The 249,460-nt window shown below is 39.5% G+C and overlaps 2 non-coding genes and 1 pseudogene across 2 annotated transcripts; all 3 read left to right on the top strand.

Moving 5' to 3' along the window:
• The first annotated feature begins 48,846 nt into the window (after nt 1-48,846).
• LOC142177847 (small nucleolar RNA R71) lies at nt 48,847-48,950 on the top strand. Its single transcript, XR_012706393.1, has one exon. It is a non-coding gene; the product is annotated as a small nucleolar RNA R71 (small nucleolar RNA).
• Nucleotides 48,951-57,569: 8,619 nt separating this feature from the next.
• Nucleotides 57,570-57,676, top strand: LOC142177793 (small nucleolar RNA R71). The gene has a single exon (XR_012706347.1). It is a non-coding gene; the product is annotated as a small nucleolar RNA R71 (small nucleolar RNA).
• A 55,964-nt stretch (nt 57,677-113,640) lies between these two features.
• LOC107829295 (uncharacterized) lies at nt 113,641-231,074 on the top strand (annotated as a pseudogene).
• Nucleotides 231,075-249,460: the final 18,386 nt, after the last annotated feature.

Genomic DNA, 249,460 nt, shown 5'->3' with positions numbered 1-249,460 from the left:
AAGGTCATGTGTTATACACATGTGATTTGAAAAAACCTTAAATGCATATCTAATGAGGGACAAATATAACATTTTCTAACACCCGGACGTGTAACCTGATTCTAAGATTTACTTGGGCATTAATTGATATCTTAACAAAGTAAAATTATTTTTTAGCTATATAAGTTCGTGCATGATGTTTTTAAGGTAAATTCATGATTTGATGTGTTTGCTGAAGATGTATTAAGAGAGCATTTATCTTTTGCTTCAGGGACAAAACCTGGCCGTATAATCAACTCTTGATACTTCTCTTATGTCATATATTTAGTGGTAAAAACAAATCAGAATATAGACTTATTTCATTGATCTATTCATGATCGAAATAAGGGAAAATTTATGTACGCTACACTACGATTTTGAATCAGAAAAAAATTATAAAAAATAATAAATTTATTTACTTTATCAATAATCGAACTGGATCTTATATATGTACCGTGAGGGGCGGTGGATGACAAGTTAATCCACCAAAAGCATCATGATGAGAGGTTGGAGAAGACTTAACTGTTGCAAGTCAAGGAGAGGTTAGATAAAAAATAACCATTGATCAGCAGAAGAAAATGATACAATAATATCATAATCGTCTAGAAAAAAATCAAAAATATTATTTTCTTTATGATCCTATTCTAAATAAATTTGAAGTACTAAATAATTTAAACTAAAATAATTGGAATAAATTCAATTAAAATAATCAAATAAAAAAAATTAAAGATTCTAATGACAATTCAAATTAATAATTTATCAATGACTTATTTCTATAAACAAATTAAAAGAGAGTTTATATAACTAACCACCGGCTACTGATGGAAATAGAGTAACTATCAGAGATATTCGTGCTATTTCGTCTGATTTTTCCCGAAATTTATTTCAGTAGAGCGTATGATGTCGATGACCCGAGATAGAGTAATCAATGGGCGAGGATGACCTCATTTAGCCTTATCAATTCCAAGAAAATTTCAAATACATGCCTAGATCATTTGTACAAACAGTTTGTTTGGGTGCTAAGGTTCAAAGTCGGTAGAAAAACAAAAAGCATACGCTTAGGGAGAAAACATGAATTGTTTAATAAGGCTCACATAAAACTAAGCTACCATAGGTAGGAAGCCCTAAAAACTTTTACCTAGGACGCACTATAATTTGGGGAGAAGTTCGCAAATATTCAATTTTGAGGTAGTAATCGGAGTTATACCCGTATTACATAAAAAATTATAAAATTTATCCACTTCGGAACATACTTCAAAATTTGTAATTGATCAGTTCAGAATTCGCATCTAAAGTTACAAATTTAGGATTTCAAAATCGGATCTAAAGTTTTTTTATTTTTCTAATGCAATTTCAGAAAATCAAATTTTAAGTAATTCTTTCTCCCTAATACAACTTCAGAATTAGATCTAAAGTTCTTCTATCTTTCCAATGCAACTTAAGAAAATCGGATCTTAAGTAGTTATATCTCTTCAATGCAACTTAAGACATTAGATCTTAAGTTCTTCTATCTTTCCAATGTAATTTCAAAAAATCGTATCTTAAGTAGTTCTATCTGTTCAATGCAACTTCAGAAATTAGATCTTAAGTTCTGAAAAAATTTCAACAATTCAACACATGATTCAAAGTCCAAATCTACTCCAAATTAGCTCAAATTTAAAATATAACTTTCAAATATCATAAAGTACAAACCCCAATCATCAAATTGTCAATATAACAATAAATCTAACAAACACATTTAACAACTAAGAAGAAGAAAAAGAAATCCTAAGCACAACCTATAATGGTATTTTATAATTAAGAAGAAAAAGAAGAAACTAAATGGCTTCTGGATACATGAAACTTGAATACAAAGAAGAAGAAAGTAGCAGCGAAGAAGAAGTGAGAAATATATCTGAAGTTACTCAAAAATTGGGTATTGGTTATTTTTTTTTTTAAAAGTGTACATGTTAAATGGGGATGAACAAATAGGATGTCCCATTAAAGTTTTACCAAAAATTCTCATAATGAGCCCGTTATAATACGAATTCACATTAGTCGGATTAGTAAATTTCGAATACTAGATAACTAAATATTTTTTTTTTAAAATTAAGCAAACAATAATTTATTCTTATGATCTTATTTCATCTTGCTGTTATTCCTACCTGTTGCAATTACCTTTTCTTTTTCAGTCGTTCTCTAGCCGATGATCTATCAAAAACAGTCTATCTGCCCTTCCAAGAGTAGGGGTAAGGTTGCATACATCTTACCCTCCCCAGACCCCACTCGTGGGAAATTACTGTATTTGTTGTTGTTGTTGTTGTTGTTGTTGTTGTTATTGTTGTTGTTGATTACTTTTTATATACTTTGTAGGTGTTTGGACATAAAAATTTAATTTTTGAAAAAAGTAGTATTTGGAGTTAACTTGAAAAATAGTATTTGAAATTTGAAATTATGTTTGGACATGTATTTTACTTGAAAAAATGTTACAGTTTTGTGAGTGGGGAAAAAAGTTTTTCTGACAATTTTGAAATTGATTTTTGAAAAACTCACTTTCGATAAATTTTCAAAAACTTACAAAAGTTCATGGACAAATATATTTTTGACAAAAATTTCTTTTATGGACATACGGGCCTTATATTCTTCCTTCTGTATTCTCATTTTTACCAAAAACTTGGCATGTAAGAAATCATTTGTTTCATCCTTGATGTGACATGACAATGATATACACAGCTTCAGAGGAATTTACATGCCACTTAAATTTTCTTCACATCAAACGAACGTGGAAAGCAATCTATTAGGTCACGCTTGAGTTATTATTTGAAACTTTTCTCTTTTTTCCTTTTGAAGAAGGGTGGAAGGGTAGGGTGGGTAAGGGTTACACTGAAGCAAACGTTGAAGTAATGAAAAAATAATTTTACCTATATATATTTATAATATTATTTTTTTACACTATTAATTAATGTGTTTTAAGTAATAGGTAACATGCATTACCCTTAAGGCTAATAGTACATTTTTATGAACGTTATATGTTCTGGTGACAAATGACATGATAGTAGAAATCAATGTATAGTACAACGTAACCTCATTTAATAAAGAACAAGGTTGACTACCTTGCTTCTCTTAATTCCTACTCATATAGTGGGCAGAAGACAACGAGAGAAGAAGAAAAATGGCATTTGAAAAGCATCACTTTATACATATTATGGTAACAAATAAATAAAAAAGAAACATAACAGAATGATCTACTGATGGAAAGAGATACATTTTCTTAAAGCATGATTATTTGCATGATTGACCATGTGCCTTATGGCCATTGATAGCGCCTGGAGCAAAGGGTAAGTGATTTTAGTTTGAGTTTAATTAATATATGTTGAGAATTTGACATTCTAAAAAAAAGGTTTATATAAAGTTAATATGGGAAGGATGACACAATTGTGTTAGCAATATGAATTTTGGTGATCCCTTGCTTGCAACTGAATCCACAAGCTATTTATGCTACTCCCTCCGTTCCATATAAGTGATTTTTTGGCTTTTTTATTTTGGTCCAAAATAAGTGTCCTTTTACATAATCAAGAAGGAATTAATTTTATTTTTTCAAAATCTGCCCTTATTTACATATCCTATTGTGTCAAGGTAACAACTAATTAAGGATAGTTTAGTGAATACATCATTTTTTTCTTTAGGAGTTCGTATTTTCTTAGGGGGTGTGCCAAAGGTTAAAATATCCCTTATTATGGACCGGAGAGAGTATTAGATTTATGTTAATAATATTTGTGTATTTAATGAATTACTTAACATATAAATAAGGTCCATACTAAAGCTGCTAGGTTCTGTCGAACATGTGCCATATACTGTGCCCGCCCCTGATGGCCAAGGAAGCCACCGAATTACCCCTTATGACTGCAATGATAATTAGAACCCGTTTGGACATAAGAATATTTTCACTTTTTTTTCGAAATCAGTGTTTGTCCATAAAATTTTTAATTTTTATTTGAAAATGAATTTTGTAATTTTTCAAAAATTTGAAAAACTCCAAAAGGTTTTCTTTTTAAATTTTCACTCAGATCACTCACAAAACTTCAAAAACAACCCAAATTATATTCATGCCCAAACAGAACTCTAATTTTCAAATACTATTTTTGCTTGAAAAAAAATTTGCCTTTTTTTTTGGAATTTTACAATTCTTATGTCCAAACGCCCACTTAATCTCTTGGTTATCGATGTTCCACTTTTGCATAAAGCTTTGTATAAAATATAGTATATGTTATTGCGAGAAATTTTGTGTCATTTACAATGGTAACATAGCCCACTATTTATAGCTAGGCCTAGGAAAAAAGGTCCTAGGATCGTGCCCTCCTTTAATGCCAATTATGAGGGTCATTGATGAAGATGTAACGTTGAGCATAAATGCCAAATTCTCTGTAACGGACCGTCACTATTAATGTTGTAGAATATTCCTTAGTAAATGCTACTGGGCGCAGGGCATTTAATATATTTTTATGGACGTTATCCGTTCCAGTGACAAGCGAAGTGGCTGCGTTCGGTCCTCAGCCATTCCATCTTGGATTTCACGTGTCCTCCTTTTAGTCAGCCACGTGTCATATCATATTTTACCATATACAGATAGTCCCCCTGCTTTCCGTTGACATAAATTTGTGTTACCGGGAAGTTGGTAGAGATACCTTTTTGGCGGGAATTACTATAATTCCCTCTGAAAGTCTCTTACAGTTGATTAGACGCACATCTATCCGCATTTAATGCCCCGAACACGCGTCGTCTCATGATTCAGCATAACTTTTTTCGATTATCGAGGTAATCATGGCCATGAATTTATCCGCCAAAATTTTACTTATACGCAACTTTCTTTTCCTTAGCGTTTTACAAAATGCTTGAGCTTCTGATTTGCATCCTTGTTCTCCATCCTTTTTCTAATTTTCTCCAAACATAAACTCTTTACCTTCTTCTTTTCTAATGGATTCTTCCTCCAAACGTGGTGGTCCAACAAAGAATAAGAACAAAACCGAGGATTCCGTTCCTCCAATAGTGGATTCCTTCATCCCAAGAAGTCATAGCACTTCGAAGGATTTTGAAAAGAAATTTTCTAATGCTAACCCTCGTACCTGGGCTGTTAGTAGGTACCCTTCTTCCATTCGTCTTTCTAGTATTCCTGTTGTGAAGGAGGGTTGCCGCTGTAATGAGTTGAAAATTATCGCTCCTGATTTATCAGAGTGAGTGACCCTTCCCAAGGAAGGTTGTATATACTTTTTCACGTATCCCTTTACTTTGGGCGCGTTTTCTTTGAGCGGAGAGCTTGATTTCGTGATTGTGGAGTTTTGCCTTCGCTACCAGGTAAGTTTGGCACAGGTAAGTCCTTCAGTGTAGAGGACGATCGCCTGCCTCCGACGCTTGTTCCAAGAAACTGGAGAGGAGCTAACCTTAGCTCATGTGATGAATCTCTATTCCCCCAAAATCTTCTGCTAGGGAATGATAAACCTTTGCAAGCGTGACTACCATGCTGATCCTACTGATGCAGCGAGGCTGCTTCTAGAAGCACTTACTCGAACAGGTATCTCCGGTCCTGTTTCGGGTGCAAATATCTCTTTACGGAGTCCCCAGTCGTAGGATAAAAAAACAAAGAGAAGACGCTCCACCGTGGCCGGGAAAAAGAGTAAAAGGGCAAAGACGGATGCCCCCGAATCGTCTCCGGTAGCGATGCTGACTGGTCCTCCTTTTGGACCGGTCGTAGACACCGTGATGATTGATGATGATGAAGAAGCTGTTGATGAGAGAGCTTCTTTAAACAGAAGGCGACGATCCTCATTATCTCAACAGGATGCTCAGCCTGTTGAGATAGTTGCACCAACTGAAGACGACGTCTCTGCACTTTGGGGTGAATCTGATTTAGTACAATATGCCAACTCCCGCTTCCAGGCCCCAATTGCTGTAGCTGGTGCTGCGAGGCTGGGTACCGGGTCCTTGTCGTCTTTGGTTGGTGAGCATCAAATAACCAACACTGCATTAGATGCAACTGCTTCTCACTCTTCAACCCCATCAGCTTCATCTCCACCTTCACCAATACCAGCAACTGCTACATCATTTCCATCTTCGTCTACTCTTCCACCAGCGGTTGCTACACCATCTCCATCGGCCGCACCTGACCATGAAGAAGGTATTCCTCTTCCACAATCCCTAATTCATGGGATTTTGGGGCAAAATTATGCTGCTCCTTCTGAAGATCCACAAAGGAGGAGGAACATCATTCTTTCGGTCTCTACCGAGTGCAACCTGCTTTCATGGCCGGTGGAGCTTGCTAATTACCTGAAGCCTTTGGCTTCAGAAAAATACTGGGAAAAGATTCAAACACTCTCGGGAGAGTGTTTGTTGAACAATGCTATGCATAATGCCGCATCGGTACATTCCTTCCTTCCTCTATTATTTCTTCTACTTTGAACGAATGTATTCTAAATTTTACCTCTTCTTATTTTATAGGCCAACTTTTTTGCTTTTGAGGGCCTTCAAAGGTTGATTCGTGAGAAGGAAGAACTTACTTCTGAATGGGATCAGCTTTTGGCAAAACGGGACCAGACTGTTCTCCGCCTCTCGGAACTGGATACCAGAGCTGCTGAGGCCGTTATTTTGGAGGCTCGTTTGTATCAAAGCGAGTAAGAAGTGGTAACCCTTAGCCAAGAAATTAGGCTGCTGAGGGTTAGATTTCATGAGGCCAAGGCCAAATGGGCAGAAGTCCAGAACATCGTTCTTGCTGCAACCGACCGCGAGGCTGCCTCCGCTGAAAGAGTGATTAACTTGGAATCAGCCTTGAACTCCAAAAGTGAAGAGCTTGCTGCCATGGAGGCGAAACATGCCCAGATGGAAGAGAAGTATAGGAAAACTATTGAGCATAATAGGCTCTTTAGTTCAACTATCCATGAGCTCGATGTCAGCCTCCAATCTGCTAGATCCGCCCGGGAAAACCTTTTCGCCGAGGTTACCCAACTCAAAAAAAACTTAAATGCCAAGCGGCTTCCGTCATTGTTGAAAAAACTTATTCCATGTATAACATGAGGAAAAAAACCTTTGAAGAGGCCAAAGCTAGTATCATTAATGTTGATGCTGAAATTGCTAAGGCCCGAGAGTTTGAGTTGGCTACAAAACATTGACTCCCGCAGTCTGATGCTCCAGGTTCTTTTGATTCTGGTTCCAAGTTTTCCGAAACTGAAGAAGGATCGGAAGGCGATGAGGCCGAAGGCAAAACTCGGGAAAGCATTGAGCCATCGGCGGAACTAACTACTCTTTCTGGCAATGCGGATACTTTTCTTCCTCCTGGTCCTGGAGGCGCTGCAATTTAGCTTTTCCTTTCTTTTCTCATTTTGTACTTGTAACATTTTGGCTCGTTTTTGTAAATAAAGACACATTTATTTGTTCAAGTGTTGTTTGAGTCTTACTTTCATTTGAATATCCATGCACGCCTTTAACTTTTGCATTTGCTCGAGCATTCTACCCATGTTATTCAATTCGCACTTTACTATGTATAGTCTCAGATGCCTTTTCTTTGAAGCATTTTGGTTCTGAGTATTATCCCTTTTACTTGAGGGTTTTTATAAATATTTGCACAAGTTTCCCTTTTTCACGAGGGTTTTTATGAATATTTGCGCAAGTTTTCCCTTTTACATGAGGATTTCTATGAATAACTGCGCATTTTTTGTGTCTTTTTCATATGCGGCTTCGGGTGTATTTTTTCCCGATGGCATTTTGAATTTCGGACATTGATTCTTCCGGAACCAACCCTTTAATGTGAGGGTTTTTATAAGAGAGGGCCCTCTTATGTTTACGACACTCTTGAAGAGGACGTCTCCTGTTCATTATGACACTAACATTTGAAGTACTTATTTAACTTTCAAATGATAAAATCAGCTCATCGTTTAGACAAGAAACAAGATAAAAGCAAAAGGATTATATTTTATTCTTTCAATTTTCAGAAATTGCATAAGCATTTTTCTATGTAGAAAAGAAATTGCCATTACTTGTGGCTATCTTGTACAACTTATTTCTACGGTGCTGGCTACGCAGTCCCCGGCCTAAATGATGCATTTTGTTTCCGGATTTTTGTTCCTGGTTGACGTGGCAGTCATTGTTTCCGTATCCTCATATCATTCACCCCAGTGTTCTAATGCGAAGGATGCGAATTGGAATACGGGAAGTCTTGTATCTTTGAAGGTCCCACCAATGAATTGCTAGGTAATCCTTCACTCGGCAACATATATTGTTTCCCCTTAGAAATCCATGCTATCGAGCGAAAGAATACCTAACGGTCCTCTAGTGGTTTGTGCTTGTGAATGATCGGGTAACCTCTGTTTGGTAGCAAACTTAACTTCTCGGTGGGAATTTTCTATCGAACTAAAGATTACCTAATCATCCCCGAGTGGAAGCTTGTTCGTTTGCCTTGCTATCAAAGGTCTTATTGCTGTTGTCTTTGTAGTATGCTTTTTGTTGTTGCCTCGTTAAAAACCTTGCCAGAAAAATCCAATTGGGACAAAAACTGAACGAAGGGAAAAAGTGTGCAGCACATACATTCTGTTTGAGTGTTGTTCATCAGCAATAATATCTTTTGAGGTGTGCCACGTTCCAGGTGTTGGGAAACTTGTCCCCATTTTGATTCTCCAACTCGTATGAACCTTTCCCAGTGACAGCTGAAATCCGGTATGGACCTTCCCACGTTGGACCTAACTTTTCCGCATTGAGCTACTAGGTATTTTATGTTACTTTCCTTAGAACCAAGTCTCCTACTTTGAAAACATAGAAATTGGCTCTTCGATTGTAATATCGCTCCATCCTCTGCTTATGAGCTACCATTCTTACATGCGGCAAGTCCCTGCATCCCTCAAGCAGTTCCAAGTTGATTAGCATTTCTTTGTTATTTGATTCTTCATTTGTCTGAGAATATCTCAAGGTGGGTTCGCCCACTTCAACCGGGATTAATGCTTCAACACCGCATACGAGGAAAAAAGGAGTTTCTCCTGTACTTGATTTGGCCATTGTTCGGTAGGCCCATAGAACTACGAAAAACTCTTCGGGCCATTTGCCATTTGCTGCTTCCAACCTTTTCTTGAGGTTTTGAATGATCACTTTGTTTTTCAAGTCTGCTTGACCGTTTGCGCTTGGGTGATAAGGCGAAGATGTGATTCTCTTAATTTTCAAATCTTCGAGGAACTTTGTAACTTTTGCACCGATAAACTGTGGCACATTGTCGCATGCTATCTCTTTTGGTATTCCGAACCTATAAATTATATTTTCCCACAAGAAATCGACCACTTCGCATTCTCCGATCTTTTGATAAGAACCTGCTTCCACCCATTTAGAAAAATATCAGTCAAAATTAAAAGAAACCTTACCTTTCCGAGAGCCGGTGGAAACGACCCGACGATGACCATCCCCCAATTCATGAACGACCATGGGGACAGAACCGAATGTAAGGTTATGCCGGTTGATGTACTAGTGATGCGTAGCGTTGGCACTTATCACATTTTTGTACGAAATCTTTGGCGTCTTGTTCCACGCGAGGCCAGTAATATCCTTGATAACGACTAATCGAGAATCCAAACTAGAGTAAGAATTTAAAAAGTAAATGCGAAAGCAATAACAATAAGGAATTGAACAACAAGAACTAAAGAGCAGAAAATAAAGGATATGGAAAAATTTAAGGAAATAATTCCAAGAACTTCCAAGAACGCAAGTTCTATAGCCTTGACAAGATCAAAGCAATAACGTCTTGATTTATTAAAGAAATCAAACGCCTTTACTTAAAAGCAAATCAAAATAATAGATTCGGATCTTGACCGCTTTACGAGTAACTTGAGATAACAATTAATAACTAGTATTAATCGCCTTCTAAGAATACCACAAAGGAATCAAAGATATCATAATAGAGAAGTAATCTTACTACCTTGAACTATGAACTAGTAAAGGTTGAAAGATAAATCTCAAAGCACAAGTCACAAAGGTTCAAAAGAACTCTCAAAGTATGATATACTTAATCAATAATAAAGTCTCTCAATGAATAAGAAGAACTCCTTATTTATAGGAGTACTAAGGCATAAAAAGTCATTACAATTAGGTAGGGTGGTTGCTAAGGAGTAACAAAAGTCATGAAATTAGGCAGGGGCTGCTAAGGAGTAACAAAGTTATCAAAATTAGGTAGGGTGGTTGCTAACAAATAAGAAAAGCCACAAAATTAGGTAGAGGGCGGCCAAATCCCTTTGGGACAGATTTGGGCCTTAAAACTACTAGTTTGGGCCATTGGTTTGGACTCCAATTGGGCTCCATTTCAAACACCCCCATTTGGACCTCTTTTAAGCTCATTTTGGGCTCTTCTGGATGCCCTTTTGCTAGATTTCAAGGGCCGAGTTTGAGACCCAATCTTCCTCCTCTTGGACTTCAATTTGGGCCACCAAATAATTGTAAAACTTGTATAATTTATCTCCTTTGGTCTTGAGCTCGTCCTCCGCGATTAAAAGCTTCTTTATTTGTACTTGAAGTCTAATGGCATTGTTTTGCTACTCTTTAGCTTGGCATATTGTTAAAGGCCATCTTTGAGATTCCAAAGCTTCTTCCTTGTCCTTGAATAGAGTTGAACTTCCTAGGATGCTATCATTCCCCTCTTCTTGAAGAAAATTCGTCCTCGAATTTCGACCTTGCAAGAAAAAGAAAACACGCAATAGTAAATGGCATCCACTAATCTGAAAAAAGTAGTATGAATAAAACAAGATAGTGACCATGTGTCCATTTAACCCAATTAATCCTAATAGGTGTAAATATTCCCTTATAAAGCATATGTACATTATCATCCCAACAAAATTTATGCCTACCTAGATCAATACAATAAAAACCTCTCTTAGATGTGCCGTGCAATGGAACTTGTAATTCGATCTTGTCAGTAAGGTAGTCCATAGGTATACATGACAAAGAAATTATAAAAGATTGACCACACATCCATTTAATATAAGTATCTCTACCACATGTATCAAAGAAGATACTTTCATGATATAGCCCAACTATCTACAATTACAAATCTCATGGATTCCTCTACATGAAAGAGTATTTGATTACAAGTGTTACAACAATCACGCATATCATCTTTACTAGTAACAAATACTTTACAAGCTTACAATGAACATGACTTGAAGAATGACTCCCCATCATACAACAAAAATTACATTCTAGCAATTTATCACATGAAAACTCATTAGCCACGTGAATAAGAGAAGAAGAAATATTTAACTCATTCACAAGCCTCTTCTCATAAATTTCATGCCTCTTTCCACCAAGTTGGAATACATAATCATCTATGTCATACACAATTTCAAAAGGAAGCAAATTACTCTTGCACTTTAACTTAGATATTACAGTTAATGACTTGATGTGCATCAAAATATCATCATCCACAAAAATTATAAAGTCACCAACATAAGAAATAAGAGTATAATTCATTACCTCCAAAAATACCTTAGGTGTTCTAGAAAGTCCAAGAATGCAAATAAACCAATTATACATACCATACTTGGACTTAATTACCAATGGAACATCATCACCTTGTATTCTTTTATTCAATGGATCCAACTTAGCAATGCTTTTAGGTAACTCCATGTCATAAACTTGTAAATAAGGATCAAAATAGTCAAAAGGTTCAATAACAAAGAATTTAACCAAGCTTTTATCTTCCACCATCCAACAAGAATTTATTTTGCCAAATTCATGTTGGAATCCAATTGGATCCTTTGACACCATCTCTTATGCCTTACCTTCACTTTCAAATGGTCTTTCAACATGTGGCCGCACAAAATCACAAGAACTAATACAAGAAAAAGTTAATGGGTTAGGAAGTAAAGAAAACCTTTTCTTACTTACACTTTCTTTGGCTTTTATCACAAGACTAACTTTCTCCTCACTCTTAGCCTCTTTTCTCCCACTAAAGTTTTTTTTCTTTTTCTTCACTCAAACCCTCTTGTTTTTCTCTCTCTACCCCACATACTTTTGTTATCTCATTGCCTTCTCTCTTTTCTTTTTTCTCAAGATCACTCTTTACCTCACTTGACATCCCACTCTTTTCACTCAAGACAACCTCTCCTTTTTCCTCTCTTGGAATGTCAACATGCACTCCCTTACTCCTCTCATTCTTTTCTCTCTCATATTTTTTTATATTCTCTTTAACAATCTTTTCATCTTGACAAATTTGTGAGGGAGTCAAAGGCCCAAGAATGAGTTTCTTCCTATTAACCTCAAAAGAGTATTTATTTTTTTCTATACTATATGAAGCCCTTCTGTAGACATACCATGGCCTTCCCAACAAGATATGAAAACTATTCATGGGAATGACATCACACCAAATCACATCCTCATACCTTCCAATTGAGAATTGCAATAATACTCTTTTATCTACCTTTACTCCTTTCGACATGTAGGGTTCAATATGTTCAATACAAGGCAAGTTCAATTTCTCAACCATATAAGTGCTAATTAAGTTATAGCCAAATGCTTTGTCAATTCTAAGGGCATAAATTGAAGACATCACTTTATCTCTTGTTTGAAAAATAACTTTACCATTGTCTTCCTTTCATTCGTTATACTGTAAGTTCGGCTTTTCAAGTTGTTGAGTCATATCTCTCCTCCTTCCACTGTAACTACTTGTTGGCATAGATTAAAGGAAATATGTATCTCTCAAATTTGGCTTTTTTCCTATAATGCTCTCACACACACTTTGCCTTTTGTTTTTCCTTTCGAAATAACCTTTGAACAAAATACTTTGTAGATTTATAGTTAAACCCAACTCGTATGAAGTTCTTAGTAGTAAAATTCAGATTTTTGGGGAACTAGTGAAAGAAGAACCAAATCCTAGAACTATTAGGCTCGGTTGAAACAAGATACGAACAAAAAGGAAATGATTATATATTTAGATTAGAAAGAGTAAGAAAAATTGAATTTTTGACTTATCTTTCAAATCTGGGATCCCCTCTTCTTGTTTCCTTTGATAGTTTTTGGAAACAAATTAGATACAAAAGAAGTTTCCTAGAGAGCAAGAAATTCTTTTTTTAACTGATTTTCGTTTACTTTTTCTGTTTTTTTCTCTTTTTGCTCTTAGTATTCAAGAAATCCCCAGAATTATCAAGAATGAAACCTTGATAGAACCGCTCTGATACCACTTGATAACGACTAGTCGGGAATCCAAACTAAAGTAAGAATTTGAAAAGTAAATGCGAAAGCAATAACAATAAGGAATTGAACAACTAGAACTAAATGGCAGAAAATAAAGGATATGGAAAAATTCAAGGAAAGAATTCCAAGAACTTCCAAGAACGCAAGTTCTATAGCCTTGACAAGATCAAAACAACAACGTCTTGATTTATTGAAGAAATCAAACGCCTTTACTTAAAAGCAAATCAAAACAATAGATTCGGATCTTGACCGCTTTACGAGTAACTTGTCACAACAATTAATAACTAGTATTAATCGCCTTCTAAGAATACCACAACAGAATCAAAGATATCATAATAGAGAAGTAATCTTACTACCTTGAACTATGAACTAGTAAAGGTTGAAAGATAAATCTCAAAGCACAAGTAGCAAAGGTTCAAAAGAACTCTCAAAGTATGATATACTTAATCAATAATGAAGTCTCTCAATGAATGAGAAGAACTCCTTATTTATAGGAGTACTAAGGCATAAAAAGTCATTACAATTAGGTAGGGTGGTTGCTAAGGAGTAACAAAAGTCATGAAATTAGGTAGGGGCTGCTAAGGGGTAACAAAGTCATCAAAATTAGGTAGGCTGGTTGCTAAGAAATAAGAAAAGTCACAAAATTAGGTAGGGGGTGGCCAAATCCCTTTGGGGTAGATTTGGGCCTTGAAACTAATAGTTTGGGCCATTGGTTTGGACTCCAATTGGGCTCCATTTCAAACCCCCCCATTTGGACCTCTTTTAAGCTCATTTTGGGCTCTTCTGGGTTCCCTTTTTCTAGATTTCAAGGGCCGAGTTCGGGACCCAATCTTCCTCCTCTTGGACTTCAATTTGGGCCACCAAATAATTATAAAACTTATATAATTTATCTCCTTTGGTCTTGAGTTTGTCCTCTTGTATTAAAAGCTTCTTTATTTGCACTTGAAGTCTAATGACCTTGTTTTGCAACTCTTTAGCTTGACATATTGTTAAAGGCCATATTTGAGATTCCAAAGCTTCATCCTTGTCCTTGAATAGAGTTGAGCTTCCTAGGATGCTATCAATCCTGCCCGTATCAATTTCAGCACCAAAGACTCTGCGCCTGAGTAATTGTCGCATATCCCTTCGTGGATTTCTCTCATGACATAGTCAGCTTCTGACGCTCCTAAATAATAGACCAGCGGGCCTTGGAAAGATTTCCTATACAATTGGCCTTTCCTGAGGCTATAACGTGCACCTTTGGTGCGTAACGCCCATGATAATTTGGGATCTCCGGGCAACTTCCTATGCTCGAGGTAGTTGATTATTTCGTTCCTCCAGTCCTAGACCAGACTAGCCGAATTCACCTCGTAGTAAACATCCATATCAAGGACTGAGCTCATTAGTTGTACTACCATTCCAGACTCCGATCCCTTTATTTCCGTCGATGAACTTAAGTTTGCTAATGCATCTGCTTCTGCATTATCCTCTCTCGAGATATGAGTTATTGACCACTCACGAAATCGTGCCAAAAGAGCTTAGATCTTTACCACGTATTGTTGCATACGTTCTTCTTTGGTACCAAAGATCCCGTAAATCTGATTTACCACCAGCCGTGAGTCGCATTTAATTTCTATAACCTCGGAATCAAGTCCCGAGTCAAATTCGAGCCCTGAAATCAAAGCTTCATACTCTGCTTCATTGTTAGTTAAAGGGATCGTGTTGATGGCTTGCCTTAAGGTTTCCCCCGAAGGCGCGATTAAAATTATTCCGAGCCAGGACCCTTTAATGTTCGAGGCTCCATTTGTAAATAAGGTCCAAATTCTTGATGTCGATTCCAACACCAGTACTGCCTCATTGGGGTCTAGAGGTAGCAGTCCCGGACAAAAATCAGCCACGAAATCAGCCAAGACTTGTGACTTAATTGCAGTCATCAGTTTATATTATTTGTCGAATTCACTCATTTTGACGGCCCGTTTGGCCAATCTGCCTGAGAGCTCGGGTTTATGAAGGATGTTCCGTAAAGGAAAAGTACTCACCATATCTATTTGGTGGCATTGAAAATAGGGCCTCTGCTTCCGAGCAGCGACTACGAGAGCTAAGGCCAGTTTTTCCAAATGTGGGTTGCGAGTTTCTTCTCCCGTTAAAATTTTGCTAACGTAGTAAATAGGAGACTATGTACCTTCATCCTCCCGGACTAAAATCGTACTTACCGCAACTTCAGAAACCACGAGATATACTAGCAATATTTTGCCTTCGTTTCGAGAGCAATAAAGGGCTTGATAAGTACTTATTCAGGTCCCTCAAAGCCTGCTTGCACTCCGACGTCCATTCAAAATTATTCTTCCTTTCTAGCAATGTAAAGAAGCGATGATACTTTTTTGACGACCGGGAAATGAACCTGCTCAAAGCTGCTAACCTTCCTGTGAGTCTTTGAACTTCTTTCACGTTTGATAATTGATCCGGGATATCGTCTATGGCCTTGATTTTGTCGGAGTTTACTTCAATTCCCCTTTGTGAGACCAGAAACCCCAGGAACTTATCGGAGCTGACCCCGAACGCGCACTTCTCGGGGTTAAGTTTCATGTTATGCTTCCTAAGAATATCAAATGTTTCCTACAAATGCTTAAGGTTGTCACTTGTATTCAAAGACTTAACAAGCATATTGTCTATATAAACTTCCGTGGTTTTTCCAATTTATTTTTCAAACGTCTTATTTATGAGTCGATGATAAGTGGCTCCGGCGTTCTTCAACCTGAAGGGCATTACATTGTAACAATATGTACCGAAATTCGTTATAAACGAAGTCTTTTCCTGATCTTTCGGGTTCATATTAACTTGGTTATACCCATAATAAGCATCAAGGAAATTCATTAACTCATGCCAGACCGTGGAATCAATCATTTGATCGATATGCTGCAGCGGAAACGAATCTTTCGGGCACTCCTTATTAATATCTTTATAGTCTACACACATACAAAATTTATTGTTCTTCTTAGGAACTACTACTACATTGGTTAGCTAGTCTGGATATCTTACCTCTCTAACCGAACCAATTTTAAGCAAGCATGTTACCTCTTCTTTGACAAATTTATTCATGGCCTCGGCAATAGGGCGCTTCTTCTGTCGTACCGGTGGTATATTGGGATCCAAACTCAGCTTGTGCACAGCTATATCTGTCACGATACCTGTCATATCCTCATGCGACCATGCAAAATGATCAGCGTTAATTTTAAGGAATTCAATAAGACCAGGCCTGAGCTGGGGCTGCAGTCCTGTTCCCAAGTGAAAGTTTCTTTCTAAAAATTGTATGAACAATGCCACTTGCTCTAACACCTCTGCTGTGGATTTTGTTGCGTCCGTTTCTTCAGGAACTTAATAATTTCTCGGCGCATGATATTGTTTTGACGATTCTGCCCCTGGAATAACCTCTTCTAACTCGGTATTATGCACCGATTACTGTAATTACTATGCCGTACGCTCCTTCCCTTTGCTGTTGGAAACTGAGATTGCATTCATCTCCCTTGCTGCCAGTTGGTCACCTATTATATGCTTGATTCCTTCGGGTGTTGAAAACTTCAGTAATTGGTGATACGTCGAAGGTACGACTTTCATCTCGTGTAGTCACGACCTTCCTAAGATGATTTTGTATCCCATATCACCATCCACTACTTCGAAGAGAGTTGTTTTCATTACTCCTTCAGCGTTCGTGAGCAGCAGGATCTCTCCTCGGGTTGTCACACTTTCATGGTTGATTCCAGCGAGGAGTTTTGTTGCCGGAATAATGCTTCCGGTGAGTTTAGCTTGTTCCAATACCCTCCATTATATGCTATAAGCCAAACTTCCTAGATCCACTAGAACATACTTAATTTTAAAATCTAACACATTTAAAGAGATTACCAGTGCGTCATTGTGTGGTAACAATAATCCGTCTGCGTCTTCCTCCGTGAAAGTGATATCATCCTCCCGGAGTCTTTTGCTATGAGTTATCGATACTTTAGTCTTCTTTGCCGCCGAAAAGGTAACCCCATTAATTTCGTTCCCCCAAAAGATCATGTTGATCATCTGGCGTGGGGCTTCTTCTCCTTCTCGCGTAGATTCCGCGTTGTTGCGATCGTAATTGTTCTTAGCTCGATCACTCAAGAACTCTCGGAGATGACCATTCTTTAATAGCGTTGCCACCTCCTCCCGAAGATGTCGGTAATCCCCTGTCCGATGACCTTTCGTTCTGTGGTATTCGCACCATAAATTGGGATCCCTCTGGCTGGAATTGGACCTTATAGGTCTCGTGAATCGTGCTTCTTTAATGTTCCTCATAGCTGACACGAGTTCCACTACACTGACATTGAAGTTATATTCTGACAACCTGGGGTAAGAAAGGTCTCGAGGCCCCGATGTTTGTTTATCTTGAAGAAATCTATTGTTTCAGTCCCTCCTCAGCGGTGAACTTGTTTGCTGCTCGAAAATTTCTTCCACGGCCTTCAATACGCTCGTATAGCAAAAACGGACCACCGAAGTCCGCCTATCCGAGTCGTAGTCATCCTTTGATTTTTCTCTATTCTTCTCCCATCCTTTGGCTGATGATGTAGAACCGACCTGGTCATCTTCTATCCTTATCTTTGACTCGTATCGGTTGTGAACATCTACCTAAGTTGTTGCTTGAAACTCAAGCAGACATTCCTTCAGCTTTTGGAAAGCGTCTGAACTTCTTGGATTCAATCCTTTGGTGAATGCTTCAGCTGCCCATTCATCCGGGATGGTCGGGAGCAACATTCTTTCTTTCTGGAATCGGGTGACAAACTCTCATAACAATTCCGATTCTCCTTGTGCGATTCTGAATATGTCAACCTTCCGAGCTTACACCTTTCTGGCCCTGGCATGAGCTTTAATGAAAGAATCCGCGAGCATCTCAAAGGAATCTATGGAATGCTCGGGCAGTAATGAATACCACGTTAGGGCTCCCCTTGTGAGAGTTTCACCGAATTTATTTAAGAACACATATTCAATTTCGTAAGGAGCTAGATCATTTCCTTTCACCGCCGTTGTGTAGGTGGTAATATGTTCCTATGGGTCTGAAGTTCCATCATACTTTGGAACCTTAGGCATTTTGAAATGCTTCGGGATCAGTATTGGTGTCGCACGTGGCTTGTACGGTAATTGAACATACTTCTTCGAGTTCGAGCCTTTCAATACTGGTGGTGCGCCCGGGATTAGATCCATGCAGGCATTTACTTCCCTCACGAACCGTAAAATCTCATATTTGAATGAATCGTTCTCGTTATTAAGACCTGATCTGCTCCCCCTAGCCCCATCGGAGCCAACTTCACCCCTGGGAGTGTTGTTATTGACTCTCTGTGTTGTTTGGTCTGCGGGAACAATGGGAGGAATCAGATCATGCATGTTTGCATTATTCAAAGCACCTGATAGCGCCTGCTTAAGTTCCATCATAACCTGATCCTGCCGCGTGAGATGACCTAGAATGATTGCCTGTTGCTCTTGCAGGATCCTCACAGCATCCTCTACTTGCTCCTCTTCAGCATCATCGGGAGTTCTCTCCCGAACCCGTTGAGGGTACCGTCTGTCATGCATCTATGTGGCGTCATTCCCCTCATTGCGGGTGTCACTGATTGAGTCCTCGAAATGAGGCTGATCCTCTCGAATTTCAGGGTTGTGTGCATCGTTAATAGTATTATCTGCTATTTTTTGCGATTTGTGTTTTCTAAGACAAAGTAGTCAAAACACGTTAGTAAAAAAAAAAAGCAAGGATCAATTTAATTGTACGGCTGTCTAGGCCCCACGGTGGGCGCCAAACTGTTTACCCATAAAATGGTACAGTTGAATTTATACGTGGTTTCTAGACAAGTAAACTAATTTGATCCTGAAATAATATAATAATTGAAGAAATACACAATACTTAGCCTTAGAATGTTGATGAGATAGCAAATATGATGATTCTGTGAACACGGTTTTCGAATACAGCAATGATGAGATCAAAAAGCGAAAGAGTGAAATTGTATAAAGTTTTGTATAAAATATAGTATCTATTCTTTCTAGAAATTTAATGTCCTTTATAATGGTAACTGAGCTCAATATTTATAGCTAGGCCTAGGAAAAGAGGTCCTAGGATCGTGCCCTCCTTTAATGCCAATTATGAGGGTCATTGATGAAGATGTAACATTGAGCATAAATGCCAAATTCTCTATAACGGACCGTCGCTTTTAATGATTGTATAATATTTCTTAGTAAATGCTACCTGGCGCAGGGCATTTAATATACTTTTATGGACGTTATCCGTTCCGGTGACAAGCGAATTGGCTGCCTTCGGTCCTTAGCCATTTCGTCTTGAATTCCACGTGTCCTCCTTTTAATCAGCCACGTGTTATATCATATTTTATCCTATACAATATTCAGTCAAAAGAATTTAGGTAATACTTTCAAAGTGAAGCTCGACAAGAGAATCAAACTATTCATGAAGAATCACATCAATTTTTCAATCATAACGAAGTAGATCCGTTGTAACATGTAAAAATGATATGATAATATAAAAAACTCTTCCATGTAGATGTATATAATTTAAGTTCATATTTAAATTGGGTCCAGCATGCGTCAAATTGGGCCAATTTTTCGCGCCTAATTGACACTGTGCGGCAGCAACCTGACACTCAAGTTACTCAGCCTTTTCCAACACTTGGCCAACTTTTCAACAAGTTCGGCCTTAAGCAAAATTCGGTAGCAACATAAAGAGAACACAATCAAGTACGGGAAAATCCCAACCTTTGTATTAATATGAAAATATACAAAGGACCCCTCACTTTGCTATGAACACAAGTCGTTCATAGCCCACTTCGACAAGCCAAGATCACAAGTCGATCTTGTCACACAAAGACCTGCCCAAATGCCTAGCCTTAGCCCACTTTTGAAACACTCAGAAACCCTCACGTTTCTTTCTTGTTTCCCACTTTACTATGAACACAATTCGTTCACAGTCCACTTCGTCTAAGCAAAGATCACAAGTCGATCTTGCACACTAAGACCTGCCCAATGCCCAGCCTTAGCCCCCGTTTGAAACACTTAGAAACCCTCACGTTTCTCTCTTGTTTCCCACTTGGAAGTCTCACAACAGAACTTCCTTTCGAAGACACTCTTCTTCTTTTGAAGACCCTCTTCTACTTCTTCTCTCTTGAATTCCACACGAAATTCCCACCTATTTATAAGTATAGGTGCTGCCACTGGCAGATCTGAAGGGACAATATTACAAAGGGGCAGTCAATTCTAGTGCTTGTTCCACTTCAAGCACTAAATCAGCACTTTGACCACTTAATGGGGCATTATCCACGAAATGGCCTTCATCAGCATGCATTGTGGAGCACTTGGCCCTGTTTTCTGGAGCACTCAGCTCTTTGGTGGAGTACTGGCCCCACCTTCCACTGAAACCTGCCTTGTACACAGCTTTGCTAAATCTGTCCTAACATTGTAGTTGATATCCCCAACTATTTAGGCTATTTTTCCCACACGAAATGACATTACATACAAGCATTAAACGGACATAGATACAAGTCATTACAAAAATACAACGGCCCACTGCTTTGGCATATGCACTGCATGTGCCCCTTTTGTTGGTCAGCTATTGCACGCCCAAGGCTGGCATTGCGCCCAGCCTTGGCTGATTTTGACATCGCTCCGCGCCAATGTTTTAGTCCGCAACCTGCTGCCCATGATTTGACCGCATACGCCCGGCACTCTTTGCCGCCCGCACATTGCCTTTGCCGCATTTCTGCCTTGTATTTGTCAACACTTGTTTCACCCATGCCATTGCTTGTATTTTGTCTCACATAGCTTTGCCTTAGCTATTGAAACCCTTTGCCATCATTCCATGCCCCCGCAATTTAGCTAAATGTCATGGGCTGCTTTCCATCATCGACCCATGACCCCTTGGACGTGCCCCGTGGTGTCCCGGCAAGCCTCCTAACACCTAGCGCCACGGTCGGCCCCGTGGTCTCGGCAGCGCCAAGTGACAAGCGAGCATGCGCCACTGTCGCCCCACCGATAATCAATGCCAGCGCCCAGCGGCTGGCCAATGCCATCAGTGCCGCGCGCACCGACAATGCCGCGCACACAAATCATCATGTTGCCATCAGCGCCGCACACCCAAACAGTGCCCTGCGCGCAGACCCAATGCCAAGCACCAGCGCCCAGCCGCTGGCAGATCCAAATAGTGCCGCGCGTGCCCCCAACAATGCGCGCGCAGACCCTGCTGCTCAAGACAAAGTTGCTGCCATCAGACTTGCTTCCATAGAAGACTAAGTCCTTTTCATTGTAATTATAGAGTAGTTTTACTTCATTCATTTTCAGTGTGCTTCTACATCTTTCTTAGGTTAACTCATGTAACTTTGGTTTATTTTTTTTAAGCATTATTAAGGGGGACCAAAGCATTCAAACATTCAAACATTCAAACAATTCTCTGTACTGGTGTCTCTCCCCCGACACCGCATTTCATCTTGTAATAGCTTTCATCATCATCAATACAATCATCAGCTTTCATCATCAATTGCTCATTTTCCGCTGCTCAATTGCTCACGACATTGGTTTTCCCGTACGACACTGACAATCTAGTCTAGCGTACGGCGAGGGCCTCAGTTGGCGCATAGCAACCGTACTGACATCGGTTGCTTAGCCTTACGTCGCCTTTCCAAGGAACTTCAGGAAGGCACCGCGTAACAGTTGGTATCAGAGCCTAGGCTCGACATCGGACGAGGGAACTCATTGCCATCATCATCACCATTTCTGACCATGGTGAATCACGGGGATCGCATCACGACCCTAGAAGAGACGGTTGACGCATTACGGCCCATCGTGCATACGTTGCCTGATCTAAAAACCAGCCTAGTGCAAAGGTTGGACGACCTGGACCGCAGAATGCGGCAGGCCGAAAATGACATAGCAAACATCAGTCAAGACTCTGAGGAAGACCGGCAAATGGCTGCCGTCGAGGCAACCAAAATTCATGGCCAATTCGAGGACCTCCAACAGGAGCGTGCCGAGGATTTAGCCCATTGGGAACTAGAGGCAGACAGACTGACCGTCATGCAGCAAACCATAGACAACTTGACAGGCCAGCTCAATGTTGTCAATGCTGCCCTTCAAAGCCTGCTCAAAGAAGGCGAAAACCACATCAGAGGTGCCATGAACATTGGCCCCATTCCACAAAAGTTGAAAATTCCGGAGCCCAAGCCATACAACGGAGCCCGGGATGCTAAAGAAGTGGAAAACTTCATCTTCGACATCGAACAATACTTCGATGCCGTTGGACATTTGGAAGAATCCAAAAAGGTAGCAACTTCTGCCATGTATCTTCAGGGTGATGCAAAACTCTGGTGGCGAGTCAAATATGAAGCCATCAGGGTCGGTGAAGATACTCTCCAGACATGGGCAGAACTGAAGGCCGCCCTACGCCTACAGTTCTTCCCCGAAAATGTAGAATACAATGCACGGAGAAAGTTGCGTGAACTCCGCCACACCAGGTTGGTGCGGGACTACGTGCGTGAATTCTCCGCACTCATGCTAAACATACGGGATATGGGGGACAAAGACAAACTATTCGCATTCATAGAAGCTTTGAAACCTCATGCTCGTATGGAGTTGCAAAGACAATGGGTAGATACCCTGCCCAAGGCCATTCAAGATGCAGAGTGCCTTGGGGATTATCAGTTGGAAACTCAGAAGGATAGGCCCCAGCCGCCTGTCCGAGGGGGATACAACGGGAGCCAACCTAGCAACGGTGGCCCCAACAGAAACGGAGGAGATCGAGGTGCATCCAAATCCAAGACTCCTTCCTCAAGCAGTAACACTACTGCATCAGTCAACAACAATCAGGGGAGAAAGCCCCCATCAGAATGCCATCATTGCGGCGGGGAACATTGGAACAATCAATGCCCCAATACACAAATCAACGCTCAACAAACTGTTGACGATGACGAGTCAGATACCGATGACTCAGACGGCGCCGATCAAGTAGGTGCCTTCAACGCATTTGTCGGCTCCATTCATGATACCTTGGCGGGAACCAGTGCTGGCAACCCCAAGAAGAAGGCATTCCCAATCGACAAGAAAGGGAAAGGAAAGGCGAACGAGAGGCCTCCCACATCACAAAAGAGGACCTTAATGTTCGTTGACATGAAAGTAAACGGCAGACCTATTCGGGCATTGATAGACACGGGTGCTAGCCACAACTACCTGGCCTCAACTCAGGTGCAACGCCTCGGTCTAGCAGTGCAAAAATGCAAGGGTCGTGTCAAGGCTATCAACTCTCCATCTTAGCAAGTGAGTGGAATAGCCAAAGAAGCGCCAATCCAGCTTGGCCCATACAAGGGAATATTCGACCTACGCATAGCTATCATCAATGACTTCGAACTGATAGTGGGATTGGAATTCCTCAGACAGACCAACACCATCCCGGTACCATATGCCAACATGCTCCTAATGATGGGAGACAACGGGGCCAAACCCCACACCATACCGTGCATATCCAAGAAGATGGCCGCTGGAAACATCACGGCCATGCAGTTTAAGGAGGGAACCAACAGACCTGAACCCACAGTTCCGGTTGCCCTCAACATCATCAAACAGGCATCACATCATCGGGGTCCAACAGCTCATGGCGCCCCTCATTGTGTGAAGACTTGTCAAGCATTCCCAAAGGACAAGCCGGATCACCCAGCACAAGCGGGACTCTTGGAGCCGCTACCTGTCCCACAGAGACCTTGGGAAAGCATTTCCGTGAATTTCATCACAGGATTACCCAAGGTCGGAAATCATGCAACCATCATGGTGGTAGTAGACCAATTTTCCAAGTATGCTACCTTCATCGCAGCCCCACAGAACATATCAGCAGAAGATACAGCTCGGCTCTTCTTCTCTCATGTTGTCAAACATTAGGGTATGCCTAGCAACATCATTAGTGACTGCGACTGTTACACCCTATATTTTCGTATGTAAAAATGCGTCGTAAGCAAACTAATGTAGGACAAAAAAATGAGATAATATTTAAAAGTATATAAAGTAAGTTAATCATGTTACCTCTGAGGTTACAAATATTGAAGATCATGAACAACAAGTACAAAGAGGGTTGGACAGTTCAGAAGCTAAAGCAATTAAATAAAACAATGTTTCATCGAAAGTCGACAAGTTGGGAATGTTATAACATGTACCTTTGGGGTGAGACTAGGGTGATTAACATGATAAAGAGATTATGTTATGATTTATATTAGTCGTATTACATCCGTGTGTTATGTTTTTAAGTCAAGCGAGTTGTGGAACAAAAGTCGATGAAAGTCATCACAAGTTACATTCATAAGTTTTACTGAAACTTTGGGTCAAATGTAACTGCAATTTTCTCCCAATATACTTAGAGTTATGGTGTGTTCCACACATCAAATTAAAGATCTATGAGTCTATTTTCCAACGCATTAAACCATTTGTCAATACGACATACGGAGTAGAGAGATATGTGCATTTTTGCGATACTGCGCAAGCTGCTAGGTGACAAGTAGGTGTGTCACCTACTTGCTTAAATGAAAGCCCAAAAATGGGCCATTTCGGGTCGTCCAAAGAGGCCTTTTAAGGGCCTATTTTCTTCATATATTAGACTCAAAATAGAGCATAATAACCAGACATAAGCTCTGCAAAGAATCCTCCCAAAAATTTCCCACAAACCCTAATTGATTTTCTCTCCCTTTCAAGTTCCAATTGGAGGTAAAACTTAGAGTTTGAAGAACCAAGATAGGAGCTGAGTTATCCAACAAATAAGGTGAGTTTACTGCTCTCTTTCATCCATTTTTTCTGCTGTAAATTCATGGTAAGTCGTTCTATACTTGTAAGAACTCACGGGATGGTGATCGGAAGCCGTGAGTTCGAGTTATTCACTTGTAGCGGACTGTTTTGTGGACTGTTTTGTGTTGCTGTTGGGCTGCGTGTTTTATTACTATTTTGTGGAGTTTTGGAGGAGGAAGGGGGTTTATAAACACCATATAAATGTAGGGTGGTTGGCTGGTCGTTCGTCATAACATTTTCGGGTCGTTTGACACTACTACGGTGGTCGTTTTGTGTACGAAGAGATTGGGGTGTGTTGGGCTGTTTTGTAGTATTTGATGGTGTATATAGGGCTGGAAAATGATGTATATATGTTGTTATTGTTCTGTCCTTGTATTGTTGGTGTTATCTTGAAGTTGGAGGAAGGGCATATTATAGGGGAGATGCTGCCCGTTTTAATACAAAATAGGTTTGTCGTTCGTTGTGCGATAGTTGTACCTTTCGTAACTTAACGATAGTATTATTATCATTCTTGTAGATTAAGGTGCGAAGAGGTGAGTTCAACTTGGTGATTGAAAAGATTGTGATAAGGTATGTTAAGGCTAAGCCTTCCTTCATTTTGGCATGATCTCGTAGCTACATGTGTTAGTAATGAGACAAAAGAGAAGTTCATATTCATGAATTTATTCACACTATTCTAGTCTCATAAGTTACAATATTATTCCTTATCGAGACTCTATATTCAATTTTAGTATTGTCTTCTTCCAGTCAAGAGAGCAGCAAGCCTATATATACAGTATTACAGTATTTTCATTACCATCGAGCTATAATCGATGGGCAGGCCCCTATTGGGCAACTTCTGATCAGATGGAAAGTTATATACCGAGCCTACTGTGGCCGAGCGCCTATGAGCGAGCCCAGCATGGTCGAGATACATAGCCTAGTATGGCCGAGCACCTATAAGCGAGCCTACTATGGCAGAGCAGTTATATATACCGAGCCTTATAAGGCCGTACAATTATTTTACTTACTATATTGAAGGAGTTGAGTCAGTATCAGCAGGTAAGTATATCTCCAGATCATCTTTGACTCCCAGTTAATTTCAGTTATCATATTATCAGTTCAGTTTCAGATTTCAGTTATTTTATTGCCTTACATACTCGGTACATTATTTCGTACTGACGTCCCTTTTTGGGGGCGCTGCATTTCATGCGTGCAGGTTCAGACAGACAGACGGGTAGACCTCCTCAGTAGGTGTTTTCCGAGTTCCGCCTGATCGGTAAGCTCCACGTCTTTCGGAGTTGCCAGGACTAGAGTTTTGTGTACATCTTATGTATATCTGTATATATGTTATGGGTAGGTCGGGGCCCTGTTCCGATCACAGTACATCTATCAGTAGAGGCTTGTAGGCATATCCTGTTGGTTAGTGCAGTATGTTGGGTTTGTATAAATTGGTGGTTTGTCAGCTGTAGTAGCTATGACGGCCTTGTCGGCCTAGCTTTATATTGATATTTAGTTAGTGCTAGTTTCCATTCAGTTTTATATTTTGCTTCGCAAATTGTCTTGCATGGTGGCCCCATGGCCAAAGTATGACATTATGTGTTCAGAGTCCCTTAGTCGCAATTTGGTACGCCAGGTTAGGTGAGGCACGGGGTGCTTGTCTCGCTCCTAGGTTCGGGGCGTGACAAACTTAGTATCAGAGCAGTTCTGTCCTAGGGAGTCTACAAGCCGTGTCTAGTAGGGTCTTGTTTATAGATGTGTTGTGCACCACATTATATAAGCAAGGAACTACAGGGCATTTAGGAGTTGGTTACACTTCTTTGAAATCTAAATCGTGCTATAGAACTGAGTTATAGGAAATTTGAATTAAACTTATGTGTTGGTGTTTGCATGCACAGATGACTGTGACTAGGAAGACTACGGCTAGCCAAAGGAGAGATACAGTAGTAGGTGAGGGGACCAACAGGGTACCTCCAGTAGATGGGGCCCAGTCTGAGGCTCAAGGGGAGACCCCTACTCAGCCATTACCGGCTCCTCCACCAACTACGGAGATTCCTAGGGAAACCGCACATCCAGTTCCCCCTCCACTTCCATCAAATCAGGACTTAAGGAGTGCGGTGCATTTGTTGACACAGTTGGTAGCTACCCAGCAACATGCTAGGGCATCAGCTAGTGCAGGAACTTCTGAGGGGTCTGGGAGTTCAAGGGTCCGAGAGTTTATTGCTTTGAGTCCCCCAGAGTTCACGGGGACAGATCAGAGGGAGGACCCGCAGGATTTCATAGATCAGCTTCACAGGATCTTTCGTGTTATGCATGCCACGAAGAAAGAGGCAGTTGAGCTAGCAGCTTTTCGACTCCGAGATATAGCCATCCTTTGGTATGAGGGATGGGAGAGGTCCAGGGGACGTGATACACCTCCAGCTATTTGGGAGAATTTTTCAGATGCTTTCCTTGACCAGTACTTACCGCGGGAGATCCGACAGGCTCGAGTCGATCAGTTTCTAGCCCTCAAGCAGGGTAATATGAGTGTTCGAGAGTATAGTCTCCGTTTTGACTCATTGGCCAGATATGCACCATCCATAGTTTCTACTATGCGGGACAGGATTCACAGGTTTATAGCAGGGTTAGCCCCAGAGTTAACCGAGGCATGTGCCACCGCTGCATTGCAGGATAGTATGGATATCTCCCGGATTCAGGCATTCGCCCAGAATATAGAAAGGGGTAGGCGTCGGCAGCAGGGTACAGAGAGGGCTGAGCAAGGGCAACGTAAGAGGATGAGATTTCCCAGGTCTCAGGAGCAATCTCAGGGTAGTTATAGGACCCAGTACTTCGGACGGCCACCTAGGCCTCCGCCACCTCAGTTACAGGGTTACGGGTATGACCGCTATACTCAGTCAGGACCAGGTGAGAGCTCACGGGCGTCGGGTTTGCAGCGACAACGAGGTTCTGCGCAGACATGGTCATTTCCTCCGCGGTGTGACATCTATGGTAGAGGACACTTGGGTCAATGCCGAGCAGGTTCTGATGCTTGTTATACATGTGGGCGTCCGGGGCATATGATGCGAGATTGCCCAAATAGAGATTCTGGGGGAATGGCACAACCAGCGAGTTCAGCAACAGGATCGTCTATGTCCGTGCATCCTTCAAGGCGTGAGTCTCAGTCTTCGGCTGGTAGAGGTCGAGGCAGAGGTAGAGGTTCCAGTTCAAGTGGTAATCAGAACCGTATCTATGCTTTAGCGGGTCGACAGGACCAGGAGTCTTCACCAGACGTTGTGACAGGTATATTAACCATTTTCTCTCACGATGCTTATGCTTTGATAGACCCAGGATCTACTTTATCGTATATTACCCCATTTGTCGCGAGGAAGTTTGGTATAGTGCCTGAAATACTAAGTGATCCTTTTGCGGTATCTACACCGGTCGGTGAATCGATTATTGCTAGACGGGTTTACCGAGGTTGTACGGTGACAATTTGTAGTCGTCAGACCTCAGCTGACCTAGTTGAGCTAGAGATGATGGACTTTGATGCTATCATGGGCATGGACTGGTTGGCAGCTTGCTATGCCACAGTTGATTGCCGAGCAAAGGTAGCCAAATTTCATTTTCCGGGTGAGCCAGTCCTTGAATGGGTAGGTAATACACCAACACCCAGAGGTAGGTTTATTTCCTATCTGAAGGCGAGGAAAATGATCGCAAAAGGGTGCATTTATCATATTGTGCGAGTTAGAGATGCAGATGCTGAGATACCTACACTTCAGTCTATTCCCATAGTCAAAGAGTATGCAGATGTGTTTCCAGATGAGCTTCCGGGTATTCCTCCAGAGCGAGAGATTGATTTTAGCATCGATTTGCTTCCAGGAACTCAACCAATATCCGTCCCTCCGTATAGAATGGCACCTGCCGAATTGAAGGAGTTGAAGGAGCAGTTAAAAGATTTGCTGGAGAAAGGTTACATTAGGCCCAGTACCTCACCTTGGGGTGCACCGGTACTATTTGTGCGGAAGAAAGACGGCTCGCTGAGGATGTGTATCGATTATAGGCAGTTGAACAAGGTAACTATTAAGAATAAGTATCCACTTCCAAGGATCGATGACTTGTTTGATCAGTTGCAGGGAGCTAGATGCTTTTCCAAGATTGATTTGAGGTCGGGGTACCACCAGGCCAGAGTTCGGGAAAAAGATATTCCGAAGACAGCCTTCAGGACCCGATATGGCCACTTCGAGTTCCTTGTCATGTCCTTCGGGTTGACTAATGCACCCGCTGTATTTATGGACTTGATGAATAGCCTATTCCGGCCATTTTTAGATCTGTTCGTGATAGTATTTATTGATGATATTCTGGTTTATTCCTGTTCAGAGGATGAGCATGCGGACCACCTGCGAGCGGTACTCCAAACCCTCCGTGATCGTAAGTTGTATGCTAAGTTTTCTAAATGTGAGTTCTGGTTGAAGTCTGTAGCATTCTTGGGGCATATTGTATCAGATGAAGGGATAAAGGTGGACACTCAGAAGATTGAGGCCGTGAAATCTTGGCCTAGACCTACCACTCCGACAGAGGTTCGTAGCTTTCTAGGCTTAGCAGGATACTATCGGAGGTTCGTAGAGGGTTTTTCTTCCCTTTCGGCACCATTGACGAAGTTGACACAGAAATAAACTAAGTTTCAATGGACAGAGGCTTGTGAGCGGAGTTTCCAAGAGCTTAAGAACAAGTTGACCTCAGCTCTAGTTCTAACACTTCCAGAGGGTCTAGAGGGTTATGCCGTGTATTGTGATGCATCAGGTGTCGGGTTAGGATGTGTCCTGATGCAACATGGGAAGGTAATTGCATATGCTTCAAGGCAGTTGAGGAAGCACGAGAGGAATTATCCGACCCACGACCTCGAGTTAGCTGCGGTTGTCCATGCACTTAAGATATGGCGGCATTATTTATATGGTGTTCATGTTGATATATTTACTGATCATAAAAGCCTACAATATATTTTCAAGCAGAAAGAGTTGAATTTGCGACAGAGGCGATGGCTTGAGTTATTGAAAGATTACGATGTTAACATTCTCTACCATCCAGGGAAAGCTAATGTTGTAGCAGATGCCTTAAGTCGCCGATCTATGGGTAGCTTAGCACATGTAGAGCCCGAGAAAAGATAATTAGCTAGAGATATTCATCAATTGGCTTCGTTGGGGGTTCGGTTAGTAGATTCTGAGGATGGTGGAGTTGTAATCCAAAACACTGCAAAATCATCCCTCATAGCTGAAGTCAAGGAAAGGCAGTACGAGGACCCAGAGTTGGTCGAGTTGAGAGAGCGAGTTCCGCAGCAGAAGAAGCCATTGTTAGAGCTCAAGGGAGATGGGGTTCTCAGATACAAGGGTCGTTTGTGTGTTCCAGATGTAGCAGGGCTACGAGACAGGATTATGTCAGAGGCAAATTGCTGCTATTTATAAAGATTGGCCATGTGTGGCATGCATAGTATGTTTCTAGCTACGTGCAGGTTGGTTTTAACCTAGTGTACGAAGGATACTCTGGAAAAAGTTTCCAAAGTCTCCAAGAGTAAACATTCGAGGACGAATGTTCCCAAGGGGGAGTGATGTTACACCCTATATTTTCGTATGTAAAAATGCGTCGTAAGCAAACTAATGTAGGACAAAAAAATGAGATAATATTTAAAAGTATATAAAGTAAGTTAATCATGTTACCTCTGAGGTTACAAATATTGAAGATCATGAACAACAAGTACAAAGAGGGTTGGACAGTTCAGAAGCTAAAGCAATTAAATAAAACAATGTTTCATCGAAAGTCGACAAGTTGGGAATGTTATAACATGTACCTTTGGGGTGAGACTAGGGTGATTAACATGATAAAGAGATTATGTTATGATTTATATTAGTCGTATTACATCCGTGTGTTATGTTTTTAAGTCAAGCGAGTTGTGGAACAAAAGTCGATGAAAGTCATCACAAGTTACATTCATAAGTTTTACTGAAACTTTGGGTCAAATGTAACTGCAATTTTCTCCCAATATACTTAGAGTTATGGTGTGTTCCACACATCAAATTAAAGATCTATGAGTCTATTTTCCAACGCATTAAACCATTTGTCAATACGACATCGGAGTAGAGAGATATGTGCATTTTTGCGATACTGCGCAAGCTGCTAGGTGACAAGTAGGTGTGTCACCTACTTGCTTAAATGAAAGCCCAAAAATGGGCCATTTCGGGTCGTCCAAAGAGGCCTTTTAAGGGCCTATTTTCTTCATATATTAGACTCAAAATAGAGCATAATAACCAGACATAAGCTCTGCAAAGAATCCTCCCAAAAATTTCCCACAAACCCTAATTGATTTTCTCTCCCTTTCAAGTTCCAATTGGAGGTAAAACTTAGAGTTTGAAGAACCAAGATAGGAGCTGAGTTATCCAACAAATAAGGTGAGTTTACTGCTCTCTTTCATCCATTTTTTCTGCTGTAAATTCATGGTAAGTCGTTCTATACTTGTAAGAACTCACGGGATGGTGATCGGAAGCCGTGAGTTCGAGTTATTCACTTGTAGCGGACTGTTTTGTGGACTGTTTTGTGTTGCTGTTGGGCTGCGTGTTTTATTACTATTTTGTGGAGTTTTGGAGGAGGAAGGGGGTTTATAAACACCATATAAATGTAGGGTGGTTGGCTGGTCGTTCGTCATAACATTTTCGGGTCGTTTGACACTACTACGGTGGTCGTTTTGTGTACGAAGAGATTGGGGTGTGTTGGGCTGTTTTGTAGTATTTGATGGTGTATATAGGGCTGGAAAATGATGTATATATGTTGTTATTGTTCTGTCCTTGTATTGTTGGTGTTATCTTGAAGTTGGAGGAAGGGCATATTATAGGGGAGATGCTGCCCGTTTTAATACAAAATAGGTTTGTCGTTCGTTGTGCGATAGTTGTACCTTTCGTAACTTAACGATAGTATTATTATCATTCTTGTAGATTAAGGTGCGAAGAGGTGAGTTCAACTTGGTGATTGAAAAGATTGTGATAAGGTATGTTAAGGCTAAGCCTTCCTTCATTTTGGCATGATCTCGTAGCTACATGTGTTAGTAATGAGACAAAAGAGAAGTTCATATTCATGAATTTATTCACACTATTCTAGTCTCATAAGTTACAATATTATTCCTTATCGAGACTCTATATTCAATTTTAGTATTGTCTTCTTCCAGTCAAGAGAGCAGCAAGCCTATATATACAGTATTACAGTATTTTCATTACCATCGAGCTATAATCGATGGGCAGGCCCCTATTGGGCAACTTCTGATCAGATGGAAAGTTATATACCGAGCCTACTGTGGCCGAGCGCCTATGAGCGAGCCCAGCATGGTCGAGATACATAGCCTAGTATGGCCGAGCACCTATAAGCGAGCCTACTATGGCAGAGCAGTTATATATACCGAGCCTTATAAGGCCGTACAATTATTTTACTTACTATATTGAAGGAGTTGAGTCAGTATCAGCAGGTAAGTATATCTCCAGATCATCTTTGACTCCCAGTTAATTTCAGTTATCATATTATCAGTTCAGTTTCAGATTTCAGTTATTTTATTGCCTTACATACTCGGTACATTATTTTGTACTGACGTCCCTCTTTTGGGGGCGCTGCATTTCATGCGTGCAGGTTCAGACAGACAGACGGGTAGACCTCCTCAGTAGGTGTTTTCCGAGTTCCGCCTGATCGGTAAGCTCCACGTCTTTCGGAGTTGCCAGGACTAGAGTTTTGTGTACATCTTATGTATATCTGTATATATGTTATGGGTAGGTCGGGGCCCTGTTCCGATCACAGTACATCTATCAGTAGAGGCTTGTAGGCATATCCTGTTGGTTAGTGCAATATGTTGGGTTTGTATAAATTGGTGGTTTGTCAGCTGTAGTAGCTATGACGGCCTTGTCGGCCTAGCTTTATATTGATATTTAGTTAGTGCTAGTTTCCATTCAGTTTTATATTTTGCTTCGCAAATTGTCTTGCATGGTGGCCCCATGGCCAAAGTATGACATTATGTGTTCAGAGTCCCTTAGTCGCAATTTGGTACGCCAGGTTAGGTGAGGCACGGGGTGCTTGTCTCGCTCCTAGGTTCGGGGCGTGACAGCGACCCACGCTTCACTAGCATGTTTTGGACCCAACTCTTCAGTTGCCTCGAATCCAAATTGAGTTACAACTCAAGCCATCATCATCAGCAAACACATGATCAAACAGACCGGTTCAATGACATGCTGGAGGAATATCTCCGCCAATTTGCAACCGGGTCACAAACACATTGGGTGAAGCTTCTGGATGCTGCTCAGCTGTGTTTCAATTCACAAAAGTGCGCCCATACAAACAAAAGCGCTTTTGAAATTGTTACCGGACAGCAACCGCTACTCCCACAAAATGTGAATGCACCAGCCATGCCATCATCTCATCGAGCTGCCAGTTTCTCTACAGAATGGGAACAAACTTTGAAGATAGTGCGGAGCTATCTTGTCAGTGCCCAAGACAGGGCAACGAGGCATGCCGAACAAAACCGTCGCTTTGCCCAACATCAAGCAGGGGACAAAGTGATGGTAAGAATCCCGAGACGGAACTTGTTTGCAAAGAGGACCCAAGATCCTCGCCTATTGAAAAACTACATCGGGCCTTTTTCCATTGAAAGGCGCATCGGGAAATCCACATACAAGCTGAACACACCAGCCTGGTGGAAAATCCATCCAGTCTTCTATGTCAGCCGCCTCAGGCCAGTTCAGAAAATCATGGAAGATCATTCAGAAAGACATCTCACAACACCGAGGGGAACAGACCTCCCAGCCATCAAGAGCCTGACCAATCATCATCATCCTGCAGGTAAGGCTCCGAGGACGTCGCCAACTCAGGCGGGGGAGAATGTCATGGGCTGCTTTCCATCATCGACCCATGACCCCTTGGACGCGCCCCGTGGCGTCCCGGCAAGTCTCCCAATGCCTAGCGCCACGGTCGGCCCCGTGGTCTTGGCAGTGCCAAGTGACAAGCGAGCATGCGCCTCTGTCGCCCCACCGATAATCAATGCCAGCGCCCAGCGGCTGGCCAATGCCATCAGTGCCGCGCGCACCGACAATGCCGCGCACACAAATTATCATGTTGCCATCAGCGCCGCACACCCAGACAGTGCCCTGCACGCAGACCCAATGCCAAGCACCAGCGCCCAGCCGCTGGCAGATCCAAATAGTGCCGCGCGCGCCCCCAGCAATGCGCGCGCAGACCCTGCTACTCAAGACAAAGTTGCTGCCATCGGACTTGCTTCCATAGAAGACTATGTCCTTTTCATTGTAATTATAGAGTAATTTTACTTCATTCATTTTCAGTGTGCTTCTACGTCTTTCTTAGGTCAACTCATGTAACTTTGGTTTATTTTTTTTAAGCATTATTAAGGGGGACCAAAGCATTCAAATATTCAAGCATTCAAACAATTCTCTGTACTGGTGTCTCTCCTCCCCGACACTGCATTTCATCTTGTAATAGCTTTCATCATCATCAATACAATCATCAGCTTTCATCATCAATTGCTCATTTTCCGCTGCTCAATTGCTCACGACATTGGTTTTCCCGTACGGCACTGACAATCTAGTCTAGCGTACGGCGAGGGCCTCAGTTGGCGCATAGCAACCGCACTGACATCGGTTGCTTAGCCTTACGTCGCCCTTCCAAGGAACTTCAGGAAGGCGCCTCGTAACAGTAATCGATTCCTACTAAATCACATTTATCAATACGAAAAATTGTAATGCGACCCACAAGAGACGATAAAAGAAACCATTTTAGAATGGGCGGTTAAATTCTTAGAAAAGATGGTCATGACTAACTATAACAAATTAAAATATATCGATAATACAAAAGTCAATACAATATCCCGATATATAAGGTGAATCCTTTGAATATTAATGTGGTCAAGCTGTAATGCATTGCATTTTATCACTTTTGATGTGGCTCGTTATTGACAAATCATTTGTGTTGTTTGTGCATCATCTTGGAAAAACGGGGGTGGGGGTGGCTCTCTATGTACTTTTTGGTGCGACAATAATTAAAAATGCCTTTTTTTTCTTTAATTTAGCCCGCGCCAAAAACTATTTATATTTGGTAGTCGAAAAAATATATAAAATTTATATAATTTTTATATATAACATACAAAATATATATATATATATATATATATATATATATATATATATATATACATACATACATAATGTACAAAAAATATATTTTTTTTTCGGCTATTGTTTTGAGAGCGGCTATACAATATTATTTTCTAATTAAAAACCCCAAATTAGTAGTACTATCATTTTTTGGAGAGAACAAATACCCACATATTCAGTTTTATATTAATCTAATAAATTACTTTACACTATTACTTTCTTTGTTTCAATTTATATAAATTTTTTTTTTTATATTCTGTTCCAAAATGAATGGTATCTTTTTATATTTTAAAAAAATTATTTTAATTTTTTTTATTTTGTCCTCACATGATGATTTATAGACACAAAAATAATTTCTATGAAATGTTTTAGCATACGTTTTAAAACTTTTTGTTTTTTTTCTTGTTTACCCTTAAAAACGAGTAACAACTAAATTTATATACGGTTTAAACGATACGTGATGTAATTCAATACGAATGATCTGAGAACATCAAACAATTAAATTAAAGAAAGAATGAACGATCAAACCAATCACAATGGAAAAGTCAGGCCCGGTCTTAAGTTAAGTACTGAAATTCGACCTCGATTGGACCCCCGATATGGCTCAGTCGCGACTAAAGAGAAGAGTAATTGAAGAACACTATGAATAAAAGCTAGAAGATAAAAATAAACTTTTATTGCTTTGATATGCGTGATAACAGAGTGTTAGAATGAATAAATTCTCCCCTTTATATAGTAGGAGAATTCCAATCCATTTACTCTTTCCCGTGGTCTCAAAATCGTACTTGGCCCAGATCCGTTGTTTAACTGTGCCCGATCTCAAATACATCGTTCATCCTTCCCTAGCTTTGATACGAAGGGCCCTTTGGCTTCGCTCGAAGTCACGTTGTACCTGCTTCTCTCTCGTCTCTTTATTAGAAAATCGGGGGTAACATTATTTCCGATTTTATCCGTACACAATTCTTAAACTGTGTGTTCAATTAAATACCATCACATAAATTGAAAAGGAAGGTGTAAGTTTTTTTTTCTTTTTGGATCCATGAATTTCTAGCAACCGAAAGGAAAACCTAAAGTGCGGTCGACTTTATTTTCAAAACAGAAAAATACCATATTTTAGTCATATTTGCACATGCACCCCCTAACTTTAGATTCTTGATGGATAATGTATAGGGTAAAATATATTCATATTTAATGCTCGCATGATAAATCGATACGTGGAGCCGAAAATAGAAGACAATCAAGGCCGAAGGCAATGATCTCGCTTGTTACCGAAGGAAATGGTATTCACAATGGTAAAGTAAATGCCTGCCACCAGCTATCATTTAATGGAAAATATTTTATAGCATTAAGTACATGGTCCATTATGGAGAATATATCATTCACTGCCTACCATTACACATTGTTCAATAGCCCTCATAATTGTCATTTACGAGGGGCTTGATCCTAGGACTTTGTTCCCTAGCTGCAACTATAAATAGTGAGCTCTACAATCATTGTAAGGGACGAATTTTCTGATAAAGCTGATACTACACTCTGTTGAAAAGCTTAATAATATTTTAACTTCTTCCTTATTAATATTGTTCTTACTGCATCCGGAAGCTCTATTCCCGGAACCAAGATTTTATCTATTTCATCTTGATTTTCAAGGCTAAGTCTTATATTCTTGTCTAATTTATTTATTATTTTAAGATCAAATGGATTCACTTGTCTATAAACCATGTATAAATTCAACTATACCGTTTACGGGTAAACAATTTGGCCCCCACCGTGGGGCTTAGATAGTTGTGTAATTGAGTTAATCCTTGCATCTATTTCTAACCTGGTTGATTCTTTGTTCTTAGCAAAAATCACGAAAAATGGCAGATAATGATGTCAACAACGCACATAACGTCGAGGCCCAGAAAAACCAGCCTCAGCACGAAAATTCCATCAGTGATACCTGCAACGAGGGGGGTGAGGCCACGTCGGTTCATGAAGGACAATATCTACGATATGATCTAGAGGCAACTCCTGATAATGTTGAAGACGAGCACGTCGTTGAAACAGTAAGGATCCTAAGGGAGCAACAAAAGGCCATTATGGGCCATCTTTCACGACAGGATCAGGTCACGACGGAATTGAGGCAGGCGTTGTCGGGTGCTTCAAACAACGTGAATGGATGAGGTCCAGTATCTCCCGATGCTCCCGCAAATCAAACAACGCTGAGGTTCGAAAACAACACCCTGAGGGGCTAAGTCGACTTTGACAGGGCCGGGGGTAACAATAGCGGATTCGGTAACAACAATGAGAATGATCCCTTTAAAATCAAACTCATGCGGTTTGTGAGGGAAATAAACACCCGAATGGATCAGATTCCGGGTGCACCACCAATATTGGAAGGACCGGATTCAAAGAAATATACCTAATTGCCGTTCAAACCAAGCGCGACACCAGAATTGATCCTGAAGAGGTTCAAAGATCCATACGTGCCGAAATATGATGGGACTTGGGATCCTCAAGAGCATATCAACACCTATACAACAGCGGTGAAGGCAAACAATTTAGCTCCGCACGAGATTTGAGTTAGTCTTATTGAAGAAATTCGGGGAGACCCTCACGAAAAGGGCCCTGACATGGTAATCGCTTTTACTCGAGCACTCTAAAGATTCCTTCGAGATGCTCATGAACTTTTTCATCAAGGCCTATGCCGGGCCAGGAAGGTATAGGCCAGAAAGCCCGACCTTTTCAGAATTGCACAAAGAGAGTCTGAATTGTTGCGGGAGTTCATGAACCGATTCCAGAAAGAAAGGATGTTTCTCTTGGCCGTACCAGATGAATGGGCAACAAAAGCATTTACTAAAGGGCTGAATCCGAGAAGTTCTGATGCTTCCCGGAAATTGAAAGAAATTTTGCTCGAGTTCCAGGCAACAACATGGGCGAATATTCACAACCGGTATGAGTCAAAAATAATAATTGAAGATGATCAGCTCAATTTTTCGGCATCAACCAAAGGCCGGGACCGGGAAAAGAATAAGAAGAAATTAAAGGATGATTTCGACACAGATCGACGGATGTCTGAGATCAATTTTTGCCCTATGAAAGGGGCAAAGGAAACGGCAGAGGATTTCGGTCGGCGGATAGATTCGCTACCTATAGGAGAACTGATCGCGGCTAGAATAATAGGTCATTGTAGGACAAGGAGATATCAGGTTCTCGAGATTCCTTCTACCCCAAGCTTTCTGAATATAACTTCAACGTCAGCGTAATGGAGCTGGTGTCGGTTATGAGGAACATTAAAGAAGCACGGTTCCCGAAACCAAGCCTTCCATCGAACAGAAATGGACTCCAGAATGTCAGCAGGCTTAGAAGGATTTGTAAAGGTATTTGTCAAGCCCTCCATTACTGTCAAAACCGGAGGAAGGCAAACAACTGCTAATCTATTTAGCGGTCTCGAAGGTAGCGGTAAGTGCTGTTGTAGTTCTTGAAGATTAAGGTACGCAATCTCCTATTTATTATATTAGTAAAATTTTAACAGAAGCAGAAACTCGCTAACCACATCCGAAAAAATTGGCCTTAGCCCTAGTAGTAGCCTCTCGAAAACTAAGGCCTTATTTCTAATGTCATCCGATAGCCGTCATGACGACTTTTCCCCTGCGAAATATTCTTCATAAACCTGAACTCTCAGGTAGGCTGGCTAAGTGGGCAGTTAAAATGAGTGAATTTGACATAGAATATAAACCTAGGACTACGATTAAGTCATAAGTTTTGGCCGACTTTGTGGCCGATTTCAGTTCGGGACAGTTACCTTTGGCTACCAAAGAAGCAGTAATGCTACCAGAATCGACATCAGGAGTTTGGACCTTGTTCACAAGCGGAGCTTCCAATGTGAAAGGGTTCAGGCTCGGTATACTGTTAACCACACCCTCAAGAGAAACCCTAAGGCATGCCATAAGAATCGTTCCTTTGACTAACAATGAAGAAAAATATGAAGCTTTGATTGCAGGACTTGATCTAGCCCGGGGACTAGACTCTGAGGTCATACAAATCAAATGCGACTCCTAGTTGGTAGTAAATCAGGTCTACGGGATCTTTGAAGCCAAAGAGGAATGCATGTAACAATATGTAGTGAAAATCCATGCTCTACTAGCTCGGTTCAGGAAATGGTCAATTACGCACATCCCGAGGGAAGAAAATACGGAAGCAGATGCACTAGTGAATCTTGGATCGTCCACGAAAATGAAGAGATGGAACTCCGGCACGGTCGTACAGCTTATGCATTCAGTATTGGATGCGAATAGCTAATACGAGGTAAACGTGACCAATTTGGTCTGGGAATGGAGAAATGAGATCATTGACTATCTCGAGCACGGAAAATTGCCTGAAGATCCTAAGGCATCTCGGGCACTGCGCATTAAAGCAGCTCGATACAGCTTCAAGGGAGGACAATTGTATAAAAGATCTTTCCAAAGCCCGTTGGCCTGTTGTTTTGGAGCTTCCGAAGCTAACTATGTTATGCGATAAGTCCACGAAGGGATATTCAGAAATCACTTGGGCGCGAATTCCTTATTGTTAAAATTAATTACGGCAGGATACTACTGGCCCCAGATGGAACAAGACGCTAAGACTTATGTTCAAAAATGTGATAAATGTCAATGTTACGCACCATTAGTACATCAACCGCCAGAGTCATTACACTCAGTTTTGTCACCATGGTCATTCATGAAGTGGGGTATGGATATAGTAGGTCCACCGCCCTCAGTCCCCGGTAAGGTAAAATTTATTTTGATTTTAACTGACTATTTTTCTAAGTAGGTTGAAGCATGTCCTTATCAGAAGATCGGCGAATGCGATGTGGTAGGCCTTTTTTTATTAGAATATAATTTGCAGATTTGGGATACCAATAGAGATAGCCTGCGACAACATGCCACAATTTATAGGCACAAAGGTCACGAAGTTCCTTGAAGAATTAAAAATCAAAAGGATCACATCGTCACCCTTTCATCCGAGCACAAATGGTCAAGCAGAATCAACAAACAAGGTGATTATACAAAATCTCAAAAAGAGATTAGAAGCAGCCAAAGGCAAATGGCCCGAAGAGCTGCCAGGAGTACTATGGGCGTATCGAACAATGGCCAAATCAAGCACGGAGGAAACTCCTTTCTCTCTTGTGTACGGAGCAGAAACCTTGATCCCGATGGAAGTAGGGGAACCTACTTTGAGATATTTTCGGGAGGATGAAAAAACAACAATGAAGCAATATTAGATAAATTGGAGCTGCTCGATGAGCGTACGGACTTGGCGCATATAAAGATCATAGCCCAAAAGAAGAGAATGAAAAGATATTACAATCGAAGAACAAACCTCCATTATTTCAAAGTAGGAGACTTGATTTTAAGGAAAGTAACTCAGAACACCCGAGAGCTCAATGCAGAGAAGCTAGGTCCAACATGGGAAGTCCCCTACTGGGTTTCAGCTATCACCGGGAAAGGGTCATATGAGTTGGAAAATTAAGACGGAGTAAAGTTACCGAGCAATTGGAATGCGGCACACCTCAAGAGATACTTTGCTGATGAGTCTCGCCTATACTGAAAGTATGTGCTACACTCATTTTCCCTTCGTCCAGTGTTTGTCCCAAATGGGGTTTTCTGGCAAGGTTTTTAACGAGGTAGCAATGGAAAGCTTACTATGAAAGGAGCTTCGTCAGCAAAAATAAGACCTTTAAATGACAAGGCATACAATTAACGAGCTACTACGGAGCGGTTAGATAGTCTTTTGCTCGGTAGCAAAGTTTCTATCGGGAAATAAAGTTCGCTGTCAGACAAAGATTACCCGACCATTCACAAGTTCAAGCCATTGGGGGATTGTTAGATAATCTTTGGCTCGATAGCAAAAATTCATAAGGGGAAGTGAAGTTTACTATCGAACTAAATATTATCTAACCATTCACTAGTGAAATCTTCGAAGGAACAAAACTTTCAGTGTTCAAATTTGCATTCTTCGCATTCGAACACTGGGGGGGGGGGGGGGGGATGATATGAGAATACGGCAACAATGACTGCCATATCGACCAGGAACCCGGAACCCGGAACCCGGAACCCGGAAATAAAATTGTATCATCGGGATTGGGGACTACACGGCCAGCTCCGTAGAAACAAGTGGTACAAGTTAGCCACAAGTAATGGCATTTTCTTTCTAGCACAACGAATGCTTATGTACCTTTGAAAATAGAAGGAATAAAATAAAATTCTTTTATATTTATCTTGTTTCTTGTCTGAATGATGAATTAATTTTATCATTTGAAAGTTAAACAAGTACTTCAAATGCTAGTGCCGTAATGAACATGAGACGTCCTCTTCAAGAGCACTGTAAACATAAGAGGGCCCTATGTTATGAAACCCTCATGTTAAAGGGTTGATTTCAGAAGAATTTATGCCCGGAATCTAACTACTATCGGGGAAAAAGCATGCCCGAAGCCTCGCATATTTCGACGCAGAAAACTTGCGAGAATACTTAGATAAAAAATGCAAAGAGAAAAACTTGCATAATACTTGAATGAAAAAGCATTTCTATTTATAGCAAACGTGCCAAGAAGCACGAGTACAAAAATATAGAAAAGAAAGTGGAAGGATAAACTACTGCATCCCTGGAATTCGGAGGAAGAGAAGTATCTGCGCCCCTAGGAGAAGTGGGCGGATCTACCGCCGACTCAATATCTTGGCCTTCACCATCTTGGCCTTCATAATCATCACCTTCCGGTTCTTCTTCAATTCTCGAAAACTCGAAACTGGAACCAGAAGAGTCGGTAGCATCGGGCTAGACCCGGAGACCCCTTCGGGCAGTCGACTCCATCTCGCGGGCCTTAGCGATTTCGGCATCAAAGTCAATGACGCCCGCTTTGGCCTCTTCCAAGGTTTTTCTCCTCATACTATACATAGAATATGTTTTTTCAATAATGAGGGAATCCACTCGGTGCTAAAGTTCTTCTTTAAGATGGTCAACCTCGGTCAAAAGATGATCCCGCTCAGATCTAGCGACCTAGAGAATGACATGAAAGACACAAACAATAGAGTTAAAAACTCTATTGTGCTCAATGACGTTATTATGCCTCTCTTCCAACCAGGCATAATTCTCCGCAGTAGTTTTGAAGTTCAAGGCCGCCTCTAAGTTATTCAATCTTTAAGTAGAGACAGCCTCACGATCGGATGCAACAAGAATGACATTGTCGACCTCAACCCACTTTGCCCTAACTTCTTCAAATTGTACCCTTAGCTGGGCGGTCTCTTAGCTAAGGGTCACTACCTCTTGATCGCTTTTCTGCAACCGAGCCTCGAACTCGGCATCCTCAGCAGCTCGTGCTTCTAGTTCCAGGAAACGGGCATCAATCTGATCCCACTCGGCCAACAACTGATCCCGTGCAGAGGTAAGCTTTTCTTTATCAAGGATCAATCACTGAAGACCCTCAGAAGAAAGGAAGCTAGCATGCAAAATAGAAGTACAAATTAAAAACCCTGCCACAACAAAGATAAAAGAAACAACAGAAGGAACAAAGATCATAATGCTGCCGCGTTATGCATGACATTATTCATCAAACACTCTTCCGAGAGAGATTGTATTTTATTCCTATCCCTTTATGAAGCCAGAGGCTTCAGATAATTAGCAAGTTCCACTGGATGGGACATCGATGTCATCCGGTAGAAACGGAGAGGGTAACACTCCTCCTCCTTTGAGGATCATCAGAGGGGGCAGAATAGTTATGCCCCCATTTTCCATGAATTGGGGACTGGGAAGAGGGACATCCTCCTGTTATATGACAACGGCTGGTAGAGATGATGTAGCAGTTGTTGGTGGCAAAGGCTAAGGAGGTGGTGAAGCTTTTGGCGTTGTAGGTTGCGAAGAAGCTGTGGCAAAAGCAGTGCTGGTTGTTGATTGCTCACCAACTGAAGGCGAAAAAGACCCGGTACCCAGCCTTACGGTATCGGGAATGACGACTGGGACTCGCAAGCGAGATTTATCATCTTCCACTATATCAAACTCCCCCTAGAGCGCCGGGACGTCATCCTCGGTTTGAGTAACTAACTCAACAGATTGAGCATTTCGTTGAGCTGATAAAGGTCATTGTATTTTATGTAAAGAAGGCCCCTCATCACTGGCTTGTCCATCATCAACAATCACCACGGTATCTACGGCCGGCTTGGGCGCAATGCTAGTCACCACAGGGCCCACGGTTGGTTCAGATGCAGAACCCTTTGCCTTTTTATTTTTACCCCTTATTACAGAGGAACGACGCCTCTGTGGTTGCTTTTTTTTTCGGTCGGGGACTCCGAGAAAAGCACTTGCACTAGAAGCAGGCTCGGAGACACATGTTCGGGTGAAAGCCTCCTGCAGCAGCCTTGTCGCATCAACATGAACAGCCAAAACGTCCTCCTTGGGGACGGTAACAGCGCCCTGCCGTAGAACTGAATTCAACAGGTAAGAAAGTTAAACAACTTTCCTACACAAGAAATAAAAACAATATAAGTTCAACCTACCATGATTTTTGGCCTTCCACCCATATTTAAGGGCCAATCTTTCCACGTGCGGGTCTCGGGCGTAGTGACATCCGAAATCTTCTGGACCCACTGGTCCAAGCCTTGAACCCTAGGTGGTATCCACCGAGTTGCTGAAATAAGTGAAAGAAGAGGGGTCAGTAACATCATGGGGTGATCTTTAACTAGAAGAAAAGACAAATGGTGAACTTACGAGTATGATTCCATAATTCCGGAAAGGATGGAGTCATGGCCGGAATGATGTCCCTGGTGGAAACGGCAACGAACCGTTCCATCCACCCATGATCGTTGTCATCATCCATGCTAGTTAGCAAAGCATAGTGGCCACGTTTGCTAAAATTTATCATTCCCCCGCGGAAAAACATTGGGAAATAAAGGTTCATTAATCGAGCCAGGGATAACTCTTCTCCTGTCTCCTGCCATAAACACCGAAGACCAGTGACTGTCCTCCATACGAAAGGACTTACCTATGCCAGGCATACCTGGTAACTGATACAGAGCTCCACGATAAAGGAGTCAAGCTCCCAACTCAAGGAGAATGGTCCCAAAGTGAAGGGATACGTGTAAAAATACATAGCAAAGATAATGTTTAAATCATCGCAATAACAATCTTTCTTCATAGCAGGAATGCTGGAAGGACAGATGGAAGAAGGATACACGCCAACAACCCATGTGTGAGGGTTAGCGGAAGGATGCTTCTCTTCGAAGTCCTTAGTTGTGATGAGTTCCTTTGGAATAATGGTGCTCACCGTGGGAGGAGCAGCATCATTAGCACTACTTTTATTCCTTGAGGAACTGGGATTTCTGGAAGAAGAGGCCATTATTATCAGAAGGGAGAGAAAGGCTTTTTCTAAAGAAGAAGATTAGAGAAAGTTAAAGACAAGTATGAGTTGAGTAAAAAGAGTTTGAGAGTTTGGAAAATTATGAAGTGTAAATGCAGAGGTTTGATGCGTATAAGTAAAGGAATAGGCGGCTAAAATCGTGGCCATAATTACCTCGATCACCGGCAAAAGTGTTGCTGAATTGTGAGATAACGCACGTTCGGGGCATTAAATGTGGGGAGACATACGTCTAATCAAGCGTCAGAAACTTTTCGGAGGGAGTAAGAGACTTTCCTGCTAAGAAAGGTATCTTTACCAACTTCCCGGTGACATAAGTGACGAGTGCAAAACACACACTTAAATTATGCTCACTAATCAAATATAGTATAGTATAATATCGTATCCACATGGATTGGATTTAAATAGTATTATCATAGTTTCTATCTTGATCGCTATCCAAGAGAATAAACAATTGAGGTTTATATAATTTCTAACTAAAATTAACTAAGAATCTAAAGCTATTGACTAATGACAATCGAAACAAAGATAAGCAAGAAAGTTATTAGTGGGAGGAAATATGGGTTGATATGATAGGTGTAAGATAATTGTTTGAGATCTAAATCTAGATAATTCACTTCTAATATTTAAGTGAGTCTCTTGAATTCACTCAATTATTAGTTCAAACGTTCAGCAAAAACTCCTCTCTCGATAAAGTCTTAACCTCATAAGATGAACCAATTTAAGCACGTGAAGATATGCAAGAATGCGTATTGGATTGGTCTTTAAGAAAACCTCTTTTGATTATTCTCCTAACTAGGTTTAATCAATGATTCAACTAGCCTCTTTCGATTACTAAGAAGAATTAATGAACTCAACCAACAAGATAATGCAAAGATATCACAAGTTATGCTTGTCTCGATTACATGAACAAGTGAATATAGATGCAACAGTTAAATCATCCGCAAACGCTTCAATACATAAAACCAGAGTTATAATCCACAAACAATCATCAATACACCAAATCCATCAAACCCTAAAAAGAACTACTCCATAGATATGGAGCAATTCATCACAAATAAAATTAAAGTATAGGAAAACATAAATTCAATCCAAACTCGGATCTTGAGTGAGGAAGGAATGATAAAATCCTTGTGCTCGTGACTCATCACACCAAGCATAGTTAGAACAGACTAAGTACAATACCGTGACATCCTAGCCTCAAGATTTGACTCAAAAGAACCATGCAATATTTATAACCCACTCACTTACTCTAACACAGAGGTCAAGCATTACCTTTTATTCATGAATCAAGTGCCCTCATACAACAATAGAGAGTAGTTCCACACAATAAAATTTATGAACAATCAGAAACTCAAGATAGAAAGAATTCACTCACTCTCAGAAACAACATTCATATGACATAAAAAGACGTACCATAGGCTTGTCCGTAGTGTACTACTCTACTAATCGATCCCATTCAGTCAAGGATCCAGTGGGAATTTAAATGGTTGTAATGTGGGCTTCGGTATGGGTAGGATACATTTGGATTTAAGAGTGAATAAACCTCCCTAAGCACTTTAATGCATACATTTCATTGTTCAAAATCCCACACTTATGTCAAACCATAACCCCAACTTCACATCGATATACATTAACTCCTTACTTCTTTAAGCTTAGTTACATCAAGTTACCACTATCAAGGAACATTTTTTAGAATCATACACTTATTTTTTATTTCTTTTTCAATTCAAGTGGCTCTTTTTTTTTCGAAACAGTGCACCCTTCTCCTTAGTTCAATAGTTCCAAAGAAACATGATTACAGGCTCAAAGGGGTTAACTACGATACATAACAATTACGTGGGCAAAAGCATATATCTGGCTCAATAAAGAAATGCCTATATTACTTCCTAGAATGAACAAAACTACTATTTTGTATTGTAAACACAAGGGATAAGTTCTAGACATCAAATGAAACGCACAGAATAACACAAAGCCTCACACCCACATGTCACATAACTCACTCAAGATTGGACTATCAAGACACTCTAGTCAAAGTAGTTAAGCAAAGTTAAGATCATACAATTTAAGGTACTTATACAAGAGTCCAAAACTGAGTCTAAGCGTCACAACTAAAGCACTTACTGTTCTCAAGGTATAATAAAGTTAAGAGATATTGCCTTCAATTCAATTAATAGCACAATGTTTCCTACTACTCTACAAAACAAATACTAACTACACCCGGTTCAAACAAAACCTTTGGAAAAGAACAGCGTCACAAAGAAAAACCAAGGGGGAATTATTACACTACCTATCAAAAGAAAATCTTTTTGTCTTTTACCTTTCGACTTTAATCCCTCAAGAAACTTGTCGATAATATCCATCGTCGGGAAAAATCATAAATTTTAAATTTTTTTATAGTTTTTTTATCAATTTGTTTCTATCTCTAACTACTACAACAACAAAAACTAAAACTAATATACATACATACAATATATCCCCCACCCCACGCTTTAAGTTGTGGCATGTCCCCATGACACACAATTAAAAAGCATAAGATAAAGGAAAATTCCCTGAACATTTAGTCGGGGTCTGAGTCGAAGTCGGGCTCCATTCCTCGTGCTCGAACTAACACATCCATGCAGACGGATTCTTCTCAGTCTTCTTGGGATACACGCCATACTTATCTTTCTCCCTCATCGCAGCCTTCTCTTTTGAGCCTTTTACTTTCTACTCAACACTCACAGCTGGGTTTTCCTTTTGTGCCCCCTTTGCTACATTCATCTCAAAAGTCACAGTCTCCTCACCTACTCTATGCATAAGTTTCCTCTCGTGTATATCCAATATAGCACTAACCGTTGCTAAGAATGGTCTTTCTAGGATGAGGGGGACCTCCTTGTTCCCCTCCATATTCACCACTATAAAATCTACAGGAAATACGAACTTATCCACCCGAACTAACACATCTTCCACTATCCCCTCGGGTATTAGAGTTGTTTGGTCTGCTAGCTGCAAGGATATTAGTGCAGACCTTATCTCTCTATTCTCCTTCCCTAGTTTCCTGTAAATAGATAGAGGCATTAAGTTAATTGAAGTGCCAGAATCACATAAAGATTTATCAAACATTATAGTTTCTAATGAGCAAGGTATAGTTAAATTCTCTAGATCTTCACATTTTTGTGGGAGTTTATTTTGCAATATCACGCTGCAATGCTTTGTGTGCTTCACCACCGAGGTATCCTCTATTTTCCTCTTCTTTGTAAGGATCTCCTTCAAGAATTTGGCATAAGCAGACATTTGTGAGAGCACTTCTGTGAATAGAAAATTTACATGAACCTGTTTCAGCACATCCAGAAATCTCCCAAACCGCTTGTCCAGCTTTTCTCTATATAGCTTTTGAGGGAAAGGTAAAGCAGGCATATGCTCACTCTCATCATGTTCCTCCCTTCTCGAAGTTTCTCCCTTCTTGTTTTTCTCAGCTTTTTTCTTGCCCTTTTTTATCAACATCTCTTCAATTGCTCCCCACTTTCGTTTTCAAGTTTCACATCATTTTGGATCGGAGTGAGATCTTTCAAAACTTGAACACTTCTCAGAGTTACAACATTCCCGATTTCTTTGGGATTTCTCTCAGTATCTGCAGGGAAAGTGCCTGGAGCCCTCTCACATAATATTTTTGCAATCTGTCCCATTTGTCTCTCCATGTTTCAAAAATATGTGCCCATATCTTTGATAGCTGCTCCATGAGCGTCCAGCCTCTCATCTGTCTTGATAATGAATGCCTTCATTTGATCCTCTAGACCAGGCTGAACGGACTGTTGAGGCTGAAATTGCTGTCTCTGCTGATTTTTGTATGATGGACCTCCTTATCCCTCGGGTCTAGAGTTGTTTTGTTGCCGAGCATTCGTAATACCTCCAGGTGAACTCCATGAAATATTGGGGAGCCTCTCACCCATTGCATTAAAGTTGTAGCTCCCCACAACATTCACTTCCTCAATTGGGGCTTGACACTCATGAGTAGGGTGTCCTCTTCCACAAATATCACAAGCTACGCGAGTCTCACTTTGTATCGAGGATAATGTTAGTTTCCTTATCTCTTTAGCCATATCATCAACATATACTTACACAGATGTATTAGCATCAATCCGGTGAACACCAGTTGATCTTCTTCTTTCAGCACTCTCTGAGGGCCATTTATTAGCATCTTCAGATAACTCATCAAGAATTGTAACTATCTTCTCTGGAGTCTTCTTCATCAAAGGGCATCCAACTGCATTGCTCAATATTCTACGTGAGGCCGGTGTCAATCCATCCCAAAAGTCTTGGAGTTGCATCCATAGTTCATTTCCGCTATGTTGACACCTTCAAACAATCTCCTTAAACCTCTCCCATGCTTCAAAAATAGTTTAAGTATCTTTCTAGTAGAAGTTATGGATTTTTCTTCTAAACTTGCCCATTTTAGCTGAATAGAAATATTTATCAAGAAATTTCTTGGTCATCTCCTCCTATGTTCTGATTGATCTAGTGGGAAAACTTCGAAGCCACTACTTTGCATTATCTTTGAGTGTGAAGGGAATGCCCTTAAGTACAGTGCATCTTGTGACACACCATTTTATTGAAAGGTGTTCATAATCTTCTAGAAGTCCATTAGATGTCTATTTGGATCTTTGTTTGGCTTCCCTCTTAAGACTCAACAATTCTGAAGGGTTGGAAGCAACCCTTGCTTCAACTCAAAATTATTAGCTGCAATTGGAGGTGGTCTTACACTTGATAATCCTTGATTGTAGATTGGTTTAGCATAATCGCTCAGTGATCTCCTAGGTATGGGAGCTATATTTCCAAACTGGTTTGTAGCCAAAGGTTGATTTTGAGCAATTCTCCGACCCCTCTCTTCTTCGTAGATAATCTGTGCATCTCCAATAGCTGCTTCCTCAGACTCTCGTGCATCTTGTTCTCTTCGTTGGGCTACTTCTCTCGCAGCCAAATCTACATTATCCTCACCGTTTCTAGCCATAAGTTCTTTAGTTAAGGATTTTCCAACCTTTTCTGATGTCTCGGTGAGATTTCTTTCCTTTCTCTGTTGTCGCAGTTGTTTTTCAATCTCTGGCTCGTATGGTAGCAATTTTTTCACAGTGGCTCGAGTCATGCACCAATCTAAACATGTAACTTGCGCACAGTCAACAACACTAAACGTAAAAAGATAAAAATAAAATAAAATAAAAAGAAAAATCCCTTAATTAGCACTACAAACTATTTCAAACAGGTCAGTCCAAAATCACATCGCTTCATATGCCGCAAGGTTAACAACAAACATGTCAGTCCAAAATCCAACAACAAAGCTAAATCCTATCGAGCTTATACATGGAACTCCAACTCTAAAGTTTTTTATGGAGGAACAAGAAGAATTTGCAAGGACGGAAGGATTACACCAGGCCATTGTCATCAAAGTTAATCAAGTTGCACCGTATTTTGAAGATATGGAAAAATCTACTGCCCAAGCACTTTGGCGTAAAGGGCAACTGTTTGATAGGTTTACTGGCTCATCGGCAACTTTTGGTTCGTTTTGATCAATATGATGATTTTGTTATAGCTTTATCGAGATCTGTAAACTATCTACCATTCAATGGGGAAGAACATCAACTTAGAATTTTTCCATGGACACTTGATTTCAATCCTAAAGAGGAGACGTCAATGGCTGCAGTGTGGATTTCGCTGCCCAATTTATCACCAGGCCTCTGCGCAAGAAGAGCTATAATGTCCATAGCAGCAGCTGCTGGAAAACCAATTGCAATCGATAAGGCGACACAAGTAAAGACACGGCCAAGTACATTTAGGGTAAGAGTTATCCTAGATTTACTAGCCAAAGACACGACCAAGTACATCTAGGGTAAGAGTTATCCTGGATTTACTAGCCAAACATCCAAAGGAAATAAAATTGCAATTCTTGAATAACTGCACTGGAAAAATAGTTGAAATAGTTTAGCAGATTGTATATGATAACATGCCTCCGTACTGCACATGTTGCAAACATCAAGGGCATGATGAAAGCATGTGTTGCTTAATTTTGATAAGGAATCGTGATAGTAGACTGAATGAGACAGCTGAGGAATTTGAGGATCAAGTCGCTGTGCAGAAGTTTCAAGGGGATTTGTGACAAATTATTAATGAAAGACGACGGATATATGGTGCAACTGCAGGACAGAAATTGCAGGAAATAGTGGTTGATACAACTTCTAATATTGTTTCAACTGCTGTTCCAGGTTTAGATGCTGGGCATATTTTTGAGCAACCTAAAATTGCTGCAATTCCTGCTACAAGAGCTTTGGTAACGATTTACAAGGCAGTGGGAAAAGCAATTGATGAAGCAACAGCAGATGTGAAGGCTAATGCAGTGGCTGTTGTGGGGCAAGGACATGTAAGTATTTTGGCATTAGAGGATGTAACTAAAACATGGTATAAGTTAGTAAATTTAGAAGGTAAACAGTATCAACTTTCAGCAGGAATTGCGCAGGATGTTACTGTTGTTTTGACACATTCTGCTGCATTTTGTGGTGCACCAAACGCAGTAAATTCTGTGGCTGAATTTCAGGAACAGGTGCAGGTAACCAAAGAGGCAACAATAACTTTTGAAATAGGGGCACATAATAATGCACCAGGTAACTTTGATGATGGTGTGCAAACAGCTTCATTGCAAGCTAACGACTGTAGCTGAGCATGCACATGGTGGAAAATTAACTAAGGGTGATGGAGATATAAAGAACACATTTGAGGATGATTGAAAAGAAGTAGTGAGATCTGATGGGAGGCAAGGAATAACGCCAGTACTTAAAAATAAAAAGCAGCAGATTAGTGCAATTTCTGCTGCTACTGGACCAAATATGTTCGCTGCACTTATGGATGAGGAGGAAATTTTCATAAACTCAATGACCATAAATGAAGCTAAGGCACAGGAGCAAATAATAACATGTAAAACCAGCGCCAATGAGGCTCAAAACAGTTCGAATACATAGAGGAGGAAAATGCAGCAACAGTCCAAGCTAGCTACTGAAGAGGATTTGCAGCAGCTGGATGATGAAGAAAGGTCAGTAGCTGAAAAAACCTGATGTACAGTTGCTGAAAAGCATCAAAATATTACAAATGGCATACATGCTCAACTTGAGACCATAACTGTTGATGACTAAACTGGTCAGGGAACTAAAGTACCAGATGTTCTTGTTAACGAGCAGAATCATTCTATGATGGAACATGGGAAGGATGTGCAACAATTGAATGCTGATGCGATGTCAATCAGTGGAAAAACAGCACTCCAGTCAGTGCAAAACAGCAGCATAAGAAGAAGTATACAACTGGACAGCAGCAACTAAGCCATAGTGCAGAAGATCGAATCATCAATAATGTTCAATTCCAGGTGACCTCAAAGATGGCTGGAAATGGGCAGAAAAAATCGGGTAAGAACAAATATGCTCAATTGGAAGATTCCATAATAAAACCTAATGTCATGGTTGTGAAGAGGCATGAACCATTAGATATAGTTGCACAGAAATGTGCTATTCAACAACTAGAGAACAACTTACGTGTTGAAATTTGGGAAGAAGGCGAGGAAGAAGATTTGCTTGATTATTGCCGAGGTGAGGCAGCTAGATGTGAAGATTTATCTCCTACGCATAATGGAAGAAAGAACAAGACACACACAAGGGAGAATAGTTGGGATGGTAAAGTGAATGAAGGAGTAACACTTAGGATACTCCCAATGAGAGATGCAAAGCGAAAAGGGACAGCCCCAGCCACATCTACAAAGTCCAATCGATCAAAGAAGAATTGAGGAATTTTGAAGATGTATTGAAGATAGCTGAAGAGGATTTTAAGGAGCGACAATTTGAAGAACTCATAAGTATCATGAATGAGGGGCAAGAATTCAATTTCTACCTTGTTTTATTTTATCATTTTCTAAGCTTTATCATATGTAATATCATCATAGAGTGTGTTATAAACTCTATGATGATCATAGAGTACTTACTTCTTTCGAGTTCTTATTTTTTACATGCTTGCTAAAAGATGAGGTTGTTTATGCCTCAATAGGAATTGTAAGGTAAAGTCTAACTCAGTATGTGTTTGGAGATCACTACTGTAGCTTTTGCCCCCATTATCTTGTACTCTTCCTTTGTGATTTTTTTCTTTTATTATTAATAAAGTAGCTACTGGGCAGACCGCCCAGTAGTACAATTGGCTAAAAAAAATTATTTCAAACACTATTGATTGCCAATCCCCGGTAATGGCGCCAAAATTTGACAAGCGTAAAACACACACTTAAATTATGCTCGCTAATCAAATATAGTATAGTATAATATCGTATTCACATGGATTGGATTTAAATAGTATTCTCGTAGTTTCTATCTTGATCGCTATCCAAGAGAATCAACAATTGAAGTTTATATAATTTCTAACTAAAATTAACTAAGAATCTAAAGCTATTGCCTAATGACAATCGAAACAAAGATAAGCAAGGAAGTTATCAGTGGGAGGAAATAGGGGTTGATAGTATAGGTGTAAGATACTTGTTTGGGATCTAACTCTAGATAATTCACTTTTAATATTTAAGTGAGTCTCTCGAATTCACTCAATTATTAGTTCAAACGTTCAGCAAAAACTCCTCTCTAGATTAAGTCTTAACCTCTCAAGATGAACTAATTTAAGCACGTAAAGATAAGCAAGAATGCGTAGTGGATTGGTCTTTAGGAAAACCTCTTTCAATTATTCTCCTAACTAGGTTTAATCAATGATTCAACTAGCCTCTTTCAATTACTAAGAAGAATTAATGAACTCAACCAACAAGATAATGCAAAGATATCACAAGTTATGCCTCTCTCGATTATATGAATAAATGAATATAGATGCAACAGTTAAATTATCCACAAACGCTTCAATACATAAAACTAGAGTTATAATCCACAAACAATCATCAACACACCAAATCCATCAAACCTTAAAGAGAACTACTTTATAGATATGGAGCAATTCATCACAAATAAAATTAAAGTATAGGAAAACAAAAATTCCATCCAAACTCGGGCCTTGAGTGAGGATGGAATGATGAAATCATTCTGCTCGTGTTCTTCAAACTCCTCCTTAGCCTCCTTCTGTCGAATATGTGTCAAAAGTCCAAAAAATAATATTTTTCCATTTATTTATACCAAGTAGGGTCAGGCCCAGATGAAATCAACTCCTCCTAGCCGAAATAGGATTTTCACTCTGTAAAAATTGCACAGGCGTGACGCATAGGGAGACGCACCATGCGAGGCATTAGTGGGGAAATCCAGAGAGCTAGTTCTGACAGGCAGAAGAGATTTGTAAAGCCGCGCTGCCCTAGTGAGGATTTCTCATAGTATGGATTCTTCGTGCATTTTGACGTCTAGACTTGGTCCTCGACTCCCGAACACGATCTCCGCTAATTCCCTTGGGGTTTTACTCAGATTTCAAAGCTCCAAATCACTCGAATTCATTCTATAACATCTACATCACTCGGAATCACTCTTACAAGGCATAAAACATACAATAAGTACAAAACACTATCAATTAAAGCTCAAAACAAGTAAAGTGCAGTCAATCAGAGTACAATAAGCGACTAAAATACAAGATTATAGCCTACCATAAACATTCCACACTTAAACCATTGCTCGTCCTCGAGAAATCAAATTACACTTTATATAAACACGACCTTTTTCAACAACTCTCATAACTCATCACGCCAAGAATATTTAGAACAGATTATGTACAATACCGTGACATCCTAGCATCAAGATTTGACTCAAAAGCACCATACATTATTTATAACCTGCTCACTTACTCTAACACAGAGGTCAAGCATTAGATTTCCTTCATGAATCAAGTGCCCTCACACAACAATAGAGAGTAGTTCCACACACAATAAAATTTAAGAACAATCAGGAACTCAAGATAGAAAGAATTCACTCACTCTCAGAAACAACATTCATGTGCCACAAAAAGACGTACCATAGGCTTGCCCGTAGTGTACTACTCTACTAATGGAGCCCATTCAGTTAAGGATCCAGTAGGACTTTAATTGGTTGTAATATAGACTACGGGATGGGTGGGATGTATTTGGATTTAAGAGTGACTACACCTCCCTAAGAACTTTAATACATATATTTCACTATTCAAAACCCCACACTTATGTCAAACCATAACTCCACTTTCATATCAATATACATTAACTCCCTACTTCTTTAAACACAATTATATCAAGTTACCACTATCAAGTAACATTTTTCACAATCATACACATATGTTTTCTTTCTTTTTCAATTCAAGTGGCTCTTTCTTTTTCGAAACAGTGCACCTTTATTCTTAGTTCAATAGTTCCACTCAAAAGCCAAACCAACTACCCCACACTTCACTTTTACAAAGTTTATAAAAAATTCAAGTGCTCACGAGAGGTACAAGGTTCACATAGATGGTCAATTCAAACAAATGGTTAGGGATTGTAATATGGTTGCCAAAGAAACAGGATTACAGGCTCAAAAGGGTCAACTACAATACGTAACAATTACGTGAGAAAAAGCATATATCTGTCTCAACAAAGAAATGCTTATATCACTTCCTAGACTGAACAAGACTAGTATTTCGATTTGCAAACACACGGGACAAGTTCTAGACATCAAATGCAATGCACAGAATAACACAAAGCCTCACACCCATATGGCACATAACTCACTTAAGATTGGACAATCTAGACACTCTAGTCAAAGTAGTTAAGCAAAGTTAAGATCATACAATATAAGATACTTATACAAGAGTCAAAAACTGAGTCTAAGCGTCATAACTAAAGCACTTACTGTTCTCAAGGTATAATAAAGTTAAGAGATATTACCTTCAATTTAATTCATAGCACAATGTTTCCTACTACTCTACAAAACAAAAACTAACTACACCCGGTTCAAACAAACCCCCTGGAAAAGAACAACGACACAAAGAAAAAATAAGGGAAAATTATTACACTACCTAACAAAAGAAAATCTTTTTGCCTTTTTCCTTTTGACTTTAACCTATCGATAATATCCATCATCGGGAAAAATAAAAAATTTTAAAATGTTTTATGGATTTTTATCAATTCCTTTCTATCTCTAACTACTACTACAACAAAAACAAAAACTAATATACATACATACATACATACATACATACATACATACATACAATATATCCCCCACCCCACGCTTTAAGTTGTGACATGTCCCCATGATACACAATTAAAAAGATGGAGGTAAAGGAAACTTCCCTAAATATCCAGTCGGGGTCTGAGTCGAAGTCGGGCTCCATTCCTTGCTCCCAAACTAACACATCCATGCAGACAACTTCTTCTCGGCCTTCTTGGGGTATACCCCACACTTATCTTTCTCGCTCACCGCAGCCTTCTCTTTTGAGCCCTTTACTTTCCACTCAATACTCGCAGCTGGTTTTTCCTTTTGTGCCCCATTTGCTACATTCATCTCAAAAGTCAAGTCTCCTCACCAACTCTAAGTATGAGTTTTATCTCGTGTATATCTAATATAGCTCTACCCGTCGCTAAGAATGGTCTTCCTAGGATGAGGGGGACCTCCTTGTTCTCCTCCATATTCACCACTGTAAAATCAACAGGAAATATGAACTTATCCACCCGAACTAACACATCTTACACTATCCCCTCGCGTATTAGAGTTGTTTGGTCTGCTAGCTGCAAGGATATTCGTGCAGACCTTATCTCTCCAATCTCCTTCCCTATTTTCCTGTAAATAAATAGAGGCATTAAGTTAATTGAAGTGCCAGAATCACATAAAGATTTATGAAACATTATAGTTTCTAATGAGCAAGGTATAGTAAAACTCTATGGATCTTCACACTTTTGTGGGAGTTTGTTTTGCAATATCGCGTTGCAATGCTCTGTGAGCTTCATCACCGAGGTCTCATCTATTTTCCTCTTTTTTGTAAGGATATCCTTCAAGAATTTGGCATAAGCAGACATTTGTGAGAGCACTTCTGAGAATGGAAAATTTACATGAACCTGTTTCAGCACATCCAGAAATCTCCCAAACTGCTTGTTCAGCTTTTCTCTATATAGCTTTTGACGGAAAGGTAAAGCAAGCATATGCTCACTCTCATCATGTTCCTCCCTTCTCGAAGTTTCTCCCTTCTTCTTTTTCTCAGCTTTCTTTTGGCCCTTCTTCTTTTTATCAACATCACTCTTCAACTGCTCCCCACTTTCTTTTTCAAATTTCACATCATTTTGAATCGGGGTGCGATCTTTCAAAACTTGCCCACTTATCAGAGTTAGAATATTCAATATTTCTTCGAGATTTCTCTCAATATATTCGGGGAGAGTGCTTGGAGCCCTCTCAGATAATATTGTTGCAATCTGTTCCACTTGTTTCTCCAGGTTTCGAAAAGATGTGCCCAACTATTTGATAGCTTCTCCATGAGCATCCAGCCTCTCATTTGTCTTGATAATGAAGGCCTTCATTAGATCCTCTAGACTAGGCTGAATGGGCTGTTGAGGATGGAATTCTTACCTCTATTGATTTTGGTAAGCTGGAGCTCCTTGTCTTTGGGGTCTAGAGTTCTTTAGTTTCCAAGAATTCGCAGTACCTCCAGGTGAACTCCATGAAAGGCCGGGGTGCCTCTGACCCATTGCATTAAAGTTGTAGTTCCCCACAACATTCACTTCCTCAATTGAGGCTTGACACTAATGAGTAGGGTGTCCTCTTCCACATATATCACAAGTTGCGCGAGTCTCGCTTTGTATCAAAGCTAAGGTCATCTTCCTTATCTCTTTGGCCATAGCATCAACCTGTTCTTGCACAGATGTGTTAGCATCAACCTTCTAAACACCAGTTGATCTTCTGCTTTCAGCACTCTCATAGGGTCATTGATTAGCATCTTCAAATAACTCACCAAGAATTGTAACTATCTCCTCTGGAGTTTTCTTCATCAAAAGGCCTCCAACTGCATTGCTCAATATTCTACGTGAGGCCGATGTCAATCCATCCCAAAAGTCTAGGAGTTGCATCCAGAGTTCAATTCCGCTATGTTGGCACTTTCGAACAATCTTCTTAAACCTTTCCCATGCATCAAAAATAGTTTCAGTATCTTTCTGGCAAAAGTTATGGATTTCTCTTCTAAACTTGCCCGTTTTAGCTGAGGAGAAACATTTATCAAGAAATTTCCTAGTCATCTCCTCCCATGTTCTGATTGATCCAGTGGGCAAGCTTCGAAGCCACTGCTTTGCATCATCTTTGAGTGTGAAGGGGAATGTTCTTAAGTACATTACCTCTTGTGACATACCATTGTATTGAAAGGTGTTCATAATCTCCTCAAAGTCCATTAGATATGTATTTGGATATTCATTTGGCTTCTGACAAGCTAAAACACAACATAAAATTATGTTCGCTAGTCGAATATAGTATAGAAAATATTATATCCACGAGGATTAGATTTAAACACTATTTTCATAGCTTCTAGTTTTAATTGCTATTCACGATGATCAACAATTTAGATTTGTGTGAATTAAAACTAACATTAACTAAAAGTCTAACTATTAGCTAATGACAATTGCAACAAGAGTAAGTAAGAAGATATCAAGGGGAGAAAATAGGGGTTAATTGGATAGGTGTAAGATACTTGTTTGGGAATTAACTCTAGTTGATTCAATTCTAAGGTTCAAGTAAGTCTCTAGAATTCACTCAGTTATTAGTTCGACGTTTAGTAGAAACTCCTCTCTCGATTAAGTCGCAACCTCACAATATAAACTAAGTTAAGCTCAGTGAAGATATGCAAGAATTCGTAGTGGATTAGTCTTTAGGATAACCTCTTTTGATTATCCTCCTAACTGGGTCTAAACAATAATTTAACTAGCCTCTTTCGATTACTAAGAAGAATCAATGAATTCAACCAATAAGATAATGCAAAACATCACAAATTATGCCTCTTTCGATTACATAAATAAGTGAATATATATGCAACAATAAAAACATCTAAAACGCCTCAATACATAAAACTAGAGTAAATATCCACAAATAATGCTCAAATCACCAATCGATCAATCCCTAAGGAAGAATTACTCCATGGATATGGAGAAATTCATCACAATTAAGTTTAAGTCAAAGAAAAAAATAAAACATCCAAACCCTTGTCTTGAGTGAGGATGAATGGTGAAATCCTTGTGCTCTTGGTTCTCCCTCTTCTTCTTAGCTTCCTTAGGTCTAACTTGTGTCAAAAGTCCTCAAAATACCATTTTCTTTGTGTATATATACCAAGTAGGGTCGGGTCCAAATAAATACACCTTCTTCTATGCAAAATAGGACACTTATAGGACGTGCGCGGCCGCGCACCTCGAAGTGTGCTCGCGTACTTGGCCGCGCATTTTTCACCCTGTTCTGACTCTATTGCACGCCCAATGCGCAACCAGTGCGCAACCACGCACGTGGGTGGCGTTCTGTTGGGAATTTGGGAAAATGTAAAACATGAAAGTTGTATCCCTTTTAAATAGATTTCCAACGGTATATTGTGGATCCCAAATGGAGTTTCGAGCAAAATGTTATGGTCATTTTACTGGACACTGTACAATATGCCTGCTCGAATCTTCGTTTCATTCCACTATCATCTGTTGATCCCCGAACACGATCCCGACTTAATCATTGGAATTTTACTCAAATTTCAAAGCTCTCGAATAGCTTGAATTCATTCCATAATATCTACATAGATCGGAATCACTCATACAAGGCATAAAACACACAATTAGTACAAAACACTAGCGATTAAAGCTCCAACTCAATTAAAGTGCAGTAAATTAGAGTGTAATAATCGACTAAAACATGAGATTATAGCCTACCATCAACACCCCACACTTAAACCATTGCTTGTCCTCGAGCAATCAAGCTACACTTCATAATGACACGACCTTTTTAAACAACTCTCATAACTCATCATACCAAGAATATTTAAAATAGATTAAGCACAATAATGTAACATATCCACCTCAAGAATTGACTCACAAGCACCACGCATTATTCACAACTTACTCACTTACTCTAACATAGAGGTCAACTACATTACCTTTCCTTCATGAATCAAGTTCCCTCACACAACAAAAGAGAGTAGTTCCACACACCATAAAAATTTAGAACAATCAGGAACTCAAGTTAGAAAAAATTCACTCACTCTCAAAAACAACATTCATATGCCACAAAAGATGAACCATAAGCTTTTCCGTAGTGTACTACTCTACTAATTGAGCTCATTCAGTCAAGGATCAAGTAGGAGTTTAATTGGTTGTTATGTAGGCTGCGGGACGGGTATGATATATTTGGATATATGAGTGACTACACCTCCCTAAGCACTTTAATACATACAATTTAATATTCAAAACCCCACACTTATGACAAACCATACTCCACCTTAACATCAATATGCATTAACTCCCTTCTTCTTTAAGCATAATTACATCAAGAGTTACCACTTATCAAAGATAAATTATCACAATCATACATCTACATAAATTTTTATTTTTCTTTTAAAATTCAAGTGGCTCTTAGCTTTTCAATTTAGTGCACCTTCTCCTTATTTCATTAGTTCCACTCAAAAGCCAACTCAATCACCCCACACTTCAACTTTTACAAAGTTAATATAATTTTAAGTGTTCAAGAGAGGTAAATGGTTCAAATAAATGGTCAATTCAAACAAATGGGTAAGGCTTGTAATGTGGTTGACAAAAAACAGGATTACAGGCTCAACAGAGTTAACTACGATACATAACAAGTTGTTGGGTAAACTATATAGCTGGCTCAACAAAGAAACACCTATATCACTTCCAACACTGAACAAAACTACTATTTCTCGTTGCAAATACACGGGGCAAGTTCTAGACATCAAATGTAATGCACAAAATACACCAAACCACACATACACATGGCACATAACTCCCTCAAGATTGGATTATCAAGACATCCTAGTCAAAGTAGTTAAGCAAAGTTAAGATCATACCATTTAAGGCACGCATACAAGAGTTAAAAACTGAGCCTTAGCGTCACAACCAAAGCACTCACTATTCTCAAGGCATGATCAAGTCAAGAGATATTTCTTCCATTTCAAATCATAGAACAAGGTTTAATCTTACTACACTCGGTTCAAACAAAACCATTGGAAAAGAACCGCGCCACAAAGAAAAATTAAGGGGTAATTAATACACTAACTACAAAAGAAAATATTTTTGTCTTTATCTTTCGACTTAATTCCCTTAAGAAACCCGTCGAATGATATCCATCATCAGAAAAAATCAAATAATTTAAAATTTTTATGTTTTTTAAAATTTTTTCTATCTCTAACTACTAAAATTAACAAAAACTAAAATACATATACATACAACATACAAATATCCCCCTACCCCACACTTTAAGTTGTGGCATGTCCCCATGACATATAACTAAATAGCATAAGGTAAAGGAAACTTCCATTCCACATACCTGAGCTAGTGCACACTTCCATGCAGAAAGCTTCTTCTCAGCCTTCTTGGGGTACACCCCACACTTATCTTTCTCAATCACTGGAGCCTTCTCTTTTGAACTCTTCAGCTTCCACTCAACACTTGCAGCTGGCTTCTCCTGTTTCACTCCAGTTACTAAATTCATCTCAAAATTCATCATCTTCTCGCCTACTCTAAGCATGAGTTTTCTATCATGTATATCCAGTATAGCTCTACCCGTTGCTAAAAATGGTCTTCCTAGGATGAGGGGGACCTCCTTGTTCTCCTACATATTCACCACTATGAAATCTACAGAAACTACGAACTTATCCACCCACACCAAAATATCTTCTAATATCCCCTTGGGTGTTGTAGTCGTTTGGTCTACCAACTGCAAAGATATTGCTGCCGACCTTATCTCTCCAATCTCCTTCTTAAGTTTCCTGTAAATAGACAATGGTATTAGATTAATTGAGGCACCAGAGTCACATAAAGATTTATCAAAGTTAAGAGTGCCTAAAGAGTAAGGTATCTCACACTTTTGTGGGAGTTTGTTTTGCAATATTGCACTTCAATGCTCTGTAAGTTTAACCACTAAGGTCTCTTCTATCTTCCTCCTCTTTGTAAGGATTTCCTTCAAGAACTTTGCGTAAGCTGGCATTTGTGAGAGAACTTCCGTGAATGGCAAATTAACATTAACATGTCTCAACATATATAGAAATCTCTCAAACTGCTAATCCAGCTTTTCTCTATAGAGCTTTTGGGGAAAAGGTAAAGCATGTATGTGTTTGCTCTCTTCATTGGATTCCTCCCTTCTTGAAGTTTCCTCCTTTTTCTTTTTCTCAGCTCCCTTCTTGCCTTTCTTCTTCTCAGTCTTTTTATCATCATCTTCAATTTTCTGCTCCTTCCCACTTTATTTTTCAGGCCCAACTTCTTTGTGAATTAGAGTGGGATCTTTAAACACTTGCATGCTTCTCGAGGTCACAACATTTACTGTTTCTTTGGGATTCTTTCACTATCAGCTGGCAGAGTACCTGGGATTCTCTCGGATAATATAGTTGCAATTTCTCCCACTTGTCTATCCAAACATTGCAAACTTGTCCCAAGTTCTTTAATAGTAGCACCATGAGCATCTAATCTCTCATCTGTCTTGACAATGAATGACTTCATCAGATCTTCTAACCCAGACTGAATTGGATGTTGAGGCTGAAACTGCGACCTCTGCTGATTCACAAAACCAGGAGCTCCTTGAAATCTGGAGATATTTTGTTGCCATGCATTTGTTGTACCCCCAGGTGAACTCCATGAAAAGCTGGGGTGCTTCTGACCCATTGCATTGAAGTTGTAATTACCAACAACATTAACTTTCTCGATCAAGGCTTGACACTCATGAGTAGGGTGTCCTCTTCAACATATGTCACATGCTGCAGGAGGCTCACTGTGTATTGAAGCTGAAGTTAGCTTCCTTATTTCCTTTACCATGGCATCAAGTTGTACCTGCACATATGTGTTATCGTCAACTTGGTGAACACCAGTCGTTTTTCTTCTTTCAGCAACTTCAGAGGGCCAATTATTTGCATCCTCAAACAATTCATCTAGAATAGTGACTATCTCCTCTAGAGTTGCATCCAGAGTTCTATTCCACTATGCTGATACTTACGCACTATTTCTTTGAACTTTTCCCAAGCTTCAAACACCGTTTCAATCTCATTCTGACAGAAGTTGTGGATTTCCCTTCTAAACTTGCCTGTCTTAGCTGATGAGAAATATTTGTCAAGAAATTTTCTGGTCATCTCATCCCATGTTCTAATTGATCCATTAGACAAGCTTCGAAGCCAGTTCTTTGCATCGTATTTGAGAGTAAAGGGGAATGCCCTTAAGTAGACTGCATCTTGTGACACACCATTATATTGAAAGGTGTTCATAATCTCCTCGAAGTCTATCAGATGATTGTTTGGATCTTCGTTCATCTTTCCTCTAAAGACACATCTGTTTTGGAGGGTTTGAAGTAACCCCTGATTTAACTCAAAATTATTAGCTGCAACAGGAGGTGGTCTCACACTCGATAAGCCTTGGTTGTAGACCGGTCTAGCATAATCACCAAGTGGTCGTCCGACACAGGGAGTCATATTTCCGAATTGGTCTGCACCCACAGGTCGATTCTCTGCAATTCTTCGAGCCCTTTCCTCCTCATAGACAAGTTGTGCATTTCAAAGAGCTGTCTCCTCCGCATCTCATGCAGCTTTTTCTCTTTGCTGGGTTGCTTCTCTTGTAGCTAAATCAACATTATCCTCATCTCCCGCCATAACTTCATTGTTTGAGGATTGCCCAACCTTCTCTATATTCATGGGGAGATTTATTTCTTTCCTCAGCTGTCGCAATTGCTTTTCAATTTTTGGCTCATATGGTAGCAATTCCTTCCCAGAAGATCGGGTGATGCACCAATCTAACAAAGCCTGCACACAGTCAAGGAACACCAAACGTAAAAAGAGAAAAACAAAATTTAAAAGAAATTCTTGAATTAGCACTACAAACTATTTCCAACACTATTGATTACCAATCCCCGGCAACGGCACCAAAATTTGACGAGCTAAAAATACAATACAAAATTATGCTCGCTAGTCGAATATAGTATAGAAAATATTATATCCACAGGGATTGAATTTAAATAGTATTTTCGTAGCTTCTAGTTTTAATTGCTATTCAAGATGATCAACAATTTAGATTTGTGTGAATTAAAACTAACATTAACTAAAAGTCTAACTATTGGCTAATGACAATTGCAACAAGATTAAGTAAGAAGATATATAGGGGAGAAAATAGGAGTTGATTGGATAGGTGTAAGATACTTGTTTGGGAATTAATTCTAGTTGATTCACTTCTAAGGTTCTAGTGAGTCTCTCAAATTCACTCAGTTATTAGTTCAACGTTTAGTAGAAACTTCTCTCTCGATTAAGTCTCGATATCACAATATAAACTAAGTTAAGCTCAATGAAGATATGCAAAAATTCGTAATGGATTAGTCTTTAGGAGAACCTGTTTTGATTATCCTCCTAACTGGGTCTAAATAATAATTCAACTAGACTCTTTTGATTACTAAGAAGAATCAACGAATTCCACCAATAAGATAATTCAAAACATCACAAATTATGCCTCTTTCGATTATATAAACAAGTGAATATATATATGCAACAATAAAAATGCCCAAAACGCTTTAATACATAAAACTGGAGTTAATATCCACAAACAATTCTCAAAAAACCAAATCCATCAATCCCTAAGTAAGAATTACTCCATGGGTATGGAAAAATTCATCAAAATTAAGTTTAAGTCAAATAAAAACATAAAACACCCAAACCCTTGTCTTGAGTGAGGATGAATGGTGAAATCCTTGTGCTCTTGGTTCTCCCTCTTCGCCTTAGCTTCCTTAGGTCTAAATTATGTCAAAGTTCTCAAAATACCATTTTTCCATGTATATATACCAAGTAGGGTCGGGCCCAAACAAATTCACCTTCTCCTAAGCGAAATAGGACACCTTTTCTGGACAGGACGTGCGTGGCCGTGCACCTCGAAGTGTGCTCGCGCACCTGGCCGCGCATTTTTCACCTTGTTCTGCCTCTAGTGCGCGCCCAATGCGCTACCAGTGCGCGGTTGCGCATATGGGTGGCGTTCTATTGGGAATTTGGGAAAATGTAAAACATAAAAGTTGTATCCCTTTTAAATAGATTTCCAACGGCATATTGTGGAGCCCAAACGGAGTTTCGAGCGAACTGTTATATGTATTTTACTGGATACTACGCAATATACCTACTTGATTCTTCTTTTGTTCCACTATCATCCGTTGATCCCCGAATATGATCCCGACTTAATCCTTGGACTTTTACTCAGACTTCAAAGCTTTCGAATAGCTTGAATTCATTCCATAACATCTACATAGATCGAAATCACTCCTACAAGGCATAAAATACACAATTAGTACAAAACACTAGCGATTAAAGTTCCAACTCAATTAAAGTGCAGTAAATTAGAGTGTAATAATCGACTAAAATATGAGATTATAGCCTACCATTAGCTTTTCTCTGAAGACACAACAATTCTGAAGGGTTTGAAGCAACCTTTCCTTTAACTCGAAATTGTTAGCTACAATTGGAGGTGGTCTCATAGTTGATAATCCTTGATTGTAGACCGGTCTAGCATAATCGCCCAGTGATCTCCCAGGCATAGGAGCTATATTTTCGAACTGGTTTGCATCCAAAGGTTGATTTTGAGCAATTCTCCGACCCCTCTCTTCTTCGTAGATAATCTGTGCATCTCTAATAGTTGCTTCCTCAGCATCCCGTGTTGCTTGTTCTCTTCGTTGGGCTGTATCTCTCGCAGCCAAATCTACATTATCCTTACCGTTTCCAGCCATAAGTTCTTTGGTTGAGGATTGCCCAACCTTTTCTGATATCTCGGTGAGATTTCTTTTCTTCCTCCATTGTCACAGTTGTTTTTCAATCTCTGGCTTGTATGGTAGTACTTCTTTCGTAGAGGCTCGAGTCATGTACCAATCTAAACCTGTAACCTACGCACAGTCAACAATACCAACCATAAAAAGAGAAAAATAAAATAAAATAAAAAGAAAAATTCTTGAATTAGCACTACAAACTATTTCAAACACTATTGATTGCCAATCCCTGACAACGACGGCAAAATTTGATGAGCGCAAAACACACACTTAAATTATGCTCGCTAATCAATTATAATATAGTATAATATCGTGTCAATATGGATTGGATTTAAACAGTATTCTTATAGTTTTTAGCTTGATCGCTATCCAAGAGAATCAACAATTGAGGTTTATATGATTTCTAACTAAAATTAACAAAGAATCTACTGACTAATGACAATCGAAACAAAGATAAGCAAGGAAGTTATCAGTGAGAAGAAATAGGGGTTGATAGGATAGGTATAAGATAATTATTTGGGATCTAACTCTAGATAATTTACTTCTAATGTATAAGTGAGTCTCTCGCATTCACTCAATTATTAGTTCAAACATTCAGCAAAAACTCCTCTCTTGATTAAGTCTTAAGCTCACAAGATGAACCAATTTAAGCACGTGAAGATATGCAAGAATGCGTTGTGGATTGGTCTTTAGGAAAACCTCTTTCGATTATTCTCCTAACTAGGTTTAATCAATGATTCAACTAGCCTCTTTCGATTACTAGGAAGAATTAATGAACTCAACTAACAAGATAATGCAAATATATCACAAGTTATGCCTCTCTCAATTACATGAACAAGTGAATATAGATGTAACAGTTAAATCATCCACAAACACTTCAATACATAAAACTAGAATTATAATCCATAAACAATCATCAATACACCAAATCCATCAAACCCTAAAGAGAACTACTCCATAGATATGGAGCAATTCATCACAAATAAAATTAAAGTATTGGAAAATATAAATTCAATCCAAACTCAGGTCTTGAGTGAGGAAGGAATGATGAAATCCTTGTGCTCGTGTTCTTCCAACTCCTCCTTAGCCTTCTTCCGTCGAATATGTGTCAAAAGTCCAGAAAATAACGTTTTTTTCATATATTTATACCAAGTAGGGTCGGGCCCAGACGAAATCACTTTCTCCTAGCCGAAATAAGATTTATACTCTATAAAACTTGAACAGGCACACCGCATGGGGCAACGCGCCATGCGAATTATTAATGGGGAAATCATTTTGATGCGGCAGTGAGGATTTTTCAGAGTACGGATGTTTTGTGCATTTTGACGTCTAGACTTGGTCATCGGCTGCCGAACACGATCCATGCTTAATCCCTTGGGCTTTTACTCAGACTTCAAAGCTCCAAATCATTCTAATTCATTCCATAACATCTACATCACTCGGAATCACTCCTACAAGGCATAAAACACACAATAAGTGCAAAACACTATCTATTAAAGCTCAAAACAAGTAAAGTACACTAAATTAGAATGCAATAAGGGACTAAAATACGAGATTATAGCCTACCATCAACAAGGTTATGCTACCAAAAAGCAGGGAGACTATCTGTATAGAGTAAAATATGTTCATATTTAATGTTCGTATGATATAACAATACGTGGAGCCGAAGACAGAAGACAATCAGGGCCGAAGGCAACGATCTCGTTTGTTATCGAAGGAAATGGTATTCACAAAGGCGAAGTCAATGCCTGCCACCCGGTAGCATTTAATGGGAAATATTCTATAACATTAAGTACATTATCCGTTATAGAGAATATGACATTCACTGTCCACCGTTACACATTTTTCAATAGCATTCATAATTGTTATTTAAGAGAGGCTTGATCCTAGGACTTTATTCCCTAGCTACAATTATAAATAGTAAGCTCTACAACCATAGAAAGGGGATGAATTTTCTGATAAAGCTGATACTACACTCTGTTGAAAAGCTTAATAATATTTTACCTTCTTGATTATTAATATTATTCTTACTGCATCCGGAAGCTCTATTCCCGGAACCAAGATTTCATCTGTTTTATCTTGATCTCAAGGCTAAGTCTTACATTCTTGTCTAATATATTTATCATTTTAAGATCAAATTAATTTATTTGTCTCTAAACCACTTATAAATTCAACTGTACCGTTTTATGAGTATACATATAAAATGTTAGAAAGTATCAATTCCAAGATGCCATGTGTAACTAAAATTCTCTAAAGTTACGTCCTTTTCAATCTCCGACGATAGATTAGACATCAAAGTTGCCTAATTCTTTTGGAGTTCTTTTTTGGACCAATTGTACAGTAGAAACTTACTCGCCACCCACCTTTCACACCACCTGACCCACTTGATAATTGCCTAATTACTGACCAATTTTTTAAACAATGTGGTATGTTTGGGCATTTTTCCAAAGAAGATTTTAAGGATTTCTTTTTATGTGGCTAGGGATTTATGAAATTTTCTACCTCTTTAGAATTTGGATATTTGTACTTTCCCTTTGAATAGTCTAATAAACAAAAGAAACAGTGAGTTTCAAAATAGATATGAAAAGAAATTCAACAAAAATATTAGATCGATAGGGTGGGGGAGGGATCGATAAGGATTGGAGGATTCAATTGAATGCAATATTTCTTTTACAGATATATACAAAAAGTTACTAAATTTTTTAATAATTATTAAATTCAGAGCCTATGGGTTTATATCACGCCCCAAACCTTAGGAGGAGCGGGACACGACATCCGGTGCTGTGACCGAGTGAACCAATGTTCGATTGAGTCTCAGACTTGGACAAGGCAAGCTTTATGATAAGGAACTTTTCAAAATAAAAGATTTGAAATCATCCATGGCATAATAGCCCATAAATCTTTTAAAACTTTATACATACTTTCGTGAGTACAATGATTATATTCTAAACAAAAATACATTACACACAGTATACACGGAACTCATATGACAATGATCACTTAAATTTATAATAAATTGGACTTAAAAGTACCTACTGGAATAATAGCGCGTTCCCCATAACAACAGGAGAAGAGAGGTACATATACCTGCATCCACAAATAGATGTTGCACCCTAACACAGGAACGTGCGCACATCATAAAAAGTATTCGTGTGCATCATTGCTACTCTCAAATACACATGCAAGTATACGTGATTGTACGAGTAATAAAGTGATAAATCGAGTGTCGAACCTACAAAGACTTGTGTTAACTACCCACTAGTTTCACCAAAATTATTATTCGGTCCAGTCAATCAGAGTTCAAAAGTGTGATTATACTAAGCAATAATTGTAATAAGTGACTAATAAATCAAGCAGCAAAATAGTAGTTGTGTATTCAGTAGAGATAAATATTCTAGGGTTGTGATCGATTCACCAATCCTATTGTGTTCTAATTAACTCTCCCTTTCATACAATTCGCTCATGGTTTCTAATTACTCGAATAATTGCTCTCGTAGTATTCTCCCGAATTACTACTCGCATAGATTAACGCCTATATTCCTATGAAATCAATCTATTAAGACCGCATTAAGATTATGATATTCAATTAAGTATAGTGACTAGGTATATTCCTATCCTAGCTATAAATCCGCCCCCCACTTAGAGTTAAGATCATGCCATCTTCAATTCTTCTCTAATCTAGACGTAGCTTTCCCAAGCATAGCATAGATAGTAAATAGAACCTAACTGTTGGCCAGACAATTAAGCAATTAATTACATAATTGAAAAAATAACTATATATTAGCAAATTATAATCGAGGTTAAGTCAACGTCAAACAACAATATTCATAGCTAAATCACAACCCCAAAACTATGGGTTTTAGCTACTCATGATAAGATCAAAACAAATTCGCCCGCGTTAAATAATTGAGAATACTAAGAAAAGGTGAAGAAAGACTGAGGATCCTTGCTCCCGAGTGTTCTGCATGTGTAATTCCCTCTCAAAGTGGCGTCACCCCTCACAAAATAGGTTTAGATTTGCTTTTATACGAGTTGGGAATGTCTTGGACCGAAATAACTTTATCCCGGTCGAGTTAGAAAAATTTTTCATCACCAGCGCCTAGGGTAGCGTGGGATATTAGTCCGGACGGTAGGACTTTTGCAATTCTGACTTTTGCGCCACAGGTAGCGCCCCGAGCTAGCCTGGGCGCTACTCTGTGGCCTTTTTCCCATTTCGTTCCTTTTTGCCTCCAATCTCTTATTTTCATCTCACATTGCCTCCGGATGAATCCTACATATAAAAATACCACGAATTAGCACAATTTATTACAATTCACATCTGAAATCTACGAAATATGAGTAAACTGCGAGGCACTATGCTTATAAATATACATACTTTAAACTAAATATCAACATCCCACACTTAAGTTCTTTCTCGCCCTCGAGGAATGTGACTATGAACTACGCCCCAACAACGTACATCTCAACTAGAGAGGAGAAATTTAATTCTTCAATCATACACTCTACCCTTGACTATGGTCGATACCGGCAACAAACATGAACATACGAAATTCATATTTTCCCGTTTTAAACATGCCCAAGTATAAACATTTCAATTCAATCAATTCAAACAACCTATCCCTAACCACCCTACCTCAAGAGCTGACTCGTTTTTCCTAAGCACCATCAACTTGCGCACTCACCCAATAAGATAAATTCACAACATCACCAATCCGTCATGAGATCATATTCCCTCACCAACAAATAAAAGAGTGAATGAATAGTCCACACATTCAAATATGACTTTGAACATAATTTAAGGACATCACACAATTTGAACAAAAGTCGCTCACTCTCACAAAGAATTCATGTGCATCCCGTGATCGTACCATAAACTTACCCATAGTGTACATCTCTACTAATTTAAGCTAGCCAAGTCTAGAATCAATTAGGACTTTATGAGTTTTAATGCAGGCTAAGGGATGGGTAGGAGACATTTAGGGATAGTGACTAATCCTCCTAAGCACTTTAATATACTACACTCAAAATTCGAGCACATATTCTTCTCAACCAATTCACTCATCACAAACCATATACAACATAGGCCTTTTCTTCAATTATGCACTTCTACCTCCCCACTAACACGTATTAGTAAGATTAGGAGGTGTGTATTTGTTCTATACATTATTTGTAGTATTCGTTTCTTCTTTTCTTGCAATTTTTCTTCTCCTTTTTATTTCCTACACACACTCCACACATTAAGGTTCATCAGCTAGTGGCCTCTTTTTACAACTTTAGTTCACCTTAAGGGCCCTTCTATGGTTCCACTCGAAAGCTACTTCCCAATCTCTCATCTTAATTCTTTTAGAGATTAAGTGCCTCCGGAGATAAAGGTTCAACAAGCTCAAATTAAAAACAAAATAGGGATACGACTTGTAATGTGGGTGCCAAAAAAAAGGTCTATAAGCTCAAATGGGCTAGCAACGGAAAATAATTATTTGTAAGTGACAAGCACATCTATGATCAAGCAATAAAATGCTTACATCATCTCCTAGACTAGCAAAACTTAATGATTTCGCTTCGATTAACACACAGGTCAAGTTTTAGACTACACAGGATAGCAAAGAATATCACAATTCCTCATACACACATTGCACATGACTCAATTAAGACGGTTCTGTTCAACTCTCAAGTCAAGCAAGAACATATAATTGAGAAATTTTAAGTAATATTGCACTAGGTGACATAGAAGTCGAACAACTGAGAACATGCGTCATAAAGTAGGCTATTTATATTACTTAGGCATCACAATTCAAATCAAATCTACAGGAAGACCGAGCGCATGCCATATCCTAATGTGTGAGCACCAAACATGTCAATAGGTACCTTAGAACAACTCAGTTTTCTTCCTATCCTACTCCTACAAATAAACAAAGTACCCGGCTTAAGCTACACCCTTGGAAAAGAACCGGCGCCCAAGGAAAAACCAAGGAATAATACCTAACTAACCAAAAAAATATTTTTGATATTTTTAATCGGACTTTAATCCCTCAAGAATACTGTCCAAAAGATCCATCGTCGGGAAAAGTCCGATCTTTTTCTATTTTTTTTTGTATTTTCATTTTTTAAGAAACTAGACTATGTATACTACAGGTTCCTAAAAGAAAACCTAATAAAATAAAAATAAAAATAGTTTTATATAATTACATCACAAAAAATAGTTCCCCCACCCCACACTTAGCTTATGCATAATCCCCGATGTATGTAAGAATTTAAAGCAAAGTATGGTGGAAAGAAGAACTCCCTGCTAGTCGGACCCATGCGGATAATACTAGGATCCTTCATCCTCAGAATGCCCACCATCCACAACTCCGGGCTCATCATCATCATCCGATCCCAGGGGCACCAAAGCCATTGGCCCCGTGACGTCAGCATCAATATCATCCTCATCATCTGAGCTTTTGTGAGTGTTTTCATCCTCTGACGGGTGAATGGGACTGCCAGGTGTAATTCTCAATATTTATTTTGAAGAACTGGACAAATCATTGCGCAGGTGCATACGCTCCTCATTCGTCACGCCCAACCTACTCATTATCACATTCAGGGAGCTATATAGATACCTGTTGAAGTTTTCGTCCCTCTTATTCCGCGCCTCCTGGCTCATCTTGGACGTATACTCCAACAAGAAGGTAATGTCCATCAACCCCTTTGGCGCCTCCATAACCTCATCATAGTCAGGGTATTTAGGCACCTCCCGAGAGAGTATGTATTGCGTCAACAGGTTGCCAAAGAAGAATCTTTTTATTTTCCACCCCAACCGTGTGTGGGCCATATCTCCTAGCATGATCTCGCCCATATTTATGGGTCTCCCAGTCATCAGAAAAAATATAAAACACACTCGGGCTCGAGTGCATTCACTGTTGTGCTTAACCGACATCAGTCTAGCCTACACGAAGTTTTGCCACACCTTGGCAGTCTTGTTGAAGTCGAAGTGGATCATCTCAAGATGGGAATAACCCTTAGTCTTTTTTCACTTTGCATTAGAATCAAATCCACACAGAGTGTGACGTATAGCATAGTAGCTTGGTCATTTGACAAACTTTTGCAGCCTTCGCGGGTTAGGGCAATCAACTCCCAAAAATTTGCATAAGGAATTCCTATCCAGCGACACTTCCTTGCCTCGGACCCATGACTTGAACAGGTCCCCATTTCAATTTGCATAGAGTTTCCTCACCATGTTCAAATTTGCATGTCCAGAGCACTCTGGGAACTTATCCATCTTCATATCTCTCAATTGGGCCAGCAAATCCGAGAAGTTCTTCTACAGAGTTTTCATGTTGATTCCCATTTCCGAGACGTGCCACCTATATGGATCAAAGCTGCGATACCACTGGATGGCATCCTCCCGAACCAGATCTAAGTGGGGACTGGGTCCAGATGATTCTCTCCTTGATCCATTGGCAGCCTGCTTCCCTTTAGCTTGCCGAGTTGACCCTTCACCTTGCTTGCGCTTCTTAGAAGGGGGAGCAGTGGTCGAGAACTTCCCCACTCCTTTGCCCTTGTTCGCACCTTCACGAGCCATAGAAACCTACAACACAATAATCAGGAATGTGAGAATGAATCAAGAATTCCACCTAAGGTTATCGTGAAAGTCAAAGATGACCTCACACTTAAAACCGAAGGCTTTATGTAATATACTCACAATATTGGTTTAAAGCGCACAAATGTTGCACTACAAGGCAATGGGTACTCAAGACTTCCCCATGCCACACAATGATAATTCACTAACTATGCCACACAAATCAAATAGTCAAACATGGTGAAGTGACTTAGCTTTAGTGCAAGCAAGTAACACATGGTACTCAATCTCTACAACTAATACATTACACTAGCTAATTCTAACAAAGTGATACAACGTATATAATACAAGATACATGGTGTGGGTGGCATGTGAACATTAAAGACAAGATTCGGGTTATGTAGAACCACCCCCAAACATACCACACTTATCACGACATCATATATAACTATACTCGGCTACTCAGACTTCACCGGTGCACAATTTACTCTTTCAAGCATTTTATCAAACATATGGTGGGCATTAAGTGTGTGCAACTCAATTCATCAATGGTGGAATATGGTGGCCCTCCTAAATTTTAACGAATTAGAGAGAATTATAGTTTACTACTCCGTAGACAACTTCACAATCAATTTTTAGCAATCAATTTCTTGCACAATCGGGCCACCCACCATAGAAAAGAGTTCTAAGAAACAACTTATGGGGGAGTTGGGTTTGGGTCGTTTGTGTGTGTGTGGGGGGGGGGATGGGAAATATAATATACAAAATAAAAGAAAAGGGGGAAGGGGAACGTACCTGGGGGGTTTGAGATGAATGCAAGGGAGAAAACAAGAAAGTCAAGAGAAAGAGATAAAGAGATGCGTTTGGGAGAGAGAGAGAGAGAGAGAGTTTAGGAGTTAGATTTATTTTTGTATTAGAGGGATAATGGGTATGGGTATTAGGAGATGAGTTAAGGGGTGAGAGAAAAAAGGTATGTGGGTCGGGTTTAGGGGTAGTGGTTTTAAATAATTAAACGAAAAAGAAAAGAAAAAAAGTGTTAGGCCTGGCATTGAGGGAAAAACCTTCTGTTTTCTGTGCCCCAGGTTGCGCTGGGCGCTACTTCACCGAATGTTTTTGAATGAAATCCCCGATTCCCCCCGAGCACTTAATACAACCATTATACACATCCCACACTATTCTACGTATGATTTCTATTACTACAAAGAAAATAAGAACTCTAGTCTTCTCTAACCAAAAACAAATTGAAAAGCTAAGCTATGAAAGAAATAAACATTGGGTGGCCTCCCAACAAGTGCCTGATTTAACATCGCGGCACGATGCAGGGCCTCGCTTACTCATCATAGAGTATTACTTTGGACTTTTGACGATCCATGACACCATCCCCCCTCCCCCCAAATAGTGATTGACTCTTTGCCCATTCACTAAAAAATTTCTTTCACCATTTAAAGCGCGCATCTCAATTAAACCATAAGGAGTGACTCTCACTACCTCAAATAGACCTGACCACTTCAATTTTAACTTCTCAGGAAATAGCTTAAGCCTAGAATTGAACAATAGAACCTTTTGGCCCAGTTCAAAGTGATACGCTTGTCATGCCATCTTTTTGTTTTCTCCTTGTAAAGGGTTATCATTTTCATAAGAGTGCAGCCTGAACTCATCTAACTCATTCAACTACAAGAGCCATTTCTCGCCCGCGGCTTCAAAGTTCATATAAATTTTTTTAATCGCCCAATACGCCTTATGTAAGTTCAACCGGCAACTGACATGCCTTCCCATAAATAAGCTTATACGGGGTCGCCCAAATTGTTGTTTTGTATGTAGTTCTATATACCCACAAGGCATCATCTAACTTTGTAGCCCAATCTTTCCTGTTCACACTCAGTGTCTTCTCTAATATCTGCTTTATTTCTCTGTTGGACACTTCAGCTTGTCCACTTGTTTGTGGATGATATGTTGTGGTAACTTTATGGCGGACCCCATATTTGGCTAGAAGGTTATTTAACAACTGATTGCAAAAATGTGTCCCGTCATCACTAATCAAGGCACGTGGAGTTCCAAATCTCGAGAATATATTTTTCTTCACAAAAGTAGCTACCACCTTGGCATCATTGGTTGGCAATGCGATCGCCTCTACCCATTTTTACACGTAGTCAACCGCTAACAAGATATATTTATTTCTTATAGAAAATGAGAACGGTCCCATGAAGTCTATCCCCACACATAAAAAATCTCAACCTCCAGGATGTTATTCAAAGGCATCTCATGCCTCTTCGTGATTGTTCCTGTTCGCTGACACTGGTCATACTTCTTAATAAATACATGGGCATCCTTGAACAATGTTGGCCAATAGAACCGAGACTGTAACACTTTTGCAGCTGTCCTATCGCCTCCATGATGGCCCCCATAAAGCGAGGCATGTCAGTCATACAATGCTAATTCCACCTTCTTTTCAGGAATGAATATGCTCATCAACTGATCAGCACACTACCTGTAAAAGAATGGTTCATCCTAGTAGTAGAAGTTCACATCATGAAGAAACCTCTTCCTACACTCAGATTGAATTTCAGGAGGAAACACCCCACTCACAATATAATTCACATAGTCCGTGTACCATAGGGCAGGGTCATGGGTGATGGAAAAAAGTTGCTCATCAAAATATATCTCCTTAATTTGTCTACCTTCCTCCACGTGCTCATGATTTTTCAGCCTTGATAGATGGTCGTCTACTTGGTTTTACGTGCCCTTTCGATCTCGTATTTCTACATCAAATTCATATAGCAACAAAACCCAGCTCTGCATCAAGTATGCCGGAAATTTCCACCAACAAAACCCAGCTCTACACGGGTATGGACTATAACTTTTGTTCCCACCAAGTATGCCGGAAATTTCTCAAAATCCCTCACAACTGCCAACAACTCCTTTTTCAGTGGTGTTATAATTCAGCTCTGCATCATCAAGAGTCTTATTCACACAGTATATGGAGTAAAACATCTAATTCTTCCTTTGGCCTAGCACTGCCGTAATAACATGGTCACTTGCATCGCACATAAGTTGAAATGGTAAGGACGAATCTAGTGCCACAATAATGGGGCGTCCACCAACTTCTCCTTGAGCTCCTCGAATGCCTTCAAGCAGGCTTCATCAAAATTGAAAGTCACATCCTTTTCAAGAAACTTGCACAATGTAGTAGTAATTTTTGAAAAATCTTTAATAAAGCATCTATAGAAACCTCACGTGTCCCAAGAAATACCGGACACCCTTCACAGAGATGGGTGGAGGTAATTTTGCAACCGCCTCCACCTTCGCCTTATCAACTTCAATGCCACTCTTTGACACTCTATGACCCAACACGATGCCCTCTTGCACCATAAAATGGCACTTTTTCCAATTTAACACCAAATTCATTTCTTCACAACGTGGTAACACCTTGCCCAAAATTTTCAAACAGTCATCATAAGAAGACCCAAAGACTGAAAAATCATCCATGAGGACTTCTACAAATGTTTCTACCATATCAGTGAAAATGGCCATCATGCACCTCTGAAAAGTGGCCGATGCATTACAATGACTAAATGGCATTCACTTGAAAGTAAAAGTACCATAAGGGCACATGAAAGTGGTCTTTTCCTGATCCTCTAGGCATATGACAATCCGATTTTACCCCGAATAACCATCAAGGAAGCAATAATATTGATGCCCAGCCAACCTGTCCAATATCTGGTCAATGAATGAAAGTGTGAAGTGGTCCTTGCAGGTTGTTTTGTTGAGCCTTCTGTAATCAATGTAGACTCTCCACCCCCTTACGGCGCGAGTAGGAATTAGCTCATTTTTCTTATTCTCTACAATAGTCATCCCCCCCTTTTAGGCACACATTGCACTGGGCTCACCAGTTGCTATCAGAAATAGGAAAGATGATACATGCATCAAGCCACCTAATTACTTCCTTTCATGACATCTTTCATAATAAGATTTAACCTCATTTGTTTCTCAACACTGGGCGGTGTTCATCTCTCAGAAAGATTTTGTGCATGCAAAATGATGGACTGATTCCCTTAATATCAACAATTGCCACCCAATATCTTTTTTATGCTCATGAAACACTCTGAGCAGCTTTTCTTCTTGCACTTTGTCAAGCTGGATGAGATAATTACTGTCAACATTTCAGAATTCCCCAAGTAAGCTGGATGAGATAATTACTGTCAACATTTCAGAATTCCCCAAGTAAGCATAGCGCATGTGCACTGGAAGAGGCTTGAGCTATAGTATTGGAGCTTCTTCAACATATGGTTTAGGAGGGGTCAGAGTAACAGGTCTGTCCAACTCCTCAAATCTCCTAAGCCCATGGACATACTTGCAAGACATGTTAAGGACTTACTAAATTTTTTCCATCATCTCATCTTCACTTTCTTCTTAATCCCCTATCAAAACTCATTCAAGAGGATCTATGGGGCTCATATAAGGCACTAATGAAGTCATATCACTTTCCACCACAGAAATCATGGATAACACTTCATAGTGGGCTGGCAATCTGAATGCTTTATACACATTGAATACCTCCACTCGATCACCCATTCTCATTGTCATCTTTCCTTCACATATATCAATAATAGCTCAGCCCGTGGCAAAGAATGGATGCCCCAAAATAAATAGGACTTCTTGATCAGGCTCATGGTACAAGATAATAAAATCTGCGGGAAATATGAAAGAGCCCACTTGAACTAACACATTTTCAATCACCCCTTTAGGATGAGCAAGGGAGTGATCAGCCAATTGTAAAATCATTGTGGTTGGGCGCAGCTCCCCCAACCCCAATTGTGTGAAAACAGATTGCGGCATCAAATTGATGCTCGCTCCAAGATCACACAAAGCTCGCTCGACTGCGTGCTTACCAATTGAGATTTGGATAGTGAAACGACATGGATCCTTAAATTTCTGAGGTCGCTTTCTTTGAATTCTAGAGCTACATTCTTCAATAAGTGCCACAGTCTCGAACTCAGCTAACCTCTTCTTATTTTCCACTATGTATTTGATGTATTTCGCATATTTGGGCACTTCTTGTAAGATGTATACCAACATATATTAATTTGCACTTGCTTCAAAATATTAAGAAACTTTTTATAAGCAGCATTATCCTTCACTTTCTGCAATCTCTGGGGGAGTAGAGGTGGTGGCCTCGCAACTAATGGTTGGGATTGCTTTGCCACCGCCTCTTAAACTGGCTTCTCTAGCTTCTATGGTGGCCTGTTTTTCATCAAAGGTCACTTGCTTTCTCTTTTTCGATGAGATTGCTTCTAACTATTTCCCTTTTCTCAATGACACAACATTAATAGATGCCTTAGGATTAGTCTCAGTGTCTCTTGGAAGAGCTCCAACTGGTCAAGTATTTTGGGCACTGGCAAGTTTCCCCAATTGTCGCTCCAAATTTCTCATCGCTGCTGCTTGGGTCTGCTGATCAGCCATCAATTTCTTTAGCATCTCCTCAATATGACTCGTCGAGTTTGTAGGCTATTCAGCCTGTGGTGGTCTATATTGTTGTTGAGGAACTTGTGGCCTGTACTGAGTTTGAGTGCCTTGGTTTCCACCCCAAGAGAATTTTGGGTGGTTCCTCCAGTTAGGATTGTAAGTGTTTCCATACTGATTTGTCTTGCCCCTATTTGCATTACCCACAAAACAAACATACTCTAGATTAACTGGGCATAAGTCACTCGTGTGACCCTCTCCACATACTTCACAAAATATTTGAACCTGTTGCATTGGCTGATCTTGTTACTTGTTTATAACCAAGTTCATCATATTGACTTGGTTGGCCAATGTGGCAACATGCGCTGATAATGCAAAAACAACGTCTAACTCGAGGACCCCCGCAAATATTTGCACTATGTATCTGCCCATATCTCCTTACCAATTAGGATTAATTTTGGAGAATTTGTTCAATAATGCATATATATTATCTAAGTTTTCCCTAAACATTTGACCTCCCACTGCAGCGTCAACCACAATTTTGGTCTCTGGTTGTTGCCCTTCTATGAAGGTATGTGCTAACACTTCATTTGTTTGCTTGTGATGAGGACAATCTTTGAACAGCCCCTTGAACCTCTCCCGAGCTGAATATAAAGACTTTCTCGATTTCTATTTGAAGGCGACTATCTCACTTCTGGTGTTTGCAATTTTTTCTGAAGGAAAGTAGCGTGCCAAAAATTTCCTCGCCAGATCATTCCATGATGTGATAGAATTAGTTGGTTCCGCCTTCAACCACCTCTTTTCTTTGCCCAACAGGGAAATCGGGAACAATGTGAGCTCATATAGTCTGGAGTGACTCCGTTAGTGATATAAGTATCATTAATCTCCAAGAAGTTCAAAGTGTGTTGTTGTGGATCCTCGTGTTGAGCACTCTTAAAATGCCCGTTTGCATGTAGTAACTAGATCATGCTCTGTTTTAGCTCAAAGTACCAAGTGATTCTGGGCTTCACAATGCTGGAGGTGACATTAACAATGCTGGGTATCGCCAGCTCCTGAACAACCATATGTTGCTTCTCTGCCATGTTCACAAGTAGTTGAACAAGTTCCTGAAGATTATCTGTGTCCCTTGCTTCCCTCAACCTCCTGTGAAATGTTCTCTCAGGTTCGAGGTCAAAGCCTTGAAGTCTATCCTGGCTTCTGACCCTTTGCATATAATCCGAGTTCCTAAGAGCAGAGAAACTAATAAGAAACATTAGATTTGATGAAATAAACAACTAAAGTAAAAGCTAGAAAGTAGTCAATATTCAAGTCCCCGGCAACTGCGCCAAAAACTTGTTGCTTATAAATGCACACGCAAGTATATGTGGTCGTACAAGTAATAAAGTGATAAATCGTGTGTCGAACCCACGTAGACTTGTGTTAACTACCCACTAGTTTCAACAAGATTATTATTCAGTCGAGTCAATCAGAGTTCAAAAGTGTGATTATACTAAGCAATAATTCTAACAAGTGGCTAACAAATCAAGCAGCAAAATAGTTGTTCTGTATTCAGTAGAGATGAATATTCTAGGGTTGTGATCGATTCACCAATCCTATTGTGTTCTATTTAACTCTCCCTTTCATACAATTCACTCATGGTTGCTAATTAATTGAATTATTGCTCTTGTAGTATTCTCTCGAATTACTACTCGCCTATTTAAAATAGATTAAAGCCTATATTTCCATGATGTCAATCTATTAAAAACGCATTAAGATTACAATATTCAATTAAGCATGGTGACTAGGTATATTCCTATCCTAATTACAAATCCGCCCCTCACTCAGAGTTGAGTTCATTCTCTATTTAACTCTTCTCTAATCTAGACGTAGCTTTCCATGCATAGCATATATAGTAAATAGAACCTAACTGTTGCCCAAACAATTAAGTAATTTATCACAAAATTGAAGAAACAACCATATATAAGAAAATTATAATCGAGGTTAAGTCAATGTCAAACAACAATATCCATGGCTAAATCTCAATCCCAGAACTATGGATTTTAACCACTCATGATAAGATCAAAACAAATTCACCAGTGTTGAATAATTGAGAGTACTAAGAAAAGGTGAAGAAAGACTGAGGATCCTTGCTTCCCAGTGTTCCGCATGTGTAATTACCTCTCAAAGTGGTGTCACCCCTCACAAAATAGGTTTAGGCTTGCTTTTATACGAGTTGGGATGCCTTAGGCCGAAATAACCTTGTCCCGATCGAGTTAGGAAAATTTTCCGTCACCAGCACCAGGTAGCGTGGGGGCGCTAGCCCTGGCGCTGGGACTTTTGCAATTCTGACTTCTGCGCCACAGGTAGCGCTCCATGTTAGCCTGGGCGCTACTATGTGGCCTTTTTCCTATTTCGTTCCTTTTTTCCTCCAATCTCGCACCTTCGTCCCACATTGCCTCTCGATGATTCCTGCACATAAAAGTACCACGTATTAGTACAAATCTTTACAATTCACATCCGAAATCTATGAAACATGAGTAAAATGTGATGCATTATGCATATAAATATACATACTTTAAGCTAAATATCAATCATCAACTCCGTCACACAAAAAAAGGACAAGAACAGATGAAGGAAACATGAAAAAGTACTATAAAATTAAAACTATAATCATTTTATTTCATAAAAGCATTTGAAATTTTGAGCTTTAAACAAACTTATATTTTGTAGTGAGAGTTTATTAGTTACCGATAAGAAGGTTTACCATGTATATATTCATGGAGTCGAGCACATTTCCCGCATCGACGAGGATGTCTCCTAACTATCGTGTTGTTTGACACTAGTTTGCTAGTTATAAATCCCAACCAAGGGTGACTATCTTATCGTCCAAGTCAATGGTACAATTACAGTTCTACACCAACACGTGTAACTTCGGGTATTGGAGCACCTTCCGTCAATACATAACAAGACTCCCAAAATAATTTTATATCATTTGACACGTTTGACCCTTTCATAAAAACGGGCACTTTTGGACCTTTCATAATAATTGGCACCTTTAACCCTTAAATAAAATCTTTAAACTAGGCTCAAGTAACAAATAATCTCTTTTCCTTTCATATTTATTTGCATTTATCACTGAAAGCCATAAAGCATTTTTCAACGTTAAAGTGAAATCTGTAGGGCGACACACACCAAAATTGACATATTTCCCATTGTGGCATTAAATCAAACATTTCACATGCATTGTTTCTCTTTCACCTCAAAATTTTGTAATTTGCTATAAAGTGACTACAATAACAACCAATTCAAGTGCATATCACACCAAAGAGGTTTACATAAACTTGCTTCATTCCCGATTGAAACAATTACCTTGAACCCTAGAAAAAGAAGAAGAAAAGTAGTGTACATACCTGAGCTTTCAACAAGGGATGCACAAACAGTTGACCCGGAGCAGAGGGAATATAAGGCCCCGTAAAATTTCACCTAGAACCCGGGGTTTTATGATGTCAAGGTGGACTTATGTGTTGAACAGTGCGTTAGGGAGTTGAAGAAATTTTTTAGCAGAGTAGGGCATTTCCGCGGTCCATTATGCAACCGCAGAATCACTCTGCGGGCCGCAGATCGGCCGCAGAGTGCAACAGAAAAATGGCCAATTTTGGAGGATCGTTTTGCGGTCCAATATGTGACCGCATAATGCTTTCGCGGGCCGCACAATCCATCGCAGATTCAGCATGAAGATTTCCGGAGGGGAGTTCTGCGGCGCATTATGCGACCGCAGAACTGGTCTGCGGATTGCAGACCTGCCGCAGACCTGACCCGAACAACCTAGTTCTTGCGGCCTATTTTGCGGACCACATATCCATTCTGCGGTCCACTCTGCGACTGCAGAGCTGTGTTCGGAGGGTCCATTTTCTTGTTTTTATAACCCGACCCTATTTCGATATATAGACGTTAAGGGCTATTTGTAAACTAAAAACCTGATATTTTGAGAGTGAGGAAGTGCTCTAGAGTGAGAGGGGATTCCTAAAATAATTGTTCATCAATTCTTGCTCAAGGCTTAGAGAATTAACAAGGAAAATGCACTAGGTCATCATCCTAGAGGTAAGATTCTACTCCCTAGCCCTCAATTTCTGGATTTAACTGAAAATAGGTAATGAGAAAAGCAATTCTTGGGTATGGGAGTTGTTCATTAGGCATGCATATACTATTAAGATTTGTGTGGGAAGATTGTTGAGCTCAATTGGTTAGACTTTGGGTAGTGGGATGAAGAAATCCACCATAGGAGGACCTTAAAATCATAATGCCCACCTATTGTTTGGTAAAATGCTCAAATAAGCTGGAACTATGAACTCCTTCCTAATTTGTGTTCAATTTTATTATATTTCCAAACATATCGAAGTGGCTAAGATTTCTGAATCATTGTAGTAATTTAAGGAAGCTCAAGGCGAGGTATGTTGGCTAAACTTCTCTCTTAGAATTGAATCCCACGATATTCTTGTAAGCCCCGAGTTGATCATTATAAATTTGATTATTGCGAGTGCTTTTATATTATTGTGTTATCCCATGGGAATGTGATCTAAGTATCACTACAAGAAATCGGCCTTTTTGTGGCAGCTAATGTCGCCACAAATGGTAAGAAAGTCGCCACTACATGTGTTTAGCAGCGACTATGGGCTCGCTCCAAACACTACCATTACTGAACGTTTATTATGACGACTCTCTAGAGTCGCCACAAATGCTACACATTTTGTAGCGACTGAGGTCGCCCCAAAAACATGTTTCACAAAATTAAGTTTAGGTGGATCGTTACTAAATAATGACATATAGTGGAGACTGTAGTCGCTAGAAATGACATTCAGTGACGTTTTTCTTGTTGCCACGGTAAGATTTTCTTTTTGTGGCAGCTAGAGTCGCCACTAAAGCCTCTTTCTTTTTACAAAAATGATAATAATGCAATACCCAATAGTATTCCTGCTAATTTGCCGATAGCATTATCATTATAATGAACACCACAGATACGCTTAAATAAAATTGTATAGAAACTTTTCATTACCAAATAGTCTGCAACAAAGTACATTACGCTCCATAATACATTGTCATTGCACATACACATGGAAAAAAGAACATTAAATGTGTTCGAACTCCTACTTATTGAATAACCTTATCCTTCGATATTTTAAGAAAAAAAATTAAAGGAATACGTCTTCAAACTATTCCAATATCTTCAAGTTACTCTAATGTTTTCAGGCTACTCTTTGAGCAACTTCATTTCCCCATTGTTGTTGTACTATCTCCTTGCTATTAAAAAAAATAAAGAATAACAGTAATATATGCATGCATACAAAAAAGAGTTGATCCTAAGCCAAGTACTAAAGGAAAGCATATAAAAAGGAAAGGTCTACTAAAACCACAGAGAACTATGGCAAGTGAATGTCTTTCAAAAAATTCACGCTCGTCCAAACTGGGATTTTAAGGGAAAGTTGGGTCTTCCGGTACGCTGTTTCGAAGGTGTAAAAGACTTTTTCAAGTTTGACTGAATTTCCACTGTAAACCTAGTGGAATGAGTAATATAAAGTTTTGAACGTAAAATTATCTGTGCAGCCAAAAGATCCAGAAACATATTTAGTTATATCTAGTAGAAGGAACATTGATTGCATTTCCCTTCTAGTTCTTATCTCAAGCTATAAACTCACACTATGCTATCTTTTCAGTAATGGAACCTTTATATGGTGATCAACAACAGAGTAAGCGAGAAATTTAAGCTAAATTTTACCGTGATTATGAAACTTACTGAAACATCTCTGGTGTTTAGAACGAAAATAACTTTATTAATAGATTTTGATACTAAAGAAATAAATAGCATATACCAGTAACTTCCCAAGATGCTTTCCTATGAATCTGGTTTGTTAAGTACTTTTTTGTAATAAGGATTTTGCATAGAAAAGTGAAATCTACTAGAGTAGTATTTTCTCTTTGGTTTAAGACCAGAAATCATGCCGAATAGCATTAGTTGTGATATGATCTTTCCTTTTATTTAAATATGTTAGGAAGAAAGGTCATAGGCAAACATAAGCTCAGAGTAGATAATAAGGCATATGCAACTCATATTGCATTGATATAGTCAATTCATTAGAAGGTATTTTATGAAATTCAACCATTTCAAAGCTTAGAAGTTAGTTCTAGAATAGGCACTCCTCCTGGCCTAACAACTTTTCTTTAACCGACTTCAAGATACAAGAAGGAAATGGTTGAATTTCCTATATCACATGTCATAAGGAAATGTTAATTAATAAAAACCAGAAGGAAAGGAAGAAAATCACATGTCAACCTATCTCAAAACTCATCTAAGTCGTTAAAAACATGAAAAGTCTTAACTATTTCGTAAGGAAAGGAAAATTTCAATTTCTATTTAATGAAAGACATAATACACTTGGACAAAGAGAAAAATTATATTTTGGTATATTACCAATAAAATGTCATCTTGTAATGATCTGACCGGTCGTTTTGCTTTCTAGAACTCCATTCCCCTAAATAAGACTTCCGTATATGCTTTTACTGTTTTATGACTTACGGGAATGGTTAATTTATGATTTGGAAGGGTTCGGGTTAAAATCGGAACACTTGATTCCTTAAGGTTGGCTTAAAAGATCAAGTTTGACTTCGGTCAACATTTTTAGTAAACGACCTCAAAATCGGGATTTGAAGATTCCAGTAGGTTCGTATGATGATTTTGGACTTGGGCGTATATTCAGATCGGGTTTTGGATGACCCGAGAGCGTTTCAGCGCCTAATAGTGAAAGTTGGTTCTTGAAGGTTTTAAAAGTTCTTTAAATTTGATTTGGAGAGGGATTTGATGATATCGAGGTCCAAAGTCTCCTAGCTGCAAAAGAATGGCTCCCACGGAATTTTGAGACTGGGAATAGTTCCGTAATATCATTTAAGACTTGCACATAAAATTTTGTGTTATTCCGAATAGTTTAAGTACGTTTCGGCGCATTGGAAGTAAATTGTAGAACTTGAAGTTCTTAAGTTTGATTCAATTAGTTTTGGGGTGCGATTCTTAGTTTTAATGTTGTTTCGGGTATTTCGAGAGTTCGAGCGAGTCCGTTTCATAATTCTAAACTTGTTGGTATGTTCGGGCGGGGCCCCGAGTGTCAATCGGACGAGGCTCGGACCAAGATGAGAATTTGGAGCAGCAGCTGATGCACCAGATCTGTCAAAACCGCACCTGCGCTTGGTCAGCCGCAGCTGCGAGCTCGCAGGTGCAGGCCAAGCCTCGCAGAAGCGGCCAAGGGGGGCAGCCCAGGTTCCGCAGATGCGGCCCATCCTCCGTAAAAGCGGGTACCCGTCCGCAGAAGCGATCCCAGTCGGCCCAGTGAATTCCGCAGAAGCGAACCTTTGTCCACATAAGCGAGGGCGCAGGTGCGGTCCTATAACCACATGTGCGAAAACCGCTGGAGGCAGTGAGCCTCATTTATTACGGGTTAGGACTATTTTTATCACATTTACTTCCACTCTTGGGAGATTTGAGAGTTTCTAAGGAGGGGATTTCGACCTAACTTGGTGAGGTAAGTAATTTTTTCTAAATATGAGTTTAGTACATATATTATGGGTAGATTTTCACATGAAAATTGGTTTAAAAAATGGGTTGAGATAAAAAAAAACCTAGGGTTTAATAAAAATGAGATTTTACCATGAAAATGATTATGAAACTTAGTGAAAATCATATATTATGTTCCTAAGGTTATGGGTAACAACTTTCTTCAAATATTTTCAGAATCCGGGCGTTTGGACTTGGGGGTAAATTTTAGGAATCTTGCAAATTTTGGTTGAGTAATCACTTTAATAATGGAGATATGAACTTTTGAGCAATAGATTGATCGATTTATATAATGTTTGGCTAGTTCCGAGTCGTTTGGCATCAAATTTGGAGGTTTGAGTGCATTCTTGAATTGGGAAGTAAGCTTTGAGACGAGGTAAGTCTCTTTTCTAACCTTGTAAGAGGGAACTTACCCCATAGGTGAACTTAATTAATATGTGTTGTTATTTGTGGGGGCTACGTACGTCGAAGTAACGAGAGTCCGTACTTGTCTACTATTCCTATTTATGTTCGGGTAGTTTTAGGTTCACGCCATCCTTGTGGACACAGTTATTTGATTATATTTGTTAACTGTATCAAATTGAACTGAGTTGAGGATTTTTAAGGATTTAAAAGCTTCAAATCGAATTGTCTTTATTTTAAAAAGAGTCAAGGAAGGGTTATGATTTGTTGATAAATTTATATTTGACCGCGTAGCATGTATGATTCGCGAACGGGGTAATAGATGCATCTATGGTTCGCGCCGTTCGACCCTCAGCAGTGTACAATTTACATTTATATTGGATCGGGCCGAACGTCCTTGGTGGTATTCGGGTGTGATAATATAACTAGAAGTTCCTTTCATAATCAGTATATATTCATTGTTTGTGTGATCATATGTTTTAAAGGAAGGGAGTGATTTAAGCTCTTAAATATTTCTGAAGACTTGTTCAATTATTTCTTATTCCAAGTCTTATTGTTCTACATCATGCTTAATTAGAATTTTATATTATCATGTTATTGGCCCTAGTAAGTGTCGGAGTCGATCCTTCGTCACTACTTCTTCGAGGTTAGACTAGATACTTATTGGGTACATATTATTTATGTACTCACGCTACACTTCTGTACTTAATTGTACAGGATTTGAGGCAGGTGCATCTGGTTACCAGTCTGGTGCGCAGATTTGATCCCCATCTCGAGACTTCACGATGAGCTGCCTTCCGAGTCGTTCTGCAGCAGCTGGATTCTCTCTTATGTTGTAATTTTTTTTCTGTCTATTTCATTCCAGGCAGTAGGCTAGTGTCCTTTTGTATATTCCACTAGATTGCCCACATACTTGTGATACCAGGTCTTGGCACACACACTAGTAGACTTATGATTTTGGATTCGTTTACATGATTGCGATTTGTACTCGTTTGCTTCCGTTTAAATTATGTCACATTCGTAAATTTCTAAATCTCTTTAACAAATGAGGAAATGTTATCCACTTAGTATTTTATTTAAACGGAAAACCATTAGTTTGATCAGTGTTGGCTTGCCTAACTATGCGATTCTTAGTTTTAATGTTGTTTTGGGTGTTCCGAGAGTTCGAGCGAGTTCGTTTTATGATTCCAAACTTGTTGGTATGTTCGGAAGGGGCCCCGAGTGTCAATCGGACGAGGCTCGGACCAAGATGAGAATTTGGAGCAGCAGCTGATGCACCAGATCTGTCAAAACCGCACCTGCGCTTGGTCAGCCGCAGGTGCGAGCTCGCAGGTACGGGCCAAGCCTCGCAGAAGAAGCCAAAGTAGGGCAGCTCAGGTTAAATGCGACCCATCCTTCGCAGAAGCGGGACCGCAGAAGTGGGTGTCTGCTGAAGCGGTCCTAGTCGGCCCAGTGAAATCCGCAGAAGCGGACCCTTGTCTGCAGAAGCGAGGGCGTAGGTGCGGCCCTATGACCGCAGGTGCGAAAATCGCTGGAGGCAGTGAGCCTCATTTATTACGGGTTAGGACCATTTTTATCACATATTTTTCCACTCTTTGGCGATTTAAGAGCTTCTAAGGAGGGAATTTCTACCTAGCTTGGTGAGGTAAGTAATTTCTTCTAAATATGAGTTTAGTACATATATTATGGGTAAATTTCCACAGTAAAATTGGTAGAAATCATGGGTTGAGATAAAAAACCTAGGGTTTAATAAAAATGAGATTTTACCACGAAAATGATTATGAAACTTAGTGAAAATTATATATTATGTTCCTAAGGTTATGGGTAACAACTTTCTTCAAAGCTTTCCGGAATTCGGGCATGTAGGCTCGGGGTGAATTTTAGAAATCTTGCAATTTTGGTTGGGTAATCACTTTAATAGTGGATATATGAACTTTAGAGCAATAGATTTATCGATTTATATAATCTTTGGCTAGTTCCGAGTCATTTGGCATCAAATTTGGAGGTTTGAGCTTATTCTTAGTAAATCTCTTTTCTATCCTTATAAGAGGGAACTTACCCCATAGGTAAACTTAATTAATATATGTTGTTATTTGTGGGGGCTACGTACGCACGAAGTGATGAGAGTCCGTACGTAGCTACTATTCTTGTTTATGTCCGGATAGTTTTAGGTTTACGCCATGCTTGTGGACACAGTTATTTGATTATATTTGTTAAGTGTATCAAATGGAACTGAGTTGAGAATTTTTAAGGATTTAACAGTTTCAAGTCGAATTGTCTTTATTTTGAAAAGAGTCAAGGAAGGGTTATGATTTGTTGATAAATTTATATTTGACTGCGTCGCATGTATGATTTGCGAGCGGGTAATAGATGCATCTATAGTTCATGCTGTTCGACCCTCGACAGTGCACAGTTTATATTTATATTGGATCGGACCGAACATCCTCGGTGGTATTCGTATGTGATAATAGAACTGGAAGTTCCTTTCATAATCGATATAAATTCATTGTTTGTGTGATCATATGCTTTAAAGGAAGGGAGTGATTCAAGCTCTTAAATATTTCTGAAGACTTGTTCAGTTATTTCTTGTTCCGAGTCTTATTGTTGTACATCATGCTTAATTAGAATTTCATATTATCATGTTATTGGCCCTAGTAAGTGTCGGAGTCGACCCCTCGTCAATACTTCTTCGAAGTTTGACTAGATACTTATTGGGTACATATTATTTATGTATTCACGCTACACTTCTGTACTTAATTGTACAGGATCTGAGGTAGGTGCATCTGGTTACCAGTCTAGTGCGCAGATTTGATCCCCATCTCGAGACTTCACGGTGAGCTGCCTTCCGAGTCGTTCTGCAGCAGCTGGAGTCTCCCTTATGTTGTATTTTTTTTCTTTTTCTGTCTATTTCATTCCAGGCAGTAGGCTAGTGTCCTTTTGTATATTCTACTAGATTGCCCACATACTTGTGAGATCAGGTCTTGGCACACACACTAGTAGACTTATGATTTTGTATTCGTTTACATGATTACGATTTGTACTCGTTTGCTTCCGTTTAAATTATGTCACCTTCGCAAATTTCAAAATATCTTTAACAAATGAGAAAATGTTATCTACTTAGTATCTTATTTAAATGGAAAACCATTAGTTTGATCAGTGTTGACTTGCTTAACAATGGTGTAGGGCGCCATCACGGCCTAAGATGGAATTGGGTCGAAACACATCTTTTACTTGAGTCAAAGTCAAAAATTATAATTTTGATAATGACCTAGAACTGTTATCACCTGGTATCTGCGGCTCTATTTCTTAACTGTGCAAAATAAATTCACAGTTGTACATTTTAAAAATAGCTTTAACTGCATATCACTCTCTCTCAAATCATAAACTTATGCCAAGATATTTAAATCAAGGAGTAACTTTATGTTAAAAATTTATACTTTGTCAAGCATATGAAAAGGAAAACACTCATGGAAGAGGCAAGAAATATTAAAGTGCATCTCCACCCAAATACAATAGACTAAGAGCTAACATAAAATTTAATAAAGCCACCAACTAGAAGAACAAAAGCAAGGTTGAACATACGATTTGCCAGACAAGGTTTCGAATTTTGTAGACTATTAAAAAGAATAAAACAAAAATAAAGAAATTATCTTATCTTTAGTTGATTCTGCATATTGACTATTGTTTCATGGAATGTAGATACAAGATTTTAATATTTGGTAATAATTTCTTTCCTATCTGAAATAAATCACATCTATAATTAAATATTGCTCGATTTACCAGATTTCAAGTTCAAATTTTAATAAAAATAAACAGAAATCAACACCAATTGTAATAAAGGGAGCCTCAAACAAACCAAGGCATTTTCTAATTTATTCTACAATATAATTTAATGGTGGAAGATTGCTTACAGTAAATGCTGATGATATCAACATCTGCTTCTTAAAATCAGGTACTATCTGCTCAAACTCGGCAATCATCACCGATGGTCCGTATAACTGAATATTAGGAAAACATTTTCATGCGTGTAGAATTTATAATATTGTACGACATGAGTAATTGGAAACACCATATGCACATCCAAAGGAGGATCTGTTATAGGGCACAATGAACTAACAACAATTCCAATTAAGCATAATCCTTCTCTAGTAAGCCATTTCAATTTAAGCATAAACCAATTTATTTTCCGATACAAAATATCATAATTTACTTTAGCAATAAAAATAGAGATCTCCAGTTTACTTAACAGATAGTGAGCTCTAATACCACCAACCTACTCCCAAAAATTAAGAGGCAAAATCATCAGCTACAAGCAACAAATTGAGAGGAAAACTCCATTCCTTCGGAAAGTATCATAGAAAGGCCACTTGTCCACATGCTTTGTCAAGAAAATATTGATAAAATCTTCTCATTCTTTGCCAAGAAAATATCGTCTCATACCCAGTGTGAAAAATCCCAAATGTACTCCATAATTGTCAATTACTCCTTCCAATTTTCATCTAAACCCGCTCTCGCCATTTGTTTAGGTTGAGAAATAGCAAAAACTTTTAGAAAAGGGGCTTTTTTTCCTATAGAGCTGAAAGACTTCAAGATACAAGAAGGTTAAGAAGAAATAGAATAGAAGAACTTATTTATATTTGCACGAACTAAGATTCACAATTAAAACAGAGCCAAAGGTAAGAAATCTAAAAGGGAAGAGAGAGATAGAGAGATAGAGAGATAGTAACCGACGGAAATATTTAATGGTAAAGGAATTGTCGATGAGTTCGTCGGGTCACAGCAAAGGGATAGAGGATTCAAAATTTCACAACCGATGGAACGTTGTTGAGAAGTGTATTGTAGAAAATGATTTTGGGGGTGTTTTTTCTCGTTTGTCTGGGGTTTATTTTTGTAACCTTTCATTTTAAGGGCGGCTTCCAAGTCGCTACAACAACCTCATATTAGCGGCGACAATTCATCAGTCGCCACAAACGAATCTTTTAGCCAAATTTTATTTTTCAAGTGAGGAAAACTTTTGATTTTATTTGCACCTATTTGTGGCGGCTCTTTTTTTATCGCCACTAATATGTTACTTAATGTGGCAACTATCCAGGTCGCAACTAAAACCCTTAGTATTGAGGCAACTCTTTTCGTCACATCAAAAGGTTGCCACTGAAAACTATATTTCTTGTAGTGTATGGGTTGTGTGTTAACATGCTATAACTTCAAGACGTGATTCTAATGAAAACTATCATGTCGAATTGTCTAAGAAATCTCATTGTACCTAAGACCCTTATTTGCTCACATGTGTACTTAAAGTCTTGAATAGAAATGCCTTATTATTGATAATCCTTGATGGTGTTTGAAAGAAAAAAAAGTGAGCATGAGATATGAAACACGGCCAATGTGCCGAGAATGATATTACAATAGAGGCCACTAGTGCCAATGAAATGAAGAGAAGCATAAAAGACAGTGAAATGAGCTGTAAATTCTTTAAATAATAAATGCCTTTGGAGTATCGTTTAGTCACCAAGGAAGGGTAGATTGAAATGACCTAACCCTGAAACTACACGTGCCGATGTAGGAGTGAGTGAGGTATAAAATCCCCGTGTGAGGTGGTGAGCGTTTTCCCAGAATATGGGACTAGATTGATGTGTTGAGCTAATTCCCCTTAAATGGGATGAGATGATTGCTAGCGGAATGTGAGGTGACGTCGACCCACACGGCATTGTGGTGAGACGGCTTAGCCGATCGGGCTGAGATCGGATGCCATACCACGCACATGGTAGTATTTTGAGTGGACGTTTCAGGGTAAGACGCCTTAGCCGATCGGGTTGAGATCGGACTCCGTGCTAAAAGCATGGTGGTGTATCGGTACTAAAGATCTCCCAACTTAAAATATTGAACTTGCTTGAAATTTATTCTTTTTCCTAACTTGGTACTTTAATATTGATGAGGCCCTCATTGATTTCATGTTTCTTTATCATTGTACTATTATTCGTTCTATTGAGGGGGTATTTAGTTTTCATATTAGTACTATTTCATATGTACTAACATCCATTTTTCTAGGGGTGCTGCATCTTTAATGGATGCAGGTGATTCCACAGCGGGCAACATTGAGCAGTGATAACAGTACACCCTCTTCTCAGTTGACTTGGTAAGCCCCACTTCATTTTGGGGTCCTGTATCTTTTGTCCTTTATACCTAGTATTTTGAGGTATAGTCGTGGCCTTGTCATCGGTACTGTCATAACACTCTTTGGTTTCTGTTAGAGGTTCCGTAGACATGGTGTGGGTTATATATTGATGTTGGAAAAGTCAAACTAAAAATGTTGTATTTGTATCACATGTTCCACTTCAAAATATAAATGTGTAATGTATTTTGAGACTTATAAATGAAGTAACCAATGGTAATGAAATGGTGTTGTTCGCGTGACCTTCTTATTGTCTAATTAATGAAATGTATCTTCTCTTTATTCTTGGGTGAGTCAGATAGACGGCATTGTGCAGTCTTTCTCGACCAGGATATCTTGGTTGAGCACCGGTCGCGCTCCCCAAGGTCGAGGCGTGACAGGTAAGGAGGGGAAGAGTGAGCGAGAAAGAGAGGGGGAGAATAAAAGATGATTTGGGCTGGAGGGTTAGAGGGGTTAGGATAGAGTTAGGGTATTGTTTTTCTTTTCCGCTGGGGGGTTGAGAATAAGAAGGGAAAAGACGAGAAAAGAATAAGAAGGGAATAAAATCCAGGTCAAGGCATGCACTGATGTGCTTATGTTGCAATCAAGGCTCTTCGTGTGAGCCACACACGTCTAGTGCACTCATGCACCGCTTTTTGCGAGCTCAAATGCATGGTTATCCTTAAAGGTGCGCTGCAATGCACATTTACGTGCGTAGAATTCTCAGCTGAGATCATAACTTGTCCATCCACTCACACATATATCCCTGCAACTTCAAAAATGCACACCACACACTAATCACTACTCTTCTAAAATAAAAAAAATGAAATCAAACTAACTTACGCTACAAATAAAGAAATAAAAACACAAACTTGTAAAAGGGTTAGAGGTAGTTCTGAGTTATAGTCGTCTGGTTGACTCAACCAGGCACACTCAATTGTTTATGATGCTCGAGGATTTCTTAGCAAATCCTCCAACAAAATATGGTTTAACCTGTGCCCATTTACCTTGAAACTCTCTATTCTTTCCATATTTTGGATCTCAATCGCTCCATATGGTGATACATGTTTAACCACATATGGCCCCGTCCATCTTTACTTGAAGTTTCTGGGAAACAATCTGAGTCTACTATTGTATAGTAAGACCTTTTTCCCTATCATGAAATTCTTTTGGCTTAATCAGACGATCATGCCATTTCTTCATCGTTTCCTTGAAGATTCGTGCATTCTCATATGCACCCAATTTGAATTCCTCTAACTCATTCATCTGTGACATTTTGTGTTCTCCTACAAGACTATGATCAAGATTAAGAAACTTAATTTCTCAATAAGCCTTATGCTCTATCTCCACAGGTAAGTGACGCAATGTTTCGTACACTAGCTTGAAGGGTGAAGTCCCTATGGTCATTTTGATCGTTGTTCTATACGCCCATAGTGCTTCATCTAACTTAATTGACCAATCATTTTGGGAAGAACTAACCATTTTTTCCAGAATTCGTTTAAGTTCACGGTTACCTACTTTCACTTGCCCAGTAGTCTGAGCATGGTACAGGGCTCCTATTTTATGAGTCACCCCATACTTTGACAGGAGTGCTGCAAACTGTTTATTGATAAAATGTGACCCATTGTCACTGATGATGGCTCGGGGAATCCCAAAGCGGGTGAAGATGTTCTTTCGCAAGAATTCACATACCACACGAGCATCATTAGTCCTAGTAGGGATTGCTTCAACCCATTTAGAGACGTAGTCAACAACCACTAGGATATACTCATATGAATGGGAAGATGGGAAGGGACCCATAAAGTCGATGCTCCAAATGTCAAAACTTTACATACCGGAATAGAGTTTAGAGGCATCTCGTCTCTCTTGCTAATGCTACCTATCCGTTGGCGCTTGTCACATGTAGCGACATAAGCTCTTGCGTCCTTGTATAAGGATGACCAGTAGAACACGGCTTTCATGACTTTTGCAGCTATCTTATTTCCTCCATAATGTCCTCCAGTTGCTCCGTCATGACAATATGATAGTATTCATTCCTTTTTCCCTTCTGGTACACATCTCCAAATCATGCCATCTGCACATAATTTAAACCAAAAAGGGTCATTCCAAAAATAGCTTTTTACCTCACTTTGTGGCTTCCTCTTCTGGTCAGAGGACAAATCATGAGATAGCCACCCACTAGCCAAGAAGTTGGTTATATCAGCATACCATGGAGGTCTTTCGGAGACCGCTCTTCTCTTATCTCCACAGTTTCTACAGGTGGTTTCTCTAATCGAGACAAATGGTCAACCCCATAGTTTTATGTGCCTTTCTTGTCATTGATCTCAAGATCAAACTCTTGCAGCAACAATACCCACCGCATCATACACGGTTTTGACTCCTTCTTACTTAGCAAATACTTTAATGTTGAGTGATCAGTATGCACTATCACTTTGCTTCCCATTAGATATGATCTGAAAAGGCAAATACCACTACAAAGAACTCTTTTTTTGTCGTAGCATAGTTTAGTTGGGCATCATTCAATGTCCGAATTGTATAGTAGATGGGTCTAAACATTTTATCTCTTCTTTGCCCCAACACTATCCCCACTGCCACATCACTAGCATCGCACATGATTTCAAAGGATTTGCTCCAATCAGGGTCACCATTATGGGAGCACTCACTGGCTTTTTCTTGATCAACCCAAATGCTCTGAGGCACTCTACACTAAACACAAACTTCACATCCCTAGCAAGTAAAGTCGTTAAGGGATTGGTGATGCTGAAAAAATTCATGATGGCCTTCTATAAAATCAAGCATGCCTTAGAAAACCTCTAATGCTCTTCACTGTAGTTGGTGTTGGGCATTTAGCAGTCATAACTACTTTAGCTCTATCAACTTTAATGATTTCAGCTGTCACATTGTGGCCTAAAACTATCCCTTACTTGACCATGAAGTGACAATTTTCCCAGTTGAGTATAAGGTAAGTGTCTTCACAATGTTTCGACACGAACTCTAGATTCCTCAAACAGTCATTGAAGTCTTCCCCAAAAAGAGCGAAGTCATTCATGAACATCTCCAAACATTTTCCATTCAAATCTGAAAAACTAGAAATCATGCACCTTTGAAATGTAGGTGGCGCACTACAAAGCACAAAAGGCATTTTTCGGTATGCGAAAATTCCTGATGGGCAGGTGAACGTGGTTTTCTCGATGTCTTCAAGAGCAATGGGTATTTGATTGTACTCCGAATAAACATCTAAGAAACTATAGTATCCATGCCCTACCACCTTCTCTAGCATCTGATCATTTAAAGGGAGAGGAAATTATTAGCTAGGTACCCACATATAGTAAATTTTTGAGTCTTGGTGTGACAAAGGGAATTGGGGAAAAGAAAGGAACGAAATACTTGATCCCCTATAAGAATGATTACATCTATTCCCACATCTTAGGCTGTTGAAGATGGGAAATGGAGTCGGTGGAGAATATGTAAAGGTGGGTTAACCTTATTTCCATAAAGTAAAAAAGCTAGGGCTTTGGGGCTGCACTATAGGTTTTCTACGTTCCTCCAATAAGATCTTGTGTATGTAGATTGCAGGGCTAATTCCCTGAATACAAGCTATGCTCCAGCCAATCACTTTTTTATTCTTCCGCAAAAATTCCACTAGCATGTGTGTAATGTTCACTTGTCAAATCAGCAGAAACAATCACAAGAATATTATTAGCCTCAAGGAAAGCATATTTTAAATGGGTTGGGAGTACTTTCAACTCCAGCATGGGCTTAGTCATTTCTTTCTTGAATTCCTCTTCATCTACCACTTGATTTTCAGTATCTAGGGCCTCAGCCTCTCTATTGATCTCATGGTCTTCATCCTCTAATGTACTCGATTGAGTAATGCATATTTCTAATGAATCACCTACCAACTTGTCCAACTTGTGTTTCTGCTAACTCCCCAATCACATCCAGCTTGAAACCTGAGTAGGCCATTACTAGAAATTATGCCTATGGCAACCCTTCCAAAACCGTGGCAATAGATACACTAACCGTCCCTGTAGAGATAATGGGACGGATTCAGAACCGTTACAGGATTTAGCATTACAATAGGTCAATTGGAATAGTTTCTAAACCATCTCCATATAGGGATATTGTAACGGTTATGGATCTGCTACCATTGTTCCATCTATGGGAACGATTTTTGGTTCTATTGGGACGGTTATAAACTATTGTGGTACAATTATACCAGCGATTTTTTTAAGTCTATTGCGGCGGTTTTCATGATATATTGCAATAGTTTTGTGATATATTGGAACAATTATCGTTATCCTATTGCAACAACTATTGCAACATATTGCAATAGTTATTAAGGGTTGTTGTTATTATTTCTAGGTCTATTGGAACGGAGTTAAGGGCTGTTGTTATTATTTCTAGGTCTATTGGAACAGTTATATTCTCTATTCCAACAATTCACAATTATCATTTTTGATATTTATGGAAGCAAAATGAGGAATATTTTCCTATGCAATGAAATGGTTTAAACCATAACTTACATAAAACACGAAATAAAATTAAAATATCCAACTAGCATTATCCATATACAAAAATAAAATATGAATACATTGTTTGATCAACAATTCAAAAGTCAAAATAGATGAGTTTGCATACAAAAAGTTCTAAACTAAAATATCCTTGAACATGATAATAGAAAGTCTAACAACGATCAACAACACTCAAGTAAGGTCTTTGTCACTGCTTCCATCCGCAATCGCTGCACCTACAAAAGAGAATCAGAAATAATTAACCTGCTCAAAACATCACTAACTCTCTAAATTCTTAGAATTTTCGGTAGAATTTTCTTTGTAAATACGACTATCCCAAAATTCTTAACCTGCTCAAAACATCATTATGCTATAAAATAGCTTTAAGCTCAGCCATAAAGTTCTTAATGATCATGTAGCTTTATTTAAATCCATCTTAGTCCAATGCTAAACAAAATAAAAAAAGAAGCAAATAATGAAATAACAATCATTGTTTCATGTAAGAGATACTTAACCTTGTCGCCTTTCAATGTACATCTGATTTGCCGAGTTGACTAAGGTCTAATTTTGGTTGGCCGCGAAAGAATGAACAACTTTTGGTTCAATTTACTAGTGGTGATTTAAACACTTACTATGCACACTTATATTTCTACTAGTTTTTGGACACGTGCGTTACACGTGTATCCCATACTAATCAATTTTAAAATAATATTAGAATATGTATGCTATGAATTACACAAAATTTGAGGGAAAGAATTAAGTTTAAATAGATGAATCATTATTTTACGATGTTCGTATATCCTGAGTTACTTAGTGCCTACACCACATAAGATTATTAAAACATGTTCTGCATAATAAAAGATAAACTAAAGTATATAAAGAAATATTTTGAATTACCATTTTATACTTGTGCTATGCATGATGTTAGCGAATTCTGTAGTATGTAATGATTGGGATTAGCAACTTTGGAGATGTCATGCAAATGAGTATTTTCGGAAACATAAAAACACTACGTACCCCTAATTGATCCCATGGTGTGTGAGGCAATATAGTGCAATGTCAATTATCTACTTCTATCAAGTAATTTTATTAACATATATGTGAGTATAAATATTATTTAAAGGAAGATTTGTAGTATATTCTAAAAGCAATTATATTAGTTATAAAATAAAAATAGAGGTGTAGGAAAAAGTAAGTTTCGTGCACATCTCATAAATATTTTCTTTGTACATATCTTTCACATAATAGTAGTCTGGACCTTTCTCTTCACATGGTTGCAGTAAAAAGCAGTAGTACACTACATATAACCTGTAGATGCACACAAATAGTATTCTCTGTTTCGCTATTCTAATACTCTTAAATAATTTACATATGGCATCGAAATCTGATACATCCTCAATTTGTTCAAAATCATGCACCAATAGTACCATTTACCTACATAATCTTCCAAAATTGCAGCAACGTACTACATCAAAGTCATTACCTTGAACTTGAGATGAAGACTTACAATTGCAGATATAATCTTACAGAAGCAACATTGATTTAGTCAGCAAGGTTAAGCTGCAAAATAAATTAACACACTAAATTATCCCAAAGAATATGAAAAGAAAAAGAAGAGAAAATCTCAGAATGTAAGGATTAGGAAAACGAAAAACGCATATAAAATTGCATGATAAAGAATGAGGACATGACTATGAGAGAGGGTTTGAGTTTCCGGTCTGGAATCATAAACAGTGCCCTGCTATTCCTCATCACATTTTAAGAATTTTGAGATTCATTACATATTGCTTTCCAAGAATTTATTGCTTTTGGCTGTTACAAAATGGTACATATTTCAACCTTAACTTTTCATATATCCAATTGGAATACGAACAAAATAACTCCATGAATTCACTCTACCTAGAAATACCACTACATTAAATTGATATATTCAAGAGACATTATGGTGGCGGAGTAAATCTGGTAGAGTAGTATTTATTTAAATGTATATTTACTTTTTTGCACAAAAATATTATAGAAGTAATGAGTAATTAAAGGGTAAAAAGATTATTCAAACTTTTGATGGGCGATTTTGTAATTCAACATCTTATTGATTACAATAGGAAGTTAAAAGTCTGAAACTACTGGTTTATGCTACTCTAGTAAGCTTCCAACCCAGAAAAGATTGTGTGTAGAATAGCTTGATCAGAGCTCCTCCTCAGAAATGCGTAATGGCAATTGGCAAATAGCATAGCTTGCTGCAAGTAATATAAGATACAAGTTACAGTAAATGAACAACCTCAGCTGCACAAGTAAACTATATGTTGCTTTCTTTCTCCCACTAGTCAATGAACTTTTGCTTCCTGGCTAGGCAACATCCGAGATTATAAAATACAAGTTATAGTGGCAAAGAATCGAAAAGTATATAAAAGAACTCCCCTCCCATATTTCTTTTTAATTGGGAGAACTTTTTGGGATTGGGAGGAGTATGTTGGAAAATATAGATGTACATTCTGGATGAAGTGCTTTATGTAGTCTAGAAAATTGCATTGACAGAGAGACCTCACTTACGACTGAAACATTTAGCATACCCACGACTTACATCTTCTTTATACCACTTGTCAGTTGAACTAAAATGAGGTCATAAAACAGAAGCTACTCCAGCGGATCTCTTTAAAAATAATTAGACTAACATTTCCAAGACACTATGCTTAAAAATCAAACAAGAAGGAAAAATAAATGTTAGCTGAAACAAATAGGTATTGAAGCAGGAAGATCCCATTATCAAACTAGCTATGCAATCAGGCATTAACCATCTACTTTTGAAGACACTACCAAGATGGATCACTTCACTTTAACCCATTATCATCAAAGTCATCAACAACTCATTGAGTTGAGGATTAGCACACTCCTACCAATGTAGCCTTGTTTCGACAATAATATCCAATGTATACTTGTGTAATCTCGGTTGATGAGCGTGCTACTTCAACAGCAAGAGTTTATTGATGTCAAATGCATCATCCAAATGCCCCATTCGACATCTGAATTTTACCATCACAATTACACCATTTAACATACATAAATAAGCACCCGCACAAAATGAGGAGGCATATGCATGTGTGAGAAAAGAACTGCCAGCGATACATTTCTGAAACATAAAACTATGCAGGTAGTTTATTGATGTGAAATGCATCATCCAAATATGGGCTAACGTAAAAGACAAACATGTGCTCTCTCTGTCTTGCAAAACCTTAACCAATGTCATGTTAACAGACGTCGCAACTCAGTGCAAAAGTATGATGAAAGTGCCGAACTACTGTTTTAGTGATTTCTCATTTTGTGAGGTGTCCATAGGAATTTGAAATTCCCGCATAGCAAAGGAAAATTAGCAATATAAATGCAAGTCAGACACCTCATTCTAAAAATATGAGGTATTCGATGTTGTTACTACTGCAAGTATACAGTTTTTTTTTTATTTTTTTTTTATTTTTATATAATGTGAATATTTTCCTTGGATGCTAGAAAGAAATTAATTGTGGTCAATTAAAGGCCAAAACCAATCTCAGCAAACATGTTATGATATCATTGAACAATTTAGAACTCAAGAGAAAGGAATCATGTAGTTTTATGATAATACAGTAGCATTCAATTCTCAAGTTTAAAAAACAACAGCTAATAAATCAAGCGTGATGACTAAGTCAATACCAATATAAATAAAGAGTTTACCACAAGATTTGTAGTCAACTAACAGTTGAATAAAAGGAGTAGGGCAAAGACCTTCACAAAGAGGTTGCCCCGTGCTGTATTGCCCTGACAACTGGCCTATTGTAGGAAACTCAAGTGGTTTCTAACTTGATAAAATTTTTTTCTTTAATAGAGTACAAATTTTATTGAAATCCGAAGCCACTAGCACTAAGATGGTGCTCAACAGTACAACTTCAAAGATTACAGCATAGTCATTCCCGCAGAGAGCTAATAAATTCTATCAAGTGGTTTCTAAACTTTGCATCACCGAGACCAATGAAGAAGGGAAAGTATACTCATGCTATCAGCCAAGGCAGAATTTTCAACTATTATACAAATTCATTACCTGGCGATATCCATGTTTGTTTTACTAGAATAAGGGGGATCTCAGTTAATCTTATATCTGATGTAACAGGGTTTTCTGTTTGTGACATAACCTATGTTAATCTATCAGCTAGAAAGGGGATTATGTGCAAATTCCTGCATGGAAGAGAAAATGAGACTATAAATAGAAGTATTTGAATGTTGTTAATACTGCAAGTATTTCAAATTTTTTATAATAAACTTGAAGGCAAAAACACCGCAGATTTTGTTTTTGGATACCTCTCACCAATAGTGCTTTTACCTCTTGTCAGAGCTTATTGGTGTTTTGCAGATTTCAGGAGCAATTGTTTCGATTACCCTCATCGAATTCTGAGATAATCTATGAAAAGTGCTGTAAACAAAGATTGATTTCATTCCTTGGGGTACAATTGCATAGTAAAATTTTATATTAGCACCGACTGAAAAATGAAAATCTCAGAGAAGCTATTTCTATTCTATAGATACCTTCAAAAATATAAAAAGGTGACAGCCATCTAATGGAATTAATTTGACTCAAAGTTACTATTGCAGTCTTCAGTAGAAGAAAAAAGGTGAGAGAAGACTTAAAACAAAGATTGTAAACCCTGAAGTGCTAAACTCTGACTGATCTTGAACAAGATACAACAACAAAAGTGTCAGACATATTTCCTATATAACTTTTGGTTTATCAGTTTCTTCCTACCAAGAATGGATACTCAATCAGATGATGAACTTTCCTTATAGATCTCCATGATGGAATCTTCTCAACAGCACGTAACGGCGACAAGCGTAGCTTGCTGCAAGTACTATCTTTTAAGCTGATTAATTTAACTTGGTGACGTGGTAGCTAGTGTTAGGGATATATATTAGATATACCCAGATGATTTGAACATATTTTTGTGAATGTTATTTGATATAAAAATATATGTCATTTGATATTCGTTTATCATAATTATTATTAATTGCTTGATTAATTTAATAAGGTTCTTGATTAAATTTTGAGATTTGTCATCATGATGGAGATCATGATAATGAGAGTAAAGTCTCTTACAACTTAATCTAAATTTTGTTTTTGATCGTAGGATTATTAATTTGGACATTAGTAATCCGGTTAGTTCAATATTTATGTGATCGTCTTTATGTGATAAAGATTAGTTGATCTCATTAACTAAATTACATAATTAAATGATGCATATAGAGATATGATCATTGAACCAATTCATTGGATAATTCCTAATGGTTAGAATTATCATAAACTGTCAATAGGATATTTTCTTGAAGAATGTGATGCAAGAGTTTCCTTTGACCTGATATCATCATAGTAATTGATAAGTTATTTATTGTGCTTTGATACTAGACACTTATGACCCTAGGACGATAGTTGAAAGGATATAAGGTACGATTAAATACTTTTAGAATTAGTGATTGATCAAGATGGAATCTGTCAACTCTTGGTAATGAGTTTAAGCTCCATGTTGTCATAAATTATAACCGACCAAATTAAGACCTTGGCCACGGCGATTGAATGAAAGAAGAAAATAGTTTCTTAGGTCATTTAATGGTCGATTATATTGGACATAAACACATAATTGGTTGCCTATTAGGATTTGACAGTTGAACAATATCCTAGGGTGACCCAGAGCTATAAGGATAGAAGGAATTAATGCATTATTCTTCTACGGGTTTTTGAGAGTAAATTGTATACTTCATGCTATTCGGTTGTTAAGGAGTGTTGCTAGACGCCACCCTTGATTAGTATATTGATGTGATCAATTTACTACCGGCTTAGTATTGAACTTATGGGGTCGCACACTAACGAGTGTTCTGATCTTTGCTAAAGGATTAATTACTTTATTATTTGATAATTAAATTAAAGAATTTAATTAGTCAAATAAATTAATTTATTAGTCCAAATAAAATATTATTACATTTTTTGCTAGTACAGAGGATATAATTAGTATTCTGAATAAATTGAAGCTTTCTATTTAGAATAGAAAATTGAATTGTATCTCTGGATTAAAATATATATGTGATATATATTAATGCTGATTTATATAAAGGTTGTATATATAATATCAATTTATTCTTGTAATCCAATTTTGAATTGGATCAAGAAATTAACGTGAAAGTTCAAATTGGACTAACGTGAATTGGACGTTTTAGCTGGCTGTCGTATACCCATTTGGAATGGGATTCAAATTTTCTCAAATGAAAAGGTTCCATAATTCCAATGTTGGAATGGACTTTGAGAAGGAAAAAACAAACGCTTGTGAGAGCAATATTCATTACAAGGAAAAATACTATATTTACATTAAGGCCGAAAGAAAATGTATTTTTCATTCAATTTGTTCGCGGGTTTCATTGATCAAAGAGTTGATAGCAAAGATCCGGTCTCGGTGTGGATACACATAGAGTCTTCGCACTATTGAAGAAATTTTGAAACGAGACTCTCTTTATCAGGTACGTCTTAGATTCGATCTTTGACATGTAAATAAATTTTTTAAAGAGGACAAGTTCTGCCTAGGATTGTTATTGTCTTTCGCTGCGTGTTATGAACACCTATGTGCAATCCTACAGTGGTATTAGAGCCATGGTTTCTCGTGTCTAAAATTTATTTATGAAATATTTTAAGATTTTATTTGAAGAGTTCAAACAATTATCTTTATGTCTTGTGCAATCATTTGCGACACCTGATGCTAATTTCCAGATTTATGATTTTGAGCCCCTTTTTGATTTGTTTTTGCTTGGTTTCTTCCCGATCACTTCTAAATCATATAAAGCCTGTAAAGTAGAAGTAAACGACATTAAACAAACTATTTTATCAAACAAACATAGCAAAAATCTAAGATTAAAGATGAGATAAGTTGGTAAATTATCAACTTATCAGTGTGGGTAGACATCGTCTTTTGCTAGCAATCATCTCATCCCAATTAAGAGGGAATAATTTCAATACATCAATCTCATCCCAATTAAGGGGAATAATCTCAATACATCAGCACAGGGATTTACCCCTCAATCACTCCTACACTAGCACGTGTAGTTTCGAGTTTAGGTTATTTCAACCTACCCTTCTTGGGTGACTAAACGATACTCCCAAAAATATTTATTATATAAATGAGTTACAACTCCTTTCATAATCGTTCAAACTTCCTTTCATTTCATTGGCACTATTGGCCACAAGTGTAATTTTCATTCTTAGCACGATGGCCGCATTTCACAATTCATACATTCATTCTTTTATTTCCTTTCAAGGATCATCTTAAAACATTTAAGGATATTTGAAACATTGAGAAAAATTATATCTTCAGCTTATAGACATGTAAGAATTCAAAACACATTGAGGATAAGCATAAAAGAGGAGCATAACATTATACAATCGGAATATGAATCAACTATAGGCATTTGGACCAGCTAACCATAGAAGCAGACAAAAATGGCGGAAATAGGAACTTTATCAAACCATACTCGAAGTTTACGAGAATTTCGAGGAATCTGATTCTACAGAAAAAGTTTAGCCAACATACCTCGCTTGAGCTTTCCTTAGATTACTGCAACGTTCTGAAACTCCTAGCGACTTCAATCTATTTAGAGATATGACAAAATTGAACCATAATTAGGAAGGGGTTCATGTGTTCAGTCAATTTAGGAATTTTATCAAGTACTAGGTGTGCAATTCGACTACAAGGTTTCTATGGTGAAATTCCTTCATTCCACAACCAATTTCAATAAGAATCCACTTGTAATTAGTTCAATAACCCCATATACCACCTCCTATTGGCATATGCATGGCCCAATTTCCTACTCTAGAGCTCACCTAAACCCATAACAATTTGCATGAAAACTTTGGATAAAGACTTATCCGTATAGATGATGGTCTAGTGAGTGATTTACCTTGAATCTTCAAAACTGAGCAAGATGGTTGAGTAGGGTGGTTGCCTCTTCTTCCTTCTCTCATTAGTACCTTCCCCCTATCTAAAAACGTTAGGTTTCTGCTCTCAAATGACCCCCTTATGCCTTTTATTAGAATTGGGTTGGGTATAAAAAAAATATACAAAATGGACCCTCTAAATTGGATCTGCGATCGCTGATGCGACCAGGAAACACGTATGTGGTCCGTAGGACGGACCCCTAAATGACCTCCAAAAACCTTGGTTGGCCTGGTCCGGTCTGTGACAGATCTGCGGTCTGTAGATTACTTTTGCATCCATGGAGTGGACCGCAAAACCTATTCAACTCCGCGGCCCGTAGAGCAGTTCTGCGGCCGCATAAAGGACCGCATAAATGTCTTGTTTTGCAAATATTAATACGCCAACTTCCCAACGCATTGCACAATCCAAAATGTCAGTACCCCGGCGAGAATATTATCTACAACCTTCAAATATGTTAGCCCACCTCGGCACCACGAAACCTCAGATTCTTGGTAAAATTTTACGGGGCCTTACACAAAAACACTATCCGGACCCATCAAAAACCTCCAAACACATAAGAGATTATCACATCTATGAATCAAATGCCAAAACACACATTTGAACTCTCTTAAGTTCATGAACTTCTAAACTTTCAACTAAGTGTCTGATTCATACATATACACTTTGGGTCATAATCAAACTTTGCGCACAATTTTCATTAAACAAAATGAACCTATCCACAATCCCGGAACAAAAAATACAATCGGATATTATCAAAGTCAACTATCGGTCGAACTTAAGAACTCTTCAATTTTTCAAATTGCCAGTTTTCGACAACTATAGTCAACATATTCTAGGAACATCCAAAGTCGAATCGAACATACACCTAAGTCAAAAATTAGCTTACGAATCTATTGAGACCATCAAATCACCAATCCAATGTCGTTTACACAAAAGTGAAACCTTGGTCAATTCTTCTAACTTAAAACTTTCAAAATGAAACTAAGTGTTTCAAATTACTTCCGAATCCTATGAAAACTAAACCAACAATCCCTGCAAGTTATAAAATATCAAATACACATACGAAAAGCATCAAATAGGGGAATAAAGTTCTAATACTCAAAAAATCCGACCGAGTTATTACATTCTCCAGCTCTTAAATAAACGTTCCTTCTTGAGCGTGTATAGAAATGTACCTGAACTATTGAAAAGGTGTGGATATATGCTCTGTATATCTAACCCGATCTCCCAAGTATCATCCTAGCTCGATTGGCCTCTCCAAAGCACCTTCACTTATGCATTCTCCTTTAACCTCAACTTCCAAACATGTCTATCCAAAATGGCCACCGTCTCTTCTTCAAAAGCTATATTCTCATCCAAATCCACTGTGTTGATGTCCAAAATATGTGACTTATATTCATGATACTTCTAGATCATAGAAACATGAAATACCACTGAAGTCTCGAAAGACTAGGAGGCAAAGCAAGCCTATAAGTAACCCCGCCAACTCTCTCCAACACATCAAATGGACCAATAATCCTCAGGATCAACTTGCCTTTCTTCCTAAATATAATCACGCCTTTCATAGCTGAAACTCCAAGAAGAACCTTCTGACCCTCCATAAATGCCACATTCTGAACCTTTTTGTCCGCATAACTCTTATGCCTGGACTGAGCTATTTGAAGCCTCTCCTGAATCAACTTCGCCTTCTCTAAAGCATCACAGACCAAGTCTGTAACCAACAACCTAGCCTCACCAGTCTTAAACCATTCAAACAGACATCGACATCATGTACCATATAATATCTCATATATATCCATTTGAATACTAGACTAGTAGTTGTTGTTGTAAGCAATCTCTCAACATATCCTCTAGGATCTGAATTGTTCGCTTGGACTCCCCATCCGTCTGCAAAATGTGAAATGCAGTGTTGACTCCATCTGTGTGCCTAAATTACGCTGAACAGTCCTCCAAAAGTGAGAAGTGAAGTGACTGTCATGGTCTGAAAGGATAGAGACGGGCACACCCTACAAGCGAACAAGTGTAAGAAGTCATCACCAGAATAAAATGTGACTTGGTCAATCAATCAATAATGACCCAAATGGCATCAAACTTCCTCAAATTCTATGGCAAACCTACCACAAAGTCCATTGTAATGTGCTCCCATTTTCACTTAATATATCCATCTTCTAAAGCAAACCACCCAGTTTCTAATGCTCATACTTGACCTGTTGACAATTCAAACACCGTGAAACATGACCAATAATGTCCTTCTTCATCCTTCACCACCAATAATGCTACTTTAAATCATGATACATATTTGTAGTACCTGGATGTATAGAATACCATGAACTGTGAGCTTCCTAAAGAATCAACTCTCTCAAGCCCTCAACATTAGGCACACAAATCCGATCCTAAAGTCACATAAAACCATCATCCCCAATAACCACCTTTTTAGAATCATCTCACTTAACCTTGTCTTTAAGCATAAAAAATGTAGATTATCATATTCGCGAGCCTTGATACGCACAAACAAGGACGACTGCACAACAATACAAGCAAGAACTCTACTAGGGTCAGAAATATCTAATCTTAAAAATCTATTGGCCAAGGCCTGAACGTCTACAGCCAAAGGTCTCTCCTCCGCTGGAATAAATTCATAACTCCCCATGCTCTCTGTATTTATAATCAAGGCATCCGTGATCACATTTGCCTTACCCGGATGACACAAGATAGTGATATCATAATCTTAAGCAACTCAAGACACCTCCGCTACCTCAAATTAAAGTCTTTTTGCTTAAATAAATGTTGAGGACGCTAATGATCAGTGTAAACCTCACATGATGCACCGTATAAGTAATGCCTCTAAATCTTTAGCACATCCACAATTGCTGCCAACTCCAAATCATGCACCAAATAATTCTTATCATGAGGCTTCAACTACAGTGATGCGTAAGAAATCAATCTATCATCATACATCAACACTGCTCCAAGACCAATACATGAAGCATCACAATATACAATGTATGGCCAGAAATCTGTGGGCAACACCGCTTCACACTAAAAGCACACCTCGAACTCATCAAACCATCTAAACTGTGCATCCTTCTAAGTCAACTTAGTCAATGGGCTTCAATAGATGAAAATCCCTTCACAATGCGACGACATTAGCCTGCCAAACATAAGAAACTCCTGATCTCTGTAGCTATAGTAGGTTTAGGACAACTATGAACTGACTCAATATTCTTGAGATCAACCTTAATACCATTACTAGACACAACATGACCCAAGAATGCAACTGAGTCTAACTAGAACTCATATTTCAAAAATTTAGCGTAAAGCTTTCTATCTTTCAAAGTCTGAATTACTACTCTCAAGTGACGATCATACTCCTATCTACTGTAAGAGTAAACCAATATGTCATCAATGAAAATGATCAAAAAAGAATCCAAATAAGGTTTGAACAATGCTCATCAAATCCATGAATTCCGCTGGAGCATTAGTCAAGCCAAATGACATCACCGAGAACTCATATTCAACTGATGGTAACCTGATATCAAGTCAATCTTAGAGAGCATCTTAGAATCCTAAAGCCGATCAAATAAATCATCAATACCAATTTGTCACGATCCAAAATCCCAATGTCATGACCCAAAATCTCAACCATAGGATCGTGATGGCCCCTAACACCGCTTGCTAGAAAAGACAATATTTAACAACAGTAAACAAAGCAAACTTAACAATTACCTTTAATATAATATAGATAAATTATGAAATATCGTAAATACATAATAGGGCTACAACATAATGATGTCTAAAACTATCCCCAAGATGTGGTGTCACAAGTGCACGAGCTACTAAGAGTACTAAATACAAAGTCTGTAATGAAAATACAATACTGTTTGGTACAATAAGTAATAAATAATGATAGGAAGGGATTCCATTGTCTGCAAACGCCATGCCGCACTACCTCAAGTCTCCTGATAATCCGAGCTAATCACCTTTGAGTGCCATTAGGACCAATACCGGGATCTGCACAAGAAGTGTAGAAGTGTAGTATGAATACAACCGACCCCATGTACTCAGTATCGATCCTAACCTTGACGAGGTGGTGACGAGGCTATGACAAAACACTTACAATAAATTTGTATGAGTAATAAGCAAAAAAACAATGGCGATATAGAGAAATGAGTTAAATCATAAGAAATAGAATAAGTGAATAGATAATAGAGTTCCTAGAATATCATCACGGCACAACCTCATAACATAACATTGTAGCAGAGAAGAACAACCTAGAACAATTACAAGACAACCTATATGTTGTAGCGCGAAATCCGATCCCAATATCAACAACCAATACAGTTGTGGCATGCAACCCGATCTCATTGTCAATCATAATTACCATTGTTGCGTGCAACCTGATCCCAATATCATCTCATTTTAAATTACCCAATCACAACCAAATATGGATAAACCAAAACATAACATAAAAGAGAACTAAAATGAATAATTCACCAAGGAAATACGAACACAAATGAAGAATCTTACACAATTCAATGTTCAAGGATTGGCCTCACAATATATACATGTTAATAAAGAATTCAACAAGTCGTAAACACGAGAACAATCTAACAGTCACACGATTTGATAAAGCATAGCAAAGTAAGACAAGAAAATAAGTAAAGACAATAAGACAAGTAAAGGCATGTAACAAGAAAAGGCATATGATAAATAAAGGCATCAAACAAGGGCATGTAACAAGTGAAGGCACATATATATCAAGTAAACTCATGTATCAAATAAGAGCACATAACCAGTAAAATCATGAAATTTGAAAAGACATGGTATAATTAAAGGCATGAAGTAAATTCATACACCATGCAAGCTTAAACCCATGACAATGGATATACACTTGCTACCTTGCATATACTCCTTCCCTACACATAGATCACGTAGAAAATAAACTAATAAAGTCCTAATTCCCTCAAATCAAGGTTAACCATGATACTTACCGCTTTCTGAAACAAAATCAACAATTCAATACAACTTTTCTTTTAGAACAAGCCTCCAAAATAACCCGTAGCTAGTCAAATAATACTCAAATATGTCAAAACAAGCGATAGAAACTACCATAGTATAAAAAAGATTCAATCTTTATCATATTTGAAAAAGTCAATAAAAAGTCAACCCAGGTCCACAAGTTCAAAATCCGAAATCAAGACCAAATCCCGATTACTCATTCACCCCCTCCCCCCAGTCCAAATATGTGAGTTGTTTTTAGATCTAACCTCAAATTGATGTCTAAATCTCTAAAATACATAATCCTAAATTTCTACCCAAAAATCATATTTCTACTCTATGAAATCTTAGGTTTAGAAATGAAAATCATATTTCTACTAACCTATGAAGTTGGGCTCCAAAGTCGTCTCTATGTAGAGACTAGGTCTCAAAGATGGAATAAAATGAGCTAAATCCCGAAACCCTTGCCTTTTACCCAGCTCCACTTATCGCAATTACGAATTATTTTTCACAATTGCGATGTTCGCAAACACGAACAACTATCGCAAATGCGATATAGCCAGTAAGCTTTAGAGATCACAATTGCGACGCCTGCATCGCAATCACGGTAATCGCAAATGCAACAATGCCTCGCAAATGCATAGTATGGAAACCTCGCTAATGCGAGGTGAGCTTCGCAAATGAAATACTGCCCCCCCCCCCCCCCAGGAATTGCAAATGTTAACTAGAAATCACAAATGCGAGGCTCGTATTTGTAAATAGACCATCGCAATTGCAATGTCTGCAACACCAGCAACTCAAGTCTTACCAAATCAGTTTGAAACCCATCTGAAACGCACTCAAACTCCTCTGGCCCCAATCCAAATATCCACACAAGTAAAATAACATCATATGAAGTCGCTCATAAATCTCAAATCATCAAAATAACATCTAAAATGAAGAATCAAGCATCGAAACTCAAAGATTTCAAAATTCATAACTTCAAATTTCAATTTTTTACAATAAGCACTGAAACGCCCTCGTGTCACCCTGGACCCCAACCAAACATGCTTACAAGTCCAAAATTTTCATATAAACCTACCGAAATCATAAAAATACTGATCCAAGGTTGTTACCAAAAATATTGACCGTGTTCAACTCCAACCATTTTAAAGTTCAAAAATCAAGTTTTCTTTGAAAATCACATTTAAACTTTCCGAAAATCAATACGGACTACGTACACAAGTCATAAATCATCAAATAAGACTATAAGGTGTAAAATCACGATTGGAAGACAGAACTAAAAATGGCCTATCGGGTCTTTACATTCTCCACCTTTATCAGAAACGTGCATCCTCGAATAGTCATAGAAATGTACCCGGACTGGTAAAAAGATGCAGATATCTACTCCTCATTACGAACTCTGACACCCAAGTAGCCTCCTCACTCGGCTGACCTCCAACACACTTTCACTGAAAAATTATCCTTAGATTTAAACTTTTGAACCTCTGGTCTAGAATGGCTACCGACACTTCTTCCTAAGTCAAATCCTCATCAATCTGCATTGTGCTGCAGTCCAATACATGTGATTTATCTTCAAGATAATTCCGAAGCATAAAAATATAAAATAATAGATGTACCCCTGCTAGGTTGGGAGACAATGCAAGCCTGTAAGCAACCTCCCCAACTCTCTCTAAGATCTCAAATGGGCTAAAACTCGAGCTTAACTTGCCGTTCTTCCCAAATCTCATCATTCCCTTCACAGGAGAAACTTTCAAAAGTACCTTCTCACCCCTCATATAGGCCACAACATGGACCTTCTTGTCCGTATAAATTTTCTTCTTTTTCTGTATTGTATGAAGGCGAGCTTGAATTAACTTCACCTTCTCAAAAGCATCATGAGCCAAATCCGTATCCAACATCCTAGCCACACCGTGCTCAAACCAACTACTAGGAGAATGACACCACCTACCGTATAAAGCCTCATACGACGCCATCTGAATATTGGACTAATAGTTGTTGTAGGCAAACTCGCCAATGGTAGAAATTTGTCCCACTGATCTCCGAAATCAATAACATAGGTGCTCAACCTATCCTCAAGGATCTAGATAGTCTGATCGGACTGGCCATCCGTCTGCAGGTGAAATGCAGTGCTGAGATCCACCTACGTGCCCAACTCATGCTAAACATTTCACCAAAATTATGAAGTGAAATGTGTGGCATGATTTGAGAGGATAGAAATGGGCACACAGTGCAGTTGAACAATCTTCCTAATGTAGATCTCAGCCAACCGCTCTGAATTGTAGGAATTCATCACCAGAATAAAATGTGCGGACTTGGTCAATTGTCCAAAATGACCCAAACAACATCATACTTCCTCAAAGTATGTGATAAGCCTACCACAAAGTCTATAGTAATGCGATCCCACTTTCACTCCGGTATGATTAATCTCTGAGTCAAACCACCTGGTTTCTCATGTTCATACTTCACCTGCTAGAAATTCAAGCACCGTGAGACATGCCCAACAATATCTGCCACCAATCATACTACTTGAAATCATGATACATCTTTGTGACACCTGGGTGAATAGAGTACTGTGAGCTATGAGCCTTCTCAAGGATCAACTCTCTCAAACCATCAACATTCGGAAAACAAATCTGACCTTGAAGCCGCATAACACCATCATCCCCAATCACAACCTTCTTAGCATCACCCTGCTGCACCGTATCTTTCAATACCAACAAGTGAGGATCATCAAACTATCGAGCCTTGATTCGCTCCAACAAAGACGAATGCACCACAACATAAACAAGAACCCTACTAGGCTCCGAAATATCATACCTCATGAATCTGTTAGCCAAGGCCTGAACATCCATAGACAATGGCCTTTCTATTTCCAGTATATATGCTAAATTATCGATGCTCTTTGCCTTTCTACTCAAGGCGTCGTCCACCATATTAGCCTTCCCTGGATGATACAATATAGTGATATCATAGTATTTTAATAACTCCAACCATCTCCGCTGCTTCAAATTGAGATCTTTTTTCCTTAATAGATTCTATAGACTCCGATGATCAGTATAAACCTCACATGACATGCACAATTAGTGCCTCCAAATCTTGAGCGCGTGTACAATAGCTTCCAACTCCAGATCATGCACGAGATAGTTCTTTTTTACCACTTACGAGACGTGTAGGCAATCACCCTACCATCCTACATCAATATTGCGTCAAGTCTAATATGTGAATCATCACAATACATAGTATAAGACCCAAAACTTGTGGGTAACACCAACACTGCACTGTAATCAAAGCAGTCTTGAGCTTCTAAAATCTCTCCTCACTCTCATCAGACCATCTGAAAAGGGTGTCCATCTTAGTCAACTTGGTCAATGTGGCTACAATAGATGAGAATACCTCCATAAACCGGTAATAGTATCCCGCCAAACCCAAGAATATTTGAATCTCTGTAGCTGAAGTAGGTCTAGGCCACTTCTAAACTACCTCAATCATCGTAGGATCCACGTTAATACCATCACAAGACATGACATGTCCCAAGAAGGCAATTGCGTCCAACCTGAACTCACACTTAGAAAACTTGACATAAAGTTGACAATCCTTGAAAGTTTGAAGTACAATCCAATGGTGCTTGGTAGGTGTGGATTTTAACCACTTATTAATACTTTTTGGCTTAAGATTTAGTCCGAAAGTAGTGATTTTTATTTTTAAATCTAATGAATATGTGTGAATTGTAGGTGTGGTGGATAATGTGAGCTTAACAAGAAATCTAACTCAAAGAGGAGATATTCCAGCTCAGAACAATCAAGAGGACAAGTGCAAAGAGCAGTGCGGTCCGTAGAATTCCATCTGCGGCTGCAAAAGCAAATGCGGTTGGCAGAAAATGATATGAGGCCACAAACGAGAAACTGAAGCTTCAGAGATATCGGGCATAAGTGCATTCCGTATGACAAAAAGTGTAGTCGCACTTGAGGTTCTCACTGCTAAAGACTGAAAGATCAGATATGTTGCAATTGAACAAGTCTGAAGCCTCTTCAAAATGCGGTCAACAGCAAAATTTTGCGGCCGCATAAGCTGAAGTGCGGCCGAAGAAGCTTACGCACTGCTGTAGAGTTCGTCCAACTGAAAGCACATGCAAGAGCAACAACCACCAAAATGCGGACCACAAATGTAATTGTATGGCCGCAGAACCCTCCGAAGGGTGTTTTTGTCAGAGAATTTTAGAGCACTATAAATAGACGAGGAACCTTTTTAGGGAAGCTTTTGTAATGTAGCAACTGCTAATGGTTATCTTTAGCTATTTTGGGCAACTTGGGACTTCAATTTGAGAAGATCTAATTTTCCACTTTAATTTTAGCTTTATGTCTTTAATTGGGTGAAATACATAAATAGCCCCTTTAAGTTGTCCATAACGATCAAACAACCACTTCAACTAACCCATTACCTTAGACACTTCAAGTGACTATTAAGTATATCAAGTAAACTCCCGAGTGCAGAAGACCATATACGTGACTTGCACTTACTAGTGACATGTCAAATGAGCCAATTAAAAAATGACAAGTGTAATTTGTAATAAACAATGACACATATATTTAAAAAAAGAAAGAGAAAATACATCAAAACAAGAAAAAGAAACTATTTCCCTTTTACTTTTTTCAAAATAAGCTATACCACCTCCCCCCCCCCATCATCTTCTTTGCGCCCATTCACGTCCCTATTCCCTTTTCATAAATCCACCAAACAAATTAAAACTCATACAAATATAAAACAAATAGAGAATGGCCAAATAGATAACCCACCAAGGGATTATTAATGGACCTCGCCACAAAAACTCCCCTTATGCGACCTGTATGGTCGAAACATTTGTTCTCCAAGCACAGTTAAAAAACTGATTCTACTGGAATCTTCAATCTTAACTCTTCTCTCTCCATTATTTTCTTGAATATGAATTTGGGCCTATATTACTTTTTTCTCTAATTTATTATTTTTGGTGTAAAATTGTCCTTAAAATTATATGCCGATGATGAAGACGAAATAGGGTGGTGAAATTGTGTTCTTATGGTGGAGATGAGGGTGACATGACTATTGAGGAAAAAATATTGGTGGTTTTTTGCAACTCTTGTTGTTACTTCATTTTTCTAGGTTTGAGATTGATTTTGGGTTGACGGAACTAGGCGGAGCTCTGAAGGTTACGGGCAGTAGAGTTTTATGGTGAAAGGTGGTAGTTTCTGGTGGTTTACAGTGGCTTAGTTCGATCTTTAATGGATGGTTTTCCTGGACTCTATGGTGGTTTCATGGTGGGATGAGGTGGTTTAGTTAAGAAGATAGGAAGAAGAGAAGTTAAGTTGCAGCTGCTTCAGCTAGCTACGCTCTAAGGTTTCTTGTTTTTTTTTCTAAGAAAAAATAAATTAGGCTGAAAAAATGACTTTACGCGCTCAAAATTTTGTTAGCAAACACGTATATGCCACATCAGTAATATGTGTTTAATTGATATACTTAATAGTCACTTGAAGTGTCTAAATGATAAATGGGCCAGTTGAGGTGGCTGTTTGATCGTTGTGGACAACTTAAAGAGGTTGTTTATGTATTTCGCTCTTTAATTACTTCTTCTTTTTATTTTTCTATGTCAATTACTATGAGTAGCTAGATTTTATCTAGGGTTGTGATCCAACCCTAGTGTGTAAAACTTATGGATGTTTAATATTAGTGCTTGTTATTGATTGGGTGGTATATTATTTAGCCTTATTTATACTTTATACTTAGAATTAATGATTGCAATATTGATTCATGCCTATTTGAGTTAATTAATGCATGAGAAAGAGGGGTTTAGTATAGGAAAACTTTGGATATCAAGAAATTGAACTAGTTGAAGTTTTGATTAGTTTGATTAAAAGATTTTAACTAGAGATAGGGATAATCCAACTTGGACTCACATTCAATTGTTTAGTTTGCTACCTATTTGGTCTTGAGAAAGCCAATTTGGGTATAATCACTCTTTTACCAAGAGGTATTGAGTGGTTACTTGAGCATTGAGAGTCATAACAAATCCTGATCTACCAAGCGAGTATAGATTTACTTTATCCATTAGATTTACACCTAGGTTAAGGTTAGAACCCTAGGCTTTTCCCTATTTGATAAAAAAATCAAAAATATTTTAATTGTTATTTGCTCATTGGTTAGTTAAATCTCTTAGTAGCTGTTTTATGTTACAGTTACCCATTTTTGTTTGGAAGCTAAATTTAGTTATTTCAAGTTTCTCTCTTGAGTGTTTACCGCAACACCACTTTAAACTCCATGTGGATTCGACCCCGCCTCTCATTAGGTTTTATTATTGTAACTACCATTTCATATTCCTTAATTGGGTATGAATTGGACATGAACAGTGATGCTCATGCTCCTCTCTACTACAAGAGTAAACAAGAATATCATCAATGAAAACAATTACAAAAGAATCCAAATAAGGCTTGAACACTCGATTCATCATATCCATGAAGGTTGCTGGAGCATTAGTCAAACCAAATGTCATTACCAAGAACTCGTAATGACCATAGCAGGTCCTAAAAGTTGTCTTAGGGACATTCGATGCCCAAATCTTCACCTGATGATTGCTCGATCTTTAGTCAATCTTCGAAAATACCTTGGAACCCTAAACTTGATGAAACAAATTATCAATCCTAGGAAACAAATACTTGTTCTTGATAGTTACCTTGTTCAACTATCGATAGTCAATGCACATCCTCATCAATCTGTGCTTCTTCTTTACAAACAGCATCGGTGCACCCCAACGTGAAACACTCGGTCTAATGAATCATTTATCAATAAAATCTTGCAACAAATCCTTGAATTCCTTCCGGCTAGAGCCATACGGTATGGTGGGAAAGAAATAAGCCGAGTGTGCGAAACCAAATCAATGCAAAAGTCAATAACCCTATAATGCGGCATGCCAGGTAAATCTGCTGGAAGCAACTCTGGAAACTCTCTCACAACTTGCACTAAATACATAGAAAAAGCCTCCACACTAGAATCCTGGATGTAATCCAAATACGCTACACAACCCTTCTCAATCATACACTGAGCCTTCAAAAATGAAATCACCCTACTAGTGGAATGACCGAGGGTCCGTCTCTACTTTAATCTAGGTAACCCCAGTATAGCTGAAGTCACAATCTTGTCATGACAACCTTAGATAGTGTGATACGGGGAAAACCAACCGATACCAAGAATGACCTCAAAATCCACCATATCCAACAACAAAATATCAACTATAGTATCAAAACCATTAATAGTAAAAACACAAGACCGGTACACCCAATCAACTACTATGGAAACTCCAAACGGTGTAGACACAGAAACAGTAATATCACGAGAACCACGAGTCATACTCAAGTGTGTTGCAAAATATGAAGACATATCAAAATATGTAGAACCCATATCAAACAATATCAAAGCATCTCCACGTCAAACTAAGACAATACATGTAATAACTACATCAGATGACTATGCCTCAAGCCTACTCGAAAATGCATAACAACGGGGTGGTCCCCACCAATATGTCTTCAACCTCGAGGACGACCTCGTACTGACTGACCTCCAACTATAGCTGGCTGACCCCTACCTCAGTAGGCTTAGCGGGTGGTGTAGTAGCTGGTTTCGAATTATAGCATGAGTACCCTGCTATGGCATATTACTATGCAATCTTGGAAAAAACTTCTTGATATGACTTGCATCTCCGCACTCAAAGCAGCTCCTCAACTGGCGAGGCTGCCGAATCTGTGATTGTCTTTGAATACCCGAGTCATCACCGTAGTAGCTCTAAATCGGTGGTGCATTAATCGGATCAGGCGTTGAAGGTGCACTGTATAATGACTGCCCCAAGAGAGAAACATAAGCACCATGGCCACCTGAAGTACCATGATAAACCTAGAGCACTGACTGCACTAGTCGAATAGCATGACCTCTACCAAAATAACCTTGCCTCCAGGTTAATATCCTTGCACCTTTAAAACCACCAAAATGATGAGGCCTCTTGTTAATATCCGTCTTTCTCCCTTGACCACAAATCCGCCCAATCCTCCTAGCAATCTCGAGCACCTGAGTGAAAAAAGTATCAGTCTCTACCTCTTTTGCCATCGGAGTCTGATGCCATAGGTAATACCTTCTATGAACCTTCTCCCTCTAAGTAGGGATTGGGATAGATTCTTGGTGAGAAAAATCAACAAATATAGTCTCATACTGGGTAACAGTCATACTACCTTGTTGAAGGCGCTCGAACTGGATGCGCATCTCGTCTCTCTGAGTGAGGGGAATAAACTTCTCCAAGAACGACTGCGACAACTAATCCAATGCAAGAGGAGGTGATCCTATTGGCCTACCCAGCTCATAAACCTGCCACCTCCTCTTCGGCTGAACCGTGCATCTAAAAGACTGTGAAATCAACTCCATTGGACTCAACTAGTTCGAGGATGCACAAAATTTCATGGCAGTGGTCTAAGAAATCCTAAGAATCCTCTGAAGTCACACCGCTGAAGTGAGGAGGATATAACTTTGTGAACTTATGCAACCTCTTCAGCTCATCAACTGATATCATGGGCATATTCCTCGGCTGTGTGGATATAATAGCTCGAACCACCCCAACTGGTAGAACTCTTGAAGTCTGATAACCATGGGCCATCTGCTCTGGGTATGAGCAACGGGAGTTTGAAATCCTCCCCCGGGAACGGACGGTGCCATAGAAAACACACTGGCATGAGCCATACTCTCCATAAAACCCACCATACGGACCAAGGCGTCCTGAAGCACTAGGGTAGGAATGAACACCTCTGGGACCTGAGTCGGTCCTATTAGCTTGACCCGAATTAGAATCTTGTCATCCGGAGCTATAGGGGGCTCAACTACAGTTGTCTTCGCGTGTGCTTTAAGTTGAGCTCTGCCTCTGCCTCTAGCCTTGCCCTCTCCCCTACCCTTAGTAGTGGCTACAATCTGGGGCTTCGACTCCTAATCAGTTGCAGACGAGGCATGTATCCTTACTATTTTTGAGAGAGTAAGAAAGGAAATATTCAAAATTTAGGATAAAATAATGTCGTATGATAGATAAAGAAAGAAAGTGAAGTTTCCTAAAGCATTCTAGCCTCTAGAAGATAAGTATAGGTGTCCCCGTACCGATCCTTAAAGACTCTACAAAGCTTGCTCATGACTCGTGAGACCTATGCAACCTAGTGCCCCGATACCAACTTGTCACAACCCAAAATCCCAACCATGGGATTGTGATGGTACCTAACATTGCTTGCTATGCTAGCTAACATTTAACCATAATAAACAAAGCAAGCTTAACAATTATCAACAGTATAATAATGATAAATGCGATATATCTTAAATACTTAATAGGGCTACAACTCAATGTTGCCTAAAACTATCCCCAAGATGTGGTATCACAAGTGCACGAGCCACTAAGAGTACTAAATAAAAATCTACAATAAAAATATAATATTGTCTGGTACAATAAGTAGGAAATAAGGATTGGAAAGGGACTCCAGGATCTGCAAATGCCATACAGCACTACATCATATTTTCTGAGTAGTCTGAGCTAATCACCTCTGAGCTCTGCTGGGACTAACACCAGGATCTACACAAGAAGTGCAAACATATAGTGTGAGTACAACCCCCACGTACTCAGTATGTATCGATCCTAATATGGACGAGGTAGTGACGAGGCTATGACAAGATACTTACTATAAACCTATACGAGTAATAAGCAAAAAAAATAATGGTATCAAACCGAACTTGGAATAGGTTCTTTTTGTCAATTTGAATTTGTGTGCAATGTTTGGGTTCATTCCGGATTGGTTAGGCTTGGATCAGACGCTCAGTTTAAAGTTGGAAGTTAATGAACTCAAGAAATTGATCTTAACCTTCGATTCCTTGTTTTGATGTTAATTGTGGTGTTTTGAGCCCTTGGATAAGTTTGGATATTGTATTTTTACTTATTTGTATGATTGGAAGGGGTCCCATAGGGTTCGGGTGAGATTCAAGGTGGTTTCAGACCACTTTGGTTGAGTTTGCATAGTTGATCTTCTAGTGTTTCTAGTGTGCTTCATGTTTGCGGTCATTGGGTCGCCTCCGTGAAGAGTAGTTATTGTCCATTGAAGTTCTGTTCTTTACGTTCACAGTAGCCACATTCGTGCAGTGTTGGGGCCAGAAGCATCGCATTCGAATGATGGCATCGCGTTCATGTAGTTTTATTGTCAGGCGGGTTTTAGCCTTCATGTTCGCATGGACATCGTTGTGCTCGCGTAGGTAATGGAAGTGTGGTCATAGAATTTGCATAGGAGGCTTCGCATTCGTGAAGCGTAGTTAGAGGTGAAGGAAGTTCTACCTTCGCAATCACGAGGATACTATCACAATCGCATGGAGTATTGTTGGGTGGTGTATTTAAGTTGCCATATTTTGGGATTTTATCTATTATTTCATATTTTGAGCCCTAGGCTTCGAGAAGAGAAGATTGTGAAGAGCAATTTTACTACTACATGGGAGGTAAGCAATATTCACTTGAATTTGGTTTTATATAGTGATTACCCATGGATTTCTACACCTAAAACTTGGAATTTTTAAAAGTAATTTGGGGGTTTTCCCTACACCTGAAGATAGTGTATTTCAGAGATTTGAGTATCTATTTGGACTCGATTTTGGAAAATAATAATATATTTGGAATCGTAGTTTATGGTTTATCAAATTTTGGCATTGATTTAAGATTTTGGGCACGTAGGCCTAGGTTAACTTTTGTTGACTTTTGAAAATTTCTTCAAAGATCAGAGTTTTATGGATTGGGATCTCTTCCTATGGCATTGTTGACTTCCTTGGATGATGTTTGTCTTGGATTTGCACAATTGGAGAGCTAGAACAAGATTTGGATGCGATTTGAGGCTGAAGACTAGTCCCGATGAGGTAAGTATCATACCTAAGCTTAGTTTGAGGGTAATTTCCCGGTTGGCTATGATATTTTTTATATGTTGGGGGTGACGTATATGCAAGGTGATGAGTGTATATGCGTGCACCGTGGTTATTCATTATCCTTGTAGATCTTAGGCCATTATATGCTTGTTTTGCTAACATGCTTCTTTAGTATCGTGTTTTCTCCATTCGTAAGACTACATGAGAAACACTTATGCTAGAAATCATGTCTAGGTTTTTTTTCTTATTTGTTGAGATATGATACTGGTATTTTTTCTATGTGAGCTATTTTCCCTAGTCGTACTCATACTTTTCAGTCATGATATTATTTTCGCGTGTTATATCTCTGTCTGTGTGCCCCTTTTATATGATATTTCACATGCCGTTGGTGTCCTTGTCATGACCCTAATTTCTCTCTGTAGCATGTCGTGATGGCACCTATTCTCTAAGACTAGGTAAGCCTAACTGAATTAAATGACAAAATTTAACCAAAACAACTATTAAATATAAACCATATATTTCTATATAAAGCCAACAATCCCAACATGATACAATATCCCAAAATCGGCAGTACAAGTCATAAGATATATAGAGTTCACTAGGAAATTTATAAGTACAAATGTTTCGAAATGTAAATAAACTGTACAAAATAACTTCAGAAGGTGACTCCAAGGCATGCGAACACAACGATAAGTATACCTTGAAGTCTCCGCGGCGATATCTGATCAACTATCTAATGATCAACAAACTCTGAAGTACCTGGATATACACAAAAATATGTAGAAAGCATAGCATGAGTACACCACAGCGGTACCCAGTAAGTATCAAGACTAACCTCGGTGGAGTAATGACGAGGAAAAATCAAGACACCTACTACACATAATAACTTCTACAAGTATAAATGTGAACTAACAGGGAACAATACCAATATAAAGCCAAGCATGGTAAAACGACAACAATACTTGCAATATAAAACTAGAAGCAACAATTAGCAAAAAGGAACAAACAAATAATAACGCCGTAGAGTAAGCTGAACATAATTTAAGTACGGAGAAACTAAGTAAAGGAAAACAAGTAACAACTCAATAAGAACAACCACTTTCACACAATATTTATTCAATAATTTCCCTGAGGTACCACCCATCATGATCACAAATCACGGGTCCCAATTCACGAACCCTATTCACTTGGCATCTTGTGCCCACATTACAAATCATAACCGCATGGACAACTCATATGCCAATACCATTAATACCTCATATCTGCACGGACAACTCACGTGCTAAGGGAGTGACAATATCTCATATTCGCACGTACAACTCACATGCCAGCAATAACAATAACTCATAACCGCACGGATAACTCACGTGCCAATAATAACAATAACTTATAACTGCACAGACAACTCATGTGCCAATAGTACAACTCTTACATAGAAGGCGAGTAAACGAGAATACATGTGAATGATCAATAAACGTCAGGATTCATCTTCTTAAATAGATATGAGTGATTAATTTACGTGTATGCTTGTGCAAGTGTTCTATCATAACTCGAGTCAACAAGTAAGAACAAATACAATGAATGGCACATAGAAAACAACACAACGAAACATAAAATGAATAACTCACACAAGGTAGGCACACCACTACACAAATATCATCAATAACAATGCCCCCATGCCATCACAAATCATCCCCAACATAGCCCCCCTTGTTTCGCCGCATGAGCAACAATAAAGTAAATCCCCATCGTGTCTCGCCACACCCGTATAATAATATTCCTGCCTTGTCTCGCCACATGCGCAAACCCACATTAATATATAGCCTGCCTTGTCACGCCGCATGTGCAAATATCAATGATAACAATAGCAAGGACAACTTAGGTGCGAACACCCCGATGATCCTCTCAACAATATCACGTGTTCCAAAATCATAACAACACAATATAACAACTCACACCATATGTGCCGACATGCTACAATATTTCCTCAAAATAATTCTAGTACCACAACCACACATAGCCCTTGGCTCAACAACACTAAATACAACAACAACAACAACAACAACAACACGGGAGTACGACAAGTAAATCAACACAACAATTACAAACACAAAGAAATGGAAGAACGAGCTCACAATGAAAGACATATCAAGTAATAATGGTTTCAAATAAGAATAACTCAACAATGGGAGAGATAATGTGTAACAATGATATCAAATGAGTAACTCACCAATGGAATGGATAACATTTAACAATGATTACAAATACGTACAACTCCGTGTAACAATGATTCAAATAGGTACAACTCAATGATAAGAGAGATAACATGTAACAATGATTCCAAGTAGGTACAACTCAATGATAAGAGCTTGTAACAATGATTCCAAATAAGGATAAGTCAACAATGGAAGAGATAAAAATAACTTCAACTAAATTTAAGCAATTATGGAAGAGATAATATGGCAATACAAGAGGCACCAACTTCAATTAAGGTATATAAGAGTATGTTTGGCAACAAGGGTGGAACATGAATCAATCAACTTCAAATGGGACACATAACGGTAAATTAAGCAACTGTAGGATTTAGCATGATAAAACAATTTCATTTTAATGTACATAAGAACCTAAGAGTCTATGTCGGTCAAATTTACACATATAAGCCATGTACACACTCGTCACCTCGTGTAAACGTCTTTCACGTAGTTGAAGTAGTGCAAACAAACCAATCCGTACGAGGTATTTCCCCCACACAATGTTAGGCGAGATACTTACCACAAGATCCCTCAGTCAACCCTCTAAAATAGGTTTTCCTTTATAATTCACCTTCGCTCGGCTCAAATCTAGCCAAAATTGACTCAATAACATCAAATAATGCAAGAAAAATCAATTCTAATAATTAAAGCTACGATTTTTACATAATTGCTCAAAAGTAAACAAAAGTCAACCCCGAGCCCACCAGTCAAAATCCGGGGTCCAATGATAGATTTCGACTACCCATGACCCCACGAGTTCATATATGTGATTAGTTTCAAAATTCAAGTCCAAATCGACTCTTAAAAATCAAATTCTTACTTTTCAAAAACTTGACAAAGTTTCACAAATTTTTACTTTGATTCACATGATTTTGATGTTAAAATCTAAGATATATTGACAGAATATGATTAGAAATAAATTAAAATCACTTAACCGAAGTTTGTAGATGAAACTCCCTCTTCAAAATCGCCTCCTACCGAGTCTAGAGTTCTAGAATATGAAAATAAGACTAAAAATCCTGCCCCTCAGCTTTTTGTCCAGGCGCAGGTGTGACAAATGCGACCTAGGGTTCCCAAATGCGAAGAAATCATCGCAAAAGCGAACTCCTCACATCCCTTCTACCGTCACAAATATGAACAATAGACCCCTCGCAAATGTGACTCGATTGATCTCAAATGCGAGAAAGCTAGCCCAACCCCACCTTCACAAATGCGAACTCTTAGTTCGCAAATGCGAACCTAGCATACTAATGCAATTGCGATCCTAATTTCGCAAATGCGAGACCTGAGGCATCTGTGTAAAACCAACAGAACTTAACTCTATCAAACACTCCACACGCGTCCAAAACTCACCCGAGCCCTTGGGGCTTTAAACCAAACATCGACACAAGTCTAAAAATATAACACGAACTTGCTCGTATGATCAAATCATCCTAATCCACATAAGCCCGACAACACCATCTCAACCGCAGATTATTCCTTCCACTCATGCCGCTATGCCTTAGAATCAAATTTCCACAAATACCAAGTGCCCTATTATCGCACAAACATACCGAAAAATCCTCAACTTGATACAACAGCTCATGCATACACCTACAAGGTATAACCACACGACATAACACATCATCCATATGCCCATAGCAATAACTCTACCCACACTAGCTGCCGATCAGCAGGCCCGGTACCAGCAAACAGACTCATATCGACTAGAACCTTGTTGCAAACATTCACAACGCTGAAAATAATGCAAGAAACACGCAAAACTCATGACTACTTATTCGATCAATAAGCCACCTCAAACGCCACTTAGGAACATACATCGCAATCCAAACCCAGCAAGCACAACTCGAATATGAAAATAGGGACACATAAGAGAACTGTCAAACAAACCAAGCAGGCATAACTCCCCACCAATACCATACTGTGGATCCAATACACAAGGAATAAGCAAGACACACGAAACAACCACAAAAAATCTTACCTTATTATGACCTCACCGCAGCGCATTTCCCGGCACCAACACACCTATTCACAAAGAACACTAGGTCCCTATCCTCCACTCGGAATCACGAGTAGGTAAACATCTCAGCAACTAAACCATCGTACTAACTCAACTTCATATAACCATAACCACAACACGTAACAACTTCTCATACCTATAGAGCACCCAACCCACAAGTCGGGCCAAACCATCCTGAGATCACAGCAAATCCTACCGTATTTAGCTGACATAAAGTCCACCCAAGTCTCATGACCTACAATAGCAACCAAACCTGAATGATCGACACGAGCTATCCTAATAAGATTCTCAACTGGCGTGAACACATGAACAAAGTACAAGAATCACAAAACAAAATCATATTTGAAGCAACGTAGGATGAGTCTTACCAATAAATATGTCCGGATCAAAACAACACAAATGCATCTCTATACACAACTGAAACCATACCTATAAGGACATCATCTGGTGCATCGACCTCTGCTCAACCAATAAAAGTGTAACAATAGGCCAGACCTCCCCCTCTAGGTTGACCTCTACCTGCATGACCTCCACCTCTAGCTGGCAGTGCAGGTATAGCAGCAATTGGAGCAGAACTCATAGCCTGAATACCCTGCTGTGGCACATCTTCCAGAGTCTAGGACCATCTCTCACCATGTAGATGGTATCTCCACACTCAAAGCAAACTCTTCACTGATGTGGCTGTGGAAGTTGTCCGGTACAGGTACTTTGAGACCCATAGATACCTAAAGCATCACGTGAAGCCTGAAGTGCAAACAGAATTGGCTGACCCATAAAACCTCTACCATGACGTACCATGCCTTAAAAATAGAGATCACTAGATCCTCCCAGTCCAAGGGGCCACTTAGCCTTACTGCCCTCTCTCTCCTAGCCCCACATGCCCTGTAACCGGCGAGCGATCTCTACCACCTACTGAAACATAACATCCATCTCCAAATCTCGAGCCATGCTGAATTGATTACCATAAATAAGCCCCTCGATGAACCTGTAGACTATCTCTCTAACTGTAGAAACCAAAGCAGGTGCATGCCTAGAAAAATTACTAAATCTAACAACATACTCTGACACTGACATAGTACCCTGGCGCAACTGCTCGAACTTTGCGCGCCATGCATCCCGAAGGGTCTGTGGAACAAACTCTCTCAAGAATATCTCTAAAACCTGAGTCCATGAAAGTGAAGTTGTATCGGCTAGGCTACACTCCTCATAAGCCTACCACCGATGATAGGCTGCTCCCGACAACTGGAACATAGTAAAAGAAACCCTGCTCATCTCCGCAATGCCCATGGTATGGAGAATATGATGACACTTCTCTAGAAAACGGTGTGCATCCTCTGAGGCTAAGCCACTGAAAGTAGGAGCACGATGTTTCTTGAATCTCTCAAGTCTTAGCTGCTCCTCCTTAGATGCCCCTGGCCTGACATCAGGCTGAATCAATCCCGCCTGATCCAATGTACCAAACAAGCTCAGGAACTATGCTAAAGTCTCCTGAAGTCCCGGTGCATGTTCCCCAACTGGAGCTACTAGTGGCTCCTCAGTTGCTGCTCTGGCAGGTGCTCTAGCTATAGCACGTGCTCCTCCTCGGCCCCTGCCCTTGCCCCTAGCAACACCATATCTAGGGGTAGCGTCGTTAGTAACTGCAACTCGTGTTCTCACCATCTATGAGAGAATAGAATGATAAAGGCACAAGCTCTGAAATTAATAAACTCACAGGATAGGAATGATAGAAGTGAAGTTTTCCTAATAGTTTTATAGCCTCTCGAACATAAGTACAGACATCTCCGTACTGATCCGTAAGACTCTACTAAACTCGCTTATGACTCGTAGCACCTATGTACCTAGGGCTGTGATACCAACTTGTCACGATGCCAATTTCCCAACCGTAGGATATCGTAATGGCACCTAGTCTCTAAGACTAGGTAATCCGAACACTTACTGAATTAAATGACAAAATTTAACCAAAACAAATATTAAACATAAACCATATATTTCTATATAAAGCCAACAATCCCAACATGATACAATATCCCAAAACAGGTACTATAAGTCATAAACTCTACAGAGTTCACTAGGAAATTTCAAAGTACAACTATTCCAAAATGGAAATAAACTGTACAAAATAACTTCAAAAGGTGACTCTGAGGCCTGCGAACGCGATGGCATGTATACCTTGAAGTCTCCACAACGATATCTGACCAGCTATCTAACGATCAACAAACTCCAAAGTACCTGGATCTACAAACAAATGTGCAGAAAGTGTAGCATGAGTACACTACAGCGGTACCCAGTAAGTATCAAGACTAACCTCGGTGGAGTAGCGACGAGGAACAATCAAGACACCTAATACACATAATAACTTCTACAAGTATAACTAACAGGGAACAATACCAATATAAAGCCAAGCATGGTAAAACAACAACAATACTTGCAATAGAAAACTAGAAGCAACAATTAGCAAAAAGGAACAAACAAATAATAACGCCGTAGAGTAAGCTGAACATAGTTTAAGTACGGAGAAACTAAGTAAAGAGTAACAACTCAATAAGAACAACCGCTTTCACAAGATTTATTCAAGAATTTCCCCGAGGTACCACCCCTCATAATCACAAATCACGGGTCCCATTTCACGAACCCTATTCACTTGGCATCTTGTGCCCACATTACAAATCACAACTGCACGGACAACTCACATGCCAATACCATTAATACCTCATATCTGCACGGACAACCCACATGCTAAGGTAGTGACAATATCTCATATCCGCGCATACAACTCACGTGCCAACAACAACAATAACTCATAACCGTACGGACAACTCACATGCCAATAGTACAACTCTCACACAAAAGGAAAGTAAACGAGAATACATGTAAATGATCAATAAACATCAGGATTCATCATCTTAAACCGATATGAGTGATTAATTTACGTGTATGCTTGTGCATGTGTTCTATCACAACATGAGCCAATAAGTAAGAGTCAAGACAACGAATGGCACATAGGAAACAACACAACGAAATGTAAAATACATAACTCACACAAGGTAGGCATACCACTACACAAATATCATAATAACAATGCCCCCAAGCCATCACAAATCATTCCTGACACATCACCCTTATCTCGCCGCATGCACAATAATAAATTAAATGCCTGCCTTGTCTCGCCACACGCGCATAATAATATTTTCGCCTTGTCTCGCCACATGCGCATACACAAATATATATAGCCCGCCATGTCATGCTGCATGTGCAAATATAAATGATAAAAATAGCACGGACAACTCACGTGCAGATACCCCGACGATCCTCTCAATAATATCATGTGTGCCAAAAGCATAACAACACAATATAACAACTCACACCACATGTGCCCACATGCCATAACATTTCCTCAAAATGATTCCAATACCACAACCACACATATCCCTCGACTCAACAACACTGAGTGCAACAACAACAACAACAACAACACGGGAGTATGACAAGTAAATCAACACAAAAATTTAAAACACAAACAAATGGAAGAATGAGCTCACAATGAAAGATTTAACAAATAATAATGGTTTTAAATAAGATTAACTCAACAATTGGAGAGATAGTGTGTAACAACGATATCAAATAAGAGTAACTCAACAATGGAAGGGATAACATGTAACAATGATTAAAAATACGTACAACTCGACGATAAGAGAGATAACATGTAACAATGATTTCAAATAGGTACAACTAAACGATAAGAGAGATAACATGTAACAATGATTCTAAGAGAGATAACATGTAACAATGATTCTAAGTAGGTACAACTCAACGATAAGAGAGATAACATGTAACAATGATTCCAAATAGGTACAACTCAACGATGAAAGCATGTAACAATGATTCCAAATAAGGATAAGTCAATAATGGAAGGGATAACAATAATTTCAACTAAGGTTAAGCAATTACGGAAGAAATAACATGGCAATTAAAGAGGCAACAACTTCAATTAAGGCATATAAGAGGATTTTTGGCAACAAGGGTAGAACATGAATCAATCAACTTCAAATGGGACACGTAAGGGTAAATTTAGCAAATGGAGGATTTAGCATGATAAAACAACTTCATTTTAATGTACATAATAACCTAAGAGTCTAAGCCGGTCAAATGTTCACATATAAGCCGTGTACACACTCGTCACCTCGTGTAAATGTCTTTCACGTAGTTCAAATAGTGCAAATCAACCAATCCCTACGGGGTAATTCTCCCACACAATATTAGGCAAGATACTTACCTTAAGAGCCCTCAATCAACCCTCTAAAATAATTTTTTCTTTACAATTCACCTTCGCTCGGCTCAAATCAAGCCAAAATTGACTCAATAACATCAAATAATGCAAGAGAAATCAATTTCATTAATTAATGCTATGATATTTACATAATTGCTCGAACGTCAACCCCAGTTTCGCCCAGTCAAAACCAAGGTCCAGTGGTAGATTCCGACTACCCATGATCCCACGAGTTCATATATTTGGTAGTCTCAAAATCCGAGTCTAAATCGACTCTCAAAACTCAAATTTTTATTTTTCAAAAATTTGACAAAGTTGCATAAATTCTCACTTTGACTCATCTTATTTTGATGTTAAAATCTAAGATATATTAATCGAATATGATTAGAAATAGATTAGAATTACTTAACCAAACTTTGTAGATGAAATTCCCTCTTCAAAATCGTCTCCTACCAAATTTAGGGTTCCAAAATATGAAAATGAGGCTAAGAATCCAGTCCCTCAGATTTTTGTCCAGGCGCAAGTGTCGCAAATGTGACCTGGGGTTCGCAAATGCATGCCCCACAAATGCGAAAAAATTATCGCAAAAGTGAACTCCTCACATCCCTACTACAACTGCAAGTGAGACATAATGTTCGCAAATGCGAACAATAAACCCCTCGCAAATACGACCTGACTGATCACAAATGCGAAAAAGCTTGCCCAACACAACCTTCACAAATGCAAACTCTTGGTTTGCAAATGCGAACCTAGCAGACTATAGATTACTACCGCAATTACAATCCTAATCTCGCAAATTCGAGACCTGAGGCATATGTGCAAAACCAGCAAAAATTTAACTCTATCAAACACTCTGCTACGTGTCTAAAACTCACCCGAGCCCTCGGGGATCCAAAACAAACATCAACACAAGTCTAAAAACATAACAAAAACTCTCCCACGCGATCAAATCATCAAAATAACTTCCGAAATCACGAATCGGGCCTCAAAACTCATGAATTCAACATGAAACCCAAGAACTTCTAAAAATACAACCGCGCGTCTGATTCCTATCAAATCAACTGGGAATGATGCCAAACTTTGCGAACATTTTCCAAATGACAAAAAATACTTATTTCAAGTCCCGAAACATAAATCCAAACATGATAGATATGAAGTCAACTTATGGTACAACTTATCTTATAAAAATTCTAAGCCATTAAATTGCCAACTTTCGGCAAAACAACACAAATCAACCTACAGACCTTCGAATTTAATTGCGGGCATGCGCCCAGGTCCAAAATTACGATACGGACCCATTGGAGCCATCAAAACACTATTTTGGGGTTGTTTCCATAAAAGTCATACCTCGGTCAACATATTCAACTTAAGCTTCTAAAATGAGAATGACTCATCTGAATTCAATCTAAATCATCCGAAAATCAAATATGAGCATGCACGTAAGTTATAATACACAATAGGAAGATACTCAAGACGTCAAACCACTAAATAAAACTTAAAGCTCAAAATGATCGGTTAGGTCATTACAGTCCTTGAGCGTGAACAAGTTTTAGTTGAGTTATGACAGGTTGGTATTTTCCATTTGATATGTTGAATTATGTTTGTATGAGATGTTGGATATGGAGATTTGAGCGGATTGAGGACTGATCTTGAGCCATATTGCCGATTTGATATTAATAGTGAGGTGGCGTGTGCGCTAGGCCCCACATTGGGCTGAGTTGAATTGATTGTGAGGTGACCCGCGCGCTAGGCCCCATATTGGGCTAAGTGATATTGATCGTTGACTTAGATCTGATCAATGTTTGGGCTAGGACCAACCCCTCCAAAGTCAGATAATAACCTGTGGGTGCAGGCACACGGGTCATATATGTGCTTGGCAAGGGACTTGTGTCAGGCACCTATACAGTGTGTGTGTGTGTGTGTGTGTGTGTGTGTGTGTGTAATGGTCCATGAGCATTTTTTCCAGGCACCGTGGGAGTGTTGAGGGTATGATTCAAGGGCATTGAGTCAGGCATCATGAGAGTGCTAAGAGTATGACTGAGGGGTACTTGTGTCAGGCCCTATGAATGTGCTGAGATTTGTTTGTACTTGATGATTTCTCCATGAAATTGTTGATTTTGGCATGTATATTTGACATGCAGGCATAGAGTTGTACTTTACACATACTATTTTATATCGGATGTCTCTATTTTATGTTTATAGCTTGAAATCATAGCTTAACTTGAAAAATCTCTAAGTAACTGATTTCTATAAAAAGAGTTGATGTCTTGACTAATATTCCTAAAAATCATGCATATTTATCTTCTTATTGCGTTAAAGTTGAACTTGTTATTATTTTAAATGCTTTTATTTTCCTCTAAATGCTATTATTTTGTTGTTATTGTTGTTGTTGGATGTGAAAAGTGAGCATCAGTCCTTGCCAAGCTCGTGACTGCTTTCAGCCCGAGGTTAGGCCAACTACTTATTCAGTACATGGGGTCAGTTGTACTCATACTATACTCTACACTTTGTGTGTAGATCCAGATATTGTTGATCATGGTAGTTGTCTGTGAGCCGAAGATGGATTTGTTGGAGATTTTGAGGCAGCAGTGTTGTTCTGTTTCATATTAATACTGTTTAGTTATTTGAACAGTATTTTATTTGATTCATGCCATCTATTTACTTATTTTATAGAGATCGTGTACTCGTTGACACTAGATTTTGGGTTGGTTTTTAGTTTTACGCCATTTGACCTCAGTTATTTATATTATTATGCATTAGAGACTATTTCATTCTTTTATTCAACTTTATTTATGCACACAAGTTGTTAGCTTGACTAGCAAGCAATATTAGGTGTCATCACGGCTCCAGATGGATTTTGGGTCATGATAAGTTTGTATTAGAGCACTAGGTTGCATAGGTCTCATGAGTCATTAGCAGGTCTAGTAGAGTCTTGCGGATCGGTATGCAGACGTCTGTACTTATATTCAAGAGGCTATAGGGCTTTAGGAAACATTGCTTTTCTTGATCTCTCATTGTGCGATTTTATCTCGGGTTAAAGCCTATATCTTCAATTCTTTCCTACTCATATTGTACGCAATTTTGAGTACACGATATCAATGTGGCACCGGCGAGCTTTGATGATGATACAAATGTAGTGCATGTTGTTTTTGCAATTTGTATGAGGTTAGATTACTATTGTCACTTTGCCGTCTATTTCTAACCCAATGTTGGTATTGCCCACGAGTTCGAGGCCTTATACATTGTATTGTGATAATTCACGTGTTGGTCTTAATGTTCTGGGTGCAGAATGGTAGGATGATAACTTAAGCTTGCAATCGTAGAAGCCTACGAGAAGGATTATATGGTTCACAATTCAGAGTTTGGCATTTATTCCATTGCATGCGAGGCATTTGGGCTATGGATGTTCAGGCCCCGCCCGATAGATTTACGAGATTGGGTATCTTATGAGTTGAGTAGAGTTTTCGCTCATGTTGTTATGCAGTCATCCTTCTTTGAGCGCATTAAGGATTATCGGTCTGATGTTTTTATTTGTTTGTCCTCAGGGTCACAGTGTTGCGAGGTAGTGCTGAAAAGGTGGCCCTTAGTGTGGATCACCGCTTGCGACTTCGGGGTTAGATCTGCATTTCATGTATTGATTTTTCGAGGGAGGTAATCATTTAGGAAGGATATTATTGGGCATGTTTCATGGTGTTTGATTATCAGTAGATCGAGAATGAGCATCAAAGATCGAGTGGTTTATTTCAGAAGATGGCCATACTGATGTGGAAGTGAGAGCGTATGATTATGTGTTTTGTGGTAGGGATGCCACAGATTTCAAGAATTTGGACGTTATTTGGGTTATTATTGAAAATTTAGGGCATTTCATTATGGTGGTGACTTCTTACATTTCGAGAGTTCAGATTTGACAATAAGGGTCTACTTGAGCTGTTATGGGATTGTGAATGCCTGATTATCATCTTGGTAAGCAATACCGTCTTAAGTTGGGATGTGTTGAAGGGTCTTCTAGTTGTTCATTAGTGGAATAAAATAGATTTTTGCTGCTGGTGGACAAGTGTGGACTTAGGAGAAGTCATTGATTACCTAGCGTTGTACTGTGGTAGGTCATAGGAAGATGCTGATATGATTTCACATATGTAGGCTATCTTTTATGAGAAGGTTGGGGGTTGCCTGATTTCTTATGGTGTTTCTATGAAGAGTTCTACCTTCTACCCGGTGGGATACCTATGCTATGATATGGGGTTCAGATCTCTTGAGGAAGATGGAATGACTTTGACGAGGTTGAGTGTGCATTTAGGTTGATGATCTAGGATGTATTATGGTTGGTGCAACATGAGTTTATTAGAATTTCACTTGATTAATAGTGTGGGAACATGTCAGTTAAAGAGAAGCGGTTACAATGGGTTCTTGGGTTGTGTGATTGTGGCTTAGAGCCAAGTGAGGGAGTCAACCATCAGTGATTGGGTCACCTAGTCATGTGTGGTTATGAATTCTAGACTAGGGAAAGTTTGTGAGTTAGATACAATTTTAGGTGAATGACTTCGAGGATGATTCAAGCAAATAATTTTTTGGATGTGTGTTATATTTCACCTTAGTTATATATGAAGGTTGTGAGAGGACTCATGTTTAGTACCCTTTTGTGAAGGTAGAGTACAAGGGAAGGATTCGAGTGGTTGACTTCTTTTTGGAGTATTCATGTGCCGATGGAGCACTAATCATTCATCATGATTGACTGTATATATCCGGGACTAGGACTGGGTGGGTGACTCTCGAGAATGTTCTAATCGATTCAAGATGAAATAAGTAGTATCTAAGGATTTCTAGATTTGTGTGTAACTCAAGATTCGAGATTGGTGCTGATTTGTGGAAGAGACTTGGAGAATTTTTATATCATTATCGGTTCTGCAAGGCAATGTTCGAGAGATGGAAGAAACAACTTCATATTCATAAAAGATCTCTTTAAAGCAGGTATTTCGATTTGAGGTACTATTTGAGGTATAAGAGGGAATAAGTGTCTTACGAGTCTTAGGATAACAAGATTTCATGTTGGGATCACATGGGATGAGTTTTGATCGAGGTATATAGTGTACTGGGAAGGAGTAGTGTTGTCGTGAAGGCAGATCACGAGTAATCTAAAGAAGTTGGCCATTTAGTAGTGGCTTGGGACAGCATGGTAACAATCGGTTCCTTTGGTATAATAGGGTTTACAGGTGTTTGTAGTCATACTTTTATGTTTGGTAGTCTGTGTGATTTGGGTGATTTTGAGGGATGCAGTTTGGCTGGCTTGGTTATGTGCATGTGGATTCCAAAAAATATGTGATGGTTTTGACCACAACTTGCGATTGATGTCTTCGACAAGCATGAAATATTTGGTTGCGTGTTGTGATTTTCTTTTGAATTGAGTTCAGTGGGAGATTTCTGGTTGATGGAGTGTGCATCATATCCATGATTTAGAGTTGGTAACGTGATTCTCGTATTTTTGCATGATAGATGCGGTGAGCTGTGTGGAATTGGGATTGCTTGAACCATGTTGAAGTTCTATTTCGAAAGGAATGTCACGAGTTCTAGTCAGCACGGGAAATATCAGATACTAAGAGAATGACAGCACTGATTTTGTATCGCCTGAGAAGGGTGTGTTTTGTGGAAGATGCATAGAGTATTGATTGTGGATGATTGACTAGTACTACAAAATCGAATGGTTGGTAGCCATTGATGTTCAGGTTTTGCTACTTCGTGCAAAAGGTTAAGGGAGTTTCTTCTGAGGGTGATTGTGTATGTGTAACGTGTCATTCATTTCAGTGGGGTTGTTAGAGATCAGGTATGGAGATTCTTAATACTCTTTCAAGATTTGATGGCTGGTTGTATGTGTCATGGATCGGGTCACTGTGGATTTTTGGAAGGATATCGACCAATTTTAGAATCAACCCATTCGATTTGGAGGCCCATTAGATTGGGTTTGCTCATTCAGCGTAGCATTTTCTCTGGGTATGTCATCGGGCGGAATGGAAGTTATTCATGCCTTTATCTATTTCGTGTGTTACTTCCTCATTCTATGATGGGTTGTGAGACTACTTGATTATTCACATGCATGTTGTGGTTTGGTTTAGGCCTTGTGACGATATTTGGGCAAGATAGTTCTTGAGATGACTGATTTTCTTATTGCAACTTAGTCGTGCTTGGCATTTTCCATAGAGCATTATGTTATTCGTCTTCCTATGTTTATGTTTTGCACTTTACGTGCTTGCTGTTGTTACTCATATTTTTAGTGAGTATGAGCATTTTTGGATCGATAGGTATCCCCATGTAGACTGATATATATGGATCGGGTTGCATGCTATAATCGTATTATGTGTGGATCGGGTTGCACGCCGCAACGGGGTTATGTTGGATAAGATTCCTCATACTCATTTTGTGTATTTTTTTTGTCCTTGTGGGATGGATTCATAGCATTATTCTTTTAATGTGTATATAGTGAACTAGTTGGGTAGTTTCCTTTTAGTTATCTCTCCATCATTGATTATATTCGAGTGGTTGCTTGTTGGTGACAAATCACATCGAATGAGATTCTTGATGGTATTTGATAGTAGACCAGGAATCACCGCTATCAGATTTGTATCATGCATGGTTGGGAGAAGAATGTAACTAATCGACTTAGGCTTTAGCAATGGTTCTTGTCAAGCAAGAGAACTCCATGACTTGTTGATTTGTTGGGTTGTTATGAGCTTCTACATATTTCTTTCATCATGTGCAGTATTGCGAGGGATGGAACAAGGATTTATGTGTCATGAGGTATATTATTGGTACCGAGTTTGGTAATGAGCAACTATTGTGATCAGAATAGTTATGGGCATATGAATTATGATGTACATTATGTGGTTACATCTTCGGAGTATACTTAATTGTTTGTTTTATATATATATATATATATATATATATATATATATATATATATATATATATATATATATATATATATATATATATATATATATATATATATTGTGTGTGTGTGTGTGTGTGTTCTTAGAGCGAGCTCCAAAAGTAGAATTTTGTTCTAAGGATTGCAAGCTAAGGTTGAAGGAAGAATTTCCCATCAGGATTGTGTTAATAGGATCATATGGATTGAGGTGGCATGAGATCACCCATAGGCATGTGTATGATGAGTCCTATAGTGATTTTGGCAAGTTGGGAGGAGTCTTGGCACGTTCGTAGACGAACATATATTTATGTGAGGGAGAATATAAGTAATTTTGAGCTTTAGCATGTCATTCGGCGGTTTGAGACCTTAAGTCGCTTCGCATTCTGCATTATGACTTGTATGTATGGTTAGTTTTGTTTTTCGGGACGTTCGGAGGTGATTTGGAAGAGTAATTCTCAATTCGAAAGCTTTAAGTTGGAAGAGTTGACCAAGGTTTGACATTTGAGTAAATGACCGTATATTGGTTATTTGATGATTCCAATAGATTCGTATGGTGATTTAGGACTTAGCCGTATGTTCGTATCTGAACTTGGATGTTCTTAGAAGGTTTTGGCTCTATTTGTCAAAAGATGGTAATTTGAAGAATTGGAGAATTCACAAGTTTGACCAGGAGTTGACATTGATAGTATCAGGCGGAACATGGAATAAATTTGTTTTGTCAATTGGAATTTGTGTGCAAAGTTTAGGTTCATTTCGCGTTAGTTAGGCATGAATTGGACGCTCGATTTGAACTTGGAAGTTTATGAACTTAAGAGATTAATCTTGACCTTCAATTATTGGTTTTGATGTCAATTCTGGATTTTTTAGCTTTGGATAAGTTTGGATAATGTATTTGGACTGGTTGGTATCATTGTACGGGGTGTCGTGGGGCTCGGGTGAGATTCAGACAGTTTTAGACCAGTTTGGTTGAGTTTGCGTAGTTGATCTTCTGGTGTTTATGGTGGGCTTTGTATTCGCGGTCATTGGGTCACATTCGTAATGATTAATTCTTGGCCATTGGAGTGCTATTCTTTGCATTCGCGAGAAGGTAGCCGTATTCACGCAATGTTAGGTCCAGAAGCATTACGTTCGCATAATGATGTCACATTCGCCGAGTTTTGTTGTCAGGTGGGGGATCGGCCTTCGTGTTCGCGTGTGCATTCAAGTAGGACTGGGCAATGTGGATCGTCGAGTTTGCATAGGAGGCTTCATGTTCGCGAAGCATAGGTGGAGATGGAGGCAGTTTGACCTTCGCGATCGCGAGGGTACTATGACGATCTCGTAGAGTACTGCTGGGCAGTGCATTTAAGTTGCCATTTTCGGGATTTTACCCATTATTTCATATTTTGAGCCCTAGACTTCGAGAATAAGATATTTTGAAGAGTAATTTCGCTACTACATATGAGGTTAGGCACTTTTTACTTGGATTTAGTTTTATATAGTAATTACCTATGGATTTCTACACCTAAAACTTGGAATTTTGAAAGGAATTTTGGGGTTTTTACCTCCACTTAAAGAGAGTGTATTTCGGGGATTGAGTACCAATTTGGACTCGATTTTGGAAACTAATTACATATTTGGACTTGGAAGGTTATGGCTCATCGGATTTTGGCATTGATTTCGGATTTCGGCAACATGGACTTGGGTTGACTTTTGTTAATTTTTGAGAATTGCATCAAAGATCGGAGCTTTATGGATTGGGATCACTTCCTATGGCACTGTTGAATTCCTTGGATGATGTTAGGCTTGGATTTGTGCGGTTGGAGGGCTAGATCAGGGTTTTGACGTGATTTGAGGTTGAAGACTAGTCCGAATGAGGTAAGTATCTTGCCTAAACTTGGTTTGTGGGTAATATTTCCATTGGCTATGATATTTGTTATATGTTCGGGGTAAAATATAGGCGAGTGATGAGAATATATGCGTGCACCATAGTTATTCATGATCCGAGTAGATCATAGGCCGTTATATGCCTTCTTTTCTATCATGCTTCTTAGATATCTTATTTTGTCCATTCGTATGACTATGTGAGCTATCATTCATGCAAGAAATAACGTCTAGGCTATTTTCTTATTTGTTGAGGCATGATGGGGCTATTTTTGCTATGTGATATATTTTCCTTAGTCGTAGTCATACTTTTCAATCATAATATTATTTTATTTTGTTATATCTCTAGCTTTGTGCACTTCTTATATGATATCTCACATGTTGTTGGTGTCCTTGAGTGTGACACCAGTTTGAGCTAAATGTTGACACGTTGGTATTTTTCGTGTGATATATTGAACTATGTTTCTGTGAGATGTTGGCATATGGAGACTTGAGCGGATTGATGACTGATCTTGGGCCATATCACCGATTGGATATTGATAATAAGGTGATGCATGTACTAGGCCCCATATTGGACTGAGTGGTATCGATCACTGACTTAGATCTTATTAGTGCTTGGGCTAGAGTCAGGTGATAACCCACATTAGGCCCTGTGAGTGCAGGCACTTGGTATGTGCTAGGTGAGGGACTTATGTCAGGCACTCGTACAATGCTGAGTGGTGCATGTGTGTGTGTGTGTGCTGGGTGATGATCTATGGGCATTGTGCCAAGCAACGCAAGAGTGCTGAGAGTATGACTGAGGGGTACTTGTGCCAGGCAATATGAAAGTGCTGAGATTTTTTTATACTTAATTATTAACTTGTGAAATTGTTATTTAGCATGTATATTTGACATGCATGCATAGATTTGTACTTTTTGCATGCTATTTGATATCTGGTGTCTCTAATTGATGTTTAGAACTTGATATCATAGTTTACCTTGATAAATCTCTGACAAAGTGATTTATGTAAAAAGGGTTGATGCCTCAACTAATATTCCTGAAAAGCATGCCAATATATCTTCTTATTGCATTAGAGTTGAACTTGTTATTACTTTTGCTGCTTTTATTTCCCCCTACATGCTATTATTCTTCTGTTATTGTTATTGTTGGCTATGGAAAGTAAGCATCGGACCTTGCCAAGCTCGTCACTGCTTTCAGCCTGAGGTTAGACTTGCTACTTATTGAGTACATGGGGTAGGTCGTATTCATACTACACTCTGCACTTTGTGTGCAAATTCAGGCATTGTTAATCATGGTAGTTACCTATAAGCCAAATCCGGATTTGTTGGAGACGTCGAGGTAGCACTGTTGTTCCGTTTCCAGGCCTTGAGGCCCCTTTCCTTGTTTCATGTCAACACTATTTAATCTTTTCGACAGTAATGTATTTGATTCAGACCTTGTATTTACTTATTTTATAAAGCTCATTTACTTGATGGCACCAGATTTTGGGATGGTTTTCAGTTGTATCATCATTTATCTTCATTTATTTGTATTATTCCACATCAGAGACTATTTCATTATGTTATTCAAGTTTATTTATGCACCCTAGTTGTTGGATTGCCTAGGAAATAATGTTAGGCACCATCACGACTCCGGTGGGATTTTGGATCGTGACACTAATACACCTCGCATTCTTAAACCCATGTCAACGCGTATACACTTGTCACCTAACATGTATGTCATCCCTACATATAGATCATGTAACAAATAAAACAATCAAGTCTCAATTCCCTCAAATCAAGGTTAACCACAATACTTACCTCTTTTCAGAACAAAATTAACAATCTAATGTAGATTTTCCTTTAAAACAAGCCTCTAAACCACCCGGATCTAGTCAAATATTACTCAAATAGGTCAAAACAAGCTTTAGAAACTACCCTAGTATCAAACAATTCAACAAAAAGTCAACCCATGCTCATATGGTGGCATCAGAAATTAAGACCAAATCCCTATTACCGATTAACCCCCGAGTCCAAATATATGATTTGTTTCGAGATCCGACCTTAAATCGAGGTCAAAATTTCTAAAATACATAATCCTAAATTTTTACCCAAAAACCATGTTTCTGCTCTACGAAATATTAGGTTTAATAATGATAATCTATGAAAAAGTAATGGAAGTTGAACAAAAACAAGTTAAAGTTACTAACATATAAAGTCGGGAAGAAACTGCTCTCAAACATCACCTCTATGTAGAGTCTAGGTCTCAAATATAGAATAAAATGAGATAAATCCTGGGACCCTTGCCTTTTACCCAGCTGCAAGTATCGCAATTGCGACGTTCACAAAAGCAAACAATTGATCACAAATGTGATCCAGCCCCTCAACCTCATAGCTTGCAATTGCGCCACATACATCGCAATCAAGGCAGTCGCAAATGCAAGATGTGCTGCACAAATGCGAAGCTCTCCCCCCCTCCCCCCGCATTGCAAATGCGAACTAGCACTCTCAAATGTGAGGCTCACATTTGTGAGACCATCGCAATTGTGATGCATGCAATATCAGCAATTGAAGTCTTAGCAAATCAGCTCGCAACCCATCTAAATCTCATTCGAGCACCTCAAGCCCCAATATAAAAATCCACATAAGTACAATAACATCATACGAACTCACCCGGACGTAATGACCCGATCAATCGTTTTGCCTTCTAGCATTTTCGTTCTGTGATTTCAAACTTCGAGTGGCTTTATATGGTATATTATGAATTGCGTGCATGGTTAGTTTTGGTTTTCGAGTGGTTTGGGATGAATTTAATAGAATGATTCTCAATTTAGAAGCTTTAACTTGGAAGAGTTGAATAAGGTTTGTGTAACACCCCGAAAAATGTTGAAGTACTTAAGTGTAAAGCCTGGTAAAATATGCAAGAAAAATAATGTTTCATGGTACCATACTAGGCTTAGGTGTCAAGGATTATAGAAATTCTTTGCGACGAGCTTGCGATCCGCGGCTCGGACTTTTTTGGGCTGAACAATGCACAGGAAAGTAAAGGAAAATTTTTGACGGAAAAAGGTAATTATGCGGTCCATTATGTGACCGCATAATCACTCTGCAGGCCGCATAATGGCCGCAGAAGTGAGCAGGAGAAGGGCCAGTCTGGGGGCAATTATGCGGTCGACTATGCGACTGCATAACTGTTATGCAGTGCATTATGCGGACCGAATAGTGACCGCATACAAAGACAATTATTTTTGGTCGTTTGGTCTATAATTATGCGACTGGTATGCGGTCCGCATATCCATTATGTGGTCCGCATATCCACTATGCGGTCGCATATGCGACCGCAGAACCTGTTCCAGAGCTTATTTTCGGGTTTTTAAAACCTGACCCTATTTCGTTAAATACACTATTTGGATCATTTCTGAGCTATTATCTGTTATTTTAGAGCGAGAAAGAGTGCCCTATAGTGAGAAAGTGTTCTTCAATAATTGTTCTTCAATTCTTGCTCAAATTTTGGAAGATTAAGAAGGGAAGCTCACTAGGTCTTCATCCTAGAGGTAAGATTCTACACCCTAAACCCTAGTTTCGAAATCATCTGAAAATGGGTAACTAGCAAGATATATTTTGGGCATGAGAGTTGTTTATTTTACATGCATGTGTTATCAAAGGGTGTAGGAAGATTGTTGAGCTAAATATGGTAAAGATTGGGTTGTGGGATGATGGAATCCTTCATAAAAAGGACATTGAAATCTTATGCACACCTAGTGTTTGATAAAAAGCTCAAGTGAGGTATGTTGGCTAAGCTTTTCTCTTAGAATTGAATCCCACGATATTAATGTAAATTATGTAAGTCCCGAGTGATTCATTATGAAACTGGCTATTTCGAGTAAGATTGGGTTGAAAGATATATGTTCAACAAGCATCCCAAATGCTTTATTTATGTTATGTTACCAATTGAGGATGTGTTAAAATATGGGCTGTGCATTAATAATATTTCGACTTTAAGTCAAGTTCAAATAAAGGCTATTATGCCAAATTTTGTGAAATATCTCTATGTGCATTAGACTCTAAATTTCTCACATGTGTACTACACACCTTGATTTGAATTGTATTTGTTGTTGATGATGATAATGATATTTGAAATTGATAAGGTGAGCATGAAATACTGAATATGGCCAACATGCCAAGAATGATCTTATAATTATGGACATTAGTGCCAATGAAATGAAAAGATGTGAAAGTAATATGAAATGCGATGATTGATATAAAAAGGTTGATGTCTCAAATAAGACAGCCTAGCCGGTTGGATCGTGATCGGACACCATGCCGCACACATGGTGGTGATTGTGCTGGAAATTATAATTGAAATTGTGATTGTGGTCGATGCCCCTAATGGATAGCCTAGCCGATTGGGTCGTGATCGGACTCCGTGTTAAAGATGGTGGTATTGATATTGAGAGAAATTATGGTTGATGTCTCTAATGAGATGGCCTAGCCGATCGGGTCATGATCGGACTCCGTGCTAAGAGTACGGTGGTACTGGTTTTGTGAATAATGGTATTATGGAAAATGGTATATCGATACTAAAAATCTCTCAATGTGAGATATGGAAATTAATTTGAACACTGTCTTGATCCTAAATTGAGGTTTGATGTTGATTAAGGCTTTCATTGATATTATGATAATCCTGTTTATATTATTTGTCATTCTATTGAGATTGTGTTTAGTTATACATACTAGTGCTATTCGACGGTACTAACGTCCCTTTTGTCGGGGGCGCTGCATCTTTAAATGGATACAAGTGGTTCCACAACAGGAGATATTGATCAGTGATAGCAGTACACCTTCTTCCCAGCTGACTTGGTGAGCCCCACTTCATCCCGGGGTCATGTATCTTTTGTACTTTGTGTATTTGGTTTGAGGTATAGCCGAGGCCTTGTTGCCGGTATTATCATTTTACTCTTCTTTATCTTTAGAGGCTCCATAGACGTAGTGTGGGTTGTGTATTGGTGCTGGGGAAAGACAAACTATGTTATGTTGTGGTTGTATTACTTGTCCATTTGAGACTTTAAAAATGATGAAACTATTGGAAATGAATTGTTATTGTAGACATGAACACATTTCCGTCTAATTAATGAAAATATGTATTATCTCTATTTGTGGATGAGTTTGGGTAGAATGAAATCTAATAGGCTTGCTCGGTCGGGTTCACTCGGTTGAGCGCCGGTCGAGCTCCTCGATTTTGGGGCGTGACAAACTTTGTATCTGAGCCTAAGGTTTTAAAGTGTCCTAGGATGTCTCGGAGCCGTGTCTAGTAGGGTCCTTATTATCGGTGTGTTATCGACCTCATCTATAATTAGGATGCTACATGGGCATTTAGGAATAATACCTTTCTTTCATGTCCTTGATCGTGCGATAAAGCTGGTTGTAAGATTGTTCCTTCTTTAACTCCTAAGTTGCTCTAATTTTCAGTACATGGCAACTAAGAAGAAGGCAAGAACTGGCCAAAGAGCCAATATCACCCCAGGAGTGACAGTTGACCCTATAATTGATGATGCGGGTGGGCACCCGAGGAGTGAGAATATTCCTCCAGCTACTATACTGCCTGACTCTACTACAACTAATCAGACCGCACCTACCCCTACACCTACTGAGGGTGCAACGGTCCCTCCAACTAATATTCCAGTTCCACCTCTAGCTCCAGCTTCCGATTCTGGTGTGTCTGATATTGATATTAGGGGAGCCATACAAATATTGACACAAATCGTGGCTTCTCAGGCCCAGAGATCGAGTGTTGGGCCTACTTCTTCCAGTCATCTTGGGGAATCTGCTAGTTCCAGGGTGAACAAGTTTCTTTAGTTAGATCCTCCAATGTTTACGGGTGTTGATCCCGAGGAGGACCCCCAGGACTTCATTGATGAGATGCATAAAACTCTCCGGGTTATGCACGCTACAGAGACGAAGGGAGTATAGTTGTCCTCCTACCGCCTGAAAGGGGTGGCCTACTCGTGGTTTGAGTTGTGGGAGGAATCCCATGAGGAGGGAAGCCCTCCGACAAGGTGGGGTGAGTTCACAGATACCTTTATGGATCATTTCTTGCCTGCCGAAACTAAGGCAGCTCGTGCCACTGAGTTTGAAAGCCTGAAGCAGGGTAGTATGAATGTGTGGGAGTACCATATGGAGTTTGCGCGCCTGTCCAAGTATGCTATTCACATGTTGCCCACTATGGAGGCTAGAGTTCGCCGATTTGTACAGGGCCTTAGTCCCTTGGTAATTAATGAGGCTGCTATAGCTGCCTTGAATTCCGATATGAACTATGGTAAGATGGTGGCATTTTCTCAAGCCATAGAGACTCGCAAATTGAAGAATAGAATGGAGCGTCAGAGTAATAGCAAAGCCCGGTCTGCGGGCAACTTTGGTGGTGGTGGTAGGTCGGCATTCAGGGGAGCGTCATCAGTACCATTCCAATCGTTCTCCCAGTCTTCGATAGGTGCACAATCATCTGGACCCAGTCAGGGCAACAGGGGACCCCACCAGCAGGGTCGGCCTGACAGAAGGTTTCAGCAGCGGAGGTTTCCATGCCCTAAGTGTGGGAGGATGCACTTTGGGTCCTGCTTCATGGACCTACCAGTATGCTATGGGTATGGTGTAAGGGGTCACATTTAGAGAGATTGCCGCTCGTTCCGCCGAAATATGGGCAGAGGTGTGGCACAGCCAGCTAATTCTGCAGCTACTACATCAACAACACCTCCAGCTCAAGGCACTCCAGCACCTGCAGGGCGTGGTGCAGCTAGGGGTGGTGCACAAAATTCGGGAGGACCCAACATATTTTATGCTATGCAGAGGCGTCGAGAATCAGAGGCTTCTCCAGATGTTGTCACAGGTATATTGACTGTCCAATCTCATGATGTGTATGCTCTTATTGATCCCAGTTCCACTTTGTCATATGTTACTCCTTATGTTGCTATGGAATTTGGGATAGAACCAGAACAGCTTCATGAGCCGTTCTCTGTATCTACTCTGGTTGGTGAATCTATTTTGGCAGCGTGGGTTTATAGGGACTGTGTTGCCACGTTGCATGGTCGGGACACCGTGGCCAATCTTATTGAATTGAGAATGGTCAATTTTGATGTGATAATGGGGATGGATTGACTTTATTCATGTTTTTCCAAGCTCGATTACCGAACTAGAACTGTTAGGTTCAAATTTCCAAATGAGTTGGTTATTGAGTGGAAGGGTGATGATGTGGTGCCAAAGGGTAGGTTTATTTCCTACCTTAAGGCCACAAAGATGATCAACAAGGGGTGTATTTACCATTTGGCCCGGGTTACAGACACCGATGCTGAGGAACCTACACTTGAGTCTGTGCCTGTTGTTAATGAATTTCTGAGAGTCTTTCCGGATGAACTCCCTGGGATCCCACCAGACAGGGAGATTGATTTTGGGATTGATGTGATGCCAGGCACACATCCTATATCTATTCCACCCTACAGAATGGAACCGGCAGAATTGAAGGAGCTAAAGGAACAATTAAGAGATTTGTTAGAAAAGGGTTTTATCCGGCCGAGTGTGTCGCCTTGGGGCGCACCGGTCCTTTTTGTAAGAAAGAAAGATGGGTCACTAAGAATGTGTATTGACTATCGGCAACTTAATAAGGTAACAATAAAAAAAAAAGTACCCACTGCCAAGGATAAATGACTTGTTTTACCAATTGCAAGGTGCTAGGTACTTCTCCAAAATTGATTTACGATTCGGGTATCACCAATTGAAGATCAGGAGCGGGATATTCTAAAAACAGCTTTTAGGACACGGTATGAGCATTTTGAATTTCTGGTGATGTCTTTTGGGCTAACAAATGCCCCAACATCCTTCATGGATCTTATGAATTGAGTTTTTAAGCCATTCCTCGACTCTTTTGTGATATTGTTTATTGACGATATTCTTGTATATTCACAAAGTCGAGAAGACCATGCCGATCATCTTAGGGTAGTTCTGCAAACCCTGCAGCAGCACGAGTTATATGCAAAGTTTTCAGAGTGTGAATTTTGGCTTGAATCGGTTATATTCTTGGGTCATGTAGTCTTTAGTGAGGGAATTAAGGTTGATCCTCAAAAAATTTCAGCTGTGAAAAATTGGCCGAGGCCTACAACTCCAACAGAGATTCGCAGTTTCTTAGGCTTAGCTGGGTATTGCACAAAGTTTGTAGAGGGGTTTTCTACTCTTGCCTCTCCATTGACTAAATTGACACAGAAGGCAATTAAGTTCCAATGGTCAACTGCTTGTGAAAAGAGTTTCCAAGAATTGAAAGCAATATTGACTACGTCACCAGTGTTGACTCTACCAGAGGGTATAGATGGATTTGTGGTATATTGTGATGCTTTAAGAATCAGGCTTGGGTGTGTATTAATGCAACATGGAAAGGTGATAGCTTATGCTTCTAGGCAACTAAAGAATCATGAAAAGAACTATCCAACACATGATTTAGAACTTGCGGCAGTGGTATTTGCATTGAAAATTTGGCATCATTATTTATATGGGGTCCATGTGGATATATTCACGTACCATAAGAGCCTTCAATATATTTTCAAACAGAAGGAATTGAATCTGAGGTAGAGAAGATGGTTTGAATTACTCAAGGATTATGACATTGATATTTTATACCATCCAGGAAAGGCCAATGTTGTGGCAGATGCTCTTAGCCAGAAATCTATGGGAAGTTTGGCTCACTTGGAGGCACATCAAATGCCATTGGCCAGGGAAGTTCACCGATTAGCTAGTTTGGGAGTTCGTCTTGTGGACTCTAGTAAAGGAGGGGTAATTGTGCAAGATAGGGCTGAATCATCGCTTGTTGTGGAAGTCAAAGAGAAGCAATACAACGATCCATTCTTGGTGAAATTGAAAGAGGGGATTCATAAACATAAGACCATGGCCTTTTCTCTTGGCATGGATGATGGTACACTAAGGTACCAAGGGCGACTCTGTGTTCCAAATGTGGATGGTCTCCAGGAAAGAATTATGACTGAAGCTCACACTTCTAGATATTCCGTGCACCCATGTTCTACAAAAATGTATCATGATCTTAAGGAAGTCTATTGGTGGAATAATATGAAGAGGAATGTGGCAGACTTTGTGGAAAGATGTCCAAATTGTCAGCAAGTGAAGGCCGAACACCAAAAGCCCTCACAGAACATAGAAATTCCAATGTGGAAATGGGAAATGATTAATATGGACTTTGTGGTAGGATTACCGCGCACTCCGCGCAAGTTTGACTCAATTTGGGTGATTGTGGATCGACTCACGAAGTCAGCACACTTTTTGCCGGTTAAGTCTACCAACACAGCGGAGCAGTATGCTCAATTGTATATCAAAGAAATAGTCAGGTTGCATGGCACCCTAGTTTCCATCATTTCTGACCGGGGAGCACAATTCACTGCTAATTTTTAGAAGAAATTTCAGCAAGGTTTGGGTACTCATGTGAATCTTAGTACAGCCTTTCACCCGCAGACTGACGGGCAGGCAGAGCGAACTATTCAAACGCTTGAGGATATGTTGCGTGCTTGTGTTCTAGACTTCAAAGGTAGTTGGGATGATCATTTAACACTCATAGAATTTTCATATAACAATAGCTATCATGCTAGCATTCAAATGGCACCGTTCGAGGCTTTATATGGTAGGCGATGTAGATCTCCCATTGGGTGGTTCAAAATTGGGGAAGAAGATTTGATAGGGCTAGACCTTGTGCATCGGGCTATGGAAAAAGTTAAAATCATTAAGGAGCGGTTGAAGACTGCTGAGAATTGTCAAAAATCCTATTCGGATGTTCGTCGTAGGGATTTGGAGTTCAAAGAAGATAATTGGATATTCTTGAAAGTTTCCCCCATGAAAGGGGTAATGCGATTTGGTAAGAAAGGGAAATTGAGTTCGAGGTATGTCGGACCGTACAAAATAATTCAGAGGATCGGTGAGGTGGCATACAAAGTTGAGCTACCACCTGAGATGTCATTAGTACACCCGGTGTTTCATGTGTCTATGTTGAAGAAAGTAGTTGGAGATTCGACACTCATTGTTCCGGTTGAGACCATTGAGGTAAATGAGAAATTGACTTACGAAGAGATTCTGATTTCTATTATTGATCGGCAAGTCCGAAAATTAAGAAATAAAGAAATTGCCTCCGTGAAAGTGTTGTGGCGAAACCAACAGGTTGAACTGGCTACTTGGGAGGCCGAGGAAGAAATGAAGAAAAAGTGTCCTTATTTGTTTGAATGACCATGTATTTAAAGTTGTGATCTAGGAAATTCTTTTTTATAAGACTTACTTTTTATGAATTTTATATCATGTGAACAATTGGCATTAAATGTGTTCCTTTCTGGCATTAAGGGTGTTCCTTTCTGGATATATATTGCTTATGAGACCATATTTGGTGTTGTTTTGTATTATGTTACGTCGTTGGAATACATATATGTTGTTAGGATGTGTTTCTGGGGCTCTCTGACAGGTGGATAGGCCTAGTTACAAGGGAAACTCTGGCGAAATTTTTGGAAATTTTGGGAGTTAGTCAAATATGGGGCTGCTCGAATATGGTATGAAACAAACTGAGTTGCATAAGATGCTAATGACGGATATTTACCCTCATTCGAGGACGAATGATCCTAAGCGGGGAGAATGTAACACCCCGGAAAATTTTGAAGTACTTAAGTATAAAGCCCGGTAAAATATGCCAGGAAAATAATGTTTCATGGTGCCGGACTAGGCTTACATGTCAAGGATTATAGAAATTCTTCGCGACGAGCTTGCGAGCCGCGTCTCAGACCTTTTTGGATTGAACAATGCACATGAAAGTAAAGAAAAATTTTTGACTGAAAAAAGGTAATTATACGGTCCATTATGCGACCGCATAATCACTCTGCGGGCCGCATAATGGCCGCATAAGTGAGCAGGAGAAGGGCCAGTCTGGGGGCAATTATGCGGTCGACTATGCGACCGCATAACTGTTATGCTGTGCATTATGCAATCGCATAACAGTTATGCGGACCGCATAGTGACCATATACACAGACAGTTATTTTTGGTCGTTTGGTCTGTAATTATGCGACCGGTATGCGGTCCGCATATCCACTATACAGTCGCATATGCGACCGCAGAACCTGTTCCGGAGCTTATTTTTGGGTTTTAAAAACCCGACCCTATTTCGTTAAATACACTCTTTGGGTCATTTTTGAGCTATAATCTGGCATTAGAGGAGAGAGAGAGAGAGAGAGAGAGAGAGAGAGAGAGAGAGAGAGAGAGAGAGAGAGAGAGAGAGAGAGAGAGAGAGAGAGAGAGAGAGAGAGAGAGTGCCCTAGAGTTAGATGGTGTTCTTCAATATTTGTTCTTCAATTCTTGCTCAAGTTTTGGAAGATTAAGAAGGGAAGCTCACTAGGTCTTCATCCTAGAGATAAGATTCTACACCCTAAATCCTAGTTTCGAAATCATTTAAAAATGGGTAACTAGCAAGATAATTTTTCGGCATGAGAGTTGTTTATTTTACATGCATGTGTTATCAAAGGGTGTAGGAAGATTGTTGAGCTAAAAATGGTAAAGATTGGGTTGTGGGAGGATGGAATCCTTCATAAAAAGGATATTGAATTCTTATGCACACCTAGTGTTTGATAAAAAGCTCAAGTGAGGTATGTTGGCTAAGCTTTTCTCTTAGAATTGAATCCCATGATATCCATGTAAATTATGTAAGTCCCGAGTGATTCATTATGAAACTGGCTATTCCGAGTAAGATTGGGTTGAAAGATATATGTTCAACAAGTATCCCAAATGCTTTATTCACGTTATGTTACTAATTGAGGATGTGTTAAAATATGGGATGTGCATTAATAATGTTTCGACTTTAAGTCAAGTTCAAATGAAGGCTATTATGCCAAATTTTGTGAAATATCTCTATGTGCCTTAGACTCTAAGTTGCTCACATGTGTACTACACACCTTGATTTGAATTGTATTTGTTGTTGATGATGATAATGATATTTGAAATCGATAAGGTGAGCATGAAATACTGAATATGCCAACGTTCCAAGAATGATCTTATAATTATGGCCATTAGTGCCAATGAAATGAAAAGATGTGAAAGTAATATGAAATGCGATGATTGATATAAAAAGGTTGATGTCTCAAATAAGACAGCCTAGCTGGTTGGGTCGTGATCGGACACCATGCTGCACATATGGTGGTGATTGTACTGGAATTATAATTTGAAATTGTGATTGTGGTCGATCTCCCTAATGGATAGCCTAGCCGATCGGGTCGTGATCGGACTCCGTGTTAAAGATGGTGGTATTGATATTGAGAGAAATTATGGTTGATGTCTCTAATGAGATGGCCTAGCCGATCGGGTCATGATCGGACTCCGTGCTAAGAGTACGGTGGTACTGTTTTTGTGAATAATGGTATTGTGAATAATGGTATTGTGGGCAATGGTTTATGGATACTAAAAATCTCTCAATGTGAGATATGGAAATTAATTTGAACACTGTCTTGATCCTAAATTGAGGTTTGATATTGATTAAGGCTTTCATATATATTATGATAATCTTGTTTCTATTTTTTGTCATTCTATTGAGATGGTGTTTAGTTATACATACTAGTGCTATTCGACGGTACTAACGTCCCTTTTGCCGGAGGCGCTGCATCTTTAAATGGATGCAGGTGGTTCCACAACAGGAAATATTGATCAGTGATAGCAGTACACCTTCTTCCCAGCTGACTTGGTGAGCCCCACTTCATCCCGGGGTCATATATCTTTTGTACTTTGTGTATTTGGTTTGAGGTATAGCCGGGGCCTTGTTGCCGGCATTATCATTGTACTCTTATTTATCTATAGAGGCTCCGTAGACGTAGTGTGGGTTGTGTATTGGTCCTGGGGAAAGACAAACTATGTTATGTTGTGGTTGTATTACTTGTCCATTTGAGACTTTAAAAATGATGAAACTATTGAAAATGAATTGGTATTGTAGACATGAACACATTTTCGTCTAATTAATGAAAATATGTATTATCTCTATTCGTAGATAAGTTTGGGTAGAATAAAATCTAATAGGCCTGCTCGGTCAGGTTCACTTGGTTGAGCGCCGGTCGCGCTTCTCGGTTTTGGGGCGTGACAGTTTGACTTTTGAGAAAATGATCTCGGATTATTAATTTGATACTCCCAATAGGTTGGTATGGTAATTTTGGACATGGACATATACTCGGATTTGAATTTGGATATTCCTAGAAGGATTTGGCTCTTTTTGTCAAAAGTTGGAAATTCAAAGAATTTGAGAGTTCATAGATTTGACCGGGAGTTGACGACGGTGTTATCAGACTAGTATTTTAGTTTTGAGACCCTGTATAGATTCGTTTAGTTAATTGGAACTTGTGTGAAAATTTCGGTTGGGATCCAGAAAATTTAAGTATGATTCGGACTAATATTTTGGTTTTGAGACCTTGTAATTTTTTCTTTGAAGTTTGGATCGAAGTTTAACTCGGGACAACGTGCCCAAAATCCAAAACTAATACAATATTTCGATGACCTATAACCTATTGAATCCAAATGTATAATTATTTTTCAAATCCAACTTCAATTTCATGTTCAAAACCCCAAAATTCATTCTCTTAAGTTTAATTCACAACCCCCAATTTCTTCTGTTCAAATACTTGACTTAGGTATAATAATTCTTGAAAGAACAAAATATAATTAAAATAAGAAGATAAAATTAGTTACCTATATGATTTTAGTGTTTATCTAGTCCAAAATCGCCTTACTTGTGCTCCAAGAACTCAAGAAGTGAAGAAAATAAACTCAAAATCCAGAAACTGGTTAGTTTAAATCCCTTCTAGTTGTCCTTCTTCGGACTACTTCACCGAGGTAACTCAAGATACTTAATGAGAACATGGACTCAGATGTACTCATACTACGCTTCTGCACCTTATATGTAGATCTTGGAATTCTTATATGCAGATCTTGGAATTGGGTTGATGTGGATAACAGAGGCGAGTATTAAAGATGTACTTGCGTTCCGGATATAGCTATCACTTGTTCTTGGTAGTTTAGGATTTGCGCTTCTGTTCATGTATATTCCAAACAGATGTTGTTTTTATCTTTGTACCAATTTTATAATCCAAATCATAGTGGCTCATGACTTGTACTACCAATCCTTGTGAGGTTGTATGGAAATTAAGCTAATCTATTTATTTTTATTGATGACCTTTCACTTGAGTTATACCATTATTAATTTTTGGTCGTGACGTCGGGACCTCAACCAAACATGTGTATTAAGTCCAAAATTATCATACGAACCTACCAGAATCATCAAAATACCAATCTGAAGCCGTTTACCAAAAATATTGACTATGGTCTCCAGCCATTTTAAAGTTCACTTACTTTGAAAACCGCATTTAAACCTTCCGGGTTATTACACCTACCAATGGTCGTGATGGAACCTAACATGCTTTCTAGGCAAGCCAACCCTTAAATACAATAATAGAATCTAATTATTATGTCATTTACAAAGTTATGTTATAAATAAGAAAGTGTAATAAGTTTCAAGCCAACATCATGACTTCATAAGTCAGAGAGAGGGTCTAAACATGATTACAACTATCTCACAATCTCCCAAAATTCGGTGTCATATCTTCACGAGCATCTAACAAGAGTAGAATGTCTCTACTAAACAATAGCATATGTCTGAATGGAATAAATAGACTAAAATGTACAAACAAGGGAGGGGGACTCCATATGCTAGGGATCGAATAAATAGGGAAACTCACCACGAATTCTCCAATGCAAGCTCCTAAATAACTGGATGGATACCACTAATACCTGCTGCAGGATCTATACAAAAATGTGTAGAAGTATATTATGAGTATAAAATTATGGTACTCAATAAGTATCAACTCTAGCCTCAAAGAAGTAGTGATGAGGAATCGATACTGACACTTACTAATAGTCCATAAGCAAGTAAAAACATAATTGGAACATGGAATAAGGCATGATATCATCAAACATGTCCAGAAGTAGAAGCATAGTAAATCTAGAATTTAGACATTCTTTTCAAACGAGGAAATGGAACATAATATCAGTTATCTCAATTATTTTCATAATCATGATATAAGTCAATCAACAATCATATAGAAGCTACTGCATGAGTCAATGATGCAAATGCATGCTCATGATCCACTCCCAATACCTCAAGCACAAACCCATATGCCTGACATTGGCCAAGTGTCTAAATCGAGAACCAATCTAAGTGTCTGCGCTCACAGGACCCAAAGTAATATGGGTAATCACTTGACTTTGGAGGGACAAATCCATATCTAAGCACGTTGTGGCATGCAATCCGATCCAATCATAATATTGTTGTCGCGTGCAATCATATCCTATCATACTACCATCAATAATCTATAAACAATATCCGCTTACGATATCCCAATGCCATAATTCTCAAACATTTTTCAATATCGAACTCTCCAACTCATGCATATGCATATGAAATGATATAATAAAGACGCACTAGAATATAATAATAAAATACGGATGAATAGTTAAATGAATAAGAGATGGCTATATCTAATCATGTATTTCAACTTTTTATAACAGTTCAACAAGCTTATTTAACATTCGTAAGTTTGATCATGACATCAACAAGACAAAAGTAATCCAATAGCCAATAAATCATAAATCAAGTAAGGTAATTATATGTCACAGTCCAATTTAGGATCATGACAGGCGCTTAGGAGCAAGTGGCCCAAAGTAAAGAAAAGGACAATAATAATTAAATAAACTCTTTGCCCACGCGAAGCAATGCGGGGCTCACCAGAATTTGCCAAATTGTACGCTCTAACTAACAAAATCCATGCATGATTATACTACTGTCTTTGGAAAACATATAACGGGGAGTGAGTCGCTAGTTCAGTGAGTAATAACACTTAACCACAATAATTTTTAACAGGGACAAGTCAGAAAACATGCCAGTATAATAATCAGAAAATATCATAAAAATGTTGTGCCATACCAAATATTTATGTTTGGGAGATTTTAATGAATGGATCATGTAATCGGTATAATTGTGGACCTTTTTTGTCACGACCCAAAATCGAACTAGTCGTGATGACACCTAACCCAGCCCGCTATGTAAGACAAATATCAATAATCCTATTCAAATGTGATTTAACTCAGAAAATAAATGATGAAATAACTGAGCTTTTATACAAAATCCCAAGGATTGGCAGTACAAATCATTAGCTTCTAAAATTTAGAGTTTACAAAGCTGGTATGAAATAAATACATCATCTTTTTGAAATATACATGAACATATTAATAATTCTAAAGCTACCAAGAATAAGAGGCAGCTATGACCGGAACACAGGTACATCTTCAATGCCAGCTCCCGCCATACACAGTAACAAGCGGCATCCAAAATCTGCACGTAAGGTGCAGAAGTATAGTATGAGTACAACCGACCCCATATACTCAATAAGTAATAAACCTAACTTTAGGTTGAAAGCACTGGCAAGCTTGGACAAATGGTCAGAGTCTAATACAAATGGCCAACAACAACTCATAACAATATAATAAAAGTAGTACAAGAAACAACTCAAAGATATGATGCTCAGCTCGTCCATAGTTATAGAAATATAGGCATGCTTCTCAAGTATGAAAGTAAAACCAAATCTTTCCCCGAATTCACTAAAATGTGAGTATATCAGAAAACTGTGATTTTTCCCAAAAACTTTTAACAACAGATAAAATATTTCAATCTTAGATTACATGAGGAAAGTACATCTCTATGCCTACATGTCAATGTGCATGTGAAGTCATGAATGTCACAATATCGTGTAGCATGAGAAAATGCATCTCTATGCCTATATGTCAAGTATACATGTCAATGCAATGCATCACAGTGATGAAATTATGTACTCACACTCTCAGAGTACTCAATCTCATTGTCTCACACTCCCACACATCATGCTCAATCCCTCACCACACCCAGTCACTCAGCATTGTACGGTGCTTGTAACGACACACAACCCGATCCCATCAATAGTAATAAATCCTATAAGGCCTGCTGCAGCGTGCAGCCAATCTACATATAGCCATAAGGCCTGTTGCGGCATGCAACCCGATCCATATATAGCCATAAGGCCTGTTGCAGCGTGCAACCCGATCCATATATAAATCACTAATACCCGTTGTGGTGTGCAACTCGATTCCATCATGAATCAATAACACTTGTTGCGGTGTTCAGCCCGATCCCATTAATATTACTCACAATTCAGCCCTTAGCCTCAGCTCAGTCATCAATCTCTCAAGTCTCTCGGGCTCACAAAACTCATACGAATCAGCCCAAACAATGATAACATGATGTGATAACGATGATAACATAGACTCAGATATGATATGCAATTGAATGAATATGACTGAGTATGTAATTACAATTTAAACAAATAACTCAACAGCAAAAATGACCTCAGTGGGTCCCAACAGAATAAGTACATAGCCTAAATATGATTTCTAAAAAGGATTACATCTCAATTATTCTAGCACGTGGGAATTTCATGGATAAAACAAGATAGAATATTACACGGTACCACAGAATCATCCGAGTCATAATTCACACGGTACACACCCACACGCATGTCACCTTAACACCAAACACATAACACGTATATTCAGGGGTTCATACCCTGAGCACCAAGTTTAGAAGTGTTACTTACCTTGAACAAGCCGAATCTAATACCGAGCAAGCCAAACAATACTCTGAAAACACCATCCCGTGCGTACCGACCTCCGAAAGGCTCAAAACTTGCCAAAAGAAACTTAAACACATCAAATAATACCTAAGGAAACAATTCCAAATGATAAAGTCGAATATTTAATCAAAAGACCAAAGTCAACCAAAAAGTCAAATCTGGGTCCGCACCTCGAAACCCAGCAAAACTCACAAAATCCGACAACCCATTTAATTATGAGTCCAACCATACTAGTTTCACTCAAATCCGACTCCGAATCGATGCTCAAAACGCGAAAATTCACTTTATAACATTTTAGACAAAAATCCCAATTTCTCTCTTGAAATCATCAATCAACTGCCAAAAACGAGGATAGATTCATGAAATATAATCAAAATCGAGTAGACAATATTTATCCCAATCCATATGGTAAAAATTGCTTCAAATATCATCTTAATCCGAGCTACATAACTCCAAATATGAATAAAATAATCAAGCCCTCGATTTTTATAGCTTATGCCCAATCATATCGCATCCGCGATAAATGAGACGCTTTTGCGACTTGACGTCCGCTTCTGCGAAATCAGCTAGAGAAATGCCCCCTCGCACCCACTACAGGAAAAACGGCTATTAGCAACTAGAAAAATTGTCCCTAGGAATCGGAATCTGGTCCTTAAAGAGCAACAGCGACAAGCTTCACCTGGTCGCAATCCGTCATTGTAGCCTTCGCCGCTAAAGGTCTATAGCGACGGTCGTATGTATTGGTCCTTATAGGGTTTCAGCGACCAACATTGAGCCATTCGCTAAACTATTTTTAAGGACCAGATTTCTGGTCTCCGATAAAAGAAAAATAATACCTTAATCATTCAGTATCTGGTTCTTAATTGATTTAGCTACCAGATTTTTGTGGTCCCTAAAACTTTTTGGGGACTACTTTTCTGGTCTCTAATTATATACTAGTTTCTATTATAAATTCTTCAAATGAATGTTTTAAGGATAATTAGTCTGGTCCATAAAGACATTACAGCTGGTCCCTAAAGGTTTACTTTAATAAATCTCAATTTTAATCAATAATTCTCTAACAACCATGATCACAAAAGTAATATCAAGATAAATCTTTCTATTACAAAAATTGAGTAACTTCTTTTTAATGGAAAGATGAACATATATAGTCATTATGTAAGTCACAATATCTTTTACAAAAACCCATAGCAAAAACACCTAATTAACATTCCTAGATTAGAAATATAATAATAATTTTTGAATTAATACATCATCGCAAAATGATAGTCATCTTGTATATATATCTACAAAAGCTGCATCTTGACTTGTAAATTATAGTTTCCAAAACCTGAAAAAAGGATGCAAAGGTTATTCTTCAGAAAAATAGAAAGAAACTACCGAAATGAATAGAAACTGTGGCATACCACTTGGCAAATTGGGAAAGTACCAAAATGAATGTACATTCTCTCTTGAGTTAAAGGACCAAATGGAAAAGAAAGAAAAAAGAAAAAGGGAAACATGTGCTGTTAATCACGAATAGAAACTGTGAAATTTGAAATCATAAGACAAAGCTATATATTGTCTTAGCTATAAGGACCAAAGCTTTTCTCTTATCCTTAGCTAGGAGAGTGTAAGGATCCGACCGGTCGTTTCGAGAGTTATAGCCCCGTTTCTCCCATTTCTACTTCTTTATGTGTTATTTAGCTGTATTGTATTGTATCAGGTTGGTTGGTTCGAGTCCGGAGTAGTTTCAGAGTGGAGTGCGACACTTAGTCTCTAAAGTAGAAGCTTAAGTTGGAAAAGTCAACCGGATGTTGACCTATGTGTAAACGATCTCGGATTTGAATTTTTATGGTTCTGTTAGCTCCGTTAGGTAATTTTGGACTTCAGAGTGCGTCAGGAATGTGATTTGGAGGTCCGTAGTAGAATTAGGATTGAATTGGTGAAAGTTGGAAATTTGGCGATTTTGGCCGGTAGTTGAAAATTTGATATCGGGTTCGGAATGGAATTTCGGAAGTTGGAGTAGCTTCGTAGTGTCATTTGTGACGTGTGTACAAAATTTAAAGTCATTCGGACGTGGTTTGGTTGGTTTTGGCATCGGTTGTCGAATTTGGAAGTTTAGAAAGTTCTTAAGCTTGAATCCGAGGGTAATTTGGTGATTTGACGTTATTTTGAGTGATTCGAAGGTTCGACTAAGTTTGTATGTTGATATATGACTTGTTGGTATTTTTGGTTGAGGTCCCGAGGGCCTCGGGGTGATTTCGGGTGGTTAACGGATTGTTTGAAGTTGGAAAATGCAGCTGAAGCTGCTGCTACTAATATTTCTGCACCTGCGGAGGGGAGAACCGTAGGTGCGAGGTCGCAGGTGCGCTTGAAAAGTTCGCAGGTGCGGGCAGTGTTGGGCTAGGCAGGATGCACAGGTGCGAGAAGTCTATCGCATCTGCGAGCCCGCAGGTGCGAGACTAGGAGCGCAGATCCGGAAAATGGGAGGCCAAGGCTGGAGAGAAGGTGCAAAGGATTGACCGCACCTGCGAGCCCGCATGTGCGAGGTCTAGGCACAAGTGCAAAGGCTGAGGGTTTAAGTGAATTGCACAGGTACGATGGATTTTCCGCAGGTACAGTGGCGCAGAAGTGAGAATTTGTCCACAGGTGCGAAAGGCCTAGGTAGAAACCATAAATAGAACACTTCGCGAATTTTGGTTCATTTCCACCATTTGTAAGTCGGTTTTGGAGCTTTTGGAGTGTTTTTTGAAGGGTGATTCAAGGTATTTCAGTGAGGTAGGTTGCTTGAGCTCTAATACTTCTATCTATGGTGATTTTCCGTTGTATTATCATTTAATTAGAGGAAATTAGGGGTGAAAATGAGGGGTTAGGGCTTGGGATTTTGGAGAGTAATTTAAGGATTTGAAGGACCAAATGATGTCAGATTTTGATAAATTTTGTATGTATGGACTCGTGAGTGAATGGACTTTCTAGTTTTGTAAATTTTATTGGATTTCGAGATATGGTCCCGGGAGCCGGATTTGAGCCGATTTCAGGATTTTGGGCTAATTTGATAGTTTTTCTTGTGGAATTCATTCCATTAGCATATATTGATGGTATTTTACTGATTGTGAATAGATTCGAAGCATTTGGAGGCCGATTCGAGAGGAAAGAGCATCGCGGGATAGAGATTTGACCGAATTGAGGTAAGTAACGATTGTATATCTAGTCCTGAGAGTATGAAACCCCGGATTTTGTATCATTCTACTATTTTGAGGTGACGCACATTCTAGGTGACAGGCATGTGGGCATTCACTGTTGGGGGATTGTGACTTGGTCTGTCCCGTAGCAACTGTAAAGTTTCATATTTTGTTGAAACTATATGATACTTATATGCTTTAGAAAGAGTTTCTGTAAATTGGGTTGAATGCCATATTTTGGGCCTTGTGCCAGTGCTGTTTGGACCCTTAGGGGCCTTTTTCCTACTATCCTCTCACTGTTTTCGATTGGAAATCTATACTCAGTCATGGTTATAACTGTTAACTGCATAACTCAGTTTTTATTACTCTGTTTTGATGTATATAAATGTTGTTTTGGGCTGAGTAACCTGTTTTTACTGAGAGCCCGAGTGGCTTGAGAGGTTTATGACTGAGTGAGGCCGAGGGCCTGATTTGTGAGGATATTTCTGGGATCGGGCTGCACGCCACATCATGTTTGATGTAGGACGAGGTCCTGATTGATTTATGCCATGATTTGGCTTGATATAGCGCTTAGGCTGAAGGAACCCCTCCGGAGTCTGTACACACCCCCCAGTGATCGCGGAGTACGAGTGCCGAGTGACTGAGAGGCATGAGTGATTGTGAGGTATGCCCGAGAGGTATGAGTGATTGTGAGTTTTGCCCGAGGGGCTGTATACGAGTGATGTTGCCCAAGGGGCTGATTATGATTTCATCATTTTTGCTCACCTTTGCATTGAGCCTTTGTTTGAAAAATTGTTCAAAAATATCTTTAAGTGATTTTTTTTTCTGGAACTGGGTTTAAACAAGATGATTTGATTCCAAGCCTGATTTTATAAAAAAAGCATGTTGTATTTTACCGAGATTTCATGATATGAACCATATATGCTTTATTGCTCGTCACTACTGCTCAGTCTTTATTTATTGTTGTTACTTACTTAGTTGGCGTACTCACATTCCTCCCTGCACCTTGTGTGCAGATCCAGTTGTAGCTGGATATGGTAGCGGCTGTTGACTATTCCGGTTGTAGATTTTCTCGGGGATAGCAAGGTAGCTGCCTGGTGATCGCAACCGTGCTCTTCTCTCTCTTATCTCCCTTTAGTTGTATTTAGCTATTTTTCAGACTATGTTAGTCTCGATATTGTCAGACAAATTGTAGTAGATGCTCATGGCTAGTGACACCCCAATGTCGGGCTTTTCTTTTCTGCACTTTTGTTTTGATTTCAACTCTCTTACGAAGGTTTTTATGTTAAATAGCCTTGAAATTTTCTTTGAAATGAAAATATCGGTTGTTTTAGAAATGAGTCGGCGCGCCATCACGACAGGGTTAGTTTGGGTCATGACAGATTGGTATCAGAGCCTAGGTTACATAGGTATCACGAGTCATAGCAGGTTTAGTAGAGTCTTGCGGATCGGTACGGAGACGTCTGCACTTATCTTCGAGAGGCTGCAGAACCCTTAGGAAACTCCACATTCTTGAATTCTTATCGTGTGAAGTTGTTGATTCTAGTAACTAAACATCTATTGTTTTATTCTCTCACAGATGGTGAGGACTCATACTGCCGATCAGGAGGGCCAACCACCAGTACCACCAGCCAGGGCCGCGAGAGGCCGAGGCCGCGGTAGAGGCCATGGTCGGGGCAGAGGTGCAGCCCGTACAGTAGTTGGGGCAGTACCTCCAGATCCACCAGTTGTCCTAGATCAGGACCAGGTTCCTATTGTTGATGCACCAGCTCAGGCACCACCTGTGCCTATTGTGATTCCAGGCCTTCAGGAGGCCCTACCTCAGATTCTGACAGCGTGTACCGGCCTTTCTCCGTGGTCTTTTTGGAGAAGTTCGTGCCTCAGCCCTGTAGAGAGGAGTTGCGCAGACAGTTTGAGCAGCTTTGTTAGGGTGGCGGTTCTCTGAGTTGGCCCGTCATGCGATCTAGTTGGTTCCCACAGACCGAGAGAGGATCAGGAGGTTTATAGATGGCCTCGATTTTCAGCTTCAGTTGCTTATGACCAGAGAGAGGGTGTCTGGTGCTACCTTTAATGAGGTTGTCAACATTGCTCAACAGATTAAGATGGTTTACAGTCAGGAGAGGGTTGTGAGGGAGGCCAAGAGTCGTCGTGGTCAAGGTGGATTCAGCGATGCTCCTTTTGGGGGGTCAGTTCCAGCATGGTAGAGGTTGTCATTTCAGACAGCCTCAGTCAGCTCGGCCATTTCACCTTGGTGCATCATCTGCCCATAATTCTCACAGTTCCCATCTGGGCCACTCATCACTCGATGCCCTTCCAGCCCAGAGTTCGTCCCGTGCTCCACCAGTTCAGGGCTCATCCATGCCTGGTTCTTCTACCAGTTATCCCGGTGCTCGGGGCTCCCTTCATTTCCCGCCACCAGCACCAAGGAGTTGTTTTGAGTGTGAGGAGTTTGGAAAAATGTGGAGGTAGTGTCCTCGTCGTCATGGAGGTTTATCTCACCAGAAGAGTCTTGCCTAGTATCGAGATAGGTGCCATCACGACAGGTTGGGATTTTGGGTCGTGACAATATCCTAGAGTTCATAATGCCTTAGTATTTCATGAAGAGCATATGAGTTCTCCAAACTAATAAAATGGTAAACTTAGGAGTTTGATAGTTTTCTTTTTTTGGAAATCTATTAAGGATAGTCATTTGTTCTCCACAATCTTCTAGGTACATGAGGCCTCTAGAGTCCTATTATATTGCTCACTCTTCTCATGTCTATCTATTATGTCTATCACACTCGCAAGTTTTCCTCTACATAGAGGTAAGTACCTCAATGATAACAATCTCCTAGTTATGGTAGTGGACTAGTACTTACTTTAGGAGTGGATTCTATTACACGTCTTGTGGCAGTATGACACTCTATTGTGGTGGCACAGACCTTCCTTGGCCATGTCTATTGGCTTTTTCTCTTCTCCTTAGCTATGAGAGACGACTATTAAAGGCAACATTTCATGTCCCTGAACCTCTAGCCTTTACTGATATCCGATAATCAAGCTCGAACCATATGGTAACAAGGTAAACAATGTTAGGTTCATCTATTTGACTCTAGTCGTCACACACGTAAGATGGAACAAGAAAGAAAGACAAGACACATCCTATCACGCCCTCGTAGAATCACGATTATAGGAATGGCAGGCTACAGTAACATAATTGAGATTCTACTACCGATGTATGCTTCATTAGTTACATGAATAACCTAAAGCTCTGATACCAACTTTGTCACGACCCAATTTAGGATCATGACTAGCGCTTAGGAACAAGTTCCCCCAAGTAAGCCTCATCGGTATTTTATAAAAAAAATGGATAGAGTTTTTCCAATTTTAGGACTATCCAAAAAATACTTGTCTCAGAAAACAACAACAAAATCAATCAATATCCAACAAAACAATTCATAGTCTTCATCGATTATTCAATCAGTTCTTTACCAATATTAATCAACCACTTGTAAGACAGTGATGCTAAATATATCTCCAAAATACGATAAGAAAGTCCGGTCTAGTCAACAAGTCGAAAACGATAAACTAATACTCATGACACTAATAAAATGACTATGGATCGACTCTAAAAGTTTTAATAGAAAGGACAATAACCATTAAATAAACTCTTTTCCCACGCGAAGCGATACGGGGCTCACCAGAATTTGCCAACTAATATGCTCTAGCTAACAAAATACTCGCAGGATTAAACTGTTATCTCTGTATAAAAAAAATATAACGGGGAGTGATTCGCTAGCTCAGTGAGTAATAGTACTTAACCATAATAATTTTTAATAAGGACAAGTCAGAAAATATGCTAGTCTAATAATAAGAAAATAACATAAAAATGCCCTTTCAGCAAATAGTAAACAAATTCAGTCTCGTCATGTGTTTCATGGAAAAATATCAATTAACAATTCGATTATAAACACGACAATACTATGTCATACCAAATATTCATGTTTGGGAGGTTTTAATGAATGGATCATATAATCGGTATAACTGTAGACCACTTTGCAAGAAGTCAAATATAACGGTAGTCCCTACTTGAGGAAAATCAGTAACAGTATGCTAGTTCTACCTTCCCACTAGCAAGGGCTATAACTGTAATCATTAATTAGAAGGTGCACCAGGTCTAACGAACCCGCTGTTAGTTGCGGGATCCTTCAAAGTCTACTCTCATTTATACTTGTCTCTATAATTCGTAGATACTTGTACGAAAATACTTTAAAATAATATAGGGAATTTCAGTTCTTATCATATCATGTAATTTCATTTCGATAAAAGTAAATTTTATCTCAAGTAACGGTAAAAAATGTTCAGTAACAATGAGAACATTCAAAATAACTATAATAATCTCAAATAAATATAGCAGTATCATATTAAGTAAAAGACTTGTTCCATGTGCAAATTCAAAACAGTTGGTAACATGTTCATATTATAATCATGTGTAAATCATACAAGTTATGAAAATACAAATTGCGATAAAATTACTACTCACAGTACACGTGTCGAAATACCAAACGTGCCAACTCGACTAACCCATACAACTTCTTCGATCAATCTATAATATCACAAAGGCGAGTCTAAGTATCAACTTCGTGAAATACCAAGATAATCGGGTTTTATTCTATCAACTTCCTCGGTTCCATTTGCAATAACCTTAGTAAGGCTACCCATGACCTTATCAAACACTTCTCTATAATTCTTTCTTTCCCAGTTCATGGAACGTCCGTCAATTAATTAATCTTATCATGAATAAAATAATTCATGTCTAATGATATCCATTATAATTAAACACCAACATTAATCCTAGTATCACAATTTAATTCAAGTCAATAATCATATATATAATATTACTAGTTAAGTAAATCTAAGAATACATTGTTACCTCTTTCTTTTTACTGCATGAGTTTTTGTTCCGTGAAAATCTACACTGAATCGAGGTTGAATTCCTCTTCCTGTTCCTTTGTAAAACTTGTTGCCAGAAGGACCCCATTCCCTTCTAATTTCCTTGAAATCCTTTCTGAATATGATGGTAAATATTTCTTTTGCAGAGGCTTTTTGGCTTCTTCTCAATTTTCCTTCTTTCAGATTCCTCATATTTGGAGACAAAGTTCTCCACTACCCTAGTTCATGCCTTTCTCCGTCTAATGGGCAACGACCCATTCATTGCTCTTCCTTTTTTATTTTTTTTATTTTATTAAATGACCATTATGTCCACGGGTATTACATTCTCTCAACCATATGAAATTCGGTATCAGAATATAAACTAAGTGTTTATTAGTAGACTGAAACAAGTGAGGCTACTAGACTCGTATACCATTTTTCACTTTCGAAACAGATTCTTCGAGGGTATGAGTTCTCCGCAAGACATTCACAAATACAATTTCTTTTGACCATAACTTTCTTACTTGACTATTGACAATTGCCATCGGCTCCTCCTCGTAAGTCAATGTAATGACCCGGCCGATTATTTTGAGAGTATTAGTCTCGAACCCCTAATGTTTGCTCCATATACCTCATTTTGTGGTTATGTGACTCGCTGGGAGGTTTGGATTTTGGTTTCGGAGTCACATAGTCCCTATATTGGGAGTTTAAGTTCTAAGAATTTACCGTAATTTGAATTGTGTGAAGACGACTCCGAAATGAAGTGTCTATGATTCTAATAGCTCCGTAGGATAATTTTGGTCTTGGGAGTGTATCTGGATATTGATTTGGAGGTACGTAGGTCATTTTAGCCTCAATTGGCGAAAGTTGGATATTGGATGATTTTTGGAAAGTTTGACCGGAAGTGAACTTTTTGATATAAGGGTCGGATTCCGATTCTGAAAGTTGTAGTAGGTCCGTAATGTCAATTATGACTTGTGTGCAAAATTTGAGGTCAATCGGACTTGATTTGATAGGTTTTGTCATCTGATGTAGAAATTTGAAGTTTTAAAGTTCATTAGGCTTGAATCGATGCGCAAATCGTGTTTTTAGCATTTTTTTTATGTAATTTAAAGGCTCGGCTAAGTTCGTATGATATTTTAGGACTGGTTGGTATATTTGGTTGAGGTCCTGAGGGCCTCGGGTAGATTTCGAATGGTTAACGGATTAAATTGGTCTTGTGAGAATGGCTGAAGTGCATCAGTTCTGGTGCAATCGCACCTGCGCAAGATTGACTGTAGGTGCGAGCTCGCCGAAGCGAGCATTTGGGCACAGAAGCGGGGCTGGAGAAAATGGCCTGTGGTTGCAGGTGCGATGTCAAGGCCGCAGAAGCGGAGTCACTTCTGCGGAGGAATAACTACAGAAGCAGAATTGGGCAGGGGCTGGGTTCTGCAGAAGCGTCTTGGAGGCTCGCAGAAGCGAGTTCGCAGGAGCAGATGAAGGTACCACAGGAGAGAGGGAAGTCGCAAAAGCAGGTATGTTGTTGCTTCTGCGATGCTGCAGATGCTGCTAAGTTTCCGCAGAAGCGGAAGTGCTGGACATAAGACTTAAATACAAGGGTTCGAGATTATGCTTCATTTTAAATCTTTCGAGCTCGGGTTTTGGCGATTCTTCAGAGGATTTTCGAGGGATTTCTTGAGGTAAGTCTCTTGTGCTCTGTTTTGATCAATACCCTTGTTTCCCCCATTGATTTTCCCACCTAGTTTAGGTGTATTTAAGGTGGAATTTGTGAGTTTGAGGCTAGGGATTTGGAGAGTTTAATTTGGGGATTTGAGGAGCGATTTGGTGTCGAATTTTGGTTAATTTTGTATGGTTGGACTCGATATCGAATGGGTGTTCGTATTTTGTAACTTTTACCCGATTTCGAGATGTGGGCCCGGGTCGAATTTTGGGACGATTTTTCGATTCTTTGCTAAAGTCGTAGATTTATTATTTAAATTAGTTTATTGTAGTTGTATTTATAGTATGCAATTTCTTTTGGCTAGATTTGGCCCGTTCATAGTCGAAAAATTGAGGGAAAGGCATTCTTATCGATTGATTGAGCGAGATTTTAGGTAAGTGACTTGTCTAACCCTGTGTGGGGGAACTTCCCCTTAGGTTTTGGTACTGTTATGATATTTACAATATGTGAAGGCCATGTAGTCGAGGTGATGAGTGCGTACTCGGGTTATATGTTGAAAACAAATCCGGTTCTTGCTGAGTAGTTTTCTTTTAATTCCTTAACGAGTTGCTCTAGCATGTGTAGTCATCATTTTTAGCCTAATATTGCATGCCTACGTGTCTTAACACTTACTTGCAATTCGTGCAACATGCTTAGTTGAATTACCTGCTTTCTTGATCTTGTATTCAGTCTTTAACTGTAGGATTCATTGCTGTAAATTCGTTGTTCCATAGGTTATGAGTCGCGTATTTACTTTTTGGACTACGAGGCGGTACCTCGGAAGCTCCCAATGTTGTGTATTTACTTTTGGGACTACGAGGTGGTACCTTGGGAGCACCCATGTTGCATATTATCTTTTGGGACTACGAGGCAGTATCTCGGGAGCTCTCCATTTTGCGTATTTATATTTGGGACTACGAGGCAGTATCTCGGGAGCTCTCTATGTTGCGTATTGTTCACCTCTATTTGTTGTGTTTTTACCTTTCTGGAATTTCTTATTTTTAAATTTTCAGTCATTTCATTATATTATTATATCTTCTGCCTTGCTCCCCTTTATTCCTGTAGGGCATTGACCTGACCTCATCACTATTCTACCGAGGTTAGGCCTGGCACTTACTGGGTACCGTTGTGGTGTACTCATACTACACTTCTGCATATTTTTTTGTGCATATCCAGGTTCTTCCTACCATGCTAGATATATATGAGCTGGATCGTACGCGGAGACTTCAAGGTATATCTGCCAATGTCCGCAGATCTCGGAGTCCCCCTCTATCCTTAATATGTTGCTTTCTTTATTTTACTAGACACTGATGTATAGAGATACTTAACATTTTCTTTTTAGAGCTTGTGACTTGTTTCTACTGGGTTTTGGGAGTTGTAATTATTTGAATCGCAGTTCGTATTTATATTTCATGAGTTGAGGTTGAGTTCAATTTATATTCAGTTATTCTGCAAAATTTTAGGTTTACCTAGTTTTAGGGACTAGGTGCCATCACAATATCCTACTGAGGAAAATTGGGGTCGTGACAAATTGGTATCTGAGCACTAGGTTCATAGGTGTTATGAGTCACAAGCAGATTTAGTATAGTCTCGCGGATCGGTACGAATACATCTGTACTTATCTTTGGGAGGCTATGGAACTGTTAGGAAAAGCTTCACTTCTTTGATTCCTTATCGTGCGAGATTTTAACTTTGAAATTCTAAATTTCTCTCTTTCTATTCTCTCACAGATGACGAGGACATGTACAGCTGTATCAGACACCCGCTCCCCCTGCTAGAGCCGTGAGAGGCCGAGGACGTCCACGTGGTGCAGCCAGAGCACCCGCTCGAGCTGCTACAGAGGAGCCACCAGTAGCTCCAGTTAGAGGGCAGAAACCTGAGACGTCTGCTACTGCAGCAGCCCTCCAGGAGACTCTCGCCTAAATTTTGAGCATGTTCAACACCTTGGCTCAGGCAAGATTGATACCACTTGCTCCTACTACATCTCAGGCCAGGGGGGAGCACAGACTCCCGCCGCTCGTACCCCAGAGCAGTGGGTCCAGGTCGACCAGGTCGCTGAGGTCATACCGATGTAGCCAGTAGCTCCAGTTCAGCCCTAGGTTAGGGTAGCAGTTTCTGAGGGGGAGCAACTCAGGATCGAGGGGTACAAAAAGTACCACCCTCCTACTTTCAGTGGCTTGGTGTTAGAGGATGCCCAGGATTTCCTTGAGGAGTGCCACTATATCCTCCGTACTATGGATGTTTCGGAGTCTAGTGGGGTTTCTTTCACTACGTTCCACCTTATAGGAGCAGCTTATCAGTGGTGACGTGCTTATGAGTTGGGTAGTCCGGCCGAGGCAGCTTCACTCACTTGGTCTCAGTTCTCAGATATGTTCTTGAGGGAGTATGTCCCCTAGAGTCTCAGAAATGCATGGCACGCAGAGTTTGAGCAGTTGTGCCAGGGTTCTATGATCGTGTTAGAGTATGCGGTCTGGTTCAGTGATTTGGCCAGGCTTGCACCAACCTTGGTTGCTACAAATCGAGAGCGAGTTCATCGATTTATTGAGGGGCTCAACCCTAGTATCAAATTTAGCATGGCCCAAGAGTTGGATATGGACATCGCATACCAACAGGTGGTGGGGATCGCTAGGAGATTGGAGGGTATGTTGATTAGGGAGAGAGAGGAGAGGGAAGCCAAGAAGTCTCGAAAGACTGGCACATACAGTGGTAATCGTGCCCCAGCTGTAGCTCGTCAGGGTAGGGGCTTGGGTCACCCTGTTCATTCATCACTTCCAGCCGCCAGCGGTATTCCGGCCACTCCTAGGCCCTAGGCTCCTTATTATGCACCGCCATTGTCTAGTGCACCGCCTGCATGGGGTGCTTTCAGCGGTCAGTCCACCCGATCAAGCCCGAGCTAGTCACAAAAGCCACATCTTCTGAAAGCTTGTTTTGAGTATGGTGACACTCGTCATCTGGTGAGGGATTTCCCCAGACTCAGGAGGGGTGCACCTCCACAGACTACTCAGGCACCGCGTGCTCCACCGGGTCCTCAGGCTATGGTTACAGCACCAGCTACCATCTCCACCTGTACAGCCAGCTCGGGGTGGAGGTCGGACAGGTAGAGGTCGCCCTAGAGGGGGAGGCCAGGCCAGATATTATGCCCTTCCTTGTGGGACGGAGGTAGTTGCATCCGATTCTATCATCACAGGTATTGTTCCGGTCTGTCATAGAGATGCATCGGTTTTATTTGATCCAAGCTCCACTTACTCCTATGTGTCATCTTATTTTTCCCCTTATTTGGGTGTACCCCATGATTCTCTGAGTTCTCCTGTCTATGTTTCTACACCTGTGGGTGATTCTATTATTGTTGACCGTATGTACCGGTTGTGTTTGATTGTACTTAGTGGTTTTGAGAGCAGGTTTATTATTTCTTAGTATGGTGGATTTCGATGTTATTTTCGGCATGGAATGGTTGTATACCTAACACGTTGTCCTTGACTGTCACTCCAAGATGGTGATGTTGGCGATGCCAGGTCTACCGCGGCTAGAGTGGAGAGGTACCTTAGATCATGTTCCTAGCAGGGATGTCTCATTCCTTAAGGCTCAACGAATGGTTGAGAAGGGGTGTGATGTATATGTAGCATATGTGAGGGATGTTAGTGTTGATACTCCTACCATCGAGTCAGTTCCGATAGTGAAGGACAATTTAAATGTATTCCCCGTGCATCTTTCGGGCACTCAGCCCATTTCTATTCCACCTTACCGTATGGTCCCAGCAGAGTTGAAAGAATTAAAGGAGCAGTTGCAAGAGTTGCTCGATAAGGGCTTCGTACGGCCTAGTGTGTCACTTTGTGGAGCTCCTATCTTGTTTATAAAGAAGAAGGATAGTTCTATGCGAATGTGTATTGATTACCGCCAGTTGAACAAGGTTACCGTGAAGAACAGGTATCCATTACCACGTATTGATTACCTATTTAATCAGCTTCAGGGTACCAGAGTGTTCTCTAAGATTGACTTGCGTTCAGGTTATCATCAGTTGAAGATTCGAGAGCCAATATCCTGAAGACTGCTTTCAAGACTCGGTATGGTCATTACGAGTTCCTTGTGATGTCTTTTGGGCTGACCAACACCCCAGCAACATTCATGCACTTGATGAATACTGTATTTTAGCCCTATCTTGACTCTTTTATCATTGTGTTTATTGGCGACATTCTGGTGTACTCCTGGAGTCGGGAGGATCGTGAGCAGCACCTGAGGACTATGCTTCAGACTTTGAGGGAAAAGAAGTTATATGCAAAAGTTTTGAAGTGTGAATACTGGCTAGATTCAGTGGCATTTTTGGGTCATGTAGTATCGAGTGAGAGGATCAAGGAAGATCCGAAGAAGATTGAAGCAGCGCAAAGTTGGCCCAGACCGTCCTCAGCTATGGAGATCCGGAGTTTTCTTGGCTTGGAGGGTTATTACCGTCGATTTGTAGAGGGTTTCTCGTCTATTGCTTCACTTATGACTAGATTGACCCGGAAGGGTGCTCCGTTCAGGTGGACCGAGGATTGTGAGGAGAGCTTTCAAAAGCTCAAGACTACTTTGACTACAAGCCTAGTGTTAGTGTTTCCTACTGGATCGGGGTCCTATATGGTGTATTGTGATGTGTCACACATTGGTCTCGGTGCGGTGTTTATGCAGGATTGTAGGGTGATTGCCTACGCGTATAGACAACTGAAGGTGCATGAGAAGAACTATCCGGTCCACGACCTCAAGTTAGCAGCTATTGTTCATGCCTTGAAGATCTCGCAACATTATTTGTATGGTGTCCCTTGTGAGGTCTACACCGATCACCGGAGTCTACAACATCTATTTAAATAGAAGGATCTTAACTTGCGGCAGCGGAGATGGTTGGAGCTTCTTAATGAATATGACATCATCATTCTTTATCATCCCAGGAAGGCCAATGTGGTGGCCGATGCCTTGAGTCATAAGGCGAAGAGTTTGGGCAGCTTAGCATATATATCGATAGTAGAGAGGCCTTGGATATTCAGGCCTTGGCCAACCAGTTTGTAAATTTGGATGTTTCCAAGCCGAGTCGAATTTTGGCTTGCTTGGTTTCTCAGTCTTCTCTTTATGATTGTATCAGAGAGCGTCAGTATGATGACCCCCATCTGCTTGTCCTTAAGGACACGATTTAGTACGGTGATGCCAAGGAAGTCACTATTGGAGATGGCGGTGTATTACAGATGCAAGGCAGGCTTTGTGTGCCTAATGTAGATGGTTTGCGTGAGTTGATTCTTCAGGAGGCTCACAGTTCACGGTACTCCATTCATCCAGGTGCTGCGAAGATGTATAAGGACCTGAGGCAGCATTATTGTTGGAGGCAGATGAAGAAGGACATAGTGGAATATATAGCTCGGTGCCTAAATTGTCATCAGGTGAAGTATGAGCATTAGTGGCTAGGTGGATTTCTTCAGTAGATAGAGATTCCAAAGTGGAAATGGAAGCGGATCACTATGGATTTCATTGTTGGGTTCCCACGAACTCAGAGGATGTTCGATGCAGTTTGGATGATTGTGGATAGATTGACCAAGTCAGCTCATTTCATTCATGTGGTTACTACTTACTCTTCGGAGCAGCTGGCTCAGATTTACGTTTGCAAGATTTTCAGGATTCATGGCGTGCCGGTATCTATCATCTCTGACCGGGGTACGTAGTTTACATCGCGATTCTAGAGAGCCGTACAACATGAGTTAGGTACTCGAGTGGAGTTGAGTACAACATTTCACCCCTCAGACGGATGGATAGTCCGAGCGCACTATTTAGACATTGGAGGATATGCTTCATATGAGTGTGATGGATTTTGGGGGTGCCTGGGATAATTGCTTGCCACTTGCGGAGTTTCCTACAACAATAGTTATCAGTCGAGCATTCAGATAGCACCGTTTGAGGCTTTGTATGGTATACGGTGCCGGTCTCCAGTGGGTTGGTTCGAGCCGGGCGAGGCTAGGCTATTGGGTACAAACTTGGTTCAGGATGCTTTGGAAAAGATTAAATTGATTCAGGATCGACTTCGTATAGCCCAATCCAAGAAGAAGAGTTATTGCGGATCGAAAGGTTTGCGACGTTGCATTCATGGTTGGAGAGCGGGTCTTACTCCGGGTTTCGCCCATGAAGGGTGTTATGAGGTTCGGGAGGAAGGGCAAGTTGAGCCCTATGTATTTATGGCCTTTTGGGATTCTTGAGAGGGTTGGAGAGGTGGCCTACAGACTTGCACTGCCACCTATTCTCTCTGCAGTTCATCCAGTATTTCATATTTCCATGCTCCAGAAGTATCACGGCGATCCGTCTCATTTCTTTGACTTCAACTCAGTCCAGTTGGACAATGATCTATATTATGTTGAGGAGCCGGTGGCTATTTTGGACAGGCAGGTCCGAAAGTTGAGGTCAAAGAACATCGCTTCAGTGAAGGTTCAGTGGAGGGGTCATCTGGTCGAGGAGGCAACTTGGGAGACCGAGCATGATATGCGTAGCCGTTATCCTCATCTTTTCACCACTTCAGGTATGTCTCTATACTCGTTCGAGGACCAATGTTAGTTTTAAGAAGGGGAGGATGTAACGACCCGGCCGATCATTTTGAGAGTATTAGCCCCGAACCCCTAATGTTTGCTCCCTCTACCTCATTTTGTGGTTACGTGACTCGCCGGGAGGTTTGATTTTGGTTTCGGAGTGAGATGGGACACATAGTCCCTAAATTGGAAGTTTAAGTTCTAGGAATTTACCGTAGTTTGAATTGTGTGAAGACGACTCCGGAATGAAGTGTCAGTGGTTCCAATAGCTCTGTAGGGTGATTTTGGTCTTAGGAGAATGTCCGGATGTTGATTTGGAGGTCTGTAGGTCATTTTAGCGTCAATTGGCGAAAGTAGGAAAATTGGATGATTTTTGAGAAGTTTGACCGGGAGTGGACTTTTTGATATTAGGGTCGGATTCTGATTCCTGAAGTTGGAGTAGGTCTGTAATATCAATTTTGACTTTTGTGCAAAATTTGAGGTAAATCAGACATGATTTGATAGGTTTCGACGTCAGATGTAGAAGTTTGAAGTTTTAAAGTTCATTAGGCTTGAATCGATGCGCAATTCATGTTTTAACCATTGTTTGATGTAACCTAAAGGCTCGGCTAAGTTCGTATGATGTTTTAGGACTGATTGGTATATTTGGTTGAGGTCCCGGGTGCCTCGGGTGGATTCCAAATGGTTAAAGGATCAAATTGGACTTGTGAGAATGACTGAAGTGCATCAGTTCTGGTGCAATCACACCTGCAAGAGATTGACCGCAGGTTCAAGCTCGCAGAAGCGAGCATTTGGGCGCATAAGCGGGGCTGGAGGAAATGGCATGTGGTCGCACGTGCAACGTAATGGCTGCAGAAGTGGAATTGGGCAGGGGCTAATTTCCACATAAGCGACTTGGAGGCTCGCAGAAGCGAGTCCGCAGGAGCAAGGGAAGCCATATAAGCGGGTATGTTGTCACTTCTACAATGCCGCAGATGCGGCTAAGTTTCCGCAGAAGCGAAAGTGCTGGACAGAACACTTAAATACAAGGGTTCGCGATTATGCCTCATTTTAAACATTTTGAGTTAGGGTTTTGGCGATTCTTGAATGGATTTTTGAGCTGTTTCTTGATGTAAGTCTCTTGTGCTCATTTTTTATCAATAACCATGTTTTCCCATTGATTTTCCCACTTAGTTTGTGTGTATTTAAGGTGAAATTTGGGAGTTTGAGGCTAGGGATTTGGAGAGTTTAATTTGGGAATTTGAGTGGCGATTTTGTGTCGGATTTTGGTAAATTTGGTATGGTTGGACTCGATATAGAATGGGTGTTCGTATTTTGTGACTTTTACCCAATTTCGAGATATGGGCCTGGGTCGACTTTTTGGGGCAATTTTTCGATTCTTTTCTAAAGTCGTAGATTTATTTTTTAAATTAGTTTATTGTAGTTGTATTTATAGTATGTAATTGCTTTTGGGTAGATTTTGGTCGTTCAGAGTCAAAAAATCGAGGAAAAGTCGTTCTTATCGATTGATTGAGCGAGATTTGAGGTAAGTGACTTGTCTATCCCTGTGTGGAGGAACCTCTCCTTAGGGTTTGGTACTGTTATGATATTTGCAATATGTGAAGGTCGTGTACGCGAGGTGACGAGTGCGTACTCAGGTTATATGTTGAAACAAATCCAGTTCTTCTTGAGTAGTTTTCTTTTAATTCCTTAACTGGATTTCTCTAGCCTATATAGTCATCATGTTTAGCTTAATATCTCATGCCTACATGTCTTAGTTGAATTACTTGATTCCTTGATCTTGTATTCAATCTTTAACTGTAGGATTCCTTGCTGTAAGTTCGTTGTTCCATAAGTTATGAGTCACGTATTTACTTTTGGGACTATGAGGCGGTACCTCGGGAATGCCCATGTTGTATATTTACTTTTGGGACTACGAGGATGTATCTCGGGAGCTCCCCATGTTGCGTATTTACATTTGGGACTACGAGGCGGTCCCTTGAGAGTGCCCCTATTGTTCACCTCTATTTGTTGTGTTGTTACCTTTTTGAAATTTCTCATTGTTAAATTCTCAGTCATTTCATTATATTATTATATCTTCTGCCTTACTCCCTTTTATTCCAGTAGGTTCCTGACCTAACCTAGTCACTACTCTACTGAGATTAGGCTTGACACTTGCTGGGTATAATTGTGGTGTACTCATACTACACTTCTGCACATTTTTTTGTGCAGATCCAGGTTCTTCATACCAGGTCAGATACCAGTGAGTTGGATCGTACGTGAAGATTTCAAGGTATATCTTCCAGCATCCGCAGACCTCGGAGTCCCCCTCTATCCTTAATATGTTGCTTTCTTTATTTTACTTGAATATGATGTATAGAGACACATAACATTTTCTCTTTAGATCTTGTGACTTGTTTCTACCGGGTTTTGAGAGTTGTAATTATTTGAATCGCAGTTCGTATTTATATTCCATGAGTTGAGGTTGAGTTCAGTTTATATTCAGTTATTCCGCAAAATGTTAGGCTTACCTAGTCTTAGAGACTAGGTGCCATCACGAAATCCTACGAAGGAAAATTGGGGTCGTGATAGTTAACTTCTCATCAACGATATAGCCGGTGCTTCAAGTACTTGAGAGGAGTATGATATATATTTTCTTAGCACAACTCAGGAGGAGGTGCTGACATTAAGCCATATCTTCCACTCGTTCAACTATCTCGTACGGACCTATAAACCTCGGACTCAACCTACCTCTTTTCTTGATCCGCAACACGCCTTTCACAAGGAGACTCGTAGGAGCACTATTTTCCAAATTGTGAACACTTAATCTCTTCTTATCTTATCTATATAACGATCCGGGTGGTAGTTTTGAATATTGTAGCCCCGTTCCCCTATTTATTTCTTATTCTATGCTCATTTATTGTTATGTGACTTTCTAGGGTGTTTGATTTGGATCCGAGGATATTTCAGATTGAATTGCAACACTTAGTCCCAAGGTTTGAAGTCTAAGTTGAAAGAGTTGATAGGATCTTATATGTAAACGACTCCGGAATGAAGTTTTGATGGTTTGGATAGCTTCGTATAGTGATTTTGGACTTTGGAGTGCGTCCCGATATTGATTTGGAGGTCTGTAGGTGGTGTTGGCTCGAATTGGCAAAAGTTGGAAAAGTTAACTTTGTGGTTACCGGGCTCGGATCTTGGTTTCAAAAGTTGGAATAGGTCCATTGTGTCATTTATGAATTGTGTGAAAAATTTGAGGGCAATTAGAGTTGGTTTGATAGGTTTCGGCATCGATTGTAGAAAATAAAAATTCATTAGTTTCATTAGGGTTGAATTGGGGTGCGATTCGTGTTTTTAATATTGTTTGATGTGAATTGAGGCCTCGACTAAGTTCATATAATGTTTTAGGACTTTTTGGTATATTTGGATGGAGTCTCGATGGCCGCGGATGTTATTCGGGTTGAAAACGGATTGAATTTTGGACTTGTGTTAGAACTGGTGTGATCAGGTCTAGTGCAAATGCACCTGCGATAAATGGGCCGCAGGTGTGGCTGGCAATGCACTGGTGAGGAGAAGAGCTGGGGGCTGCTGGGTCACAGATGTGAGAGGAGGTACGCAGGAGCGGAGTCGCTTCTGCGGGAGGGAGGTCGCATAAGCGGAATTTAGTGAGGCTTGAGGTGGTTGGGTATTTCCGTAGAAGCAGACATTTGGGCACAGACGCGTTTCTGCAGATGCGGTCTTGGGGGCGCAGAAGCGGAGTGGCAGAACCTAAGTGAGTTCTGAAGATGCGGAGCTTTCACTGCAAATGCGGGTCCGCAGATACGGGTCCGTAGAAGCGAACTATGAACCGCATGTGTGAAAGCACTAGCAGTGTATAAATTCGAAAGGGTTCAGAGATTTCATCATTTGTGGACTTTGCAAGCTCGGCTAGAGACGATGTTTGAGAGGGGTTTCACTAGATTTCAAGAGATAAGCAACTTTTGATCATTTTTATTCATTAATATTGAATACCCATTGAATTTTCCCATAGATTTGGTGTTTTTGAGGTGACAATTTAGGGAATTTTGACCCATGTATTAGAGAGTAAGATTTAGGGAGTTGAGTGGCGATTTGAGGTCGGAATTAGGTGATTTCTATATGGTTAGACTCATTGTGGAATGGGAGTTCGGATTTTGTATGTTTCGTCGGATTCTGAGACGTGGACCCGGGATTGACTTTTTGACTTTTTCTAAAGAACTTAGATTTATCGTATGGAATTGATTCCTATAGCTTGTATTGAGTTGTTTGTGGCTAGATTCGGGTCGTTTGGAGGTTGATTTGCGAGGCAAGGGCTTGTTGGAGTAGGGATTTGTGCGATTTGAGGTAAGTAACACTTCTAAACTTGATACTGAGGGTATGAATCCTTAAACTACGTCTTTTGTAGTTGATGTTGAGGTGACGGGCGTGTGGCCGTGCACTGTAGTAATTGTGTCTCGGTTGATTCCATGGAACTTTGTAGTTACCCAATCTTGATGTTATTCATGTAATCTCCATGTGTTAGAAATATTATGTTGTGATCCATGTTAGAAATCATGTTAGGCTTAAATTGCAGTTATGTACTCAGTCACATTCATCATTTGCGTATCATATCTCAGCCTCTGTTATCATTTATTGTTACATCATGTATCATTGTTTGGGATGATTGGCATGAGATTTGTCAAACCAATAGACTGGAGATATTGATGACTGAGTGGGACCGAGGGCTTGATTGTGAGCGACATTTATGGGGTTGGGCTGCACGCCGCAGCAGGTTTTATAGATTTATGATAGGATCGAGCTGCACGTCATAGCATGCCACATTGGCTTATATTAGCTCTTGGGCAGGATCCGCTCCTCCATAGTCTGACATACTTTTAACAGGTACTGTTGAGTGCTGAGTGCAAGTGCCGAGTGTGAGTGCTGAGTTATTGGGAGTGCTTAGTGATTGAGCATGCTAAGTGAGGTTGAATACTCCGAGAGCATGAGTATATGAGTTTATCACTATGTTTCATTACCGGTGACATGCATATTTGACACGTATATATAGAGATGTAATATTCCTCATGTTAGCTATACTTGGCATATTTATCAGTATTGAGCCTAAACTATCAAACTAGAAAGAATGTCTACTTCTCTGTACTGTGTACAACTGATCATGAGATTTTCTCTAAGTTACTACTGTCATATTTGTACTGTTAATACCTGGAATTGGACTGTACCTATCTGAGCTCGTCAGTGCTTTCAGTCCAAGGTTAGTCCTGTTACTTATTGAGTACATTGGGTCGGTTGTACTCATACTACACTTTGCATTTCGTGTGCATATCCAGGTACTTCTGAGCATGGTGGTTGCTAGACTTGGAGCATTTCCTACTTTGAAACTTTTGAGGTAGTTGCTTTGGTGTCCGCAGACCTCGACTCTCCTTCTTTTCAGTTTATTTAGCAATGTTTTATCTTTCTAGACAGTTGTGTTAGAGGTTTTGACTATGTTGATATTTAATAGCTCATGTATTCAGTTACACTAGGATTTTGGGGGATATTTTATTGAGTCGCGGTATTTCTTATCGGTCATTTATGAGATTATTCACTTTCAGACTTATTATATCATATTTTCAATTTAAAATGCGTAGTTATTTCTGATTGTCATCTTGCCTAGTTCTATGATAGGCGCCATCATGACATGTTGAGTTTGGGTTGCGACAAGTTGGTACTAGAGCCTAGGTTACATAGGTCTCGCGAATCATAAGCAGGTTTAGTAGAGTCTTGATGATCGGTACGGAGACGTCTGTACTTATCTTTGAGAGGCTACAGAACAATTAGCAAAACTTCACTTTCTTGAATTCTTGTCCTATGGATTTGTTGATTCTGGAAACTAAACTTCTATTACTCTATTCTCTCACAGATGGTGAGGACACGTACTATCGGATCAGGCGGATGGCCACCAGTACCACCAGCTAGGGCTACGAGGGGCCGGGACCACGGTAAAGGCTAAGGTACAACTCGTACAGTAGCTAGAGCAGCACCTGTGGAGCCACCAGGTGCTCCAGCTTAGGAGCAGATACCAGATGTGCCTGAGCCGGTGGGACTAGCTCAGGCACCAGCTGTACCCATTATGATTCCAGGCCTTCAAGAGGCTTTGACTAAGATATTGACTGTATGCACTAGCCTTGCTCAGGCGGTTTTAGTTCAGGTCGCGCCAGCCACTTCTCAGGTCGGGGGAGGCGCTCAGACTACCACCGCCTATACTTCAGAGCAAGTGGTTCAGGGAATTCAGACACCGAGACTACTACTAGCCCAACTGATTGTAGTTTCTCATGCACAGGTGGGTCCACCTGTGAGTGACGAGGAGCGGAAGAGGCTAGAGCAGTTTCGGAGGCTCAAGCCTCTAGCATTCAGTGAGGATGAGTCAGATGATGCTCAGGACTTCTTAGATAGGTGCCAGTGGATTCTTTACACAACAAGTATTCTAGAGAGTAGTTGAGTCACATTTAATACTTTTCAGATGCCGGGGGCAGCCTTCAGATGGTGGGAGGCCGATGAGTTGATTAGGCTAGTTGGTGTTGCACCACTTACGTGGCATGCGTTTTTCGTTCTCTTCTTGTAGAAGTTTGTTCCGCAAACGTGCCAGGAGGAGATGCAAAGGCAGTTTGAGTAGCTACGCCAGGAGGGTATATCCGTGACCCAGTATGAGATGAGATTTTTAGAATTGGCTTGTCACGCGATCTGGTTGGTTCCCATAGAGAATAAGAGGATTAGGAGGTTCATTGATGGCCTCAACTATGGACTTCGCTTTATTATTACTCGGGAGATTGCATTAGGTGCTAGGTTCGACGAGGTGGTTGATATTTCTAGGCGACTAAAGTAGGTCCGTAGTCAGGAATGTAGGTAGAGGGAGGCCAAGAGGTGTCGTGGTTTGGGTGGTTTCAGCGGCATTTCTTCTGGAGGGCAGTCCCACCATAGAAGGGGTCGTCCTTATAGGCCCACTCAGATGGCTCGTCTGGTTCATCGTGGTGCATCAGCTAGCCATAATTCATACAATGCTAGTCCGGGTCAATCATCTTTCAGTGCCCTCCAAGCACAGAGTTCTTCTCGTGCTCCGACAGTTCAGGGTTCATCTATACCAGGTTCTTCTAGTAGTTATTTTGGTTCTCGGGTCCGATTAAGCTTCCACCACCATCGGCGGATCAGAGTTGCTTCGAGTGTGGGGAGTTTGGACATATGTGGAGTCAGTGTCCCCGTAGTTTTGGAGGTCCAGTTCAGCAGGGGGTCAGGTTATGACTTTCGCACTAGTTACTTCACCACCCGCTCATCCAGCTCAGGGTGAGACTCAAGCAGTTAGAGGTCGCCCTAATGGGGTGGCTGATTCGGTCAGGCTAGATGCTATGTTTTTCTTGCTAGGCCAGAGGCCATTGCTTCAGACAGAGTGATTACATGTATTGTCTCAGTATGCCACATGGATTCTTCCATATTATTTGACCCTGGTTCCAGTTATTCATATGTATAATCATATTTTGCTCATTATTTAGATATGCCCCGTGAGTGCTTAGTTTTGTCTGTTCATGTATCTATACTGGTGGGTGATTCAGTTGTTGTGGATTGTATGTATAGGTCGTGTGTGGTGACCATTGGGGGATTGGAGATGAGAGTTGATCTCTTATTTCTTAGTCTGGTTAATTTTGACGTGATTCTGGGCATAGATTGATTGTCCCCATGTCATGCTATTCTAGATTGTCACGCTAAGACCGTGACGTTGGCGATGCTGGGGTTACCTAGAGTCGAGTAGAGAGGTTCTCTAGACTATGTTCCCAGTAGGGTGATTTCATATCTGAAGGCCCAATGGATGGTTGGGAAGGGGTGTTTATCATACTTGGTTTGTGAAGGATGTTGGTTCTGATACTCCTACCATTGATTCTGTTCCGATAGTGTGAGACTTTCTGGATGTGTTTCTTATAGACTTGTCGGGCATACCGCCAGACAGAGACATTGATTTTGGTATTGACTTGGTGCCAGGAACTCAGCCCATTTCTATTCCTACGTATCGTATAACACCAGCAAAGTTGAAGTAATTGAAAGAGCAGCTTCAGGAACTTCTTAATAAGGGGTTCATTAAGCCTAGTGTGTCACCTTGGGGTGCACCATTTTGTTTGTGAAGAAGAAGGATGGTACTATGCGGATATGCATCGACTATATGTTGTGAAAAAAGTTAGAATTAACAACAAGTATCCTTTACAACAAATTGATAACTTATTTGACCAGCTTCAGGGAGCTAGAGTGTTCTCTAAGATTGATTTGAGGTGTGGGTATGACTAGTTGAAGATTCAGGACTCTGATATTCTGAAAACGGCATTTAGGACCCGCTATGGTTACTACGAGTTCCTTGTGATCTCTTTTGGGCTAACCAATTCCCCAACAGAATTCATGCATCTAATGAACAATGTATACCAACACTACTTTTTTCGTTTGTCATAGTATTTATTGATGATATTCTGGTGTACTCACGTAGCCAGGAGGAGCATGCACAACATTTGAGGTTTGTATAACACACGATGAGTGAGAAGAAGCTTTATGCCAAGTTCTCCAGGTGTTTGTTTTGTCTCACTTGATCCTTGACCCCTGAACACGATCTCGGCTTAATCCCTTCGACTTTTACTCAGACTTCAAATCCCCAAATTACTCTAATTAGCTCTACAATATCTACATTGTTCGAAATCACTCTTACAAGGCATAAACACCCAATAAGTATAAAACACTACCAATTAAAGCTCAAATACAAATAAAGTACAGTTAATTAGAGTGCAATAAGAGCCTAAAATACGTAATTATAGCCTACCATTATATTGCTAGGCGACTAGAGCAGATCCATAGTCAGGAGCGTGAGTAGAGGGAGGCCAAGAGGCCTAGTGGTTTGAGTGGTTTTAGCGGTATTTCTTCTGGAGGGAAGTCCCACTACAGCAGGGGTCGTCCTTATAGGCCCGCTCAGATGGCTCGTTCGGATCATCGTGGTGCATCAAATAGCCATAGTTCATATAGTGCTCATCTAGGTCAGTCATATCTCAGTGCCCTCGTAGCTCAGAGTTTATCTCGTGCTCCGTTAGCTCAGGGTTCATCTATACCAAGTTCTTCTAGTAGTTATTATGGTTCTCAGGGTCCGATTCAACTTCTACCACTATTGGCAGATCAGAGTTGCTTTGAGTATCGTGAGTTTGGACATGTGTGGCGGCAGTGTCCCCATCGTTTTAGAGGTCCAATTAAGCAGCTAGGTCAGGTTATGACTTTCGCACCAGTTACTTCACCACCCGCTTAGCTAGCTTGGGGTGGGCTCGGGCAGTTAGAGGTCACCCTAGATCATGGGGGAGGCCGATCAGGTGGTGGTCAAGCTCGATACTATGCTTTCCCTACCGGTACGGAGGCTGTTGATTTAGACGCAGTGATCACAGGTATTGTCTTACTATGCTATAGGGATGCTTCCATATTATTTGACCCTAGTTCTACTTATTCATATGTATCATCATATTTTGCTCGTTATCTAGATATGCCCTGTGAGTCCTTAGTTTTTCTTGTTCATGTATCTACGCCGGTGGGCGATTCTATTATTATGGACTGTGTGTATCAGTCATGTGTGGTGACCATTGTGGGATTAGAGAAGAGAGTTGATCTCTTATTGCTAAGTATGGTTGATTGTGATGTGATTCTGGGCATGGATTGGTTGTCCCCATGTCATACTATTCTGGATTGTCACGCTATGACCGTGACGTTGGCGATGCCGAAGTTACCTAGGATCGAGTGGAGAGGTTCTCTAGACTATGTTTCAAGTAGGATGATTTCATATCTGAAGGCCCAACGGATGGTTAGGAAGGGGTGTTTGTCATATTTGGCTTTTGTGAGGGATGTTGTTGTTCATACTCCTACGATTGATTCTATTTCGGTAGTGTAAGCCTTTTCGGATGTGTTTCCTGCAGAACTGTCGAGCATGCCGCCCGACAGGGACAATGATTTCGGTATTGACTTGGTGTCGGGAACTCAGCCTATTTCTATTCCTCTGTATCGTATGACACTGGCAGAGTTGAAGGAATTGAAAGAGAAGCTTCAGGAACTTCTTGATAAGGGTTTCATTAAGCCTAGTGTGTGGCCTTGGGGCACCGGTTTTGTTTGTGAAGAAGAAGGATGGTATTATGCGTATGTGCATCGAATATAGGCAGTTGAACAAAGTTACAATTAACAAGGGGTATCCTTTGTCGCGCATTGATGACCTATTTGACCAGCTTCAGGGAGCTAGAGTGTTATCTAAGATTGATTTGAGGTTTCGGTATGACCAGTTGAAGATTCGAGACTCTGATATTCTAAAGACGACATCCAGGACCCGCTATAGTCATTATGATTTCCTTGTGATGTCTTTCGGGCTGACCAATGCCCCAGTAGCATTCATGCATCTGATGAATAGTGTATTCCAACCATATCTTGATTCATTTGTCATAGTATTTATTGACGATATTCTGGTATACTCACATAGCCAGGAGGAGCATGTACAACATCTGAGGTTTGTACTACATACATTGAGGGAGGAGAAGCTTTATGCCAGGTTCTCCAAGTGTGAGTTTGGCTCAATTCGGTGGCGTTCTGGGGCACATGGTGTCCAGCGATGGGATCAAGGTGGATTCGAAGAATATTGAGGCGGTTCAGAGTTGGCCCAGCTGGTTGCAGTTGCTTAGGCCCAGGTGGGTCCACCAATGAATGACGAGGAGCAGAAAAGGCTAGAGCGGTTTAGGAGGCTCAAGCCTCCATCATTCAGTGGGGATGAGACAAAGGATGCTCATGATTTCATAGATCGATGCCAGCGGATCCTTCATATGGCGGGTATTCTGGAGACTAGTGGAGTCTCATTTACTACTTTTTGTTGTTGGAGGCAGCCTTCAGATGGTGAGAGGCCTATGAGTTGAGCAGGCTAGCCGGTGCTGCACTACTTATATGGAATGAGTTCTTTGTTCTCTTCTTGGAGAAGTATATCCCACAGACCCGCCGGAAGGAGTTGTGTAGGCAGTTTGAGCAGCTACGACAGGAGGGTATGTCCGTGACTCAGTATGAGATGAGATTTTTAGAGTTAGCTCGTCACGCGATGTGGTTGGTTCTCACAAAAAGGGAGAGGATTAGGAGGTTCATTGATGGCCTCAACTATGGACTGCGCTTTGTTATGACTCGGAAGATTGCATCAGGTGCTAGGTTCGACGAGGTGGATGATATTGCTAGGCAACTAGAGCAGGTCTGTAGTCAGGAGCGTGAGTAGAGGGAGGCTAAAAGGCCTCATGGTTCAGGTGGTTTCAGTGGTGTTTCTTCTGGAGGGCAGTCCCACCACAGCTGGGGTTGTCCTTTTAGGTTCACGCAGATGGCTCGTTCGGTTCAACAGGGTGCATCAATTACCCATGATTCATATAGTGCTCGTCCGGGTTAGTCATCTCTCAGTGCTCTCCTAACTCAGAGTTTATTTTGTGCTCCGTCAATTAAGGGTTCATCTATACCAGGTTCTTCTACTAGTTATTCTAGTTCTCGGTGTCCGATTCAGCTTCCACCACCATTGGCAGATCGGAGTTGCTTCGAGTGTAGGGAGTTTGGATATGTGTAGCGCTAGTGTCCCCATCATTTTGGAGGTCCGGTTCAGCAGAGGCGTCAGGTTCTGACTTTCACACCAGTTACTTCACCACTCGCTCAGCAAGCTCGGGGTGGGGTCTCAGGAAGTTAGAGGTTGCCCTAGAGGGGGAGGCCAATCAGGTGGCGGTCAGGCTCGATGCTATGCTTTCCATGCCAGGCTGGAGGCCATTAATTCAGACGTAGTGGTCACAGGTATTGTCTCACTATGCCATAAGGATGCTTCCATATTATGACCATGGTTCCACATATTCATATGTATCATTATTTTTTGCTCGTTATTTGGATATGCTTTGTGAGGCCTTAGTTTTGCTTGTTCATGTATCCACGGCGGTAGGCGATTCTATTGTTATGAATCATGTGTATCAGTCATGTGTGGTGGCTATTGTTGGATTGGAGATGAGAGTTGATCTCTTATTTCTTAGTATGGTTGATTTTGACGTGATTTTGGGCATGGATTGGTTGTCCCCTTGTCATTATATTCTGGATTGTCACACTAAGACCGTGACATTAACGATGTTGGGGTTACCTAGGATCGAGTGGAGAGGTTCTTTATATTATGTTTCCAGTAGGGTGATTTCATATCTGAAGGCCCAATGGATGGTTGGGAAGGGGTGTTTGTCATATTTAGCTTTTGTTAGGGATGTTGTGTTGATACTCCTACCATTGATTTTGTTCCGGTAGTGCGAGACTTTTCGAATGTGTTTCCTATAGACCTGTCGGGCATGCCTCCCTATAGGGACTTTGATTTTGTTGTTGACTTGGTGTCGGGTACTCAGCCCATTTCTATTCCTCATTATCGTATGACATCACCAGACTTGAAGGAATTGAATGTGCATCTTCAGGAACTTCTTGATAAGGGGTTCATTAAGCCTAGTGTGTCTCCTTGGGGTGCACCAGTTTTGTTTGTCAAGAAGAATGATGGTATTATGCGGATGTGCATCGACTATATGTAGTTAAATAAAGTTACAATTAATAACAAGTATCCTTTGCCATGCATTGATGACTTATTTGACCAGCTTCAGGGAGATAAAGTGTTCTCGAAGATTGATTTAAGGTCGGAGTAACACCAGTTAAAGATTCGGGACTCTGATATTCTGAAGATGACATTCAGGACCCGTTATGGTCACTATGAGTTCCTTGTGATATTTTTCGGGCTGACCAATGCCCCAGTAGCATTCATGCTTCTGATGAACTTTGTATTCCAACCATATCTTGATTCATTTGTCATAGTATTTATTGATTATATTCTGGTGTACTGATGTATCTAGGAGGAGCATGCACAATATCTGAGGATTGTACTACAGACGTTGAGGGAGAAGAAAATTTATTCCAAGTTCTACAAGTGTGAGTTTTGGCTCAGTTCGGTGGCGTTCTTAGGGCACGTGGTGTCCAGTGAGGGGATGAAGGTGGATCCGAAGAAGATTGAGGTGGTTTAGATTTGGTCCAGACCATCTTCAACTACTGGGATACGGAGTTTTCTCCATTTTGCCGGATATATTGTCACTTGGTGGAGGGTTTCTCGTCCATTACAGCGCCTTTGACCAGGTTGACCAAGAAGGGTGGTCCATTTAGGTGGTTTGATGAGTGTGAGGAGAGCTTTCAGATGCTAAAGACCGCCTTGACCACAGCTCCAGTTCTAGTTTTGCCTTCAGCATCCGGTTCTTATACAGTGTATTGTGATGCTTCTCGAATTGGTATTGGGTGTGTCTTGATGCAGGAGGTTAGAGTTATTGCTTAATCTTCATGCCATTTGAATCCTCATGAGAAGATCCACCCCATTCATGATTTGGAGTTGGCAGCCATCATTCATGCATTGAAGATTTGGAGGCATTATCTCTACGGCATGTCTGGTGAGGTATTTACAGATCATGAGAGCCTTCAGCACTTGTTCAACAAAAGGATCTAAATTTGAGGCAGCGGAGATGATTGGAGCTATTAAAAGACTATGATATTATCATTTTGTATCATCCCGGAAAGGCCAATGTGGTGGCTGATTCCTTGAGTAGAAAGGCGGTGAGTATGGGAAGCCTTGCATACATTCCTATTGGTGAGAGACCACTTACATCAGATGTTCAGTCCTTGGCCAATCAGTTCTTGAGGTTAGATGTTTCGGGGCCTAGTCGGGTTCTAGCTTGCGTGGTTTCTCAGTCTTCTTTATATGATCGCATTAGAGAGCGTCAGTATGACGACCCTCATTTTCTTATCTTTAAGGACACGGTTCAGCACGGTGATGCCAATGAGGTTTCTATTGGGGGTGATTGGGTGTTGCGAATGTAGGGTCGGATTTGTGTGCCCAATGTGGATGGGCTACATGAGTTGATTCATGTCCTTATATATAGCTTCATGATAGCCTTGTCGGCCCATGTTATGTATGTTCATGCCATTATTCGTCATTGTTGGTTGTTCATGATTCATGTCTACCATTCATGTTGATCTCGTCGGCCCTTATAGATAACAAGAAAGGTTAGATAAAATGTACGTTGGTGCTCGATAGGTATGGCCCGGGTGCTAATCATGACCCTCCAGTTTGGTTCGTGACAAACTTGATATCAGAGCAAGTCTTTCCTAGGGATTGTCTATGAGTCGTGTCTAGTAGAGTTTTAATTATGGATGTATAGCATGCCACATTTATAATCAACAGGCTACATGACATCTTGGGTTGTTACTTTATTCCTAAATCTAGATCGTGCGTAGAGTTGAGTCGTAAGTGTTCATCTCTAATATTCACCTTGTTTTCTTTTAGCGATGCCTTCGACTAGGAAGCAAGCAATTAGTAGACGGCTAGATACAGCTGCGGGAAAGGGTACCAGTCAGGTGCCTCTAGCCAGAGAAGGACAAAGTGAGGCTCAGAGTGAGATACCGTCTCATACCTCCTCTACTCCGTCTCCTCCAAAGGATATTAGGAGGGACCGAACACCTCCAATTCCTCTGTTTGGCACTACATACCAGGATATGCGGAGTGCGGTGCAATTGTTGACTAGCTTGGTAGTTGCTCAGGCTTAGAGGCAGAATACCAGTGTTGTTGATAAGCAGGTTAGTGCGAGAGTTAATGATTTTATTAATCTAGACCCTTAAGTGTTAACCGGATCAGACCCTAAGGAGGACCCACAGACGTTTGTTGATCATGTTCATCATACACTGCGGGTTATACACGTTAGTGATATTGAGGCATTAGAGTTGGCTTCTTATCGGTTACGTGATTTAGCGGTTTTCTTGTATGATAGTTGGGAGAGATTCAGGGGTCCGAACGCTCCTCCAGTTGTATGGAAGAAATTTTCTAAGGCCTTTCTTCGTCACTACATGCCAGTCGAGATACGACGAGCTAGAGCTGATAAGTTTTTGAACCTTCAACAAGGTAATATGAGTGTGCGAGAGTATAGTATACAGTTTGATTCTTTAGCAAGGTATGCTCCCCATATAGTGGAAGAGATGAGTGCACGACATCTAAAAAATAAGTGCACGACAGCCTCCTTGGTGGAGGGCATGGATATTTACCATATTCAGGATTATGCGCAAACACTAGAGGATCATAAGCGCCAGCAAATAGCAGATAAGGAGCAGGATAGGGGCTATCATAAGAGGGCAATATTTGTAGGGTATTTTGATGACTTGATAGGTAGTATCAGGCCCCGGTCTTAGAGGAGTTCGGCGCCACCTGTAGCTAGTTCTCCTCCACAATTTTAGTGGTCTTGGTATGATCAATTTAACTATTTTGGTCCAGGTCAGAGTTCGCAGGCATCAAGCTCACAATATCATAGAGATACTAGTCAGACAAGACCCCCAACACCTGTTGTGATCAGTGCAAAAAGGCCCACTTTGGACTGTGACGTCGAGGTTCCGATGCGTGCTATTCTTGCAGACAGCCTAGCCATATGATACAGGATTTTCCTAAAAGAGGAGGTGGTGGTATGGCTCTACCGACTGGATCTGTGTCTGGTTCTTCCTCATCAGTTCGACCTCCAGCACGGAGTTTTCAACAGTCGAAAGGTCGTGGTAGAGGTAGAGGTGCAGTGCCGAGTTTGAGTGGTGGTCAAAATCGAACCTATGCTCTAGTAGGTCGACAGGATCTCGAGTCATCTCCAGATGTTGTTACAGGTATATTATCTGTGTTTTCTTATGATGTATATGTGCTGATTGATCCGGGATCTACATTATCATATGTTACACCCTTTGTGGCTAATATGTTTGGCATTGAACCTGAATTGATAAGTAAACCACTTGCGGTATCTACTCCGATAGGATTATCGACAGTTGAATAACGTTACTATAAAGAACAAGTATCCACTTCCAAGGATTGACGACATATTTGACCAACTCTAGGGTGCCAAGTATTTCTCCAAGATTGACTTACGTTCCGGGTATCATCAGGTGAGGGTTAAGGAAAAATATATCCCGAAGACGGCCTTCCGAACCAGATATGGGCATTTTGAGTTCTTGGTGATGTCGTTCATGCTAACAAATGCCCCAGCAGCTTTTATGGATCACATTAATAGTGTATCCATGCCATATATTGATGTGTTCGTGAGAGTATTCAATGATGACATTATGGTATATTCTCGTTCAGAGGCGGAACATGCGGACCACTTACGGATTGTATTACAGACCCTTTGGGATAGTAAGTTATATGCTAAGCTCTCCAAATGTGAATTCTGGCTGAAATCAGTAGCATTCCTTAGCCATGTGATATCTGGCGAGGGTATTAGTGTTGACACTCAGAAGATAGATGCAGTGAAAAATTGGCCGAGACCTACAACACCGTCAGAAGTTCGCAGCTTCCTGAGACTGGCAAGATATTATAGGCGGTTTGTAGAAGGGTTTTCCTCTATATCAACACTATTGACTAAGTTAACACAGAAAGCTACCAAGTTCCAGCGGTCTGACGCTTGTGAACGTAGTTTTCAGGAGCTAAAAAATCGATTGACATCCGCGCCAGTGCTCACTCCCCCATAAGGAACAGAAGGTTATGTGGTATATTGTGATGCCTCAGGTATATGTTTGGGGTGCGTATTGATGTAACGTGGGAAGGTGAATGCTTATGTGTAGCGACCCGACAGGTCATTTTGAGATCTAGTGCATCATTCGGCTTTTTGAGGCCTTGAGTAGCTTCCCTTCATGTATTTTGACTTGTACGTGTGGTCGGGGTTGAATTTCGGGAAGTTTAGAGTTGATTCAGAAGGAAAATTCTCAACTTAGAAGCTTTAAGTTGGAAGGGTTGACCAAGGTTTGTCTTTTGAGTAAACGACCTAGGAATCAGGATTTGAATGTTCCAATAGGTTCGTATAATGATTTTAGACTTGGGCATATGTTCGGGTTGAGTATCAGGTGGTCCAGAAGCATTTCGGCGCTTATTGTGGAAAGTTGGCATTTTGAAGGTTTTAGAATTTCCTAAAATTGATTTGAAGTGAACTTTGATTTTATTAATGTCCGTTTGGGATTCTGAGCCTTGGAATAGGTTTGTACCATGATTTGTGACTTGCACGTAAAGTTTAGCGTCATTCCGGAATGTTTAAGCGTAGTTCGTACGCATTCGACGAAGTTTGAAAGTTTGAAAGTTGAAATAGGTGTTTTGATCGTCGATTCGTAGTTTGGATATTGTTTGGTGTGATTTGAGGCCTCGATCAAGTTTGCATCATGTTTTGGGAATGGATGGTATGATTGGACGTGGTCCCGGAGGCCTCGGGTATGTTTTGGATGGGCTATGTCATTTAGCCATGCAAACATGTTGTTTTTAAGATCTGGTGAATCCTTCTTCCCGATTGAGAAGAAAGGGTCGTGATCGCAAAGAGCAAAATGTTGTTCCAGGCCTTGTAAATCGCGATCGCGGAAGGAAATTTGTGATCACGTAGAAGGATTTTCTACTGTCAGTGGTCTGACTTCGGGAGCTTATATCTTGCAATCTATAAGGAATTTGGAGATGATCCAAAAATACAAGTTGTAGCCCTTGGTGTCTGATATTCAGAAAGTCAAACCATTTATCATTTAAAGTTTTATACATAATGTTATGACCATTAAACTAGAGGCTGTTTGGAGGAGTTGGGCAGTTTGTTCTTTGCAATCGTGATTGGCTTTCCGCGATCGCGAAGGGCAATATTGAGCTAATAAAAGTTATAATTCACGATCGCAAAGGGTAAATACCTAGGCAGAAGCTATATTTCGGGGGTTTGGCTCATTTTTACCTCATTCCTTCCATGGTAGCCGACTTTGGGGCGATTTTGGAGTGCGATTTTCATCATCAAACTTTAGGTAAGTGATTTATACACCTTGTGAGTTAAATACAAAGCTTATACATGGATTTAAACATGGAAATTATGAAAAAGTATGGGATTTTTGGAAGAAAAACTAGAAATAGTATTTTTTTTTTATTTTGACCACGCCGTAACAGTGATATGTTGAGTACGGTTCCCTATATCTATTCTTGTGTATTTTGTTTCTCATTCTCTGATAAGGGTTCATAGCGTCTGTTCGATTGTCTTATTCGTTACGCGGGCTGGATAGTTCCTTTCCAGAGTTCGTTTTTCCTTATGTATCGCATTCGATTTTGTAGCTCGTTGGCGCATTGTTGGCTTCATATGAGATTTTGGCAGTGTTTAAGATGGCTTATTGCATGAGCAACTTATACTGGGTGAGACGAGGTTACTAGACCCGGGATCAGTACGATCGGATTTATGTAGGGTGTATTAAAGAGCATATATCGTTATTTAATTCAGAATGAGGTAATAGTGCTTATCAGGTGAAGAGACCCATGATTTATTGTTTTGGCAGGTGGTTATGAGTTTCTATACATCTCTTTTGTCATGGCGGTATTGCGAGAGTTGGAACATGGCTCGCATATGTTATGAGGCGTACTGTGGGCATCAGATTCGTGAAATTACAGTTATTATTGTTGGAGGATGTTATTATGGGCATGTGAATCATGCGGTGCATGGTGTGAATTCAGAAAAGGTGTATGATCATGTTTTGGTACAGTGTGTAGTGATTGATACGGTGTTCGTATGTTACAATCAGATCTTGTAGAAGAATTCGGAGGTTGGAATTTCGTGCTAATCTTATTGACAAAACAAAAGGGAGGATCTTCAGACTGGCTCGAGCTAATGTGCTCAACTGGGTTGTGGTGTCACGGCTAGGTACACAAGGTGTTGAACAATGATTTTGGGGCAACTCCGGAGCAGTTCTTAACACGTTTGAGGACGAACGTATGTTAAAGTGGGGAGAATGTAACGACCCGATCGGTCGTTTTGAGCTCTAGCACGTCGTTCGGAGGTTTGAGGCCTTTAGTAGCAACACTTCATGTATTATGACTTGTACGCATGGTCGGGGTTGAATTTTGGGAAGTTCAGAGTTTATTCGGAAGGAATATTCTCAATTCGGAAGCTTTAAGTTGGAAGAATTGACCAATGTTTGACTTGGATGTATGTTTGGGTTGAGTATCGAGTCGTCCGAAGGCATTTCGGTGCTTATTGTGGAACGTTGGCATTTTGAAGGTTTTAGAATTTTCAAAAATTAATTTGAAGTGAACTTTGATTTTATTGATGTTCGTCTGGGATTCCGAGCCTTGGAATATGTTTGTATCGTGATTTGTGACTTGCACGTAAAGTTTGACATCATTCCAGAATGTTTAAGCGTAATTTGGATGCATTCGGCGAAGTTTGAAAGTTTGAAAGTTGAAATAGGTGTTTTGATCGTCGATTTGTAGTTTGGATATTTTTTGGTGTGATTTGAGGCCTCGAGCAAGTTTGCATCATGTTTTGGGAATGGTTGGTATGATTGGATGGGGTCCCGGGAGCCTCGGGTGTGTTTCGGATGGGCTACGGGTTATTTTGCCATGTTTGAGCTGCTACATATAAGATCTGGTGCATCCTTCTCCGCGATCGTCAAGAAAGGGCCGCGATCACGAAGAGCAAAGTGTTGTTCCAGGCCTTGTGAATCGCAATCGCGGTAGGAAATTCGCGATCGCGTAGAAGGATTTTTTGCTATCAGTGGTCTGATTTTGGGAGCGTATAACTTGCAATCTATAAGGAATTTTTAGATGACCCAAAAATAAATGTGTAGCCCTTGGTGTCTAGGTTTTGGAAAGTCAAACCATTTGTTATTTGGAGTTTTATACAGAAAGATATGATCAGTATATTAGAGGTTATCTGGAGGAGTTGTGCAGCTTGTTCTTCCCGATCGCGATTGGTTTTTTGCGATCGCGAAGGGCAATTTTGAGCTGAGAAAAGTTGTGCTTCACGATCACAAAGCATTTTCCCAGATTGCAAAGGGTAAATACATGGGCAGAAGCTATATTTTGGGAGTTTGGCTCATTTTTACCTCATTCCTTCTATGGGAGCCGACTTTGGGGCGATTTTGGAGTGCCATTTTCATCATCAAACTTTAGGTAAGTGATTTATATACCTTGTGAGTTAAATACAAGGCTTATATATGGATTTAAATATGGAAATTAGTAAAAATTATGGGATTTTTGGAAGAAAATCTAGAAATGGTATTTTTTATATTTTAACCCCGAAATTGGACATGAAATTAGGAATAAATTATATATTTGAGTTCGTAATGTTATGGGTAATGATTATCTTCAAAAAGTTTCAAAATTCGGGCACGTGGGCCTGAATGTTGACTTTATTGACTTTTCGAGCGAAGTTGGAAATTGTTATAAATTGATTAATTATAGGTAATAGAGTATATATTTATGGATTTGTACATTTGTTTGACTAGTTTTGGAGAGACGGGCATCGGTTTGAGGTGTTTGAGTGGCGTTAAAGCCTGTTATGGAACTTCGGAGCGAAGTAAGTCTCCTGTCAAACTCTGTGAGGGGGAAACTACCCAATGGTGATGTATTTGTTATGTGCTACTTGTTGAGGGGACTACGTAAGCACGAGGGGACGAGAGTCCGTACGTAGCTAGATTCATGTTATGTCCGGGTAGACTTAGGTTTCCGACATGCTATAACTGTACTGTTTGAGCTGTCTCTTGCCTATTAAATTCCTTTATTTTATATTGCGACTTGAGACTAGGCTTGTGTAGAGTGATAGACTTGCTATTGTAGATATTCGACGAGCTTCATCATTATCCGCGAAATAATTGTACTCCTCTTATAAATTTCTCCCACGTTATGTGTTTGCATCGCAAGGTTTCCCTTAAAATTTATAACTAACACATCTATTTGTGAGTGGGGTCAAGGGCCCGTTAAAGCTTCTTATTCTAATGGGATCCGGCCGCTCGCCTCGGCAGTATAATAGATACATCTATGGTTCATGTCGTTCGACCCTCAGCAGTGCACACATTATAATGGGATCGTGTCATTCTCCTAGGCATGATTATGTATCACACTCTCATGGGAGCGAGTTGTTCGCCTCAAAAATATAATAGATGTATCTATGATTTGTTCCGTTCGACCCTCGGCAGTGCACATATTATGACGGGATTAGATCGTACACCTCGGTATTTTTATAAAATACTCTTATGAAATCGTGCGTAATAATTGACAAGAAGCCAATATAACTATGAGTTTTCCGAATTTGAACTGTGACAACCTATCTGGTGAGGTCCATTATATATATACTCTGATTGAGAGGTAACTACTAGCTGAGAGCTTGAGTTATTGCTGAGAGGAGAATTGTAACACGTATTTATACTTGTTATTTTATTTATTTACTCTGACTCACGTCTGTTTACTTCTATTGTATCTGTCTTATTAGACCACTAGTAAGTGTTAATGTCGATCCCTCGTCACTACTTCTCTGGGGTTAAGCTAGATACTTACTGGGTACGCGTTGATTTACGTACTCATGTTACACTTGTTGCACTTATTGTGCAGGTACATATATGTCTGGTGGTCTTTTGGGCGCAAAGGCGCGGCTATTGCGGGGACTTCACCGTGAGCTGCATTCCATGTTACGATCCGCAGCCTGCAGAGTCTCCATCAGAGTTATTTATATTCTCTATCTAATTTGTATTCCAGACAAATGTTGTATTTTATTATATTTTCTAGTTATTGCTAATGCACTTGTGATACCAGATTTTGGGATTCATATGGGTTGTTCATTATTGTAGTTCGTGTAAATATTATTATTTATCCTGTAAATTCAATTTTATTTAATTAATAAAAATTATGATTTTAAATTAATAAAATGAGTAATTAAATTGATCAATCACTGCTGGCTTGTCTGGCGGCGGCGTTAGGTGCCATCACGACCTATAGTGGATTTTAGGTCGTGACATTATGCATCGAGACAATTGAAGAAACATGAAAAGAATTACCCGACTCATGATTTAAAATTGGCTGCAGTAGTATATGCTTTGAAGATATGGCAGCACTACTTATATGGCATCCATGGATGAGCACCTAATTTTTGACCATATTTAGATTTTTTTACTATTTTTTAGAATGTAAATAATTTAAAGTTTAATTTACATGTTTTAGCTTTTGTTTTACCCTTTTATAGGTTTTTCCGAAGAAAATTAAAAACTACAAAAAGAGTTACATTTTTTAGAATATTAGTTTTATTTTTATTTACAAAGAAAGAAGAGTTTCCAAAAAAGAAAAATATAGTTTTATCTAGTTTAGTACAATTCTTTAAGTAAGAGTCTTTAAGAATTTAAATATTGAGTGTAGTAATTTTACCTTGCTTTTTGTTTACTTATTTAAGTAGAAGTAGATTATTTTGCTTATTTATTATCAAGAAAAGAAAATATTTATAAAAAAAAAAAAAGAACTAATCACAATTGGCCACTTGTAAAAAATTCTTCCTAACAAATTCCCTCTTTTCTTGGTAGCTTCTCACCTGCACACTCCACACAAGATACTCCTGACATTTTGAGAAATATGCTCTCAACAATATATCCAGATCTTTTTTTATTCTTTCACTCCAAGCAATCATCTAACAACTATAAATACATAAAGACCTATACCCAGGGGCGACATTTTGAGAGAGGAGAAGAACGAGAAACAAAAAGGCTCGAAAGAAAACTCCAAAACTAAAAAACGTTGCAATTCAATACCTTGAATACACCATAGCTTCTGCCTGTAGAAAACCCAGTTGAAACTTCACCCAAAGTACCATTGTTCTCCTGTTGAATCACTCCAAACCCAGCTGAAAATAGCACCAAAAATCATCCTTCTTCCTCATCGAGACTCCACCCAAAAAATCAGTAGAATAAACGTCACTTAAACCTAGCGAAATCCAACCACCAATTTGTCGTCTTCACCAATCCTTAAGCTCAGCAACATAGCCATGAAACAACACAAAAATACCATCAAAATTCCAGCCAAAAACTCCATGAAAACATGTTGAAAATCAGTCCAAACAAGCAACAAAATGCAGCCCTTTTGCACAAACAAAATCAGCAGCGTCGAAAGGGGAGTCTCGAGGTCTTCGTTGAGGTCTTACACCGCCGGTTCTGTTTGTGGTCGCTGATGAAATCTTTGCCATGAGTTCTCGAGTTTGCTTATCCCCTTTGTAACTCACCCCAGTTTATTTATACAAAAGGTCTATCTCTATCTTATTTATTTGCTTTCACTGTCATTAAAGCTTACAATATTAATGTTGGTTTGTTATTGGAATGCTATATGTCTTCATCACGTAGTTGATTTTATTTTATCTTATTATTTAACTATTTTTTCTGGTGATTGAACCTGCTATGCGCATCTATTTTGTTCATGCCTAAAGCTGTGTCTAAATATGGGTATATAAGAGATAAATTTAAAGCTTTAATTTTGAAGTGTTGTTTGGAAAAATAGATTTGATTCTTAAATTACTTAGCTTGACCAATGTTTGGAAGTTTTAATTGTTAAGTTGAGTTCATGATCGGTTGAAAGGCTTCATTAGATATAGATGTTTGGATTTTGGAATTTTATTTTTAATATAAAAAGGATTTTGGTTTTAAATAATAAGAAATAAAAGGATTTGAGCCGTTCGGTTGATTCATATACGAGGGATTGGTCTTGGCTACACTTTTCATAAGTAATTGGGCTGAAGAAAATGGTTTGAGGACTACTTTAATAAGACAATTATGGGTTAGAGGCAATTTAAGTTGCGGCCAGCTGTCCGATGGGTGGAAACAAAAGAAATCAGACCTTTGATATTTTGGACTGAAATAAATCATCTGTCAGGCTCATTCTTTAATAACAAGGCTAATCCACCTTTCATAAAAAAACTTACATTATTCCCTCCACCATAAATTCCATAATGTACGCCCCACAATAATTTTAAAGTAGGAAAAATAATCCATGAATACGTTAGAATGTTTTAAGCGTGCTCTTAATTAATTGAATCGTCGTGATTATGTATACGTCTGCATGACATAATTACGATTTCCAAAATTAAAATCAAGGTATGCGTTTGCGCAACTTTAGGCGAAACAACCTTAAGAAATTAATAAAGTGTGATTAATTGGGTAAACGTACGCGTGACATGATTTTAAGCACCCCAAATAAAATGATTTACGCATATGTGATCCGTTTCAAAGATAAATCCATAACGCCATGATTAAAAGCGATAAAAGATAAAAACGCACATAGGTTCTAAAATACGTAATTTAAATAATTTATTTAAGCCAGGTATGATTAAAGCGATCGTGCTAAAACTGCAAAATCCGGGAATGTTTAACACCTTCTCCCGGGTTAACAGAATTCCTTACCCGGTCTTCTGATTTCGCAGACTTTAAAACCGAATCAAATTTTCTCGATTTGGGATTTAAAATAAACTGGTGACTTGGGATACCATATAATTATCCCAAGTGGCGATTCTGATTAAATAAATAATCTCATTTCGATTAATATTACTTTAAATTAGAAAAACTCCCTATCCCCTCGGGAAAAAGGAGGTGTGACAGCTCTGGCGATATATACACAGATCACAAGAGTTTACAATACATCTTCAAGCAGAAGGAGTTGAATTTGAGCCAGCGTAGGTGGCTTGAATTACTGAAGGACTACGATGTCGATATATTGTACCATCCCGGTAAAGCCAATGTTGTGGCAGACGCTCTCAGCCGTAAGTCAATGGGAAGCTTAGTACATATTGACGCAGGTAGACAAGGGTTAACTAAAGAGCTTTATCAGCTAGCCAATATGAAAATTAGATTGTTAGACTCTGCTGACAGAGGTGTTACTGTACAGAATACAACAGAATCATCTTTGGTAGCCGAGGTAAAAGCACGACAATATGAAGATCCTACCTTAGTACGATTGAGAGAGGGCATTCAGCAGCATAAGATTACGGGTTTCGAGATCGGAGGAGATGTGCATTGAGATACTAGGGCCGATTATGTATGCCTAATGTGACAAGGTTGCGAGAGAAGATTATGATTGAGATTCATCAGTCCCGATATTCCATCCACATCCCGGCTCGACAAATATGTATCATGACATTAAGGAGCAGTATTGGTGGGATAACATGAAGAAGTCTATTGCAGAATTTGTAGCCAGTGTCCTAATTGTCAACAAGTAAAGATCGACATTAGAAACACGGTGGATTGATTCAGAATATAGAGATTCCGACCTAGAAATGGGAGGTGATCAATATGGACTTCATTATTGGATTACCTCGCTCTTATCATAAGTTTGACTCCATCTGGGTGATAGTTGATCGACTTACAAAATCTGCCTATTTTCTGCCTGCTAAGACAACTTACACGGCTGAAGATTATGCTAAGTTGTATATCAAGGAGATTGTTAGACTTCATGGTGTACCTGTATCTATTATATCAGACCGAGGAGCTCAATTTACGGCTAAATTTTGGAGGTCTTTTCAGAAGGGTTTAGGCATACAAGTGAATCTAAGCACTGCATTCCATCCGCAGACTGACGGACAGGCTGAACGTACCATTCAGACACTTGAAGATAGGCTACGAGCATGTGTTCTATATTTCAAGGGGAATTGAGATGACCATTTTCCACTCATATAATTCTCCTACAATAATAGCTACCATTCAAGTATAAAAATGGCCCCGTACGAGACACTTTACGGGAGGAGATGTAGATCACCAATTGGATGGTTTGAAGTTAGTGAAACAGAATTATATGGGCCATATTTGATTCACCAAGCCATTGAGAAGGTGAAAGTGATACAAGAACGACTGAGGCTGGCGCAAAGCAGGCAAAAGTCTTATTCTGATATCTGACATCATGATATGGAGTTTGAGGTTGGTGATTGGGTTTTCCTGAGGATCTCACCGATAAAAGGTGTTATGCATTTTGGGAAGAAAGGTAAGCTGAGTTCGCGGTATATCGGGTCGTACAAGATTCTTCGACAAATTGGCCAGGTTGCTTATGAGTTAGAATTGCCATCCGAATTTGAATTTGTCCATCTAGTATTTCATGAATCTATGTTGAGGAGATGTATTGGAGATCCTTCTTGGGTCATCCCTATCAAATATGTACAAGTTATGGAGGATCTATCATATGAAGAAGTGCCAGTGACTTTAATAGATCGACAAGTTCGCAAGCTGAGAATAAAGGACGTAGCTTCTGTCAAAGTATTGTGGAGGAACAAGAATACAGAAGAAATAACATGGGAAGCAGAAGAAGAGATGAAGTCTAAATACATTTGCCTATTCTAGATTGAATATAACGAGGATGCTGGGAGAACGCAGGATGCAATGAAAGCAAAAACGGCTCTATGAGGTAAGCAATATCTTGAGAATACTTTCCTTAAATACAAAATGGTGATATGTCGATAATATACATATCCATAATGCTTTGAATAGCCTTGTGAGGCCATAGGTTGGATTTAACTTCTTTCAAGTTTGGCTAGTATCCATTTTATAGGGGAAAGTTTCCATTTGAATTAACGGGGAGTTAGACTCCCCATAAACCCTTACATTCGAGGACGAATGTTCCTAAGGAGGAGAGGGTGTTAGAACCCATATTCGCGTACGTTAGATCACGCCGTAAGATAGTCGACATAAAATCGAGAAGAGACTATCTTTAATATGATAAGAAGTTAATCTTATCGGTCTTAAACGATACAGAGGTGTATAAGAGTGGTTAACAAGTATTAGAAGTTAAACGAATCAAGACAGTTGTAACCCATATTTTCGGGTAAAACTCGAGGTGCTTAATATTATCAAGAGGTCGTGTTTTAAGGTATTTGAATCATATAATATCCATATCATAAGTCTTTAAGTCAAATGAGTTATGAAACAAAAGTCGACAAATGTTGTTGCAACTTACGTTCATAAATTTACTTAAACTTTAGGTCAAATGTTACTAAGCATTTTTCCAATTTACTTGGAATTATAGGGTGATATATCCACCAAATTGAAGATCTATGATTCTAGTTTCCAACACATTAAACCGTTCATCGATACGATATTGGAGTAGAGAGATATTCATATTTTCACGAGACTGCGCAAGCAGCTCTCTATGGGGACCACATAGGCGGTTGAGATATATTGATATATATCAAAACCCTTAAACCCGTTTCAACTCATTATTTTTCATTCTCTTCAGACCCTAAACACCTAAAAACACTCTCTCAAGGTTCTCTCATAATCCAAGACCCAAAACAAAGGGCAAACAACACAAATCAAGTGTCAGGAATCCCGTGGCGCTAGTAAGTTTCTTGTTCTTCTTGTTGTTGCTGATTTTTGTGTTGTTCCAGCTCGTGTGGGAGGTTGTTTTAAGTGGTTTTTATTCTTTAAAATACTCCCTCAAGTTTATAATATCAACCCTAGGTGATTTCAAGTTTTCTAAAGTGATTCTAGTGCCGAAAAACCCTAATTGATTGCTAGTTTAGCTCCCTTGTTCCTGTGGCAGCATTAAAAGGATATTTCGTGGTGAATTAATGTCAAATTGGATTTGTTATATCTGTTTCAAGGTAGGGAACCTCTTACTCTACATGTATTTAAGATTACCCAAGCTGCGGCTAACTCGTTGAAGCTAGAACTTGTAAGTTATCTATCGAAAGGCTTGTTAGTAATGTTGTTGGTTGGTTGACTGTTTTGGGAGGCTTAATATGATTATTATTGATGTTGTTTGGTCTGTTTCGTGATTGTTTTAACTTGTGGGAATTCATATAAATAGGGGAGGTGCTGTCCATTTCATCATAGAATAGGTTACGGTCGATGTATAATAGTTACGACACTTAAACGATAATGATAGTATCATTTCTCTTATTGTAGACTAAGAAGTCGTGACATTTGCATAACTTGAGGTTGGGCAGTATATACAAGGTATGTGAGGCTATCTGTTTCCTTCTTTTGCACGGCTCTAATTGTACATAATGTAATGAACGAGCTTCCAAAGATATCCCACTCTTAGAAGCTAGCAGTACTTACATTATTTCCCTTCTTATGGAACGATTGATGTTGATGTTACTTCTCTTATTCTTATGTAATCAATGTTGTTGGTACTTCCTGATTCTTATAAGATTCTTGATGAAGAGTTAGTCCTAATAACGTGTACGGAGGTTACCGATCTTACGTCACTCCGAAAGGTTCAGAATGTGATTCCAATGAGTCCAACATGCATTATATATAAAGGTTTAGAACATGATTCCATGAGTCGAGCATACATTATATATATATGTATCTATTTTACTCTATCGAGCCGCGCTATAGTCGGCCGGGTACGACACCTATTGTGCAACCACTGATCAGTTGGGATTTATCGAGCTCCACGTGGCCGGGTATGATTCTACCGAGCCTTATGATGGCCGGGTATATTTTTACCGAGCCTATTATGGCCGGGTACGATATGATGATGATGATGCCCACAGAGGCGAATGTTTTAAAGGTTTATGTATTTATACATATGTATCATGCATTTCATGTCAGTAGCCCTCAGAGGTACTAAGATGTTACAGGTTGTATATTCTCTATCCTTGCTTACATTATTGATCATATTTATGCTTTCATGTCTTACATACTTAGTATTTTATTCGTACTGATGCCCCTTTTATTTGTGGATGTTGCATGTCATGCTGCAGGTTCTGATAAACAGGTAGGCGAAGTTCCCCCACCATAGTAGGCTGCCCAGTTCAGCGGTTATTGGCGAGATCCCTTCTCCGGACTTGCCGTGGTCTTGGTATGCACTTTTGGTTATAGACATTATGGGTATGTCGGGGCCCTGTTCCGGTAATGTTGCAGCACTTATGTTCCTTTAGAGGCTCATAGACAGGCATCGACTCATGTATAGTTTGGATTGCCTTGTCGACTGATTTTTGTTGTATAGTCTCTCATGGCAGCATGGCAGCTCGTACCTTATATATAGCTTCATGACAGCCTTGTCGGCCCATGTTATGTATGTTCATTCCATTATCCGTCATTGTTAGTATTTCATGATTCATGTCTACCATTCATGTTGATCTCGTCGGCCCTTATAGATAATAAGAAAAGTTAGGTAAAATGTATGTTGGTGCTTGGCAAGTATGGCCTGGGTGCTAGTCAAGACTCTCCAGTATGGGTCATGACAAGTTATTTGCTTAAATTACAGTTATGTACTCAATCGCATTCATCATTTGCATATTATATCTCAATCTCTGTTATCATTTATTGTTACATCATGTATCATTGTTTGGGCTGATTGGCATGAGATTTGTGAGCCCGAGAGATTGGAGAGATTGATGGCTGAGTGAGGCCGAGGGCCTGATTGCGAATGATATTTATAGGATCGGGTTGCACACCGCAGCAGACTTTATTGATTTATGATGGGATCAGGCTGCACACCGCAGCAGACTTTATTGATTTATGATGGGATCGGGCTGCACACCACAGCATGACACGTTGGCTTATATTAGCGCTTGGGCAGGATCCGTCCCTCCGGAGTCTGACATACCAGTAGTGAGCGCAGGTTCCATTGAGTGCAGAGTGCAAGTGCCGAGTGATTGGGAATGCTGAGTGATTGAGCGTGATAAGTGAGGTTGCATACTCCGAGAGCATGAGTATATGGGTTTATCACTGTGTTGCATTACCGGTGACATACATATTTGACATGTAGATATAGAGATGTAATATTCCTCATGTTAGCTATACTTGGCAAATTTATCAGTATTGAGCCTAAACTATCAAACTTGAAAGCATGTCTACTTCCCTGTATAGTGTACAACAGATTATGAGATTTTCTCTAAGTTATTACTGTCATATCTGTATCGTTATTACCTGGAATCAGACTGTACCTATCTGAGCTCGTCACTGCTTTCAGCCCAAGGTTAATCCTGTTACTCATTGAGTATATTGGGTCGGTTGTACTCATACTATATTTTGCACTTCGTGTACAGATCTAGGTACTTCTGGGCACTGTGGTTGCTAGGCTTGGAGCATTTCCTGCTTGGATACTTTTGAGGTAACTGCTTTGGGATTCGCAGACCTCGACTCTCCTTCTTTTCAGTTTATTTAGCGTTGTTCTATCTTTCCAGATAGTTGTATTAGAGGTTTTGACTATGTTGATATTTAGTAACTTATGTACTCAGTGACACCCGAATTTTGGGGGATTTTGTATTGAGTCGCGGTATTTCTTATCGGTTATTTATGAGATTTTTCATTGTTAGACTTATTTCATCATGTTTTCAATTTAAAATATGTAGTTATTTGTGATTATCGGCTTTCCTAATTCTGTGATAGGCGCCATCACGAGTTGAATTTGAATTGTGACAACATAAAACTTTTATCTGCTTTGAGTTGTGAGTAATCTCTACCTCATCAATTGGACCTTGTCAATATCTTCTTGTACTAAGTCGGGTCCCGAAAATTTAGTTTCACCAACTTCAAACCATCTGATAGGAGAACGACATCTCCTACCATACAATGCTTCGTACTGTGCCAGCTTAGTGCTGGACTGAAAACTATTATTGTAGACAAATTCAGCTAAAGGTAGATAAGCATCCCAATTACCTCCAAATTCAAGAATACATGCTCTCAGCATATCTTCCAAGATCTTTATAGTACTTTCAGACTATCCATCTGTCTATGGATGAAATGCAGTACTAAGATCTACTCGTGTACTCAATGCTTCTTAAAACAATATTCAAGGGCGTGCAATAAATTGATATTCTCTATCAAAAATGGTGGACAATAGAACCCCATGGATCTTCTGAGTGAAATGTCTCTTGCATTACATCTACATTTCCAGAAGATTTTGCCACCTTTGAAATCCGTTTCTCACCATGAAGATTTCAAATAATATAATTTTGAGAAAATTGCTTTCAAATCAAATTCTCATGCACTATATTTCTAGTTTTCCACTTACCTAAATCACATTTAAGACATAAACATCATATTGTATCTCCAGCAGCCGAATTCTTAAATACGAACTCTAAAAATTCATCCAAACCAAGTAAGTACTTATTTCTATTTTTTGGCTTTCCAATCCAAAATTTATCCATTAAAAACTTTATATTTCTATAGGAGAAAAGCCAACATCAATCAAAAAAGAGAAATCATATCTTCCAATACAATGGGCATGAATCATTTAGAGTATACCTCGAAAAATAAATCCTCTAAGTCCACAATTACCTTTAGATTCGGCTACTTCCAATCTACTCCAAGAATTTCAAGAGCTCCTTCACACTAAGTTATTCCCGAAAATTATAGCGAAAAGAACAAATGAAGAACCCGAGCAAAAATTTAATGACTTTTTCTTTACAATGGGTGTGTTTCTATTTTTCAGTGTATGATTGCACAAAATAGTTTGAAAAATATTTTCCTAGATATCACGTTTTCTTGAAATTGGAGAAAAATGACTTTCCTAGAAAAAGTTAGAAAAATATTTTCCAAAAACTCTACCTACCCTCACATCTACCCTCAGCCCTTCCAACTTTAATTTTCTGTTTTTTTCCGTTTTTTTATGACTACCCCCCCCCCCCAAAACCCCCTCCCCCCTCACAAAAAATATTATATTTTCAATTTTATGTTTTTTCGTTTTTCTGAACCACCACCCTATCCCCACCCTCGCAAAAAAAAATTTACTTTTGTTTTTTGTATTTTTGATTTTCTGTTTTTTCGTTTTGCTGCACTGTTTTTTTATTTTTCTACACCACCCAACCCCCTCACCTCTCACCCTATTTTTTTTACTTTTTTTTTGTATTTTCGATTTTCTGTTTTTTCGTTTTTCTACACCACCCAACCCACGCCAATCCCCCCCCCCCCCCAAACCTTCGTAATTTTTTTTAATTTTTTTTTTTATATTTTCAGTTCTGGTTTTTTTATTTTTCAGTTTACATGTTCGAAATTTTACGAGTTCCAAAGTTATGAGTTCGGAGGTTTATGTGTTTGGAAGTTTGTGAGTTTAGAAATTATAGAGTTTGCGGGTTCGAAAGTTTAGCGGTTCAGAAGTTTATGAAATTTATGGGTTCGGAAGGTTATTGGTTCGAAAGTTTATGGCTTCATGTTTATTGTATCTAAATTATAGTTTATGAATACTCTTGAGAAGTTATTTTCCTTAATTTGCGTACCAAACGTACCGAAAATGAATAAGATTACTGTTTGTTTTCCAAAAAAACATTTTCTTGGAAAACATCTTCCGTTATACCAAACACACCCAATATATGCAAAATCAAATATATAAAAGTGGTGTCGTTCCAACAACCAATTCAGAGCCTCATTTACAGCATCTTTGTTCTAGCAAAAGGTTGTATCATTATTGATCTCTGGTTTGAAACCTTTGATGATAGAGAAGAAATTTCTAGTTCTTATGTTGAAGGCCTGCAGCTGTGTGTGAATGTATCAAATATTGAATATGATGGCAACTTCCAAGAAATTCAGTCCTCGAACCAATTGCTCCTATTAGATCCGTCAAACCAGTTGCTCCTATTTGATTTCTGATGCACATGCACTACAATTTGTTGTTGCTGAAAATACATCAAACCCAAATTTCTTAGTTCTAGTCCACCATAAGGATATAAGCACTCTACCTATATCTTTTTAATGACCGCCACCAATCCAAATATGGAAGTTAAGTAGTTGTTTTCAAAGTCGACTTCCATCTATATTTGCTCGACTTGTCATACATGATGTTCTTAACTAAATTAAACACCTGAAAAACAGATGCTCAGATATAACCAGAATAGAAGCATTTTTTCTTTTCTTTTGAAAAGTAAATGGTTTGTGGGGTGAGAAAGACTTTAGCTCTCAACCATAGAATCACTCTTTACATTAACCAAAACATGTTAATACAAATTAAGACATGAAACTAAATGAAGATCATATCTTCCATCTTGCGCACATTGATTTTTTCAGAATGGGAGAGAAACAAAGAGAAGAACATATCATTAAACATGAAGAAAGATAATTGTCTAACGAAGATCTCTCAAGTTATATTATTTTTTCTTGCAGCCATTTCTTCATGAGTAATATAATAATGTGTCCGAAACCAATAGGAACCATCCACTTCTTTCATATTTATATACATATTTACCCAAAAAATCGGATATAGTTAAATTTATAAGTAGTTCTAAAGATATGTGATATAGCTTGACATAAATCATACGTAGAAGTGAAAATGTTTAGATTCTTCGCTATAAAAACGGGAGACAAATTATTGAACAAGAAGAGTGAGTATGCCGAGTAAAACAAGCTCTAAGAGATTTATTCTTCAATAAGAGAAGTAGTCTTTTTTTACTATGTGTGAACCTGCCATGTGCTTACAAGGATTCCCCCATTAATAGTAGAAGGATCTTACTTTATTTATAATAAAAAATATATAGTGGAGAACTCATGATGAATTGTCTCTTCCTCGATTCCCGCCAAGATTCTCTCCCCTAGTGCGGTTGCAACGACTCTTCTCTGCGAGCTCGTTACTGTCTCGAGCTCGGTATTGGGTCGAGCCTTCGACCTTGGTTCGAGTTCGACATTCGGGGTGAGTTTCAATCGGCCTGTGCGTCTCTGACAACCTTCACGTTGCCTTGCGGTTCGATTTGGTCATGGGCTCGATAATGATACCGAGTCGATTCCTCGATCGGTCTTAGAGCTCGAAGCTTGTTTGTACTATCTTCGGAACTCGTCTCGAAGTCTCACTTCGGTCGCTTACCATTCAAACTCGATCAAACGTACAAAGGCCGAAATCTATTTCGACCGTATACAGATAGTCCCCTCGTTTCTCAGGAAGAATGTGGTGAGAAGCGATATGATTTTCAACGGCTTAATCGAATTATAAGCTGACGTTTTCACTGGGCTCGATCATAACGTACGTGATAGATGTCCCGTTGATTTAGTCTTTCAAGGTATTTAATGCATGTCAGACGGTGGTCGGCCACCGCTGATATTGAACCGCCACGGTATAGACCTATAAATAACCCTTCCATTTATCATTTACAACTTTTACATCTTCAATCTCCCAAATTTTCTTACTCTTTCTGCCTTCATTTCGCCGCTTGTAGATCCACCTTCACCAGCGTTTGGCACCATCAACCTTTCATCTTCCTTTGCTTTTCTTTTTCTTATACCAAAGGCTAAAACTTCAAAAATCGTACCTCATAAGGAGAAAGCTTCCTCTTTACGGCCGTCGGCTACAAGGCGCCGGTGGAGCCGCCTCCCCACGAGTATATTCCTGGCCCGTGTACTCTAAAGATCGATTTTAATTTTGAAAATCCTTCGTCGGTTTAGGGTCGATGTGAGCATGTTTTGATGTACATGTGCTCGATAACAGAGGGCAATCTCGAGGCTGTGAGAAAAGACTACAACTGGGGTCCCGAGGTTGTGTTGCAAATTCCCTCTCCCAAAGAGAACATCATCACTCATGTGGAGGGATTTTTAAGTGTTTATACTTACCCCTTCATGTTGGGTCCCGTCGACCCAGTGATCATTGATTTTTGCAAAAGATATCAGGTCACCCTCAGTCAAATTCATCCTTCTCTATGGCGCATAGTAATCTTACTTCGCTTCTTCTCCAACTAGGTCGGGGGGATGGATTTTACCCTAAATCACCTCATACGATTGTATCGACCTCAAATCTTTCGAGGACTAATCAGGCTCCATCGTTGGGCAATGAAAGCTTTAATGTCGAGCATTGACGAAGACAAAGATCGGGGTCTGATGGGTCGTTATATTCGGGTGAGGACCCGTGAGCTTATCCCGGAAGAGAAGATGTCATTCCCCGAGGAATGAATTTTGACCGTAAGTGATTTTCATAAGGCGTTGCTTTTCGTATCTTTCTCCGATTCTATATGATATCTCCCTCCGATATACAGCTGCCCCTTGGATGCCACAAGGGGTACCCGACCTCGAGGATTGGGTTCGGAAGTTAGCCTCGACTTTCTCTTATGCTGAACGCGCTTGGCATAATTTGGCGAAAGGTAGGTGGGAGGCCAAGAATCACGGTAAGGGTCACTTCTCATGTTTTTCGAAATGTTTTTTATGCTCCATTTGTTACTGACTTCCTTTCATGCAGGCGTAACCAAGGATGCCGTTTTGAGGACTTCGAGTGGTGAGGAAGGAACCAAGTCCCCAGTCCTGAAACTGGGGAAAGATAAAAAGCGAAAGGTTGTCTCTCGGTCAGAGAACCTCAAGCCCAAAACTCGAAGGGTGAGTATTAAGGCAATCTCTCTTTCGATGAACTCGATCCAATGATTGAGAGAAGAAGAAGAAGAAGAAGAAGAAGAAGAAGAAGAAGAAGAAGAAGAACAATAACAACAACAACAAGATGCTTTGGCTTTGGTGGTCCAATCCGCTAAAGCTATCGAGGTCGCCAGAACTTTTGAGCCAATAACGGCTACACCAGTCAGGGCCGGTTCCGATACCCCGAGTCTCGATCAGAGTGTCCCGAGCGATTCGCTCGGGACCATTATAGTTGGTCATTTGCCTTTTTTTTCGACCTTTTCTGAAGAGGCGTTACAGGAAGCTCGAGAATTGAAGACCCCCCGATATGGGCGGAGGCTCTAGTGTAGGGGATCCTTTTCGGGATTGCTTTACTGGAGTCGGTGATGCCTCCGATATTAGTGACGCTTCTCTTCTCCTAGAAGAGGCCCAACGTTTTGTTTCTCGGGTAATGAATTTATTGCGCTTGGTTTTTTCGTTCTTTTCTAAACCTGACTTGTGTTTATTTTCCTTCTGTGTAGGCCATTAGCAAGTTTCGAGCCGACCTCAGCCAGTGTGAGGTCGATCTTTATAAGGTCTCGGGGGAGAGAGATGTTGTGCGGCTTCTTTGCGGCCAAAAGGACGACGTTATAAAGGACCTCCAAGCAGATTTGGCTAAGGCTCGTAAGAAAAGGCCGAACTAGATAAGCAGGTAAGCCTCGTTCTATTAGAGTATGGGTTTGACCCAACTGTGGAAGCTAATCCTTCGTTATCTCATCTGCAGCAAAAGGTTGAAAAGATCGGGTTGCTTCGGGAAGAAGTCGATCAAATCAAGGCCGAATGTGATCGGTGGAAGGAGACTATCGACCGCCTGGCTGCAGAAAATGAAACTATCATGGCCAAATTATCATCGACCGATGTTCAGCTTCGAAGCGTCAAGCAAAAAGGTTCGGCTTAGGCCAAGAGGATCGAGGAGCTTGAAACAACTCTTGCTGAGGCCAAGGCGGAGATTGAGTCGTCAAAAGTCATGGCAGACAAGTCTATTGCTGTGTATCGGGCCGATGCCGAGGCTACTCAAATTGAGGCAAGAGAGGCAGCGGATACTGCCGACACTCGAGCACATTGGGTTGCCGAACTTGCTAAGTGTCGATCTCGGAGGGAGACCCTCGAAGAGATACACACTCGAGGTTTCGATCTTGCTGAAGAGATAAAAAGGGCCAAAGAACTCGAAGCTAATGCTGAAGCATTGGCTTCTGATGGCGACAATGATGATGATGATGATGGTAGCAAGAGTGGGTCCGATTACGGGGGGGATCCCGGTGGAGAAGAGACCACTCTCGATGATAACCCGGAAGCTTAGCCCTTAGCTTCTATGTTGCATTTATTCATGTAAACAATATTTGTATATTTATACAAATATCTTTTTCTTTTACTGACTTGCTTCTGCTTTCTTGCCTTTTGAAGATTTCATTCATGCCTTGCGAATGTTTTCATAAAGATTTAGGCGATTTCATCGAATTCGGCCTTCGTAGCCTTTATGACCGAGTGAGTGTTTGCTCGAACTCGAAATAAAAGTAGCCCACAGGCTTAGTAGTTGAGTGAACGTTTCGAACTCGAAGTAAAGTTGCCCATAGGCGTAATGGTCGAGTGGGTGCTTGCTCGAACTCGAAATAAAAGTTGCCCATAGGCTTAGCAGTCGAGTGAATGATTCGAACTCGAACTTAAAGTATTGTAGCTCATAGGCTTTTTATGATCGAGTGCATTATTGCTCGAACTCGAAGTAAGATAGGCCTTAGGCTTTAATAATTGAGTGAGTAATTGCTTCGAACTCGAACTCGAACTCGAAGTATTGTAGCCCTAGGACTTTTATGATCGAGTGAGTGATTGCTCGAACTCGAAGTAAGATAGCCCTTAGGCTTTAATAATTGAGTGATTGATTGTTTCAAACTCGAACTCAAAATATCTTACCCGTAGGCTTTTTATGACCGAGTGAGTGATTGCTCAAACTCGAAGTAAGATAGCCCTTAGGCTTTAATAATTAAGTGAGTGATTGTTTCGAACTCGAACTCAAAGTATCTTAGCCCGTAGGATTTTTATAATTGAGTGAGTGATTTCTCGAACTCGAAGTAAGATAGCCCTTAGGCTTTAATAATTGAGTGAGTGATTGTTTCGAACTCGAACGCAAAGTATCTTAACCCGTAGGCCTTTTATGACCGAGTGAGTGATTGCTGGAACTCGAAGTAAGATAGCCCTTAGGCTTTAATAATTGAGTGAGTGATTGTTTCGAACTCGAACTCAAAGTATCGTAGCCCGTAGGTCTTTTATGATCGAGTGAGTGATTGCTCAAACTCGAAGTAAGATAGCCCTTAGGCTTTAATAATTGAGTGAGTGATCGTTTCGAACTCGAACTCAAAATATCTTAGCACGTAGCCTTTTTATGACCGAGTGAGTGATTGCTCGAACTCGAAGTAAGATAGCCCTTAGGCTTTAATAATTTGAGTGAGTGATCTTTTCTAACTCGAACTCAAAGTATCTTAGCCCGTAGGCTTTTTATGATCGCTTGTATCAAAAATTCTTTTGATGGTGGTTGGCCTTTAAGCCTGTTTGAACCATGAAGCAGGAAGATCTTTTCAAAGTGTGAGATATCTGAAAAAAGAAGAAGTTCTTCTTTATAAGTCATTATATATGTGTTTGTATCTTGTGCCAGAGTTCGAGCAAAACTACGTGGGCATGGTTCGTTTTGACCATTTGGTCCTTACACCTTTCTTTATCGAGACCCTGTTCGACATGAATTTGATATGAAACAACTTTCTTGTGTCAAACTTGATTTATACGATTGGTATCCCCCTAGTATTCGAGGTTGATTACGAAGGAGCCTCAGATACTATTGATTTGTCCCCGGGTAGCACATAGTTGTTGCCTCGTTAAAAACCTTGCCGGAAAAACCCATTTGGGATAAAAAGCCAAACTAAGGGAAAAAAGAGTACAATGCGTGCTTTGAAACTAGAGGTCTTGATGTTTTTTGTCGAATTCCTGCAATGAGTTAGTGTCGAATATATTTATATAGACGATAGAGAAGAGAAAATCATACCTTAACAATAATATCGTTTGAGAAACGATATGTTCCAATTGTTTGGTAATGGTTTTCCATCCATTGCTCCAAGTTTATAAGACCCTTTCCCGACTATATCGAGGACTTGATAGGGTCCTTCCCAATTTGGGTCGAGCTTCCCTTCATTAGGATCTCGAGTGTTGACGGTGACCTTCCTTAGAACCAAGTCCCCGGTCCTGAAATGGCGGAGGTTGGTTGTTCTGTTGTAGTACCTTTTGATTCGTTGTTTTTGTGCAGCGATTCGAACCAGTGCCGCTTCTCATTTTTCATCTAATAATTTGAGGCTAGTATTCATTGCCACGCAGTTCGATTCTTCCGATGTATGTCGGAACCTTGTGCTTGGTTCCCCGACTTCGACCGAAATTAAAGCTTCGGAGCCATACACTAAGGAAAATGGAGTCGCTCTTGTACTGGATTTAGATGTTGTCCGATATGCCCAAAGGACTTCGGGCAGAATTTCTCTCCATTTTCCTTTAGCTTCATTCAATCTTTTCTTTATGTTTTGGATGATAATCGTGTTCGTTGATTCGGCCTGTCCGTTCCCACTAGGATGATATGTTGTTGATAGTATCCTTTTTATTTTATGATCTTCGAGAAATTTTGTCACTTTACCGCCGATAAATTGCTTACCATTGTCACATGTTATTTCTGCTGGTATACCAAATCTACACACGATGTGATCCTAGATGAAATCTATAACCTTTTTCTCTCTTACTTTTTCAAACTCCTGTGCTTCAACCCATTTAGAGAAATAGTCAGTCATAAACAAAATGAATTTAGCTTTACCTGGGGCCGATGGTAGAGGGCCGGCGATATCCATTCCCCATTTCATGAATGGCCATGGAGAAATGACTGAATGAAGCTACTCTCCGGGTTGATGGATCATTGGTGCAAACCTTTGACATTTATCACATTTTTGAACGAACTCCTTAGTGTCCTTTTCCATGCTATCCCAGTAGTATCCTCCTCTGATGATTTTGTGAATTAGTGGTTCGGCACCGGAGTGGTTTCTACAGGTGCCTTCATGGACCTCCCGTAAAACATAATCGGTGTCCCCTGGTCCCAAGCATACTGCTAGTGGTCCGTCGAACGTCCTTCTGTACAATGTTCCATCTTTAACCAACGTGAATCGAGCAGCCTTGGTCCGTAGAACCCTCGATTCTTTAGAGTTCGATGGGAGTTTTCCGTCCTTTAAGTATTCAATATACTTATTCCTCCAATCCCAGGTTAAGCTTGTGGAATTTATCTCAGCATTCCCTCCCTCGATTATAGATGTCGAACGTTGAACGACAGTCCCCAAGTCGATCTTATCTTCTTCGACCGACGACCCCAGATTTGCGAGTGCGTCGGCCTCACTGTTTTGTTCTCGAGGAACATGTTGTATGGTCTATTCTTTGAAACGGTGTAGAGTTACCTGTAGTTTGTCCAAATACCTCTGCATCCTATCTTCTCGAACTTCAAAAGTTTTGTTCACTTGGTTCACCACTAGCAAAGAGTCACATTTGGCTTCAATGACTTCTGCTCACAAGCTCTTAGCTAGCTCGAGACCTGCAATAATGGCCTCGTACTCGGCCTCATTCTTAGTTAATCTATTAATTTTGATGGATTGCCTAATAATGCCACCTGTGGGAGGTTTTAATATGATGCCAAGCCCGGATCCCTTCACATTTGAAGCACCATCTGTGTAGAGGGTCCAAACCCCCGATGATGTACCTGATTTTAATAAGAGTTCCTTTTCAACTTCGGGTGCGAGGGTTGGTGTGAAATCGGCCACGAAGTCTGCTAAAATTTGGGACTTGATGGCCGTTCGAGGCTGATATTCAATATCGTACCCATTGAGTTCGACGGCCCATTTGGCCAGTCGGCCCGATAGTTCGGGCTTGTGCAAAATATTTCAAAGTGGGCAAGTTATTAAAACGCATACGGGGTGATATTAAAAGTATGGTCTTAACTTTCTAGCCTTTGCACGACTTTCACACTATCCACGACGGTGATGTCTTCGATGGCTTTGATTTTGTCGGGGTTGATCTCGATCCCCCGATACGACACCATGAACCCGAGGAACTTGCCCAATCCAACCCCGAAAGCACATTTCTCGGGGTTGAGCTTCATGTTATATTTCCTTAAAATTTTGAACGTTTCTTGCAAATGAGTCAAATGGTCCTCTGCGTGCAGGGACTTAACTAGCATGTCATCAAGGTAAACTTCCATCGATTTACCTATTTGTTCTTCGAATATTTTATTCACTAGGCGTTGGTACGTAGCCCCTGCGTTTTTAGCCCGAATGGCATTACATTATAGCAATAGGTTCCATACTTAGTGACAAATGAAGTTTTTTCTTGGTCCTCCGGGTTCATGATAATTTTATTGTACCCGAATAGGCATCGAGAAAAGTGAGGATCTCGTGGCCGACTGTGGCATCGATCAAGCGATCGATGCTAGGCAGTGGAAAAAATTCTTTGGGGCATGCTTTGTTTAGATCTTTATAATCTACACACATTCTAAGTTTGTTCCCTTTTTTGGGGACTACAACCACATTGGCTAACCATTCGGGATATTTTACTTCCCGAATTGACCCTATTTTGAGAAGTTTAGTTACCTCATCTCTTACAAATGCGTGTTTTACCTCGGATTGAGATCTTCTTTTTTGCTTCACCGGTTTTAACCTAGGGTCCAAACTCAGTTGGTGCGTTGTTATCGATAGTGGGATCCCTGTCATGTCTAAATGGGACCAAGCAAAACAATCTATGTTATCAATAAGAAATTGAATAAGTTTTTCCTGAGTTCGGGGGTCAACCCCGTTCCCAGGTATACCTTTCTCTCGGGCAGACGTTCGATTAATATAACCTGCTCCAGTTCTTCGATCGTTGACTTGGTGTCATCGGAGTCGTCAGGAACGATGAGAGCTCGAGGTGTCGGAAACTCTTCCTCGTCATCGTCTTTTTCCTGCTTCACCGATTCGGTCGAGAATGGTTGTTGTGATTGCTATTTGATTTCTCGCCTATCTTTTGTGCTCAACCTTTCTGAGGCCGATAACGTTGGTATCAGTGTTATCTCATCGACCGCAAACATTTCCTTCGCAGAATGATGCTCCCCGTATACTGTCTTCACGTCGTACGACGTACGAAATTTCATCACTTGGTGTAGAGTCGAAGGCACTGCCCTCATATTGTGGATCCATGGTCTTCCGAGTAGGGCATTATACCTCATATCGCCTTCAATTACGTGGAACATGGTGTTTTGGATGGTTCCAGCCACATTTACGGGCAGAATAATTTCTCCTATAGTTGTTTCACTAGCCATATTGAAGCCGTTTAAGTCCCGAGCTGCGGGCACCACTTGATTCTGTAAACTGCGCTTCTCCACTACCCAAGATCGGATGATATTCGTAGAGCTACCTGGATCCACTAAGACACGCTTAACTTGAACTTTCTTTAATAGGATAGAAATTACCAGAGCGTCATTGTGAGGTTGAGATGCCCTAGGCTTCTTCAATTCCGAATGATAAATTGCCCTCAGGTACATAGCCTCGAGTTCATTTTTCCCCTGTGGCCGGTATCTTGCCGTATTTGAGCACGGGTCCCTGTGGAGTATCGACCCTAACGATGATCATATGAATGATATGCAGAGGTTCCTCTTCTTTATCTTTTTTGATGGCTTTCCTTTCTCTGAAGTGATTCTTGGCTCGGTGACTGAGGAACTCTCGAAGGTGGCCCTCATTGAATAGACAGGCTACCTCTTCTCTTAATTATCTACAATCCTCGGTCCGGTGGCCATGCGTACCATGATACTTGCACATTGAATTCGGGTTCCTTTGGGAAGGGTCGATTTGCATGGGTCTGGGCCACCTAGTATCTTTGATTCTTTTGATCGCCAATACAATACCCGATGCGTCGACGCTGAAATTGTACTCTGATAGATGAGGTGCCTCTATAGGATCAGCATATTTATCAAAGTCACTCTTGCTCCTAAGCCCCCGAGAATTTTTTCCTCGCTAAGTCCTTCGATTGTTCCGAGCGACATTATGCGTTGAACCGTTGTTCATTTGATCTGCCAGTACGGTTGATATCGGTCTCTGTTCGGCCTTTTCTCTCTGTCGATGTCCCTCTGAATTTTAATAGCTGTCCTGTTCTGATGCATGGATCCGGAAGGAGCTCCCAACTGGTCATCTTCGACCCTAATTTTTGACTAATATCGGTTGTGTACATCCGCCCAAGTTATTGCTGGATACTCGATCAAATTTTTCTTCAGCCGACGTGATGCTATTGAACTTTGCGCGTTCAACCCTCGGGTGAAAGCTTGGACGGCCCAGTCGTTTGTCACCGATGGCAATTCCACATGTTCCATTTGAAATTGGGACACGAACTCCCTTAGCATTTCATTACCCCTTTGTTTTAATTTGAAGAGGTCCGATTTCCTTGTTGCAACCTTTATGGCACCAGCATGAGCCTTTACAAACGAATCCGCTAACATGGTAAAAGAATCGATGGAATTTGGTGGCAGATTATGATACCAAATCATCGCTCCCTACGAGAGGGTTTCTATGAATTTTTTCAATAACACTGCTTCGATCTCATCGTCTTCCAAATCGTTACCCTTGATGGCATACGTGTAAAAGATGACATGTTCGTTGGGATCAGTCGTACCGTTATATTTGGGAATTTCGGGCATACGAAATTTTTTGGGTATTGGTTTTGGGATTGCACTCGGGGGAAAAGGCTTATGAATGAATTTTTTTGAATCCAGCCTTTTTATTATTGGTGGAGCTCCCCGGATCTGATCGACCCTAGAATTATATGTTTCTACTTTTTTATCGTTGGCTTCGACTCGTTTTGTGAGTTCCTCGAGCAATTTAGTAATTTTGGGAGTAGTCTCTGATTCTTGCTCGTTTGACTCCACTATGGCTGGCTCCATTCTGTGGGTGATTTCTCGAAGCGGATTGGGCTCCGACCTGCTTTGTACCTGAGTTTGGCTCTGCAACTGAGCTATCGCTATTTGTTGGGCTTGTAGCATCTCGAAGATCATCCGTAAGCTGACTCCGATCTCCTCCACGTTATGGGTGTCTCGAGCTATGGATCGAGTACCGCCCTTAAAACCATCCACTTCTTTCATATTTATATACATGTTTACCCGAAAAATCGGATATAGTTAAATTTATAAGTAGTTCTAAGGATATATGATATAACTTGACATAAATCATACATAGAAGTGAAAATGTTTAGATTCTTGGCTATAAAAATGAGAGATAAATTATTGAACAATAAGAGTGAGTATGCTGAGTAAAACAAGCTCAAGAGATTTATTCTTCAATAAGAGAAGTAGTCTTTTCTTACAATGTGTGAACCTGCCCTGTGCTTACAAGGATTTTCCCCTTTATAGTAGAGGGATCTTACTTTATTTATAATAAAAAATATATAGTGGAGAACCTATGATGAATTGTCTCTTCCTCGATTCTCGCCAAGATTCTCTCCCCTAGTGCGGTTGCAACGGCTCTTGTCTGCGAGCTCGATACTGCCTCGAGCTCGGTATTGGGTCGAGCCCTCGGCCTTGGTTCGAGTTTGACATTCGGGGTGAGTGTCAATCGGTCTGTGTGTCTCCGACAACCTTCACGTTGCCTTGCGTTTCGATTTGGTCATGGGCTCGATAATATACCGAGCCGATTCCTCGATCGGTCTTGGAGCTCGAAGCTTGTTTGTACTATCTTCGGAACTCGTCTCGAAGTCTCACTTCGGTCGCTTACCATTCGAACTCGATCAAACGTACGAAAGCCAAAATCTATTTTGACCGTATACAATACAATATACACTAAAACCCAGTTAATAAAATATCATGACCAACTATATGAAAATTTAAAGTAACAGAAAAAAAAACTTCTAATAGTTTACTGAGGAAACGGAAAGTTAATTTCTTTCCTCTTAATATGAGTTATCCACAATTCACAATCAACCAGACCATGCGTCTGAATGACATTGGTGTTGCATAAATCGCTCAACGAATTCATCTCCGGCATTAACATATTTGATTTATAGTTTTATATCACGGAAATAGAGAGCGACTAGCAAGGAAGCCATGTTCCCAGCTGGAAACATGTTCCTAGTCTGGCCTAAATGGTGCGCCCAAGGAGATTTCAATAGCTCTTGCTCCGCCTATCATTCTACTTCTTATTCTGGGAGTTATTGAAAGAGCGAACATTAACAGTGTCGGTATATTCTTCGTCTTACTTACATCTCATATTTCATACGTTCACAACCAGACTCATGAGTCAAAAGAAATAAAGTAATATGAGAACTAAAAGAAAAGGGGGGAAAAGGACATGCAAAATTTGTCTCTTGTGAAATGCAAAATAAACATTTGTTTCACTTCTGGTTGAGGGACGTGCAAAGAGTAAAACTATTCAGTAAATGGATGTAAGATTAAATTAGGTTATAGACATCTCCACTTTTCAACAATTAGTTTGTTTACACTAGAAAGTATACTGCTTAGTCCAAGATGAACTACTGACCATGCCACAATATAAAAAAATATCATGCTACAAATAAAAGAAATAAAATACATGAATACTAAAGGAGACAAGAAACTTGTGGAGTAGAAACATTATACATAATATAATTAAGCATATCGAAACAGTTCAAAAGCAATAATATAATATTACAAAATCTCATTAGTCCTCCTGTTTCATATATGATATACAAATAGTTATGAGATACTCTTGAGCAATAAATTCAAAGTTAAAGGAAAGAGTTCGTACCAAATAGAGTCCTATAGAGCTCTCCCATTTCCTTGACATCTTGTTAATTTCTCCCACTTCCCAAAACTTTTCCTAGCATTAATATATTTATTAACTTCTATTTGTTTGCTAGTTTAGTTTTTTTTAATTTTTTTTTTCTTGGACTGATCAGATGGAAAGTATCTCAACACTATCAACAGAAGCTTCAGAAAAGTAAGATCAAATGCCAAGCTTCCAAAGCTCAAACCAACAAGAAATCATCCATACCAGAATAAATAGAGTTTTCGAAAAATAATTGCTAGTGGAGGAAGACCTCCTAGAGATAAGAGACATATATAAAGGTTACATATACCAACCTCGCGCGATGCAATTTATGAATAACGCAACTGACAATGCATATGTCACCTACATTTGTATAGTCCAGAGTCCTGAAATTACCTCAGTGGCCCTGCAAGAATAATGCATGACATGTTAGGGTTAGCCAGACAGGTAGAGAAAGAAGCAAAAAACTCAAGAATTTGCTAATTGAGGAGGAACAAAAATATTTAATAACACATACTAATATCTTAGCACTCTCAAAATCACAAAGTGCTAGCGCATGTGTGTGAAAAATTTACCACCAAAAACAATATAAGCTAGTAAGCCACAATCTATCAGAACCGAAAGGCAAGAAGAGAAGGGGTAAGAAAAAAAAATATTAACGACTAGGCCGGTCGTTTTGAGTATTATAGCCATTTTCTCCAATTTATTGCTTATTCTGTGTTCATTTGTTATTATGTGACTTGTCGGGGTGGTTGGTTTGATTCCAGGATGTTTCGGAATGAGTTGGGACACTTAGTCCCAAGGTTGAAAGCCTAAGTTGAAAGAGTAAATCGAATGTTGACTTATATATAAATGACTCCAGAATGGAGTTTTGATGGTTCTGATAGCTCCGTACGGTAATTTTAGACTTAGGAGTATGTTCGGATATTGATTTGGAGGTCCGTAGATGATTTTGGTTTGAATTGGCGAAAGTTCGAAAAGTTAAAGTTTGGAGAGTTGAGAGGTTTGACCGAGAGTTGACTTTGTAGTTATCTGGCTCGAATTTTTGGTTTCGGAAGTTGGAATAGATCTGTTGTGTTAGTTATGACTTGTGTGCAAATTTTGAGGTCAGTCGGAGTTGGTTTGATAGGTTTCGGCGTCGATTGTAGAAGTTAAAAATTCATTAGTTGCATTAGGCTTGAATTGGGGTGTGATTCGTGTTCTTGATGTTATTTGATGTGATTTTAGGCCTCGACTAAGTTCATATCATGTTTTAGGACTTGTTATGTCAGTTACTGGTTTCCTTATACGCGATCACGAGTGGTGATCCGCGATCGCGAAGGGTTGTTTTGGCAACTGGTGAAATTTTGCTATGCGTTCGCGAGGATAGGTCTGCGATTGTGAAGCTTGGGAATTTAGTGCTACGCGAACATGTGGTAGGTTCCATGTTCGCGATGAAGGAAGAGGAGGCCTGGGAAGCTAGGAGCGTTGCTCTACACGATAGCATGAATGTGTCCACAATCGCGTACCTTTGGGGGAACTATTCACCGCGTTCGCGAAGAGTAATGTTGAGGGCAACATATTTTCTTTTTCGTGATCGGGAGGGACTTTCCGCGATCGCAAAGAGGAATAACTGGGCAACAGTCTTAACTATCAAATCGAGGGTTTGAAGCCATTTTTCATATTTTGAGCTAGAGATCTCGAATTTGGGCGATTCTTGAAGGGATTTACAAGGAGTTGATTAGGGTAACTGATTCTAACTCGGATTTGGTTGTTATACATGAATCAATCATTGTTCTTACCATTTAATTAGTGTTTTGGGTTGAAAAAGTTTGGAAAAATTTGTGAAACCTCATAGACTATAATTTGAGGATTTGAGTTGAGATTAGAATTGAGTAATTTTGGTATGGTTGGACTCGTTGTGGAATGGGTGTTCGGATTTTGTTAATTTTTTCGGATTCTAAGACTTGAGCCCGGGGTTGACTTTTTGACTTTGGTAAAAAAAAACTTAGCTTTATCGTATGGAATCGATTCCTATAGCTTGTGTTAATTGTATTAGGTTATTTGTGGCTAGATTTGAGTCGTGCGGAGACCGATTCGCGAGGCTATGGCTTGTTAGAGTAGAAATTTGCACGGCTTGAGGTAAGTAACACTTCTAAACTTGATATTTAGGGTATGAATCCATGAACTACATGTTATGTGTTTGGTGTAGAGGTGACTCACATACTAGGTGACGGGCGTGTGGGCGTGCACCGTAATAATTATGACTCGATTAATTTCGAGGAACTGTGTAGTTATCTAATCTTGTTATTTTCGTGTAATCTCCATGTGTTAGAGAAATTGAGTTGTGATTCATGTTAGAAACCATGTTTAGACTATATGCTGGTACTGTTGGGACCCACAAAAGCCGTTTTCTGTTGTTGAGTTATTTACTTAAATTGCAGTTATCTACTCAGTCGCATTCATCACTTGCATATAATATCTCCGACTCTATTATCATTTATTGTTATATCATGTATCATTGTTCGAGTTTATTGGCATGAGTTTTGTGAGCCCGAGAGACTAGATAGATTGATGACCGAGTGAGGCCGAGAGCCTGATTGTGAGTGATATTTATGTGATCGGGTTGCACGCAATAGCAGGCTTTATTGATTCATGCTATGATTGGCTTATATTAGCGCTTGGGCAAGATCTGCCCCTCCGGAATCTGACATACCAGCAGTGAGCGCATGTACCGATGAGTGCGAGTGCCGAGTAATTGAGAGTGCTGAGTGATTGGGAGTACTAAGTGATTGAGCGTGCTGAGTGAGGTTGCATACTTCGAGATTATGAGTATATGGCTTTATCACTGTGTTGCATTACTGTTGACATGCATATATGATAAGTAGATATCGAGATGTAACATACCTCATATTAGTCATACTTGGCATATTTTATCCGTGTTAAGCTCAAACTATTAAATACTTGAAAGAATGTCTACATCTCTAAACTACCTACAAACTAATTATGAGATTTTCCCTGAGTTATTATTGTCATTTCCTTGTTATATCTGCGTCGTTATTATCTTGATTTGGACTAAACCTGTTAAACGGGTCGGGCCAGCACACTAATAACCCAGTTTCACCCGGGTCAGCCCAGTCCGCTAGGGCAGTGGGACGGGTTGGGGAGGGTTAGGTGTGTAGCCGTACGAGGGCGGGCCTCTTTTGGTAACCCGTGCACCCGAACCTGGTTACCCACTACCGGGTTTTTACCTGGCTATAGCCCGGTTACCGTTATACAATTTTTTTTTATTAACTGTTGACAACGGTCAAATTCAAAATTGACCGTTGGGCAACGACCATTTTTTGTATTTTTGGCTATTTCAGCCTACCCCCTTAAGAAAATAGCCCTCCCACCCCTAATAATTGATAAATTATAATTTTAACCTTTTAAAAATTATAAATAGCCTCCCATCTTTTTTGTTTTTTCTCACAATTTTCTCTCTTACTACTCTAATTCTTTCTCAATTCCCTCTTGATAATATTGCTTATTGCTCTCAAGTTCTCAATTACTTATTATTTCAAGTTTCATCAAATATTTACTTTAGGTACTACAAAATTATAATTATTAAATATCAAGTATTCAAGTGAAGTGTGGTATCAATATCATCAAATATCAATTGAAGTGTGATATCAAATTTAGTGGGCTATCCGGACTCCCGGTACACTCGTTCCATCTCTTTCTCTTCTTTGGTGTATATTTTTGTTTTATTATTTAGAATTATTAATTTACAGTTTTAATTTAATTTACATAATGGATATATTTAGAGCAACAAAAAAAGAGTGTACTAGTAGGGGTGGTACTAGTAAGAGTAAAAATCCTAAAAGATCAAGAGGTGGTACTGGTTCTTCTAGTAGCTTTACACATATTTCTGAAAGTTCACCTGAAAATTTAAATATAGATTATGAGCAACTTCAACAAGATTATGGTATAGATGACAATTTAGATGATATTCAATCACCTGATAATCTTGAAACACCACCACCTACACTTGGTACTGCTAGTCAAAATACTAGGGGTGGAGGTTGTGGTAATACAGGTAGGCCTCACCTCCCTATTAAGAAGAATCGAAGAAGTAAGTGTTGGAATATTTTTAAAAGACTAGAAGAAGATAAAAATTATGTAAGATGTCAAATTTGTAAGAAAGTTTATAAACATCAGACCAGAGGTAAGCAAGGAGGAACGAGTCAACTTCGTAGGCACATGGTAAATAACCACCTTATTGCATGGGGTGCTGATGCGGAAGGTGACCAACAAAAACTTAACCCGGTTACTGGCGGTTTAATAAGTAAATACGATATAGTGAAGGTTCGGGAAGAATTAGCTAAAATGATTGTTTTAGGTTGTTTACCTTTTAGTTTTGCTGCTTCACCATATCTTGTTACTTATATTCAAAGAATTTATAACTCTTTGTTTAAAAGTATTCCAGGAAATACTTGTAGAGCTGATATCTTTAGGCTTTTTGGACAATATCAGATATATATCCGTTATTTGTTCGCTAGTCTTTCTTGTAGAGTTTCTCTTACTTCTGATATTGATCGTGCTGTAAATGAAAATGATTATTTGACTGTTACATGCCATTGGATAGATGATAATTATTTTATGCAAAAACATATTATTGCTTTTAAATATGATGAAGATCAAAGTCATACTTATGCATTTATAAGTAATACTATCCATGAAGTTGCTATATTTTACAATCTTTCAGAAAAAAGTTTTGTGTATGTCATTTGATAATGCCTCTAACAACAATTATACTATTACACTATTAAAATTGCATCTACACCTACCACTTCCTGAAATATTCATGTGAGGTGTGCATGTCATATTTATAATTTAGTTGTTAAGAGTGACCTTGAATTATTTAGAAATGAGATCACTTTAGTTAGAAGAGTTATTGGTGTAATTCAAGAAAAGAATAGAAGTGTTAGATTAAATGCATCTAAGGATAAATGTGTACAATATGGACTAAAACCTAGACTCATGCCTGAAGAAATAGCTACTAGGTGGAATTATACTTATTTATTCTTAAGATGATGTTATAAATATAAAATGCCTATAACTAAAGTTACTAATTCTTATTTTACCGATCCTAACCGTTTGTTAGATCTAAAACTTGGGATGTCATTGAAGATGTTATAAAAAATTTACAAAACTTTTATGTAGCTACACTTGAGTTTTCTGGAGCTTATTATTCTACTATTACAAATGGTTTAGTACATATTACTGAAATTTCTCTTTTACTCCATAATTTCAAGAAGAAAGAAGGATACATTTTTGTTATTGAATCTATGCTAGATAAATTTAGGAAATATTTCTATCGAATTCCCCATATTTATCTAATTGGTGCTATTTTAAACTCTTCTACCAAAATGGCCACTTATCGCCAATTAACCACTGCTTTATATGTTTATATGGCTATTGGACCAACTAAAACCCCTGATGTTGAAACTTGTGTTTCTGATCTACACAAATATTTACAAACTTTATATAATTATTATGCTAACATTGTTAATGCTTCTACTGCTGTAGATGCAAATATTCCTTCAAGTTTAGTTTATACATCTACATCCGGCTCTTTGGAGGATAATGATGGAGTTGAAGATTATTTGATTTGGTCTACACTAGGAGAGCATCAACAAACCAGTAGCAGGAATATTGATGAACTCCAATTCTACATGCAAAAGTCACCAGAGCCGCGCACAAAGGAATTTCTATTGCTCGGTTGGTGGAGGAGCAACTCAAATCAATTTTCTGTTCTTTCAGTCATGGCACGAGACGTGCTAAATGTGCTAATTTCAACGGTCGTATCAGAGAGCGCATTTTGCCAAGCAAGGCAGCAGCTAGAAGATACCCATCATTCATTGGGTAGCAACGCTTTAAAAGTTCTAGTGTGCTACAGAGATTGGATAAGATCAGAACGGCGAAATCAAGGGCGTGAAGAGGTAGGTGAAAAGAAGGACAAAAAAATTAGAGATATAATGGTTTATGGTTCCGATTCAAGCAATGCCGGAAACCAAGAACCTCATATTGACATGGATGAACTTACAAAAAATGATGCAAAGCATGTGATGCATTCTTTCTTATTTTTTATAATTGTTATAAACTTTTAATTTTCAAGTTCAAAAATAAAAGAATTAAAATAGAACTTACAAATTAATTTGAAGTACTATTTATTATTCAATGAAAATATAAAACCAAAGCCTTCGGAGTTTGATCCTTACATATTGGTCTTATTAAATATTTTTTTGTAGCCACTAACTTTTAATTTTAAAATTTTAAAATATTTCAAATTTAAAACTTTAAACTTTAAAGTTTAAAAGTCTAATTTTATGCCTTAAAATACTTATTTCCTTAATTAAAAGTTTGAAACCACTTAAGTATAAATTACATTGAATAAGAAAAATATAATACACTAAAAAACAATAACTCGGCCCGGTCCGATCCCGCTAAGCCCGAACCCAGACGAACCCTAATTAACCCGAAAATTCCCAACCCACTAGCAGCCCGGTTAGTCAGCCCACTATCCATCCTGGACCACTAATCGGACGGGCTATTTATTTTTGTGTCTAGCCCAAACCAGCCCATCCGGTAAATATGTATAATTTGGATTGAATCTTATGAGCTCGTCACTGTTTTCAGCCCAAGGTTAGTACTATTACTTATTGAGTACATTGGATCAGTTGTATTCATACTACACTCTATACTTCGTGTGTAGATCCAAGTACTTCTAGGCACGACGGATTTGGAGCTTTATCTACTTGGAGACTTTTGAGGTAGCTGCTTTGGCGTCTGCAAATCTCGACTCTCCTTTTCAGTTATTTAGCATTGTTCTATCTTCCTAGACAGTTATATTAGCAGTTCCACTGTGTTGACATTTTAGTAGCTCATGTACTTAGTGACACCCGAATTTTGAGATTTTTGTATTGAGTCGTGGTATTTTTTATCTGTTATTTATGAGAATTTCACTGTTAAAGTTATTTCATCATGTTTTCAAATTCGTAAGCATAGTTATTTATGATTGTCGCCTTCCCTAGTTATGTGATAGAGCACGAAATGTTATTTTTTGGGTCGTGAGAAGTTAGTATTAGAGCCTAGGTTACATAGGTCTCACGAGTCATGAGCAGGTTTAGTAGAGTCTTGCTGATCGGTACATAGACATCTGTACTTATCTTCGAGAGGCTACCTAACCCTTAGGAAAACTTCACTTTCTTGTATTCTTGTCATGCGGATTTTTTGATTCTGGAAACTAAACTTCTCACTATAAAAAAAAACAGCGTTTAGCGACGAATTTTAGCTAAATACCGACGGCTTAGCGACGAATTTTATATTTTGTCGCCAAATAAGCTACAAAATATTTAGTATCAAATATAGTGATGGATTAACGACATATATTTATATCCGTCGCTAAAAATTAGCGCCTTTATTTTACCTACAAATTTAGCGACAAAAATGGGGAGACAAATATTATTAAAATATAGCGACAAAAATTTGTCGCTGCCTTTATTTTACTTAGCAAAATATTCCAAAGTTATTTGCGACAGAAATTCCATCGCTAGATTCTTAAAAATAAATTTTGTAGGTTAACTTGTATCATGTATATGTTTGTGGTTTATTGTAATGACCCGACCGGTCGTTTTGAGTGTATTCGTCCCGATCCCCTATTTACTATTTTTTCCGTATCTATTTATGCTTATGTGACTTGTCGGTAGGTCTTGTTTTTGGTTTCGGAAGCTTAAGTCTTAGAATTTTTGACCGTAGTCGGAAGTGTGTGAAGACGACTCTGGAATGGAGTTTAGTCGGTTTCGTTAGATCCGTTGGGTGATTTTGGACTTAGGAGCGTGTCCGGAATGTGAATTTGAGGTCTGTAGCTAATTTAGGCTTGAAATAGAGAAAGTTAAATTTTTGGGAAGTTTGACCGGGGGGTTAAATTTTTGATACCGGGGTTGGATTTTGATTCCGGAATTTGGAGTAGGTCTGTAATGTTGAATATGACTTGTGTGCAAAGTTTGAGGTCAATCGGACCTGGTTTGGTATGATTCGGCATCGTTTGTAGAATTTGGAAATTTCTAAGTTCATTTAGTTTGGATTGAAGAGTGATTCGTATTTTTGATATTATTTGAGGTGGTTTGAGGATTCGACTAAGTTTGTATAGTGTTTTGGGACTTGATGGTATGTTTGGTTGAGGTCCCGGGGGGCCCGGTTAAATTTTGGGTGGTTAACGGATCATTTTTGGACTTTGGTTGATGGCTGATATCTGTTGGTGTATATTTTCTGGTTTCCTCTTACGCGTTCGCGAGAGGAGCCTCGCATTCGCGAAGGGTGAATGTGAGCTGGGAAGATTTTGTTCTTCGCGTTCGCGAAGAGAAGTGAGGCAGCTGGGGACCCCAGGTCTTTGGTCTACGCATTCGCGAGGTATAGGTCGCGTTCGCGATGTGTTGAGCTTGTAAAGCTTCGCATTCGCAAAGCATTGATCACGTTCGCGAAGAGTAAACTGGGAGGCAGTATGAGTTGGCCTACGCGTACGCGAGAGGATGGTCGCGTTCGCGAAGAAAGAAATCTGGGCAGACAGTATTAATTTCAAAAATAAGGGTTTGAACCCATTTTTCATATTTTGAGCTAGAGAACACGGAATTGGGCGATTCTTGAAGGGAGTTTTGTGGAGTCGATTGGGGTAAGTGATTCCTACTTGGTTTTGGTTAAATCCCATGATTTCATCTTTAATTTTATCATCTAATTTGTGATTTGGTGTGAGAAATTGGGGAAAAAGAGGAAGAACTCTTGAGTTAGAATTTTGAGGTTTTGAATGGGATTCTGTTATCGGATTTGAGTAATTTTGGTATGGTTAGGCTCGTCAGTTAATGGTCTTTCGGGTTTTGTCACTTTTGCTGTATTTCGAGACATGGGCCCGGGGGCCGGGTTTGGGCCGATTTCGGATTTTTGGCTTATAATTTCGTGTTTTCTTGTAGAATTGATTCTTTTAGCTTATATTAATTACATTGTACTACTTGTGGCTAGATTCTGGGCGTTTGGTGATTGATTCGAGGGGCAAGGGCATTGCGGAGTAGGATTTTGCGCGGTTTGAGGTAAGTAACAATTTTAAATCTTGTCCTGAGGGTATGAAACCCCGAATTTTGGTATGATGTGATTGTTTTGGAGGTGACGCACATGCTAGGTGACGGGCGTGTGGGCGTGCACCTTGGGGGATTGTGACTTGGTCCATCCCGCGAGACTGTAAAGTCGAATAGCTTATTGTTAATTACATGTTCTCTCCGTCTTATAGAAATTTGACTGCCATTCATGTTAGAAACCATGCATAGGCCATATGTTATCATTGTTGGGACCCGTAGCAGTCGAGTACTTGTTGAATTAACTTCTATTTGTTGTCTTGAACTCAGTCACAGTGCTACTTGCAAATCATATCTCTGTTTCCTTTTGTTTTTTGTTGACACTTGTTATTATCTCTTTTGGCTGATTTGTATGATTCTCTGGAAGCCCGTGAGAGCTGGAGAGGCTAGTGACTGAGATAGGGCCTGAGTTCCGAGTTGTGAGCTATGTGAGGGTATATGGATTGGGTTGCATGCCGCAATGAGCCTTATGACTATTTATGAAATGTGGATCGGGATGCACGCCGCAACGAGCCTTATGGTTACTTATATGATTTAGTCAGGCTGCACGCTGCAGCGATATAGCGCTTGGGCAGAAAGGAGCCCCTCCGGAGTCTGCACACCCCGAATGAGCGCAGGTACCTATTGAGTGTGAGTACTGAGGGCTGAGAGCCGAGTGATTGAGTTGTTGTGACGAGTTGAGTGACTGCTGCCCTGAGAGACCGTACTTACTTTTTCATTTGTTGATACACTTAGTTGCTATCTGTCATTATCGTGAAATTTCTGAAAGACTCTATATCCGAATTTACCCCGCACTTTAACTGTATAAAACTGATTTGATTTGAACTGCCAGATTTGAAAGAATGTCTATTCCTTGTTGGAATTATTGAAAATGAATTGTATTTGTATAGCTCGTCACCACCTTCTCAGTTCCTTATTTATTTCTGTTACTTGCTGAGTTGGTTGTACTCATGCTACACCCTACACTTCATGTGCAGATCCAAGTGTGGTTGATCAGGGAGGTCGTTGAGTTCGTGCGCGATCGAGTACCGGAGACTACGAGGTAGTTGTCGGCATCCGCAGACCTTGTCTCTCCTTCTATGTTTCTTTCTTTTCTGTACCGATACTTAGACATTGTTTGTATTAGACTGGATATCTAGATGCTCATGACTCAGTGACACCCCGATGTCGGGCTATTTTTTCGCACTTATGCTTTGGGTTTTACCCCATTTTTATGAAAGACTCTGGTTATTTTAAATATATTAATTCGTTTCTGTTAAATGTTGAAAATATTTGGAGATGTCGGCTTTCCTAGTATCACGATAGGCGCTATCACGACGGGTTAGATTTTGGGTCGTGGCATTTATCATCCCCAGTTGGAAAGTCTCCGGTTGTCAAAATTCAATAGGAAATGCATAATTGTTGTTCTCAGACATTGATATTCTTTGCTAATTTATTTCTTGATTTCTATAGATTGGAATTTACTAATGTAATCTAACTTGCTAAATTATCCATGCGCTCATATATAAGGATAGAGAGGGCTAAGACAGTAGGTTTATATTTGGCTGCCATAGATTGGAATTTACTAATGTAATTTGACTTGCTAAATTATCCATACACTCATATATAAGGATAGAGAGGGCTAAGATAGTAGGTTTATATTTGGCTGCCAGTCGCATTAGAAAAGCTTGTGACGGCAAGTATTTCAATAGAGACATTGATTAATTCTCTTTCATCATTCCAGTTTGCTTTTGTGGGCCATGAAATTATTTAAATTGATACTAAATAATGATGTTCATGCCTGATGTGATTGGATAAGCTACTTGAGACCGTATTTTGGTTTCCACCATTTATGGCAAGGATTCAGATAAGTATATTTTTAAGTCTCAATTTAAACAATCAAAGCCTTCTTATTGTATATGTATGTTCATTTAAACTACCATAAATGGTATAGGCTAGATTCCCTTCTTTCTAACATGATTGGTATTAGTCTTCCAAAAAGAAAAAAGTTAAGAAAACAGGAATTAGAAAGCTGATGTTTGCTAATAAAGTAAGTTGTTGTTTGCTAATAAATGATATTAGTTGTATAAGAGTGAGTATATAGTTTACTAATAAGTGGTATAAGAGTGATTATAAGTGGTATAAGATGTTGTTTGTTAATAAAGTTTAGATTAATAATACAGTTAGATATGCATTGTATCATATCCTTCTTTATTTTCATATATTTTGTGGACATGCCTCGAGGGAGAGGCCGAGGAAGTGCAGGTCGTGTAAGCAAATCTACAGTTAGGAGTAATGGTGCTACTCGTTAAAACATGCCTACTATTCTCATTCCCACAACTAGTCCTCAAGAAGGTGGAACCAGTTCCTCTGGTGGACCAGATCACATCAATCAAGTTCAAACATCAGGCCATGGTAGTATCCCACCCATTAATTTGGAATCATCTCCAATTGTACCTAATCTGAGCAACACAATAGGCTAGGGTACATCTTCTCAAAGCAACCTAATAGGCGAAGTTGAATGTAGCAGTACCCGTGGGCCATGGACGCTTCTTACTATTTCTCCCACTAGGTTAGTCGATGCTTGTACTATTATTTTTGATATATTGTTATTGATATATGGTATGCCTTGGAATAATGTCTTCTAATTTGTTCAGGTTAGAACCTTCAAGAGAATGCTCTGAGTGTATAACTAATTCTTTCAAGCATGAACTTGATCCTAATGGAATCAATTGGAAAAACATCTTGGATGAGACAAAAAGATTTTATTTTGGAGAATTCAAAGTATAATCCATCATAATTGAATTTAAAAAGTATATTAACTTTTATATGTAACTTATTAATGTTATTACTTTACAAAATTATTTCAGAAGGTATTCTACTGGGATTCTTCAATTGATATTGTTGTGTGGAACCAATGGGATCATAGGGCAGCAAAACAATACAGATATTTTATTAGCAAACTAAAATAAAATGGGGTGCAACGGAAATCTATTCCAAATGATGTGTGGCAAAGTTGGATTAGACTTTGGAAAGATCCTAAGTGTGTTGAAAAGTCAGTAATAAATGCAAACAATCATTGTGGTGGTGGGAGTGGAGTTACCACTGGGACTTACACGGGTGGCTTTATCAGTGTTGGAGAGCATCGCAAGATACTTGTAAGTGTATATAAAATATCTGAAAATATCATTTAAGTTTGCACTAATTAGAATCTGAAAATCTTATTTAAGTTCGGTTGCCTGAAGTTGTGAGTTGTGGATTGCCTCTTGTTCTGTTTTTAATATTCTGTGCTTGAAATTATTGTTTAAAAATTTCTTTTTGAAAAATATGGGTTGTCAGTGTGTGCCTAAATTGAAGTTAGCAGCTCGATGAAGGGATTTTAGGTGTTGATTTATTTATTGCTAGTTGTTGACCTTTCTATTTACAAGAGTGAACCTTTCTTAACAATTAGTGCACCTTTCTTAACAATTGAAAAAATGTTTGTTAAAGGAATTGGCCAAATAGTACTATTAACTATTAAATGAATGTGTACATCCGTTACAGCCATTCAATTTTTCTGTTTTTGATTTCATGGCGAATGATATGAAATAAAAAACAGTAGTAAGGTTTATTTCACGAAACATGCATCCTTGTGACACTATTGGAAGTTTGACTTATCATAAGCTAGTACTAAGCTAGTAGACAGATTTTGGCACCAAAGAAAAAAGTTCTTAGGCCTTAAACTAACAAGATTTTAAAAGTGGAACTTATTTAGTTTTTAGTTTCTCTATTCTACTTAAGTTGCTTCTTTTTCTCTATATTATTTTTCAATCTCATTTTTATATAAACGTCTTTTTGCCAATCTTTTGAATTTAATATATTTTGTATAGCCTATTAAAAAGGGTCGAGATCCAACACCAAGTGAGATATATTTGCACGTCCATACACATGGTAATAATACAAAAAATTTTGATGGTGAGAAATCTCGAATCGTACATGTAAGTAAACTTTTTAAATAATTTTATTGACTTTACTTTCATATCTTTTTTTATTTTGTAAATTGTATACTCAATATTTTTTAATGTTTCAATTTCACTAATTATTAACTCTTCTGTAGGAAAAGTATCAGGAAATATTACAACAACAAACACAGAGTCAATCTGATATTGATCAGTGTAAAGCATATTATGAAGCTGCGGGAGGAGAAAAGAAAAGAAGAGTATATAGTCTTGGATCCCAAGAAAAATGCTACTACGGGCCAAATCTTCGTGACTCTTTTGGATCTGATGCAACTTCCTCAGCAGCACCTTCAAATGCTCAATCAACACCGATAGGGAATCTGGATGACTTAGTAACACGATTGATTCATGTACTGACAGATCATATAGTTCCTATAATCGTTGAGCGGGTACGCGAATTAGTTTCTTTACCCTCGCATCAGCCAAATATTAATCTTACCAACCACCCATCAGATGTGGCACCTACAGTTCCTACCTCTTCTACTGCTACTAACATTGATGAGGTTCATGCATTGGGTTCTGATGATGACCATGACTCTCCAGCTTCACATAGTTAGCCTATTTTGTTTAGACTTTATTGTTGGTGCTTATGGATGTTTTATACTTAACGATACAGTTATGATATATATTTTGGACCTTGTTGAATGTTAATTTATATTAATATCAATCACTTTTAATTAATTATATTTAATAGTATTTATGTAATATGCTTGAACAGGGTACATTTTAAATAATAAATAAATTAAAAATTTAAAAAAATTAGCGACGGATATTTTTCGTAGCTAAAATTAACGCATAAAATTAAATCTTGCAACGAATTGGCGACAAACAATTTTTATCGCTAAAAGCAGGAAGAACTAGTGACAGATTCTTTCGTTGCTAATCAGAACAAACGACTAATTTTATTATGAATTGTAGCAACAAAATTAGTCAAAATAGCGACAAAACCAAGCAAAATAGCGATGGTTTTTCGGTAGCTAATCTTTTGCTATAGATATATTGCCTCGCTAATCCGTCGCTAGATCTGCGACGGTTTGTATTTTTCGTCGCTATGAGTTTAGCTACGAGCACTTTAGAGACCAACTTGAATATGTCGCTAATTCATCGCTAAACTGGTTTAGCGACGGAAATAACATGTTTAGTGACGGAATACGTCCGTCGCGAAATGCTATTTTTTTGTACTCTCTACTATACTATTCTCTCACAGAGGGTGAGGACATGTGCTACCAGATCGGACGGACGGCCACCAGTACCACCAGTTAGGGCTGCGAGAGGCCGGGCCGTGGTGGAGGCCGAGCTAAAGCTCGTACAGCAGCTAGAGCAGCACATGTAGATCCACCAGTTGCTCCAGCTCAGGAGCAGACACCAGATGTGGTTGAACTGGTGGGACTAGCTCAGGCACCAGCTGTGCCCATTGTGATTCCAACCTTCAGGAGGCTTTGGCCCAGATATTAACTTTATGCACTAGCCTTGCTCAGGCAGTTTCAGTTCCGGCCGCGCCAATCACATCTTAGACCGGGGGAGGTGCTCAGACACCCTCCGCCCATATTACAGAGCAGGTAGTTCATCAGAGACTTCAGAAATTGGGGGTACTACCAGCCCATCCAGTTGTAGTTTCTTAGGCCAAGGTGGTCCACCGATGAGTGACGAAGAGCAGAAGAGGCTTGAGCGGTTTGGGAGGCTCGGGCGACTGAGACAAAGGATGCTCAGGATTTCATAAACCGATCCCAGTGGATCCTTCGCACGATAGGTATTTTGGAGACTAGTGGAGTCCCATTTACTACTTTGTAACTGTGGGGAGTAGCCTTCAGATGATGGTAAGCTTATGAGTTGAGTAGTCCAGTCGATGATGCACCACTTATGTGGCACGAATTCTTCGTTATCTTCTTGGAGAAGTTTGTTCTTGAGACCTGTATGGAGGAGTTCCGTAGGCAGTTTGAGCAGCTACACCATGAGGGTATGTCCGTGATCCAGTATGAGATAAGATTTTTAGAGTTGGCTCGTCCCGCGATTTGGTTGGTTCCCATAGAGAGGGAGAGGATTAGGAGGTTCATTGATAGACCCAACTATGGACTGCACTTTGTCACAACTCGGGAGATTGCATCAGGTTCTAGGTTCGACGAGGTGGTTAATATTGCTAGGCGGCAAGAGCAGGTCCGTAGTCAGGAATATGAGGAGAGGGAGGCCAAGAGGCCTCATGGTTTGGGTGATTTCAGCAGTGCTTCTTCTGGAGGGCAGTCGTACCACAGCAGGGGTCATCCTTATAGGCCCACTCAGATGACTCGCATGTTTCATCGTGGTGCATCAGATAACCATGGTTCATACAGTGCTCATCCGGGTCAGTTATCTCCCGATGCCCTCCCAGCTCACAATTCATCTCATGCTCCATCAGTTCAGGGATCATCTATACCAGGTCCTTTTTGTAGTTATTCTGACTCTCGAGGTTCGATTCAATCTCCACCACTATCGGGGAGTTTCTTCGAGTGTTGAGAGTTTGGACATGTGTGGAGGCAGTTTCCCCGTCATTTTAGAGGTCCAGTTCAGTAGAGGGGTCATGTTATGACTTCCGCACCAGTTACTTCATCACCCGCCCAGCCAGCTCGAGGTGGGGCTTAAGAAGCTAGAGGTTGCCCTAGAGGTTTACCTAGAGGGTGGCGGTCAGGCTCGATACTATGATTTCCCTGCCACACCAGAGGATGTTTCTTTGGATGCAGTGATCACAATTATTGTCTCAGTATGCCAGAGGGATGCTTCTATATTATTTGACTCTGGTTCCCCTTATTCGTATGTGTCATGATATTTTTATCGGTAACTGGATATGTCCCGTGATTCCTTATGTTTGCATGTTCATGTACCTACGCCGGTGGGCGATTCTATTATTGTGGACCGTGTGTATCAATAGTGTGTGGTGACCATTGGGAGGTCGGAGACTAGAGTTGATCTCTTATTGCTTAGTATAGTTGATTTTGACGTGATTCTGGGCATGGATTAGCTGTCCCCATGTCATTCTATTATTGATTGTCATGCTAAGATCGTGACGTTGACGTTGGCGACGCTAAGTTCTCTAGACTATGTTCCCAATAGGATGATTTCATATCTAAAGGCCCAACGGATGGTTAGGAATGGGTGTTTTTCATATTTGGCCTTTGTGAGGGATGTGGGTACTGATACTCCTACCATTGATTCTATGCTAGTAGTGTGAGATTTTTCGGATGTGTTTTCTATAGACCTACCGGTAATGCCACCCAACATGAACATTGATTTTGGTATTGACTTGGTGTCGGGCACCTAACCCATTTCTATTCCTCCATAATGTATGGTATAAGCAGAGTTAAAAGAATTGAATGAGCGGCTTCAGGAGCTTCTTGATAAGGGGTTCATTAGGCCTAGTGTGTCACCTTAGGGTGCACCGGTTCTGTTTGTGAAGAAGAAGGTTGGTACTATGCGGATGTTCATTGACTATAGGCAATTGAAAAAAGTTACAATTAAGAATAAGTATCTTTTGTCAAGCATTGATGATTTATTTGACCAGCTTCAGGGAGCTATAGTGTTCTCTAAGATTGATTTGAGGTATGGGTATCACCAGTTGAAGATTCGGGACTCGGATATTCTGAAGATGGCACTCAAGGCCCGCTATGGTCATTATGAGTTCCTTGTAATGACTTTTGGGCTGACCAATGCCCCAACAACATTTATGTATCTGATGAACGGTATATTCCGTCCATATCTTGATTCGTTTGTCATAGTATTTATTTATGATATTCTGGTGTACTCACGTAGCCATAATGATCATGCACACTATCTGAGGTTTGTACTACGAACGTTGAAGGAGGAGAAGCTTTATGCCAAGTTCTCCAAGTGTGAGTTTTGGCTCAGTTCGGTAGCGTTCTTGGGGAACGTGGTGTCCAGTGAGGGGATTAAGGTGGATCCGAAGAATATCGAATAGGTTTAGAGTTGGTCCAGACCGTCTTCAGCTATTGAGATTCGGAGTTTTCTCGGCTTGGCCTGATATTATCATCGCTTCATGGAGGATTCCTCGTCCATTGCAGCGCCTTTGACCAGGTTGACCCAGAAGGATGCTTCATTCAGGTGATCGGATGAGTGTGAAGAGAGCTTTCAGAAGCTCAAGACTGCCTTGACCACAACTCGAGTTCTAGTTTTGCCTTCAGCATCAGGTTCTTATACATTGTATTGTGATGCTTCCTGGATTAGTATTGGGTGTGTCTTGATGCAGGAGGGTAGAGTGATTGCTTATGCTTCACGCCAGTTGAAGCCTCATGAGAGGAACTACCATGTTCATGATTTGGAGTTGGCAGTCATCCTCCATGCATTGAAGATTTGGAGGTATTATCTCTACGGTGTGTCATGTGAGGTATTTACGGATCATCGGAGTCTTCAGCATTTGTTCAAGCAAAAGGATCTAAATTTGAGGCATCGGAGATGGTTGGAACTGCTAAAAGACTATGATATTATCATTTTGTATCATCCCGGGAAGGACAATGTGGTGGCCGATGTCTTGAGTAAAAAGGCGGTGAGTATGGGAAACCTTGCATACATTCCTATTAGTAAGAGATCGCTTGCATCAGATGTTCAGGCCTTGGAAAATCTGTTCGTGAGGTTAGATATTTCGGAGACCAGCTGGGTTCTAGCTTGTGTGGTTTCTCGATTTTTTATATGATCGCGTCAGAGAGCATCAGTATGACGACCCCCATTTACTTGTCCTTGAGGACACGTTTCAGCACGGTGATGCCAAGGAAGTTTCTGGGGTGTTGCGGATACAGGGTCATATTTATGTGCCCAATGTGGATTGGTTACGTGAGTTGATTCTTGAAGAGGCCCACAGTTCACGGCATTTCATTCCTCCGGGTACCGCGAAGATGTATCAGGACTTGATTCAGCATTATTGGTGGAGGAGGGTGAAGAAAGATATATTGGGGTTTATAGCTCGGTGCTTAAATTGTCAGCAGGTGAAGTACGAGCACCAGAGGTCGGGCGGTCTAATTCAGAGGCTTGAGATTCCTTAGTGGAAATGGGAGCGTATCACCATAGATTTCATAGTTAGGCTCCCACGGACTTTGAGGAAGTTTGATGCTATTTGGGTGATTGTGGACCGGTTGACTAAGTTCGCGCATTTCATTTTAGTTGGGACTATCTATTCTTCGGAGCGGTTGGCTAAGATCTATATCCGCGAGATTGTTCACCTTCACGGTGTGCCGGTGTCCATTATTTCAGATCGGGGCAGGTAGTTCACATCGCAGTTTTGGAGAGCAGTGTAGCGAGAGTTAGGCACACGGGTTGAGTTGAGTATAACATTCCACCCTCAGACAAATGGACAGTCCGAGCGCACTATTAAGATATTGGAAGATATACTACGCATTTGCATCATGGATTTCGGTGGTTCTTGGGATCAGTTTCTGCCGCTTGTAGAGTTTGCCTACAACAACATTTACCAATCGAGTATTCAGATGGCTCCGTATAAGGCCTTATATGGGAGGCGATATTGGTATCCAGTTGGTTGGTTTGAGTTGGGTGAGGCTAGGCTATTGGGTACTGACTTGGTTCAGTATGCTTTGGAAAAGGTTAAGTCGATTCAGGATCAGTTTCGCATGGCACAGTCTAGACAGAAGAGTTACGCCGATCGGAAGGTTCGTGATGTTTCTTACATGGTGGGAGATAAGGTATTGATCAAAGTTTCACCCATGAAGGATGTTATGAGGTTTGGGAAGAAAGGAAAGTTGAGCCCTCGGTGTATTGGCCCTTTTGAGATACTTGAGAGGATTAGAGTGGTGTCTTACAAGATTGCATTGCCACCTAGTCTATTGAGTGTTAATCCAGTATTTCATGTTTCCATATTTCGGAAGTATTTCGGTGATCCATCTCATATTTTGGACTTCAGCACGGTTCAGTTAGATAGGGATTTGACTTATGATGTGGAGTCGGTGGCTATTATTGATCGGCATGATCGGAAGTTGAGGTCAAAGAATATAACTTCAGTAAAAGTAAAGTTGAGAGGTCAGCTAGTCGAGGAGGCTACTTGGGAGACCAAGCGGGATATGCGGAGCAGATATCCACACCTATTTGAGACCACAGATATGATTCTAGACCCGTTCGAGGACGAACCTTTGTTTAAGAGGGGAACAATGTAACGACCCGGCCAGTCGTTTTGAGTATTATAGCCATGTTTCCCCATTTATAGCTTATTTTGTGCTCATTTTCTGTTACGTGAATTGCTGGGGTGATTGGTTTGGTTCCGAGATGTTTCAGATTGAGTTGGGATACTTAGTCCCAAGGTTGGAAGCCTAAGTTAAAAGAATTGATCGGATATTAACTTGTATGTAAATGACTCTGGAATTGAGTTTTGATGATTCTGATAGCTCCGTACGGTGATTTTGGACTAAGGAGTGTGTCGGGATATTGATTTGGAGGTTCGTAGGTGATGTTTACTTGAATTGGCGAAAGTTGGAAAACTTAAAGTTTGGAGAGTTGAAGGGTTTGGCCGAGAGTTGACTTTATGGTTACCGGGCTCGAATGTTTGGTTCCAAAAGTTGGAATTGGTTTGTTGTGTCATTTATGACTTGTGTGCAAAATTTGAGGTTAATTAGATTTGGTTTGATAGGCTTCGGCGTCGATTGTAGAAGTTGGAAATTCATTAGTTGCATTAGGCTTGAATTGGGGTGGTATTCATGTTTTTGATGTTGTTTGATATGATTTGAAGACTCGACTAAGTTTGTATCATGTTTTAGGACTTGTTGGTATGTTTGGATGGGATCCCGGGGGCCTCATGTGTGATTCAGATCATGTTCGGCTCATTTTTGAACTTGTTGGACTGTTGTTATGTCTGTTGCAGGTTTCCTCATACGCGATTGCGAGTGGAGGTCCGCGATCGCGAAGGGTTGTGTGAAATTATTCTACGCATTCGCGAGAATAGGTCTATGATAGTGAAGCTTGGGGAGTCAGTGCTACACGAACGCATGGTAGGTATCGCGTACGCGATAAAGGAAGAGTACGCGATCGCATGAATGTGTCTGCGTTCGCGATGGTCTGTTTGTGTTCATGAAGATAAATTTTAAGGGCAGCATATTTTGTTCTTCGTGATCACGAAGAGGAACAACTGGGCAGCAGTGTTAAATATCAAATCGAGGGTTTGGACCTATTTTTCATATTTTGTGTTAGAAACCTCGGATTTGGGCGATACTTGAAGAGATTTTCCGGTAGTTGATTAGGGCAAGTGGTTCTAACTTAGATTTGGTTGTTATACATGAATCAATCATTGTTCTTACCATTTAATTAGTGTTTTGAGTTGAAAAGATTGAAAAACAATTGTGAAACTTCATAGACTATAATTTGAGGGTTTTAAGGTTGAGTTGAGATCGTAATTGAGTAATTTTGGTATGGTTGGACTCGTTGTTGAATAGGTGTTCGAATTTTGTTAATTTTGTCAGATTTCGAGACGTGGGCAAGTGGTTGACTTTTTGGGATGATATTTTGACTTTGGTTAAAGAACTTAACTCTATCCTATCGTATGAAATCGATCCCTATAGCTTGTGTTGATTGTATTAAGTTGTTTGTGGCTAGATTCGAGTCGTTCGGAGGACGATTCGCAAGGCAACGGCTTGTTGGAGTAGAGATTTACACGGTTTGAGGTAAGTAACACTTCTAAACTTGGTACTGAGGGTATGAATCCTTAAACTACGTATTATGTGGTTGATGTTGAGGTGACACACATGCTAGGTGATGGGCGTATAAGCGTGTAGGCGTGCATCGTAGTAATTGCGACTCGGTTGATTCCAAGGAGTTATGTAGTTATCTAATCTTGTTATTTTCGTGTAATCTCCATGTGTTAGTGTTAGGGAAATTGAGTTGTGATTCATGTTAGAAATCATGTTTAGGCTATATGCTGGTATTGTTGGGACCCACAACCGTCATTTTCTGTTGTTGAGTTATTTTCTTAAATTGCAGTTATATACTCAGTCGCATTCATCACTTGTATATCATATCTCTATCTCTGTTATCATTTATTGTTACATCATGTATCATCGTTCGGGCTGATTGGCATGAGTTTTGTCAGCCCGAGAGAGTAGAGAGACTGATGACTAAGTGAGGCCGAGAGCCTGATTGTGAGTGATATTTACGGGATCATGTTGCACGCAGCAGCAAACTTTATTGATTCATGCCATGATTGGCTTATATTAGCGTTTGGGCAAGATCCGCCCCCTCCGGAGTCTGACATACCAACTGTGAGTGCAGGTACCAACTAAGTGTGAGTGCCAAGTGATTGAGATTGCTGAGTAATTTAGAGTGTTGAGTGATTTGGAGTACTGAGTGATTGAGCGTGCTGAGTAAAGTTGAATACTCCGAGAGTATGAGTATATGGCTTTATCACTATGTTGCATTACAGTTGACGTGCATATTTGACAAGTAGATATCGAGATGTAACATACTCATATTAGTCATACTTGGCATATTTTATCCGTATTGAGTTTAAACTGTTAAATACCGTAAAGCATGTCTACATCTTCAAACTGTCTATAAACTGATTATGAGATTTTTCCTGAGTTATTACTGTCATTTTCTTGTCATATCTGCGTTGTTATTATCTAAATTTGAACTGTACCTTTTTGAGCTCGTTACTACTTTCAACCCAAGGTTAGTCCTATAACTTATTGAGTACATTGGGTCGATTGTACTTATACTACACTCTGCACTTCGTGTGCAGATATAGGTACTTTTGGGCAGGGCGGTTGCTAGATTTGGAGTTTCATCTGCTTGGATACTTTTGAGGTAACTTTTTTGGCGTCCGTAGACCTCGACTCTCTTTCTTTTCAGTTATTTAGCATTGTTCTATCTTTCTAGACAGTTGTATTAGCTATTTCGCTGTGTTAGACATTTTTGTAGCTCATGTATTCAATGACACCCGAATTTTGGGAATTTTGTATTGAGTCGCGATATTTCTTATCGGTTATTTATGAGAATTTCATTGTTAAACTTATTTCATCATGTTTTCAAATTCGCAAGCGTAGTTATATGATTGTCGGCTTGCCTAATTCTGTGATAGGCGCCATCACAACATGTTTAGTTTTGTTTCGTGACAAATGTATTTTCAGACAATCTACTATGCAAGTCTATATAACCAATCACGGTTAACTATACCTTACAGCTCAATATAATCCCCAAAATGCACTTATGAGACTAAAATTTCACAATACTCTTATCAATATTCTTAAAGTATGATACTTCTGATATACACAGGAACAAAGGAATAGGAAAAACAACTTAACGAACAACAATATTCAATAGCACGAACACTCCTAAGAAACAAGAAATGATTGACTCAAAAAGCAGAATTTTCACCTCCAAGTGCAAACAAAATAATTTAACGAAAAAATTGAACTCAAGCAACAATTTGTTCGTATAATCAAAATTTCTTCGAAATTGTTCAACTCCAATGAACTAAGTTTCGAGAAATTAATTTATATTGTTCTTTTAAAAGAAAATATCAGATTTACTGATAAAAATCTTGAGCGAAACTGAGAATTCATTTAAGAAGCAATTAATTTCAAGCAAATCTGTTCATTAGAATCAAAATTTGTGCGAAAACATAAAATTCAATAACAAACTATTCAAATTAATCAAAATCACAACCAAAAAAAAAAAAACTAATAACAAAGAAAAAATAATAACTTTGAAGAAGAGCAAAACCCAGTTCAAGAATACCAGGGGGGATGCAAGTAAAATTGCTCAATTGTGAGTGATAAAAAAACACATGAGTAAATCAGACAAAATTACCAACATGCACGAAGAAATTACAATAAAAACTACCAAAAAAACAACAAAAAAAGCTAACTCGAAAATACGAATAGAGGAATACTCACAAGAATGAAAAAGCACAACCCATAGACAACTCGAAAACAAAACAAAATAAAAAAAACCACGATAAGCCGCAAAGAGGAACAAAAGAAATGAATAGGATGTTAGGTATGATAATCAGGGAGTGTTGATTTTGGACTTTACTATCTGGGTACATGAATTAATAAAGCGTGTGGGAAATAGATTGAAATGAAACTGGAGAGGAAGTGGAAGAGATCGAAGTAGGTGAGAGCACACGTGGTATGATTGAAAATGTACTATAAGGCGCGTGTAAACTATAAAAGGATTACGAATGAGATTGGGTCAACTTCACCGTACAATTCATATATCCTTTTGTACAATAGTGGGATGTTGTGTTCGGAAAACCTAATATCTGAGAAACGAGGGGACTATCTGTATATGGGTAAAATCGGGGCAAATGAGCACCCCGATTTCCCGGTGGGGCAAACGAAGCAAGCACATAATTATATGGAATTGGAATCGAAGCTAGTAACCTCTCGTACTAAGGCCCGAACGAAGCGCTTACCACCGAAGCCATCGAGACAACACTCTCCGGATCCGGTTCGATCTCCAAGACCTCGGAAAGGATTATCAAACCGATTGCATACGACTAACAGAGGGCCGTAATATTCGTAACCATAGTTCTTCATACATATTTGGCTTCGAATCGAGGGTCTAGTCGGGAGCAAAACTATTGTTCATCTTGAATCTGAGTCCGGACTTAACGTCACAATTGGTTTGGTTATCTATTTTATCCTTAATTTGTTTATATAACTTTCTTGATTATTTGTATTGACTCAATTCACATATCCTTGAAAAACTGCGTATAAATTTAATTATTATCCGTTTCAAGGGTAAACAGTTTGGTGCCCATCATGGGGCTAAGAATAATAGTGGTGGTTTGATACATATTTTCATAACACACTATATTTTACACTTGTTCTTTAAGATCTTAATTTCAGGACAACTTAAAATGCCAAACTCTCAATCTGCTCACATGAACGTTGATGTGAGTCTAGCCATCATGGCGAAAACAACAATATGGTGTCTAGCAATGAAGTGCCCCCTGCTGATCCCAACGGAGTCCCAGTTGTAGATCCAGTTGATGCAAACTCGCATGTGGCCATCGCCAACTATGGGTGTCAAGGGGCCGGACCGGGCCGGGCTACTAGAAAAGGAGACCAGCCGATCTCCGTATCGGTCTGGTTACTAGTTTCAAAATACTGATTTTACCGGTTATGTGCCTCGCCGGTGAAAATGTGAACCGGGACGGTTCCGGTCCAGGCCGTTATTTTTGGAAGAATAGCCTAATAGACACTTCTACTTATTTGCATTTATTATCCCGGTCCCTATATTCAATAAAGTTTTATCCGGATACTTATAATCGTTCAAAGTCAGTATTTTAAACCCCTTTGACGTCGCGTGTTTCTGAATCACATGATGCTAGAGTCCACGTCATATAAAATATGCCACATCACCTTTTCTTTTTAATTTTACATGAAAAAAGAAATAATACTTCTATCTTTTTTCTTTTTCTAACTTTTTCTTTATTTTTCTTTCTTCTCTACCATCACATTCTCCATCACTGTCATCTTGGCCACCAGAGAACACCAAGAACACTCTCCTTAAATACCTTATCTACACCATTTTTCTTCTTCTCCAAAACACATTAGGCTAGCCATAGTAGCAACCTAATTTTGTTACTCGTTTCTTATTTTTGACAATCTTCATTCCTTCACTCATCACTTCTCATCTATGTCACGCCCCAAAATCGGGGAGCGCGACTGTCACGACCCCAAATCCACTAGTCGTGATGGCACCTAACCTAACCCGTTAGGTAAGCCAATTAACCTCTAACCAATTCCAATAACAATTAATAAAGCGATTAAATAAAGAAATATCTGAATCTTATACATTCCCCAAGGATTGGTAGTATAAATCATGAGCTTCTAAGAATAGAATTTACAAAGCTGAAATGAAATAAATACATCGTCTGTTTGAAAAGTACATAAATATAGTTTTATAGATCTAAAGCTACCACGAACAAGGGGCAGCTACAACCAGGACGCAGGTACATCTTCAATCCAGCTCCCATCGAACACAGCAATATCAGCAACCAACATCTGCACGCAAGGTGCAGAAGTTTAGTATGAGTACAACCGACCAATGTACTCAGTAAGTAACAAACCTATCCTTAGGTTGAAAGTAGTGACGAGCTAACACAGGGTCGGATCCAATACCAATATCCTACAACAGTTCATAACAACATAATACAAGTAATAAAAGATGTATCTCAGAAGTAAAATGCTCAGCTCATTCACAGTTCCAGAAAATAGTCATGTTTTTCCAGTATCTTAGTGAAAACCCAAATCTTTTACTGAAAATCCCAAATATACGAGTAAGTTTGAAAACTGTAATTTTTCCAAATATCCTTTCCACAATAAATAAAATGTTTCATTTTCTTTCTAGATAGCAAGTGTGAAGTACCTCTATATGCCCACATATCAATGTGTGTAAAAAGTCATGAATGACGTGATACAGTACAACATAAGGAAAAATGCATCTCTGTGCCTGTATGTCATGTGTGCATGCCAATGCCATGTATCTCAGACATGAATCATGTACTCACACTCTTAGAGTACTCAATCTCATTGTATCATACCTTTCACTCATCATGCTCAACCACCCGGTACTCTATATGGCCCATACGGCCCAGGGAAGATCCATCCCGGAATATATATATCACTGACCATCAGTCACTCAGTACCGAGGAAGGCCAATCCGGCCCCATGGAGAAGGTCCATCTCCAGGTATATAAATGCTTCGAACAAGATCCATGTCCAGGGAAGATCCATCCATCAATATAATCAAGCACGCTCACTGGGGGTATACAGACTCCGGAGTAGCTCCTACAACACAAACGCTATAATCCGCACTGACAACTCACGTACTATAATATCAATATTTAGATACGCATAGATAACTCACGTGCTATAATATCAATATCCTCACAAACAAGCCCTCGGCCTCACTCAGTCATCAATCTCTCCAGTCTCATTCACGGGCTCACAATTTCATGAAACTAGCCCGGTAATACTGATATGATGTATCAATAAATAACAACTGACACTGAGATATGATATGAATACATGAATATGACTGAGTATGAAATATCAATGAAATAAGTGAAATGACAACAAGAAATGACCACTATGGGTCCCAACAGTATCGGCATAAAGCCTAAACATGATATCTAGCATGATTGACAGCTCATTTACTTTATCGCATGGTGAAAACATGAATATTAACAAAATAGGACTACTATACGGTGCCATGAAAATAACAGAGTCCCAATTCACTTGGTGCACGCCCACACACCTGTCACCTAGCATATGCGTCACCTCAATACCAATCACATAACACGTATTTCGGAGTTTCATACCCTCAACACTAAGTTTAGAAGACTTACTTACCTCGAACAAGCCAATACCAATGCCGAGCAAGCCAAGCGATGCTCCAAAGATGCCATCACGCGCGTTCCAACCTCCGAACGGCTCAAAACTATCCAAAAGCACCTCAAATACATCAAATAAATCCCAAGGAAACAAATCCAAATGAAAAAGGTCGAATCTTTAATCAAAAGCCCAAAACCGGCCAAAAGCCCAATCCGGACCCGCACCTCGGAACCCAATAAAATTTACAAAATCCAACAACCCATTCAGTTACGAGTCCAACCATACTAGTTTCACTCAAATTTGACTTCGAATCGATGTTCAAAACTCAAAAATTCACATTATGAAACCTTAGGCCAAAACCCCCAATTTCCTATTTAAAATTCATAATCCAAACCTAAAACGAAGATAGATTCATGAAATATAACCAAACCCGAGTAGAGAACACTTACCCCTATTCATATGGTAAAAATTGCTTCAAGAATCGCCTCAATCCGAGCTCCATAGCTCCCAAAATATATAAATGGCCGAAACCCTCGAAATAGAGTACTTTTTACTTTTGCCCAGACATCCTCTTACGCGAACGCGGTAGAAGCCTCGCGTTTGCGAAGCACAAACCCACACTGCCTCACTTTGCACTATGCGTTCGCGGAAAAACCCTCGCGAACGCGATGAAACACACTACCAGGCTTCTGTGATCGCAAACAACTCACTGCGAACGCGATGAAGAATCCATATAGACTGACCACCTCGCTCAACACTACGTGAATGCATAGCCATGGACGCAGACGCGAAGACTACAATCTTCAATCAAGTGCAAACACGAACTTAGAAGTGCGAACGCGAAGAACAAATAGCTCTATTAACCAAACACCCTTCGCGATCACGGCCATGCTTTCGCGATCGCGAAGAACGTCAGAAGCAACAGGTAACAGCAGAAAAACCAGCAATGCAAAACCATTTGAAATGATCTAAACTACGCCCGAAACTCACCCGAGCCCCTCGGGACCCCGTCCAAATGTACCAACAAGTCCCATAACATAATATGGACCTACTCAAGGCCTCAAATCACACATAACAACATCAAAACAATGAATCACACCTCAACTCGAAATCAAATAACTTTGAAACTTCAAACTTCCACAACTGATGCCGAAACATATCAAATCACGTCCGATTGACCTCAAATTTTGCACACAGGTCACATTCGACATTACGGACCTGCTCCAACTTTCGAATTCCGAATCCGACCCCGATATCAAATAGTTCACTCCCGGTCAAACTTTCCAAAATTTTAACTTTAGCCATTTCGAGTCAAATTCAACCACAGACCTCCATATCACAATCCGAATGCGCTCCTAAGTCCAAAATCATCCAACGGAGCTAACAGAACCATCCAAATTCCAATCCGACGTCAAATGCTAAAAAGTCAAACTTGGTCAACTCTTTCAAATTTAAAGCTCCCTAGTTGAGAATCATTCTTCCAAATCAGTCCTGAATAACCTGAAAATCAAAATCGACGATTAACACAAATCAAAATACATCATACGGAGCTAATTATGCCCGTAAACTACTGAACGAAGTGCAAATGCTCAAAACGACTGGTTGGGTCATTACATCCTCCCCTACTTAAACATACATTTATATTCGAACATGTCCAGAATTGTTCTCAAAGCCATCAAACCGCCGTATAACCTAACCATGCACATACTCGGGGGTGATACCACATCACCCTATCCTATACAGGTCCGATAACACAACATAACTTATATTTCTCAATTCAACCTAGCTCACAAGCCTTAGAATCTAACTTCTAACATCCAGAATTTCTTATAAGATCTGAGTCTCGCAACCTACACCCTGTATAAGTTTGAACAAGTTGTACCAAGCCGCAACCATAACCCAAGATACAATCGCATGACATATCACATAACACAGATACTCGAAGCTATGATTTCTAATCACAGTAGCTGCTCAAAACAACCCAATGTGCCAATAAACCCTCGTATCAAACAAGACTCTATTCTGAAACCTTTGTACACTACCGATGATGAAAGGAACATGCAGAAACTCATAACCATTCATCATATCAACCAGTCATGGAACTCCCTCTCCTTCGACAAGAACTATAACAAATTTCTAAGCCGTATTTTGATATTATCCTTCCAACCATGCTGTAATCTATTCTGATAGTATCCATTCTAGGTCCAATGAACTCATCTTATCCAACACGACCACTCTAATAACATGACACATCAATACAATCTAAAGCCATAACCCGTGCAATCCGTGTACCAATAAGCAACATTCCAAAGATACTCAATCCTAGAAAAAATGACTTAGACGAGAGAACCGTTCCGTAAGCTCAACAAGTACCACCACAATGCAATGCTAAGAACCTATCACACACTTTAGAACCAAAACATACGAATCTAACACAAGGGATCATATCTCAACATAACTCAGCTGCAATGCGTGACCCCATCCAAACACTGGTGCATATGAAATACCTCAGCCACCATGCTCAAAATTAATAACCACGCGAAATTCTACATCAAGTACCCAAAGTACATTATTGTAACCCCGGAGAGCAAATAACACAATACCACAATTTAGAAAGAACATAGCCAACGCGCAAACACTCATGCAATACTCAAATACTCATCTTGCTCAAATTCCTCTATAAAGCCCAAATAGAACAACACCGGGTGTGCTTATAACCAACAAATAACAACCCCTCGTAGCATAGAAGAGTAACTCACAGATCATTCCAGAACACGAATAAGCTCAACAACAACCGAATGGCACATCCCTCAACAAATAGCAGTATGGAACCAACCAATCCGGCTCGGTGTAGAATACACATCCTAATTGGGCCTACCAATGGACCCCCAAATAGACTATGGTCAATCACAAATAGATAAATAACCCTCCGAATGTCCATAATGACTGAATCATAACATATACTATCATTTGGCTAGCTTCGGCCACGACTTCACAGTCCACAACCATGAAACAATCTGCTCCTGAGAACTCCCAGCCTCCAAATCCATAAAACACACGAATCACCATATATGATTCCATCTCCACCGCCCGAATGTCTAACACATCTCTCATACACGATCATCCCAAGAGGAATACTTCTAAAATTCTTCCGTGCTACCTAGAAAAATTTGAATATCAGTAGTCGATCAACCAGGAGAGTGCCGCAGTACCCGTGAAGTAACCATAAATCAAAACACATTACCCCTTCTGAAATGTATACTCTCATCAAGCCATACCGATTAGTAATATCAGTTACCTAGTCATCTAAAACCGTCCATGTTGCTTACGAATCTATGCCCTTCCCTTCCAAACTAACTCGTGTCCTTGCACATGAAAATCTCAATCCCACACAACACCGCATCTACCATGCCATCTTGTGAAGTGTACAAGAATCTGATAATCAACTCTGATTCCCACGCATAATACATACCCGATCAGTCATAAACCTTCCATTTGATCTCATCCCGGAGAAAATCCCAATCCGCAACATATTTCTCACGCCGGTAGGAAATATACTTCTCAAACCGTGGTAAAAACCATTGAGAACTCTTTGAAATCTATTTGTACATAACCAAGCTATCAGAACCGAATCTCTCTAACTCAACCCAGTCACGCAGGTCGCCAACAAACAAGAGCATTTCCACGAAACACCTGTGGAGACTAGCCACATCGCAGGTACCTAAAGAACGATTATATCAATTATTGTGCTGATCCAACCAACTACCACGCTGTTCTATTTTTCCAAGTCCCTTCCAAATTACCTTCAAATTGATACTTCTTCTTGCTGGAACACCACGATCCTTAATCAAAATTCACCACACAAGAGACCCTAGTATAAAATCACAACGCCCTAAGGCCCACAAGCCACTGACTTCCCTCTTAAGCACCCCAACGCACCACAACTGTGACACCCACTCTAAGGAGACCTTATGTGAACCTCAAACTGTTTCTTTCACCTTCTTGATGCTGAAATGCATAATCCACAATGGTATAAAAATGCCACAAGTCTCGATATTATCCAATATAACTCTCAGTTTCTAGCCATATACAAATCTTGAAAATTCCAAATCGCTACATATTAATCTTGAATCCATCAGAACCATTCTCGAGAGTCATCAACTCTACTCAAATCTCAATTAAACCGACCAAACGGACCGAACAAGTTCATAAGTTTTTCAGTATTAGGGTTTAGAGTTCCTTGATTTTCATCTAATTCAGGACCTCATTCTATAAGGTGAGTAATTCTCATATGTCTACTAAGTGTCCCAGTCGCCCCTAAACTTCCTCGAGTCTTATGTTTAAAATTTTCTTTACAAATTTTGCATCTAACTCTATCAGAAGTCTCTATTTCCTCAAAATATTTCCAAACTTTACTTTTCCTTCTCTGATTACTAGTCGGGGCCACATGTGGTCTACTACTAGTACCATGACCACGACCCATGCTACAAACTCCAACACTACTAGGTGTAAATGGTGTCTCATCTTCAATTTCTAATTCATTATCTTCTATACCGAAATCTTCCTGTAATTATTCATAATCTTTATTATTATCAGGTGATGTTTCAGAAATATGTGTAAAGTCATTTAAATTACTACCAGAAGTCGAAGTAGTACCTCCTTTTCTATTTCTCCGATTACCCCGATTAGCAACCTTATTACAAACTCTTTTTGCAGCATTAAACATATTGTGAAAATTTAACTACTAATAAAAATTAAATATGCAAATAAAATACTACTTCCATTCCAATTTATGTGAATCTGTTTCTCTGGGCACGGAGTTTAAGAAACAAAATGAAGACTTTTGGAATTTGTGGTCCTAAACAAGTCAAAAAGGGCCCTAGAGTATTTGTGTGGTTATAAAAGCTTTTCATTAAGGGTAAAATTATAAGTTTAAGCTAAATTATTTCTAAATTTAGAAAGGGATTATTCTTTTTGGAACGGACCAAAAAGAAAATAAGTTCACATAAACTGGAACGGAGTTTGTATTAAATAAGAGATGGAGTATACTTATTAGAACACTCTGACTGAAACTCTTCTCATCTCTCTGAAATCCCTAAAGGGTCAAAACCCTCGTGACTCCTCAATCTCTCAAATTCAACTCCAAAAGAATGACTCTCGCCCTCTGAAATTTTCTCTCAACCTTAAATCTCAGGTTTTGTTCTTTATCATCTTTCAATCTACTTATTTTTCTTTTTATTTTTTTTTATTTTACACTGAAGCTTCAAGTGGTTCTTATTTATTTTGTGAAATTCTCCATTTTGTGGCTTAGGATATCTATAAAGTATTTTCAATTTGATTCGAAATAGGTTTTTAGTTTAACTGTCATCGTTTGCTTCCAATATTGGGTCGACGAATAGAAGCTAGTGTTTTCCTTACTTTTCCAGATCTGGTTCTTCTGTTGTGGTCTTTTGAAGTTTTTTTTAATGTTTGGATTCCACCCTTTTTGTGAACTTATAATGAGTTAAGATTCAAAGCGTTTAGGAGGTAAACTGTATCTGGTAACTCTTGCAAAACTCTATGTTTGTTTGAGCGATACAAGACTGCTTTATGAAATTAGTTCATCTGCTTGTGGCTCCTTCT

Source organism: Nicotiana tabacum, chromosome 23, assembly GCF_000715075.1.
Source record: "Nicotiana tabacum cultivar K326 chromosome 23, ASM71507v2, whole genome shotgun sequence".
NCBI lineage: Eukaryota > Viridiplantae > Streptophyta > Magnoliopsida > Solanales > Solanaceae > Nicotiana > Nicotiana tabacum.
The sequence above is the reverse complement of the archived record's forward strand: the minus strand, read 5'-3'. Positions and strand labels throughout refer to the sequence as shown.